The sequence below is a fragment of the Ammodytes marinus genome, assembly GCF_949987685.1.
Source record: "Ammodytes marinus genome assembly, chromosome: 4".
Classification (NCBI taxonomy): domain Eukaryota; kingdom Metazoa; phylum Chordata; class Actinopteri; order Uranoscopiformes; family Ammodytidae; genus Ammodytes; species Ammodytes marinus.
In genome coordinates this window covers 23,205,663-23,493,255 of record NC_137233.1, presented here as the reverse complement: position 1 = coordinate 23,493,255, position 287,593 = coordinate 23,205,663, and the positions used below count along the sequence as shown (strand labels likewise).

Here is a 287,593-nt window from a genome sequence, read left to right as displayed (position 1 = left end):
ACAGCCCTCTGGTGTTATGCATGCTGGTGCTCTCACACTGACATGGCTCACTAGGACATTTTGAATAGAACAGAGCCATCGATAATGTGATAAGTAACGCCTAGCTACAGTTATAGCTCGACTAGGCTATTTAATTAGACCGCATTAACTGGGTGTGTTAGCTTGTTTTTGATCAATTAAATATAGTACGATTTTCTGTGAAAGTTAATATTACTAATAATTATTGCAGGTTAAATTGTCATTTGTAGATAGCACTACCTGAATGTTCATCATCATCTGCAAAAATCTTGTTTTCAAGGTGCGTTTAAAAACTCACAGTATGAATACTCTTTTCCTCTTTGTGTATATATCAAAAAGTATAAAATAGTAAAATGAATCCATATTTACTAGGAACCTTGTTATAAGCACTCAGTTTGTTGCAGGTATACAAATTATAATTAGATTACTATAGTCGAATTATGTGAGTGTTACAAAATCACCTAATCTTTGCAGTGGATTTCTCCCTGAGCGCACTTTGTGAACACAAGGTTGCTTCTCCTCTGTTTGTGTGTCTTTGTCTTCCCCCTAGTCTTTCCTATCCATCCATCTGTACTCCTCAATTGCTGACTTTGTCTATCTTCGAAGTGTTTCTGCTTCTAATGAGCCAATTGTTCCTGTGTTTTGTTCCCCTCGGGGAGCGTTGTGTAGCTAACAACATTCTGCTCACAAACATTTTAAAACATATTCACTGCACAGGGGAGGGATTGGGGCCAACAAAACAATAATGCCTTGGAGCATGTACAAAATGAAAAATGTGTTAATGACGACCGCGCTAGCAAAGTGACAGAGCATTCGTTTCCTGTCAATTAGACCCCGGTTATTCAAAAGCAATTTGCAACTCCCTGCAGAGTAAAATGTGTGCCATCTCCCCGGCTTTAGTCTGCGATTGTGTAAGTGAGGTGTTCATTCCATTCCCTGTGTGAGTCCTAGTTTGAGATGTAGAAATATAAAGGTAAGGAAAGAAGCCACAGTACTTTATCCACAAAGTGTTTCTCTCATGAAACCAGAAAGTAGGTCTATTTTGAGGAGTGTATGTGTTTCTTTCTTTGTGTAACCGTGTACAAGGGGTATTGATACAGCTGGCATTCATGGCCCTGATTAATTGCCATGGCATTTGGTTGTTCTCAGTAAATGCCATATCACATGCTGAGTGCTTGGTTAATGGATGTCTGTCCATTGCAACCCCAGCATCAGCCCTTTCTTTCTCTCCTTTCCTCTATCCTTTTCTCCTTTCCCTCCTTCACTCTGCTATACTGCCATATTCTCCTCCTATTCTTCATAAAAGGTTAGCTGTGCTTTATCAGCAGGGATCGACATATGAGTGGAATGATCCCAATATGGCTAAGATGTCCTTGCTCTTGACAGTTTTGTCCAAAGTGTGCTTGCCGTCTCTCTACTTCTGACAGCACCAGTTCAAAGGTGTCTTAAGGTAACGTCCTCTCCCTTTTTCTCTTTAATCTATACATTATAAGTGTTATCATGGGAAAGAGCTCTACCTTCTAGTGTATATCCCTAAGACCCCATTTCAGTTTGTCTCTAAATCTCTGTGAAGAAGAAAAAAAGATATGAAGAATTAGCGTTGGTCCTCAAGTGAATTAGTTTGCTCAATCTTAATGAGGATTGCCGTGTCAGAGGGAACAGTTCAGAGCCTGCATGCTAAACAGACTGAAATTGGAATAGAGTATTAGCTCCTTAACTGCAAAAACACCTTCTCTCTGGTGCTCTAATTTCAGCACTTCCACGCAATTACCCGTATACACAATTTTATCTTGTCACTTCCAAATGGGAAAAGAAGAAAATCATTTAGTTTTTTCTCTTTCTCTTTTTAGAAAACTCATTCCAAAATCTAATTAACTGCAGGGAAACATGTCACCAGTTTGGTCGAGACATTCAGAGTAGTTATGTAAATGGAGCCGAGGATTGTAGAGTGATTTGACAGAATCTCATTCTTGATATAGCGGTGGCCAGATAGAGAGATTACTCAGCCGTATATGAGTGGAGGCAAACAGGAAGCGATGAGCCTGGTGATTTATTGTGTTGGTATTTCTCCTGTTTGACTTGAGACAGCTCATTAATGGACAAGGTGTCACCCAGCAGGACAGCAGGACAGACAGGACAGGAGTGTCTCTCTAATGGGCCCTCCTCCACTCTGCCTGCATCAGCTCTTTTCTGACTTCTGCGTCGCTGGCTTAATCTCTGGCTCTTTTTAATATGAGGTGCCAAATACGATTTTACACAATTCATCATTTTGCTCCTCACAGGGGAGAGGGAGATGCTATTTCATCCTCCCACTTGTCTTTAGTCTGCTTACAGGGTGCTTTCAGGGCAGCCAAGGACAGATGGCCACAGGGCTGAGACATGGAGAGGTAATTCTCTCATTTTGTAAGGTCAGGATGGAGAGACAATTTAGTCTACTGTGTAGTGACAGTCAGCTGTACATGTGTTATTCTACTGTAGTTCACACCCTGATTGCTCCTGACCGTGTGCCAGCAAGTGTTTGTTTACAGTCACATATACACACACAAAAAAGAAGCTAGTGCCTCTCTGATACAAGCAAGTATTTAATTATTGAGGACCGCAAACACAAGTCCTTACTAAGCTACACAGCTGCTTAAAGTACCCTGACTTATAATTCAGGCCCTGCTCTAACTCCGGGGCGTGCTGAGATCAGAAGGCTGAACTCGTGGGCACTAGAAACTTCACTGGGGCAAGGTGTGTGTCCTTTCAGTGAGGATAGGGTGTGACTGCACGCATAGGCTACTTTTATAAGTACAGACATGCTTGTATTGGTCAGTTTAAAAACATACACAATTTGAAAGAGCACCAAACAAGTTCACAATAATGTTAATTGTTAATGTTAATTATATTGTAATATTGACCCATGTTTTAGAGTCAATGAACTTCTCTGAAAGCCCTTACAATATTTTAATGTGATTACAAATGTATTGTGCTTAACACACTGGGGTGCCTTGTTAGACAAACCCACAAGCACTTCTTACTTAATGTGTGGCAGACATTACACTGAGTGTGAATGCTGTACATTAGAAATGCAAATAACACGGCTTCATAGGGGTTTTAGCTAATTAGCTGGAGATTTAATACAGGCTCTGGCCCATAGCGGCTTGTGTTCCTCGGGAACGCTGCCGCCGACTGGGGGGCGCTCTTTGATCTGAGGCTCCCACGGTCTGTTAACAGTTCCCCAACCTCTGCAATGCAAGCTGCGCATGGACAGATTGGAACGAAGTGTGTGTGTGTGTGTTTGTGTAAAGTTTTCAAGTTTAACCATTGATAGTATGTTGCTTATATGTAGAAGAAACTCATAATTTTGGAGAAAACATTTATTCTAAAATATACCATTTTGCTAATGATGTGATTCAACCGAAATTCAATTTGAAAGTAAAGCAGTTTATTGGAAAATTTATTTGAGCTGATTCTTATAACAATTGCAAAAATCAGGTATAAACTCCCTTTTCAAATCAGCACAGTTGTCTGTCTCACCTCGAAGGGTTGCAACTAGGGCTGGGCGATATGGGCTAAAATCAATATCTCGATATTTTTTTTACTATATCTCGATACACGATATATATCTCGATATATTTCAAATATCCTGTAGAGCACATCCTAAATGCTCAATTTAATTTATTTTTTGCATAACATCACACCAGTAATATGATTTAAATAGTCCCTGCAAAATGTGTCTGCACTAACGATGCATTAGGCTACATGAAACAGCATCTTGTTTATATTCTTTAGTGCTTTCTATTGGAACAATTTGAAACTTGCACATGGCAAAGAGTTTGCACATTGTATTGATTATTCCACATCCTTCCACTCCCATACAATGGATCCAGCATTATTTTATTTGGAAACAGTTTTTTCCTAGCCTGGAAATCCAGACCCTGATATCTTGAACGATAGAGGGTCTGGCCACGATCAATAGTAATTTCCAACTCAAGGGGCGGCTCCTACTCGTGCATTTCAAATGCCACTGCATGCAGTTGGATAGCACTACAACCAATCAGAGCGATGCACAAGGTGACGTAAGCCCCGTTCGTTTAGCGAACAGCTGTTAAACTGTTAAATTAAACGTTTGCCGTTGTCGGTCGGCAAAACAGAACATTCCACTTACTTGCTAATGAAAGATTTGAGTGCCGTCTTCCAAATCGTAAAGGGTCGAGGCCAAAGCAGTCTCAAACTCACACAACATATCCGCAGCCATCTTTGATGTTTACTATCACGGCTTCGACGTCGCATGCACGTCACTGTCGTCATCCGGTTACGTCCTCCCCAGAGTACCATATAAAGGGCTCTGGCGGGCCCATATTAGATAGAACCAGTTGAAATGTGAGCCCAGATTTCTGGTCTTCTTGAAAAAGCTTCAACGAAGAGTGTCCAGACCAGCAGGCGCAGCAAATTTAATTTGCCAGCGCCTAGTGGCAGGTCTGGGAATGCCAGGCTAGTTTTTTCCATCTTCTGTTAATCTGTAAACTGAGAACACTAATTATGACTCATTACAACCACTTACTAATTGTTTATCACCACTAACCCCCTGAAGATAGCAGCCACACTTTAAATGCAGAACAGGTTTTGCTCCATAATATTAGTCTATGTGTATAAAAGGCTCTGACATTTATAATGGTTACTGTCGCTTTAAGAGCAGTTGCTGAGTAGAGTCTAGCTCAGGGGTGGCCAACCCGCGGCTCGCGAGCCGCATGCGGCTCTTTGCCCAGCTTCGTGCGGCTCTTCAGTTCATATCAAATTATGTGATTATAATTTTATTTTATTTTTTTTTTATACTTTTTTTTTGTGTGGGCCTATGTGTGTGCATGTTCGCAAACGTTTCATGCGGCTCTTACGTTCGTTTTACATGTTGTCTATTATTTCATTTTTTATTTTATTAATGTGTATGCCTGTTCGCAAATGTTTAATTGAGGACGCAACATAACGTTCGCAAACGTTTGGTGCGGACGCAACATAAAACTGCCCGCTCAGCTTGGAGGGAGGTTTTCCGTGAGTAAACTATTTGTGTCAAGTTCGCTCCGAAACAGAGTGGGAGAGTTTATATTTTTTGTTGAACGTTATGCCAAGCCATTCTGCCTTATATGCCAGGTGTCATTTGCACATTTCAAGGCTTCAAATCTTCAGCGCCACTTCAGCTCTCTCCATGCTAAAAGTAAGTCCCACAAAGCAACATGCATAGTAAGAGAAAAACGCTATTTTAAATTGTTATATTTTTGTTTGTGGACTTGGTTGAACTGAGAATGTGTGTGTGAGGCAGTGCACACAATGTTCATTGTTGAAAATGACTGCCCTGTCGTCTTTAGTCCAGTCCTGTCATTATCACAGGGGCGGCCTTAACGATCTGGGGGCCCGTTTCAAGTCCTAGTGTGGGGCCCCCTGTTTTTTTTTTTTTTTTAATAAATAATGCTTGTGCATGCATGTGCAAACTCCCTGTGAAAATAAAAACGCCCCCCCCCCCCCCTGAAATCTTACTGGCCACCCCAGTGCCCCCCCCCCCCCCCCCCCAGTTCAAATGTTATTTTTTATTTTCATTTTATTTTTTTAATTACATTTTTTTCCTGATATGTATCCTAGTTCAGAGATGATATGTATTTTTCTTTTCTTTCTTAACTTTTTTTGATAGGTAGTTGCCAAGTTCATCACACAAACACTCCAATCCACTGATATGAGATCAGTTTGCAATTTTCAATTACTAAATTAATGGTAGGACTGTGGCCACTAGAACTGGTCTCTGGTCAGCAAAGGTCTTGAAAACAGCATAAGTGTGCTTGTGACATGCGTGCCACCCATGCATGTGTATAGGCACGTGTCCCAGCAGATTTTTGAAATCTGAATACAAAAATTAAAGTTTGTAGTTAGCGAGTGTAACATGTTCTTAGCAAGGGCAGACTTTCATAAATAAAGGTTTATTTTTTTAGCAAGATATTTGGTCAAAAGCTAGTGGTCATCCGTCCCTCTGTCCAGTTGTTAGGCATCTGGCTGCTAGCAAGTTATGTTGTCTTGCTAATTTTACTATTCATCTGAGCTGAAATAAATATTGACTTTTTCCTTTTATTATCTTCGCGAGAATGCACCAGAATGCTTAGATTACATGTTAAAAACACAAAAAAATCTTCTGGGGGGATGCCCCCAGACCCCCCTTCAGGGGTTTAGTTTTCTGACAAACATTACAATGGATACTAACATGATTTGGGCATTTGGGATTATAAATCATCTTTGAATTGGTTGTACAGCATATCACATGACATGCTATTCATTCAGGGGTGCGATGGCCACCCCACTCTAACTCTGTGGCCCACCTTGGCCACCCCCAGTCAAAATTTCCTGGAATCGCCACTGTGTGTACCCGTGTGTACGATGTGGCTCTTTGCAGTAACACAGTAAAAAATGTGGCTCTTTGTCTCTGACTGGTTGGCCACCCCTGGTCTAGCTGCAGCTCCGGAGAACAATACTGAGTCGGGGCGGGAGTACTGTGGCTAGTAGCCTATCGGTCTGCGGTCTTTTTTATTGTTTGACGTGACCTACTCAAGATGGCCGCTGCGGTGTTCCGTTAGCCGAGTGGAGCTAGCGCCGTGGCTAATCTAATGTTCTGTCTATATTCTAACCTCTCCCTGTCCCCTTGCCCTAACCCTAACCACCCAGGTGTGATGCCTGAACTTAATCGCCAAAACAATATAATTTGTCTAAATAACGTTCAAAATTTATTTGTATTTTCTTCCGCCCCGACTCAGTATTGTTCTCCGGGGCTGCAGCTGGATAATATTGCAGTTGCTCCCAGTCTATAGTAGGGATGTAACGATATGAAATTTTGGGTACGATACGATACGATACGATATTGCGATTGATATCACGATATCACGATACGATATTAAGCGCGGAATTCATTTCTACCCCCTCAAATGAAATGTTGTACCGCTGATTTAAATAAAACATAAACGCAAGAATAATTCAAATTTTTTATATCTTAATATGAAGAAGAGATTTCTGAGAGATTTTAACAACTTATCACCAAAACAAAGACACTGCTTCTCTACTGCTGTTTTTAAAGAAGCTTTACATCTATATTTTTCAAACTGAAATAGGAATTTTAAATCTAAACTTAATTTAGTCACTTGTCTGTAACTGTAAAAGTATGTATAAAATAAAAATAATTTAAATAGTGTGATAATTTCCCCATTTATTTATGTTTTATTTGCTTATCAACTCTATTTTTGCAAGCCATGCTTTTACCTTATTAGGCCTACATTATGACAAGCACAATTAACTCTGTAAAATATTTATTTATGATTTTTATTTGTTATTAACTTAAATTGCAGTCTCAAAATCAATGTTTTTGCAGTGCACTCCTCTCCCCCTCCCTTCCTCACACTTTCGCAACGTCACCTTCATTTGACCAAAGTAGTGTCACCTAAGTTTGACATAGTAGGGATTCCATAGTATTGCGCAACATGCTGTTAGCTACTGTCTGCTGAGTTCACGTGAAGTTGTGATGAATATATCAAGGATCTTTGGACTTATTTCCTTCATCTGCCTTTCACGGAAGTTCGCCGACTTTACCGGGGATTTAACGCGCGGTGGCGGTGGATTCTATTCTATTCTGTTCTATATATATATATATTTTTTTTTTTTTTTTTTTTTTTTTTATAATCTCATTTCCTCACGTTCGCCTGGATTCATAATGATATAATTGACCCGCGAGCAACTTTCTCTTCAGTCTGGTAAGCTAGTCGATCTTTTTCTCTATCTCTCCCTTTTCTCTTTCTCTCTCTTCTATGCTGCTACGTGACTCAATGTTGTGAAGCTGCACGCGCTAGTGTAAACAACGGCCCACGTGAGACGTGGCTGTTCAGTTTAAAGTTAGAAGTCATGTTTCAGTGATAAGATGTTGTGTCAATGTGTTATTGTTTGGTTTCCAATGTTGGTGTGGCCCATACAGTGTTAGATTGAGTGCTACGTTTATGACAACGTTGCTTACCAGACTCTCCACAATGACGGAGCGCATTTACCATGCACGCTTGCCTCAATACCGTGACGCGGTATAACAAGAAAAAACTTACGGTTGACATTCGTGGCCTTTTCATATCGCGAACGACCGTTTTGCGGTATATTGTTACATCCCTAGTCTATAGTGTATAAGTTAAGTTTCGTTTTCTGCCTGTTAGTCCGAGAGAGATTGATGCGAGCGCAACCAGCAGGTGGCTCATCGTCCCTCTGTTACCTGCCTTATTGTTTAATTCTCCTGTATTGAGTTCATAAAAAATAAAACTGGAAGACAATCAGAGGATTTAAATAAATACGGCTGAGAATAATATAGTCTAAAGAAAGCTAAGTCTCATCATCATCATTCATTGCATTCTAACCGATGCACCATTCCTGGATGCTATTCATACCTATTGATCTAGCCCTCCTGCATTATCACTAAAACACTATATTTTATTTTATAAAAAATACTCGCAAATGTAGCCTACTTTACATAGACTTTTAGTTAATAAACGGTGTGCACCTCCCTTGGTGCTGACATGGACCTATTATAAGAGGCTGCCCGTAATAAATGTGATGCCGTGGTTGTGTGACGTTGGACCAAAAACTCTCTGTGAAGTCGGAGTAATCCGCCCCCCTCTCATAAGGACCAGGCTCTGTACAGCGGCCGATTATGCTGTCAAGCGCCCGCCTCCCCCGTTCTTTCGCCTGTGTAGCCACTAGCCTTCCTCTCATACGGACCAGGGCAGGCTGTGCTGTGTACAGCGGCCGCTAATGCTGTCATGTGCGCCCGCCTCCCCCGGTCGTTCGCCTTTGTGCTTCTTCTCATAAGCATGGACCTACAAAAAAGGTCCATGCTATGAACGACGGCCCCCATCGCCGTCATGTGCGCCCCCCTCCACCCGCTTGTTCGGCTGTCATAAGAGCACAAGAGCCCTCGTCTTTTTTTCTCCCCCTCTCGTTGTTTTCACATGGCGATAAAAGTAAACACACACAGGGCGCACTGCAGACTACGTCACAGGTGCGCGCCCAGGAGACTCTGGTTGGGAGCATGGACATATAGGGAGGGGGGAGTGAGTGAGTGGCCAATGCATGTGAGTCTGAGGCAGAGAGCCACAGGAAAGAGCGAGAGAAGCGAACACCAGCGAGTTTGGCGGCGGCGGCAAAAAAAAAACACATTACGTGCCAATTTGTATTCGATGGTCGCGATAGGGTCATTTTATACATCCCGTGGAGAACATCTCGCGATACATCGCATATATTCGATATATCGCCCAGCTCTAGTTGCAACACGCTGTATTTTACAGCCATGATGCACAGAGGAAGATGTATTCCTTTCAAAGCTGAGTGCACTTCCCTGCTAACCTCTGCAGGCTGATCATCAAACAACATGGGCTCCTTCAGTGGGACTGGCAGGGTGTCCCAATTGTAATTACTTTGTGCTTATACACACAGTAGAATGACGCTGACAGCAGACAGCAGTTTTGGCAGATAGAGTATACAAGAAATCAATGGTGTGTACTGTTTTGTACTAACAAGGAATGAGACCAGTTATGTGGGATTTCATTGAAGATGCAACTTAGGAACCAAAGTTTAAATTTGAAACTCAAACACAAACAGCGATTCGTAAAATGTTTACGTTAGGAATCACTGTTCTATAGCTGTTCTATTCAGGTGTTTCAGTTCCATGGCTGTTAAGGTCATTGATTGGGCTGCAATATATCTACCAGGATTGAGTGAAGCCCTAGAGACCTTTTTCCACCATAAGAAGTCGCAGGAACTTATAGTTCCAGGAACTTAAAGGTTCCTGTGGCCTGTTCATGTGTTTCCTCCTGGGTCTGAAGTCCCATGGAGGTTATGCATCTGATATGCATATGATGACGATGACATATGGAAAAGCAGTAAAAGTAACTGCACTGCACGCCATTTAACACTAGAACCGCCACAGGGTCAATTTGACCCGTGGCGGTTTTTCAACTGCCCATAACTATACTTTTACGAAATATTGAAGCCCCCAACTCTTTGACTTTTCCTAAAATTGTGTTGTGATGCTCTGCCTATGGTTAAATAAAGTCACAATTAAACTGGATTAAAAAAACAGGCATTTATACCTAGAACCGCCACACTGGGTCAATTTGACCCGCACAGGAAAATGAAATATTTTCGAGCAGGTTGCTAGGCAACGGCATTGTTTGGGGTCCGCGATCTGACAACTGTAGCCTACGTGCAGTCATTCATAAACACTTACAATAAATTAGAGATGAAGATAAATACCTAACAACATTAGAGTTACTAAGTGAAATGAGTGATACGAGTCTGATAGCAAGAGATCAGAACTGAGCGCTGTCTTCCACACACCGTGGCTCGCTGCTCAACTGACAGACAGCTGAGTGCTGTCTGTGAGCCAGACAGAGAGCGGAGGAGGGATCCTACGCCTCAAAACATGTCAACGTGGGGAAAAATTAATGAATAATCAATTAGAGCTTACCTAAAAATAAGTTTGCCATGTTACTGTTTATTGTATTTAGGATTTTAGCTCATTTGGGCGCTGTTTTGACCTTCTGTTTTCATTACTATACTTGCGATATTATATCTACTTTCAGTTTCATTACTGAGTCGCCACGAAACGTGATTAGTGTTCTTAAAGATACTTAGATTATAAAACAAGAGGTCCAAAACACAGATGATTATTAAACAAACTAATTTATGACTTTATACTACACTAGAAATGCACGGGTCAATTTGACCCGCCTGGCGGTTCTAGGTATAAATAGAATGCTGGCGGTTCTAGTGTTAATGATACATTTAATTAATGTTGAGTTTGGCAGAATCATTTTGCCTGATTGTACTGTAATCAGGGGATCAATAGATTATTTCTATATCAATTTTTTCATTGGGACGCTGGTGGACAAAAAGACAAGATTGGTGAGCTATATAGTGGTGCTGGCGATGGGCGCTGTGTGGCTCCTTGATCATTTCTGTTATCTCGGGGGGGACAGATTATTACTCTGTATATATTAGTGAAGAAGAACAGCTGAAGTGTCGCATTGCTGCCGTCATGCGTTGTGTAGCTGCTCCATAGGCTTTATATTAAGGGCTGCTCTAACGTTTTAACGCGGCCACAGTGAAGAAGGCAGACAGAAGCGCAGCAAATGCAGGATGTGTGGTAGTACGGAGTAAATTCAGGTTGTGCTGTTGCTGATCGTTCTGTAATACATCGCTAATGGATTAAATCCAAACCAAGTTTTAAACAGGAAGGGTGAAACGCTGGGAGTAGGCTAGTCGCCCAATCAGAATTATTCAGGACTACAGCCAAAGATTCCTGAACCCTTTGTAAAGTACTACCCAACCGAGCAGGGTCTTTTTCTAGGGTAATCAAAGTTCCAGGAACGGTTTAGACCCCTGGTCCTGCGGTGGAAACACACAGAGTTCCTCCAAAGGTTACATTTTTCCTGGTCATAGTTCCTGCGATGGAAACAGGGCTCTAGTTCTTTTCATTAGTAATACTTTAGTAACAATAAGAGCTACGAACATTTCCACACACTTGAAACTTTCTCAGAAAAGTGAATCTACAGTCTCCAGTACATTTAACGAGGATCTATTAGACATTTCATGTAGTGTGGCAAAAACTTTTAGTCAGTCTTATTCAGATTTTGTTCAGACAGAAAAATGTCTATGTCCATAAGCTCAGCAATTAAATGTGAAATATGGCATGGAGGAAACTTTGCAGAAGCCTTCATTCTTTTATTCTTTTTATTAGTGTCATTCAAAGTTGTGGGAATTAAAACATCACCTTGGGATATGGAACCAACTGCTGAAAAAAAGATGGTCCGCCATAACTGCCTTATTAACTATTTATGTTTTTCAGTGGGAGCCTGTAATATGACAGTAACAGGATGGGTCAAATGAATAAGGAGAATACATTGGACATTTGGATGATGTGTGTGGTGGGTGAAGTCCGGTTATTCAGCTAATCTATGCCTGGCATTCTGACGACCTTCTGCACCTCGGGAACTTGAGGAAACACGGTCCAGGAGCAATGAGTACAACTTCAGAAAGTGGAAAATGACTCATTCAACTATTTGCTTTTGTAGTTAGCCAAGAAAGCTTTTCACCGGACACATTTTAATCCTATTCCTCTGATGTTTGTGTGTGTGTTTTATTGTATTTTAACACACACTGTAAACATGTTTATAGAATGTTTGAGACGATACGTGTTGAGCTGGAGGATCAGGTTATAATGGATGTCTGCCTCAGAAGCCATGTAACCCTTACTAGAAAACCCTTGTACCATTCTATTCTATTATGGTTTCATGCTGCCAGGACTTATCTCATCTTCAGCTCTGTCAAATGTGCCTGTCCTTGAGTCCCCACATTGTCAGCTCCTGGGCTCCTCTGTTTTTTTCTCTTTCCTTTCTTTTCTTTATGATTTACTTTATTTTTTTGATAATGTAGTAGCCATGGTGATGTAGAGCGGTCTCTGCACAAGACCTACTTACATATTCACACAAGAATCATAAGATGGATAAAGAGAAGGATGCAGGGGATGTGTGTGCGTGGTGGTGGAGGGAAGTCAGCCTTGAACCAACTAGCCTGAAACCGAGAGAATAATAGTAGGAGTGCTCCAGGAGATAGATAGAGCTGGCGAGGAGGAGAATACAGTGAGGGGGTCTGCCTCATTTGCACTGGAGCCCTCCCCTCTTTACGCAGTGAGCTGACAATGGATATTTTTATCAGCCTGGCAAACACATAGCCGAAAAGGAACAAATTAATTTGTAAAAGTATACTCGGCCAAGGACAAGATCTCAGCAGGATAGAACAGAGCTGTCTCTCCACGCTCTCAGAATAGAGATGATTCATTCTTATTTATGCACCTCAGCACAATGATGCAAAGGGGTTGCACACAGCATTTTTTTAAAACTTTGTATCCATTGTAATTGTTTCCCAAGGTCTGGGACCCTTCCTGTGCTTTTGAAAATGCGGATGCTTTTCTCTGTAAAGATGCACAGTTATATTCATTTTTCGCATCTCGTTTTTTTTGTTCTTTGTCTTTCCATTGCTGTCTTTGTCATTTCTTCCTCACTCTCTCTTGGGATTTCCCAGCAGCCAGTCAGTTTGCTATACGGTATCAACCTGTAGTTTACGTATGGACAGCTTCCCCTGTTTTGGTTTGATGGAGGATTCATCTGTTGATCCAAACCCAATTAGAGGTCAGCGGGATGACACAGCTTTAAGTGTACGTGTGAGTGAGCCAGAGAGAGAGAGTTGGAGCATGAATAAACCATGTCCTAAAGTGGTGTCACTGGGCTGCTGTGTTGGCATGTCAGCACCGCTCAGGAAAAACATGGCCGTCTCTGGGGCATTGTCTGTAATCCAGCATGTTTGAGCAGCTAGATGCCTCCTTTTATGTAAGCAGTCCCAGAGTCTCAGACATCATCTGATATGCATACAGTGAATAAATAAATCATTTTCCAGCAGTATATTTTGTTTTAAGAGGATTATGAATTGTTTTAGTGCAGTCCAATCCTTACAGGGAGCTCATGGTTCCAATTGACTTGAATGAATGTTTTTTTTCCAGGATTAGTATTAAATGCACCTGATGTTAAAGCAGGAAATGTAATTTTCTTTATCCTCAAATGTCATGTAAATCCCCCTGCTCTGAATAGTTTGTCTCTTTGCAAATACAAAACAGTCATGGACTCAAAAGTACTGTTAGATTGAATCAAAGCAGCATGGTTTCATCTGGTTGCGGCCGTGACAGAAATACCATAGCGTGCCAAACTGACAGAAAGATGATCCATTGCAGACGTCGTAATTGAAAAGACTGAGAGGGGGCTGGGCCATTAATCTCTCTTCATGTCTCTGCATCAAATTTCTATGGAGAAATACCTCAAAATGCAGATAACAGATAAGAGTGTTATTGATTGGATGGGGTTGTGGGGTGGGAGGCGAGGAGGTGCAGAGGTTCTCCATCACTAATCTCTCTGGCTGTTGACTGCATCTAAATAACCTGCAGAGAGGGATAAACAGGTGCATCCATCATGGGACGGCTGCTGTGGACGGTGATGGATGCCTCCACCCATCTATGCCCCCCCCCATCTCCCCCCTCCCCTGCCGTACCTCTCCCCCCCTGGTCAGGGATAGCAAGTGACACCGGTGCCCTGGAGAAATATTTGGCTTAAACCGGGCAGGAGAATGCCTACTTTAGCTCTGCTGTGATGGATGTAGGGTTGGGTGGTATATCTTCTATCTAAATGAATGTAAATTCAAAAAATGGCTTAAAATAACCACTGTACTTCCTTCACATTCGATAATTTTCTTTTTATATAAAAGGACAGAAGACTTGAATTTTCCTCCTCTTTCATTTCAAAAAGTTATCAAACTAAACTAGTGTGCAAGTGTATGGTAATCCTTTAACTCTAGCTTGAGAACAAATAACAATATTTTCAAGATTGACATTTTTTATATTAAACGGTAGGTACATAACACATACCTGGCTCCAGTCAGTCAGCGCAATATAAAGCATCACACAAATGTTTCAAAAAAAGTATATACAATGTCAAAATTATCTTTAGTAAACTTTGGCTTTAGTTTAGTTTTTTAATCATCATGAATCATTCATATGGCAAGGTAAAAAGCCTCTATTTAATCGTACCAAGTTATACTCGGCTAAGAATAGTGGGGGACTATCCCTTCCTAGATTAGATTGGTATCAAAGTTCATTCTCACTTGCCCAAACATCAAAATTTAACCTGCCCCATCACAGAGTCCCTGCCTGGGTACAAATTGAGAAAGAGCTACTTTATCCTTTTAATATAGAAACATTTGTGACACAGAAAAGCACGTTTAATGTTGTTCTTAATCCTGTGCTCGAATTTACAAGGGAAAGTTGGAAAATGGTACATTGTCATGTTAAAAATAACCCATCACTGACTCTTGAAGCATCAATATGGTTCAATTCAAGGATTAGAATAGCCAAAAAGCCATTTTGCTGGTACCAGTGGGCCAAAGTGGGAATTTTACATTTGGGGGACTTATACGACAAGGGCCACATGGTAACATTTGAACTTTTGAAACAACATTACAATCTGACAAATACTGACTTCTGGAAATATCTCCAGTTACGTCACTGTCTCCTGTCAATCATGAGCTCTGGACCTGACCCTAACACTGAAATACAACGTATGCTTCATCATGCCAGCCAAAAAAAAGGTGGTGCCTCACTATTTTACAATTACATTAGAGATTCCAATGCACCAAAATTAAATAGTCTCAAATTAGTATGGGAGAAAGATATAAGAGAAAATATAGAACAACAACACTGGAAGGAAGCCATATCTAGCTGGCACACAACTGCTCGAGAAATCAAAACACAATACACAAATTATAAAATCCTCCATCGAGCATACTGGACCCCAAGCAAAATGGCCAGACTCAAGTTAAGAAATGATGATAAATGTTGGCGTTGCCAAAATGAGACTGGAACAATGGTGCATATGTTGTACGAGTGTGTTATGGTAAGGGACCTGTGGACTAATATTGTATACCTTTTAAATGTTTTGCTTAATGTCACCCTAACTAAAAGCCCAGCACTGTGTCTTCTGGGAATAATACCAAGTGATCAACAGTTGCACGGCAAAAAAAAATCATGGTGCCGACTGGCCATTTTAACAGGATGTAGAATTATCCTGAGGAATTGGAAATCAGTCACCCCTTCATCCTTCGGTGACTGGATTGAACTAATGACAGACATGGCAAACTGTGAAAGGATCACATTCAGACTCACTGGACAACATAATTCCTTCCTAACTACATGGACCCCATTCCTGGATTACATTAACAATAGACAGTGACCTAGCATATTCCACAGAAAAGAAAAGAGAAGGGGAAAAAAAAAATATATATATATAATTAAATAAACGAATAGAATAAAAATGGGTAAATAAATAGATAATAATAAAAAAGATTATAATAATGATAAATAAATTCAAGTGGATAAAATCTAGTCATAACTTAAGTGTACATTACTTACATTACTTACGTAATTTTTTCTTTTACTTATTTTCTTTTCATTGGAGTTTTTCTTTTTGTTTCTTTTTATTTTTTTTATTTTTTATTTTTTTGTATATTGCTAATTGTGTTCATTGTTTAAAGAGGAGGGGAAAGGGAGGGGGGTGGAGGGGAAAGGGAAAAAAAAAAAAAAAAAATGTTGCAGGAAATGATATGCACGCATTGGGTAACATGGGGTTGAGTCGATGATTCCGAGAAAGTTTGTTTTCTAGATGTTTTTTTCTTTTTCGGTTGGGATCAGAGAATGTCTTTTTATGACCCAATACCTGTCCATGAGGTGTGTGTACTAAGGGGTTTACTGTTTACATGCCAGTCTGCAGAGCCTTGACCGTGCACTGACATTTGATTTATTATAATCTTTTTTTTTTTTAATATATCTTTTGTTTCTTCTACGGAAACAACTACGGTGTGAATCTGTATAATACATTGGGAAGATCCGTATGTATGTGGACATGTGTGGATGTATGTATGTGTGTATATGTATGTATGGGTATATATATGTATGTGTATTTGTATAGGTGTATATGCATGTAGATATGTGTAGACATATACCGATTGTATGCAACGATTCCCCCTTTGGAGGATATAAATTGCCTGTGACAATAAAAATATATAAATGCAAAAAAAAAAAAAAAAATAGTTTAGTTTTTTAAGTGGTGGAAGTGCCATAAGAATTATTTGGCTTTTACAGTAGGCTACTGCTTTGACTGTGTCATTTTTAAGTAATGGAAGAGGCAGCCCTAGATGGAAGGATTCAGGGCATGCTTTGTGTGTGCATTTCTTTGAGTTTGTAGAATTGTCTTCTGTCCTCCATCCACTTGTCTCTTTGAGTCTGTAGGATTATCCGTCTTGATAGATCCTGTTTGTTTTGTCAGTGAGAAAATTGGTTTTGCGGATTTGCGTGTGTGTGTGCATGACTGTGTACTCACACTGTATACGCCTTTGTGTGTTTGTGCAGCAATCGATTTGGGTGTGCGATTCTTCTTCTCTCTGTATGCCCATGCGCCGTGAGTCAAATCCCCTGTGCCGCCTGGACCCAGTGAGCCATCGTGCCCATGCCAACTCGCCTTCGAGGTGCCAGCCTGATAGATACGGTGTGTGTGTGCCAAGCTGTGACTTCCCTCCCCACCCCTTCAACATTAAGATTGATCCCTCGTTCCCTCCCATTCCTTTCTCTCTCTCTCTCTCTCTCTCTCTCTCACACCTCTCTGTGCCTCTGCCTTTATGGAGACTGTGAATAGGTGAAGCTCACAAGCTCCAACAGATGGCCAGAGCTGCCCTGTTGCACTGTCTCACACACGCACTGTCTCACACACACACACACACACACACACACACACACACACACACACACACACACACACACACACACACACACACACACACACACTGTTGCCCCCTGAATAAGAGCCAAGAGATAAAGAGGCAAGAGTTAAATGTGACAACGAGAAAGAGAAAAAACAGGAAGCAACACAGGAGAAGAAAGATTCAAACTATTGGAAACAGATAGAGAGGCACTGGAGGATATTGTAAAGGGACGAAGATGGAAAAGGAGAAGGAACGATAGAACAACAGCAAGGATATGCTAAAAGAACAGCAAAGGAGAGGAGGAAAAGAACGCTGCTGAGAAAGGGAGGTAAGGGCAAAATTGAATTGTAGATTGAGGGAGCCTCTCTCCTCCCTCGTTCCCTCCCTCTTTTATTTATCTCATGTGAAACCACGCCTCCCTCCTTTCACTTGTCAGTGCATCTATAACAGTGAGCTGTCTGCACCGGGCTGCTGTGTGGGGGGTGAAACAAGCTCCTCACTCTGCCAAAGCACAGGGGGGGACCGGATCTGAAAGGACCGGACACGACTGGATGGTACTGGACAGCCCAGAGCAGGTGTGTGAAATTTGCGTTTGTACGTGTGTGTGTGTGTGTGTGGTATTGGTGATAGATGAGAGAGAGAGCAGCATGTGTTGTCCCTCACTGTGTGATCGCGTGTTCCTTCACAGGACTTGCTTCCAGAGTAGCCTATCTAGAAGGTACAGGGCTAGAGCTTTGCCCTAGTTTACACTTGAATGCTCTGATCCGTTCTTTTTGCCTCCTGATTTATGCACGGAGTCGCTTAAGGCAACGCTCATGAGATAAAATGTTCATCAGATGCAGGACTCTTCAAAGAGTATGGCTTTGATTCAGAGCAGCATGTAGACAAGCTGCTGTTTAGCTGGTGGAGCAAGTTTGTGGTTTTTGGGGGGCATGTGCTGTGTCTCCGTCGTTTTCTCTCTCTTTTAAGTGATGTTGATTTTTCTTCCTTTTTGTAGGACAATTATAAAATTTTGATTGTTTTCAAAATCTGTGAGGATCCACTTCGGTCAGTTTCTTAATGTTGAATCCAATTTGTGATTAGTTCTCTTTGTCTTACTGATTCACCGGCTGTAGTGTTTGGAAATGTGGAACATTCTTTGTCTCATCTTTGTATTTATTCAGCCTAATATAATCCTGACAGTTGCTGAACAGTGCATGCGGCTTTAAAATGTAAGCAAAAATCACAACTACCAACAGTGAAAATATTGCTTTAAGACAGAACTAGCACAGTTTTTTTTAAATTATGTACATCGTGGAGACCTTTTCATAGAAACCGTGGATGTATCCGCCGCACAGCATTCATTCAAGAGTCGCCATTTCAACAGTTGCAGTCGTTGCCACTCCTATAGAAGGCTGCACGGCTTTAGACTATGAGTCTGGTCCTAGGTAATATACTCACTATCAGTGTTTTGTCAATATCTTTATGGGTCAAAAGGCTGTGTCATCACCAAGTGGTGGCTGTTAAGAGCAGTGAAGTGGAGGGGGGGGGGGGGTGAGTACTGACCTAGAGCCTGAAATATTCATGATAGAAACAGCTGAACACCCCTTGCTGTTTGTAGCGATATTGCTGGATGGATGAATGGAAGCAAGCAGGGAGGGTTGGACGGAAAGTAAAGAAGCTTTGGAGATCTGTTCTTTAAGCATTCATTATTTATCACAACACACTCTGCCATTGAAGCTCTAACCCCCACATCAACTGGCCTCTTTTCTCACTCATATGCCAGCGGACTGAAGGAGGATGCTCCTGCTTGGTCTACCTGTCTGCTAGTCCCCAGGCATGTTAAGACTGCAGCCGCATGCTTCTCTCTCTCTCTCTCTCTCTCTCTCTCTCTCTCTCTCTCTCTCTCTCTCTCTCTCTCTCTCTCTCTCTCTCTCTCTCTCTCTTTATCTCTCTCTCTCCTTCTCTCTCTCTCTCCGTCTCTCTCTCACACACACATGGATGCATTCAGATGTACATAACATTTTGTTCTGATTTATATCAACACACTACCACAGCATTGCTATGGCTACAGTCACCGATTGCAATATTGCACACAAAATCATAGTCAATTATTAGCACTGCATTAACATAAACATAAATACAACATACATCTTTTTCATATAGTATAAATAAAACTCACTCATCACACCCTATTATTGTATTTTAGCCACATCCTTCTCAATCACTCTTTCTGAAAAAAGAAGATCATTCACAAGGTACACACACACACACACACTCACAAATGCATTCAAATGTACATAAAATATTGTTCAGATTTAAATGAACACACTCTATGCTCTAATTGCATTGCTACACTCACTGAATGTAATGGGGTGTGCAACATTGCAGTCACTTATTGACACTGCATTAACCTAAACATACAATAGGTCCACTAACACTGCATACATTTGTGCTCATACAACACACACACTCATCACACCCTTGACTAATTTATCTTGCCTACAGTATTCTCCAACACTCTTTCTGAAAAATGAAAACCACTCACACATAAAGACACACACACACACACACACACACACACACACACACATACACACACTCACTCACTCACTCACTCACTCACTCACTCACTCACTCACTCACTCACTCACTCACTCACACACACACACACACACACACACACACACACACACACACACACACACACACACACACACACACACATCTGTGGGAGTGACGACCTTGAGACCTGTTGATGTAGTTTGCAGTGGCTGTGCTGTGAATACATAAGAGGCCATGTGGGACAGGACTGCTGGTGAAAATGGGGCGCTTGACATGCCATTTGTAAAAAATGACTTTTGAAAATGTGCAGGAGGGCTGGCGATGCAGTTGAACGGAGACACCGGCATGAATATGTATTGTATGCTAATGCAGCACGCCGAAGCTGTTGACTCAAGCTGTTGATGAAAGCAGAGGACATGTTCCCCCATCGCCACTTAAGAGGTAGCGCTATCGACAAATCCATTGTGGACGATGGAGCCACATCCCTGGCCACGGGGGCAGCGTGGTGACAGGTGGCAGATATCACTGACAGCAGCCAAGGTGACACTGGGTCGTCTGAATGGTCTCTGCGGGCCCACAGGCGGCGGGGGCAGAGCCATTGTCTGCCCATTTTATCGGTGCCTTGACCTTTTGTGGTTAGATACAACGAGGTTAGATTAGAGGGTCATAAAGGTAATGTCTCTCATTAGCTCAGAGCTACAGCTTCTTCCATCGGATGTGTACTATATTAATAGTAACGCCGGTTGTTCCATTTTTCATCCATCTTAATTAATTCACATTATTTATTATTATGAATTGATGTGTTTAAAATAAACGGAATGTAAAAATAAAAAAAAGAAGAAAAAAAAAAAGCTTCTGCTAGGCATTCATATCATTCTGGAGCACACTCCAGCTGAAGACCCAAAAAATAAAGAGCGCAGGGGTTTCAGTGCGGTAACTGTAATGTCACTGATTTAAAAGTCCCTCTCAAAAGGCGTTGTAAGGTGAGAGTGTTGTGCTTAAAATTTAACTAGTGTTTCATTGCTCATTCAAGGGGCTCTCTTTAATACATTAAAAGCATCGCTCGTGTCTGCCCTCTAAGTCACTGTTCATCTGTGTGTGTGAGCTGCTGTTAACACTGCTGCGATAAGGCGGCATCAGGAGATCAGCATAACTCTTGGTGCTTCTGCTTCTCTTCTCTAGCAGAAGAAGTAGCAAGTCAAAGGGGCTCTTTGACGACGGCGTTCAAACACTTGTGTCAAAGGTGTGTCGGGAGGGGGTTGTAGTCTACTGCTGATAGGAGCAAATAAGAAGCAAGCTGTAGAGTGATTCTGCGTGTGTTTGTATGTCCTGTTTTCCATTTGCCATATCAGCTCCATGTGCAGTGTGTGTGTAGGCTATGTGTGGTTTCCAATGTTCAGGTGTGGACAGCCATTCAATTGCTCTAGGAGTGCAATCAGATTTCAATCTGGCCCCTCTGTGTGGCTGAGCTGCTGCGTCGGAGGGGCCCCACGGGAAAATGTAATTATACCCTGCTGGCCACAGAGCACAGGCTTCACTGCCCTATCGCTCTCAGGAGAGACAGCGGCTAGAGCTAGGCCCTTCTCACTTGAATTATCAAACAGCAGAGATATCACCAAAGTTGTGCTATAACTCCACATTTTGTATTAAATCCTTGCCCCAATCTCCTCCTCCCATCAGCCTTTAGATCTCGGGGTTATCAGTGGCCACTGGCCTTTGCTACAGTTTTGTTACAGTTGTGAATAATTAATGACAGAATTAACTGTGGTTGCTAAGAGCGGTGATTGGGAGATTTTGGAAGAGGGACAAAATCTGACTCAAATTCAAAGCCATTTTTCTTAACAGCTTTCCTGTCTGATAAGTGTAATCGCCGTGGAAGTAATTATCACTATAATTATTTTTATCTACATTTCCACCACCTCAGACCCTCACAAATGGGTTTGAATAGTTTTTATTGATTAATCTGCTGTGTATTCCTCTCACCTCTTTACTTCTCCTCCACTACTAGCTATTGGCCCCACTCTCACTGAGGTGTTTGCAGAGATGACTTCCATTAGAATGGCAAAACAAACAGACACTCCCCACTCTCATGGATTTAGGCAAACAATCAATGAGAGCACTCAAATAACAGCAGTCTAAGTGGCCCAGTAGTGATGTTACAATTAAATGAATACAGGGTGCAGTGGTGATGGAAGCGCTAACCCCATGAAAATAAAATCTATTCTGCAATTCAATTCATATATTCAAAACCTCACCCAAAACCTTGTGGCACGTTCTCGTTTGAGACATAAATAATGCGAGACATGGTTGACGGGGACGATATAAATTCACCAGCGGGTCACCTGACTGTAAATTGTGACTGGCAGGTTGCACATTTTACCCCATGACTCTTAGTGTGTCACCCATTTCATCATGTTGTACCTTGTCATGGTAACTTATGAGAAGTGCAGCCCTGCCAGAACGCTTCTGTCTTATTCATTTACCTGATTTGCTACACTCCGGCTCTACCTAAATCTCCATTGCTGTGTTCGTCACCCTCTCTCTGTCCCTGTGTTTAGCCTGGTCACAGCTTCAGCTTACCCGCCCCCGTCCGCACTCTCACCCCTCCCTTGTGCCTCCCCCTCAGGGGGTGGCAACCATTGTTGTTCTTAATAAGGTTTATGGAATTACAGATCTCAGAAATTGGATTTTCTCACTCCACCAAAGCAGTGGGATTTCAGGGTTTGAAGCTTGGTGCATCACGACACGACTGACCTGTGACTGAACTGTTTCTTTACGACTGCACCGTCAAGGTGGGCAGATCAAGAGATTGACGTGCCAACAACAGTTCTGGAGGTATAGTGTAGATTACTTGTATCTATACACCTGGCAATTAAATTGAGCCAGACAGTCAGACAGTAGGCTCCTACGCCTGGGTTTTTTTCATGTGGGTCCTCACAGCTTTGTGACTGTGTTTGATCTAATTCTAATCGAATAAATCTTTTGATCTTACTCGCCTGACACCCAAACACGTCCCAGCTTTCTACAGCCAAAGTAGCTCAATTCGTTCTAATCCTTCAAATCTGGCTGCTGGTGAAGCAACTGATTCTCTGTGATGTACAGACATTTCAACCATCCATCCCATGCTTTTGTTGAACGAACTGTGGGATCACTTCGCTAACCTTGATCCCCACCCGACCCCCACCCAAAAAGCTACCTCATCATAAAATCCATATCAATTCCACTGTTACTGTTCAGATGTGACTGAGCATTAACTAGGACTGGAGCGGAGAATAGCAGATGAGAGTGAGAAAGCGGCAGAGACAGGCAGCCTAGTGAATGCAACATTGAGTCGTTGGCAGGAAGGTGGTATTCATTAGTAGTGGTTCATAGTGGCGGCTTAGTGAACTCTTAATTGGGGGCTAGGGGATGACGGATCAATATGGGGCAGAGCCGGGGTTCCAGCCCACTGAAATCAATCAGCCTCTTGCCCGACAGGGAAAATGGAGCAGATAAAAAAAAAAAAAACACAGCCTGGGGTCCCGCTCATTTACACTCTAGGTCCAACGTCATCAGGATCAACAGACAGTCGGCTCATTCCAGCTTATCTCTGTCTCCTGATTGCTTCTGCTTGTTAACCTTGGCATTTGATCTCGTAGCTGGAATGCTTCAAAAATGTCTTCAAGTTTTAGGTGTAACTCTGCCAAGAACAGGAGGCTACAACAACTACTAAAACCTGATTCATTAAAACACAGGAGAGCGCTTTATGGAAAGGAATATTAAATGAACTCCTGGCATATTTATACTCCACAGCTAAAAATAGTCCCTTTCTCCTCTTCTTCCTCTTCCTCTTCCTTTTCGCCTGGGTAATAGCCATCTCTTCGCATGTCACTTTTTGATGTATCATCGTCTTATTCACATCAAGGACAAGGCCAGGTGTCGCGTTTTTACTCTCGGTTGCCACGCTTGTCACACTGCCTTGTCACCCACAGCCTGTTCCAATCCCCTCCCTTCTTCCACCATCGCTCAAATAGCTTATATTAAATCTGTCACTCCTTTTATTTTAGCAAGAGAAAGGGAAAGGTAAATCACTTTTGCCCTTTGCAGTGCAGTGTCTGGTGAAGGCTGCAAATTTATGTGGATGTCATCTTTGGCCAAATAAAATCCTGTCAAAGTATATGGATGTCTTTGCGCTTTTGTATTGTTGTAGGACAACTATAATTTCTTCTCCACGTTGTGTCCTTGGCTTCAAATGTCAGTTATGTGTTAAGCTATCTAGGAATGTGCTTCACAGTGCACAACAAGCCTTGACAGAGATCTTTGGTTTTTTGTGCGGAAAGATAGACAGGAACAGGTGTGCTATTTGATGCCATTGAGTGGCTGGCAGGGCTGGCTTGGGCAGAGTTGGCTGATAAGATTCTTCAGTTTATTCTTAGCCTTGCTGCACATAAACAGGGTGTGTGTGTGTGTGTGTGTGTGTGTGTGTGTGTGTGTGTGTGTGTGTCTGTGTGTCTGTGTGTCTGTGTGTCTGTGCATCACCAGATTGTTTGATGCATTACACTAAAGAGTATGTATGAAATATTAAAAGCATCGACATGGAGAGGGATTGAGGCCACAATTGTGTTTATGGAGATGTCAAATCAGGTTTGATTGGTTATTGGCTGGACACTGACACCTGTCCAGTCAGAACATGGATCAGACAGCTGCGCTCCTGCCAACGGGTCTCCACGGCCAGAGACAGAACGAGGCGTTACAGCTTACAAGATCAAAACTTGGCTTTTAGAAAAAGCTTCCTCTGACACCTAATTTAAAAAGTACAAGGATTTTCTTCTCTGCTTGGCCAAAGGCGAGCAGTGCTTACGTGATTTTTAAAACCTATTATTATAATTAATGTAACCTTTATTTAACAAGGTTAGTCTCATTGAGATTAAAATCTATTTTTCAAGAGACCTGGCCAAGATGGACAGCATCACACAGTTACAGTTACAACATAACACATAAGACAAAATACAAGTTCAGAACGCACCTGAAGGGCAATTGGGAAAATACATTAAAAAATATTGATTTATACATTTGCAATTTCCAATGACTTCTGACTTCAAACTGTTAACAACAGCAAGAAAAAATCTTATCATGAGAAATGCAAGAATGGATTACCGTTAATTATGTTAAAAATTGGAAAATGTATTATATCTGGCATAGGTCTAATTAAACCACCTGATATTGAGCTATTCCTTTCTTCCTCAGGCATTACAGCATGTGGACCGACAAAGTATGCGGTTGTTTATCCTCTTTTTCAACAGTTTGTCACATCTGAAACAGATATATCTGTCTGATATATATATCACCATCCTTGGGGCATAAAGGATGGGTGGTGACTGGGAGTAACGATAAAGCCAGCATCAGGAATGGATGAACCAGAATGAACCCAGAGTGGCGTAGATATGAGATAGTCTAGCTCTGTTGAGTGGGAGTTGCATATGTTTTGAGTATTCATCCATTCTGGACTTTGTGTTTGCTTATAGAACTCTGCAGACAGGCTGATTTGTGTTGGAGAGAAAATCAGACAGAACTTGTTCAGACAAGAAGGTAAGGCTGCTCACTTAAACACTGTGAAAGTGAAATCTCCAGCTCTCTCATTTCTCCCTCCCCCCCACACACACAGACATGCATGTGTGAATGCAGGTTTTAGTTCCGTTGCCACAGCTACTCTATGGGTTAGCATTTTTTAAGTTGTGTGTTTACACGCAGATGTGGGTCGGTGCATCATGCCATCTATATTTCCACCTATCTTGGTATCACTCCTCTACTTGTAATGTTCCTGTTACCATGGATTCTACAGACCTCAGAGCAAACTAACAACACAGCGGGCCACAGTAAGCGTCAACACTCTACCTACTGTGTGGGTTATATTCGTCACCTAGGCGGCTCACGCATAACGCTGCCTTAGTTCAGTCTGAAAATCACATCTCCTCATCTGATCTGCCTGCTAGTGATCAGCATTTAATTCTGCACCAATAAGAATGTGGAAGGAGGATGGTAGTCGGCCCCGCCGAGGTGGAATCGATGATCAAAGAAAGCTGTGGGTGTTGCGGTTGTGTTGTGGTCACAGCTGATGCCACCTCTGTGGCCGTCAGTCCAAATGGGAAGTTATGAAGAGACATAGCGGAGTGAATTGAGAGATGCAGGGTGTGGGGCTGAGGTAAAGCTGAGAGAAATAGACATGAAAATTAATGCATCGGCTACACAGCTCAGAATTATCGAATCAATGGCTGAAAATTGCCTTCATCCACTGTGGCTTTGGGCTGTAAATTAGCTTCAAGTCTTTACTAAACAAGCAATGACAACCTAGGTCTATATAAGTAGTTTGAGGTACTGAATTTTAGGAAATTCACTTTTCTTTTGGTGCAAACACTTGCAGTAAATATGCAATAAATCTGCATGATACATGGCCACAGCAGTGTTACAACTGTCCTGTTGGCTGTTTAGCAGTAACAGGCTTGTGACGCTGCTGTGATCAGAGGCATCCTGTGTGAACAGTTGGTAGCAGCAGAGGAAGCAGCTCTCAGCACATGTGGACAAATTATTTACACAGCTGTGCACAGCTGGCTCATTAACACTTGCAAAGACATCAGTACGCGACTAATCAAGTCTCCTTTTTGATTAACTAATGACTCGCTAGAAATGGATCCTAATATAGCCGCAGTGGTTTAAAAAAACGTTACTGTATATTTAACTTTAATTTATGGCGTATTTGATGGAGATGAACTTTGAATACCTTCTTGTGTCTTTAAAACTATCAACAGCAGACAGGTGAATGATGTGCCTTGAGTAGGCTATTCTGTTTGAGGACTGATCTCCATTTCAAAACCCCAGCACGAGGACAGCACTCACCTTTTGCTTTCTTCCTCCTGTACTCACTGGCAGGAGGCGGCTTTAGAAGTGCAGGATAAAAAAAGTATTCAACAGAAACTCTTCAAACAGTTCATCTTCTGAGTGAGGACCTCATCAATTCAATTTTCTTCTCTTAAACCACAGTCCCTTCCACGGAGCTCTGGTTGTTCATGGACAGGGTTACGTGATATTTCTCCACCATTTCTTGCAGCTGGTTACGTAAGGTGCTTTTCATATCTTGTGAGTGACAAAGGGATATTTTCTCCCTTAACCGTTTGGGAGATTAGCCTGTTGTTGCTGGCAATTCTCTCTTCAGATACATTTCTCACATCCTAACTGGGGTATGTGATGCATCGATACATTGCGGGGCTCAGGGAGCATTTTCCTGACCCGAGTCCAATTTCCACATCAGCAAGACAGGGAACTGCCAGCTTGCTTCCAGGCCCCAGCCCGCCTTCTGCCCACTGATTAAAAGTCAAATATTAAAGTGCTCTGTTGTGAGCGCGGCCTAATTGATTCTTTCCGCCGGGTGCACACAGAATGGGCTGACAGCAGGCGATACCAGGCTTTGTCAACATCGGGCATGCTGCCTGACGCTGAGGACGGCACCCCAATAAAACCCCCTGTGAGTGTGCCAACCTGCGGCGCCACACACAGAGAGGGCCACTCTGCACTCTTGCCAAGCTTTATAGTAACAACACAGAAGCAGCTCATTCTTTTGCTGTGTGTCATCTCCCATCGGCTGGCTGGGAAGTCGGCTCTCTATTTCTAAGGAAGTTGGTGCTGTGAGGCATGTGTGTGTATGTCTACACTTGAAAATAAAATAAAACTATTCCACCCAATTGCATAACCACTCAGCTAACTTAAGCTATCTGGGGCGATGGTGCTGAAAAGATGTTTCATCTGAATTCCACAGAAGGCTCTCTCTTCTTTTCTGATCCCCAGCTCTCCTGCCGTTAAGATAATTGCATTAATAGCTTTTAATCACAGCTTTGGTTAACGAGGAGCTTGCTAAACACAAGATGACATCAAGTTTGTCATCACTCCCCCCTGTAAAAAAAAATGCAGGACATCTGTTAGACATATTTTGCTTGCATTGTTTTACCCTCCCTTAACTACACAATAGGGATAATTAATTTATCCTCGAATGCAATAAAACGGTGTGCCTCTCTCCTCTATAGACTGTTGCAGTGTATCCCTGTCCCTTTCTTGTCTACTTACCCTTTGAATTTACTGGCTATTTTATGGGTGTTTTGAATTGGCTGTACTCCCCATTTATTTTTAATGCTTTTCTATTTTTCACATGTAGGATAGTGCAACAGCCATTTTGACGCTATACAACGCTCATTAAGCACAGACATTCATCCACAGCACTTTTCTCATGAATCTGATTGACCTTTTTGCTCAGTGTGTTCCGCAGTAAAAGGTTATAGGCGTCCATTATGGCTGGCTGTGTATTAACACTGGATTTTTTTTATAGTGCACACACAGTATGGACTGGTAGCGGATCGAGTGCAGATATTCACTAATTTTGACAAAAAGTGATTTTAAAAACAAGTGTTACTTAGAATCGCTGATTCCACCTTAAATCACAACATGTACCTTTTCCACCCGTCACCGTGCAAAGCCAAAGCATTCGGTGCTTGAATTTTTTACATCACATTTCAGTGTGACCGATCAGCAGCACAGGCGTGGAATACTCTCTCAGCTGCTTCAGAAGTAAAGGCCACTGAAAGTAATCACAAAATGTCCTCTCCCCCGAGTACTGAGCAAGGTTTCATTTATACCCCCGTCCTGTTACCTCCCTGCTGTCCATCCCAGGGGGAGTCCAGAGGCAGAGTGTGTTTGTGTGTGTGTGTGTGTGTGGGGGGGGGGGGGGGCGGGGGGGGTTCTGACCACGGCGGCAGGGGCCACGACAGCTGGCTGCCTCTCTGACAGGAGCTAATGGAGGGCTAATAGGACAGAGGCTAGTAACACAGACCTCTGCTGTTACCTTGACATGAGCCTGTAGAGGCAGGTAGAGAGGAGAAGGAGGAGGGAGGATACAGGCTTGGCAGGTGGGGAGGTGGTTTTATCTTTCTCTTCTCTTTTTTCTCTTTCTGATTCTATCGGTTTATTTGAACTTTGCTGAATGAGTGACCCCACAGATAACTTCAGCATAAAGGAGGGAGATTTAATTTTCTTTTTCTTGGGTGTGTGTACAGTATACGGAAGAGTCAGTCTTAACTTTGGTTTCTTTATTACTGTTAGTGTTATTTTAGCAATTCTCTTTGAGAGAGTTTGCTGATAACGTATTCTGTTTAGGGAAATAATTATTTAGAAACTTGATTTTTGTATTACTACATGCAGACTACAACTGGAGAGATTTTTTATGTTAGAAAAAAGCTAATTCTTTTGCTATTATTCCTGACATCTTTAGTGCTTCATTTGTACATGAGTGTGTGTACACTGCGTTCCAAATTATAATGCAAATTAGATTTTCCCAGATTTTCCGAAATAGTCGATGCAAATCACAGTCAGTATAATTTTCAAGTCATCAACCGTTAGAGTATATTTCAAATTTTATTGAACAAACCTCCCAATAATAAAAGTATTTTTTCAAAAATAGAAAACTCCAAATGCACTGTTCCAAATTATTATGCACAACAGAGTTTCAAAACATTTTATAGGTTGTAAACAACTAAAAACGGTCATTTGTTGAATTTGCAGAATGTGGAGGTCATATTTAGTTTTAAAAAAGCAATTTCAATTAAAAACATCTTAACAGGCCAAGGTACATGTTAACATAGGACCCCTTCTTAGATATCACCTTCACAATTCTTGCATCCATTGATCTTATGAGTTTTTGGAGAGTTTCTGCTTGAATATCTTTTCAGGATGCCAGAATAGCCTCCCATAGCTGCTGTTTTGATGTGAACTGCCTCCCAACCTCATAGATGTTTTGCCTGAGGATGCTCCAAAGGTTCTCAATAGGGTTGAGGTCAGGAGAAGATGGGGGCCACACCATGTGGTTCTCTCCTTTTATGCCCATACCAGCCAATGACACAGAGGTATTCTTTGTAGTATGAGATGGTGCATTGTCATGCATGAAGATGATTTTACTACGGAAGGCACGGTTCTTCTTTTTGCACCACGGAAGAAAGTGGTCAGTCAGAAACTCAACATACATTGCAGAGGTCATTTTCACACCGTCAGGGACCCTAAAGGGGCCTACCAGCTCTCTCCCCATGATTCCGGCCCAAAACATTACTCCACCACCTCCTTGCTGACGTCGCAGCCTTGTTGGGACATGGTGGCCATTCACCAACCATCCACTACTCCATCCATCCGACCATCCAGGGTTGCACGGCACTCATCAGTAAACAAGACTGTTTGAAAATTAGTCTTCATGTATTCCTGAGCCCAGTGCAACTGTTTCAGCTTGTGATCATTGTTTAGTGGTGGCCGAATAATAGGTTTATGCACAGCACAACTGAAAACTTCTGTATCCTACACCTTGAGGTTCGCGGGACTCCAGAGGCACCAGAAGCTTCAAATACCTGTCTGCTGCTTTGTGATGGTATTTTAGCAGCTGCTCTCCTATTCCGATGAATTTGTCTGGCAGAAACCTTCCTCATATTACTTTTATCCGAACGAACCCGTCTGTGGTCTGAATCAGTCACAAATCTCTTCACAGTATGATGATCACACTTAAGTTTTCGTGAAATATCTAATGTTTTCATACCTTGTCCACGGTATTGCACTATTTGATGCTTTTAGGCAGCAGAGAGATCTTTTTTCTTTCCCATATTGCTTGAAACCTGTGGCCTGCTTAATAATGTGCAACTTCATTGTTAAGTAGATTTCCTTTGATAGGGCTTACTTAGCAAACCGATTATCACAGGTGTCTGAGATTAATTTCAATGATCCAAAGCGCCCTGAGACACAATACCATCCATGAGTTTAAATTAAATACAAAAAATTAAATGTTTATGACACTTAATTCCAATTTGCATAATCATTTGGAACACAGTGTATGTGTGTGTGTGTGCGTGCGTACGGATCAGCGAGAGGTCTGGCCTGCAGGGACGGCCAATGAGAATCATCCACAGTAAAGGGAGAGCCACTACCGCCTGATCAATCTGAGCCCTCATTAAAAGGCTGCCAAGCCCTTTGCAACCTGATACAATATCAATACCATAGCACCACAGAGAGACCACCAGAGCTGTTAGGCAAGACGCTGGCAGCTTAACTGTCATTATTAAGCGGGCAGCATGCCAGAGACCCCCTTCCAGGGCCACTTAGGCTCCCCCATGGTCCCAAACACAGGTCAGCACAGACAGATGGGCTGTCTGGGCAGCTGTCCCGGGGACGAGGACAAGAGAGATGGATACCGACCTGTAGAGGAGGAGACAGTCCGTGCTCTTTCACAATATGGAGGGATGATGTGGGTTGTGAGTGTTGACTGTGTGCAGTTACACATGGCTGCGGTTTCACCTGAGGCTTGTTTGTTTGCCATGGGGATTTTCTCTGTTGGTCGATTCAAATGGATGATAACAAGGACCATTGCACCATAATGTTTAAACTTGAGGGAAAAAAAAGAGATTTCTGAAGAAAAACTCACTCTCTGAACTTCACTGGTGTTGATACAAATTAAAGAAATCTGCCCTGGATTTTGGCATATATCCCAAGATTCCTGCTGGGAAAACCACACTAACTGAATAGCACTCTGTGCTGATTGCTATGTAGAGCAAATGGCGGGAATCTAAGTGGCTATACATCGAAAGCCTCTCTAATTCATACCATTGTGTAGAGGTCTCCCCTCTGTGCTCTAGTCTTAACCCTGTGTGGTTCAGATAGGGGAGGGAGGGATCAGTGTGTGCGTCTCTAAACCTCGAGTAATCCGCCGACAAAAGGCCCAGGAGAAAGCCCACTAGCGAAGCTGGGGAGGGTTAGGGCAGAGAATGGGAGGAGTGAAAAAGTAAAGAAGTGGTCGTGGCCTCTCCAACCCCCAAGGGTATGCTTAACACCAAGCAAGATGGTCCCTGCTGCACCACAAACTCCCGCCACCCCATGGTTAAACATCCATCTGCCATGTCGGGCTTCTTCAAGTATCGAGAGCCATTGTTTATCAGTGGAGTAAAATAATCCAGAGTCTATTGGAATGATCACTTCTGTAGCTGCTGAACTGTAACTCCCAGCCAGCGTATTGATTTATCTTAACTGTCAGTGATTTATTCAGCGGGAGGGCAGCAGTTTACTGAAAGTTAAAACCAATATTGTTGGTAATCATCATTAAGTCTGAGCCATTAGGAGCAGTCCCCACTGCAGGTGCTAATTTGATGATGGGAGAGAGATGGCATGTAATTAAAACACAACAAATGACACCTTAAAACTATGAGTCCTTTGAAACATGATCCAATTTTACGTTCTAAGTTCTTAGCAGATCATATTTTGAGTGATGTTTGATTTGTAACTGGTGCTCCAGTGACACAATGGCGTGCAGAAGTCACTTGGCTGCTGAGGTCTCAGTGAGGTAGTTAGGTCGGGTGAACAATCAGCCCCGGATGATTTGTCTGTAATCCATTTAGCTGAGATGTGACACACTGTAGGGGGGCTTTGCCTCTGGTCAATAAGTGGCAATAAGATACAGCCATCACTCAGCAGGCTGCCCTGTCCACCAGCTTGCTCACTTGTTTCAGCTGTCAACCCCTGTCTCAAAGGAGCTGGCGGTTGTGCTTCTCTTCCGGACGCACCACAAATGGCTTTCCCATACAAACCTCAATAGGACAGGAAAGGCAGGGACGCTCGCAGACTGCAAAGCAGGCGCATTTCCCTCCGACATCTGAATAAACCCATCTGAAGCGAACACAGCTACGTATTTACAAAACACCATTGACAGTTCCTCATTCTTTAAGTCTTAAACCCAGTAGAGGTGGGGCCGTGTGTGTGTGTGTGTGTGTGTGTGTGTGTGTGTGTGGGGGGGGGGTTAACCCAAGTTGGGGACAATCGGTGCTCTGTTTGCGTTTTCTCTAACACCTCTGTGTTCTCTTTGGGCTCTGTTGGAGCGTACCGCAGGAGCGCAGAGGAGGAAGGGTAAATGCCTTGACCCTGCCATGGACCCTGACCCAAGCCGCCCAAGAACCCTGCAGACCACCACGCTAGCCCTACATGCCACACTGTTGCTGTTGGAAACAGTGAGCAAGATAGAAGTGGACGTGTGGATGAAAGGGAAAGCTGAGCGTCTAAAGAAATGAGGGCTGAATTCAGTTACCAAAACATCCTCACCACAGCAGGTTTTGAAGTTATTTGTTGTATTTAGCTGCAATCCAAGATCATTATGAGAAATATCTTCAGAGTTAGTTTGTTAAACCTGGAAGAGACAAAAAGGCAGACAGTAGTTTTTGATGTCCCTCTAGTGCTGCCAGGGCCCAACAATTTAAGAACAATACAATGCTGTCCATTTATTCCATATTCAGAGATAATTAGCAAAATTGTTCTCTCTTTTTGATGTCCTCTTGTTGGACGGAAAAGTTTGAACTTTGATATGCAAAGTGGATGTGTGGATGTGTTTATGTGTTTGTCTGTCGCTGTGTGTATATGTGTATGTGTGTATGTGGTACATTTATAGTCAAGAGAGCAGACACAGGTAGTCTGTTAGAGCTCTTTCTTCTCCAGCAAGAACACATCACGACCGGGCCTTTTGACTGAACTGACATCATCATACACTCTCTATATTTTCCTACCTCTATCCCTCTCAACCTCTTACTTTTTCCACCTAACTCTTCTTCTGGCAACGTTTCTCTCTCTCTCTCTCTCTCTCTCTCTCTCTCTCTCTCTCTCTCTCTCTCTCTCTCTCTCTCTCTCTCTCTTGCAATTAAACCTTTTAAAATTATGGGCCCTCTGGATTTTGGAGATGCTGAGATGGAAAATGAGTGTGGATCAAGCTCAATCTCTATGAGGAAGACTTCCAAAGTATAGTATGACAGATGACTTATGAGGACAGTGTGACATTGTTTTTTTGTTTATTACCCTATTTCATATAACTTTCACCTACACTACTTCATGAATATAAATTGCAACATAAATCAAAAATCACCAATAAAACTAAAAAACAAATGTGCCTCCACTCCAGAAGATTTTTGGAACCTGGCTACAAGGATTTGCTCCTGTTGTACCTGATGTTGAGTGGTAAAGCCTGGCTCACATTTGGTCTTCCAGTTCATCCCAAAGGTGTGGAATAGGGTTGAGATTAGGGATATGTGCAGGCCAGTCAAATTCTTTGAAAACAAACTGGGAAGACCATTGCTTTATGGACCTGGTTGAAATATGCTGTAGCATTAACAATTCACTCACTTACAGGTCCTTCTCATATAATTAGCATATTGTGATAAAGTTCAATATTTTCTGTAATGTACTGATAAACATTAGACTTTCATATATTTTAGATTCATTCCACACAACTGAAGTAGTTCAAGCCTTTTATTGTTTTAATATTGATGATTTTGGCAAAAAAGTAAAGAAAAACCAAAAATCCCTATCTAAAAAAATTAGCATATTTCATCCGACCAATAAAAGAAAAGTGTTTTTAATACAAAAAAGTCAACCTTCAAATAATTATGTACAGTAATTACCACAGTAATACCATGGTCAGTAAACCATTTACCAGTGGTTTTGGCACTGTGAGCAGGTGCCAGGTCTTGTTGAAAAATTAAATCTTCATCTCCATAAAGCTTTTCAGCAGATGGAAGCATGAAGTGCTCCAAAATCTCCTGATAGCTAGCTGCATTGACCCTGCCTTTGATAAAACACAGTGGACCAACACCAGCAGCTGACATGGCACCCCAGACCATCACTGACTGTGGGTACTTGACACTGGACTTCAGGCATTTTGGCATTTCCTTCTCCCCAGTCTTCCTCCAGACTCTGGCACCTTGATTTCCGAATGACATGCAAAATTTGATTTCATCCGAAAAAAGTACTTTGGACCACTGAGCAACAGTCCAGTGCTGCTTCTCTGTAGCCCAGGTCAGGCGCTTCTGCCGCTGTTTCTGGTTCAAAAGTGGCTTGATCTGGGGAATGCGGCAACTGTAGCCCACTTCCTGCACACGCCTGTGCACGGTTGCTCTGGATGTTTCTACTCCAGACTCAGTCCACTGCTTCCGCAGGTCCCCCAAGGTCTGGAATCGGCCCTTCTCCACAATCCTCCTCAGGGTCCGGTCACCTCTTCTGGTTGTGCAGCGTTTTCTGCCACACTTTTTCCTTCCCACAGACTTCCCACTGAGGTGCCTTGATACAGCACTCTGGGAACAGCCTATTCGCTCAGAAATTTCTTTCTGTGTCTTACCCTCTTGCTTGAGGGTGTCAATGATGGCCTTCTGGACAGCAGTCAGGTCGGCAGTCTTACCCATGATTGCGGTTTTGAGTAATGAACCAGGCTGGGAGTTTTTAAAAGCCTCAGGAATCTTTTGCAGGTGTTAAGAGTTAATTAGTTGATTCAGATGATTAGGTTAAGAGCTCGTTTAGAGTACCTTTTCATGATATGCTAATTTTTTGAGATAGGAATTTGGGGTTTTCATGAGCTGTATGCCAAAATCATCAGTATTAAAACAACAAAAGACCTGAAATATTTCAGTTGGTGTGCAATGAATCTAAAATATATGAAAGTTCAATTATTATCATTACATTATGGAAAATAATCAACTTTATCACAATATGCTAATTATATGAGAAGGACCTGTATAACATAGAGGCTTAGCTCAAATCACTGCAACCTAGGAGTGTCCATGTATGTTTGACCATGTACTGTAGATAAACTACTGTAAACCTTAGTGTGTGTGTGTGTGTGTGTGTGTGTGTGTGTGTGTGTGTGTGTGTGTGTGTGTGTGTGTGTGTGTGTGTGTGTGTCTATCTCTGTGTGTGAACATGCCAAAGTTTTCCAGCAAGAACACATCACAGCTTCACCGTTTTTATCAGGGCAAAAGACTCCCTGCAGGATTAATGATGTGTTAAGTGCCAACATGACACCCATACTTCATATTTCACTGCCTAGACAGCACATTCCACATGGTATTCAAAGTGTGGGGAGAAGAACATATAAACAAAGAACGAACACAGAAAATGTTAAAAGCAATGAGTTCAACAGTCACTGTATAAATACATATTCCAACCTTGAGTCTCCTGAGCGTAGCAGGAATCTAATTTTCTGACTTTTAAAGTGTAACCACTGCTCTTTTTGTGTGCGTATTCTAAGAGAAAATTGCTTTGCAGATTCTGACTGTCATCTTAAAATGCCTGCCGAGTGCCAAGCTTATCGGAAACCTGAAGGAAATCTAAATTAAATCTTTCTGGCGATTGGGATCAGCCTCTGCATTATCTCTTGTCATTCTCAACTATTAAAGTTAGTATTAGGAAGGAAAGGCACTTTTGTCAAAAGAATATTCAGCAATATTTTGAAGCCAAAGGGCTGGTGGAGAGTTATTAAATATGATCTCAGTGTTATCAGTCAGCGACTGGAGAGTTTGGACGGACTGTGCTGACCTTTTTTATATGTCATCAAACAATTGACTGCCCAAATTACCCATTGTACATTTTGTAACAAAGCAAGAACATTCTTACAGCCTAGAGAATAGTAAAGTGGTGTTGACATGGATGGATATTCATAGGCACAAAAGCGTTTGAAACCAGAACACAGTGTTGCTCCATAACTGCTAGATGTCTTAATAAGCAACTGCTTGCTAACATGTGTGCCATATCATCTTCATCTTGTATTGCTTTTTTAAGCATATCTTAACTATAGCGGCAAATGAGCTGCTCATATTCAAGTGCATTGTCAAAGAACATATTTTGTCCATTAGCAATAAGATTGACTATCCTGACATTCTAGTTCTTTTCTTCAGATTCTGATGGTGTAGCAAAGATTTGCAAGCAGAGAATGATAGATGAAGGATGGCAACAAACCATGGCTTCTTATTATCATAAAAAAAGCATTCCATACTGTATTGAGAATCGCAAACCCCTCTTCCACCGACGCACACACACACACACACACACACACACACACTACTTTAAGAGAAAGTTACTCTCACGTAGATGCATGCCGTTGCAGAATTTGCATCTGAATGCCAACTTTTGTTGGTAAATTCAAGGGTCCTTAGAGATTTTGCACATTCTGTTCAGAGCTAGGCAGGCCAATGAGAACAAAGTCACACATAAGCAAAGCCCTGCCAGTCTCAATTATGACCAAAGGGATTGGCTTGATAGTGTTGCAGGCCACATTCAGATCTGGATGTGTCTAGTTAAACTTTTCCTGGCCACTTCCTTTATGCTGTCCACCACTAGGATACAGCTGTGGACACTACGCAGACGACATGTGGAAGTTCCTTGCTACCACATTCTATTGTATTATTTTCTCTTTTATATGGCCAGTTGGTCCGTGAATTAAGTTTTCATGTTTGGGGAAAAAGCTCATGCTTTGTTCACTATGACACTATGCCTTAAGGTTATTTTCCTTTCTCACACTTTCTGCAACTTTTTCTCTCCATCTCTCTCTCTCTCCGTCTCAGAACATTGGTGATGGAGAATCCAGGAGTCTGCCTTCAAGCATGTTGGCTTTCGCCTCCATATTTCACATGCATTATGAGACACAGCTGATTAAATTGCAAGTGTACGCCATGACTCGTCCCCCTTCAATATGTAATAAATGTCTGTTTTTTTTCTCCCCTCAGTTTTCTCATATTCTGTCCGTGTTTCGTGCCTTCTCGAGGGGCTGCGGATTGGATGGATCACACTTTATGCCCGATTCAAAGCCCAGGGTGTTTTATTTATGTGGAAAAGTACATTAGTCCTTGCAAAAGTCGTTGGAAGATTTATCAAGCACGCTCTCAGCTTCCTCACTGCCTTGCTTCAACTGCACTACTTTGTGTTCGGATTCGTGTTGTTGGGCAGTGTAACACATCTGTCTGTGGATCTAGTGTGTGTGTGTGTTTTCATCCTTCCACTCTTGCCACCCTCTAACCATCTTGCCCATGCTGTGACATGGCCGGCTCTGTAGTCACCTCATTTAAAATTCAGCCTCATCAATAAAAGATGTCCGGCATTAAGTTTTTATCTGGCGATGCGGCGCTGCTGTCTCTTAGAGCCTCTTTACAAGCCAATGACTGAAGAGCAAAACTTTCCTCCTCTGTTCTGACTTCCAGGCATCACTTGGCATTAGTATAACCTCAGATGATCCTTGTTCCTCAAACATGCTTTTAGAAGCTTATTCCCTATGATCTCATATTCTAGCTAGCTTAATCCCCATGCAGCCCTCCCTCTCCGAGCCCTTTAATGAGTTTTGCTGAGACGTATATTTACTTATGTTGTCTTGTGCTTCTGTCTAAATCGCAAAAAAAATCTTCTTTTCATTCCGTGTTGTCAGGCTGAATCAGCATTGTTTGTGTCTCAGCTCACTTAGTGCAAAGAGCTGATGTGGGCAGAGCTGTTTCAGGAAACCAGCTCAAAATCATCAAAGTTTACAGAAAACAACACGGCTTGCCTTGCATTATCAATGCATATAAACCCATCACACTGGTCATGTTGTAAGAGACTGAGGATTGCTTGGCAAAGCCAAGCTGTTTTCGTATGGTTGCCCATCTGTGTTTTTCCACACGTCCTGAATGTATAATAGCCTCTTGTCTGTTTGAACGTTATGGCTTCCTCTGCTTTTCTTTCTTTGCGGTTTCACGTAGCATCTGCCACCCAGAGAGATAAACAATATGGGTAGATAAAAGAGAGCAGGAGAGACTGTATGTGTCAGTTGGAGCTGATAAAAGCCTGAAAATCCAATTAGTCCTCTGTATCAGGGGGACAGGGGGGCCTCCCATGGGAGTAATGTCAGAAAATATCCACCACCGTAGCGTGTCAATAACAGAGCATTTACATACTTGGCTATGTGTGTAAAATTGAGCCGGATGTTTTCTTGTCACTCAGGACTATATTTGGTACTATTCAATGCAGCCTCTTGAACAGATAAACAACTATCAAAGGGAAGTACTGTACATTTCATACAACAAACCACTCTAAAGGAGAAGCAAATGACAGAGAACCTTCATTTGAGCACATTTAATCTGTTCTTTATTCACTGTCCTGGAATCCATTTAGGTAACAGGGTATTTACTGCTGGTGGCAAACACAGCTGCTTAAATGTGTCTTTCTTTCAGCATGTTTTTTTTCTTTCTTTCTTTCTTGTGGATGTCCTCATTGCTAGTGTCCTGTTGTCATCCTATGCCAGAAATGAAAGAGGGATGCAGGCAGACGGAGAGCCTGAGAAAAGAAGCGAGGACAATTTCAAACAGCAAAGCTCCCTGGGTCAGAGCTCATGTGCTCCTCCGGGGGAGAACCACATGCCTTGGGAGAAGGAAACCAGAGCAAACACAGCTGCTATTGCGTGCGTGTGCGTGTGTGTGTGTGTGTGTGTGTGTGTGTGTGTATGTGTGGGCACATATTCACAATTCATATGGTGTGTGCATTTTGTGCAAAGCAAGACCATAGAGGAGGATAGAGACATGTGTGGGTGTTTGAGCAGACCTTAATGAGAACTGGACAACAGCACAGACCAGAGAGGAACATGGAGCTCTAGGGGTCTAGCTCGATCTAACTCTTCTATTCCATCTGCTGTGAACTCTTTCTTCTGTAATCACCTATTCCCTGAAATATATTTCAGATGTCTGAGGGCCACAGTCCTGCCTTTGGGAGGTGCAGTCAGTTGCATGTGTGTCTTGTGTTCATTTGTTCTCGCTCATCCCCACAGGGAACTGTATTCCAGTCAAGTTGTTGTGAAGAGAAGCCGCTGTCCCAGCAGAGAGAGAGAGAGAGAGAGGGGTTGCCGTTGTGGTGTTGTTATTATGTTCATCTTCAAACGATTGCCCTGACCACAAACTCCTTGTGGACTCAGAAACGCATACTCTACATACACATGCCCAAACTCACCGCCTTATTCTTACAGTGGAGCAACTTGGTATGGTGATGATGATGCTTCTGCCTGTCAAATATGTTTATGATTATGGTCACTGAGTTGTGCTGCTCTCATCATGTGTCATGAGGAAATAGGGAGAGAAGTCCATCTCTTCTCTTTAGCCCTCCGATAACATTGAAGAATACATGTATGACAAATAACCTCTCAAAACAAGAAAATGTATTAATAACTATTTTAAATCTAATATTTAATGGACATTGTTTTAAAGAAATACACTCTGAAAGACACATCTTTTAAAGTTCTTGCTGGAGATTTAACATGTAGTACACATGGTCAAACAGCAGATATCTAATTAAATTATACTCCTATTTCTATTGCTTCTACTGCTTTGCTTACTGCCAATTCTACATACATTTTTCCTGGAATATTGTAGAAATTGTAGATGGTGTTGAAATCCAGATAGTTCTGCTACTACATATTTTCAACCGAGTATAACCAACAGTTGCCATGGTAAACTCAGAGGGGATATATCGTTAATGAGGTGCACTTGTTAGAGAGCTAATAGGAACGTAGTGTAATTTTGGAGAACTGCATGCAGAGATTAATTAAGAAACATCTCTATTTAACACGCACTTGACTAATCGTTCTGTTATAATTAGGCTACACAAGGAGAGCAGAATTTGTTATTTTATGACTTTGCCACAATAATATCGCCTGCTTTGCTGTCCACTGATACTTTATTATTTTCTTATTCCCTGTTATGTGTTATCATTTGAAGATAGTCTTTCCCATTTAGATCTGGAGGCTTGCTCTCTCTTCACATTGGTACTCTGCTCATTGACCCCTGTCTTTATTTTCCTCCTCTCATCCTCCTTCACCTCTATCCTCCACACCTTCTCCCACCCCACATCCGTCATACCCACCCTCACCCTCTCAGGGGGGGGGTTGAGTCCTGAGCTGGCCCTGGGCCCAGGCCCATTAGCCCCAGCCTGGCAGCCATGTGCTCATCACCAGAGATCATTACACACAGCCAATGACACCACTCTAATGCATCATTAATGATTGATTTACGAGCTGAGCTCAGCCCCAAACAGGGGCATTTGTACGGAAGAGCACCCTGTAATGGCTGTGCAAGGCCTGTATCTCCTATTTTTCACCATGTAATGTGCGTTTGCGTGTGTGTGTGTGTGTGTGTACTTGTACAACTATTTTTGTGAGAACCAATTTAAGTTTTAGACTGTAGAAGTAAGGACATCTTTTTGCTGGATCTCACAGGCCTTTAAAGGGCTGTTTGAGGGTAAGGACTAGGTTTTAAGGTTCCGGTATGAATAAGGTTGAGGTAAAGGTTAGTTTAAAAATTGGGTTTAGGCATTTAGATTTGAGTGTAAGGGTAATGGGCTAGGGAATGTAATGGGCTGTGTGTGTGTGTGTGTGTATATATTTTATTCTCATCTGTCTCCCTCTGTGTCCTGTCTCAGGTTGAGTGTGGGAGCTGTATACTCTTGTATTTAAAGTGAAGGACAGAGGAGGTGACTGTGGAGCAGCGCCATGGCAGAGCGGGGGCTCTCCTCCGCCCCTCTCCCTCTCTTCCTCCTCCTCCTCCTGGTGGGTCTCCTCCCTGTGGCCCAGAGCTCTGGATACCTGTCTGGATACCGCCACAGGTCTCGCCCGCAGAGGGACCGCCACGCCCGCAACATCCGACCCAACATCATCCTCATCCTCACTGATGATCAGGACATAGAACTGGGTGAGACCATTTCCTCCAATAAAGGTGGAGTCAGCCATTCTGGAGAATGCTTGTTGTCAAAATCAGTGAACCTCTTCTCACGATCAGCTACCTGTCCGTGCTGTGTGTGCGCTGAACAAATAATCCATTGCTATTACCCAACTTGGCTCTGTAAACGGGCATGTTGCTTGCTATGGTGAGCACCCTTTGTTTACATTCTCTTTGTTTACATGCCTGTTCACAGAGCCTAGGCTGTGCATTAACACCAGATTATTTTTCAGTGCACACATAGTACAGACAGATTGTGAGGAGATATTCACTGAGGTTGACAAAGTTATTTTCAAAACAAGCGTTCACATAATCACTGACTCCACCTTTAATCCTTTTATTTGAGTGTGAGTGTGTGTTTGTGCATCCGTCTCTCTCTCTGTTTGCTCTGTGTTCATGTCCCATGAGTATAGGGAATTCTCTCCATGTGTATCCAACAGCATCCACAAGCCAACGTCAGGATAATGTTGCCTCTTGGCACCAAAACAACTGGGCCCACTCAAAGTCATGTGCTCCACTTTGCCAGCTCCTCCATTGCTGGCATGAAATGAGGGCGGCCTATGGCTTTTCATTGTCTGGGTGCCAAAACCCTGGCCATCTCCCTTCTCTGCTTAAGTCCTTTAGCAGCATATTGGAGTAGAGTGGCTGCATAATGGCCTCTGTGACACCCTTTGTCCCCCTGTGATCGCTGGTGAGAAGACTCCCATTGAAAGGCAGGAATTTATGGTCAAGCATCTGTTTTCCCAAACAATCACCATCAGCCTGAAAAGCCTTTTAGTACACAGGAATCCAAATGGGTAACACTAGAGCAAAAACCTCAATCACTTTTTGCCCCTCTTTTTTCTCTCACCATGTCCGTAATGTTTTTGCTCTTTCTCCCTCATGCCCTACATTTCTATTTATTTTTCACTCGTTACCCCGTGTTTTCCTCCAATCACTCACTCTTCTTTTCTTCTCCAACTGTTCTATTTCCCCTTGCGTCCCTTTCAAATCAAAATCAATCCTTTGGCCTTTGAATCTCCTCTCACCTTCTTATCCCTTTTCTACAACCTTCCTTGCAATTTCTTTTTCTCTCAGGCTCAATGCAGGCCATGAACAAAACTCGGAAAATCATGGAAAAGGGCGGCATGCATTTCTCCAATGCCTTCTCCACCACGCCCATGTGCTGCCCGTCCCGCTCCTCCATCCTGACCGGGAAGTATGTGCACAACCACCACACCTACACCAACAATGAGAACTGCTCCTCGCCTTCATGGCAAGTCCACCACGAGCCACACACCTTCGCCGTACATCTCAACAACTCTGGATACAGAACAGGTGTGTACACTGCAACTTTCACCCATGCATGTCAAAGTAGATTCAAACAAGTACTCTTACATTTGCTTTGAGCTTGATGGCTACAAAACTAACATACCACTGGCCTTCTTCCCTCACCCAGCCTACTTTGGTAAGTATCTGAATGAGTACAATGGCTCCTATGTGCCCCCTGGCTGGAAGGAATGGGTAGCACTGGTGAAGAACTCCCGCTTCTACAACTACACCCTCTGCAGGAACGGAGTGCGAGAGAAACACAGCAGTGACTACGCAAAGGTATGCATACACTCTACCTGAGAAAAATTTCGCACCCATCTTCACAGAACGATTATTAAAAGAAGAGTCAAACAGATTACTTTGAATGATATAGCTATCAGCTGCTGACCTCTTTACAATTCTGGGGGATATTCTAACATTGCAAAAGATTTGTAATATATCTACCTGAGTTTTGGATGAATGTATGATGTGGTGATGAGTACTTTCATTTGATGGATGAAAAACAATGGATGCAAATGTATGGCGTTAGCAACCTGATACAAGCAGACATAAAGATTTCTGTCTTACTTAGATTTTCAGAGACAATCAGTCAGCAGATAAAATCTGTTGTCTCTCAATCCGTTATCACTGAGTGCCTGATGGGAAATGTCTGCTCGCTCAACAGGACTACCTGACAGATGTCATTACCAACGACAGCATCAACTACTTCCGTATGTCTAAGAAGATGTATCCTCACCGTCCTGTCATGATGGTCCTGAGTCATGTGGCTCCACACGGACCTGAAGACTCTGCCCCGCAGTACAGTACTGCATTCCCCAACGCATCACAGCACATGTAAGCTTCACCATGCCACAAGCAGCTGTATGATTAACCAAGCTGTGTTTCGGGATATTCTGGAACGGCAAATAGTTTGAAATAAATTGGCTTTTCCCGTTTAGTATAAACAGCTTTGATTTATGTGGGACAAACAAAGCAGACACCAGGGTGCGTTTTCTACATTTTCATATGCACAGCTATTTCCCTGCATATGAGTCATCCACACATATCCACACTCTCTTTCATTTGACCCAGAATGACACAAATTCCATAATCTCAGCTCCATCTTATCTTCCTCTGCCTGCAGTGTGCTCTTGGCAGCTGAGCCCTCTCCACGCACAGCCAGTGTGTTCGCTCCAGTTTATTTGGCTCATGTGTTGTGCACATTAGTGTTACCACTGTAATGAGCCCTGCTAATTTGTACCATTTTGTCTGCTGTGATCAAAGGGAGGCGTGAATGATGTATGTATAATGCATAGGTAATGACTGCACACACACACAGCTCTTCACCCTTTGTCTTCCTGACCCTCTATGCTCCTGACTGGCTGCCTAGTGCTGCTGGGTAATGGCAGACCCGCTATTAGCCTCCAGAGACAGATCCAAGGCCAGTAATGAGAGTGCACACCCTTCTCCTGCTTCATCTAATCCCTCCAGCATCATTAACCTGTGCCACGCAAGCTTTACACACAGAATATTCTGAAAATTCAGCCCCAGTGTCTTTGTACAAAGTTTTAATTGCTCTTCCTCCATAAATTTCTTCTCCCTCGGGTGATGTTTTCTGAGAGCGCTGCCTTATCAGGCTATTTTTCTCACTCCATCTCCCTCTGCCCTTATCAACCACATAAAGAGAAAGAGAGAGGGGAAGGAAAAGTCCTGCACTCCTCTGGTTATAAACGTTCTTTTCACCATGGCACCTTGAAGACACATCTATAGATAACATTAGAGTTGCAACTGTGGACCAGGCTTTGAGATATTAGCATTTCTTGAAAGTCAAATCGATTTGCTTAAAACATTAAATATAGGATCCCATTAGCTATTAAGCAGTGTTTATTCTCAAATAATTAAAGTTCCATATGGCTCGGAGTTAATTATTGATCAAACTGGGCTTTCAGTGTACAGGCCCATCGATTGCAGTGCCTTGCATTTTACATGGTTTTTAAGTAACCTCCAGTCTAGTATTGCATAAACTGTTTGTGGGCTACGTTGGAAATAAAACAATGGAAGATATCACAGGACACAGGCTGAGAATATTGCTGTGAATGCATAATGCAACTGTACACACATTGGTACACTTTTTGTAGGATCCAATAGCAGCTACAGAATATGAAAAACACAGTATAGAGAAAAAACTGAAAGCAAACGTATAGTTGGTTAAAATGACATATACAATGCAAAAGAAGCAACAAAAAGGAAAATGTGTGGTTCACAACATTCATTTTTTGTGTGGTTTCGTTTGATGTTTCTCCGTCTCCTGCCCCTTTCAGAACCCCGAGCTACAACTATGCTCCTAACCAAGACAAACACTGGATCCTACGCTACACAGGAGCCATGAAGCCGGTCCACATGCAGTTCACCAACATGTTGCAGCGCAGGAGGATGCAGACCCTGCTGTCTGTGGATGATAGTGTGGAGAAGGTAGGTTGGACAATACAGGCAGATAGACATATGCTTTAACAAAGAAACACCACACACACATGCACACACACACACACACACACACACACACACACACACACACACACACACACACACACACACACACACACACACATTTTCTCTCACAGTCTCAAGTCCTGAGAGATCTGTGCTTGTTCTTACTGGGTCTGTATAATGTATTCACTGACACACTTGGTAAAATGTTCAATCCCCTCTCCTTAAAACTGGCACAGGAGACTCGAGCTATCAAACATTTATAAGTTTAACTTTTCCACTGTGTGAGCGTTCAGTGAATGTTATCCTCCTCTGTAGGTGTACAACATGTTGGTGGAGACAGGGGAACTGGACAATACCTACATCATTTACACCTCAGACCATGGCTACCATATTGGCCAGTTTGGTCTGGTCAAGGGCAAATCAATGCCTTATGAGTTCGACATTCGCGTTCCCTTCTATGTACGAGGGCCCAATGTGGAGCAAGGTGCCAAGTGAGTGATGAGGACTGTTGTTTTTCATTAGATATTCTGATATGTTGATGCTATGTTCCAATATTATATGTGTGAAATGAATGGCCTTGTGAAAAAATTTTCTACCAAAAGTAATTGAAAAATATTAAGTCATTGCTTCCCTGCAGTAATCCTCATATAGTGTTGAACGTTGACTTGGCCCCGACTATGCTGGACATGGCTGGTGTTGATATTCCTGCAGAAATGGACGGCAAGTCTATCCTCAAGCTGCTGGACACAGACAAGCCGGTCAATAGGTGAACATGCACCCTTAATTATTTTGTCCTGACACTTCAACAATGGCATTTAAAATGTTGCAGATTAGGTGGCTACGTGCCAAAAAGTAATTTGCCTGGACCTTGTAAAGTTTTAATAAATCTCTGTTGTTGGTGTTTTCCTTTGACACAATGAAACCTGCAGTTCAAATAACAACACTTTTTCCAGCGCTGTACAAGGATGGCATTTGAAAATATGTGTGTGTGTGTGTGTGTGTGTGTGTGTGTGTGTGTGTGTGTGTGTGTGTGTGTGTGTGTGTGTGTGTGTGTGTGTGTGTGTGTGTGTGTGTGTGTGTGTGTGTGTGTGTGTGTGTGTGTGTGTGTGTGTGTGTGTGTTCACTGAAAATATCACGGAGTGGTCTGACAGGATTTCTTTTCACTCATTTTCCAGGTTCCAGTTGAACAGGAAGGGTAAACCATGGAGAGATTCTTTCCTGGTGGAGAGGGGGTATGTTTAATTGATTGACCTTTTTCAGGATGTGTTCTTATTCCAGGCATTGTCTTCTTATGACATCAGACTCCTTGTCTCTGGTTGGTTTAAAAAAAAACTTGATGTGTTTTTCAGGAAGCCTCCGCACAAGAGAGGTGATGGGAAGGAAATGGCGCAGGAGGAGAACTTTCTTCCAAAATATCGGCGGGTTATGGATCTGTGCCAGAAAGCAGAGTACCAGACCTCCTGCCAGCAGCCAGGACAGGTACCTGACTATCAGGAGCTAAGGAGAGCTTATTGAAGTCTAAGTGTTGCTCATGCTGAATGATAATTGAGTTGATGGTTGACAATTTACTGATTACAATTTGCAGTCAATGTAATCTCGGGGTTCAATTTGACATCAAAGCCTCTTTTTTTAATCCTTCAAAATGAAGTGTGCTGGGTATAAGCCGTATGTGTGTTGCATTTTAAGGGGTTCTGCTTAGCACCATTAAATGAACATGTTAATTATTTTGAACATAACCCCATATAGAACATTTTGAGGCTATAGTGTGTAACTTTTTTATATAATATAATGTGGGTTACATTCAAGCCATCGCCAAATGAGTTGAAACAAAGTTTATTCAGCCTATCAGCTCCACAAAACTCTCTATATTTCTGAGTATGGCAGCATTTAACAAACTAGTGGACCCCCCACAAAATGTCCCTCTGCCTTGTTTCAGAAGTGGCAGTGTGTGGAGGACCCGACTGGCAAGCTGAGGCTGTATAAGTGCAAGGGCATGGCCAGTCTCTATGCCCCACGTATGCAGGCTCTGATGGCCCGCGGTGCCTCTCAGCTCTCTCCCACGTCCAACTCAGACACATGTAACTGCGGCAATGTGGGCTTCAAAACATCCGTCCTGAAGAGGAAGAAGCTGCTCACCAAGAAGAGTAAGTTGGTCTTGTCTCCCACATGTACATTTGTTCCGCTAGTTATTAATAAATGCCATTCTGTTCAGACGGACTCCTTTACTTTGAAACGTCCTTGTAGTAGCCTACAAAGCCTTGCCAAACAGGGACAATATTCTCAAGCTGAAATAACCAGCTTTTTAAGTATTCGTGGGGTGAGGGGGATGTGTGTCTGTGCTGCCATCAAGTGGTGGAACAGAGCGAACAAATGTCCATTTTATTCATAGGGCCTTGAACGAGCAAAACATTGTAAATTATTCATCACATATGATTCCAATTGCATTTACAGTACATCATCAATATTCTTTGCCGGCCTTCACTTTATCACCACAGATCAATCATTTTAAGTATCAAAAAACAAATCCCTATTTTTTGATTTGATCCAGGTTCCCCTGTCTCCTCTTATTCAGAGATAAAATCCAGTAAGGTAGTGTCTAGGAAGCGCTGGGCCCGCTCTGTATCGTTTGAGCTGGATGGAGATCTGTATGCAGTAGACCTGGAGGAGAGCTACTGGCCCCTGGGCTCCAGGAACAGGACCAGAGGAGCGGGGAATGAGGAGGAGGATGAAGAGTTCAGTGGCATGGGGGTTACAGTTACACCCACCTCCAGCTATAAACTCACACCACCTCCTGCTCTTAAAGTCACTTACAGGTGCTAATATGTACATCTGCCTGTATTCATGTACAATGTTTTTGGTGATAGAAAAAAAAAGTACATACATACATACATACATACATACATACATACATACATACATACATACATACATACATACATACATACATACATACATACATACATACATACATACATACATACATACATACATACATACACATAAATGTACAAAATCATTACAATTACAAATTATATTGTATTGCAGGACTTAAGTATAAAGCATTCGAAAATAGTCAGATAATCTTTGGATAACAAGACCTCATTTGTTAACATCACATTTTTTAATTTTGCCTTTCTAAATGATTATTTCCTGTAGATAATAATTCCTAAGATAAGAAATAAATGAACTCAATAACAATGTCTTTAGATATATAATATATATATATATATATTTAGCCAATCAGAACAACACTATTAAGTAATGCATTGTGATCCTGAAAGCCCCAAATTATATTGAAAGGGGCAATACCAAAATAAATGATATCTTTCACATCTTCAGTACACAATCTACATACATCACTATTAGCTATTTGCATTTTCCCTGTGGGCAACATCTTGTAAAATGTAAGTTGGAAAAACCAATGAATAAGAAATAAAATGTTTTATCAATGGTTTTATTATGTTTTTTTGTATCTTGCAGGTGCTCGATTCTTATGAATGACACCGTAAAATGTGATGGAGGCCTCTACAAATCTCTTCAAGCATGGAAAGATCACAAACTGCACATAGAGCATGAGGTTGTGCTACGGTCACTTCATCGTTCCATTCACTCCATTTTCAAAACTTGTATGTTTTTAGTGATTTATAACAAGCTTTGTGTCTCTGTGTGTTTGTTTCCACTGTGTTTAGATTGAAACCTTGCAGACCAAAATCAAGAACCTGCGGGAGGTCAAAGGTCACCTGAAAAAGGTGCGGCCCGAGGACTGTCAGTGTGACACTCCCAGGTGAGAATGTGTCAGAGCCCCGCCGTCACCTGCATTCAAATCTAAGTACATATGTGACAGTGATATTTGTCTTTACAGCTATCTCATCAAGAATAAAGAAACGTTCAGGCTCAAGGCAGGGCGCGTGCACTCACACCGGTACAAATGTACATTGTCTGACAATTAATACGTCATTTATTCTCCATTGATTTTTTGCAATCTCACTGTAGTGAATGTCTTTTGTTCTCATCAGAATGCAATCAAAGCTGAAGGGTCAGTGGCTAGAGAAGGAGCAGAAGCGGAGGAAGAAACTCCGTAAATTCCTCAAGAGGCTCCAAAACAACGACACTTGCAGCATGCCTGGCCTCACCTGCTTCACCCATGACAGCCATCACTGGCAGACACCCCCCTTCTGGACAAGTGAGAAATAACTGTAGAGAGCTATATAGAGAGAGAGTTCAAGAATATTTTTGAACATTTAACGATTTTCCATACATGCAATGACAGAAATGAGTTTTTGGAAGACTGTTACAATAACCTTTGTTTTCCATTTTCACCCCTCCCTTCCTTACCCACTCCCAATCCCTCCCTCAGTGGGTCCATTCTGTGCATGTACCAGTGCCAACAATAACACCTATTGGTGCCTAAGGACCATCAATGACACTCACAACTTCATGTTCTGTGAATTTGCTACCGGTTTCCTGGAGTATTTTGACCTCAACACTGACCCATACCAGGTATTTCCTTTGTTGAGACACACTTTACAACATGGCACATGCATACATAACTTTCCAATAATAACTATAAAATAATGTGTGTACAAGGGGGTGCAAATTTTCCGATATTTTCCGGAGATTTTCCAGAGTTTCCACTTTCCACAGACCTTACTGATACTTTGTCCATATTATTCCTGTAGCTGATAAACGCTGTCAGCACTCTCGACCGCAATGCTCTGAATTCATTGCATCAACAGCTCATGGACTTAAGGGGATGCAAGGGTCACAAGCAATGCAGCCCAGAGAAGGGTGAGTAAAAAGTCTCTAAGGCAAATATGATTGATCCTACTGTCTCCAGTAATTTAAGACTGGGAATAATGTTACCTCTACTTCCTTTCAGGAGGAAAAGAGCGAAACTACTTCAGTGAATACAGGTATTTGTTCTTCTTCCTCTTACAGCAAAACTTATTACTTTTACAAACACTGCAGCTGGAATTCATGTTACAACTTGAACTCTGGGAGGTTATAGCCTCCCTAGTGTGTCTTTGGCTGTGTTTCTTCTCATTGCGAGTCATCTGGGGAGTAAATGGCCGTGATGTTTTTGCTGAAATGGAACCTCTTCATGGTTCTTTACTGTAACGATCAAAGCCTTTTTAGCATGCAGAAGCAGAAGCCAAAGAGAACCAAAAAGCAAGCCTGCTTATTAGCTTCTGCTATCCCTTTTGGTAATAAAGCCTAATTGCTTGTCTCTGCTGTGCGTGTGGGGGTGTTTGTGTACGTGTGTGTATGCAAATGCCTATAACTGTGTGTTTGTCTCCATGCACGTGCATTTGCCCTGCACGTGTATACGTGCTGTGCATGATTCAGGCCAGTTCATCGTCGAAAGAGGCCAAAAGTGAAGAAGCCTTCCTCCAAATCGCTGTGAGTTTGTCGTACCCCATCTGTTCCTTTGTAGTCAGCCAAGCTTTACTCCTATATCCATCCAAATGTTTTCAGCTTGGTCAGCTGACCGAGCTGCATGCTTCACTCTCTCCTATTCACTGTAATTCTGTAGCTCTCATTTATCTGCATTGCAAAGCTGAACCAACCTCTTTCTCATTCACTCACTCAAGTCAAATTTAAACAAGCAATGCAGATGTGACATCGTCTCATTATGTTATGTTCTCTCAGTCCTCCTGTTATTGTAATTTCTTACTTTTCCTCACAGTTTTGGTGCCAACAGACCACAACTGTAGCCATGCTTTCCAGTGAGGGCCTCAAGTGGCACATTTAACTCACAGTAGTTTGTTTCTCCTGCACAGAGGGCAGATTTGGGAAGGATGGGTTGGTTAACCACCTGCATCCAACAACCCACCACATGGGCCTCCTCCAGCGAAGGAAGGAGCAGGGGGGAGTGAAGGCAAACCCACGGACCTTGACCACACTTAGATGGACCATAACCTGAGATACTTCCCTACACTGATCTGGGTGTTCATCCTTGAGAGAGCTGCTCTTCTTAACTCTCACCCAGGCAGAGGAGATAATGGGACTTGAGAGGAAGATTAAAGACTCTCCAATGTCAATTCTACCTTTGCATATGTTTCATTCTCACTTCCATCTGCTGTTACTCCCAGATGTCAGCTGACATTAATATAAACATGATGGTCTGAATCGGCTAGGACTGTTTGGTATCCACAAGCCATTCAGTCTAACTATACTGCTTGTACATAGTATATATCAGCTTTAATCAGCTTTCTTTCAATTCATATGGGACTGGAAGGAAACACGATTGGTTACATGTCACCTCTGCTGCTCCACAATGACAGTCATGGCCTCATGATGTCTCTGTGGCATACTGATAAGTGAAACACTTTCTTTCTCTGCACCAACGTGTTCGCACATGAAAGTGGTATTGACTTTTAAACAGCCAATGGTAACAACCTATTCGCCATAATCTTTTGTATTATAGTTGATGTTAACGCTGATCTGTTCTTTATTAATCATTATCTCCCACAAAGCTGTGAGATGCGGGGTGACTAGAGATTCAACGACATCCAGCCACATGGTGAATAGGCCTACACTTACCACTGTTTCACAAGGATACAATCCAAACCTCCAGAATATTTTACCACTGGCAGAATGCATCATTAGTGAATGCCATTTTAATCCTTTGTATTGTCAATACCACACTGTAGAAGTATCCAAATAGTTGTTTTCCAGCTTGCTATAAATGGTGCTACAGGATAACAATACAGAAGTAAAATCTTGCTGTAGCCTACAGTACAGTATGTATTTGAATGTATGTTGTGCAATTAATAAATGTTTACAATATTTTTTATAATACTGAAGAGGCAGACCTCATTGTATGATATGAGCTGACAAAATGGACTTAAAGAGAAATGTAGCTTCAGAAATGTAATTGCCTGCGATTTGTGGTTGTTCTTTCCTTATTTAGCCTACATCGGAAAAGCACTTAAAGGGTTCACTGTGAACAGACGTTCCATGTACATTTAATGGATAGTTTAGGTCGTCAACTCTGTGTAGCCTACCAGAGGAATGGCACAAAGTTGTAATAGCCAATTGATGTGAATTTAAGCTGCCTTTGTTAGCTTCTTTGATTTTGTATTTTTATTTGGCAAATATTTCCATAGACCTGAGTGCTGATATTGATTGTGAATAAAGTGTTGTTTGGTCATAATAAAAATGACCCTACTTTTATTCTGACATTGTATGGTGGTTTGTGTTCCTGTCCAGCAGGTGTCTCTGTCTGCTTGTCCACGTTCTAACTTCACCAGGGCGAGCAGGCGATGTAGCTCTGAACGGTCACTCACAACAACATATAGCCTAGGCCTAGGCTAGTGAAAATATAGACTTGTTATCATTGAGAATGTAGCTTGCTTGCTTGGCTATCAGGCTGGCTGAGTCTGGTTAGAATACGTTGAATAGGCCTATGAGTTTATCGTAGCCTATTCCTGATATGATATTGAAATAGGCTATATGAATAGGCCTACTTAAATTAAAGTAGTCCTATGTCTCATACCATTGGGTCGCTTAGCAACCGTGCTGTCCTGGTAGGCTTATTTTCTTTTCTGAGTGGCTTTTTAGCAAGCACATATTTTAAAAATAAAGACTCAATAAAAAACAATAGGGGTCTGGTCTGCCTTTATTTAGCCTAACAAACTATTTTATTCCATTGTAACAAACGATAACAAACTCTCAAAAACAAGAGGGACAACCTTGGAAGCCCGGACTTTACTGTTCTCGCTCCACCAACTACGAGAAAAAGTTGGCAGACCGCGATGGATGCACTGGGTCACAGTTTTACAGCGTATCACGATACTTTATTCAGCCAAACTGAGACACTAAAAATGTTTCGCCCATGGTTAGCGCAATGCTCTTCTAGCCAGCTAGTGGAGGGGCGAGGGGTGCAGACTGGATGACCCCCATCCCAACCCATGACTCACGTGCAGAGGCGGAGACTCCATATCTGATTCACCGCCGGGAGGACCGTCCCGCACTCGCTACACAGTCCGCTCTGTAGGCTACTACGCTACGCTCACAAACTTCACCTTCTTCCCGACACCAGCTACCATACACCGTTTCTCGTTTATTGACGTCTACATTACAATGTGAAAAAAATGGCCGAGACGAGGTAAGTTAACTTTTTTTTTGTAATTTAAAGCTGATACAAACGTTGGTAGAGAAAGTTTCGAAGCTAGAGCTCGGTTGCCTCGCTATCACCCCGCCACAGACAGAACAGAACACGCCACTCAATGGATATTACGTTGTTCAAGTAGACTAAGCTACTTTACGGTGTTTGTAGTTAGTTTAGAAGCTACAATGTTTGTTCAAATGAAAAAATGGCATGAACACTCATTAATATTAACGTGCGTTCAAAAGTTTTTTTTTCTAAAACTGAATTTGATCTGATATTTTTCTGGTGGTGTTGCTGTGTTATTTACAGCACTCAGCGGTGGGCAGTTAACATTTGAAATATAGTGTAGCTTGCAAGCACAGTGGGCTACCGTGGGAGACTGTGCGACAAGTTCGGACACTTCAGCTAAAGTTTTCCCTTTTTTAATGAGTTAAATCAACGTTGGCTACAGCCGCGTGGGAGATCTATCTTTAGACGTTTCCCAAAGCTGCTCTACTAATGACAAATGAAGTGTTTGTTGTGGTAGAGAGCAATAACCTGAACGGAAGGCAAGGTTTTTACTGGTGGAAGGTATCCTATCTGGGGCTCTAGCAACTGGTTTGATCTCCACACATGTTACATTTCTTCAGCATCTGCTTTTGACTGCAGATGTGCATTAAAACTTTGTTTAGCTTTCATCGGGTTCCTTGAGACAGATGGTTTGCTTTAGTCCTCACAGTCTCCTTTTAAAGCTTTCGAGATGTATAGGATAAGCTGCTTTGGTTGCTTTCAAACTTTCCTTCAACTTTTTTTTTGGCATGATCCACATGCTTTTTACTGCTATGACTTTATATGGCTGATGACTTGTAATGGCTAAAGCTGAAGTTATGTGAATAGTTCATGTCTTAATATTCCAACTCCTATGCATCAACCTCCTGTCTAATACCATGCCGTGGACTGTTTGACAACCCAGCCGCCAAGTCTCATGTGATTTATAGAGACTTTTAAAAAAAAATATATATATAGCCTGAAGCTGTTGGTGTGGCACGCCACGCCGACCTGGCTTTCTAGGTGCTGCAATGTCACCATCCCCCTGCCAGCTGGTGCTCATCTGATGACTGCTTGGTGTTGCTTTCTGCAGACGTGTTGCCTTCAGACCGAGAAGGCAGGGTGACGAGACAAGAAATAAAGTAGCCCATTTGGTGTTTGCTCACTCCCCTAAAACCTCTCTCGCGTTCATTTGGGCTTGTCAACGTGAGGAGCAGAAATGACAATAGGATGTCGTCTCACTGTTTGCCCTGCTAGCCTACAGCAGTGGACAGACATGACAGATGAAACAAAATCAGGTATTTTGACAAGAACAAAGCAGGATGTTCATCCTTTTGAGAATTTGACAATAGAAAAGTTTGTTTGCCTGTCCAGCAGAAGTGTTTTGAAGCTTGTGCTCCAGTGACAACGGCCTGTGTTGGGTTGTAACAAATTGATGACATAATGACTGTAGATTCTTCTTTTCTTATCGATGATATATATTTTTGAATTTAACGTCTTCTACATCTTATTTCCCAGGTGTCTAAACTAGATCAGTGCTCTTTCTGCACACACACACACACACACACACACACACACACACACACACGTGCACATGCACACACACTTCATCTGGCTTTGAGTCACTGCCATGGCGACACTAATGAGGTTAAGGTGATTTGCTCAAAACAAATGTATCGGTACCTGTATGACTGCTGACATTCTGAACCTTTACTCTTAGGGAATTACAAGATTGAACCTGTTGCTAAGAGTGCTGATCATCACTCACTGGCACTGAAGGAGGATCATAACTTGTCTAATGGTCACACACTCAAGATGGGCTGAAACACTATATTTTAAAAGATTACATTGAACTAATCACAATGAAGTTACCTTTGCCAATTACACATTTTTACTTAACAGTGCTTGAACACATCACGTTGTAACTCAGTACAACCTACCTTCCAAATAAAGGGAAACAATCACTGCATGTCATTTACTAGTAAAGTTTTTTTAATTTGCATTCTTATATTTAATATCCAATACACAATGAATCAGTATGCATTTTATGTTGGGACCAATTTGTTTGTATTGGCCAACTTTTATTTCTAATTATCCCTCCTGAGAAAAGGCTGCCACATGATGCAGGAGTATGATAAGCGCTTTTAAACAGCTGTGTCCATTTTTGACATGTTATTTATTTGACAAATTAGGCCTACTACATCATTTACAGGAGCTCTGTCATCACTTACAGCATTTTCAAACGACCCCAGGATACGATATTACCGCCAAACCCTAGCGAGTTGTTGCAATGCATGCTGAAAGTCCAGCAAGAAAAGAAATGTGTTTGCCTCACATTCATTTTCTCCCTCTATCCCAACCTTAAACTCTGTTGTTATTGGTAAATATTAATCCGTCCACACACACACACACCGTGAGATCCCCAGCGATGGCCTCTTAAACCCTAATCCACTGCACTCCTCCCCTCGGGCCCGTGCAGATCCAGCGTTAACATCTCCACCAGGCTGCTCTGCATTTCTAAGCCTGAGGGGGGAGAGAGGGAGAGGGTGCTTCCGTCTGCACCTTCACTTCCTCTTGAGGACAATTTGGACATTTCTTTCCTGTGTTGCTTCTCGGCAAACCATTGACCCCCATCTCAACCCTGTAACTCTGCCCTGGGATTAGACTCTGGCCTCGTTTGTCATGTCAGCAGGAGAGAATCCGAAGGGGGGGAGGGGTGTCGTCCAACTTAAAATGAAGTTACAAACTGTTTGTGCTGGTAGGCTAGCAGGTCAGAAACTAATAGATGTTGTTGTTTTGGCAGCACGCAGATGGACATGATTGAATGGGTTTATTTTGAAAGGGTTGCGCAGAACTTGTCCTCATTTATAACAAACGATAGCCTTAAATGATCTGACAAGATAAAGCTTAGACAATGAATGTGCATGTTAGTTAATCACAATTACACCCGCACATGTTCATTCATTTTTCTTGTTTTGAACAAGTGACCCCATTGTTCCCACTCTGACAGCTGGTTTTCTGGACAGAAAGGCCAGCCTGTATGTGATAAACACCCTGATCCTGTCCTCAGTCTCTCCTGCACATGTTCACTCTCGTCCAAAGTCTTATCTGACCTCAAAAATCCCCATGTGCTCTTCAGCTAAGGAAAGGGGGTGGATTTTTAAGGAAGGACGGGGACTTCTGTTTGGTCAGGCCTCCCAACTATAAAAGGGAATTTATTGACCCTGTTGCTGAGTAGTTTCTTCTCAGACAGACAGGGACTGTTCAGCGGAGCAATAAGGGGGCCGGAAGTTCCCAGCATTTCTGCTGAAAGCTCCAGCATTCATGGGAGTAGAGAGGACGGATGGGACAAGACAATACTCTCCATACAGAAATCACAGAGCGCTGCTTCTCCTCGCTAGGTTTGTAGGCGGATTACAGCAAGGGTATCTAAAGGAACATTCAAGACTGCCAACACAAAAATGCTCTGCTGGAACCCATGGAGAGGTAGGCACTTTTTATCTGACACACGATGAAGTATCAGTTTGCAGCAGCGTGGGGTGAACATTTTGGCAGCTACCAGGACTGAATCCACTTAGGCCACGTGAAATCGCAAGTTGGAAAGCAGCATGGGAAAGGCTGGCCTTTTCTGAAGGTGGCTGAACGACCTTGTGAGATCCAGTCTAATCCACAGCCAATGGAGAAGGGAAACTAGTCTCTAGTTCTGGATTAGGGCAGCTGTTGAAGGAGGTCACCCCACCTTGTATACATGTCCCAAGCACCTCCCCGCTGTGGCTGTGATTGGCTGGGCTCTCCTGTGTGAAGGCAACACAGAGAATGAAGTCTGCCTATTGATCTGACAATAGTCTGCATTGTTCTGCAGAATCACAGAAGTTGAAATGGGGGGTGCATTTTACAGGCTTTGTAATGCATATGACCGTGAGTCATACAGGACATTCTTGTCGCCTAGGTAACCTTTTTTACTATTCCAAAAGAGCCCACAGACTTTTGTAAATATATTAAATTGTTGGCAACAATAATAATGTAATATTTTTCCTGGCTGCTCAATCAGATCAGTGTGTTCATTCTTGTCTTTCACAAGCAAGTGGTCATCATTGCCCTTTGTATTCTTTTGTGGTGAATACCGAGTTTAGTGTACAGCTTGGCATTGTGAACAAGGTTTCAAAGTCCAACAATGACACACACTATGCACCTAAAGCACCTAGACCAAACCGGAGCATCTGGTTCCTGCTGTGTTAGTAATAGGTAGTATTCTAGTGACTCAAAACAGCCTATCACACTGTTCTCAGGTGAATATAGACATGATGACAGACACTGGCCTGAAGTTTATTTACTTCATTTATTTAGTTTTGTTTTCTTGTTGTAGAGTTCCTATGGAGGGGAGAATTATTGTATATTGACATTACAGGAATTGGCTGAAAGGCAGTGTCAAAATCTGCCGGTGTATTTCATTCCCCGACTGTTTTTTCAGATCATTGCTGTCATAACAAAACATCACACCCAGTGTCACTGGCTTGTTAGCGTCTTATCTGTGCAAGATTGTTTAAAGTGAATCAGGTGACAGGTAGCTCAGGAGACTCCCACTCTGTTCATATTTATCCTCCCATCATAGCTTGGTTCTCTCTGCCAGGCATGCTGATGCCCGGCTGTTTGAGTGCTTTACCGCTCTTCCCCTCCTTGGCCACCTCGGAGCCTGGGTCGGATCACACAAGGCTGGCTCTGTCATGCCTCGCCTGCCGTGTCCCACGGTGAAAGACGACCCCCAAATTTGCCTGCCAGTGTCAGCACACGACGCGCGAGAAATGGACACTAAAAACTGCTGCTGAGGGGTGGGAGGGAAAGAGGAAACGGATGTAAGGGCACAGTAGATAGAAAAGGTTTTACTCTGTTTTAGGACATGTTACCTTAATAGGGCTTTATTTTTCTTTTTATGCCTGTCTTTTTCTTTCTTTCAGCGTAGTCAGTTAGTTGGGACAGATTATTAACTACTTTAAATTCCTGCAAGGTGCCAGAAAACAGTCGACAATCATATGTCAGCGTTTTAAAAAAAAGTAAATTTTACCTTCTCTCATTACAACAGTTTTTTGAATATATTCAACAATAATTGTTCAAAAGATCAGCTTTTGGTGACAGAAAATGCTGTAATGTTGTTAATGCAAGGCCGTAACAGAGATTTAATAAATGTATTTAAAAGTTTTGTGAAGATCCTCTAAGAAGCCAATAGGCTTCATCAGCAGTACAGATGTTGCCAACCATTCAAGGTCTCATTAATAATCCCAAATCTTTATCCATGGATTTTTCCCTCTATGGTCATCATCTGTCAGGGGCTGTGCAGAAGATGGATAACCTTTTCATTCTACTGAAAAGCAATCACACAATGATGCCCGGACAAGTGTTTAACTTAAGCATATAGCCAATAAAGAATAATAAATAAACCTGTAGAATTTCTAACATGGGGAAAAAGAGTAAACGAGGCATGCAGTGTTCAGCCCTGTGGGTCTGGTTTAAAAAGCACATCACTGTTAAAGTCAGAGAACAAGATCAGCATCCAAACCCACGAGCATTAACTTTATGCGTGTTTCTGTGGGAGATGAATGCCAAGAAGTTCCTCTCAGAAGTCCATTACTCTATAACAGACTCAGTTGTCTTTATGCTGGTTTGTTTGTTAAAAGCAGGACACACACACACACACACACACACACCACACACACACACACACAAAAGGGGATCAATTGTGCAACGGGTGTCACAGAGCTCTAACCTTGGTGACACAGCAGGAACTGGAGGTGTTAAAACAAAAGGCCAAAGAATGTGTGTATGGCAGGTGCAGGGCATTTCTCTGTCATCCGAAACATGTCCTCCCTCCCCTCTCCCTCTGATTGTTCCCGACACATGGGCACTGCAGAGTGTAGGAGCCTACTGGCACACCCTATACCGAGATGACCCACATACAACTCCCTATTTCCAACAAACTTTTACTTCGGCAAAGACTTCAAGGAAACAACACATAGGCTGAATCATAATTCTGGGTAAAACATTAGCACCTGTCAAACATTATCCATGTCTTCACTATCAACAAACAGTATTGGCAAGAGGAAACACGGCAGCCCGATCGGGCCTATCGTTTCGTGCTACATCTTGTAGATTGCTTGGGGGATGCAGCTACGAGCATAACCAATCAAACGCCAAAATAGCCTGTCTCAAGTATTTCAAGAAGGAAAATGAAGCGGAAAGTGAACTCAGATATGGTTTATATTTGTGTCTCTCCATTTTTCTCAGTGCAGTCATGTCTTGCACTACTACTGAAGGGGTTGCACGCGCCAGAGCTGCTGTCCTCTCAACACCAATCAACTACACCGTGGCCACAGCACTCAAAACACCAGGCTTACACTTTGTTAGTCACAGCTACTGGAACTGCTGCCAAACACTCAAGTCGGTCCATGTCCCTACTCCTGTTTTACAATATTTAGATAAGCAGGTTGCCTAGGAGGCATGCCTTTTGTACATGGTTTATAATACACAATCAAACAGAAGTGTGCGTGTGGCGGATCATTCCTTGTATTATATTGAGGTTCATGCCCCTGCTTGTTCTGTCGTCGCAAATTCCCAGTGGTTTTTCCTTGTTGCCACATATTTAATAGTTTTGTGCCTTTGCAGCTTGTTGAGTGATGACTTAATTTAAGGCTAGTATCCGAGGAGCAAGAATGCTTTATGACTCTAAATAGAAAGTAGCAGATCTGTAAATATACCGGCCAGGGTGGACCTTGGGACGTGTTGCTATGCCTAGTGAATGCTATGGTTTCGGAGATGAATGGCAGGCACTGTTATGAGAACCCGGCCTGCACTTTTCCACAAGGGACCATAACAAGCACCTGGCTCAGAATAGTCTGTTGTCGGAAAAGGTAAGAGGTTACCTTAGGACAGTCCCAAAGAGTAAAGGTGATCTTAACACTTTGGCTCAGTGTCTGAAGGCCTGAAGGCGTCCTGTCTGTCCATTGTAAATGCCACAATGGCACTCAAGCATAAAGCTGCCTATCAGCCATTACCAGATTATCCAATCAAACACTGCCACTATAGTTTGGACAAAACTCTATGCTGCACAAAGACAACAATCTTCTTTCCCACTCTATTGTTTATCTTTTTGACGAGATCAACAACCACATTGGTATTTGAGTTAGTTTGAAATCAAAAGCTGGACAATGACACAAGACTGCTTGTTGCCCCATTTCTAGTGAATGTATTGTCCAGCCCTCTATGTTTACCACTGCTGGGAAAAGTGCCATTTACACTTTGACGTTGGTTTTCGAACAATGGGGCAGATTCCATGAGCTATATTCTGTTGTTTCCCTCACTCTGGGAAACTGCTCTGCGTTCTAGTTATTTTGGGAGCTGACTGTAAATTGTGGATGATGGATGAAGTATTTCTCCTTCAGAAGGAGACCACTGGCACTTTGGGACTGGGAATAACAACAAGGCGCTTAAGGTGTGCACGTCTGTGTTTGTGTCAAGTCTTGGCCTCTTGGTCTCAGTGGCAAGCTCTGTTTGTAGAGATTTTTTACAATTTGACAAGCTTTATTTTGAGTCGCTGTGGAACAACCATAGGCTGCTGAAGCATCTCCTTGACCCACATGGGAGACAAAAGGTCCTGTGTGCCATGGGAGAGCAGAGTGTGTTATTACACAGGAGTAGAATTGTAGACTACTGTTGGAAAAATGGGTTTGACAAGAAAAAAAATCTAAAGTATTCTAAAGGTGTCTTGAAAATAAATCTTTAAAAACTAGCTACTCCTCCACTCTCTATGTTTACATGTTTTACTGAAGGTAGTGTGCTGGGGACCACTCAACCCCCCAACACATTTCTCTGGCAAGCCTGCTTCAATTAGACTTAGTTTCCCTAGAGGTAAATCAGGTGCTGTTCACTCACAGCACCATGTGTGTAATAAAGTTAATTTTAGTTCAAAATATTTTTTTTTTGCTGGAGTTCAACGTCGCTCCGCTGGTGCAGACTGCATTCCAAACCATTTATGAACATTTGCAGCATGAGGCAGACTGCCTGTGTTGTTTGGAGTTCTGCACTGCTTTTGTGTCTGCTTTCTTAAGTCATGGAATCACCTTAAGCTCAGCAGGCTGAAGTTAATTTACATGGTGGTACTACAATCAGGAAATTCACACCAGAAATGTATGGCAACAAGGATAGTGCTCCCTTAAATTGAGTTTTTCCACTACAAGCAGTGGAATGACTTTTATTCAATTGTGAGAATTAAGGACATGTAATTTCAAAGAAATCACAGTGTCGACCTCAGTCCTGGTGAATCCTGAAGAAGACAAGCCCCCATGTCATGGACATCGCTCATGTTGTTTGAAATGTGATGTTCCAGGAATTTTAGAACCTGAACAGCGGCCTGTCTTCCTGCTTATCTGGTCGTGTCAACAGAGCCCAGCAGGCTCGCTCTCAGCCCTAACTGCTGTTTATTTACCTAGAGGGAACAGTCCTCATTCAACCACTACACCCCATGCTGCTAAACTCGTCAGCCATGGTCTCCACAATTGACCCTCAAAAACCCTAGTTTCCTGTTGGGGTGTTCAGAACTTTATCCTAAATGTTCAGTTCTGTGCTGGTTAGTGCAGTGTCATTGCTGCTGTGGACATTTTGGGGCTAAAAAAATGCAGAGGGGAGCTCAGCCTCGGGCTTCTCTCATTCCATGTTCATAAGGGATTGGTTTATTTTGATTCAGATGCAAACACTTTTGCACACACAGAGAGTGGTGACGAAGACAGGGCCTGAATAAACTGGAATGAAGCATGGAGAGATCAGTTTCTCTCAGTGTGGGAAGGCCTCTTGGAGGTCGGGGGAGTAAAAGGATGAAGGCTCTGGTATGTGTGGGGTGGTATTGACTGTTTGACATCCGCTTTGAATGCCCTATTATCTGCAAGGCTGCTCACCCATTAAGCGTTGCTGATCTAATCAGTCTGAAAGTCATTTTCTGTAGTTGATCCTCTCTTTGTAAGAGGTCGAACTGTAAACACTACTCTAAATCCAACCCCAGCAGCAACACAAACACATTCACACAAAGTATTTTTTGACAATCATACCACTTTATCTTATATTATACAACTCTCATCTTGTCATAACGGGTAGGCTAAAAACACACTACATGTTGAGAGCTTTAAGGTCAGGGCTTCTTGCTTGGTGCGGGGGATTGGACCAGATGGCTTCCCAGCATAGTGCACTGGGGCACATGGGTAGACAGTATGTGTAAGGCTCCTATATTCCTCTCAATGCCCTTTTATATGTAACTGGCTGTTAAAACTTACGGAGAGCCTGTGGCTGGTCCTGGCAGGGCATACAAGATATATAGTTTGATACTTGGTGAACAGGTATGTCAACGCTTTGCAGTTAAAACAGTTAAAAACAGCTGTTGTTCCCAGAGACTCAACATGGTGACATTGTAACCCTGGCAGACCGGGCTGGCACCACACTGCTCTGTGTCTATTTCTGAAGCCGGGGGTGCACACAGGGTTGATTTGGCAGCCACACAAAGAACAAATATGGGTATTCTGGTGGATATTGTAGGCGCTCTCGTCCAGGCAAAGCCAAGTGACCCTTCTGATCGTCACAGGTACTCCTGGACAGCAGGCTCGCGTAACAAACAACCTTGACGAGGAGAAGAAAAGCTTCTCTGTCCCGATAAAGCCGGGAAAAGATCCAACCCAATGGCAGATTGTTGTGACACAAATTCCTCCCCGCTGGAACTTTTCCTTCAAAGATACTAGGCTAGAGTTGGGTGGGATACAGGGAAAGATAAATAACCTAACCTTGCCAAGACCCTCAAATGGTCATCACGAGAGACTAGAGAGAATCGTTGTCTATATGCGAGTACTTCCTCTGGCTCTGATCTAAACATGTACTGTGTTTCAAACTTGGGAAAGGACTCTTGCTGGCTGTTTGCAGTGGTCCCGTTCCCACATGGATTTGCTGGCACAGTCTGCATGAGGGAACTAGATCAAAGAAGACAAAATGAAGCCCGCTAAAGGGTAGCATGACTTGGATATAGAACACCAAACTGCAGTCCTGGCTTTTTTGTCAAATATAGTTATCGACCCTGATTGTATATTAGTTAACCACAGTTATATGAGGTGATATATTTTATTGCAATGTACCCCTCACTTTAACAGTTGGTGTTCCATAATCTTTCTCTGAAGTAGTTCATGGTCTAATTGCATGTAGTTTGTTCTCACTCTTATCGGTGCCCTTTGGTCTTTTCTGCAAACTGGGTTGTCATTTTCTCTTTTGCTCTCTCTGCGTCTATCTTTTTTTATTTTTCTTATTTTTTTTTAATTCCCTCTCCTACTGTCTCTTCTTTGTTGTCTGAGCATTGTGCTGAGCTGGCTGTTGTCCTTCTGTGATTGTAGTTAGGCTTGGTGTTTTTTGCGTTAGCAGCATTCAGAGTGCATGGTGCTCTCTTTAGGCTTTGCTGACTTAATGCCCGGTGTCTCACTGAGTGTGTCCACCTGCCTCCTTATTCAGGAAGAACACACATAACATCACCCCGCGCTCCATTGCCTACCAAAGGGATTACATCATTTCTAACACACACACACACACACACACACACACACACACAGATGGATACATGTTGGGGACACAAACATTGACACTGTCCTTATGGGAAAGTGGCCATTTTTCAGTATTGCAGCCTGTCAAACAGCGTGAGTTTTTTACTGCATGTCGAGTTGATTAGTATTCAGGCGTGACCGTGGCATCCTGTATGTGATAAATCTGTTACCATTTCTAACTCTAACACATCTTGCTTCTTGTTATACAGCTCTGATTGGGTGGAGATCCTGGAGCCACGCTCCCGTGAGCGCATGTATGTGAACTTGACCACTGGCGAGTGCGGCTGGGATCCCCCTGCGGGCGTTCCTGTTCGCCAGTCGGACGGTAACCAGTGGTGGGAGCTGTTTGACGCCCAAAGTGGCCGTTTCTACTACTACAATTCCGCCGGGCGCCGCACGGTCTGGCACCGACCCCAGGGAGCCGATATAGTGCCCCTCTCCCAGCTCCAGGCCATGAGACGATGCAGTGAGGCCAAGCGGGCTGAAGGGGGCGCCGTGGACAGGCAACACCATGCAACCACGGGGAGTATCGGCAGCCAAGGGAGCCAGGGGCGCTGCACCCCTCTACCCGATCCGGACGGAGGCAGCCCCGTCCCAAGACCACCGGAGAACAAGGAGGAGACCGCCAACCCAGAGCTGGACCCGGCAGTGGACAGCAGATTTCCGGGAGACGGAAGCAGCACTGAACTCAGCACAGACGGCAGTAAAGACCCACAGAGGTGAGTCCCGACTAAAATCAGTAGCATGTACAGTAAGTCTGAGAAAAAAGATTTCTGCGTAATCATTTACGGATCATATTACCAGGGGTAAAGTATAGGGAAATTTGATAGTCTTCGCAGCATGTGGCATAGTAAGTTGTAATGACTTTCAAATGGTTCTGCTATGAGAACACGGCAGGATTATTTTGACTTCGGACCACAGTGGCTGAACCTCGACATACCTTTTTTATTTTCATTCTTACTTATCGGAACATTCCATGTGTCCCATGTTTCCATACTGTTGCCTGTGAACCATGCCCAGCCAGTTTCAGCAAATCGCCAAATGGGGAAAATGGTCAGTTATGTTACAGAGCACCACCCCACCCCTTACCCTCCTTCACGTTAGAGTTAGTGGTGCAGAACAGCCACTAACAGTGAGACATTCAGAGACCGAATCATCTGATCGGCCTTGTGGCCTTGTCCCAACCCACCTTTTCACCTTCCAAGCCAGATTCCAGACATGCCACTTGTGTTTCCCCTGGCACAGGGCCACTGAGGCCGTCTTAGTGTCCTTCTGTGTGCTGACCACCACCACCCTGCCTCGCTCTGCCCTGCTCTGTTCCAATGCTCATTTACTTTTCCTAAAACAAATTTTGGTCCCGGGCCGTCAAAGACTGCCATGCTTCTTGTGCATAAGCGGCCCAAATGTGCATGCACAAGAAGCATGTGAGAGAGTGTTGTCTGTGGTTAATGACAAGCAGAACCTCTACATTCCAGCTGCTATAAACAAGGCGAACCCTGCTGCTTGAGGCTCTGCCGTGGCGACTCTGGTTCTCTGGTTCCTCCTGGCTTGTCTCGTACCTCACCGTGACTATTAGGAGGTCTCTCCTCTGACCCTCTCCGTTCTTTTGGGATTACGTAAAGGTTAAGGGGGAACTAATTGGTCGGCCAGGACTGTTGAATGACAGTACTGAAAGCCTTGTTGCATTGCCTCCTCTGGTGTGTGTGGGGAGTTGGTTACAACTTTGCCCCAGTGATTCAAACTTTCCCAGAACCCCTTTCTGTCTCCCCTTAAAACAATGGCCAGCTGTGTTCCTCACAGGACGGCTGAGGAGTCTTTAGCTCACCAAGGCTTGATGGCCTACTTAGCCATATGGCCCTTCACAGGCTCACCACGAGCCTCCATCTTTTGCAAGTAATTAGAAACCACCACAAAACGCACAGAGGCTGGAATGTGATAAACTCAAAATGGATGAAAACAAACTGGGAGACATGCTTGTCTTCAGTTAGTACCTCCTTATTGATAATGACAGGGATTAATGGGTTTAGAGCAAGTGAGAAAGCTTTAAATAAAGAGTAGGAAGGGTCACAGTGGTTTGAGGTTAGCTAATTGTTCCACCCAGATCAGAAGGATGTTAGGGGTTTTCATGAGAATACAGTCCTCTTCCTTTTTTGCTCATGCTACTTCCGGTCATAACTATTTTTGTTCCATAGAGTAATAGGATATTTCATTTTCGGTTGCTCTGTGTTTGGTGTGAGCGTCTCAGCTATTCCAGATGTTTCTTTTTCTTTTTCAAATTAGGAATTTCAGCTGAGATAAAATGTAAGTAACTTCTGACCTTTGGGAACAATGATGTCCTTTGTGGAGATGGGACAATCCCAGTTATTCTTGTTTTGGCTTGTAAAAAATCTGTTCATAATAGATGGAGGACTTTTCCAAGTTTCCACAAAACTCACCCTGTGTGTTATTCTAAGCACCGGTCGGTTGATGGCATCTTCCTTTCTCCGTCTGTCTGGCTGTCACATTTTTGCAATTTTCTGTAGTACTCATGCATACTCTAGGAAGTGTACACATATGAGAGCACTTTTGAGTCGATTCCAGGGCCAAATCTGTTACACATTGGCCAAGTCTTATCACACGTCCTGGGAATTTCTGGGTACTTTGAGCCTGTGGAGCTCATCAGGGAAGTACCGCGGTCTCCACGGGTAAACATATCAGTCACATGTGGTTATGGGCACATGCAGCAACCTGACCTCTTTCCATGATGTAGGACCCAAAGGTGTTACAGATCAACAAGCATATAACATCTGTATTATATTCCACCTACCCCATACTGTGTGTGTGCTATCAGCAACCAGGTAACATCTGTATGGGATTTCACCGTGGATGATGTGTGTTCTTTGCCTATGCCCATCTTCACCGTGTGTGGGCTCTTCTCCAATGAACTTTCAATTTACAGGAGACCTGCTGAGGCGCAGTGGATGTTAAAAGTCTGCTGAGGACACATGACAGCATGGTGTAAGACAACCCAGAAGTGACCCAAGGTGGTTCACATCAGGTTCACAGCACTCTTTTGTCCTGCGGGCTGGCCTGGTCCCTGTAATGGACCACTAAAAGGAACAAAGGCTCACTTAAACGCAGTCCTCCCCCAGGGGTCAACTGATAGCTTTCTCTAAGCCGGAAGTGGAGGTATGCTGAATGGACAAGAACACCAAATGGCTTGTATGTTCCCTCTCATTTAGCCCTGTAATGATATAGCGGTGCACCAGCATTCAATCAAGAGGCAGGCAGTCACGCAGACATTAGACAACTGAAAACTGGCCTAACCTGATCATTGACCGGCTTTGGATTCCTTTGAAAAGATTCAGAAAGCCAGAGTTGGGATGGCAATACCTTAACATCAGAACTCTGTCAGGGTTGTTTTATTGTTTATTTGTCTGTTTTTACACCAGGAGATAAGATAGATTTCTTTATATTAAGTTTAGTTCAGAGGTGACGAGTCCATTTTCACAAAGAGCCTCCCTACGAAATGAGAATCTCACTTGGCAAGACATGTCGTTTACTGACATGCCTTCTTTTTAATCCAAAAGTAAAAACAACATATCTATAACCTGTGTACAGGGGCGTATAGGCTAGGTTTCGTTTCAACATTTGGGGGAACAAATTATAAGTGGTGGGTATGGGGGTGCTCCCCCAGAAGTTGTTGAGCCACAAACACTTAATTTCCTGCATTCTGGTGGATTTTTATCCACCAATCTGTGCCTTTTCTGCATCAATGTATGGTGGAAATGTTTTCATTTCTGTAAAGGTAAAGACAACATTCAAGTTCCTGGTAAAACAATTATAATGGAATATTTATTCTCCTGGATCTTTCATTTTAGGTAAACTGAAGCACAAAAGTAGAAACCTTTCCAATAAGGTGCCAAGTGTCTGATGACACAACCATCTTAAAAACAGAACTGGAAAGCAAAAGTATAACCAAGACAAAACAAAACAAGCTCCCCCATCATGGGCCTGTGACTGTCTGGGTGTGATTCATGTAGGAGAAATCCCCAGTCACCTAGGAAACGAGAGGGCGTCTTGTGATTTGGATCACGTTTTAAAGTTCTTGTGAGTCACACATTGTCTACATATTAACTGCGAGAGCACAGAGGCCTCTTATGCTTTTTATCTCGCGCCACTCTGAGGACGCACTGGAAAGACTTGTTTAATCTCTTCACTCTTGGTGTGGTAAGCTCATTTTCCAGCTCCTTCCGGATGGAGTTTTACATCTGCCTTTAATAACAAAGTTGATTTTTTTCCCCTTTGCAATAAAAGTTGCACTTTGAACTTGTGATCATGTCCTTGAGTTCTTTGGCCTGGTTAGCAGTGGCAATATCCTTGTTCTTCTCATTTTTATCTGAGGGTTATCTCACTTTACACATTTCCATCTGTAAATGTAAAGTGTATGGCATTATGGCGTTTATGACAGAGCAGGTACAGTTTCTATGCATCATTGTATCTGAAACCAAAATTTACCAAACCAACCAACCAAATGTATTTTTATTTTTGAAACACTACTGTAAGTACTCTTAACTTTTCTCTGTTATTTATTGGTTGAACTTCTCCAATGTTTTCATGAAAAACCAATGCCACCACATGTGAACCAGCCTAAGGTATTCTGCTCTTCCTCAACTAACCGGCAGCATGCAGATGGTATTTTTCAAGGTGCTGCTTTCAGGGTTTCCACACCTATCCTTCTCTAATTTGAAATGATTGTGTCCCACCATATTGTTTTTTTTTCTGCCCTTTTGTTCTGTTGATCCTACCTCTTAGACTTGGGACTGACTTGAACTGTTTGTTTTTTTGTGGGTGAAAAGAGGATCCAGTTTTAATCATATCTTATCTTCCAAATAGTGTGCCTTGACACAAAGAGGTTCATATACACTTTCAAATTCCAGAGGTTGGTCTCACTCTGGAATCATTTTGGGTTTGGCCTCATCCTGTGATCCTAGTGGCTATCTTCAGGCCCAGCCCAGCTCTCCTCATAGGGTTGGCCAAGGAAACAACAGGGCACAACTGGTAGACATCTTGGCTCAGAGGAGGGAGGTGCGTCAGTTCAGCTGTTGTACGACAGCTGGCTCTCCGGAGGTGGCCAAGGGAAACTGGGGGGGCTTGCAGCTATGCCTCGAGCCCGAAGTGTTATTTTTCATGCTTCTGCTTGATATTTCTGTGTCGGATTGTTCAAACGCAAGAAGGAAAACAAGGTTTGAACGTTGGCGAAGTGGAAACGACTTTGTCCTCAGCGAATCCTCTTTGTCTTCTCAGCTTCCTTCCTGTACGCAGATAGCAATGATCCCATTGGTCCGTGCTCTGAGGTGTTTGTGCAGCAGAAGCTTGGCCTGTGCGACCTCATTTCCTCATCCTGTCCAGCCAATGTTAATAATAACTGCCTGTTTTTCAGACCCCAATATTCCCGGGGGGTATATTTTAGAAATTCCAAATCCATATCCCCTATCCGCCATAGTGACTCAGCTGATGGCTTTTCCAACAACGGTTATTCCAGGCTGGAAAGAAAGGAGAGATTTAACATCTGCTTACACCAAAGTCCCCAAAGTATATTTAGCTGGTCATTGAGACGACTTGACCGCAGCGATATTCAGAACAGTGACTGAGGTATCTGGGACCGTGTTTGTGGGTGTGAGACACCAGAGCTGCTGAGACTAATTGAAATTTGCTGACCGTAAAGTAGATTTGCTGCCCCAGAGGCCAATCAGATTACCCCATTGGCTTACAACGGGGCCTCTAATTTCATTTTATCTTAAATTTCTCTGTCTTCCTAAAGGTCTCGCATGCTAGCTCCTTGCTCTGAATGAAGAGGTATGTTAGTGCGTGAGCGGGTTCAGTATAGGTGTACACTTGACTGTGTGTGTGTGTGTCTGATCATTTATGCTTGAGAAACTTTTAAAATGGAGATTATGTCTTTGCATAGTCATACAGTGAGAGATTTGGGAAAATCTCAAGAGCTTGTACACCCCCAGTGATAATTATCATCTATCATTTAACCTCTAATCCCCACCTTGAGCTAACATTCAACCAACACCTGACAGGCGGGCTGCTAGCAGGCAACACACCCTTTCTAAACAACTTTCATTGTGGTTAGAAGAATAAAGTCCAGTGTTACATAAGAGTCTTTCTGTTGAAGCCTACTATCCCTACCCTTTTTCTCTGTCCCCACCTCCTTGCGCTTCCATTGCTATCATTGAGGGGGTGGGGGGGCGTCTCCGTGACGATTGCACAGCAATGCATTGTGTGAGGCTCCTCATACTGCGGCAGAGGCCCCTGAATGAGCCCTGAGGAATGCAATGCCTTCCCGCTCATTCCCTTGCTGCACTCTCCCACGACTAATCCACACCCTTTCTCATTTACACATGCTCACACCCTCCTCTCTTGTCTCTTTAGCTCTGTTCTCCTTCAGCCAAAAAACCCACCACCACCACCACCAATCTTCTCCCTGCTTTACGACTGTTTTTATTTTCTCACCATTGTACTGTCTTTGTCCCTCTTTAGGTTCAGTTCATGTAATCATACCTTATTTGCTTGACCTGGGGTTTACTGATATGCGAGTGTTGTTCAAGCTGCGTAATGGGATTAGAGGCTTTGGATAGAGATGGAAGACACTGTAAAGCCTTACTGTTGTAGTTGGCCGGCGGCCCCCGTGCGATCGTGATGATCATCGCACCGAACTCCCTGCTGACACCCAGCATAATGTGTAAGCGCCAGAGGGGGGTGAACATGCTAGACCTTTGCTGAGCCTGAATTGGACAATGGCGGCCAGACAACAGAGACTAAGCCTGACGAAATCCCTCTCTCCAAGCACTGTGAGCTGCACTTAGCCGGATGCTCCTCACAGGGTTCGGTTTCAGTCCCTGGAAAAATAGGCTGTTTAATGTTGTTTCTGAACTTCTCTAGATATAGTTTTGTGTTTGTATGGTGAAGATGGAACAGGATGACACTATTCAGCATACAGTTAAGGCGGTACCAGCGATTCTGGAGAATGCTTGTTAAAATCCCATTTAATCAAAGTCAGTGAATTTCTCCTCACAATCCGCTACCTGTCTGTACTGTGTAAACAAAGGTGCCGGGGGGACTCGTGGTGTAGGGGTTAGAGCGTCCCCCCCTCCCCCCATGAGGGTCAGGCCTAGCAGCAGACCCAGTTCGGATCCGACAAGTGGTCGGTTCTCTGCATGTCATTCCCCTCTCTGCCCCATTTCATAACTTCATGTCTCTCTGCACTTAAAATAAAGCATTAAAAATGCCAAAAAATTATCTTAAAAAAACTCAGTAGCTAGCTATCATCATGGCAGTTTACAGAGCCTAGGCTGTGTATTAACACTGGATTTTTTTTCAGCGCACACACAATACGGACAGGTAGAGGATTGTGCGGAGATGTTATTCACAGATTTTGACAAACTAATTTGCACAAGCTTTCTCTAGAACCGCTGACTCCACCTGTAAAAAGGCCTACTTGGATATGGAATATTTATAAAAGAAATAAAGATAGAGAATTTCCCATCAGTGCTGCGTATAAGCCTCCTATAATTAATATTTAGCTCATTCTTCCGCCCTGGGCACTGTGTGAGCATTCTATTAGTCATTTCCTGTTTGTGTTACATGTGGGGAAGCCCTCTCTCTAACCTTCCAAATGACCTTCTCGGACAGGAAGTAGTGGTCGCTACTATCTCAGGGTCTGTCCTCATAAAGTCCTCATCCACCCACAGAGAAAACACATCATGTTTTTGTTTTTTTACAGTCGGCCATTACATGAACCCCCAGGGATTGTTCAGATTGTTAGCTGGATTTTTTTGTGGATGATGGTAAGGGGAATTTGATTATTGTGGTTTTAAGTGTGAGGTCCTTGTCTTCTTTGGCTGTCCAATTATGGGAAAAGCCTTGATGTCTCATGTGTGAGCTGTTCCTGCCGTAGCAAACCGGTGTTAAATGGTCAGCTGCTGAGGTGGGAATGACTTTGTAGCATTTGTATCCCCTCCTTCTGCTTGACACGGCCAGAGTGAGAAAACATACACTGCTTCAAAGAGTACAAACAGTGGCTTCTCATGTTTACAGCTGTCACCTATCAACCCCTCTCTCTCTCCACCATTTATCCATACACACTCACACTTGCTTGTAACAACTAAACAGTGGTGGTTTGGGGTGAATCCCATCCATCAGATTGTGTGTCTTCACACTTTCGTGTATGTGTGCGTGCGTGTGTGTGTGTGTGTGTGTGTTAGCACGGCAGTAAACTTTTGTGATTGGTCTCAGTGAGGAGGGGGGCCTTGGAGTATTCCCAACAACAGTGGTAGTGGCAGGCAGCCTTGGTGCTGTGCCAGGTGTCTGAGACCCAGCTGTTTATAGGGCCCTGCCTTGATGGTGAATCAGTGGGACAGTTTGAAGACAAGAGCCTGTTTACATTCAAACCTCTGAGGTCGGTGGTGTGACTCACTCTATAGAAGGGGGAGGCACAGGGTCCTGAATGGCTAGCTATAGCTAGGAAGACTAGAGGAAGTTTGCCGTTAGCTTGGGGACCTCAGGGGAATTGTTTCAGCATTGTTTCAGAGAAGTGGGGAGGGGAGGTCACTCCGCCTCTTTCTCTCCTCCCTCTGTGTCCTCTTTTCTGCTGTTACAGCCCAACTCTTAACTGAGGCGTAGTACTCCTGTTAAACGGAAGCCTATAGCTCTACATTGATCGCTGTTAGTGTTTGGATTCAAAAGGACAGGAGGTGATCGGCTTTGATCTAATTAATTACCCCCACTTAATGTTAAGTAGAGGTTGGACGGAGGAAAGGTAAGTCTCTTCTGCCTGCCTTTGAAACTTATTTACCTGTCTGACCTTTGATTAAGCAAAGAAGTGTTTGAGCCTGTGTTTGCTGTACCGTCACATGTCTCCTACTAAGGCCAGCCACCAAGTGTGAGCGTCCATGCGTCTTTGTGCTATAATGCCCTCTTTAGACACGCTCATTGGTTTAAGAGGGCAAGTTTTTTTGATCAGTTGAGGAATGAAAAGTCCTTATTGCTGGTGAAGATTATGAGGCGACATAGCAAAGTGGAGGGCAGCAGACCAGAGCAGTGTGACCAGATTGGTGGCAGATTGTTTTACGTCGCAGGAATTATCAGTGGGCCGTTGGGTTTGAAGTTAGCCCAGAAACTCAACCAGAGGGAAAAGAATTAACCTTTGGAAGAAGGTCTTTCAGCTGTGAACTACCGCAATCCTGACTTCTCTCGGATCAACCCCTTTTCATGTGGCCTGCTGTAAAACCAATGCTAGCTGCTTCACAGACTTTAAACTGCCAGCAATTATTATATAGGACTCTACCCTATGTGCATTCCCTCTGCTGCGTCCCACATTTTAATATATACTGTGGTAGAGTTTCAGTCATTATTTTTAGGCACTTGGTTTGCACAACACACACTGTTATTGTATCATGGCTTTGACAAGGCTAGTATGACTGCCTGACTAAACATGGAGTAAAGTATTTGGAGGCCAGTTAAATGTTTGGAGAAGAATTTGTGGATTGCTACTTATTTTCCCAGCCTTCTCCACTTGGATTTTTTAGCATGAGCAAATGGCTTCATGCCTGGTTACAACTTAGTAACAAGTATATAATATGATGATGCTATGCTTTTATGGAAATGTCTGTTGATTATTGTTGTTTATTTAGACTTAACTATATACCTTTGTTGCCTTTGCCGATGTCAAATCTCATCCCGTTGATGTTTTTCTCTCTTTTCAGGGACGCTTCTCAAAGATGGCAGCCAACACCTGGTTCTAAGGCAGCCATGTTGGTGAAGGTGAACAGCATGAGCCGTGACCAACCCAGCCCAGTGTTGCAACAAGGACAGCAGCAGCAGCAGCCGCAGCAGCACCTCCAGCACGGGTCATACAGCAAATCCACCACCTTCACCCTTCACCCTGCTGCTAACAAGGTCCAAGGAGGACATTCATGCTCCACCCAGGGATATAAAACAGCCCCCTCTGGCAAAACAACAGCTGATGCACGTCAGGCCCACCACCTGAGGAAAGCCAGCAATGGCAGCTTTTGTCTGGTGACATCAGACGGTAGCCATCCCAGTCCACTCCTACACAGGTCCCAGAACAGCACTCCACGCCCTGTATCTCCCCAGTACGGTTGCACTGCCCCCATCTATGACGAGCCCGTCACACAGTGTCCCATATATGATGAACCCCCAATAGACATGGAGGTAGAGGGGGCGCACCTGTACAACGGACAACCTCTGTCTCGCCTGACACCCACCCATAGCCTCCAAAAGCCCAGACAACTCCAGCACCCTGGCCCATCTCATCCAGGGTCCAGACATAGGAGGAATCCCTCTGCTTCTGACTACAGCCCAGCTGGTCTGGAGTGCATCAAGCACATGATCAACGTGGACCCCAAACTCCTATCCAGCTCTCCTGTACCCACGCGTACCCCTTCTCCTACCTCCAGGCAGGATCCTGTCTTGACGCAACCTCCTCCTCCACATCCACAGCCCCAGTCCCAGTCCCACTCTTTGCCCCAGGCTCGAGGCCAGCCCAGGGACAGAGAGCCCGGGCCCCCTGGCCCAAGTACACTGGACAAGAAGCAAAGCTGGCGGGTTCTGGAGGCCACCGTCCAGCGCGCCATGGAGGCACGGCACAGCAGGCAGAGCAGCCAGGCCTCGCAAGACTTCCCCACCTCGACCACCACCCCCCAGGCCACGCCAAACTACCAAGACTCTGGTTACTCCACCGGCCCCTCTCCAAGTCTCAGGAGAAAGAGCAGGAGGCGACTGGGAGCCGGCGGCGGGGCATCATGCAGGCCGGGCTCCATAGGCAGCACCGGGGAGCTGTGTGCCCTCAACGAGAGGCTGATGGCCGAGATGAGAGAGGTGGTGAGTCGCTCTAACACCATGAGGGAGGTGAGGGCAGGGCTGGACCCGGAGGCTGGCGAGAGGGTGGTCGTACCTCGGACTCGCTCCCCCGCTGACTCACTCAGGTGGTATGGAGGAGTGGGCACGGGGTCGACAGGCAGGGCTTCATCACGGGAGGACCTCACCACAGCCCCCCGGTCACTGAGTAGGGCAAGTAACCATGGCAATCCTCTGCTGAGCCCTCTGGAGATGCCAGGGAGACAGAAAAGGACGTTTGAAAAGGTGGACACCTTGGAGTTGAGCATGAATAGCCAGGCCAGCTTGTCCTCGCCAGAGACCCCAGGACCACCCTCCCAGGTAACCCTACACCCATATTGTGTGTGTGTGTGTGTGTGTGTGTGTGTGTGTGTGTGTGTGTGTGAGAGAGAGAGAGAGACTGTGTGTGAGACTGTGTGTCTGTGGCAAACAGCGAGGAGTTGAATTGTTGTTAATAACATAATAGAGCTTGTAAGAGAATACGTCTTAGCTTATCCAATAACATAATACTTCCCTGTCTGATTAAGAGCTCAGTTGTGTTTGTGCTATTGTGTGGTCTGTTTACTGTATCTCAGCAGGTTTGCTTGGATTCAGCTGTGTTTTGTCTGGAAGTACTCTCATTACTGATATCTCCAAGGATTCACTATCTGATTAGAGAATAATTCAGTCTGACTGTGTCAAATGAGGCAGAACCATGCCTGCATCTGAGAATTCTTGAGGAGTTTTTTAGCCGCTGCTTTTGTACTGTGAAGTGTAGTTCTCAGAACTGTAAAGAAGAATGGACGGATTGTTTGACTGAGCAGAAATATTCCTCTTTACTATTTGGGCAGGTCAGATTTATATAGAATATCATTTTTTTTAACTAGACAACACAACAGATTTGTTTATATTTTTTATATTTTGACTTTGAAGAGCACTACAAATACAAAGAGACACATAAAGAAACCATGGGGATGGCTTATCTTGAGGTAATGGGGTCCTTACAAAAGGTGAGCATGAACAAAGATCAAAGAACTATTTGACTTCTTATATAAGTAGCAGCATGTTGAGCCACGATCTGCTACTTCTAATCTCCAAATCCCTTCTTGTAACAGAATTACACCCAATAATACCTCCATACGTTATGGTGTTGTTTTTCAGAAGTGGCCCCACTGCGACCTCTGCAACTACTGTATAATGGTGAATGTTTGCTTCAGCAGAGAGCTCTGGGATGAAAACAGTGAGGCTAGTAATCTGTCTCTTTGAAAATGACACACAGCTTTTTGTGAGTAATGCCTCTTACATTCCAATCTTCTGTGCCTAAAAATGTCCCCAGGACATTTGGAAGTGGTCAGGCTGGGCACTTCTTGACTATAATAATGGCTACAGTCCCAGCATTACCTGTCACCCTCTAACCGCTATCCATCTGCCCTGCACTGCAGGTGCTGTATATTCATATGCCGGCTCTGTGCTGAGGCATCTGGGGCCCATGCCAGACCAGAGCCATTCAGGACATGGCTTCCCTCTGTCAGGAAGAAGGGCCGCTGAGACCCATATGGCCCAGGCTTGGCAGGGAGAAAGGGAGGCTGACTGGTACCAAGGCTTTTTGGTACCACTGTAGCTTTAGTATTAGAACACAGCCAAGGAGCACTGAGCGGGGCCCCTAAGTCTAACCTGCTGCTTGCACACACTTACAGATTATGGCCTGTTATGTATGAGCAGCTCTACATTTTCCATATTTGAACATTTCCTGGTTGCCGAAAGCCCTTTGAACTTACTTGTTCAAAAAATGCACTTCACTGAAACGCTGACCACTTCCACAAAGACTATGAACAATTCCTATTGTTATCAACAGAGTATTTTCCACTGGTAGGTCTCAATCTATAGTATGACTAGGTTACCATCCTGTGCTGGTGCATCTGCACTGTAAAACAGTGTCATTTAGTGAAAGTTGAAGTTGTACAGTAAATGTCCTATTCCCTAGTTATACGCGCTGTCACCCACCCCACCGTGTGGATGCTGGCAAAGCTGAACCTCAGATCTGCTCCATTTGAGAAACCGAAAATCTTAAGTACAGCTTGTCTGGCACCGGTCCGCTCCATATTACATCAGGGTGTCATTGAAAAGACATGTCAATGCGTTTTATATTCCATTCGTAAATGTGAGATTTGATTCTGGCTCGGTTTCCGTGTTGTTCCTGGCCGTGTGCACAGCATATCTGGGTTTCTGGCTTCCTCTTTTAAGGGAGATGAGGTGCTCCGTACTGTCATAAACCCCACCACAAGGGATCACAGGGAGGTCTTGTTTGGAGCAGAGCTCTTGGTTTTTGCAGCTTAGGAGAGCCCAGTATTAGTAGTGGCATGAATAAGGACTGTTTGTGCCACAAACTAGTCACCTGAAGTCCAGGGTTCATCAGGATTTGGGGAGATTTCTTACATTAACAATTCTTTTCTGGCATCAGATAAAATTAATGTGCAACAATTCCCCCTCGAGCCCCAGCACTGTAGAGCAGATCACAGTTGGCGGGAGGCAGTCCAGCTGCTTCTGTGATACAGTGAAGACTCTGCAGCTGCACACACAAAACACAACACACAGTTTGTACCTCTGCTGCACTCTGGCCTAGCATTCTCTGTTCTGCCTCCTCTATAAAACACTTTTTCACGTCCACCTCTTGTCTCCCTTACAGGTGGGCACCCTAGAGCTGCAGGCCCAGCTGGAAAGCCGGAAGAAAGGCATGGTGGTGGAAGGACGGACGGCTTCGCTGGGCCCCCACCGAACCGCCAATCATGACAACAGAGAGGCTGGTGACGGGTCAGGAGAGAGGGCACAAGGTGGATCCACCTACCAGCTCTCCTACGCCACCATGCGACAGCCCCCGCCTCCCGCCATGGAAGACTGGGCCAGCAAGCACCTCAACATGCACACGCAGGGCCTCTTCCGTCGCCGTGTATCCATCGCCAACATGCTCTCATGGAACCGCGGCTCCATCAAAAAGCCCATGCTAGTCACCAGCAACCGGGCCGTGCGGAAGGAGGCCTGCGAGATGTTCAAGCTGGTGCAGGCCTACATGGGGGACAGGCCTTCGCGTCTGGACCGCCGCCACTGCGCACTGCTCATCATCACCAAGTGTTGGGACATGCCGGGGCTGAGGGACGAGCTGTACGTGCAGCTGGTGAGGCAGACCACGGCCAACGCCACCCCCAGGAGCCTGGCGGCCGGCTGGGAGCTGATGGCCGTCAGCCTGGCCTTCTTCGCCCCCTCGCCCAAGTTCCGCTGCTACCTGGAGGGCTACATCCAGAGACACACAGACCCCGCCAGCGATAAGAAATGTGAGTCTCAGACTGAGCAACAGGGTGGGTCATCTTTCCTTTCTTCCGTACCTCCCTGTGTTGTCTGATCGTTAGCAGTGTTCGTGTATAGGTCGGATAGATGTCTCACTTTTTTGTTTAATTAAATTAGCATTTTCTTCTTTTCCTATGTATTTTCATGTGGAATTTTAGTTCATTTAAGTCTGTATGTATGACAGAGTGTTAGGGTCACGTCCAGGAAAAAAACAATGATTATGAGAATAAAGTCGTAGTTTTACAAGATGGGAGAACATAATTCAGGAAATCAACATGGAAAACAATGGCGAGAGCAGACTAATGGCAGCGTTCTTGTCACCCACTGTTCATTCTCATAATATTATAACTTTTTGTCTTGTGAAATTAAGACTTTATTGTCATTATTTTAGAACTTTGTTCTAGTTATATTAAGCTATGCCTTTTTTCTCCGAAAATAACTAATGTATATTATTTATTTATTTATTTATTTATTTCCCTCAACGTGGCCCTTATACTTTACCATTTGTCATGGTAGAAAACGTAGCATCGTTTTGACGAGCCCAATAATCTCGTCAAAAGACTACAGCCAACTAGTATCTGTTTCTTAATCCATCTAAGAAACAGATATCTAACGTTTTGATATTTTCTCTTTCATAGTGACTCAGTTCATATTGGACCAGCAGGAACTAAAGCTGAAGAAGAATTCAAAGTCCAGAAAGAAGCGTAAACAGAACACAGACGAGGAAGAAGGTAAAGCAGTGTTTCCCATTCGTACAACCGTATCTGTTTGACAGAGCAAAAAGAACAGTAGTTGGGGGGAGGGAGTCCCAGATATGTTTTCCACTTGCTTCAAAGCTTAGGACTCAACGGTATCGCTCCCTGTAGTGTGACAACTCTGAGTGGAATGGAAAACTCAGCGCTGTGCAGTTTCTCAGATCAGTACATGCTGATGTTCTTGCAGACATAATGAATGGGTTTCACAGAAAGTTGAGCGGTGAAAAAAATAAAATGTGTAGGATGAGTATTTCAGAAAGTTCTGTACATGCACAATGGAGGGCATTGTGAATCACATTAGTGGTCTCTCTTGCCGCTCGCATGTCAAACAGCACTTTAAAGGAGGGGGGGGATACCTAGTCATCGGCACGTGTGCCCTCATCAGAGCAGCCCACACTGCCAGCTCAGATGATGATGATGATGATGATGATGATGATTTCACCACAGAGGAACCCAATGGTCCCACAGCAGTAGACGCTGCAGCAGTGCCTTACACATTGTTCTTCAGTGACTCAGAGTCAGTGCTCTATGCTGGAAGAACTACAATGGACTAATGGGTCAAAGAGAATTTCTACCAAACTTCTCTGACTAAAGGGCTTTTTAGTGAAAGGAGTTAAAGTTTGTGTATCCCTGGGGGTAGCCTGGATGAAGGAGCTGGAACATGTACACTTTGTCTGACCAGAGCAATGAGCAGCAGGAGTAGGAATCGCATGTGGGAAGTGCAGGACTCTTGCCATACCTGCTCTAGGCTTGGAAACTGATTTCATAAGTCTTCTGTCCCGGGAGTGCTGTGGTCCCATCCAGCCCTTAGATTAGCATAGACACTTCTTGTTAACAATAACCAAGACGAGCCTGTGGTTGTCTGTCTACTCGGCATCCTTTTAATGGCTCTGTGTTTCTGTTGTCAAGTTTAGCTCAACCCTTGTGTAGACAGGTACCATGCCATTCTCAGCCCTGTACGATACACTCAAGCTCCTAATGAGCGCATATTTCTCTTGGGCTTTGGTTGCCTGGTTGTTGTTGTTTTCATGCCTCAAACCTCATGTAAATATAGACCACCAGTAGTGTTTAAACCCTCTCTTGCTTTCCTCCTAGTAAGCCGCGTACACAGCCTCTATGCTGGGAAGCCTTGGGGGAGAAAATGGCTTGTCTTTGCCAAGATCAAGGGCAAACTGTCAGTGTGATCTCTCTAATTAGACCTTATTATACTCGAGCTCGGTCAGATTAGCAACAGTTGTTGCGAGTGTGTGCATGTGAGTCACCTGTTTGCCATAAATCTGAGGTCTTTGGCTTTGGGGGAACATGATGGAAAGTGTTTATTGCTTTTTAAAATCCCATCGGTGGGTTTGTACTTTGTACATCTGGCCTTGGTTCCGGTAGCTGATAAAAGCGGAGGTTCTGGGAACGGGAATAGACCCCATGAGAGTAACAACGGCAATGAAGCGCACACGAGACCACAACAGTCTAGATTGTTTTGACGGCTTTTTGTTTGACAACTAGATGTGTACAGAATCTTATAACTATTCAGGGACAGATCGGGTCCCTCTGTAAACTCTTGAATTACACGCCGTAATATTGTTCCCCCAATGCAGTTAACTTCCGAAATCCGATCTACCTACAGTAGCTGCTTAGGGCAGGTAGCTGACAGGAATCCTCTGTGTTTCTCATTTTGCCTTGGAAGCCTGTGTGTCTGTGCACGCTGGTGAATCACTCGAGCGTTGGATGTGTAGGCCGGATCCTGTCTCTAAAGCTTTTGTTCAACAGCAGTAAATCTTCCCTCGGCCTGACAGTTTAGCCGGGGCCTGCTCTAATCCCCATATGCCAGAACCACACCGTCAACATGTCTCTCCAATTACCTCTGCCTGCCTCTCAGATCCTATTTGACATCTGTGGGAAAAAAAGGCACTGTTTTTCCTATTTGTGGGAAAGAATTTGAATCGTTTATTAATTTGATCTTTCAACAATGCCTGATGCTTAAGGCGAGGCACTGCAGATGAATAGGGAAAATTCTGTAACTTATAGATGTCATCATGAAACTTGGCCAGTTGATTATTTATTTGCATTTCTTTAAAAAACAAAAATCTAGATGTTGGATAAAACAGAGTTAAATCTTTATTTAATTTTTACATTATGTTAGTGTCCAAATTTGGAAAGTTTGATTAGATGCAAGTGCTTTAGAAGTTGAGATTTTTGGTTCAGAGTATTGGAAAAAACAAATGTTGAGAAAATGGTCTCAAAAGATGGTTGTATAGGAGAAATATACATACAAAAACAGACAATGTTTGGTATAATAAACCCCTAAATTGACATTCTGGACCTCTTTATTTATACTAGTATGAAAGGAGACATGTTGTGGAAGAACAATGGCCAAAATTCATGTTCTGCTGTGTCTCACCTTGGGTATTTCAGACCATAACAAGGGTGTGTGTATTGTCTCTTGTGGTGTTTGGTTTTACTGTGTGTCACTCCTAAATCAGCCTCTTCTGTCAACCTACAGGTCTGCCTATTAGCACATACGCAAAGTTCTGCCATCGGAAACTGCTGAAGGTGGCCATAACGGGAGGCAAAAAGGTAAGCTGAAAGAAAACTTACACATGATTTAAAAATGGTATCGGTTTGAAAGTTGTAATTCTCATCTGAGTCATCCTTAATGCCGTCACAGAGAGAGAGACATAATTACAGACACACAGACACAGTCTCAGGTACAGACATAAAAACACAGGCCTAGTCATAGTAGCGAGAGCAGCTGCAGACACAGCCGTGATTAGTATCATAGTCCCTGACATACCCAGGTATTAAATCTTCTCTTTCTTTACCTCCCCGCTCCCCTCTAGGGTCTACGTAAGCCCACCTTGGAGGAGATAGACCACAGCAGGCGGGCCATTGTCACTCCTTCGCTGTTTGGCAGTTCTCTAGAGGAGGTGATGGAGAGGCAGAGTGAGCTCTTCCCCGACAGAAAACTGCCCTGGGTTCAGGTTCAGCTCTCTCAGTATGTCCTGGCTCTGGGCGGCTCTCAGACCGAGGGCATCTTCAGGTAAGATGGACTCCAGCAATGACATGCCTCGACTCAGCGCTGTAACAGTACACAAAAAGTCACAGTTCGATACGTGGCTCTGGTTGGGTTCTTAGTTAAGAGGAAAAAATGCTTAAAACTACCTGTTTGTAATAAGGAACATGAGTTAAATTAGTTCAACAATAGCAGTTGAGAGAGAGTACTTATGCAAGTTCTCCAATTAATAAAATACTTCTCAAACAAAAGTGCAAGTTCCAAAACAAGCATGTACATTCAGCATATTTACGCCATCATTTCGAATTAGGGTTTACCTCTGGAACAACCAGTTAGAGCCTTGACGGTTGGGTACAAATACCTATATTGTTACACCCCTACCTCGACTTGAGCAGCGTGAGAGAGTTGGAGTGTAAAAAAATTAGAAGGGCATCTCAATTACTGTATATGTGTGTGTGCTTTATTGTATGTATAGTGTGCATAAACAAACGTGTGTGTGGTCTCCGGTATCCTCGTATTTCAAAGCAGGCTCTCCCTGTGTACAGTACACACAACGGAACAGCAGTACAAACATGGCCCGGCTTGGCTCCTGAGACCCGGCACTGTTTAATTTGATACTTCATGATATGTGTTTACATTACTGCCTAAGCTTACAAGCACATGGAAGCTTCACAACTGTGTGTTTGTGCAGGGTTTGCTCCAGCAAAAACCTAATTCTGCAACATCTTGACTTGTTTAGAGAGTGTTCCCTTTTGCTGTATACGGATCTCCCTGTGAAACTCCACTCCTAAGTGGGACTTTCCTGAACAGTGTGTGTCGTTTGGTTATATTATTCAGTTTTTCTTTTTGTTCGAAAGAAGTCCTGCAAACAAGGAACAAGGGCACTCTCAGCCACCAGGCCACATTTGAAGCCAATTAAGTGTGCATGAGTAATAGGTTTGCCACAGGGCATGGAGAATCTGTAACTGTAGAGGTAGAGGTCCCTCTAGTGGCAACAGACATTAACTGACGTGCTGCGTTATATTTTTCCAGAGTGCCTGGAGACATTGACGAAGTGAACGCATTGAAGCTCCAAGTAGACCAGTGGAGGATTCCAGAGAACCTCTCTGACCCCAATGTTCCCGGTGAGGAAGGATTTGTGTTCTGTGTAAAACCGTTGGCACGTTTCTTGTCATGGGTTTATGGGTGTGTGTGTGTGTGTCTTGGGTGTGTGAATATGAACTCTTATATTAAGTGTACATTTGTCTGGTTCAGCCTCTCTGATGAAGCTGTGGTACCGGGAGCTGGAGGAGCCGCTTATCCCGATGAACTTCTACAAGCAGTGTGTCAGTAACTGTGACGACCCGGTGTTGGCCATCGCTGTGGTTCAGTCTCTGCCTGAGCTCAACAGGCTGGTGCTCTGCTACTTCATCCACTTCCTACAGGTAACACATGTTGATTTATAATCCTGCCCCTCAAACACAGCCCCCTAGCCTAATTTACCCCCAACCAGGGTCCGTATTAGGGATGTGTGCAATCACTCATTTCACTGTTGTTTAAAATATTTTTTTTCTAACCAACTAACAAAACTAAACAAAACTGAGCACATTTCAATCTGGTCAAACTTTGTTGGAAAAAAGGATTGTGAGTGCAGTATATTAGCCATTTTAAATACCAAAATCTTATTTAAAATGCAGAAAAATAGTAAATTTTGCAACAACTATGTATTATGCTCATCGTGGTTATTCTACAAATTAATTTGGTTCAGAAAAATATCATGTTAACAGATAATTGCTTTGGGTGTAACAAATGTATTGAAACCGTTTTGTGAAAACATATTGTGCGTATTTTAAATCAACATTGTATATGATGGCAATATGGGCCAAATTCTCTGAATTTGTTAAAAAAAAAATAATAATAAAAATTCTCAATAAAATAGTATTTCCTAACTATTTAACAGGATCTGAATCATTCAGTCGACTAGTCAACTAACTGGGCACATCAAATATCCCTATGGAAAACAGATTACATTTTTTCCCATTCGGTTAGTATAACCAAATGTGACTCATATATTGGCTGCCGCTTAAAGGTTAGTCCTTACACTCAGCCTAACCCATTTCTTTCTCTCTTTTTCCATCCTGATTATCTCCAGGTATTCGCTCAGCCATCCAACGTGGCTATAACAAAAATGGATGTGAACAACCTGGCCATGGTGATGGCCCCCAACTGCCTGCGATGCCAGTCAGACGATCCCCGCATCATCTTCGAGAACACGCGCAAGGAGATGTCCTTCCTGAGAATGCTCATTGTTCACCTGGACACCAGTTTCATTGAAGGGGTTGTGTAGACACAGTGAGCCACAGAGCCCACCTCGGGTTCTAAGTCAGCCCCCCCAGCCTCTCTGGTTATACATTCAAAGTTGTGCGTAAACACTGTCTCTGTTCAGACCACACTGGAAACCCTTGAGGTGAGATATTGTACCTCTTACAACACAAGGAGTGTGAAAACAGACTTTGGACCCCCATTCTCACTCGCTTTCTTAACGGAGAGACAACACACATCACCTTTAGGTTTCACTGTGTCTTTTGATACTAAAATGTCGTGGCTCACTTTAAAGACTGTATTTTCTAACTGCTGCATGTGAAAATAGATATACCCTTTCATTTCCTAATGAATGGGTTATAATTCAGTTTCAATGGACAACTGTGTAAAGAGATAGTCTTACAGTATTTACTTCAGAAGTATTCACTTTAAACAAAAAACTGGTTTCATTCAAGTGTGTTTGTGTGTGATTGTCAGTGTGAACGTAAGACACAGCCTTCTTTATCTTGTACAGAAAAATAAAAAAAATTATCTAAAGTAAAAAAGAACTCTGTTAATAAGCTTGCCTGTGCCGTTTTGAAAAAAGTTGTACTGATATTTCGTATTTTTTTGTTGTACGAGACAAAAGAAGCCAGAGCCGTGTTTTCAAAGCACAAACTGGAAGGATGTGCAGAAAGCGTAACTTTATGGATGTTGCCAGTTTTCTAAGAAAAATAAACTTGGAAGTGCTATAATTGTACAACTCTGAAATCTCAAGTGAATCCAGACAACAGTGTATGTCCTAGTGATGTGGGAGGTTGGGTTATCCAACTGATTATACTGTTTCTCTGTTATCTATAAGTCTTTCAATTGGAAGTGTGTTCTCTTTTGTTTGTGCTCTCTGTGTGTTTTTTGGCTCAGGTCTCATGATTAAAAAAAACGGGTGTTGGATGTGTTAACTGTACACGGCCTCCCTCACACACCGGAAAAATTGATTCATCTACAGACCCCTTTACTGAGGATTGTTCAACTGTCAAGCACTATGCAAATGTAGATTGTTTCCCCTCTCAGGCTTTTCCCTTGTAAATAAATTGTACTTGTAAATAGCATTAACTCTCAAGTGTATTCTAATGATACAGGTGGAGATTAAATGTTGCTGTAAAGAGCAATAAAAGTGTTTTTATGGAAGTACCTGTTAATTGTTCTGCTGTAACCGCCTTTTGAAGATAGGACTGATTCAAACCACTTTCCATGTGTGTATATATATGTGTGTTTGCATACCTTCTTGTTTTAAATATGGAATGGGTGTCCATAAATAAAGGTTTGTTCAATTGTAGATTGGGCATCTCCTGTTTATTTTCAGAGCATGTTTGCCTATATTCTGATTGTGGATTGCAGAAAGGAGACAGGAAATGAGTGTAGAGAGGGGAGGGACAACATGCAACAAAGACCCTGAACAGGAAGCTGTGACCACATGGACACTGGGGAACATTTAATATGCCTCTTGCAGCTGCTTACTTTAAAAGTACAGTTGTCATTGTTTCTTAATAGGTTTGTAGGCTACACAATCAATTTCCAAACTAGAAAAAAGAAAGAAAATGAGCTCATCAAACTAAGGAAAGCTTTAGAAATTCAAAGGTACACCCCAATCATTGATAAATAATGGATAGTTGGTGGATTGGTTTAATTGGTAGTATGTATGGTTTATGGGATTTAAAGGGGTTAAAAAAAACATGAAACGCCTCCCTGAATTTGAACGGTTTTGCCAGTTTGGTAATTATTAACATAGGCCTATAGGATTCATACAAAGTTACAAGATAATTATAGTTTTGATTAACAGTGCAAACTCTGAAGTATCCCTTTAAGTAGATTCAGTTTGCCTCTGCATTTCTCAATCAACAAGTATTACTCAGAAAGGATTTTAAAAAGAGGCACAATAGTAAAGAATGTGATACATAGGAAAAGATCCATTTGTACAGCTTAGAGGGCATCTCATATCAACTGGGACAATAACATTCACAATGCTCTCAAGTCTATTTGCCCAGGGTTTTGATGGTTGTATTGCTTTATATGAGACTGTGAAGGTGAAAGGACTAGCAACCACTCCAATCTGTACATGGTCAGTTTTTGAACACAAAACTGCCACCTGTGTCTGCCACTTGCGAAAGGCTGAGCAGGCACTGTAACCATGGCAGCAGGGTGACCTGTAGCCTCATCCTGTGGGACTGGAAGTAGGCTAGTTAAGGAAAACAGACACAAAGAAAAATAAACAAACCAATGACAGCTTCTCTTTCAAGAAGGACATTTGGCTACATATGGCATCAATATGGCAGTTCATATTTTTTCATACTAAACTGCAAAAAAAAAGTATTCAGAGAGCAAGTAGACCTATAGGTTTTTACTATGGACACTGTAGTTGTAGCCTATACAGGCCTACAGTGTGTCCGCATGCAAGAGTAGCCTATTTTTGTTGAGCATTGTTGTACTTGCTGTATTTTATTGTTTTTATATGCTACTATGGTCATTTCTTAGGAGGTTTTCGTAGAGTTTATAGTTGCAGCACATTCATCAATGGTTAATTAAATCAGATGTTAAGTTGGCCTATCTATCTGGAATACATTCATCACTTTTTAATTTCAAGTTGGTTACATTAGCCTATAAAAAATAAAAACTCAACAACATTAACTATGGGCAGTCATTAAACTCAACTCCTGAAATCCTGCAGTGCCAATACATGTCAACATTAAGATTTGGTGATTTGAGTTAAGCTTGATCAACAAACAGCAGTTATACTAAATGAACGGTGGGTGGAGCTATGCGCCCATGATTTACTGATAGACGTGAACAATGTCTTAGCCTACCCGATACAAATGTATTCATTTAACAGTAGCAAGTTATGTTGTTCATTTTACCAATGTAGCCTAAATGCTGCAAATATTACGCTATGTGTTAAAAACTTGACTTTTTCAATAAGGCCCATTAAAAATAGTAATATCCAAAGAGCTTTATATGTTTATGAAAATACATAAACGTGAAATTAAAGTATTTTTTTAGGTGGTAAATAATAAATAATCTGAATAACAATAATACTTCAGGGCTCAGGGCCGTTGTAGGCGCATGCGCACATGAACGCCACACTACCCGCGCCGGTGGAGAACGCAACTGGGAGAAATTCAACTGCGTGCCCTGGACCAGACAGGCGGAGGCGGCGGTACCTGCACTTTGAAAGGATTACACTGCACATTTTACACCCAACCGGACAAAGAGTGACTGGAAAACAGGTAGGAAGCTCAACTCACATCCCCCCTTCGCTTCGGAGTTTATAATTCCCATTAAAATCGTGAATAGGGCCCGTTTAGTGGGTGCATCAACAGCGTAGATGTGCCGCATGTCGGCTTTTGAGTTCAAAACAAACGTGACGAAGCAGGTAATATAATGTCATGTTTGTACGTGTCGTTGTTATAAGTGTGTAGCCACCGTCGTCTTTCTAATACGCCATAAAGCTTTTTTCACTGGGAGACTGTAAGTGGCTCCCTGGCTCGTCAGTTGGGGAAGTTTAATGCTTTGTATTTCCACGCCGTTCGTTCTCAGCAGGAAAAGTACAAAAAGTAGGCCTAGCGCGAGGCCCCGAACAGCTCTGACGGACAGCAGCTCCACCAATCAGGTGCGAACATCCCGCCCACATCAGACTCGTTTGACCAGTCATATTTGTCTAAAGGCGGTGACGTAGGGATGGCTTCTCTCCCGCTACTCCCACTCGTTATAAAACTGCGAACAATAAAGTGCATAGTACTAGTAGTATAAGTGGTAAACAAGAGGGCCTTGATTAAGATAAAGCAACGTGTTCATATATGTTGTCTCTGCTTGATGTGTACCTTAAAATAATTAAAAGGGTTTGGGTCGATCCCTCGCACTGATTTTTACAGTTAGATTAACCTAGCTACAATTAAATTAATAATGTAAAAAACGCGTTTATTGTATTATCACATTAAAACTGAGTTACCCATTCTTATAAGCAGTCTATGGTCACCCGCCGTTTCCTAACCCATGATTAATTATGACTACAACTCCCGGTTTGCGCCGTGCTCACGTCGCCCTCGCCAGTCTGGCTCTCTGCCTTTCTTTATATTGTCCATGCTCTCTGCGGGCTATACAAATTCCCCGTTTCATTTTGACGTCTTCCATTTTACCATAGGATATTATTCGCTCTTTGACTTCGTGCTGCTGGGTATCTGCCTGCAACAGACGGCCTGTCCATTGTCTCCTATTGTGTCGATACGTGATAGCGGCTGACGAGAAAACACGTGGGCTGGCCGGGCAGTGTGAAGATATCCGGTTTGTAGGCTGAACTGAAAGCCAATAACTCCAGACACCTCCGCTATGGTGAACCGAGTCAGCTATAAACGGGACAAACGTAAGAGGTTTTGATATATAATGTTGATTGTGTAGCTTTTAGGCAAGGGCGCCATCATCTTGATGATCTATCCTCTTTATTTTGTAGGCTAGGATGCGATGCTATCGCGAGGGAATTAAAATATCTATGGAACACAAAACGATTCTCCTCCTCCGCCACCAAGCCCTTTATTTCAGCTAATTCAGCATTAGCCCGTGAGCCTGTATATGGGGAGACTCCATAGCCAAGGACCCAATTTAAGACTAAATAAACTGTTAAAATCAGTCGAGTATTAGCTTGGTGCATAATTATAACGTCCTGCATGTCTACTGTACCAATGGGTGCACTGCTTACAGATCGGAAGAGAAAGCTATGAAGAAATTATCTTGGTCATTCTTGTGCCTCTCATTGTGCCTTTTTATGTGATAATTGATCCTAATGGGAACCTGAGGTCGTTCTCTATCTCAACTAGTGATCACTGAATACCTGGTATTAGTAACACATTTCACCACCATTTGAGGGACATGGCTCACCTTAATTCGTCAGTTTCCTGTCTTTTTGCATTGCACTATATCACACCATGTGTGATATATAGATAGACAGACAGGCAGATATAAATGGTTTTGTTTCAGTAGTTAATAATCAAAAGAAAAAATGTGTAGCATTAGCTTGTGTATGTTTACACTGCCTAGGCTGCATTATTGTTTTACTAGTGTCAATACATTGGGAGTGGCCTACTTGCCCTAAAACATCTCCTAAAGTGTTACTTGTGTTCAGCGCTGTGATTGGCCACAGGCCTCTGGTGAAATGCTGGTTAATGATGACCTAGAGAGGCTAGGCTGGCTGCAAGATTGTCTGTGTAGTCCTTGATAGTCACGTGTGCTCTTGTCTTGGCTAGTACGCACAATCTGTGTTTCTCAGTAGTGTACCCAAAGTCATTTCGGGTATAGTTTTGATTGGTTTGTTTATGGTTAATGTTTGTGTATGTGTGTACAGGAAGGGAGCCTTGATGTGGGCAGTATGAGTAAGACGCCCCCTACCAGAAGAGGCATAACATTTGAGGTGGGAGCTCAGCTTGAGGCCAGAGACAACCTCAAAAACTGGTGAGTCATGGCCTCTCTCATTCCCACCCCCACTCCCCATCTCTGTAACTGTTCACCGACTGTTCTCTCCCTCTCTCTCTCTCTCTCTCTCACACACATTCTCATCCCCTCCTTTATGCGCCTGGGTTAACTCATGTAAATCTGACAAGTTAAAATATTAAGATGAGGGTTAAGAAAGCCACTCGTCAGTGCTCCTATGCCAGAAAACATCAGCTGGTGATGGATGAGTGCTTTCAGACAACCTCTGGACTGATTACGAAGGACTTTACAATGGATCTGTAACTGTTTAATATTGTACATCATTTTAATAATTTTACAATAAACTAAATATACAAATAAACGTTTTAATTGATACACAAGGAAGTATTATTACTCTTTGAAAAAGAGAAAACATTCCTGTACCAGTTACTCTACAGTATCAGTTATTTATTACATTACTCATCACATTACGTCACTGACACCAGTCCTTCAACGGACTTTGATACAGTTGTTCTGGGTCCTATTCCATCCTGGCTTAACGACAAACAAGCTCACATCTAAAAATGTTTGGAGTAACGGTGTCCAGTGTTACAGAAGCTTGTAGTAATGTAGTACTCAATGTGTGATCCGTCACATTTTCATTCCAGTAAAATTAAAGTTAAGCAGTATCCAATGATTCATTGTGTTTCTTTCTGTTTTTACCTTTTTCCAGATGGAGTCATTCTGCTTGACTTGCCTCCCTCGTCATGTTTAATGATATAGGAACTTAAAATGTTTGAATTTCTTCTGTATCGTAGGTATGCTGCCAACATAGAGAAGATTGACTACGAAGGTGAAAAAGTACTGGTCCATTACCGTCAGTGGAGCCACCGTTACGACGAGTGGTTTGAGTGGACTAGTCCTTACCTGAGACCTGTGGAGAGGGTTCAGCTGAGGAGGCAGAGCCGGCAGGACGACGCTCCTGAACCTGTAAGCTACGCTCCTCCTGCCTGCTTTGACTTGTGTTGCATAGAGTCTACTTTTACTAGTCAAATTTGACAACCATGTCATTTTAATAATGATGTAACAACAACAATGCTTTTGTTAGCACATTACAGGTCAACCTCCCATTAGGTTTTGACAACGTGCCTACAGTATGTCCTAAACCAAATGTCTCTGCTCTTCTTCCAGGGCTTTCATGTGAATGACAAGGTCCTTGCCAGCTGGTCCGACTGCCGTTTCTACCCCGCTAAGGTCCTTTCAGTCAACAAAGATGGTGGGTATTAATAACCTCAGGTGTTTTCTGTATTTGTATAAAGCTTAAAATGTTTAAATGTATTGATCCATAGTGCTTTGAGATATTGATTATAATAAGTTTGATTGAACATTCTTTCTTGGAGATTATTTCTCCTGAAAGGTTTTTCTTCCAAACATTGTTAAAGGTATGTAGTTTCAGTACAAGAATGTGCAATCACAATGTGGCTAAAATGTTGATCAGTCATTTTGGTTTTCAAAAAGGAAACTGTGGCGCATTCAAATATAGGAAGATGGCTCTCTCTTTCACTTGCACAGTGGAGAGAAACTATGAAGATAGATCTATCAGTTAAAATAACTCAAAATAGTGACTATTTCAAACAAGAACAATTGAAATATATTTACTCCAAATATAGTTTACTCTGCTACCTGACTAGCACTTGGCACTTGTGTAAAACCTAGTTCTCATCAGTTCTCCTTTCTCCTCAGCATCCTACACTGTGAAGTTCTACGATGGCGTTATCCAGACGGTGAAGGAGATACACGTGAAGCCCTTTATTAAAGAGGTAAATGACACTGCTTCTTTTGTATGTTTTTCCCACAGTCCATCATGTCTTTATTGCTCTTGTTTTCTAAACTTCCTCTTTTGTGTTCCTGACTTAAAAGAGAGGTGGTATTGGTGCAGGGAAGTCCCGGTCCTCTGAAAGGAACATGGTTAGGCGTGCCCCCAGCCGGGCCCCTACCAGGCGGCCTCAGGAGAACGGAGGCCCAAAGAACAAGAGGGCCAGACGCAGCACCTCAGACCAGGAGGAGGACAGCAACAGTGAAGAGGAGGAGCGCCAACAGGGAATGGTTAACGACAAGAACAAGAAAAGCAATGGTGAGGTCCAGGCCCCACCTACTGTCAAACAGGAAGAGGAAGTACCAGAGCCAGCAGACCACACCAAGCTCGGGGAGCCAGAGAAAGGGACAGCACTCACAAACGGGGTGAAGGTGGAAGAAGACGATGGGCAAGACCAGAAAATATGTATCATGAACGGAGAGGTAAAGAAAGAAGAAGTGGAAACGGATCGCAGTGAAACAAAGCCATATACAGAGTCACCCAAGCCATATACAGAGGCGCCCGCTAAGACAGAGCAGGTGCCAGTCACTATGACAACCACTGAATCCAACGGAGATGTGGAGCAGAAGCCAAACGTCCAATCAGAAAGCCCTCAGCCCGCAGCGGAGGCGCCACCTCCCCAGCCGGTGAAACGTAAGTGTTAATGAAGTCAATCAGCAGACTTCTCATTGGATCTGTAGCAATGGAATAGAGTGACCGAGTGGGAGAATAACAGAGCAGAATACAGGCATAAATTAATGTCTTTCTTTTTTTCTTTGGTAGCGGTGAGAAAGCAAGGTTTCCACAACCCCAACAGATTCAGCAGGGAACCATGTGAGTACAACCTCAGACCTATCGAACAAATGCAGTCATCACTTTCATTCTTCGATATATACTTACTTAACCTGCATCCCTTGTGTTATTCCTTGTTTTTAGTGTACCGTGTGATTAAAAACCAACCTCCCCCCGTCCTGTCTATCAACCTGGACCACAACCCGTTTAAGTGCAGCGCTCCTGGCTGTACAAAGTCATTCCGTAAGGCTAAGCTGCTGCACTACCATATGAAATATTACCATGGGGAGGAACAGCCTCCAGAGGGGGACCAAAGCCCCACTAGGAATGTCCAGACCAGGGCCTCTGAGAAACAGGTTACTACCATCAGCGTGGATGGCCCAAAGAGAAGGCGCACCATCTCTGCCTCAATGCGTGAGTTCATCTCTCCATCCCAGAAAACATAGTTTCATTAGCAACACGATCAACTGCTATTTCTTTTTTATACATATTTCAATTTAAAGTATTCTATTTAATTAGCATCTAACTTCATTTTACATCCTATTTTTGTTTACCTTTATAATTTTTATAATTTTTATTTGCACTATGTCTTTGCACTCTTTTTGTGTTTAGTTATGTCTCAGGTGGCTCTCTCTTTACAGGTTTTTCTGTATACATTTTTATTTTATTTTATGTTGCCCTGTTGAAAAGAGCCTGAGACTCAGGAATTTAATTGCCAACGACTGCTCCTGTAATTGTTGTGCATATGGCTTATAAACAATCTTAATCTTCAATGTTCAAACACAATTGATGTTATGCAACAACAAAATCCGATATAATCATGACATGCTATAATTACTAACCACGCACTCATAAAACAAAGCTGCCCTCCAGCCCTGCTTGAATATCAATGCTTTGCCCTTTCTTTGATTTTTCTCAGACTCTGTTGGAGCTGCCGCAGCTCCCCGTGGTGAGGTGAAGACTGCAGGCAGACGCACGTCAGCACCACCTGTAGTCACCAGCCAGTGCCACCAGCAGAGGGCACTGCTGAGGGAGAAGAGCAAGGAGAACCAGCTGGACAGGAACGGATGCCTGCAGGACTCAGACAGGAGTGGCTTTGATTTTGGTCAGTATCATGCAGCGAGAAAGTGTTGTTAGGTGAAAAGAATTCTAGACTAGACAATAGAATAGTTACCTGTTGTGTTGGCTATGCACAGACCAAACCTAACTCTTGCCACTTAATGGTCCACAGGGTCAGTTAACAAACTGAAAGACAAACTGAAACAGAAGGACTTCCTCCGCATTAAACTAAAGAAGAAAAAGAAGAAAAAGAAAGCCAAGTCTGGTAAGAAGTGTTCGATTCTTGCATCGGGCCTCCTCCCCTGTCTGCTGCTCTTGCATGTGCACCCACTGTGACATTGTGGAACCTGCTTTCCTGCAATAAGCATAAAGTTCTCCATTCACTCCTCGTGTGGTGGCTGAGCCTTTGTGTGTGGGAGAAGTGTCACATCTGTCACTCACTCCATTATGCCAGTCAAAAAAAGCTCCAACTCATTTCTTGTACATCACAACTTGCATTTGCTCTCGTAAAGGACAGCTGTGACAGTGCTGCTGGTGGCACTGCAGGGTTAAACACAACTTTTTTTTCCCCCACTGGCCCGCCGGGCCAGTGGATCAGAGTTTTACTGGCCCCTTGTATATTTTCACTGGCCCTGCACACACTTTTTTTTTTCTTCATAATTTAGTGTCAATAATTATAATACCTGTATTAGAAAAATAACCAAATCTAAAGGGAATATCTACACTGTAACAGTATAGATATTCCCTTTTAGATTTGGTTATTTTTCTTTTAGTTAATTATATGAAATGTTGAGATTGCTCATACACATAATATAAAACCAGGCAAACATTGAATTTGAAGCCTACGACTGAAAGTATGTGGAAGGGGTGGGCCAGTATTTTAAAGTCCAGTAGTTTGATGATTGTTTTTATTCTTGAATTTGGGCAGTTTAATGAATAGTTCACCTGCAGAAGTCATGATCAAACATAGGGAAAAATAAGAGATGAAGGTCTGATCAGTCTTGGTGGTGTGGTAGGCTGTTTTTATTACTTTTTTTATATGCATTAGGGATGTGAATGTGTCGACCGAATGACCGGTTTTCCACTTGCGCTCAAGTTGACTTTAAAAATAGAATAGAAATCCGAAAATCAGGGGGTTATGCCGTTTTTTTAATGGGAGATTTCACCGTGTATGCGAGTTCACGTCTGCTCGTGAGCGCGCTGCAGGAGCGTCACTTCAGCATGAAGTGTCAGCTTCACATTTTTTCAAACTATTGATACAAAACAATGCAGTGCAGTACAAAATATGCAGCATTAGTTCGCTCGTCTAAGACTATGACGTTAAATCACCTTAGAAACACACAATGCCTTCGTCCGAGCATAGCAGCGTTTCACCGTGAGATCTCGCCAGTGAGTGAGCCGCCGCGCAGAAGAACTGTGGTTTGTGGCTAAAATAATGGGAAAGACTTCCGCGATCTAATTGTATGTCTCGAGCCTGAAAACACAGAGCCATGTCGGCAGACAAACTGCGCGACTAAGGAACTGTCCGTGATCCGAGTCCCTCAGTTAGTTTCTGTCTACAACCAACACAATCACCGGAGACGCATTCACAGCGCTTAAAAAAAGCCTCATTTGTATTACCATTACGGCTTTGATGCAAATACTGTAACATTACGGCGGCAGCTAAAGGAAAAGCGCAGTTTTCACTTCATTTTCTGCACCTCAACCTCTGCTGTGGGAAGAAAGAAAGGGGGCCAAGTAAGTTGATTGATTTGTCGACTCGCAGGCGAACGGTAGGCAGCTCTGCCAACGTAGCGAGAGTGCGCCCGCTTGTTGCTCCGCCTGTCAAAATGCCCACGCATCGTTTCTCCACTGGCCTTTCATTAAAAAATATATTTTATATTAGGTTTATTATATTGAGTCTTAAATAAACACTCCTTTCATTACGACTCAACGCGCATTTCAATGAACCATGATGTAGTCTACAAAAAGATAGCCTACTGAACTGTGATTGGCCGTTACTGGCCCGGGCAGGACAGTGACTGGCCAATCAACTTGCCCTGCATATGATTTTACTGGCCCCGGGCCATTGGTTATGTCAAACCCTGCACTGATACTGATTAATCCAAACACAAATCCAACACGGTTCTCTATTCCTAGTTGGCATTCACAGATATGTACATTATGTTTGGCATGCACACTGATGTGTAGGTAACCTTCCACACTGGTTATTTCACATTAGTAGATGACCTGACATACTGTCGGGTATGTTTTATTCATCAATTGATCATCCCTGACTGTTCTATAGGGGTGTGCGATATTGACAAAAATTAATATCTCAATATTTTGGAGGATTTTCCCGATAAAGATAATTGACGATATTGTGAATGCCTCAAAAAAGTGTAAAATAAATAAATGTATTAAAACCTAAAAATTGTGTTTGTAAAAGCCGTGTAGGCTACTGTTCTAGCTCTGGTTAAAAGTAGCCTATACATTATTAGATGTCAGTGATTATATTAATAAAAACTTATTTATTGACTTAAAACTAAGGGCTGGGTAATGTTGAGGGCAGGGGTTACTATACTGATGTACTCTACTGACGCAAGTCATGCAAATAATATTTATTTCTGTATATTTATTCATAAATAGCTGCTCCACATTAAGACAGCCTACCTTTAGGTCAGGTTAGTTAGGTTTCACTTTTGCTTTACGCCCATGAGCTCACTGAGCCATGCCGACAGCTGCAGAGATCAAAGAGAATGTTTTTGTTGGTGAGACACTCGAGTAAAAAACAAAACTCTAAAATGACGCTTCTTGCTCTGTATCTGTCTGTCTACTTCCTCCTAAATGAGTGACATACTCGATATTGTAATCGTTAAAACAACAATTAAGATATTATCGTGGACGATGTATATCGCACACCCCTACCTGAGTCTATTATTTCATGTCCATGTTTGTTGTGCCACAGTTTGTCACCTCATGATGGGCGTTTGTTAAGCATTTTCAAAGTTGACATTTTGTTTTACGTCTGCTTCCCCCCCTTGCCTGTATTAACAGACTACACAGGTAGTGAGGAGAATATTGACATCTCAGTATTGGGTCTTCAGTCCAAATTGAATTTTCCAATCAAATCCCCCCCCTCACACTATCACAAGCCTGAGGCCTACCCCAGCAGGCCCGGATACAGCTACTCAGAGCAGATACATGTGAATGGTGGGTATCTCTGTGACAGTGTGTGTTTGATGGTTTGCGTGTGTGACTGTACATTGCTTCCTCTCCCTTCCATTCCTCTATTCCCTCTGGATTCAATCCATCATGCTGTTTAAATTGGATTTGCAAGTGCAATCACACCTGGTATCTGTGTCCAAAAGTGTTTGCTCCTAGCAGATACCTGCAGAACTAAACTGGCTGCTGTCACACATAAGACAACATTCCTTTAACGCACGGTGGATTGAATCCTGAGCTGTTCTTTTGCTGCTATTGCTTGCTTCATCATCTTATCCACAAATATTCATTAAAACTCACATTGTGCAACAATTTTTGTAGAGTTAGCAAAAATGTAATTTAGTCCTGAATCAACCAAATCTTTACAAGTTGTGTTAATCGCATGGGAAATCAATATTTTTGTTTGTCGCTGTTCGTGTAGATGAGGATAGCATCAGTGACTGGTCCACTGACAGCTGTGGCTGGAGCGACGATGACTTTGGGCAGGATTTGGACGTCACCACGCCTCCCCTGAGTGTAGACTCTGGTGCAGTGGACACAAGTGACCAAGAGATCGTGCGATGCATCTGTGAGGTAGAGGAAGAGAATGACTTCATGATTCAGGTGAGCCTGTTGTTATATGTCACTATGTTTAGCTTGGCTATTTTAAGGCTTTTATGCTAATATCAAACATTATTTTTTAAGTGTGAAGACTGTTTGTGCTGGCAACATGGCACCTGCATGGGCCTGCTGGAAGACAATGTTCCAGACCGATACACCTGCTACATCTGCAGGGACCCACCAGGTGAGAGAACAACACCACCACCTTTAGCTATGAAGCAAAGCCTCATTGACCAAGTAGTATCTGCCATCTAGTGGACAATAAGAACAATTATTAAATGAGACGGTGCACTGTTTAATTTTGCTGTTTTACATTGTGATTTAAAAATTCCCCAAGAAATAAACTTCTTACCGATTTTAGATCAGTAGGCTTAAACCGTTTTTGAAGGAAGCTCCAGTGTTAGGAAGTGATACCAAAAAGGGACAGTCATTGATTATACTTCAGAGAAACCCTGAGGCATATTCATTTGAGCAAAGCATTAAACAGAGAAACTACAGAACGCTTATGCTGTAGGGTGCCTTTTAACTTGATAGATTAAATAGAATAGAAATAGAAACAAAAAATGATGAGCTGTAGGTATTGTCTCCTGGCCAGAACATTGCAGGCCATTGTTTTTCAGCATTATCTGTGAAATGATTCAGCATGAGAAGTGTGTCCACAGTAAATGAGGTAAATAAAGAGTTGTGAGAGACAGAGCTAACACAGTAACTGTCAAGGTGGAGGAAGGCGCTACATGATAAGAGAATGTGAAACACATTTAAAAGACAATTGCAACAGACGGTTGTAGGACAAGGTGTTTTGTGTTTACCAAGCACTGTGCACCAATCTAAAGCTGCCTAACATTTGTGTCTTCTGGTGTATTGAGCACTGGTGCACTGTATCTGCATATGGACTCCCTACGTCTCAATGAATGTAGCCTATAATTCCTTTAATCCAAAAACCAAGAAACTACCAGACGCAGAGCAGACACAGCCCAGCTTTGAAAGAGAGACTTTTGATCACCTACACAGAGTGAATCATTTCTAAACCAGTCATTGCAATGTGTTCATTTTTGGCAGGTCAGAGGCAGAGTCTGCGTTACTGGTACGATCGTGAGTGGCTGAGCAACGGTCACATGTACGGACTCTCTTTCCTGGGAGAAAACTACTCTCACCAAAACGCCAAGAAGATCACCACCACCCACCAGCTGCTGGGAGATGTACACCACGTGGTGGAGATCCTCAACGGCCTGCAGCTCAAGATGAGCGTCCTACAGTGAGTGCAAAGAGACTGCATGAACAGACACTTGATTTAAGCAACATTTACATAGTCATATTCACAGTGTTTGTGTATATATTGTATGTGTATATTGTTTATAGATAATTTAACAAATAGAGATCGTAATGAATTAAAATAACACAAAAACAACTTAAATCGATCTTAAAATATGAGTGTTCAGGATAGTACAAAGCGGGGGGGGGGAGTTGGGTCAGGGAGGGAAATTGTGCATGCAGTGGCGTAAGTGTATGTTTGTGTGCAGGGAGGTGGGTTGGGAGGTTGAGAAGATAGGTGTAATCCAAGGTATGCAGGAGGAATCCGATCACCTCACTTTATTAATATAACAGTGGCTGGGTTACATCTTATGATTTAATATTTATTTTTGGTGTCTCGTGTTATTTTTTTCCATCTTGTAAATGTCCCTAACTCTGCTGTGCTTTTTTTAATTAAATGTCCTCTCTTTTGCTCCTCAGGAACAACACTCACCCTGACTTGCAGCTGTGGCGTCAACCCTGGAAGCATTTGGAGCGCTCCCGGAGCAGCTCCACCTCCTGCCGTGGCACCGACGCAGCTCTGTCTCCGTCCACTCCAGACGAGGACATGATGAGCCGGGGTGAGATCCTGATGTCCAACGCTCTGGAGAAGCTGAGCCGAGCCGCTACGGCCACCACCACGGCCTCCTCCGGCTCCTCCTTCCCCTTCCCCTCCTTCCAGGACTCCTACATCACCAGTGAACATTGCTACCAGAAGCCTCGGGCGTATTACCCCGCGGTGGAGCAGAGGCTGGTGGTGGAGACCCGACAGGGCTCAGAGCTGGAGGACAGCATGAGGAGCACAGAGGAACTGCTGGAGCGGGAGCAGCGCTACGGAAGCCTGCTGGAGATGGACAAGGCCAAACCCACTGGCGCCAGTAACAAGGTTAGTAGGCTCTGTTCCACGGCAGATCCAGGATGTTTAAAGAGCAGCCCCCAGGTTTCACGTTTAGGCGAAATGAGCATTACCACTCAAAATAATTCAGATTCTCAAAGCAAATGCATAATAATCTGTACATCTGCAAAAGTTGTATTGAAATGCTACCATATCCACGACCTTAGAAGTGGTCACTATAAAGAAGATGTCTTTTGGGGCAGGAAGCTAGCATTTTCAGAATGCCCTATTGTTGCAGTCAGTAACAAATCACTGCACCATTATCAGAAGTTATTATTTTAGTTAATATTAGTGTGTTACTGGATTAAAGCTGCTGATTGTAGTTGAAGAGTTTTTCAAAGCTCAACTTCTTAACTGCCTCCTGCTGTTAGTGGCACATGCTGTTGAGACTTTCTTTATGTACAGTTTTGATTATAAAGTGGACAAGAGAACATCTTAAATTAGAAGTAGGTAAGATGCATCTTACCCACTTATCACATCTGAGTTACTCTAGTGGTTCATTGAATTGAGCTCAGTCATTGTTTGACCACACTATCCCTTTCCATTGTACACTTGTATAGTGTAACAATGGCAATTGATTTGGTTGGAAGCTTTTGTTAAATGAGTTCCAAACCTGGTTGTAATGAAAATGGTGTCTGATGAATTGACCTCAATGTCCGTAGGCCTCTATGGGTGGCTCTTGGTCCCAGGCTGAGACGAGGGAAGAGGGTGGAAGAGATCCTGGAGAGGCTGTGGACAACAGCAGGCAGCATCAACAGAGACAGATCAACCTGCTGGATCACATAGACGCAGTACAGGACGACGTCTCACACCGGATGGACTTCATAGAGAGGGAGCTGGACGGTAAGACTTTGTTTCTACAGCAGGGAAGGAAACAGAAGGTTCATAGGAGTGTCTTTGGGGTTTAAGAAAAAAGAAAAAAAATAGCCCTTCATGTGTGTAACCATGTACTCACGTGTGGTTGTTGTCCTGCTTTCCCCCTCAGTGCTGGAGAGCTGGCTGGACTACACCGGGGAGCTGGAGCCTCCTGAACCCCTGGCCCGCCTGCCTCAGCTCAAGCACCGCATGAAGCGCCTGCTGACCCAGCTGGGCAAGGTGCAGCAGATCTCCCTGTACAGCTCCACATGAGGGCGCCAGAGAACAGCTGCTGCAGGGACAGCCTCAGCTCCCCACCACAGCATGTAGAAGGCAGTGCAGTGGAGGAAGCACACGGGTCTCTGGCTGCAAAGATAACAATAGAAATGAAAGTGCAAGACTCTGATTGTGCAGCACGTTCTCTGTGACCCGACATCTGCTGCTGTGTCTCCTTTTAATAAAAAGGTTGTGTGTGTGGTAGAATCCGATGCTACAGCAAGTCAGTGTCATGATATATGAACATTTCTGGAAAGTCAGCATCTTAAATCAGGATAAAACACAAAAAGTAACCTCGTGAAATGCAGGAGAAAATCCTTAGGACCAGATAACACTTCTGTGGTTCCCATGCAACTCTAAACCTTATGAATGCCTTTTGTCTGAGCTACTGCTAAAGGTTGCCCTGTCTCTTTCTCTCAGTACACAGTGCTTTACATGCAGAAGCTTTATATATTTGTAATTGCAGTTTGAGTTCCTGAACATACAGTCTATTTGCAATAGCTTTTTGAACACGTTTCAAATTGTCCTTTCTTTGTATTGTTGCAATGTCCCAAAGTTCAGTTTCGGTCACCTGCTATGCCATTCTGCATTAAAGCGCTCGCCGTTAGTGTGGACAGGCAGTAACTTGAATACATCCAGTATGTAACGGCACTGTACGAGCAGTCTCTACAAATAGTTTCTTCTCTTTTTGACCTACTCAAGGGTTTGTTTTATACTACACTGTGAATTAATTTTTTGTCTGGTATCAAAGGCATCTTATTTTCAGTTTTAGGGACAGTGACAAGTGTGTTTCCGTTTTGTCTGAAAGCAAAATGATTCTTTCCTATCAGTCCTCATCAGTATACCAGTTTTATCAGTTAGTCTTTAAGTGTTTGTCAGTTATCATATCCTTTACTTCAATTTACTCTTTGCATTGTTGTATCTGTAGCACTTGCCCTATGATTAATTGAAAACTGTAATGTGGATTTTTTTCTAACCTAGCATCTTGTGTTTTGTCGGTGACAAATTCTACTTAAACGACATGTACATTTATTTTTTTCTGTTCTGTTTCATCTGTTTATTTACAGTATTTTGGTTGTTTGTAAATATGTTATTCAAAAATGTGCTCTCCTTTATTGAAAACATTCTCCAAATTCGGATATTGTATGCTACTGTACTGTAAGTGTCTGGCTTAGAAGCAGGGAAATGTCAAAAACAATGCAAACCGATTAGCTGGTACATAAATAAAATCATTGTTATTACTCACTATGGAGAAAAATATTCTTGTTTATTTTCTCCCTGAGTCTGTGACATGCTGGGTCTTTCTCATCCTGTTTATGCAGCTGGCAGCAAGGCCTCCAGTAATGTCGAAGGTTGCATCATTCACAGTGTTCGATGTTATGTTTTCGTCGCAGCTGATTTGTAGTACACAATTGGATTGAAATTAAGGGCAACAGCACTCTTATTTTTTTAAGAACTGTTTTCAAGGTTTTCCTGCCGAGGTGCCACTGAGAAAGCATTCAGGCTTTAACTATATGATAGAGCTGCTCATGATGCGAAAACCGCACTGGTTGCAGTGGGCAGCTGCAGTTTGGAGGATCTTATCAACCAAGGGGAATTCTGGGAGAAAGAAATCCTATCAAAACAGATTGCATACACACTTTGATGTTTTTATTACACGGCCGAGTTGTGAATTTATGTAATAGGATATAAAATAAAAATTTGATGGGAATCATAATCGGTTAATCTCCAAAAATTGAGCAAGTATAACATTACATGTGACAGGACAGAGCAGGCAACATTATCTATTACCCATGAGAAACATTTTCATTGTTAAGCCAATATGTCCATCTTTTGAGTGTTGGGGCTTTGGACTGGACAATGACCTAGGTTGGACTTTGTTGAAAATAACAGAAATACACTTGATATAAAAAAAATAACTGAATACCCGTCTCATCAAACGTGGGCTTTTATACTCAGTCCACCTTTTATTTACGCCTAGACTGAAACAGCTCTGGGTCATCATGACGTAATATCTGGTTGTGAGTGCAGTGCATTACATTTTTCTTAGCCGGAGCCTCGATCGTCTTCATTATTTCGGAGCGGAGTGGGACCTCCTGTATCTCCTCCTGTCTGTGGTTGGAACCGCCTCCTCTCATTGGCTCCTGCGCGGTGTCTGCGACGCAGCGTGTAGTTCCGCCCACCGTCACATCGAAATACTAGTTGAGGCAAAGGGAAGCGGCGGTCAGAAGCATTGTGCACTCTACACTTAAATATACACATTGCCGTCGATATTCTACAATAAACCCGGAGAGGTATCGACTGGAGACCACCGGAACCCATTTTTTACCGACGAGGTAAGTGATACGTCCGTGTTTTCCCGGAAGCATTCCCCCATTTACAGATGTGCACGATGCTACAGGAGATTATCTCAGATCGCTGGATTTCCCAACCTGCTCACGTTGCTGTTTTAATACCAAGCCTCGTTTTTTTTAGTATTGGCAGCCATTAAAAAATCGCACGAGCCGTTATTGTGTTATTAAAACACCTGGTAAAACATCTGATAGGGGAAACCGACTCTGCTACTTGAGTGAGCGCGAGCGAAGCGGCTCAGTTGGAGGAGCTTGTGGCTCAATTGAAGCTGCTTCTCTATTCTACACACTGATGCGACACAACTGCTGTTCTTACACAGTATCCTCATTTTGTTGGCTTTCTGTAGGTGTATTGGTTGTAGTTCTTTTTCTGTCTAAATAGTAAACTGCTTAATAATGACTTCCATTCTGTTTTTTTTGTAGCAAAACGAGGCCTGTCACGAATGCGTTATTGTCAATGACGGAGCTAAGACAACTAGGCTATAGAAATGTGCATGAATATTAACAGAGTGCTACAATACGAATCACTTTTTATCCCCTGTATGAATAGCAATTATCCTTTTATATGCTAGTTGTTCCAGGTCTAAGGAAGTCATTGTTGAGTAATGAGTAGGCCTACTTTAAAATACAGGTTATAGTCTACTAATAGGCTTTATTAGAGAAATATTGGTATACTTTCAGTTGGGATTTCATTTTGTCTGGAGTTAGAATTGGAAACCTTCAAAGGTACATCACAAAAAGGGCCCAAAGATGTGTGCTGAAGTGTGGTTTGTCTCAGCCTATCTCTTGTTGCTGTTGTCTCTCTTGCTGTCACTGTAGATTATACTCTTAATTCCGCACCATTTTTCTCCGTCTAGACTAGGCAGATCCACCATTTATCAATCCAATCAATCCCAATCATGTAGCTGCAGGTGTTGCACCATTCAGACACCACATGATGGATGACAATGTCACTGGTGGCCAAGCGAAGGTCACACAGGTGGGAAGTCTATGAGAGAGTGGGCATCAGGTGTTTCCCCTTACAAGAAATAATCTCGTGTCATTTTGGGATTTATTTGAAAAGGACACTGTGTTCCGCCGTTTCCCATAATACCTTTCAGGGACAGATATAGAGGTATTAATTGCAGTTATAGGGGATTAATTATAAAAAATTAAGTAGAAGGTCATCGTAACCTTTGTGTCAAGTAGCCTTTCACAGATACAATTTCATTTAATTTAACTTTTATTTATCCTCGAGAGACCAATTGAGGGGTGACCCTCATTTTCAATGACGTCGAGTTCAAACAAATTCAAAGGAAAAACAACAATACATAAACAATATTCAATGCAAATACATCAAATACATAACAACAGGTGAAGAGAAAAACAATTGAAACATTTACACAGTGGTGAAGATTAAGTGGTAGCAATTAAAATTAAATGGGTGAAAGTACAATATAGCCTAATTAAAACAGTTACAGGTAGAGTTTGGCAGATTTAAAATAGTTTGTTTAAATTGGTTAAAGGATATGAAGTTATTTAGTTTAATTTGTTGCTGTAAGTTGTTCCAGGAGTCAGGGGCACTGAAGCTAAAAGCTGTCTTTCCTAGCTCAGACCGGGCTTGTGGGACATAAAGCATAAGCATGTCAGTGGAGCGGGTCTGATAAAGCCCATCTGAGATTTGCAGCAATTCAGTTAAATAACGAGGAAGCTTCCCGGTCAAGGCTTTGTAAATAAAAACATGCCAATGTGCGTCACGTCTCTCTTTAAGGGAGGACCACCCAACCTTTTCATATAAAAGACAATGGTGTGTGTCATAAGCATCTCCTGTGATGAACCTTAAAGCAGAGTGAAAAACAGAGTCCAGGAGTTTAAGACATGAATGTGATGCATGCCGGTAAACCACATCACCGTAATCAAGGACAGACATGAAAACTGCCTCAATAATCCTTTTCCTACTAAATAAAGGGAAGGTGGTTTTGTTCCTATAAAAATAGCCAATTTTTTGTCGTAGTCGACGAACAAGATTTTTTATATGAAAATTAAAAGTGAGTTTATCATCTAACCAGATGCCAAGATATTTGTACTCTGTGACTCTTTCAATTAAAAATCCATTATTTGTAAAAATATTAAAATCATTCAAATTTGTAGTTCTTGCTCTGGAGAAACACATATATTTGGTTTTGTCTGTATTTAGAACCAGCCTGAGGTCCACTAGACAGTCCTGCAGGGTGTTAAAAGAGCTTTGTAGGTTCTGGGCTTTAACATTGCACCACCGTAAATTTGGGTAGGTCATAGTATGTGTATGGTGGCGGGGTCAAATCCAGGTGTACCGTCTCCCACAATGCCCCTCAACAGTGTCACATGGGCAGTGAGGGCTCGAATGGAGCTTACACAACAAGCAAAGCAACAACCGACCGTTTGTTGTCACTCACAACATTGCCGCAAAAAGGCTGTTGTTAAGAACTGGAAAAGCCAATAGATAAGAAACTCTTTCACAAAAAGCTTATTTTCTGTAAGTTGATCTGTATAAGCCAGCCCTTTGTTTTGAAAGAGCAGACAGTGGGTAGTTTGGGGTTTATTGCCGTATAGAGGCAGTCCTCTCCTGGTTGATTATTACAGTGGAAACCTACTGCCTAACTACGAGTGTGTCGAGGGTTGTTCATTAAACCAACCATTGTGCTTCAGATCTCATTCATATTTACTCTCTAGAATCTGAACATTAGCCCCCACTGAGTATCCCAATTGTATACAATGGCTTAATATGCTATATTACATCAATTGTTTAAAAGCTGTTTTGGTTCTTCTTCCAACTATGGGGGGATTCCACTTTCCACAAGTGCTCAGAAAGAATAAAACAGACTTACCGGCTCATAATGCAACAGCACTGTACTTTATATCGCATTACTGTAAGTGAAAAGTAAGTCATTTCAACATGTCAAGTTAATAAATAGCATTATTTAGGGGTCTTTCAACATGGATTACAGTTTACACATAATTTATTACACGGATTACGGGGTAAATAAAAATTGAGCATTGCTCTGGTGGAGAAGAGGATTTCTTTCAGGGAATGGAAGGGATGACTGTCAGTGAATGACACTCACTAGAGGGATGGAGACAGTAATTAAGGCACTGTGCTGACAGTCAGACTGCCATGTGTTCCCCCTCACCTCAGCATTACTGTGTCTATTGGTTTGCCAGCCCTGCAGAGATAAAAACACAACCTGTGCCAGACATGGACATTTACTGGGACTTATCACAATTGGAAATATCTTAGTTGTCAACAGCACATCAAGTGTTTTTCTTTTTTCTTTCAGTCAGCTGCTACCAGTACCAAGGCAGTGCTTTTGAAAAGATTGGTAGCCACCTGAATGATGTTGACAGCGTATTGTCTATCTGTTTTTCAGTCCGACCCTTCCGGAGCTCTGATGCTGCTGCTGTGTTTTTGTAACTGAACTGCATCTGTAATTTAAGCTGTACCGGGCCTAGAATTACAGGCACTGCACAGCAGCTTTAAACTTTCAGAACAAAAACAGCTGATGCACACACACCTTTGTTCTGGGTTAACTTCTTAAATGACCCTGAGCTACACAGCTTAAGCAGAGAACTATCCTGTCTATTTCCACCAGTCTTTACTGTGAGGAAGGAACAGAGGATGAATGACAAGCCTCCAGAGACAGTTGCTAGCATGCTTGTGTGAGGTTGCGGCAGTGTTCACACATTTTCAGATCACCCCCCCCCCACACACTTTGGAGGAGGGGGGGGGGTCTGTCTCCATTTTCTTCATCAGCATAAGCAATGATATCAGCAGGTGGCAGAGCACAGGTGGTAAGCTTGTTGATCCAGAGTGTTGGATAGAAGCCAGGCTGGACCGCTGGATGCCCCGGACTGTCCTTCACCACCGCTGTTCATTGAGAACCACCCCTCATGCTCCTGCACATTGATTTCTTTCGCTGCACAAATTACATCACATTTGAGCCTGAGTTTCCTCTTCTATTTTTTTTCAATTCTCTTTGGGTTGTCTTTTGATTTCCTCCATCTCAACTCTTTGTTAGGGCCCGTGTCCACCTAACGCCTTTTTCCGACCGCAAGCGCCTTTTTTCAATTGATTCCCAATGAGAAGCGGCCGCCTCGGGAAAAGGCGCAGCGCCCAGCGTTTTTTTTCTAGCGTTTTTTGTCTTTTTGTGCGGCCGCTTCGAGATTTGCAAGTTGAAAAAAGTTTAACTTTTCAGAAAGGCGGTGGGGACGTCACCGCCGCTTTTTTCAAAGGGCCAATCAGATAGTAGATCGTCGGGACTCGTCGCCTTGGCAACAAGGAAGACGGAAGAGAAACTGCTTTTTCCGTCTCTGTTTACCCGAAACTGTACGAAAATAGTGCATTAAAATGACCAGAACAGAGGGAGGAGAGCCCGTTTGTGGGAGCAGATTAGGAGAACACTTGATTCGCTGTATTTTTATCTCCTACGGATCGTTTCATGCGCACACGTCAGCCTACAACTTGCTCCGTGTGTGTTTGCAGGAGCCGCGATAACTCCTCATCCAAACAGAGGATGGTGGAAAGTATTCTCTGTTTCATAAGACTACTCATATTAAAATGTAACGATTTAAATAGAAAACAGCAAGCCTAAACAGTTAAACCAGTGTTGATAGGTCTGACTGACAGGTGACGATCAGCATTTTTTCTCCCCCGATCACAGCACTCTCTCTCCCAGCTCATAAAACGCTTGAAAAAAGCGGTCGAAAAAAACGCTCAGTAGACACACTCCCGAGCGCACAGCCAGCGCTTAACGCTGGAAAAAGGCGTTAGGTGGACACGGGCCCTTAGGCATACTGTAAAGTGTGTGTGTGTGTGTGAGACCATTTGGAAGCAAAGAAACAGATCTTCTAGCTCTCCACTGAGACAAATTCCATTTTTTGTAGATAAACTTATAGCGTGCACATACACAAACCACTAGGTTCCTTAAACCTAAACATGTAAGCAGCATGCAGCTTTATTTACAGTGAAACAGCATGTTTCATTTCATGCTCAGCTTGGTCTAACAGCCTATAGGCAACAACCATTAAAGTTAAGGCTTTAGTGGTTGTCATTGTGACAAAGCAAATGGCACATCCAGACACACCCCCAACCCCCCCTCCTCCATGTCGGTTCCTGCTTCCAAATCAGATCCTATTCATTAAATGCTAGAATTTCACTCAGAGAGATTGGATCCCTGCTGAGTGCATGTGAAGCTCAGTGCAAGTCGTGACTTGTAATGTACATGAACATGTACTGGAAGGGAAAAATGTGTCCGACTCATTTAAAGTACAATTGTTGCATTTAATGTAAAGGCTTGACACTGGAACATCCTGAGAGTCCAGTTAGAGCTATACTGACTGGTAAAGCATTGTGCTGGTTGTCATGATGAGGAGGGAATGACTGTATGTAAAATGACTGTGAAAAAGGTCATTTGATGTCAATGGTGCCACCAGCTGAGCTGAGGATGGCTCAGAGGGAGGGGGGGCTCAGTGGCCAAGGACACAGCCAACCTCAATATACAAAGGAAGGCGCCAGAGGAGCCCCCTCTGTGTTTCTGTAGCCGATTGACTTGTCAGTAATCAGTCATTGTGACAGGCGCGCTGACCACATGGATAACTCTATTAACTGTGAGGCAACAGGCGTCTTCATACGCACTGATTCATACACTGCAACCCACTGACACATGTTCTGGTTCAAAGTCCTTGGTGTATTCACAGGCGGAAGTCTTCACCTCCGGACACAAGGGCCCTCATGTCTCTGTGCTGTGTTAATCTTTAATGTTAGCGCTTTCTCATGTTTCACCCAACTCGTAGAACTGTGTGTGTGTGTGTGTGTGTGTGTGTGTGTGTGTGTGTGTGTGTGTGTGTGTGTGTGTGTGTGTGTGTGTGTGTGTGTGTGTGTGTGTGTGTGTGTGTGTGTGTGTGTGTGTGTGTGTGTGTGTGTGTGTGTGTGTGTGTGTGTGTGTGTGTGTGTGTGTGTGTGTGTGTGTGTGTGTGTGTGTGTGTGTGTGTGTGTGTGTGTGTGTGTGTGTGTGTGTGAGCAATGGCTGGCCTACGCAGATGGTCTCTTTGCCCTTCAGCCAGTCTGACCACAGCCCTGACACAGATCCTTTGAAGCCTCTAGCAGGACTCTGCTGTTCTGGAAACTCTGCCTGCTCACATCAGCCAGCTGGGAACCAGGACACACACTTACACACACACACACAGCAACCCTCTTGCCCCTTGTCTTTCTCTGTGCTGTCTGCTGAAGTTAGCATGGCAGAGGAAATCCCGACTGACTGAGTGGCAGCTAGCCTAGCGTGGCGGCATAGGGGCAAGTACTCTGTTAGCAGCCCTGAGTGCAGGGACGACAGGCCACGACTATTCACTCTTATTTATAGCCAGATACCAGGACGAGCTCAGCCAGGAGAGACTCATTGAGCCGGGCTCACACCTCTTCTCTGCCTGATCACAGCAGATTTATCCACACTCATTTGCCTCTTGGCAATCCCCTTAGTAGTAATAGCGTATATATTTTACCTTTTATGTCAACCTCACTCCATTTCTTGCTTTGTCTAAGACCTGTCTATGCAAGTGAGTATTGATGTATTGATTATGTGCGTCATATTGCGACAGCTATCTAAATTGCTGTCCGTTCTGCCATTCTCTTATTAGTCTATGTATTATCATTGCTAAGGATCTCCTGTAACATTGCCTTGCAGGATATTATGTGGAGTCAAAGGAAAGATGTAAAACATAATTCATAACTGTGTTTCTGTGTGTGTGCGTGGCAAGCGGAGAATTGATATTTATTATTAAAATTGTTCACACCACTTAGAAGCTGTAATATTGACCCAGGACTCCGAAGTGTCTTGAATAGGGCTGGAGGATGTGACCAGAAAGCAGTAACAGATGATTTTTTATATTTGACTTAAAGTGATAGAAGTGAAAGTACATAAATGTATACTATATTGTTTGTCTTGTTGGCTTCTTCATGATAACTTACCGAAGAACAGTTAAGGGTCAATCACACCTGTACAGGTGTTTTCATTTCACACTTGAAGTTGCTCTATTTAGAATGTATTTATTGTAAATATTACTTGTCTTATTTTAACCTAGTTTTATCCTTTTGTTCAGGATAATATTGCATTCATTTGGCATTTTATTATAGAGCGACTCAAAACAAGAGCAGGGTCAGTGAGATGTCAATCTTAGCATTGTCCATAAAAACCCAGTGTCCTGACAAAAGATGGAAACAGGCAAAGGAGTGATTTTATTATTTGTCATGTTTAGTAAAATATTTATTTGCCAATATTGGTTCATAATCTAGTGTAGTATAAAAATAAATGCAGCTACGTGCAGGGACCACTTTTTGACTTACACACAAAAACAAAATTGATACTTGGGAAACTCTCTCAGGCTACATAATAGTAGAGCACATATTGAGACAAACACTGAAGGCCCATACACATACACAATTCATAACTGTGACGTGCTCTCCTTGTCTGACACGGGCCTAAATGGATAAATTGAGTTTCCAGTTTGCTGGTCCGAAGACATTACCTCACCAGTGGAAAATATTGCTGATGGTCCCTGGGTCTGTGCAGTGCAGTAAATGTAGCATGTCACTGTAAGTTATGACAAATAATTGTATGAACAGTAGCTAGACTACTGCTGTATGTCAGAAGGCTGTTGGCTGTTCTCCGAGACTCTTCTCTATGTGCCTTTTCTTGGGAGAGGTGAAGCATGCTGATGAAGCCAATAGACGTATGGTTATAAATCAATACGGCCAGATTGTGCCCTTTAATCTCATAAGACCATTAGCAGATAAAGTATCCCCCTCCATGGAATAATGTAATTCTTTAAAAGCCCCCAGTGAGTAATGAGAGGGGTCCTGCACTCAGTGGCTCCACAGGATTAGGCCTGTGTGTGTCTATTCAGTATGTGTTACAGTGAGTCTTAGACTGTGTGTGTGTGTGTGTCTGTAAATGCAGGTTACGCGTCTGTGAGTGCGACGGAGGCTGTCCCCAATTCTGTGTGAGAATAGAGGTCAGGGTTTGTTTGTGTATGTGTGTGGGGGCATTTTGGCAGGCAGATCAGTGCAGTGGCTGCTACGTGCCAATCACTATCTTTCCTGATGAACCAGGCTTTTCCTCCCAGACACACAGACAATTTCAAGTGAGGGACGAACGGTTTAGGATTTCCCTTTTTTATAAAGAGATCCAGTGGACACAAAGCAAAGATGTGCAGTGCAGACTATGAATTAATATCACGACCTACAAGACAAGGTTATGAGTCTCCTCCCCCGCATAAATGCTTCTCGATGCACACACCGTCACAGCAGCACTTGCAATATTGTCCCTGTGTGTCTTTAATATCCCATGTTCTGTCCAAGTAAACCCTCTACAACATTTTTACCACTCGCATTTTGAGTTATCTCTGACCGGAGACACAGGATATTAAATGTGCGAGTGATTTAGAGGGGATGAGCCAATTATAGTAACGCAGTATTTAGCATTTATTAGACCTTTCAAATCCAGGAAGGATGAAACAAAGAGGTCTATATTTGTGGAGGAAGATTTGTTCCTATTATTAAAGCTCTTGAAAAAGCCTTTCTGGCAGATTAAGTTGCTTATTTAACATTTCCCTTGTCCTGTATTTTGTTTTGTCTGAATACACTGTTGCTTTGTGGTCTATTCAATGTATACATCCTATATGTGAATTTACAGATCATGTCTGAAAGCTTCACAACCCGAGGTGGCTGGTGTTCCATATTTTGAAGTGGAGTAAGAATAGACCCTTTTGATAGAATCATGACAGAAACAGACATCACAGAGGTTCTTCATCTTGGTTTTTTTATTATATTTTCAAAATAGAAGAAAGTAAATGTATCTGTCAGCCTGTATCAGGAGAATCATGTGAGCTGTAAGTAGGGTGATGGGGCCTCAGGAGAGCAAGCTGTTATTAAGTTGACAGGAACACGGGGAGCTGTATGTGCGTGCATGGTTTTGGTCTCAGCGCTGGTGCATCTGTGTGTTTGTTGACAGGATCAGCAGGGGATGGTCTGTGCAATGGGTCAGCTCAGAACAAAGGAGCAAAAACCCCAGACCCATTCCCTCCCCCCGAACAATAAAATTCAACCATCCTTTCTATCATCCATGTTGTTATTGACCTTACAGAGACAGGGGGGCTGAAACCCCAAACAAATGGATTTCCTTCTTCTAATTCTCTTACCAAACAGCCAAGGGTTAGAGGAATAATCTGGAACTGAGCCTTGTCACAGTCCATTAGCTTTCCTCTGGGGAATTGCTACCTCCGCTGACAAGAAACTAAACACAGGATTGGCCTGGTTATGGAAAGTTGCAAAGAAATGTCTAGCATTGCTCCCCTGGATGTACATGTTTCGCAATCTGAGCCAAGGTGTCATGGCACTAATGACTGTACAGGCATGAGTTATTTTCATTTGTTGTAGCCCTGACAGCAAAACACTTGCGCACATAAACAAAGCAGACATAATAGTGGTTAGGCTGTTGGCAGAACTGGAGTAGTGTCTCTGGAATTTGTGCTGGCCTATTTTCTGTTGTGATGTGAAGTTCGGTGAAGGGCTGACTGACTGAACACTAAGGCTCCAGAAACAGTTGTGCTCCTTTTGTGATAGGAAGTCACATCATACATTTGGTCTCAGAGAAAGCAGACAGCCAGATCACACTACTTCCTATTGCTGCAAAGGAGTCTGTATTTGTCTATATGTGTCCCAAATGAGGGGCTGGACCTATTGATTGGGACACAGCCCCTTAATTGGTGTCCTTTTGAGGCTGTGACGGCCTTAACCTGCTCCTTTGCTCCTAACGAGACGGTCTGAAAGATGCACTCAGAGTGATAATAGTTAATTTTGGTGTTCTTTTTCAGCGTGTAATGTCAAAAATGTCACATCATGTTTTAGATCAATACATGAAGAAATAGATCAAAAGGGGTTAGAAACTGGGTCAACTTTCAGGATAACTGAATTTATAGTTCCATGTCATCATTTCAGTGTGACTGTGAGAGCATACTGTAATCAAGTGATTGTTTTGTCTCCTAGGGAACACTATACCACAACAGTCTTCGTGATGGTTTTTATCACAAATAAGTCATATAAACTGTACTACCAGAGAACCATAACATTAATTTGAAATCCTTAGAGAGGAGTTTGATCCACATCAAGGGAGTCTGAGACTCAAGAAAATTAAATAAATAAACCATGTTTGAGTTAATACATTTAAAATAAAAACACATATTTACAATTATTTAGGACACTCGGCTAGCCTGGAAATCCAGACCCACATATAGGGTCTGGCCACAATCAATAGACCTTCCCAACTCAAGGGGAGGCACCTATGCGTGCATTTCAAATACCACTGCACGTAATTGTATAGCATTACAAGTTACGACCAATCAGAACAATGAACAAGGTGACGTATTAAGCCCTGTTCATTTAGCGAACAATAGGGTTACCTGGTAAATTAAACTTGTGCCGTCGTCGGTCGGCAACAGAAAATTCTTCTTTCTTGCTAATGAAAGAATTGAATGCCGTCTTCCAAATCGTTTAGTGTCGAGGCCAAACCGTTTTAAACTCAAACAACGTATCCACATCCATCTTTGTTGTTTACCATCACGCTTTGACGGCGCATGCCCAGCACTGTCGTCATCCGGTTACGTCCGCCCCAGACATGGCCCCAAAGTCCCATACATAGGGCTCTGGCCCGCCCATATTATTTACAATTTATTAATTTTTTTAATTGGATTTGTCAGTCCGACAAATCCCGGCCCCATCCTTACATATTGAGTTGAATAGCAAGCTATCACATCACCCTCCACCAAAACCCAACCATCTCTCCCTTCTGCTGAGGGTGACAAAGTATGCACAGCTAGGGATTTGTTCTCTATATCGCCTGAGTCACGGTCTCCATAGAGATCCAGAAGTAGGTTAATGTGAGGTCACTATGGTGACATTTACTTGGGTCACCCTCAAGCCAAAGAGGTCGGAGTCAAAGCACAGCCATGATGTGAATGATAATGACAAACGAGTAAATTTCATGTCACGGTTACCATGGCGATAAAGAGGAAAGAGGCCCAATCGAAGGGGCTGTGGGGAGGGTCAGCATCACATCTGAGCTGGGCTCTCAGTCATCCATCATACAGCCTGCCTAGACTTCCAAGGTGAGATGGAGATGGATAGACTGAGATACAGAGAGAGTGTATAGACCTGTGTGTGTGTGTGCCGTGTGGGGGGGGGGGCGGGGGGGGGGGGGTGTTCATCGATCACTCGCAGTCTGCTGACATGGCAGCTACAGGACTCCTTTTTGTTGGCAGCAACACCATATATCTGCAGTAGGTGTTTTGGCACACGGCTTCATATCCACGCATGGATAATACATTGTGGCTCCTGCTGGTCAGCGTTAAGCTAAAGGCAGGTCCTCTCTCTTCCTATAGCCATAGAGATGGGATGACGTGTGTGTGTGAGGTAGGCCTTTATTATAGGCGGAGTTAGCGATTCTGGAGAACGCTTGTTGTCAAATTTCAGTGAATATCTCCACAGTCCACTACCTGTCTGTACTGTGTGTGTTAATACACAGCCTAGGCTCTGTAAACAATATGTAAACCAAGGGGTGCCACCAAAGCTAGCAACATGCCCGTTTACAGAGATATATGTTGCTGACACTAAGCTACAGTGAAGGCTGACCTTTGCTGCATATAAAGGGTCTCATGTGGTTTTCGTCTGACACGATTGTTTTCTGCTGTCGTTTGTTCACCCAGCAAACCCCCCAGTCCCTGGCTGCGTGGCATGATATTTAGAGCCGAGACAAAGGCTGCTGCTGGCATACACAGGGAAATGGACCTGAAGAACAGACGAGGGAAATCATGTGTGAAAGACCGCATGAAATTGATGTCTTTCTTATTTGCAAGCGGAAGCGCTGAGTGCAATCGTTTCTGGTGTCAGGAAGACTATTTGTGAGAGCAATCCCACACAACAGACACTATCGTTGAGGCTACATCATCAGCCCTCTCAATCTTTCCCCCATCCTCATCCACATTATGGTATGGTGTGAATATGGGACAAAGCCTGCAAGCCGCGCGGATTGCAAATAGAATTTTTCCTCCTGTCATCTGGTACTACTTTTCCTGATTTTCTGTTCCAATTACACTAAGCTCTGCTGTGGTATCTGAGTCAGCATGGCTCATTTGAGTCCTTGTGATTGTCAGGGGTAAACGCTGCTGAAGGCACAGGTTTTGAGCTTCACTTGATCACTTCCTCTCATTTTTACCGCTATCTATTCCTTGTGTCTCCTTGCCTCACATCTGTCCCTTGGGGCTAGCCCAGCTCAGAATAAACATCGGCAACCAGCTTCGTCTCTATGGCAACAGCTGCCCATGTTGAACTGGGTTAGGTAGGATTAGGTAGGAAAGGGTGGCGGTGGATGTTGCTAAATAGGATCTGGGTTTCAGTCTGTTTGACACCAAAGGATGAAGCACAGGATGATGTTGGGGTGACTGTAGTTAGTTTCCTGGCTAAGCCAGTGTGAGCGGTCAGTGGGGTTGGCCTGTGAAAGCCCCTCCAGTCAGTCTGTCAGTTGGTGTAAGCTCACCCTGACCTCACCTCCATTACCCGGCTAGCCGACTGCAATTAAAGCAGCTTTTGCCCCCCTCCCACTTTCTGTGACAGCCTGAGGAAGTGTTGGATTGATCCGGCCAATACGCTCAAGCATGCAGAGTATTTGTTTTTCTTTTTTCCTTGTTCACTTGTCTAAATATTATTTAGTTCCACCGCTGAGCCGGATTTGTCAGCAGGGATTTTGCCGTGCATGTTTTCACTTCCCTTGCTCATGGCTGCGTACTTCCAACACTATTTTTCTACAGAAATAACTAACTGACTGTTTTACGTAATTTGAGGACTGTGCCCAGTTTTACCTATCTTTCTAAACAAGGTGCAGTCTATTGCCAGAGCACACCCCTGACCTGATCCTGCGTCAACAGACAGCTGTCTGTTTAGACCTCTGTCAGGCATTTGGACGATAAAACTGCTGGTAATACGTCATCCCAGTACCTCCTGCTAGGTAACCAACCCTGAAGGTTATCTGATACCAGCATCTCAAGGTCGTTGCAGGGGGGTTGGCTCTGACTCGGCTAGTGATTGAACTCGCTCCTCCAATTGGCTAGTCTTCAGTGCACAATGGCTAGTGCCCAATTGCATTTGCCTTCAACTATTGTTTGTTGGCATAATGTGCATCTGTTGGTACATTTGATCATTCAGTATCAAGGCTGTTTGTGGTGCGGTGCAGACCGGTCTGGCTTTGTCTTCCATTCTTTAGCTTTGACCTAGAAGAGGCTCCATCTGCTGTTACGTGCAACATGAGCCCTTCGCCATGGGCACGGCCAGGTAATTCAATACCACTTCCTGTCCTCACCTTGTGCAAACAGGCAAGTGCTAAGAGGTAGCATTCAGGGAAAGTGGGGGAAGGGGACATTTTGTTCCGTAATTATGTACAGGGACAAACGGCTGGCTTCAAGGGGAAAACAGATGAGGTGGGCTTTAGAGTTTCTTGTTAAACCCGGCCTGATCCATCGTTTTGTGTGTGTGTGTGGTTTCACACCATCTGTGTTGACTTGAAGGGTGACCTTTCCCTCTGAAGTAATTGAGAAAACACCCTCTATCCCCTTCCTGACCGGCTCTTGTAACATAAAATATGTATCCAAGTTGCCAATGTGGAGTCAAGACGACAAAAGGTAGAGATACTATCAGGACTGGACCTTGCTACCTGCTGCCCGTGCTTCAATCTTATAATATTTTATTGGGATCAGACCCGTACGTTTTCGTTGCCATGAACTAAACCTGGTTCCAAAAGCATTTGTCGATTTAATAACTAAGTCAAACAATTGTTTGAGTAATTTATCAATCATTACTTCCTAGCATGCCCTGCTTCCTGTTAGTATAATTTGAGGATATGTTCTTTATTCTCCGTTTTATATCATTGTGAACTGAATAATTTGGTGTTTTGAACTGTGCTGCTAATGCATATCATTGTTGAGTGTAATTCTTTTTCCCTTTCTTCTTGGACAGAGTGGTTTACAGTGACGAGACAGGAAGATGGATGAGCTGCAAGATGTACAGCTGACTGAGATCAAGCCACTGCTGACCAATAAGGTGAATTGTGGGGAGGGACAAAAAAGTAACACGCTACTACGGCAACAGCCATACAACTGTCTACCTGAACAATATGTAGAACCACACACACACACACACACACACACACACACACACACACACACACACACACACACACACACACACACACACACACACACACACACACACACACACACACACACACACACACACACACACACACACACACACACACACACACACACACACACACACACACACACACACACACACACACACACACACACACACACACACACACACACACACACACACACACACACACACACACACACACACACACACACACACACACACACAGAGACTGCACAGACAAGTGATAGCGTGCACATTTGGAAGGGAATGAGAACCCCATATGGCCCCACCAGGAGAATACATAGACCAGGCTAATACACGAGGCAATGCACACTGCAGTCCCGTTCATCAAAGTGAATTATTCATATCTGCTCGACTGTTGAGAGGGAAAAGAAAAGAAGGGCAAGAGCTTAGGCAATAAGGAAAAAAAGAAAGATTGTAGACAGAATGAGGCAAGAGAGGAGAAGAAAAGGAGGCCGTATAACGTCAGATAACAAGAGACAGTGAAGCCAGAGGACACATCAAAGCACAAGCAGGAAGAAGATCATTTCTTTATTTCTTACAGCTTGAAAGATTCTGGCAATAAAGTGACGGCAAAAACAGAAAATAAACCCAGGCGCAGAACAAAGCTCTTCCCATCCTCATACAGCCCCCTGTACTTCTCCTCCCGTCTCCGTCTCAAAAGCTGATCAGCTGATGAGAGAGGGTGTGTCTGAGGATGCAGAGAGGGTTTTGTTCTTCCCCCAGGGCAAGATCACAAACGGTCAGGCGGATATAGTGCCTCTGTGAAAAGTGACTAGTGAAGTATCAGGTGGGAGTGGACTGCGTCATCTCAGTGGTGGGTCTGAAAAATTAGCCAGGGCACATTTCCCCTTCTCGGGCTGGCGTGCCACATGAGGCAGATATGTCTCCCTTGTTTGAGGTGACGGGGTGGGAAAAGATGCATCTTAAAACAACATCTGAATGATACTGACCTCTCACTCCACCTAGTGGCCAGCTCATTACAAAGACAACCCCAATGTCTAGGAAGCAGGCGGAGATAATGACATCGTACCAGTAACGATGAGTGATTCTCATTTTCCCCATGATGCTTAATGAAGAAGTGATGAAAACGCTTTTGGATTTCCATACAGATATTCCACCGAGGAAAGCCGATACTGTCTGCATCAGCAAAGTAACCATAACCACAGTGTAGAACAACGTTTAATGGCCTTCAGCAAAGGTTGAGAATGTATGTGATTATAGTTGACTTCAAAGCACAACATACATAAGAGAGAAAAGGATAATAGTGCAGCGGTAGGCATAACAACAGAGAGAAGAGAACACATGAGGACAGTTGCATCGTAACTTTAGGCAATTAGATTAATTGCAAGAAGCTTGTGAATTATATATAAAAAAATATTCACAATCTTCACCATGTTGAGGCAGTCAACCTTGATGAAGGCGCTTTGTAAATAGACTACATGAACTAGATTAGGATTGTTGACCCTAGGGGTGTTTTCTCGCTAACATGTTGCTAGTGAAACCAAAGCAATCTCTTTAAGTTCCTTCCTGTGCTTTCACCATGTCTGTACTGTACTTCAGCACCCGTGAACTGCATTGCAGCAATGGAAAAGGGTGAACTTCGGCTAGAAACATGTTTATACTATGAACTCTGCTGAACTGCTACTACAGTCTTACTGGTCTGACCTACCAATGAATCCCACAAGAATCTTCTCTGTTGTTCTCTGTTGTTGCTGCCCACTCTCACTTCACAGCCCAACTACTCTGTAGCTTCCTACTGTTTGAATAAAGACAGACCATCAATTATATAATAACACTGGAAAAATGCTACACCATTACTAATGTTAGCGATATGTAGCAAATTTAGTTGTTTTTTGAAAAGTAAACTCATTTGTCATACTAGAGTGCCTGCACCTTTTGTATAAGTGTATGACATAATTTCTTCCTAAAATAACTGGCTGTGATCAGAACACACAATAATCGATTCCTATGTCACAATCGGTTGGACCAGTAGATCCGTACACACAGTATGCCGTATCTAATCATATTATTATGGGCTCAGTTCTTTATCTGGATCCCACTTCCAAAATGCTCAAACTTAGACATTATTATTGTTTTTAGCATAATCACTAAATGTTTTGATCATATTTTATCAAAATATATTACCAATCAAAAGTTGTGAAGAGTTTGTATGAACAAATAAAACAGATCTACTTGTGTACCACATTTTACAAATATACTCGGTAACAAATCCCTTCATCTAACGTAAATAATACATTTCTGTTAAAGTACAAAAGGATGGGGTGCTCTGGTGGCGTAGTGGATAGAGCGCGTACCATATTGGCTCCGGCCTTCGTTGCAGTGGCCGCGGGTTCGAATCCGACCTGTGGGCCTTTACTGCAGGTCATCCCCCCTCTCTCTCTCTGTCTCCCCATTTCAACTCTGTACTATCTAATAAAGCTTGAAAATGCCAAAAAATAAAAATAAAAAATAAAATAAAAAAGGTACTAAAGGATTTATTAATTGGCTTTGCATATTGAGCATGGCATCTGAGCATCATGTGGTATGCTCTAACTCATCTTCTTTTCTTGCAGAATGCACGCAACTTTCAAGATTTCGACTGCCAGGTGAGTGTTTCCCTCTGCTCCTACACAGAGCATTGCTGTGCCATGTTTAAAGGAGATGCTGTTCTGTTAGTGGGAAGGGGGTTGGGGCATTGGGACGTGACCCCATTCTCACACCCCCAACTTCTGAACCCATATGTTTGCTGCCCTACATCTTAACGTTAGGCGCACCCCATTCTGATAAATGCAGGATTCTTTTGTTGATAAATCAATTAACGTCAACAACCTGCCGTTTTTCAAGGTGGCAGTGTTTGACAGATTTTGCTGTGCTTTTTCTCCATGTTTGTTATTTACATCTGTGTGTCTGTGAACAAAGATCACTTCAAATTCAGAACCATCTTTTATCACTGTGAATTCTGCTCATGCCTTTTTGAAGTAGTGTGTGTGAGGAATCCTTTTTGACTGGGAACCTCTATCACTTGGCAGCCCTCTCTCTCCTTGTCCAACTCTCTACTGTCAAACTCTACAATAAACACAACGTACCCTTAACGTACCCCAAAGTAAACTATAGCCTTAAAATTTGATTCTTTGCAGGACGTTTAGATTACTACCACTCGTCTCATGTGGCACCAAAGTCATGTTAAGTATTAAGGTGTATATTTCAAGATACAAAATTAGGGAAAAAGGTTTTTGTGATATGTGTAGGGAAGTTTTTTGTCTTTGATTATGTGATTGACGGTGTTCTTAACTGGGTTTACTTTCTTGTAAATGTCACAACTAAATATGCAAGTGCAGTGATTTCAGACATCTCTTAAAAGTGGTCTCAGCTAGCGTCCTCCACAGTAAGATGGTGTGTGTGCTTGCCTTTTTACAGTAAGTAATTCAAGAATAAGTATCCTTCAAGAAAAACGGGGTATTGTCCTTGACTTGGTTCTTTGATCCTCCCCTGCATTGGGAATGGGATTTGGTCCCCATTCCTCTGTGCTATACAATTATCTCTCTCTTGCAAGGAATCTCTTGAATGAGGAGCGAGTTCCCACAAGCAAACACTCTACTGCGTTGTGAGCATCATGGCTGTGAAGGGGTTAAACCTTTCATCCCTCGCTCACTTTCTGCAGTCATGCCTGCTTCCAGCGTCCTAGCAGAGCTAAATATAGCTGCTGCAGGCAGAGGAGGAGAGGAGAGCATGTTAGCAGGAGCAGGCATGCTACAATCTCCCCAGCATCCATTCTAGTTGCATTGTCACTAGTACATTAACATTCATGAAATGCTTTGCTCATTCAGCTACTGATATTTTCAATGTGCCGTTTATTGTGCTTCAGTCCACGTCCTGCAGTTGTGCGTACATATACATAAATGGGCCAGGATTAGTCTCAGTGGTATTGAGGCAGACTTAAGTGTATTTGACCTTATTTCTGTGGCAGCCATTTTGACCTCACACATTCAGGAGACTTAACATATTAACATAAATCCTTAAACTGATGATTATTTGGATGCCGTTTTGTTACTCTGCCATATAATAAGGTTACTTGACATGGCTTATTTAGGAACTTGAACAGAGCAAAGATGCCTTTGATTTTCTACTACCACAAGTCAAAATGTCTGCTGCAAAAACTAGAACATGTGCATGCATTTAAAGAGAACTGGGCAGGTATCATATGCTTTCTGAATTTACACTTTTATGATGAAATGAAAAGATGTATTTTTCAGTGTTACAAAGCAGAAATTATGTGAAAAGGAGAGTTGGCTATAGCTTACTAGCAATTTAGTAAATAGCCACAGTATCTGGGCAAACCTGTGGTAGTAAGCTATACTTTACCAAAAAAATTGGATTGGAGAATTGTTGTACAGATTGTTCAAGTATGTTTTGATTATTTCTCAGTGATAAAAAAAAAAAAATATTAAATGGTAGATATCTATTGCTATTTCAGGATTTAAGGCTTCTTTAGATGTTTGAGATGGACTGCTCAAATGTGATGTGAAAATTCCAAATATCTGCCGTTAACACAAGGTGTGTAGGTTCATCATCCCGGAACACAAGAACCACCGAAGCGTACATACAGCGCAAAAGCATGTGTAGAATATTTCCCACAAATCCCAGTGTGTGTGTGGGGGGCTGGGGGTGGGGGGAGGGGGGAGGGGTCCTCACTACTGCACCATCACTGTGAGCAGCCGGTTTGACATTCCTGCAGCTGGAGGACAAATCCAGCTGCTCCCCTCTTGACTTCCCTGCTCCTACAGCTCCTACCACAGGCGGTGCACAGGTACTGCAGCAGTCGTGTCAATTGAAAGCCCTGTGCACTCGCATGAGGAGGATGGAGGTGGTGGTAGTGATGCGAGGTCACAGAGAAGAGGAACAAAAGGGTGTGGTGCTGCAGCGTTCTGATGTCCTGAGAAGAGCGGAAGGTGTGAGTCAGCCTGCCCCACACCCATGGGAACCGCTGTGTTTTAAAGTGCATACTGAAGAACACTGAGTAACTTCATGGAAATAGCTATAGCTGACTGTACACTTTAAAAATAGAACATCTTAGGATTGCTGGTGTTTGCTGTGGAGAGCAGGCAGTAAGTGGTATTCATGGAAATACATGTGATGTTATAGTTTATATTCTCAAATGCAATGTTAGTTTATATTTGCCATTATTGGACTATTTTTGAAATTCATTTGAATATAGCCTATTTATCGTCACAACTTAAGTTTGACATTTCATGAGCATGTCCAGTTTTGATACCATTTCCCTTCTTGACCTTCTACCATTGTAACAAAAAGACTACAAGAAGCTGTCAGCTTTGTTTTTAAATAAAATTGCTGCCAAGTCAAGTATTTGATTTTTTTTTTAAGAAGCTAGTTAAATTATAAAAGAAACGTTTTTATAAATCTTCACTGGCTCTCTTAGCCCAGCAGAGGGCGCCATACACCTGTGTATTGAGTGTCTGGAGGGCTATGTTATGTGTCATTTGTTTGTTGTTTTTCGTCCATTGTGCTTTTCCTGTTGTTGAAAGTCTGTTTGGCATGTCCTAAAGTTAAGCTAATGTTTCACAGCAACATAGTATTTTGCTCAGAGTTGCTCAGTCAGTGTCTTAGAAGAGGATACAATTGGCCTTGGTGTGTGGTTCCCCACATCGAGTTGTGTTGTGTTTTGAACAGTTTAATACCCTAATGTTTTCCTGAGCTTTTGCATTTTTAACATGCTTTGACATGAGGAAATCAAAGCCCCAGTTGTGGCAGTGTTGAGGCGCTGCGTCACTGTGTGCCTGTGTGACTCTTCAGACTGCACAGTCATCATCTCTGTCAATCCCATGTTCACCCTAATCTGGCATAAGTGAACAGCAGTGTGTGAACAATTAGTAACATTCTCATCCCAATCTGTCTTGACTGTAATGAGATACAACTAAGCAGACTATTTAAGTATGGTCTTTTTGAAAAGCACTGTCGGAATGTTTTTCTAAGGAATTACAAGGTCAGAATGAAAATATATCTGGAGAAAATACAATTTAAGATGCTAGTTTTTTCTGACATCCTATTATACAGATCTTGCATTCAGTGAATTTGAACATTTCTGTATTAATGTGTCTGTATTAAGTGCGTATTTCTTGTATACCTGAAATGCACATACACTACATGTGTGTCACTGGCACCCTCTGTGGGTTAGGACAAGAAACATTTAGAGGAGAAACAGCAGTTCACAACCAAACATGCTGCTGCATTGAGTAGCCAATGGTGCACCCGTTTATCTTGGTAGTTCCACCCACTCTGTGCTATCTGCAGCTATGCCATTGGCTGCACAGTGCAGCCTGTCTCAAACTAAGGCGTGACTCCCTGCACTGCTAGCAGTTTGCAGAGGAGAGTGGAAAAGGAGGGATCAATACACTATGTGGATCAAATAACTTGATGGCAGGTTTAGAGGAAATTGATCCTTCCATGTAGGGTTGTAAATGCTTAAGAATAGAAGCTGGTTGTGGGTTTATTTCCTGGTTGGTCTGGAACATAACCAGGGTTATCTTTTGAATGTCAATACTGAAATGAATACCGAAGCTTTGCAAGAAGATTTTAAAAAATAAAGTAGTGTTGCAGTATGAACCCAGCCTGGCTCCGCCCGCCTACCTACTTCTGGCCAAATTTCATTTTCCCTTCAGTAAATGAAGTACGATGGTCTGGTTGGACCAGGCTAGTATGAACCAGCATTTGCAGCAAAGCTATTGTTGGTGCTGAATGAATTTGAGCTGAGTGCGTCACTCTTATTACTAAATTGGAAGTCACTAACAGGGTCATTATGGATGTTACATGCATGCTAAGAAGGTTCACATTCTTCTCCCTCAGCAAAATGAATAATCTAGGGACAGTTATTGTTAAATCTCAGTGGCGGTGAGCAGCCATTTTGCTGATGCAGAACACAGCCCAGGGTGAGCTGTCAAAGTCAGCCTCCTCTCCTCTCCATTTATCAGTATCACGGTGTGACGTCAGCAGCCTGCCCATATTCCAGGCATGCCTCTGCATCCTTTGCACCCCATCACCCCTCTTTCATGCACCCATCCCTCTCTCCCCCTCCTCTCTTTCTATTCTCCAATAAGCCCCACCCTCTCCCTCTACCCACCTGACCCTCCGCAATCCAATTAGACGCACCGGTGGCTGAATGTATGGACGCGCTGTGACTACCAAGCACAAACTGCAGTCTCACTCACCTCCCCCTCTGTCTCTTTTCCTGCTCTCTTTCCCACCTCTTGTCTCTGTCGTTCTCTCTGGATCCTATTCGCCCCCTTCTCTGCTGCTTTCATTCAGATTATTTACTCATCTCCTCTGCTGTGCCTTTCTCCTCCCTCTCTTCCTCTCTCCTCCTTTATTGCCGCTGCTCTAGCCGCCTCACCCTTCATCCCTCCCTTTCCTACCAACGCTCCCTCCCTCCTCTTCCTCCTCCTCTTTCTGGAGATCTTCAAAGCTGCCCAGCTTTCACTTGCACATAGCATAACACACTCCTCTCCGGTGTGGGAAAAACATGTCAGCTATTCTGGACCTGGACCAGATTGCATGCTCTGGGAATGATGTGGTGAGTGACAAATGCGTCTTGCCTGCCCGTACACACACTTGGCTGGGTCTTTGCAGCAGTTCTGGTTCAGATTAAAAGAGGGAGGGTTATTATGCAGTTTACTTAAAGAAAAGGACACAGCAGCTGGCTCTAGGAAGGGTAAAAGCTGCTGGGGGTCTTCCTGACTCGTTTGTCGCCACCTCGAGCGGACAGCTTTTTTCTATTCAGGCAGCTGCTAAAGTGTGTGTGTGTGTGTGTGTGTGTGTGTGTGTGTGTGTGTGTGTGTGTGTGTGTGTGTGTGTGTGTGTGTGTGTGTGTGTGTGTGTGTGTGTGTGTGTGTGTGTGTGTGTGTGTGTGTGTGTGTGTGTGTGTGTGTGTGTGTGTGTGTGTGTGTGTGTGTGTGTGTGTGTGTGTGTGTGTGTGTGGGTGGTCACGCAGTAGCCATGTTTGCAGTCTGCATAGCCTAAACATGCTTGGGGTGCAGTGGTGCATTTAATGGGATAATATGTGTTTAACTCTTCTCAATCTGCAAATGTTAGTATGTGGTTGTTCATCAAAGGGGTGCTTTGTATTTGTGTGTATCAGGGTGCATGTTTCTGTTTGTTTCCAAAAGTGTATTTCTGTGTTCATCTGTAGCTGCAGGGATGCGTGTGTTGCCTAGTGAACGGTGAACGGCTGTGGATGGTGCATAGTGCCAGCATTGTGTTTCTTATTCTGTTATCGCCGAAAAACAGGCAGGGAGGTCACTCACCCCCACACACTATGGCGACAACACACCGACACCACTGTAGCAGCATCTCCTTCCCTCCCCTGCACAGACCTTGAGTTTGTAGTTTCAACCCACTGCTTGGATGACACACACACACACACACACATACAGCGCTGCAGGTTGGGCGGGCTATGTTTGTGTCAAAGGGGAGCAGGGTGGTATGTATCTGATATGATCCCACTGGCGAACATGCATGTATGTGTGTCTGTATGTATGCATGTGTTCCTGTGTGCACACTTTGCAGGCTGCTGGCTGTTTGTGCCATGTAATGCTGCTCTCAGACATGATTGATGCTGTCCCTGGCAGGGCGGGGAGGGGGGATTGATAAGGGAGGGATTGTGGGAAGAGAAACAGTATGACATATTGCTCTCCTTCTTTCACCTCACCCTACCTACCTCACCCTCTTTCGTTCTGGGACTAACACCCAAGAACTCACCACCGTGTTTGCCCCAGGAGGCCTCCTGAAGCCTGTCTCCTCAAAGCCCCAGCCCCTACTCAGTATTCCTGTCTCACCCCCGAAAAATCCAAACACACTCTTTGTCCAACTAGCAGCTACCATGAATGCTTTAAAAAGGGAAAGGGGCTGCTGCCACGTCCATGCCCCCCCCCCCCCCAGGCTAGCATCCCCTCCCAATGTATTTTTTTTCTTGGCGTTGCGTCCCTTCTTTAAGTCACACCCTTATGTTAGTCATACAGGACTCTCTACGTCTTCTATTTCTTTCCTCTGTCACTCCGTCCCTGCTTCCTTTCACGCTCTATTTCCTCCCATCCACTTCCAGACTCTCTTTCTCTTGTTTCATCCATCTTTCATTCTCTATTCCCCCCTCTGTGATCCCTTCAGCGTTTTCATAGCTTATCTTTGGTGGGGTGCACACACACACACACACACCTGCTCTTACTGGCACATACACAGAACATGCTCTCGTCAGGAGGCAGGTGTTTTTTTTTTAAAGTGTGTTTTCTTTGTTTGTTAGAGCAAAAGCTCTCTTTCTGCACTGAGTGTCCTTGACTATGTCCTTCTAAAAATCTAAAAGTGAAAATTCTGCAGCAACAGAGCCAGGGAGAGTTTGTTCTCCGTTTATAACAGGTTGTTCTGTCGTTATCAACCCCTACCCTCTCTCTCTCTCACACACACGCACGCACACACGTGTTGTTTTCGTCTGCCTAGGTTCTCTGTACCAACTCCCACATAAATATCTCATTCACTGATAACAGGAAGAGTAGTTTCCCGCTTGTGTTGTTTTGTCCATTACAGCTTGCAGATGCAAATGACTGCAGCCTCGTCCTTGAGAATTAACCTTCATCTCCTCTGAAGAGTTTGTGACACATATCCGTCCACCTGCAGTAGGACAAATATCAGCGTGTACATACAGAGTCACGCGCCTTCAGTGTCTGCCAGCCATTGCCTATGTCTCTTCCGCGCAGGCTCTCTCTCTTTTTATTATTGATGACCAGTGGGCCTTGAGAGCAGGCGAGCGCTGGGCCCCACCCGCCACTCCTGCCCTGTGCAGTACAAACATACATGAATTTTGCCACTTCATGCACAACCTTTGTATGCACCAAGACGAGTTATGGTGACCTTGGGAAATGTGTGTGATGCAAAATGATGCTGTGATTCTGAAGTCTAAAAACTGTCTTTTTCATTTCCTGTATCATTTATCACTGCCCATTATGTCACTAATGACATTCTTCCTGAATCTCATTAACATTAAACAGAACCTATAATGGTTTTTGCTGTGTCATCTTTACTCTAATCAAATTTAGTATCAGCTGAAATGACCCTTAAGCCGTTATTGTCTTTATTGTAGAATTACTGTAAAGTACTGCTAACGTCTTGTCTTCTTCTCGAAAGAGAAATATATATATTTTGAAGCGATGGAGAGAATGAGGCTGGTGTTATTTCTTTGAATTTGAATGAGTCCTTCTGCAAAGACGTTCATTTTTTGCAGAGTCACCCTTGTGACAGCGCTGTGAGTTTAAGACCCTCGGTTTACCGTTTCCCAGACAGCCAGTCGGCCCAGTGTATGCCTGTTGTGTGAATGGATTCAGTTTTTTGCTTGGCTAAAATAATGTTAATGCAAATAGAAAAAGCTTATGCAATAAAATATTTCCCCTCATAGAACTGGATATTTGATATAAAAAAATCCTAGGAATAAGACAATATTAAAATGAATGTATCCTACTAATAAATATTGTGATTAGCCACAGCTTGCTGTTCTGTAACATGTGTTTATTTGTGTTCATATGTAGCAGAAATAATGACATTTAAAATGGTCAGTGTTACAATGAACATGAACAGTGTAGTTATTTTGATAATCTTCACTGATTGTCTATGTGTTGTGCAGATATTACTCTAGAATGTTGTTTCCTGTTTATACTTATTTTCTAGTTTGACTTGCGGTAGTTACATTTTTTTTTACATTGGCAATATTCGTGGTAATTTAGAAATATGTCACACAGATGCAACAGCATGGCTCCTTCATGTGTTTTTAATAGTTTCTGGATGATACTGGAGTTCTAGGGCAAAAGCTTTATCTCCAAAGACCCAATTTATTTTCTGTTTATTTATATCATAACACCAGATTCATCTTTATTAAATAGGGCATTTGATGCCCACATGTCCCTTTTTTTAAAATGTTGTTATGTGATGGTTTCTGGGCAAGCCTTCCCTCTTCATATAGCAGTCTTTAACGGTACCTTCTTCTCTTCTGTGTCTGCAGGAGCATGACATTGAGACTCCCCATGGCGTCCTCCATGTGACAATGAGAGGCGTTCCCAAGGGCAACAGACCAGTCATCCTCACCTATCACGACATCGGCCTAAACCGTGAGTCAGCCAGAAATAGACTCATCAATACTCCAAGTGTCCAGGCTGTGATTAAAAGGCTTTTATTTTAGCCAGTGCAGCTGAAGGTCTCCTGAACTCTCCCATTGATGAGTGTGTCCTCTTGTCTTCACCTTTTATTCAGACAAGTCGTGCTTCAACACCCTGTTCAACTATGAGGACATGCAGGAGATCACACAGCACTTTGCCGTGGTTCACGTGGACGCGCCCGGCCAGCAGGAGGCTGCACCTCCCTTCCCCACCGGGTGAGTGTCAGACTGGCTTTGAATGCACTGACAAATTGAACACATGTATTTCAGTGCTGACGGTGCAATCAATTCTTTCAGTCAGAATACAAAGTGAGGTGGCAGTTGATTTGCTAATGGAAGCACGCCTATTGTCCAACCAATTGGTCAATAAGTGTTTTTTTTTGTTTTGTTTTTATTAACGATAAACTCAGTTTCTCTGATGAATTCAAACATGAGAAAATGACCCTGCTTGCATGGACTCACATGTGTTTCATCTGCCTCCAGTTATCGCTACCCGACCATGGACGAGTTGGCTGAGATGCTGCCCTCTGTGATGACTCAGCTCAAGTGAGTGCCTCCCCTCCCCCCCAATCTATAAAGCTGATCAATGTTATTGTGCATAATTTGCACCATTGACTTCCAGTCCTACAGTAACCAATGTTTTCTCTGCAGGGTCAACAATGTGATCGGCATCGGCGTGGGAGCAGGAGCGTACATCCTCTCCCGCTTTGCAGTGAGTCCCCATTAGGACAAGAGTGGATACATGTTCAACCCTTTTGCTCTTCTAATGGTTTCCTCCTTAGCCTTGTTTTGTCCTCCGCTCTGTCTCAATTGGAGCTATTGGGCCACACAGCTTGTGAGACCGAACATTAAAGCCCACACAAGGCATCACAGGCCTCATTTATAAAGCTTGCTGCGCACAAAAACGTTGCGTAGACAGGCAGAAATGTGTGGTAAAATGTGCGGTGGCAAACATTGGTATATATAGGAACATTCTTTGCGGAGAAGTGTGCATATTACCACGCCAACTTTCGACCATGCGTAGAGCTCCCGCAAAGTTTTCCTGACACGGGGAATCAGCGACACTCAATGGCAACCCCACAAAATAAAGCTCAGCCATCAGAACAACACACACATATAACTGTGAAATGCTTGGCACCCAATATATTTAATCAATCATATGTGTACCTATAGTTGCGAATATAGGCTACTGTTGTCTATGGCATGCAATTGTGATGTAGGTTGAATTACCTATCAAGTAGGTCTACATGTTTTGGTTATATTTTTAAAATGAATCTTATAGTGCTACTCTATAATAATATATGTCGGGAGGTGTTTCCGTGAGTGGCCAGCGGGAGAGCAAATGCCAGGGATGCAAAATGCTCTGGAATAGACTATAGGCTAATGCATTATTTCACTTCTCACAACACATTTTATATAGGCCTACATATAGCCCTACAGGTAGGCTAATACGTGATATTTCATATAGTACAAAGTTGGGCGAAACTGCTTTAGAAAGACTATAATGACTGCCCCAATCATGATATGTGATCAGCGCGCGTGTGTGTCTGCCAGTTACAGCGGCGCATAGCACAGGCTTTCTTCTTTCACAGTCACTTTCTTTGCGACCGGTCACCTCCCTTTTTTCCTCATGTCAGTCAAAATGCCGTGCTTGTTAATTAAGAGCGGCACAATATTCAGGAGCTATTTAGCATTCACCATTTATGGTAGATTGTGGGATGAAACAGGGAGGTGAAGTGGGAGGACACGGGGCGGAGATCGTCCGCGCACAATTTAGCGCAGGTGGCTATTTATAAACTAAAGGGACAGTTTTATAAATCCCAATTTATTTTTTTGCGCAGCACATTCTTGGTTTTGTGCAGACGCAATGTCTGCACAAAAATGGGTTCTACGCACACTTTTATAAATGAGGCCCCTGGTTTCTGAATCTGTCTGCTGAATACAATCTGTGTGTATAATAGAGCAGAAAAAGCTAGTATTGACAGGGCGGAGCGAAGGACCAGGGACACATAAATAATGAAAAGATAGGATGGACGTTGGGGATGAAAAGGAAAGGCGTTCTATGTAGAGTCTGCTCTCAAAGAACATGTCTAAAATGCATTTGCTTTAACCGGCTTGGAACAAAATGTGTTTACCCTTGATAGATTTATAGCAGCTGTTGCTGCATTGCGTTTGCATCGTGTGGAAAGCAGCATCCGCGGTACTCTCTTGGCATCCGGCGAAATGGATTTGAGATTTCCCTAGACATCTATTTTCTGTCTTCAGGCAATTCCAGGACCGTAGCTCTTAATTTAGAAGCCCAGGGTTCCATCTAAATTGTTTCATGTCTTCAATTAAATGAACAGACAAGATTCACTTTCTATCATTTTAGAGAACACTGCAGTGGCTCATAGGCACGTATCCTTTAGTCAAGACAAAACCACAATTAGAACTGTAAGCAGGGCACCTATTATTCAAGATATTACCTGTTTAGGACTATGGTATAGGAACAAAATCTTGCTATTAAGTTGGCATTGATGTGCCTCCTTTCCTTTGCAGCTGAACAACCCCACTCTGGTGGAGGGACTGGTTCTGATCAATGTGGATCCATGTGCTGAAGGCTGGATCGACTGGGCAGCTTCAAAGGTCAGTATTACCACTCACTGAATCATAAACCTAGAAAGCCACACTAAACTGCAGCATCTAAGTATTACCATCTCAGTTTGCAGCCTGAGGTTGGCTCTTGTTTGGCACAATCCTACTATGTGTTAGCTACATTTATGTTATTTATGCATAGCATGTTTTTTTATATATCTATTCTACATAATGCAAGAAGTATATTTTATTCCTAGTTATAGAGAAGTGGATGCTGAAACCAAGCCACAGTTTATACCAATGATACACTGCAATTGTTTTTTGGGCAAGAAGGGTTGGACTTAATAGCATTACATATACTGGCAGGGGCTCTAATCCTGTGTTAATTTGATTGTACCTGCAGTTTTTGGGTTAAGGTCACTCCAAAGTGAATCAAATCTAAGCTTCAGATTTTACTGGACAAAGTTGTCAGAACAGCCCTTATAGTGTTCGTCATTTAGATTAGGTTAACTTTAAGTCTAATAACTGACTTCATTACAGGATGCCGATGGATCATTTTACTGTATGGTACTATTGTACTTTAATACTGTGAACTTGATTGAAATTGAGTGCCCTTTACAACAAGTACAGTCCACACAACAATGGAGATCATTCTTTGCCACTTGAGAGCTACACACAGTCATGGAAGCAGGGGGAGCTTGTCATGACCTTTGTCCCAGATTACAACACCCACATGTCATCTGTTCTCTTGCTATGTGGCTCAACTTGGCTCCCCAACCTTCAAATGTTTAAAAGAAAATGATAGAGAGGAGATGTCCTTCATCATTTTAAAAGGCATTTTATTATAGCGGCTTCAGTGAATAGCAACAGTAGTGATGCAGCCAGGGAGAGAGACACACAGGGGTGTGAGCTGCCTGGCTTGAGTCCACCTAGGATGGTTTTGCTTACAATGTTATACTTCATAACTACTAGATCACCAGGATGCCACATCCGTCATCATTTCTAAAACTTAAACATTGCTTCTCTGTGTATTTTCTTCCTTTTTATAAATGTCAAAATCAAACATTAAAACTGTTAATACATACACGTAGACAGTTACAGACAAAACTAAATAACTCATAAGATTTCCAGGTAAATAAAAAACCTCAGCTCTCGTTACTGTCCTAACTCATCCGTGTCCTCCTCTCATGTGCAGCTGTCTGGATGGACCAGTGAGTTGGTGGACATCATCATGTCTCACCACTTCAGCTCTGTGAGTTTCTCCTGCAGCACGTTCCTCACACTCCATGCTTTTTCTTAGAGCTGTTGAGCGCTTTTCATTGACGACGTGAAGCAGTAACTCAACCTCAGGATGCTTCTCTTGATTTCCCTTGACACCTTTACCCCATCTCGCTCCTAAAACACACATCACATTTACTAATTATTCTATTTCTGTCAGATTGTGTTATGTAGATTACCAATTGAGTTTAATAACTGACAGTGCTTAGACATAGCATGCTGTTTATTCAGAACCCATCGCTTGTGTTAATGACTCAATTTAAACAAGTCAATGTGCATTTAATACATGCTATTTTGATGCACTTCATATGAAGCCTGTCTCATTTCGACTGTTTTGATTTTGAACTCTGCTCTTTTTACCAGGATGAGCTGTCAGACAACCTGGAGCTTATCCAGACTTACCGCCTCCACGTTGCCCAAGACATCAACCAAGACAACCTGGCCCTCTTCTGTGGCTCCTACCAATAGTATGATGCACAACATTAGTAGAAACTTTACCTAAGTTACTTTTTTGAAGCACTTTCTAGCTTTTTTCATAAATGTTTCCTCAACTGTGTTCTTGATCACATTTGTGGGTATACCACATACCTTAGGGTACATTGAACAAAAGACAATGCATTAAAAAAAATATGCATATAGATTTTGTGTATATATATATATATATATATATATATATATATATATATATATATATATATATATATATATATACACACACAGAACATGGGTATAATGTTAAATAATGGGGTGAACTGAAAATCAGGATTTTTGCCAAGTCACTTCACATTTAAGCCTTTTAACAGTTTTTCAGCTTCACTTACTAATTAGGATTTGTCTCCCTGCACCAGCCGGCGGGACCTGGAGATCGAGAGGCCAATAGTAGGTCTTAATGAGGACACAGTCAACACACTAAAGTAGGTTTTAAAACTAAGGAGACACAAAATAAACCTTTTTTTCCCCGAGTGTACCATTTTGAGAGTTTTTTCTGCTTCTCTTGTTCCCTTCCAGATGCCCTGCGTTGCTGATTGTTGGTGACACATCACCTGCTGTGGAGGCTGTGGTGAGTTAACCACTCCATCTCAGGAACCACAATAAGCTTTGGAAAGCACTAGCAAGGAATTCTCTTCTCAACAGTAACCCTTAAATTGATTTTTTCAGGTTGAGTGCAATTCCAGGTTAAATCCAACCAAGAGCACACTGTTAAAGGTGAAGTCTTTTATTTGTTTACATTGTTGATGAAAAATGTATTTAAATTTTTTATTTTTTTTTACTGTTTCTTCATGAGACTGGTACTTTTCTTTCAGATGGCTGATTGTGGAGGCTTGCCCCAAGTTGTGCAGGTAGATTTGTGTTTGTTAAAACATGCATCCAAGTCATCTAGAAATGTTGTCTTAACTAGATTCTGACTTTGATCCCCTATCTGTTCACAGCCAGGAAAACTTGCTGAAGCCTTCAAGTACTTTCTTCAGGGAATGGGCTATAGTAAGTAAATACACTCACATTTATTTTTGCTATTTGTTTTTAGTGAGTGAAAACATCTACAGTGGTTGAAACTAGCCGACTCTACCTTGAATGTCCAAGAGTTGTTTACTGACACCTGTGCAACTTTGAGGTCACTGTTTGTCTGCTGAATTTCCTGTTGACGTGAGTGCAATGACAAAAGTTACTTAAATTAGGATTGTTTTCACTGCAGTGTCCTATGAGCTTGTTGCCTAACACCCCTGCCGGTGGGGTTTGGGCTGCGGCCAGCAGTGCAATAGAGAAAAAAAAATACCCTTTTTTTGTCAGCCTGGCCACGGAGAGGCAGCCAGGGCGGCTTAGTGAATGCTAACGCCATTTCCTCTCCGCTCTTTGCAGTGTGCGGTCCATACAACCCTCAGTAGGTGAGGTGTGAGTGCTTCTAGAATGAGTGAAATGACAGTGGCACTCGAGATATGCTGAACAAACATTCATTTTATGTTCAGTTCAGAGTGGGCGTCAAAAATACCTGTTTTTTTTTGCCTGGTGTGCTTTTCTTCTGTATCCAGGACTGTTTAATGATGTGGCCTCTTTCTACAGAGAAAGTGCATACTTAAACAGACTTTCAGGGTTTTTTATCATTTCATCTGTTAATAAATACAGCAAAGACATTTCGGTCTGACCACAATGACTTGCAGTGAACAAACTACAGACTCTGCTTCATGAACAGATGACGTCATGAATGCTTTGGCCATGCAGATGGCACCTGTCCTTGTTTGTTTTTCTGTATTGCTAATTCTCTTTTTGCTCTCTACTGTTCCCAAACCCTTCACAGTGGGAGGCACCCTTGTGTGTAGCTAGTGTGTGAGGGCCTCAGTATTGTTTTAAAGGCCACACAGTCCCCCTGTTGAGTAAATGCCACCGCAGGATTAGAACAGATTAAAAAGAGTGTTTTCATGCAGAGAACGTGCAGAAAATAAATCTAAACACCTCAGCGTGTTCCTGAAAGCTGCTTTTCCTTCATTAACACCGTGTGAAAGGCAAAAGAGAAACGGACCAAAAGATCAGGAAATAAAGATCCTAGTCTGTACACACGCTATGATTTATGACCTGTTAATCGAAAAACACCTTTTTGTCCTCACTGACCACCAAGCTGCGACAGATCCTCAGTTTGAATCAGAAATACACTTAGTGTAGGAGGAAGCTACATAAGAGCTACCTTTACAACATTTCTCTTTCCTTTCTTTCCTCCTTCAATCATTGCTTACAGTTCCCTACGTTCTCCTCAGTCATCTGAGCAACGAATCAGGTACCAGGTTCTTGAGCAGCTTCCAGACTAGAAGGCTTGCAACCCAATGGCCTCCAAACACTCCACAGAGGATGCATGTTAATGAATGCAGTAACTCTCCAGAGAGCACTGGTTAATATTGGTATTCAGCAGCAGCTCTGTGTGGTGAATACAGTCAGTATTATACACAGTGAGACCATTCTGCATACTGTGTCACATTCATCTCTCTCTAGAGTTCAGTTTGTCCTGTTAGCATGGATTCTGTCCTTTTAGTTTCCTATTTTGATGCATGACCTGCTGGTGTTGCTTCCTGTCAGTTCGGTTGTATTGCAAATGTTGTATTGCTTTCCTGTTATTTATTTATTTTTTAACAGTGGATACATGCAATCATTTTCAGTTACACTTTTATTTTATTAGTGTCCATATATGGCCTCGTTTACACTGAGCAACACAGGTTTGGTACGGCACGGTTCAGCAGGTCACAGTAACCCTAGATATGGCTTGTGTTTCCACTGCCGACAGCACCATTACTTCGTACGAAAAGGTGACAAAAAAGATGCAGCATTGTTAGCTAATTGTGGTACCCTTTTGACAGTGGAAAATACGAATAAATGTGTGCAAAGCCGCACTGAAACGCATCGCTCAGTGTAAATGAGGCTTTCGAGAATTGCTTGCATGGTAAGCACTTTGGTTGTCATTTCATCTGGGTATGTGTGTGTTGTTCCCAGAGTCTTGGTTCTGTTTCAGTGGAATATAAATGCCAGTCTCTCTTTCTCAGTGGCGACAGCAGGAATGACTCGTCTGGCTCGCTCGCGCACCGCCTCCTCTTCCAGCATCACCTCCATGGACAGCACACGCAGTCGCAACAACCTGAACAGCCTGCTGGAGGGCAACGCCACTGGGGCCCTGGACAACCAGCCGGGACCCCAGACCATGGAGGTCTCCTGCTAAAGCCCACCCCGCCCCCTACACACTCCCATAGTAACTTATGTGCCCTCTCCCCCTCTCTTTCTTTCTCTCCTCTCTCTCTCTCTCTCTCTCTCTCTCTCTCTCTCTCATCCCGCCCCTAAGCAACTCAACACCAGGAGGATCTGTAATGAATTACAAGATTAGAAAAGAGAATGTTATACAAATATTAACAAATACATATTATTAAATATTGAATACACTGTCAAAGTCACATTCCAGCAGAAACCATAACTATATTCAGATGTGTTGTAAATTCAAATGGTAAACCATATGATTGACTCAACTGCACCACCTCACCCTCTTGTATTTATTTTTTTCACATTGTCTTTTGCGTTTAAATGTCTTCACACACACACACTCTAGAAATCTTTTATGTGTTAAAATAATGGTACGTCACTTTTGTTTTTTTTTAGCTGGTCTCTCATGCCGTGAACTCTAAACGTGTGGGCTGCATTGATTGTGAGTCAACATATCTTTGTGTTGTGATCTCAGACCTGCTGCAATCTGACACTGAATTGGTCACAAAGTATGCAAAGGGCTCACAGAACATACTGTAGCTGCAGAATTACAAATGAAGTGATGTGGATGATACATGGAAGGGCCTTTGCAGACTGGCACAAAAGTGCAACTTAATCAAAGTTGTGGGGAGAGCTGCTTTTGAACATGATCAGAAAAAGATTCAGTGTTAATAGTCATGTATCAGTTTGTCTGCCATTTCACTTAAATTCATTTATTTTGCATTCTTTTTGTAATTGTACTCATCATCTTTTCTTTCTGCTTTTGTTGATGTTTTTGTTGAGTTGAATAGATTATTAAGTGATGTTTTAACAACCTTTTAACAAGTGGGTTCTGATGTGAAAAGTATGAGTCCCTTCACCGAGGGGCCCAGTGGTGCTTCTCACTGTCTGCTGATTCAACTCATTTATATTACTACTGAATAAAGCTACAACATGACAGCGTCTCTGGTGTTTTATTATAGCTGCACATTGCCTATTATTCTGTTCAACAGGTGCACATAAACAGTGAGCATAGCAAATGTATTTAAATTAAAGAAAGGGAAAGTAAATAGTGTATATCACAGTGCTGAGAGCGCTTGTACGTTTCCTTTTCTGTTAGTGGAAAAGTGAGGTTACTGGTGAGTTAGTTTCCAACCACACTTGTTCTTATTTCCTTACAGAGGGACTGCTTCTGTTGTCACAGATGATGCCGTCTGTTTAGCACACTTTAAAAAAACACTGTGGTCAGCTGCTTTGCAACTGAGATGTGGATACTGACTTCAAATACAAAGGTGCACAGAATGTTGTGTGAATTAAACTGCCGTAATCTGATGTTCATCTCAACAACTGTCACTTCTCTTATCATACTGAGCTCTCCATTTTGCAACCCTGAAATTTCCTTAAGTTGAAGGCAAAAAGTATTGAACCTCTACACTAGGGTGGACGCTAATACCTGTTCTGTGTAATGTAATTGCATGCAAAGGCCCTGCAATTAATAGTGTGTCTATTTTATGTAGAGGTCTGTGTTGTTGATTTTACTCAGGCAATGCAAGGTGATATTGTACTGAAACACCGTGGATATTTAACTGCTATCGGAACAAAACATTCTCACCAAAATAAACGCAATGTTGAGTAAGATAACGGTTTCAAATTGGAAATTTGCACTACTTTCTGAACCAAATTAGAAAACCATTTTAACATGATTTCATCACAATTGTATGAAACGATTCAATTTTGGATTAGAACTATTTTCCATGTGTAGGCATGCAAAGTTCGTAGGTAGAACAGCACAAATGATCGACTTGTTCTAGTAAAGATTATTCCACTGTTTCCATCCGCGCTAACAGTTGTTTTTCTGCTTCGGAGAAATCTCACAGTATCTGATTAAAAACTGGAACAAGAACAGATGAATCCTTTTTGTGGTCTTATCATAGTTCAATGGCATCTGTGAGTATGAGCCAACTCTCTGCCCTGCTTTATTCACTCTTCAGTGTCAGCATGACGGATGAACTTGTGACTGCTGATAAACCATGGCAGGAGCAGAGGTGGGCAGAGTAGCCAAAAAATGTACTCAAGTAAAAGTAAGTTACTTTAAGATTATAATTACTCAAGTAGAAGTAAAAGTACTCGTAAAAATTATTACTCGAGTAAGAGTAAAAAAGTATGCAGTGAAAAGACTACTCAAGTACTCAAGAGTACAAGTAGGCCTATTGAATTACTCCGGATTTATTTTTGAAATATACAGAGCAACACAAACGGTACAGAATAGACACGAACATAATATAAAACAGCAATGTTCAAATAAAGATATGTTAAATAACATAATTTTAAATAAAACAATAAATAAGGTATTTAAAAATCAAATGAATAACCCTTGAACTCAAACAATAATAAATTAATTATCTGCCAAATTAAATACATCACCCTTCAAATAAAATGATAATAAATTAGGCTTGTCCAAAATTATATTAATTAAAACCAATACACTTATAACACTGTTGCAATTGTTTTGCACATACACATTTTAAAACAAATTCCTACAATATGTCACTGGCCCTGAGAAAATTATCTAGGTTGTGTTTAGCCCCAAAAATATAAAACACAAAATTAAACTTCGTTACACATCAAAACCTGCTGGCACACTCACTTAACGTATGAAACTACAGAGTGGCTGAACAAAGAGACCACTCTCAGACTCTCACACAGCCAGACTGGGGCATTGTGTGAGTTTGTATTTGAGGCCAGTGGTGTGGCTATTGCTCCTCGGAATCAGCGGTTTCTTCCATTTTCTCGACTCACCCCGAAAGTCGGTAAAATATGCGTTTAACCTACATGGCAAGGCCACGGACACAACATCGGTGCGGAACCGCAGCCTTTAAAAAAGTCCGCGGACATTGTTGAGCCCATGGTTGAGCCCTATGACAACATGACAACACTTGTCATGTGACTGAAGTGGCTGCATTTGATTGGCAAGCTTTTGTAATGTGGTTTTTATTGGTTGAAATAGTCACGTGATAGAGATGTTGGCTGAAGACGTCCCCGGGGAGAGAAATCATGAGAGAAATAGCTCTCGCATGTAATAAATAAAATATATATAAAAAAATAAGGTAACGACCGTCACGTAGCCAAATGGAACGGCGTAAAAGTACCGTTCTTTCTTAAAATATTTACTCAAGTAAAAGTAAAAGTATGTTGCAATAAAACTACTCCTAAAATTACAATTTATTCAAAAAGTTACTCAAGTATTTGTAACGGAGTAAATGTAGCGCGTTACGACCCACCTCTGGGCAGGAGTAGGCAGGCATGACATGTCTTGCTCCTGCAGAGTTTCCACTCTCCAATTCTTAAGACGTATTTAACTCTATAGCATATACCAGTGTAAACCCAAGTGACACGCTGTCTGTGTGAAATGATGTCACTGCCTTTGCCCCCAACATTGCAGCACATGGTGCTGGTACTGCAAATGTAAACAGTACGTAAATGCTGCTTACGTACACACGGTTCATCCGTAAACAAGTGATGCACTAATAAGCCCACATCAACTTGAAAACATTGTGCATCAGAGAGATCAACACACACTGTTCTGAGTCAGGATGTCATGGTCTTGAGCGTCACAGGAAGCTGCAGCCGGGTGACATACATATAGGCCGTGCAGGAAGCCTGGTGTCTTCAGTTCAGTCAGCCCCCACCATTAACAGCTGCATAAACACACTTCATTAGAACAGAGCAGAGGAGGGAACACGCTCACTCTGATTGATGAGCAGGCCTGAGGGGGAACCTGAGCTCAGTCGATACAACAGGCCTTCATGAGTATTAATGTGTGTGTGTGCTGAGGGCAGACCAGCATTTCCCATCACAGAGATTTGGAGATTACGGGTCGATCTGAGGAAGATCTGGTTCTCTACAAGAGCAGAAAATAAATGCTGATATACAGATACTGAAAGAGGTGAGTGTGTTTCTTGCTGTGATGATGGTCTTTTGTTAGAAGGCAGTTCTTTCTTTCTTTCTTTCTTTCTTTCTTTCTTTCTTTCTTTCTTTCTTTCTTTCTTTCTTTCTTTCTTTCTTTCTTTCTTTCTTTCTTTCTTTCGCTTAGTTCAATGGCTTGACTTTTCCCTCCAGAATATTAGTAAAAGTATATCATGATCAACTGTAATATATGAAATATCACTTACTTTAACATTGCAAACCATCTTGCATTACAAACAAATTAGAGAAATCAGATACAGGTTAAACTGTTATTTATTTATTTAGATACAGTATTTTATTGACTTGTGTATAAAAAAAAATGTGTATGCACCATAAGAATAGAATCTCCTCATTCTATTATTTGAATCTATCATTGTCATATTAAGTGGACTATATTCCTCGCAAACACGTTGCATGGAAATTTAACACCGTTTACAATGCCTCTTGTTGTGGTTAAGCGCCTTCCTGTGTCATCTTGGTTTGGTTGCCAGGTTGCAAAATAGTGTGCAGTACCTGTTAACCTTTTCAAGGACTGACCTTGTAATGTGATAACTGGGGGGAAGGGGGGTTATTCAATTATGAATGTGAAGGTTATTGAAGGCCTTTGAAGACATGCCATTGTATACATATGGTCCCCATCTCTATTTTTCAGCCACAAAAGCCACTTCAAAATCCAGAAGAAGCCACAGAACATGGGGACCTGCCCCATCAGATGTCAATCCAACCTGGAAATCCTAGAAAACCAACCTGAACCTGTATCACCAGGTAGGTTATATTCCAAAGACATGAACATATGAAATAAAAGGAGAACATTTTAACAAACCATAGTTAGTTTATAATATTCATCTCCTTCCTTCTGTCTGCAGCCCTCCAGGAGAGCCTGGTTGTATCCCTCTGTAACTACCCATCCTTCGGGCACACAGAGTTGACCATGTGCATTGGGGAACGACTCTCCGTCTTAACAGAGTATGTGTCTTAACTCCTAGCGTTTCACATCCACCATTGTTTTCACCTAAACCGATACAATTGGTCATGGCTGTTTCATTTCTCCAACAGCGACGGAGATTTTATGATGGTGAGATCCACAAGCACCGGCTGTGAGAGCTACATTCCCACCAACTACACCACCAAGGTGACACACAGGTGAGTCACTGTCATGTCAACAAGGCGTCTGTCTGCTGGCTGTGTGTCTGTGTGAGAAAGCAGAGGAGTTCAGAGGTTAAGTGAACGGTGGGGAGTTCCCTGTCAGGTGGGAGGAGTCTCTGTGTAGGTGAACATTCAGTGCAGACAGTGGTTCGGAACAAGACTTGGTGACATGGCAGCCTCTGCCTCCTGCGGTTTCAGTCCTCCTCCAGTGGGGAGTGTCCTCCAATACTGTTCCAGTGGATTTTCCAAACTTGAAAACAACAGAAGAAATATATTTTTCTTGTTTGCATGACAACACTGACTCACTGCCCCAATATGTCTTCTCTCTGTTCAGGTGGCTGTTCACAGGCATCAGCAGGTGTAAAGCAGTGGAGCTGCTCTTGCAGCCAAATAACCAGAATGGAGCCTTCTTGATCCGAGAGTCAGAGACAAATCGAGGTTAGTTCGTTAGCTTATTTTGATAGCATCAGAACTTAAAATGAGCTTTAAAATATTATCAAATATAATTTGAATGGTTTGTAAAGTAGTTTCCACTATTATTTTATTTTTTGGTGGAGAAAATGAAAGTATATTAGAACGACACAGATAATTTGAATGGTTCATTCTTTTAGAAACTACTGGATTATGGTTGAGGAATTTGATAAGGAATGTGAATCAGTCCTATGGTTTACCTCCTGCATCTGTGTGTTACTCTGGTGTTCAGATTGTTACTCGCTGTCAGTCCTGAGGAGGACCAACTCTTCATATCTGGACTGTGTAAAGCACTACTGCATCCTTCACCTCCCAAACGGCTGGGTCTACATCTCCCCAGGGCTCACCTTCCCCTCTCTGCGCCACCTTGTGGAACACTATTCAGGTTGGTACTAAGGACGTTCTGCTGTTGTCTTCAACTAACATACAATTTCAAAGGAGTGGTATTAAATCGATGCCTCCTTTCCCAGAGTCTACAGATGGACTGTGCTGTCGGCTGACACGGCCTTGCTTCATCCTGGGTTTAGACAATGCCAGAGAGGCCAGGCCTGTACCTATAACTGCCAGGAGACCCACTATCAACTGGAAGGACATTAGCAGGTGTGGCATCCTCTCTGCAGCTTTGCCTCTACTGACTGTCACTCTATTTCTTGTTGTACAGTAGAGCATTACCACCTAGTGGTGTCCATGGTTAAGAATTGACTTCTGTCCATGGTGAACCATCAGTTAAAACAATTCTAGATACTGCATTCATGTCACAGTATCAATGCGGCACTGGCAACAGTAAAATTGCAGACCCTTTTCTTTTTAAATCTACAGCAATTCCACGATTACTGTGCACATTCAAATATTTAAAAAATCCTTTTTCTGTCTCCTCCAGGTCGGTGCTCTTCAAGAGGAAGAGAACAGAGTCAGATCATTCCCTGGTGAGCGAGGGGCTGAGGGAGGCCATCACTTCCTACCTGCAGATGACAGAGAGCAACGATCACAGCTGGGACACTTGAGGAAAGAGAGTGGATTGGTCTGAGAGGATGAAGTCAGATGGATAAGACGAAGAGAGCAGACAAATACTCTCCTGTTTCATTTACAGTTTGGGCTAGCCATTGGAAAAGGTCATCCGCAGGACCCCAATGTATTCTTTGTAAAACGCCCTGGAGTGGCAGGACTGACTGAACCACTACAATGTCTGGCGTTGTGACATACTGTATAGCCTACTGTATGTCGGCAAGAGTACTGCTTTTTTTGTCCTATGAGGCACTGCACAGTGTTCGTGTGAAAATTGAAAGTCAGTGAGACATTTGCTCTCATTAAAAGTGTATTATTTCTCTTAATTTATAACCCTATGTGTACATGCTTTTTAAATGCAAGAAGCAATATATGTATATTGTAACATGGTTGTGATCATGAGTTTGTTATTGGAATCCAATAAAATATGTTAGCTAATAAATGAACAACACATGTTACCTAAAAACACAAGAGAGCCTGGCCTGTATTTTCTTGGAATGTTATTATGATAAAAACATTATTGTAATAAATAAGATAAGCCTATAAAATGTATGTACTGTATCATTGAATCCGATGGACGGTTGCAGCGTGTGTGCGTATCTGCCAGCAGATGTCGCTTAATTGCCTCCAATAATTCATCAAAGCCTTCCACTTCCTGCCCGAGCACTTCAGTTCAGGAAGAAGAAATAATGGCGACGCTTCTGGGGTCCGAGTCCCCTTGTACAGGAGGAAAACGAAGAAATTGCAGCAGCAATATCATCACAAAGTTCACGACCGGTAGAATTACTGGCCATGGTTTCAGTCGAGGGACAGAGGTAAGATAAACGGTTCATGTTTGACAGGAAATACGTTCGAAAGTTGGTGGACTGAGACCGGGGACTCGCGCTCGGAGTCTAGCCTGAAAATGAGGACGTTGTCCCTGGACTGGAGGTGTACCGCCCCTGTCAGTCCAGGCTTCACCGCTAAATACAACAATACGTGCTGTTTTGAAAACGAAAACTTAAATTGTTAACGACATTGAGTTATGAATAATAGTTATTGCTCGCTGACAATAACGTTAGCTTAAAAATGGGGTAAGAAGCCAGCTTCTCGGGTCTTTTGTTGTTAGCTCAACTTAGCTTAGCATTAAAGGCCAGGTTTATTACTACGATATAAGAACGCTTTAAATTTAACATTTGATTAGATATTGTTGTTTTTTATTTGGGCCTTTGGTGTTAGTGTTACTAGATATCACGTAGTTGGATGTTTGAAGCGCTTAAATCACCTAATTGACGGCAGTAACATTTGCTAATGTTAGCAAACGGGGTAACGTTAGCTAGCCAGCTAGCTAAGCCAGCTGAACAGCTCAGGTGATTACGTAACGACACACTAACCACAATAACTATCGTTTCCTTAAATGGATGCACCACAACAGCTGTTTGGACTAGTTAATGTTGGCAAGTTTAGTGTATCTACAGCAAACATTTACAATATATGTGTCACTTTGGAGCACACATGTGTTCGTTTAGTTTTGATATAACGCCAGCTCAAGTCAACTGTTTTGATTTTGACGGGTCTTTGGTGGACGTGAACGTCCCACCTTGTCCTGACATTTTGACACGTTCACCACACCCTACATATCCATTTCACTTTGCTGCTCCTTTGCTCGTGACTTAAGCCATTGCATTGCAAAGCGGATAAAACCGTGTATTCCCGTGCAGTCAGTGCCTTTTACCTTCCTCGCTGACTTGCAGTTTTTCAATTTAGTGTGTGTCTCAGTGGTGAAGGGAAATGTATCATAAAGCAGACCTCCTCAACTCTAAAAATATCCCTGTGAACATGTGGAATCTGACATGTTTTGCTCAGAGTATTGAGACAGCTGTCATAATGTGAACACTATGCTAAATGCACCAGTTGGTGTCTAGGTTGGTTTTAAAGGCGTCAGTCATTGTCAGTATCCCAAAAGCCTCTTTTAATAATTCAAAACATTCCTTAAGAAGACTGGTCCTCTTTGCAAAACAGTTTGTCCTTAGGAACCGGATCTTTCTCCACACATGTCATGCAAAGGTTGTTCCATTTGCAAGGCTCCTTGCAAGGCTCCTCATATGCGGCCGAGAAATGCAGCCTTCATTTCACGGTTTTGAAGGCTGCATCAGATGTATCCTTCGCAGCCCAACATATCCCATGATTCATTGCGTTTTTTTCAGAGATGGCATACAATAAAATAAAAAATAACAAAACAGCAACGTGTTGCTCCATCTTCTTAACTTTTAGCTTCGTTTCTTTTTTTCTTGTACTTTTTTTTCTTTTCGTCTGGTAGGCAACTTCTTTTTCTTTTTTCCTCTGTTGACAAGGCTGTCTCCGTTGGCAGCTATAAGGGTTGCTAGGCAGCACAGGAGGGGCGAGTCGTCACGCAAGGTAACGGCTTGTTACGCAAACCGGAAATGCTCGTAAACGGAGACCTGCGGAGACCGTCCAGACCTCGTTCGGCCTTCGAATCGGCCTTCATAGGCTATAGCCTTCATAGACCGCGAGACCGCGTCCTACCAAGGAGGCGGTCTCTATAATGGGATACAGCCCCGGTCTCGCGGTCTATGAAGGCTATAGTCTATGAAGGCCGATTCGAAGGCTGAACCAGGGCCGAACGAGCGTTGTAAACGCGGTCTGGACGGTCTCCGCAGGTCTCCGTTTACGAGCATTTCCGGTTTGCGTAACAAGCCGTTACCTTGCGTGAGGACTCGCTGCTCCTGTGCTGCCTAGCAACCCTGATAGCTGCCAACGGAAACAGCCTTGTCAACAGAGGAAAAAAGAAAAAGAAGTTGCCTACCAGACGAAAAGGAAAAAAAGAAAGGAAGATAAAAGTTAAGAAGATGGAGCAACACGTAGCTGTTTTGTTATTTTTTATTTTATTGTATGCCATCTCTGAAAAAAACGCAATGAATCATGGGATATGTTGGGCTGCGAAGGATACATCTGATGCAGCCTTCAAAACCGTGAAACGAAAGGCTGCATTTCACGGCTGCATATGAGGAGCCTTGCAAGGAGCCTTGCAAATGGAACAACCTTTGCGCGCCGCTATGACGCAATCGGTCTTCAAATGCAGCCTTCGTAGACCGCAACCCCTGAATCGAGATACAGCCTGAGACTATTTTGAGACTGATCGTCGCACACTTTTTTTGAACATGTTCAAAATTCATGCGACAAGACTGCGCGGCTCTGCGACTCATGCGAGGAAATTGAGACCTCCGTGAACGTTTGGAGACAGTTTAGAGACTCGTTTGCGAATGCAGTCTCCAACTTGTCGCAGCCCAGTGAGATAGGGGCTTTAGGCCTATATTTATAAAAATAAGACCATTTACTCCATGATCATTCAAAAGTGTGTTTTAAACAGATGGATGGCAACTGTTGAGTTGTTTTGGGGGAATAATTGCCTCTGTTGTAGCTATTGGAAACCGGCTTGTATTCGTTTTCATGAACAATAGTGAGACCTATGTGACCTTCTTGTTTTGGTCCTTCTCATATAATTAGCATATTGTGATAAAGTTCAATATTTTCTGTAATGTACTGATAAACATTAGACTTTCATATATTTTAGATTCATTACACACAACTGAAGTAGTTCAAGCCTTTTATTGTTTTAATATTGATGATTTTGGCAAAAAAGTAAAGAAAAACCAAAAATCCCTATCTCAAAAAATTTGCATATTTCATCCGACCAATAAAAGAAAAGTGTTTTTAATACAAAAAAGTCAACTTTCAAATAATTATGTTCAGTTATGCACTCAATACTTGGTCGGGAATCCTTTTGCAGAAATGACTGCTTCAATGCGGCGTGGCATGGAGGCAATCAGCCTGTGGCACTGCTGAGGTGTTATGGAGGCCCAGGATGCTTCGATAGCGGCCTTAAGCTCATCCACAGTGTTGGGTCTGGTGTCTCTCAACTTCCTCTTCACAATATCCCACAGATTCTCTATGGGGTTCAGGTCAGGAGAGTTGGCAGGCCAATTGAGCACAGTAATACCATGGTCAGTAAAACATTTACCAGTGGTTTTGGCACTGTGAGCAGGTGCCAGGTCTTGTTGAAAAATGAAATCTTCATCTCCATAAAGCTTTTCAGCAGATGGAAGCATGAAGTGCTCCAAAATCTCCTGATAGCTAGCTGCATTGACCCTGCCTTTGATAAAACACCAGCAGCTGACATGGCACCCCAGACCATCACTGACTGTGGGTACTTGACACTGGACTTCAGGCATTTTGGCATTTCCTTCTCCCCAGTCTTCCTCCAGACTCTGGCACCTTGATTTCCGAATGACATGCAAAATTTGCTTTCATCCGAAAAAAGTACTTTGGACCACTGAGCAACAGTCCAGTGCTGCTTCTCTGTAGCCCAGGTCAGGCGCTTCTGCCGCTGTTTCTGGTTCAAAAGTGGCTTGACCTGGGGAATGCGGCACCTGTAGCCCATTTCCTGCACACGCCTGTGCACGGTGGCTCTGGATGTTTCTACTCCAGACTCAGTCCACTGCTTCCGCAGGTCCCCCAAGGTCTGGAATCGGCCCTTCTCCACAATCCTCCTCAGGGTCCGGTCACCTCTTCTGGTTTGCAGCGTTTTCTGCCACACTTTTTCCTTCCCACAGACTTCCCACTGAGGTGCCTTGATACAGCACTCTGGGAACAGCCTATTCGCTCAGAAATTTCTTTCTGTGTCTAAAGGCCAGGACACACCAGCCCGATAATCGCCGTCGTCAAAAAAAATGGATTCGGCCGTTTCAGGAAGCTCCAGCTTCCCGTCGCTGCTAAAGAACACACCGAGACGACTGTTTATTTTCCGTACGCTCGCGGGACGTAATGTCTCCGCAACAGCAGGCGGCGCTAATCTGTATTGTGGCCCGAAAAAATACGAAAGCCGGAAATGATTGGACATCTCTCTAGAGCATAAACATAGATAGAAATACGTATTTATATTTATGGACCATAAGAGCACAATTTTTAGCAGAGAGTGTCGAGCAGTCAACAAGGGTTGATGCATGTGAGTACTCTCAAAACGAAACGAACAAACACATTAAAACGATGGCTAGCTGTTGTTAGCTGTTTGTGCTACCCGCCTCACTTCCGGGCTTCACTGATTCGCTAGCCCTCCACCAATCAAATTGCTCCAAATGAAAGACGGTCGGCCGCCGATTGAACATGTTCAATCGGCGGCCGACAGGCTCAAAACAAGCCCGACGACCTCTACGTCGGCCGACGTCACGGCACACACCAAACAGATTTGTCTTTTTTTTTGACGACGGCGATTATCGGGCTGGTGTGTCCTGGCCTTTACCCTCTTGCTTGAGGGTGTCAATGATGGCCTTCTGGACAGCAGTCAGGTCGGCAGTCTTACCCATGATTGCGGTTTTGAGTAATTAACCAGTCTGGGAGTTTTTAAAAGCCTCAGGAATCTTTTTCAGGTGTTTGGAGTTAATTAGTTGATTCAGATGATTAGGTTAAGAGCTCGTTTAGAGTACCTTTTCATGATATGCAAATTTTTTGAGATAGGAATTTGGGGTTTTCATGAGCTGTATGCCAAAATCATCAGTATTAAAACAACAAAAGACCTGAAATATTTCAGTTGGTGTGCAATGAATCTAAAATATATGAAAGTTCAATTATTATCATTACATTATGGAAAATAATCAACTTTATCACAATATGCTAATTATATGAGAAGGACCTGTATGTATGTATGTATGTATGTATATATATATATATATATATATATATATATATATATATATATATATATATAGCCTTCATAGGCTAAATATATATATATATATATTTATTTTTTATTTTTTTCTATTAAGAGCCATGCAATATGAGTTATCATGTAATTGTTTTCGATGAATATCTCTCAAGTCACACTTTTGTCACAGGCTTTAGTTTTGAGCTTAGGCTTCTGCTGCACCTCATGGCCTTGCTCTACCATACGTTTGTACCCACTGATTTCGAGCCTGTCTAGAAGTTTCCCTTCTTACAGTTAAGTTATTACAGGGATAAAATATTTTTGTTAATTAACAGTCTGTGCTGTGTTGTTATTCTGCCATGACCCGAGGTGTTGATCAGTTGTAAGGCTCTCAGCCCTCCTGTATCTCATCAAATCAAATCAAACTTCATATGTATCGCACTTTTCATACACAGTTAAGGTAACACAAAGTGCTTTACAGTAGGCATATATACAATTAAAATGAAATAAGAAAACAGAACAATACCACCTCCTCCCCTCCCAACAAATCCCAAAGCAACACATTACATTTAGAAATGAAAGACAATTTATACAACATTACCTGATGGGCACAGAGTAAATAAAACAAGTAAAAACATGGATCATTAGAAACATTTAAACGGGAGATAAAACAGGAAGTGAGGAAACGCAATCCCACACACTTTGAGGAAACACCGGAGGATTCGCTTGTCTTTTGTTTCTGTCAAAAGTTTTACAAATCTTTTCTGAAAGTTTTTTTTAAATGCAACATGTGTTTTATTAATATATTATTGACCACAAATGCATACATTTTAGAGGTAATAATTAATAATTTTTTATACACAGTGTATAACCCTGATTTTCTCTGTATTTCTTTGTTCTTTAGTTTGCAGCCTGACATCAACTTCTATGAGCGAGCATAGACATTTAATTGTAAATAACTGTCCATTTTTCACTGTGATAATTTTTCATAGCTCCCAGGAGGCCTGCTTCAGGAGAGAGATAAACGGGCCAAGTGGCATGGCATCCCTACTCTGCTGCAGAAGCTCTACGAGAACAGCCATCCCAACAGTGACCTCTCACACGCCCACAGCTTTCTTAAGGTAACACCACTAACCACACAGCATAAGTCCAGTGAATTATGAGGCTGTGGAATTACTGAGTTTAGTTACTTGTTGCTGAATGTTTCACTTTGCAGCCTGGGTGCTGTAATTTAAAGTGAACAATGTGTTTTCTTTGTCAGGTATTATCAACCCAGCTCTCCATGGAGGCAATGTCTTTTGTCACGGAGGAAAGAAAAACCGCTCGGGATTCCCCCTTTCCCAACACGTACACCTTTGACCTCTTTGGTGGAGTTGATGTGAGTTTGACATTCCTAGTGCTTGATGCTCTGTAATTACTGAAGCTTTAATTGCTGAAGAATCAGTTGTAATGTGTAGCCCAACTCCGACTGAGACACTGTGGATATAGAGACAGTATTGGCGGCCCAGAGCACTGATGGTGTATTTTCCTTGTTTTCTAAAGCTGCTTGTGGAGATCTTGATGAGACCGACGTTAACCATGCAGAAGAAGAAACCCAAAAGTAAGTAGGACTGACATCACATCTGTGAATATGTCTGCTTTAATGGGGATTTGAAACGTTGTTACATGATGCTTCAATTTCACAATATGTTAGACTTAGACCAACATCTGTGTTTCTGTTACAACAGTGAATGATGACTTGGTCAAGGACTGCCTTAGTGTTCTCTACAACTGCTGTATTTGTGTAAGTATCCTATTACATTTTGTACATGCCAGAGAAATGTCAGAGATGCCTCTTACCTTGCTTCAGTTGAGCACATGTATATAACCACAAGTATTTTTTTTTTCTTATAGTTGGTTTGTGCTGTTATATCATCGCACAACAGGATTGTTTACACGGACATGAGTGGGCCTGATTTAATTAACGTGCACCTTTCTTTTCTTTCAAATCATAAATGCAGGGCGTCACAAAGAGCCTGGCAGCGAGGGATGACTTTGTTCTGTTCCTCTTCACCCTGATGACAAACAAGAAGACCTTCCTACAGACTGCAACCCTAATTGAAGATATTCTTGGAGTGAAAAAGGTCAGTTATACTTTTATTAAATGCTCAGCATGTGAATGTTTTCTAAGGCCTATGAAGTCATTATGAAGATTAATGCAGTGAAGCATTTGGCAAGCCAGTAATCTTCCTAAAAGTTGATAGTTTTAGGTGCTTTTTAAGTCGGTCAAACGATTTGATATTTAATTTTCTATGAAAATAACAGCCTCTCTTAATCTTTGTTCTATATCAATAGCATGTCTTTTTGCTCTATTCTTCATTTTCTTGAACCCAGATGTGTTATCCGTGTGTTACTCATGCGTTGTTTCCACCGAGTAGAGCGGGTTGGAGTGGTTTGGTCCAGTTATTTTGGCTTTCCAGTTGCCCAAAGTTGGGTAGGGTACGGATATAAGCGAGCCTAACCGCTCTAAGCCCCTCCTATTTTCTTTACTCCTCCCAGTGTTTCCCCTAGATTTTTTTTTAGGCCCGGTGCTAAGAGCTGATAAAGAGTATGTGCGTACCAAATTTCTAGAAGAAATTGACCAAAACGAACCCCATTTGGGATGAGCCTCTTTTGATAGCCCGTTAAAAATGAGTGCATAGGGTTATGCTTTCACATTCAGTACGTTTGTACATGTGGTGTTTCTCACAGGATTTTTAGATCCTGCTGGGTGAGAATGGACCTTCTAGGGGTATCTGGGGGCATCCCCATGCAGAAGAAACCTTATCCTTTTAAAGTTAAATGCATCAATCTGGTGTACTTTGAGAGGCGAAATCTGATTTAATTCTGTGCTCTGTAAACAACATATGCCCTGCCTATAACTATTTTCTGTAATAATTTGGAGACACAAGCCATGTAAACTATTGAAGAAAAACACGTGGATTTCAATAAAAAAAAACAATAAACACTAAGATCTAATATAGACAGGTCCTGTTTAGACTCATTTCTGGAATAATCTGAATCACCTCACCTAGAAGCTAGCCTATTGAAAAATTGTTTATTTTTTTTTTAATGCAAATGCCTTGTTGAAAATAAATTAATTAACATAGGCTACACATCATGATTAGCCTATCAACATGTGTGCTACATAAGGCAAATTCCCTATTCCGACCATTATATTTCATCTAGCCTATTTCTCAATTTAAAACATACAAATAAAGTAGCATTGAAAATACAAAAAAATAAAGCTTGTAGGCCTACTATGGCCTGCTGTTTTCAAGATAACTTAACAGTTAAAACAATAAATAAATTAATGTCCCTTGAAAATAAATGAATGCTTTTCTGAGAATGCCAAAGGCAGTAGCAGTGTGGCACTTGTGTAAACTTACTGAAACGAGTGCATGCCGTTTTTTCTGCGCTGTCTCTGCTGTTGATACAGATTGGTTGTGTTGCGACGTAGCGATTTTAACTTTCTAAACTTTGCGCAGCACTTTTTCCTGTTCAACGTCCCTGTTACTGAGTCCTTAATATCTGCATAGAGCAGGCGCTGGTTTTATTTTCGCCACTAGTTCAACGTTTGCTTGCTAGTCATGCTTCTGCTCATTGGCTTCCGTGTTTTAACAAGTGCACACCCGCACTGAATACACACGCGCATCGCGCGCAGACACACGTACACACGCAGACACACAGATCAGCTGATGGGATGATCAAACAAGAGGTTGTAAAGACAGGCGCACACGAGGGGTAGACCGACAGTGCCGCGCAGACGCTCGCAATGAAAAATTGATAATATTTTTTTATTTTTTTAAGTTAGGCTGCTGTTGGCCTGGCGGGGGGCCGCCAGGCCTATACAATGGTAGGGGAAACACTGCTCCTCCGTTGGGGTACCAACCGCCATTTATTGGTCTAAAGAATAATTTACGCCGTGTGTAGTCACCTCGGCAAGAGTGAAGAGAGTCTTGTCGAATATGTGAGCGCAGCACTGTTTGTGTGGTGTTTTTCCTCTCCTTAAATTAATCAGTGGGCTACACTGTGTCCCACTGCTACGATGTCACGTAGCTGCCGCAGCGCTGTTCGCTCACTGTCTCTATCAGTTGCACCGAGCCGTCTCTGTGCATTTACCAGCGTAATACACTCACAACAACACGGGGGGAATAAATAAAGAAGCGGCTGGTTTGACCAAGCAAAAACGAGAGACAGCTGGCTTGACCACAGTTGGTCCACAGCCCGATAGTTTGACCCATATTCTGGCGGCGGCTATCGCAGTCCAGCCTAAACCCCGCCGTACCAGTAATGGGTAGGGTCGGCGGTGGAAACACCACCGAGATTCTTAAAAGTGAGCTGTCCCGCTCTGAGCCGCTCCGCTCCAACCCGCTCTACTCGGTGGAAACGAGGCATTAGTCTATTAAATGTTTACATTATGCCTCTCCATCAAGGTGATGGAATGCATGTGGATAATTGCAATTTCTGCATTTCCTCACAAATTACCATGACTTAATTTTCTAAAACTAATTCAACTGTCTATCCACCACAGCTTCATGTTGATCGCAAACAATTGGGTTCCCTTTGTGTTTACTCCTTCATATTTCTGTTCCTTGTGGTGCTTATTGATTTGAATCAAGCACAAAGCAAAGACAGTGGTTTTCAAAAACATTTTGTAGCAATGGAGGATTGGAGTGTATAAAACACACGTCCTCCTCTGTGACCCTTTGTAAGTACCCTGTTCCAGCATTATAGTTGCTTTACTTTCCTGTGGATAAGTAGTCCAAGTGTAGCTAATGTATGCATAGAGTCTAACATACCTTGCATGGATTTCTTTTACCAGGACTAAGGAAGACATATTGAGAAAATGCCTTTGCTTGTGGTAACCTGTCCTGATAATATGCCATTAATCGTAATCAGAAGTTATTCATACTGGCACAAATAATGAATTATTGACACAATCATGAAATGAGAATACAAATACATTGTTTGTATGTTGCTATTTTTGTAATTGTTGTATGTTTAAATCATTTTTGCTCTATTGAAATCTGAAGAAAACTGTCACAGCTTTAGCAGGGATCACATTCAATCAGGGTTAATCTCACATTAGTGTGTAAATGTTAGATTTTTATTTTTATTGCTTCTCAGTTTATCAGTTCATATGTTTGCATTGATCAGGATATGATCCAGTTAGAAGGCATCCCCAACCTATCAGGCCTGGTCCAAAGCTTCGACCAACAACAGCTAGCCAACTTCTGCCGCATCCTGTCTGTCACCATCTCAGAGCCTGATGTAGGAAACGACGATAAGCACACCCTGTTGGCCAAAAATGCCCAGCAGAAACGCAACGCTAACCCCTCACTTGCAGAGGTCAACCAGGGTGAGTTTTTCTTCACAGAACAGACGTCTAACACGCTACATACTGTATTTCATTACCATTTCAAAAGAACAGATCCCTAAATTATGAACTAATATATATTTTTTTCTTTTTCTCCAATAGTTACCCTGTTGAACATCCCTGGCTTCATTGAGCGGCTGTGTAAGTTGGCCACTAGAAAGGTGTCTGAGGCCACAGGCGCTAACTTCTTGCAGGAGCTGGAGGACTGGTACACCTGGCTGGACAATGCTCTGGTGCTGGATGCTCTCATGCAGATGGCTACTGAGGAGGCTGAGCAGAGCAGCACAGGTGAGTCAACCAGTGACCTGTGCTCACATGCTGCTTGAATCCTATGGAATTTGATTGACAGAGCTTTGCTTATCCTCCCCTTCAGAGTCATCAGATGAGAGTTCCCTTGCCACCAGCCCTCTGCGACATCGACTGCCCCAGTCCATGAAGATCGTCCATGAGATCATGTATAAAGTGGAAGTGCTCTATGTGCTATGTGTCCTCCTAATGGGCCGACAGAGGAACCAGGTACTTATCAGTGCACATCTCTTCCCTCGTTGAGATTTAAGCTCGAGTTTGGAGTCTTAAAGGTCAGGACACACCAGTCCGACTACCCGAAAATGGAGACTGCCGATTCAGGGAGCTCCAGTCTTCCCGTCGCGGCCGAAAAAGTGCAAAGAACACACCAAACCGACTGCTGACTTTCCGTACGCTCTGCGCTTGCGTGGGACGTAATGTCTCCATAACAGCAGGCGGTGCTAATCTGTATTGTGGCCCGAAAAAATACGGAAGCTGGAAATGATGGGACGGCTCTCTAGACCATAAACATAGATAGAAATACGTATTTATATTGATGGACCATAAAGAGCACCATTTTTAGCAGAGAGTGTCGAGCATGGTGTCGAGCAGTCAACAAGGGTTGATGCTTGTGAGTACTCGCTGAACGAAACAAACAAACACATTAAAACAATGGCTAACTGTTGTTAGCTGTTTGTGCTAACCGCCTCACTTCCGGGCTTCACTGATTCGCTAGCCCTCCACAAATCAAATTGCTCCAACTGAAAGACTGCCCACCACCACTGCTCAAAAGAAGCCCGACGACATCTACGACGACCGATTTCACGGCACACACCAAACAGATTCGTGTCCCCGCCCCCTTCCGACTCTACGACGGCGATTATCGGGCCGGTGTGTCCTGGCCTTAACCCATTGATGACGGCTGCTGCGCGATGCCACATTGGCTCTCCTGCCTGATGCTGCATCGCGCAGCATTATTACTTTATCTAATTTTCATGGCATTCCCAGCATAGAATGCACTGTCATTGGTTCAAATACACATGAGGTGGGTTTTGTTGATTTTTTTAAGACCACGTGACCACCCAAAAGTTGTGTGGTTTGCCGAAAATCATGTCAATCAAAAAAATAAAAAATAAAACAGAATAATAAAAATAAATACGCCAGCTATGTCGGCGACAGAACAGTTAGTGGCGTTTGGTGCGCAGAATCAAGGTCTACTATAGACTACTGACGAAAATCACACAACACATTGCATCTATTTATTAACAATATTTAATAATTTTCTAATTCATCTAATTTTGACGATTTTTAGAAATATGTGAACCTTAACTTTTAAATGTATTTTATTTCATGTTTCTATGTGCTACACAGGCTTAGATATTAAGGTTTTGGTAGACTTGACAATTCGTACTATTTTTTCAGAAAACCCTCAGGCATTAAGGACATGCATCCTAGATTGCCATAGTCATCAATGGGTTAAGAGGTAAACTTCATATTCCACTGACCCCCTTGTTGTTTGTGCACAGGTCCACAAGATGCTGGCTGAGTTTCGTCTCATCCCGGGGCTCAACAACCTGTTTGACAAGCTGATCTGGAGGAAATACACTGCTTCAAATCATGTGGTGCATGGCCAGAATGAGAACTGCGACTGTAGTCCAGTATGAACTTTTACCTTAACACACAATGGTAAATTGAATGCAACTTTTTTCAAGTGAAATGTAACCCATTAAATCTGTTTATCTTCTTTGCAGGAAATATCTTTCAAAATTCAGTTTTTGAGGCTACTTCAGAGTTTTAGTGATCACCATGAGTAAGTTACCCTTCATTTCATCAGCGTGGGACAGACGTCTCCCTTTTTGAAGCAATGTTTTTGATCTCAAATGATCTGCTTTTCTTCCAGGAACAAATACCTCCTGCTGAATAGCCAGGAGCTGAATGAACTGAGTGCCATATCGATGAAGGCTAACATCCCTGAGGTGGAAGCTCTGGTCAACACCGACAGAAGCCTAGTGTGTGACGGGAAGAAAGGTCTCCTCACGCGCATCCTTACAGTCATGAAGAGGGAGCCGCCAGACTCGTCCTTCAGGTCAGCATCGTGTAGGGATACAGGAGATACAAATGTTTAGTGTCAGCCTTCTTCATAGAGTCAAACATCCTGGCTTACTATTCTTCAAAAGATTAGCGGCACTGATAGCTTTCTCTTGTGTTTTTTTTAGATTCTGGCAGGCAAGGGCAGTGGAAAGTTTTCTCAGAGGAGCCACTTCCTATGCAGACCAAATGTTCCTCCTGAAGAGGGGACTTCTAGAGGTAAAACCATGTTGTTTTTGTCATCACCCATGAGGAATGTTGCAGATATCTTACTTGATTTTGACTTCTCTTGAATGAATAGCTGCTCACTTACTGCTTCCATCCCCCGACAGCACATCCTGTTCTGCATCATAGACAGTGGCTGTACGTCTCGAGATGTCCTTCAGAGCTATTTTGATCTGCTTGGAGAGCTCATGAAGTTCAACATTGATGCCTTCAAAAGATTCAACAAATATGTGAACACTCCAGAGAAGGTATAACTGTACACTTCATACATGTGTTACGAAAATGAAACGTATGTATCAACAACCACAACTTGTTTTGAATAAAGCAGTGTGTCTCATAGTATAGTTTGATTTCTCCTTTGTAGTTTCAGACCTTCCTGACGCAGATCAACAGTTCTTTGGTGGACTCCAACATGCTGGTGCGCTGCATTGTCCTTTCATTGGATCGCTTTGAGAGCCAGACTGAAGATGTCAAAGGTAAATGGTGATTAAAAGTTACACATTCATAGATGATTTCTGCAGAGGATATTTAAAGGAGAACTAAAACAATTGTTGTTTGAATAACTATATTTAGGCGTTCCTGGCCTGCCCTCTTTGTCGTTCTGTTGAGCCATTTGGGACCCATTAAAGCATAAAGGTTTTGTCTAACAGGTGTTTGACAAAATGTAAAATGCAGTAAATACAAATTATAATGAAATACTGTCAATTGATTATCACTCCTTGATAACAAACATTCCTCCAGGCTATGTCCTGGACAAAGCTGAAAAGACTTATTTACACTATTTAAATAATGTTCACATGGAACGACCATAACCACAGAAAAATGTTATTTCTATAAGAGGTCATTTTGCATTGATTTCTGTGTTGTGGTTTTTCTCCCAGTGGTGGAGGTACTCTCTGAGTGCTGTCTGCTGTCCTACATGGCCAAAGTTGAGAACAGGCTGGCCTTCCTTTTCCGGCTGATCAACATCATCAACGTACAGACGCTCACACAGGTCTCGTACCATTCCAATTTTGTCAAACGTGTCAGAGAAACTTCAGTTTAAGCAAGAGAAATTATTGGACTCACAAATTTGACCAAATAATCTAAGATTTTTTTTTTTTTAGGTTTATCTGTATTGTGATACTAAGTAGTTAATCACTTAATCTACAACCATCTCATCGTCTTTTTCCTGCAGGAGAACGTCAGCTGTTTAAACACCAGTTTGGTGATCTTGATGCTGGCCAGAAGAAAGGCTAAACTGCCCTTCTACCTCAACGCCTTGCGGGAGAAGGAGTATGCTGAGAAGTATCCGGGCTGCCTGCTCAACAACTTCCACAACCTACTGCGCTTCTGGCAGCGCCACTACCTCAACAAGGACAAGGACAGCACCTGTCTGGAGAACGTGAGTTGCTTTTTTGGTCCAGTGTAAATGCACAAAGCCGGCATATTGGTGGAAAGTGGTCCTGTCAATATGCCAGAACCTCGGTGTAAAAGGGGATGGTACATATCTTCATTTCACTAAAGCCAGCAGCTCAAGTTCCATCTGTGTCCTGTTTACCTTCAGACACTCTTCTTTCACACACGCATAAAACATTCTGACAGGAAAATCACATGTATGCATGCTGTGAAAAACAAAGACTTGGGAGTGCTGCTTCACAGTGACACACACCGTTGTTAGGGGGATGGAAACATTGCTGATTTGTTCAACACAAGCATCACAGCTATCTTATAGCCACTCTATTCTTCTTGAACATTTGCAGTGTTAAAAGACAGTGGAGATATAAAAGAAAAATCAAAAATGGAATTCACATTTTCTAGGGATGGGGCTGATCCGATCCAATATCTGTATCGGATCTGATATGGCTGCAATCTATGTATCGGCTATCTGACTGACAACTCTGATTTAAAACAATTAAAAATCTAGGTTCTTTTAACTATGAAACCGATTTATATTTAAGACCATAGCTATATGATATAGCACACAAAATTTAGAATTTAGCATTTCAAAAGTCGAGTTCTGCATTCAAACAGTTCAAAGCAGTTCAGATAAACCTTTATGCATTTGTGTATAATTGTTGCTCTTTAAATTAGAATTGATGTGTTGCTTAAGTCTTCCTAACTTTACATCACCACCAACAAAGAAATGTAGAATAAGTATATCGGACTGTATCGGTATCGGCCGATATCCAAAACCCAGATATCAGAATTGGATCGTACTTAAAAATAGTCTATCGGTGCATCTCTTTAATTTTTTGGCATTTTGAAGCTTTATTGATAGTACAGAGTGAAATGGGGAGACAGAGAGAGAGGGGGATGACCTGCAGTAAAGGTCCACGGGTCGGATTCGAACCCGCGACCACTGCAACGAAGGCCGGAGCCAATATGGTACGCGCTCTATCCACTACCCCACCGGAGCACCCCTATCGGTGCTTCTCTAACATTTTTCCTTTTTAACTCCATATTTCCCCTTTCATTTTGGTTTTTGATGTAAATCAGACTGTACATTTGCAGTTCCTAAACATTGTATTGGCAGAGCAGTTAGTATATTCTGATTTATTTTTTTCCAGGGCCTTTCACTTTTGGTTTTGCATTGAATTGTTATTACACCCTCATGCTGGCGACAATGTTGCTGTATACTCTCAAAAGTTGAGTAGGACCTTAAACATCTATCACATTTACCACGTGACCAAACACATGACTCCAAAGGACGTCAATGTTTCTCCGCAGCTGCTGGATGTGTAAATAAGCCAACATAATAAGGTGGTGGCAGTGGTGTGTAATTGTTTTCTCTACTACTCCCATGTGGTCAATTATGGCTGCTTTAAAATGAATAATGTTTCATACACATATAATATTTACATACACACATACTATATACTCAACACTAACCCATTATATTATTGTTTATCGCTTCAATTTACACTGCTATAGAAGTCACAAGTAAACACAAGATTGATCCAGATGTTATAATCCCATTTACTGTATTAGTTGTAGTGAACAATTAAATATACTGTATGTCATAATCAGTACTGATGAGTTTAGCCATGCTTTGCTGACTTCTCTGTTGAGCACACAAATTTGTGAAATTCCCCCCAAACTGTACCATGAACCAGAAAGCATTTCCACACACTGATGCTATGTTCCATTTACATAGAAGTCTAAGGTCGGAACTGGGAGTGACGTCACCTCCGAGTCCCCCGCATTCCAGTAGCACAAGTGGGAATTACAAGAAAGCATGAACGTTAACCTTATGCAATCGCTTTATGAACTTTTGCCTGTAGGAATCACCTTGGGTTAGCCATTGCTAGCAATACCAGCTGATAACACGTTCTTTGTTTGTTCATATTTTGTGAAAACAAATATCATAGCAACATATCTACAGATAGAAAATGAGCAGTGCCATGTGTACAGGTGATTTAATGTGACCCAAATAATACTGAGAGCTTAAATGTTCTGATATCAAAGTGTTCACTACTGATCATACACTGAGCTGCCATGTTGAGTGTTGAATTCTGGGGTTGGAGAGGTTTCTACGAGTCGCCAAGTCAGAATTTCGACCTCGGGGGAATCTCAGGTCTTTGTGCAACACCTCAGGGGGGTGTTTCAGTTGAAATTTCCGACCTGGAACTCTGAATCTCTGACTTCCACGTGGCATCATTACCTAGCTAACCAGAAGCTGTAATTAAGAAGCACTCATTTTTTATTGTTCTAAATGCTCTGTGTTGTCCCTCCTCAGAGCTCCTGTATCCCCTTCAGCTACTGGAAGGAGACGGTGTCAGTGCTGCTGGGCTCAGACAGGACTTCTCTGTGTGCCATATCCAGCTACATTGATGAGCCCTTCATGGATCTGGACAGAGACCTGCTTGAAGATTGACCATCAATGTGTGCGCTGGGGGGCGGGACAGGGGAAAGAGGCACAGGGACCATGGACACCTAAAGCTGGTGCTGCCTCCACTCTGCTGAGCCATCCAGGTGCTTTTTGACTTCGCTCTGGATGTAAAGACTCACCCGTTTTGTTACCTGTACCTTAGCATGGAAGCCGTCGTCACAGATGAGAGGGGGACGTCATTTGCCTGGCTGTCATCTTCTCACTACGTTAATGTCATCCTTTTTGAAAGGACGAAGGGGGAAACCTGTCTGCCCACCCCCCAGATCGCCCACATCGTTTAACAGACACTTAAGGGACCTTGCAAAAATGACACCTGCATTGGTTGTTTGCTTTAGACTTCAAATAGAGCCTTTTTATATAACATATACAAAAGTTTATGAAAAAAATATGTATGATTCAACAAATGATATGTTCGAAGGAGAAAAAAAATATTATTTTCACGTGGCCACAGATTAAACTGTCACGCAGATGTGCTGGTCAGTGGTGCGTCACAGTGCTCCCAGGAGTCACGGCCTCACACTCCCACTACCTACACACTCTGGACTCCATGCCACTGCCTGGAAACTGGTGTTTTGGGAGTTTTTTGCAGAGGTCGTTTCAATGAACACTATTTTTAATTTAACCTTTCTGCAGGGTCCATTTTATTGGGTGGCTGTTGGTGCTTTTTGGCTCAGCACATTTAGGTAGCTTGTGGACCAGCTAACATGTTTCACACATCACACGGGGCTCCTCAACTAAAACCATCCACTCTGTCGTAGCTTCAGAAGCTTCACCCAGGGACTTGTTTCTTTACCAGGTTATTTTCTTTTGTTGATTTACTTTGTCTTGTTGAAAAAACAATGGCTTTTAGTTCTGGATAAACTGTAGAATAAAACCTTGCACAGATTCAATTGTTTTTATTGTTTATTATATTTTAACACATTTGTTCATTGAAAGACATCTTAATTTTGTAACAGAGTTTGTAATCCATGTTGTGAGAGATGCTTTTGGAAGAGAATAAACTATGCAGGTGCTAGTGTTAAGATACCACTTTCATTGTGCCCTGTCCACACAGCTGTATGAATTGGCCTTCTGCCCAACAGCATCAGCCCTCGCCGGAAGGTTTACCACTCTGTTTTTTCTCAAAATCTTTGACAATCTTTCAATGCGATGGCTCCTTTAGCATAGCACCCCCTGATCGTGAGTGTGGGTGAAGCTGAAGCAGTGCCCACGGCTATGATGATGTGTCCATTACCTGAATGTGCAGTGTGTGTGTTTTATAGAAATGGAAAATGCAGAGCTTAACAGACATTTGGCGTCTCAAATGAAACAGACCCAACCTGATATAAGTACAGAATGGATGAGCTACCTCATATTTTATCCTCACACCGTACAGATCAAACCACTTCTAATGACGTGTACAGTTTTACTCCCAGCATGTCATGAGTCATAAAACATGTTCATGTGAATGTATACGGGCATTTCTACAGTTGGCCCCTGATGCCATGAGTTACTGCTATGCCGCCTTGGGATGCAAACACAAACGTCCTTTACACTTTGAAAGCCTTTTCTTTGCTTTAAAGCTAGTTAACCAGAAATGTTTCCGTTCTTCTTCTAGCTTTCAGTCAGCATGTCTTAAATCTCTTAATGGGTGTGCACATACTTTTGAATTAGTTAATGTTGTGCTTTGCTGTGAAGTTAATGCAACTACACTTTACAAGTGCGCCTCTCTTACAAATTCGGTTTCTTGATGACATGTGATTCTAAACTGGGGACGTCTTCAGTGGTGTCACACTTGTTGTACTGAAAGTGTGTTATCATTGATGCAAATCCCTCCATGAATGCTCTAGTCATTCACCATGGAAGTCAATGAGGCTATTGGTATAAAAACATGAATGTTTTGTGCGCTCTTCTGGAGAAAACTATATTAACAATCTCTGTACCCTGACTTCTATAGCTTTGTGATCTGAATCTTGGAGAGAGTGATTGTCTATATGATACACAAGAGTATTGGTTCTCAACAGTTCTGCTGTATGTGGTGTGATGCTCCTTGTAGGCCTTCGATTTCATTCAATAGTTTGCATCGATACTGGTGAAACGTTATCCCCTTGGCCAAGAACATGCTGCATATTGTTTAATATTACACACCCTTGGTTTCAGACCATATCACCTGATATTTTGGCTTTATTAACTTGAGATTTCTCTAAGGTTTGGCATGATGAGTACGTTATTAGACACGTTTTGCAGCCAGTCCTTAACTCACATTCAAAACCCAGACCAAGTGGTGCTTCTTTAATCAAATATGATTGTCTCACCTCACCAAGATCCACTGCATCTGTAATGTTGTTGAAAGAACCACCTTTCAGAGATGCTGAAAGTGGATCATATTCATGGTCTAAAACTTAAAGCAGTAATTATATAATTTTAGATAACAATTGAATAATAGATACAATCTCACTCGGTTATTTTAACAATTCACCTCTGCACACACCGGTCTTAATGTCTTTCTAACCCTGTTTGACCATCAACCTATCAGTAAAGACTAATGTTTCACTTTCACATTTTACTATAACTACTTCTGTAACCATCTTTCACCCTCACGTTCATCCTCTTCCGATGGTATTGAACTTCATTTTCCTTATTTAAAAGCTGTTTGTCAAATTAATAATATAATAAATTCTTCTTTAGACCTTCTTTGTGGGATTTCTCTATCACATGTTCACACTTTAAAAAAACAAAAGAATGCTCATATTTCCAGCTTTAAACGTTTTTATTTGGGTGCATCCTCACAGTCAAGCACAGCTGTTGCAGCTGGCTGTCTGTGATATGTTTGGCCACAGCGGTCAGCCTCAACGCATCACTCAGCAAGCTGAAATACACAAGACGGATGTTTATTAGCAACCACATACACAGTGTCATAAAGTTGCTTATGAGCACAGTAAATATCACATGAGCTAAGTGAGGTCATCTTCAATAGAGGACTATATCCAGTCTCTTCTATGATTAGTTCTGCAGGCTAATTTTAATAAATACTTCCAAAGGTCACTCAATTCCACAGCATGCTGTAATATGAAATGCATTATACTTTTGGTTTACTTACCTTGCCACCTTGGTCGCGGGTGCGAACACGGAGCTTGTTGACCTGTGTTTCGGCCATTTCAGCCCTCTCTTCTGCATCGTCAAGCTCATGCTGGATCTTCCTGAACTTAGACAGGTTGGTGTTGGCCTGCTCATCCTGCAGACAAGAGGAAACCAAGAAAATTATCTAGTGTACAGTCACCTGAAGAGACACTCCTCATCTTCAGTTCTTTTACCACAGTATAAAGCACTCCAGTACTCCAGCTATGGTTAATCATGTATTTAAAATGATAATGTGTCACTGGCGGAACAATAATGCCGAACTACTGATGGTGTACTCACCGCTTCGTCAGCCTGCCTCTTGTAAGTCTTCAGCTTGGCCTGCAGTTTGTCGATGAGGTCCTGCAAGTGGACCAGGTTCTTCTTATCTTCATCAGCCTGCACAAACAGCAAAGGGAGCTGTCATTCTACGTTCAATTTTGTAAAATACATGTACAGTATATCTTTGAAAACCCAACATGATCTATGTGCAAGCAGACTGGTGTTTACCTGGTAGGAGAGGTCTTTTATTCTCCTCTCATACTTGCGGACTCCCTTCTGATACTCTAGGCTCTTCTTTTGCTCAGATTCCAGTTCATTTTCCAGTCCTTTCACCTAGTGGAAAGATGAAAAAATAAACAGTCTAGTCATTACAAATTCATAACCTAACTTATTACTCAGTACAAGGATGTTCAGGTTGGGCCACAAAAGCCTTTCCTTTGACTCATCTCTCACCCTGGCCTCCAGCTTCTGGACCTGCTTCTTGCCGCCCTTGAGGGCAATCTGCTCAGCCTCATCCAGACGCATCTGCAGATCCTTCACGGTCTGTTCCATATTCTTCTTCATCCTCTCCAGGTGGGCACTGGTGTCCTGCTCTTTCTTCAGCTCCTCTGCCATCATGGCTGCCTGAGAATGTTAGAGAATCAGAGTTGAGTGGCCATTAAGTAATCCTTAACTGGACTGGAACCAACAGCAACAGCATCAACAGGCCTCTGGCACAGTTTACAGTGGCTGTTGTACAGTGTTTGTAAGCTGGTTAATTGCAGCAGAGATCTAATAACAAAATAGTACAAACACAGTGAAGGCTGGTGAGTCAACCAGATCACTATCATATCCCCTGTTTCGAGTTATTTTGGAGTGTACATATCTCAAAACGCACTTTGTATTCGGTTTAATCCTGATCTTACATCAGTGATGGCCTTTTTGGCCTTGTCCTCTGCATTGCGGCACTCCATCACAGCATCATCCACCTCATTGGACAGCATAGACAGATCACTCTCCAGCTTCTTCTTCTGGTTTATCAGTCCAGTATTCTGGAGTAAAAGATTACATTTTTAATTCTTCCCATATTAACCCAATGTGGTTTCTTTCATTCGTAAAACTGATAACCATGATCTGGGTTTCAATGGAACTTAACATACCATCAATAAATAGAGCAGCTGAACCAGAAACAGACATAAACAATCAAACAACCACAAAGACTAGCTAGCTGAAATGAAATACTCCTTTCATGTACTGAAATTAGGTGAAGATCTTTTGATGCACTCATTTGGTCATTAAGTAGTTTTTCATTAAAGGTGCAGTGTGTAATAAAGGTGTATTTTTCAGGGCAACGCTCCCTTGCTAACCCCCCGCGTTCAGAGAATTTACTTAAGCTACTGTGGCCTTCAAGGACAACAATCAAGTTACAAAAGATGGGACTGCCATCCACAATATCAAGTGATGAGCTGAAATGTATTTAGTTAGTGGAATTTCTTCTTCATCTAACATGTGCATTTCCGGCGGACACCAACGATAAAAATCTGTAAGGCAGTTAAGTTTGACTGTTCTTTGCCACTGTACTACAAACCATGGCGGTGCAGCATGGCAGCATGCCCCGCTCCTACACGTAGATATAAAATGCTGATTCTATGGTGATAAAAAACAAACATTTATTTTCAAGATTATACACAATTTCAAGATTCAAGATTATACACTAAATAAAACATACTTGAATATTATAATCCATTTCTACCAAGTCTTTTCCAAAAACAATCCCCAGGACACATTGCGCTTTTAAGTGTTTTATTTATCATGAATGCAGTGGAGGGTGGTTTTAAATGCATCTTCCTACCTGAGAGTGCAACAGGTTGACTCTCTCGCTGGCCTCCAGCAGCTCGTGCTCTGCTAGCTTGCGCGCACGGTCATTCTGTTCTAGCAGGGCGCTGAGCTCTTCAAGCTCGGAAGCCAGCAGGTTGTTGCGTCGCTCTGTCACCGTCACCTGCTCCTTCAGCTCCTCATTCTGGTGAATGGTCTCATCCAGTTCCAATTGAATGTCCTGGAGGCACAGTTGGAGCATAAGCACACTATTTTATCTAGCATTGGATGGAATTGGAAATGCTACATTTGCTAATTAATTTGACTCCAGGGAAGTCGATCGACTGTCTGCCAGATGGACTCACCTTGATCTGGACCTGGAGGTTTTTCAGGAGTTTCTGGGACTCTGCTGCCTGCCTGTTGGCGTGGCTCAGTTGCACCTCCATTTCATTCAGGTCTCCCTCCATCTTCTTTCTCAGGCGCACTGCCTCATTGCGAGACTTGGCCTCTGCATCTAAGGTGGACTGCATGGACTCCAGTGTTCTCTGGTGGTTACGACTGGAAGGTCAAATACGTCATGGACACAAATATTAGGGGTGTAGATGGTGTGGTTGATGGGATAGAATTGCATAGATCTGATCATCGAAAGAGTAATCAATAAATCTCACCGAAGGTTGTTGATTTCTTCGTCCTTCTCCGCCAGCTTCCTGTCAACATCCGCCTTGGTCTGGTTAAGCTCCAACTGGATGCGGAGACTTTTCCCTTCTTCATGCTCTAGAGTGCCCTGAGACAAACAGACAATTAATGCTTGAAGATATTCTTGGGCCACCGCTGTCAAAAAAATATCCCAGAAAACAAGTATTAAGAAGTGAAAGAACTATGCAAACTACTTACTTCGGCTTCCTCCAGGGCGGCTTGAATCTCACATTTCTCCACTTCAAGACCCTTCTTTATTTTCTCCAGCTCATGGATGGTCTTTGCTCCCTGACTGATTTGATCTGACAGGTCAGCGATCTCCTCTGGGGGAGCAAAGATAGAAAGTTGTTCACAATTCATATAAAGGCAATTTAAAACTAATACTTGTTTTTAAGGCAGCCTTTTAACTTGGTTATCATGACTTTGGAATCTTGAGCCACCTATAGATATACCTTGGAGGTTCTTGTTTTCCCTCTTGATAGTCTCCAGATGATCCACGGCCTCTTCGTAGGAGTTCTTCAGTTTGAAGAGCTCTGTGCTCAGGCTACGAGACTCTTTTTGAGAGGTCTCCAGCTCACACTGGCACTCTTCATATTTCTGCTTCCACTCAGCTAACACCTGGGGGCAACAATAAGACACATTTTTGCAGTGTAGCAATATCCATGTGTATAGGCCTTGTTGTTGTACCAGAACCCAATCCGATCCAGTCATCAGGCATACATGGCTGATGCATAAATTAATTTTATTCAACTGACGTATTAAGGTGATTAACACTGACGACTACAAAAGCAATGCTATGTAACTGTCGCCATCAGCTAATACCTTGTCAAAGTTCCGTTGTTTCTTGTCCAAGACGGCAGCTGCAGCATTGGCGCGCTCCAGATCTATGACCAAGTCCTCGATCTCTGTCTGGAGACGATTTTTAGTCTTCTCCAAGGAGGAGCACTTTGCATTAGAAACCTCCATATTTTCTTCAGACTCCTGCAGACGTGTTACCAGCTTCTTCCTGATAGGAGACAAACACATTTGGTGCTCCTACACTCAAACGATCATGGAGTAACATCTGGTTTTGTAAGTTAAAAGCTCATCTCACTACTCACTTTGCTTCTTCAAGCTCCTCAGTTCTCTGAATAGCATCAGTTTCATACTTGGTCCTCCACTGAGCCACTTCAGCATTGGCCTTGGACAGAGCTCTCTGGAGCTCAGCCTTGGCCTCCTGTTCCTCATCGTACTGCTCTCTGAGAAGATCACAGTCGTGTCGAGAAGACTGCAGGGCGTGGGCCATGGCGCTCTTAGCCTAGGAGACATACCATGATGATGGTGAGCAGTTAGGCGGAACTAAAGTTAGCTACTAGTTTTGGAAATATTGAATGCTGCCATGACAAAGAGCTCACCTTATTCTCCTCGTCCAGCTGTTTCTTGAGCTCCTCAACATTCTGGCTGTAGGAGTTCTTGGCGCGCTGGAGCTGGGAGACCATGACTTCCCGCTCTTCAAGCTTCCTGCTCAGCTCGCCTAAAAAGAGAGGTATTCTTTTTACCAACCGATATGTGAAATCTTTTTGTAATATTTCTGATTGTGGAAGTTCCTTACCACTCTCAGCCTCAGCTCTGCCCCTTTTGGTGTTGGTTTCATTGAGCTGTCTCTGGAGCTCGTCAACCTTTGATTTGGCCTCGTTCATTTGGTCTTCATACATGCGGCTCATCTTTTCTAAAGTGGCCTGCGGACAAGAGATGGAAATGTTGATGTACCTTGTTTAGTCCATTACGACATTTTAGTTTTATTACAACTGTCATATTTTTTTCTATTTACTTTGCCCTTGGATAGATGCTCCACAGTGGATGCTAGATCGTCCACCTCCATCTTGGCCTCGCTCTTCTCCTTCTCCAACTTCTGCTTAACTCGCTGCAGGCTGTCGATCTGCTCACTCAGCTCTGCGACGCTGTCAGCGTGCTTCTTCCGCAGGGCCGCGGCGGTGGCCTCGTGGTTCAGCATGCCTTCCTCCAGGTCGCGCCTCAGTTTCAGTAAGTCCGTCTCTCTCTTCTTGTTGATCTCTACCTGGACTGAGGTGGCCCCACCGGCCTCCTCCAGGCGCTCGCTGAGATCCTCCAGTTCTCGAGCGATGTCGCAACGCTGCTTCTCCACTTTGGCCCTGCAGGCCCGGTCGGCCTCCAGCTCCTCTTCCAGCTCCTCCACACGAGCCTGGAAGAACACAAACGTAGGGCATTGCCATAGGTTTTGTTTCAACGCCAGGGTGGACACATTAAGGGTCTGTGGATCCTTCCCCAGTACATTTGAGCTTCAAACACTTTATTTCCTGATTTTATGGTGTTTTTTACAGCTCTATTGTCAAAGTGATCTTTAATAACTGGTCTTTTAAAGGTTAAGAGACTAGTTTCTACCTGTAGCTCCTTTATCCTCTTCTGGAGCTGAATGGCCAAGGCTTGCTCGTCTTCGATCCGAGCACTCTTTTCATTTATTTCGAACTCCTTCCTGGTAGAAAATATTTGGCTGTCACTATTAATCATTCTCAATTGCAAGATCATGTTTTCCTGTGAATATAACGAAAACTCACTTTTTCAGCTTTTCGTCAAGTTGCTGCTTGTCATTCTCCAAGTCCATAACAGACTCCAGGGTGAGTTTCAGATCTCCCTCCAGCGTACGTTTGAGTCTTTCCAGGTCCATACGTAGCTTCTTCTCTTGTTCCAGTGAGCCCTCCAGCTGTTTCCAAGTAGGAAAGTTGGCAACAATGTCACATTTGAAGCATACAAATGTACAGTAAACCAAGACGGAGTGAGGGATAAAACAGGATTTTTTTCCTATACTTTATTGGGCGACAGTTAAACTCACATCATCTACTTGTTGCTCGAGCTTTGCCTTGGCTTTGGTCAGAGTGTTGACTTTGTCTTCCTCTGCCTGCAGGTCATCCAGAGTCTGCTGCTGAGCCTCCTGGAGAGCTTTCTTCTCTTTGGTGAGCTTCAGTATGGTCTCATCCAGAGTTGCCATTTCCTCAATCAGATTCTTCACCTGCAAGTCAGAAAAATTGAATATATTTGACGCTTATAAAATGACAAATAAAACACACATTTATTTATACAATCCACTAGCTTTTCTGTGGACTGTTCAGTGGCCTTCTAGCACCCTCTGGAGTTATCGCACTGCTCTCTTTTTCCAATTATCACCTTGTTCTCAGTGGCATGTTTCTCCTTCTCCACTTTAGCCAGGGTGACCTCCAGATCATCGATGTCCCTCTTCAGCTCGGAGCACTCGTCTTCCAGCTTGCGCTTCTTGGCGAGCAAACCAGCATTCAACTCCTCCTCGTCCTCCAGCCTCTCCATGATTTCCTTCACTTTGGCTTCCAGCTGGATCTTAGCTTTGATGAGCAGGTCACAGCGCTCCTCTGCATCTGATAGATTGTCTTGCTCCTTTGAGAGACAGGAAAGTAAGGGTAGGTGCTCAGTTAATTCCCACATGAAAACATTATCTTTCTTTCCAAAAGCTAAATGTGTGAATACATCAGGAGGAGTGCCCCTTACTGCCTGCAGCTGTAGAGACAGGTCATTCTTCTCTTGGATCAGGCTGACCTGCCTCTCCTCCAGATCTTTGCGTTTGACCTCAGATTTATCCAGAGCCTCCTTCAGCTTGGCCAGCTCCTCCTTCAGAGAGGCTAGCTCTTTCTCTGTGGCGGCGCTCTTCAGCAGAGGCTTGATTTTGAAGAAGAGCCTCATCCAGGGCCAGTGCTTGACCGTATTGAAGGCCCGGATGTTCCACTGGATTATTGTCAGAGCCTCCCTGAAAACAAGACAAGTAAAAGAAAGGAAAGGAACAGTGAAGATTTTTGTAACATCAACATATTTCAGGTCAGGTTAAAAAACAAAATAGCACAGAGACCAGTGATTCCAAATCAGGGACTACCCCAGGGGGTATTTCTGCATTTGCTAATGGGCATGTGAAAAGATTGTGGAATAGCTCAACTTATTTAAGGCTATATATCTATATATTGCTATCAGCAAGGTCTAAAGTTGGCTAAACATAGTTGGATAAACGGTTAAAACAGTTAAACAGCTTGCTAGAAAATAATGAATAAATGGTTTAGCTTCGGTCACTAGTGGTACAAATAGGAATTCAAGGGGAGACACAGCTGGCAAAACATTGTTTTCAGGCACTGGTCAGTATTGAGATGTGTTGCTATTTCCTTCCATAACATGTCTTCTTTCATACTAGTATCAATAAAGGGTCCAAAATGTACATTTAGGTGTTTATTTGACTAAACCTGGTCTGTTTGCGTCTCTATTTTGCCCCTATACAACCATTTTGAACTGCCATTATATTATATTTTGAATACTCTGAACAAAAAAATCTCAACTTCTAAAGCACTAATGTCAACTTAACTTCCAATAATCTATTTTAGCTCTATTCCGAAGGTTATGAGGATTTGTTCATGTGTGGTTCATTGTCTGATTCATGATACATTGTGTTCTTAGAAGCATGCAGAAAATACATTGTTAAGGCCTGTACAGACTACAGAGTGCTTTTTTATTTATAAAAGAAAGAAATGCTGTATCCAAAATCTGTTCAGTAAAAACTTTGGACTCTTATATGTTGTAAAAATTAAATAAAGATTTTAAACCTGGCTGTTTTTTAAAGAGATGCAACTGTATGCATAGCTAATTAGTAAGTTATATTCAAATTTGACCATTTTTTCATACATTTAGGGGAGAACGGGGTAATTTGTCACATGGGTTGGATGTCACATTCGTTATATCTCGCCACCAGAGCGCGCTAGCTCTGAAATGTTGATATAAAAAAGGTCCAGAATTGGGATCAGAGGTCACATACATAGACTTCCTTGGAGTTAGACTGCTGCATTTCAGGTGAGAGGATGTTTTGTGTTTTTCATGTCAAATTCAAAATATTTTGCTTCTCAGTATTTTTCTTCTAGGCTTTCACACAATGGGTCTATAACAAAACACTTGTTACCCTCAGAAAGTGTGAAGGGTAAACTATAGTTTAGATTGTGGTTAGCAAGCTAATTAGTTGTCAGATGGTTGTTGGCCTTGATGCTAGCAAGAAATTCAAGTTGGGGTTGGTCGTCAAATTTTTTGGGGGGTTGGTTGTCACATGTTATCTCAAGGCAGCAGCCAGAAAAGGAACCCAATAACGAAAGAAATTGTCAAGCTGTATCCTCACTGACACCCCAGAGAAGGAAAGAATAGAGCAGGAAAAGGCAGCTAGCAAGCAAAAGAAAAAATGGCAACAAAATCAAAACAACCCAGTGCATCCCAAACTAGACCAGCTGCCAAGGCTACAGAACGTTATGTAGGCCTATTTGTCAACTTGACAATGCAATTAAACATTCAAATTTGGTCCTGCCTCCTTGCCTTCTTTTTAAGATTTTTCCCATTAAGATAACATTGTGACAAACAACCCCATAGTGTGTGACAACCGACCCCTTGATGGGGTTGGTTGTCACAATGTGTCAGAGTGTCTTTGATGGTAAATTACTTCTTCATTACAATAAGTTGGAAAAAAAGAGAGACACACATTTCTAGCCAACACCTTAAGCTTCAATTTAATGTAGGAATGGCTATTGACAGATGTTTTGGTGATGAGCAATTCTCACTAGAGTAAAAAGTGTGCCTACTTACCCCGTTCTCCCCTATACAATACAATTGCTGCAACCCTCAGTTCTTTTAAATCGAGTCTGAAGACTTTTCTGTTTCCACTTTAACCTGTACTTTTTATTTTATTTAAAGGTTTTACTTCTTTTCATTCGCTTTTAAATGTCTTCTAATGTGTTTTATGTATTTTAATCTTGCCCCTGTAAAGCACTTTGAGTGGCCTTGTGTTTGAATTGTGCTATATAAATTATCTTGCCTACAATTATTGCTTTATTTTATATATAAATGTAACAATATAATTTTTGATGTACGTAAGTAATCAACTGGCAATGATGATGCACTTTCATTGAAAGAAAAACATTCACAAAAATATACACTTATAGTTAATGTTAAAATATCTTAGTTTAAATACAATTGAACACATTTGAAAGATGCCTGATGGTGGTTTGAGCTCATATCAAAAGGTTCCACATGGGGCTTTAAGAGCAGTAGTAGAAGTAAAGTTCAGATCAAGTAAAGTGAAGAAGGTCAAAAAGATTTGTCCTGGACTTCCCCGTCTATTTATTTAGTTTCTCTCCTTGGCGCTTAATTTTTGGCACTAATCCTGCAACCATCCTTGTATCTAATCATACACCGTCGGAGGGATGGGACATGAAATCATACACCTAATCCTGCTTTTGATGTTTCATGACTGTGACCAAACAGGGCTACCAGATTGATTTAGTCTCAGTAGAATGGCGTCGCAAGGCCCTAAATATGGACCCGGGGCAGACTGCTCAAGGACTTCCTGTCAGTGTTTAGAGGGTGAGTTTGACTGGAGAGTGCACACGACATGGGCGGGAGGTGACTGAATGAGGGTGGGGGGGAGCTGATTGCATTTTTTACATGACTCCATGCCGGGTGCCTCTCAAAGGTGAGCGCCTGTGTTTATTTAGAAACTAAAGCCCTCTGTCCGACGGCCGACTTAAATCCTCTGTCACCCGCCACATATCCCACCAATGTGCTCACTTAGAAGTACAGGCGCCGTTGACAAAAGGGGCTAAGGGCCATCGGGCACAGAGGGGGCAGGGGGTTGTATTTTTAGGGAGGGCCCGAGCAGCTGCCACTTGACACATGTCGCCACCTGGCTCCGAGGACACCATCAGCATTGTTTTAATTTGGTGAGAGTGGATGGAGAGAATGGAAGGAGACCTGTGAGAGGGTGTGTGTGTGTGTGAGAGAGAGGGAGGTATGGGATGGGGCCCTTATTGCCAGTAGGGCCACACACATGCTTGGTAACCATACAAGGGCAAGCACACGCCTCACACACGCCGATAACACTGCCCTTGCATGCCGCACATACTGGAGCAAGGGAGTGAACACTAAGGTATAGTGTATCACAAGCTGAAAGGCTCGCAGCCGATCGTGTTGCTTTTGAACCTGTTCGGAGAAGCAACTGTTGTGGGAGGTCTTCCTGTGTGTTATCAACCTCAAAGGCTTTGATGTGCCTATACATTTCATATTCATTCACGTTTCTAAAAAAAAAGTTATTTCAGTTGACAAAAGTAAAAGTCACTTTGTTTTATTACCTCCTTTCTATTATCTTCATCATCTCCGTCCTCATGATTTTGCCCCGAGCGGCTGCCTGTAGCAACGTCAGAACCTTTGCCAAACGTTCGTCCCTTAGCACCTCAAGGTGACCCAGCAGACCGGCCTTGAAGAACACCTACATGTGCGCCAAGACATCAGGGGAAGGGGTAATTTGAAAAAAACAAAGACAAGTAAGTATGGGTTTGACAGCACTCTCTTCTTTTTGAATACCTAAAAAGTGCTATGTTGATTATTTTACCACTCCCAGCTCGTCTTTACACAAACTGCCTCCTACCTTCGTGTGTCCGAATCTATACTGGCTTTGGTCGATATTCAGGGAGGCCAGCAGCTTCTCTGAGGCTTTCCTGCTGTCCACAAACTTATCATCTGGGATAGCATGGGGGTTCAGGATACGGTATCTTAATGAATGAAAAAAAGATTGTTAAAGCACTGATCACTGTGACTTAAAGTCCATATCATGATATCTGAAGAGTGATGTGAATGTGACTGTACCGCTGTTTGAATTCAGCGTAGAGGAGGCGGTTGGGAAAGCCCTTCCTGCAGATCCTGATGCCCTCCAGCACACCGTTGCAGCGCAGCTGGTGAAGCACCATGAACGGATCCATGATCCCTGCACAGGTTGACAGGTTTCAAACATGAGACTAGTACCATTTCTTTAACTTCTGAAGCTATGTAATGATTGCGCTGTGTGATTGTGAGGTGTGTTACCTGGAGTCTTGGTCTCATTAGGGATGATGCAGCGGACAAAGTGAGGCTGGGTGCTGCGGAGGTTGGTCATCAGCTTATTCAGATTTTCCTGGAGGAAAGGAGAAACAAGGCAAATCAAGTTCAATGTTACAAACATCACTCATTGCCCAAAGTAACAAACTCTTAATGTAAAACGCTGTATTCTGGAAGACTTCGTGTTCCTTGCATGCAAAATCCTTGATGTAAAGGAGAGAGGAGCCAGCACAGACTTAAAGTGATGTTCATGTGATCATTGCCCTAAACATCACTGCAAGTCTTAACTGCCTCCATCCCAGCTGTCCAGCGATGCCCGCAAAACACAAACAATTTAAAGTTATTTGGAATAACCTTCGTCTACATTCAGTGGCATCAGTAATGGATGGATGGTGTCAGTCTCACCTTGTGAAGCTGAGACACGGTCTGGAAAGAGGCTCCCTTCTTCCTCTTCTCCTTGCCGCTAGTCTTTTGGTCGGATGCTGTGAGGTAATTAGCAGAGCAATTCATTTGACCACCTTAAAACATATCTCCTATGGGCTAAAGATCTCTATCCGAATCCTTGTTACCGTACCTGAGTCTGAGCAGACATAATTCTCAAACAAAGAAGCAAGCAGCTTGTTGGAGGACTTCTGGAAACACACCACCACCGTCTCATTCAGTGGGTCTTTATTTTTGTCCAGCCAGCCAATAATATTATATGGCACCTGTAGGGAACAGCAGGAACATCTCAAATATTGAATTCTGTATGTAAGAACTAATATTGGAAGACATTCTCAAGGCTTCAGTGTAACCACTTACCACTCCGGCATAGTGCCCCAGCTCAAAATGGGCCTCGTACTTTCGCTTCTTATCTGGCCGCGGCTTTAGGAAATTAGGCGACTTCCCAATATGGTTATCATACATCTTGGCTTTAAAGCTGTTGTCGGTGGCCTTTGGGAACATGCACTCCTCTTCGAGGATGGACATGATGCCCATTGGCTGGAGAAGAGCAGAGTGTCAGTTGGTCTTAATGTATGATTCAACTTCTATTAAAGGGATGAAACACTTTGTTTACCTTTTCAATGAGATCGATGCAGGCTTGAAGGTCCAGCCCGAAGTCAATGAAGGTCCATTCAATGCCCTCCCTCTTGTACTCCTCCTGCTCCAGGATGAACATGTGATGGTTGAAGAACTGTTGCAGTTTCTCATTTGTGAAGTTAATACACAGCTGTTCAAAGCTGTTGAGCTGCGATGAAAGTGGAACAGGTGGTCAGAGGAGGCATGGTATGTGAACAGTATGAAATACATCAGAACAATACGAAAAGATGAAGCACAGAGCTCCTCTGGCTGATACACTAAAATAGGACCATAGAAACAGGAAAAAAAGGAGTTGGATGAAAATAGTTTTTAGTATAATATAACTTTAATCCACAAAAAGGAACTGCATCATGGATCCACTTACTTCAAAGATCTCAAAGCCAGCGATGTCCAGGACTCCTATGAAGTACTGGCGGGGCAGGGAGGTGTACAGGGTCCGGTTGATCCGTCCCACAAGCCATTTGAACATTCGATCATACGTGGCTTTGGCCAGAGCACCAACGGAGTAGGTAACCTACCCAGGCAAACACAAAACATGTATTCAGCTGTCATTCCCATGGATAGCCTCTGTTGCTTAGCTACCAGATTCTAGTGTGTGTGTGTGTGTGTGTGTGTCGGGAGGTGAGCGAGTGTATTGATCAACTTAGTATTAAGAAGCTGGCACACTTCGGGGGGGGGGGGGGGGGGGGAAGGGGAAAAAATGTATAATCCATTGTACTGCAGTTGCTTTGATACTTTGCGATTTAATAAAAAAACCTTTGAAAAAAAAGAAGAAACTGGCACACATCAGAATACTAGTCTTCCAGAAGATTGGAGTGAAGCTGAGCAGACTGATTTTCATGCTACTTTAATTTTATCTCAATCTACTGACAGGTTTGTTGTTTATTGTGCCTCATTTTACAAAAAAATACATGTCTCTATTAACACAACAAAAAACAGACAGCAGTTCCTCACCTGTTCAACACTCTGTCCCTTCACCACATATTCATTCCCCACCTTCACCCTAGGGTGGAGGAGGCCCTTGATGAGGTCAGCTGAACTGACTCCCATCAGGTAGGAGGCCTTGTCTGCACCTGATGACCAAACGGGACAACAAAAAGTCAGTCAAGCTTGCTTTTAAATCAGATGGATGTTTTTTTTTGTGCCCCTCGTCTCTTTTTCGCTGGCTCTCACTTTCAGTGCCGTCAGCCTCCGCCTGCTCCTCGCGCTGCTTTTGCTTGAACTTCATGTTGCCGAAGTGCATAATGGCGCCCACTATTTTATAGCAGCCATACTTCTCATCGGAAAGGAAGCCGAGGATATCCATGGCATGCTGTGAAGAAGCCAGGGAAAAGTCATCTCACAACGTCACACCATTTACTCAATGTGCAGAATGTGTTCAAATGCCACTGCATTTCTCTCTATGTAGGAAGAAGAAAAAATTGCTCTTACATCAGTGGCCATCAACTCCTGTTTGTCATCCATGTTCTCCACCACGGTCACGCCCTGGGAGCAGAAGTGGTAGTCATATGGGTTGGAGGACACCAGCAGCATGTCTGGAACAAAGAGTTTACACAGGGTCACGTCAAAGTCCTGCAGTGTTACAAATGTAAATCTCCAAAGCAGCCGGAGAGACTGACCTATCAGTTCTGGTTTCTGCTGGGACATGATCTGGTAGTAGATGTGGTAGCTCCTCTCACCGGGCTGCTGAAATATCACTCTGGATTTTTCCAGAAGATCTAATGGACAAAGAGAAGAGAAATGTGTTCAGTTTAGACAGGAAACAAGAAGAAAAATATGGCATGATGAATGCATTGTGTGTTTTTCTTTCCTATTTTTTTTACCATTAACTCACATATGTCAATATCAGACGAGGCTAGTTTGCCAGTTGGTCCAAAGTGGATCCTGATGAACTTTCCCTGTGAGAAATTGTACAAAAAATATCTTTACAAATGCTCTAAAAACCGACCAACAACTAGAAGGAATATTAATAACCTGGAGACTTAAAAAGGTACTCACAAAACGGGATGAGTTGTCATTCCTTAGCGTTTTGGCGTTACCGAATGCCTCCATGGCGGGGTTCGCCTCGATGATCTGATCCTCCAGAGTCCCCTGCGAGACAATTTTGGTTCATTTTAAAATCGCAGTTAATTCATTTAGACGCATTATTTTATTTTATGCAGCTAAAACTCAACCCTGTTTTAGTGGCAGAACCTTACTGCAAAAAAATCAGGTGAAAAGCGAGTGAGTGTCATGTAATAAGCATGATTGAATAATGTTTACACAACCAAAGGGGAACATCATAACCAACTGAAACACCGGTTGTTAAAGCTGTGGTAAAAACCAATGGCTGCCTTGTTTTTTTTAATGATGAAGTGTGGTGAACGCAAGGGAGAAAAAGGTAGGAAAAATGACCATTAAACAACAAAGAAAAGTCAAAACCAAAACTCAAAGCCAAAGGAAAAGATATATGAAAATTCCGAGCCCAAAAAAAAAGAAGGCATGGAAAGGGAGGGAAAAAATGAGACTCATTCATGAATGTAATCAGTTTTCACATTCACCATTTTGATAGTGAGGAAATGTATGGAGACGGTTTAGAGGGAATGAATTGGAGGATTCCTGGGACCAAAAAATAATTAAAAAATTTAATAAATTAAGGAAATGAAAAAAAGCAAAAAAGCTGGGAAACAAAAATAAAGTTTGCCACGTCAGCCTTACGCCTTTTTTGCCTTGTGTGTCCCCAAGAGCAGCCACTATGGCAAAATACTGAATGACACGTTTCGTGTTGACAGTTTTGCCAGCACCGGATTCTCCGCTATAGGAGTGTAAAAAATAACAAAATGCACATACAACAAGAAAAAACTAGTCACAAAACTGGTGAAAGTAGTGTAAATGCAAATGATTTCACTGCATGGTTCAAAACAGATAAAAAAAGAAAAAAGGCAAAGAAAAGATTTCAGTAAAAGCCAAAAATATGAAATCTTTACAGTGCCCGTGTAAGGATGGTCTGTGTGTTGTATGGCTGCTTATACACTTACAAGCTGTCTGCGTCTTCTCTGATCGGGACAAAAAAACATATGAAAATGAGGCACCTGGTACTTACGTGATGAGCATGGACTGGTTCTCCCGATCTGAGAAAGAGAAAATAACAAAAAGGCTTGTAACATATAAGTATGTGCATCTGTACAGTATGTGCTTGTGTGCACAGTTTGGGCTTATAACATTTTAGTGTACTCACTGCGCAGCATTTCATTATATGCATTATCTGCTACGGAGTAGACGTGCGGCGGCACCTCAGAGCGGCGTTTGCCTCTGTAAGTGGCAACCACAGGGGCTGTGTACACGGGCAGCCATTTGTATGGATTCACCGTCACACAGAAGAGCCCGGAGTAAGTCTGAGGACACAAGACACACATGACACAATGTCAACCTACTGTAATCTGCTACCAACAGGTTGACATTGCCCAAGTTTACAGCTGTCATTTAACTCTGGATAATTATGCCTATGAAGGGAACATGGAAACATGGGAGAGGGGAAAGTTCCATTAGTCCTTAGTGGGATACTCACATAGATCATCCAGGCAGAGTAGCGTCTGCGCAGGTTGTACAGCACAGAGGCCTCATTGAGGTGTGTCAGCATGGCCATGTCTTCAATCATGTCATACCTAGGAGGGTTCATCTGCTGGATGTCCCCATCCTTCACCGTCAGAGTCTACAGTGAGGGGCCATAGGCAGACATGAGGAGGGGGACATGGTGCTGTGCATATAGTGCTGAGGAAGAGGTGTCTATAATAGTTTGGATTTTCATTCATCACTGCATATAGAGGGATAATCACTCACCCTCCCATCTTTGGTTTCAACAATGACTTTGTCACCGCTGCGCTCCTTGATCTCAATCTCAATGTATGCTTCCTTCTCATCCGGGACCCAGGCTCGCTTCTTACCTAAGAGTACAGCAGAAGGCGGGACAGTGAGTCGCATGTTGTGAGGGAAAAGCAAAATACTCCAAAATACAAATGTTAGAAAGCTGAAATAAACAAAATTATTGATGAACAAAAATAATTAACCAGATGTGTCTTTGTGGCAAAAAATAATTTCAGCAAGTTTGTTATAGTGGATGTTATTTAATTTATATCGAAACCTCTAACTTAACAGTCAAATGTGAAAGATCTGAAAGTACAAAATATCATTTATACATATTTTGCCATGCTTCAAGACTTTTAATTTCTTCAAAAACACTGCAACGTCTGAAATCAGAATGTTTGCCTTATTTGAAAACACATACAAATGTATTATTGAACCAAAACTGAATTAATTTCTGATGTGAATATTTTTTGTTGGATTTGCCGTGTGTAACTTTAGATGTTTATAATAATAAATAATAAGTATAGTAAGCCTACCGTCGAAAGCGACGTTCTGCGCCTCCACCAGCTCCAGTTCAGATTTGCGTAAAAACTGCGCAGCGTCCCCCAACTCCTTCATGTCAAAGCGCGACATGGTGGAAACTCCTCTTCGGGCCCGTACCAACGGGACACAGCGAGTTAGACAGGCGAGGTGACGAGCCCCTTTGGTAAGAAAAGAAGTTTGTGTGTTAGGGTGAGAAGCTTTGTCTATGTTAAAGCTGTTTCTGTAACTTCAGCCGTCCGTTATTGATGCAAATAGAACGTTGCCATGAGAACACTGCTCTGCGTAAAGAGCGCAAATCCATTATCATCAAATGAGAACAAAAATATAAAAGCCTGTCGCGTCAACTGACACGTGCCAGCGAAGGAAAACAGTAATTGTGTACTGCTGTAAATTAAATTAAATTAAATTATTACTCTACAAGAGGCTTTAAAGGGAAGCCGACCCGCGCGTAAAATGCTTAAATAAACAACCTACCAAACACAGGCAAAAAGCTGTCCACTGACCTCCGGTCGACCACAACGAAATAACAGCTTGGTGAGATGTGCCCTCCTTTATACTGTGTTTCTCAAGGTCACGGTCAGTGGACATATGTCCCTCATTAGCATATGCCACCTCCTCCGACGCCTATTGGTGCTGGGCGCCTGTCTCAGTTGACACAAAAGGAAAGCTACGTTTTTGTCATTGCGCTAAACCCAAGCCGGCTATTTTTGTATCCCAGTTATTTTATACACTGTACACACTGCGAGGGAGTGGGAGAGAGTTACATTAGAAGCATCCCTGTAAGGGAAATTTTTGCCTCTAAAAAGACTGAGATTTATGTGCACACCCAGAAAGTTAAACTGGACAGTTGAAGGAATTCTTCAATGGAAAACCACTCAATTACACCCATGGAATAGTGAAAGAAAATTTGAATTACAGCCAGTAGTCTGAAGTATATATCTAGAGTTCATTTGCTGTTTTTTCCACTCTCACCCTCCTGATACACACACACTAACTCTTCCCACTTTAGGTAGCTGTGATGCTTGTGAACTCCTCTAGGCCTCTAAGTAATAGCCCCTGCTGCTTTTGTGTTGTGAAGTGCCAACAGGGATGTTTGCTATTGTGTGTGGCCACAGAGGATGCAACCTTAGAAGAGATTATTTCAGGAGCGGTGTGGCATTAAACATGCTACTATAAATACACAACATATTATTTATAGAGAGAAACATGGCGCGTGGCTCCCACCACACAATCAAGTGTCTGGTATGAATTCAAAAGGAATGTACATGATTAATCCAAGATATGTGGTGAAAGATTTGAAATGTCATTGTGAGTTTTTCCGTATTGTTTCTGTGAGGGTCTAGCCAGTGATATCTAGAGCTTTAGCACCCCTAGGCCACAGACGCAAATGCTAAGTGTCTTGCTAACTATTAATGATCGCGCACAGCATGTTTTTTACATTGTTGCACGTGGCTGCTGTAATTTTTTGTAACCAGTCAATTCTGGCATAAGCAGTGCGCCTCTCACACTCCACCAGATCTGACCTTCAGAGCAAGGGGAGAGGTTGGTGCCTGGTATGAGAGCAGGGTGACAGTGCAGCACGGAGGGAGGGAAAGGGGACCACAGTTTCTCAGAATAGACAAAGCCTGAGTCCAGCATTCCTGATAGGGAGATTGACTGTGAAGCGTTGGCTGCATCGAAACCCTGCAAAAGCTACGTAGATAAGCTGAAGATGGACGTCTGCTTCCAACTGAGACACTGTAACTTTTACAAACCCAGAGAGGCGGTAGGCCCACTTTATATTACGACAGAAAGGTCTTTGGTTTCTCTCGACACACACATAAACACAGAGGGAAACAATAAAACAGACTCCTCCTAACTGGGGGGTCTGGACTTGAGGGGCGGCCATCTTTGTTGATGCCGCTATCTGGTGCGGTGGCAGACTCAGAGGTGTTGCCGTGATGGCTCAAACTTTCTTGGGCATCAGTTAGATAGAGCGGGCCGCAGCTATTCTGGGACAAGGGGGCTCTTCAGAGAGGCAGAGGCTGCTTTATGTACTGTGTCACTTGCTGCACCGTTCCGAAAAGCTGGCATGCTGATAACATATGAGGAGGAGACGAATCCCCAGAGCTGCAGGCTTTAAATAAGTCCACATACTAAACACACACACACACAAACACAGTGAAGTGCATGCAGCTTTAGTGTAGCACATCTCTCTGCACCGCCTTACTGCAGCCCACTACAACAGCTGACTTCTCAGAGCTACAGCTCTCCTTACGTCCCCAGTGTTCCTCAAAATCATTTAGACCCTAATGTGGCCGTGCCCGTTAATGCTCGTGTTTGGATTATTACACATTTGTTCAGCTTTAAATTACCTTTCGATATAATATGACCAAGCTAACGTCTGGATGTAGGCTCAGGCCTTCAGTTCACTCTGAGGTATTGGCCGGCGGACAGTCTCGTGACGACATTTTGGGCATCAAGACTTGATCTGGGGGTCGGTCACAGTTGTTTTAGATCATCATGCACAGAATGCCAGCAGGCTTAGGCTGCGAGATGGAGGGAGATTGGGAATTATGACAGCAGTCATTCTCAGCAGTGTTTAAACGCACACAACACAGTCACATCGTTCTCTATGCTCGGCCTCTGCACAGGTGGGTCTGTCATCAGAAGCAGAACCGTCAAACGTGGTGGACAAAGTGCTCAGATCTTTTACTAAAAGTAAAAGTGGCAATACCATTATAAAGACATACACTGTTAGGTAGGTTAAAGTCCTGCCTTCAAAAAGCACCCTAAATAAAAGTACAAAAGTATTAGCACCAGAATATACTTAACAAAAAGTAAAAGTGTTGTTTATGTAAAATATAATTATATAATATTATTGGATTATAATTATTGTTTGACACATTGCCAAAAAATAAAATAAAAAAAAAGAAAGAAAAGAAAATGCAAAGTAACTAAAAACTAAAAGCTATCAAATAAATGTAGTGGCACCTAATAAAAGAGGTGTACAAAATATAACCTATGACTAAAGATGTACAAAGTATTACTAAACTAAACTAAAGTGGACAAATGGCTACAGCACACTGTAATGTTCAATATGTATTGCTGGCTTATGTTTGAAGCAATATACAATTCCCTTATAGGAAATAACACAAAAGCCAGTAAAGGCATCTTCCACATGTTATGATTATTACTTAATTATGACTGAACATTATGCTTTGTGCACTCTTTGTCTGTGGACCTTCCTGTAGAATGTTCAATGAATGACATTGCGTTCTTGCTTGAGAGACAAAAAAAGAAGAAGATCCCTGTTTTGCTCTGTAGTAATAACCTAAACATATGGGTGAAGTAGTGTTTGGTTTGGGATCAAAGCATTCATGGAGGGTGGATATTTCTGTAATCGCCTCGTGCCTGCCCACAATACCTTGCAGCAACTGTGTGGGCTCAGGTCTTAGCCATCGGTTCATCAGAGTGGAGACGGGCTGACGCGTAGCTCAAACACACTCCAAAGCCCCAATTACTCCTCCACACCCGCTCCACCCCCATGACATCCACCCGTCCACAGACTGCATTAACACACAGCAGAGTTAATCAGTCCTTTAGCGAGCCGTTCGGGTGGTTTGATACCACAGCTATTAGCCTCTGGCTCCAGACAATACCCTGTCTCTCATTGTGCTCAGTTGTGGTCTGGGTCGGTGGGCCCGGCCTGCCTGTCTGCTCGGCCCTGCCCTCAGTATGCATGGCAGCCCTCAGCTGTCCTTCTATTTCAGGAGCATGGAGGCATACCTCGGCCCAGCTGGGGCATCAGAGACAATGGGCATGCTGCCTTATCCAAACACAGGCCCGCAGACAATCTGACGCACTCCAGGATCCCAGAGAGAGCCCCGCTGTGGCCCCTCCTGCCCAATAAAGCAAACGCAAAGGGTTAACAAGGCTGCACACACACTTGACACATCCGAGGCTTCCTTTAAACACTCTACTATCTGTTGTGTGATGTGTAATAATAGACAGGAATGTAGTGATGAGTAAACAGTTCATCCATCTTTTAAGTTGTAGAATAAAGTTGGGCAGCTCGTCAGGCTGACACAGGGCCGTCAGGTGTGAAGTGTTTGAAGTTCACTTCTTACATGCAGTTCATTCATCATTAACAATCAATCTTAATTTGTGTCTTAATGCATTCAGGAAAACCTTGACTTGTATTGCTGAATGTTTTCTGTGTGATGATTTGAAAAATAAGAGCATGATATCCAGCCTCAATGATGTCAGACCTTTTCATACCACTGTTACCAGTGTTGTCTTTGTAGATTCTTGCTGTCACAGCTGTTCAGAACAGCTCACACAAAATGTACTCCTACAAGTTTTTACTGTCTTGTATTTATGTTCCAAAGAAATCGCTGTTTCCTAACAGTAGGTCATGACTTCAGTTCCTGACTTTAAATAGACTTGGATAGGAAACCTGTCTAGCTCTTTGGAAAGACCTTCCTTTAGTGACCGGCAGCATCTTACTGTCAGGGCAGACATAGCTTCATGTAATTTACTGCCAGTCCCATTGCAGATCTGTTAAAGATGTTCTAGGATGCAGGTGGCAGTGCTGGGCCTCTTACTATAATTGCTGTTTGGGCAGCGCTGCTATCACAATGAGAAGCATCTCAGAGAGCCGTATGGCAGCTCTTTCACAGTTTACCCAGGCTCCAAGCCACTCGTATGATTTCCTTTACACACACACACACGTGCACATGCATTCACACATAAACAAACACTATCACCACTTCAGCCACCAAGACACAACGTCACCTGTCGCCTGTGGCAACTGCTCAGAGAGAGGGAGAGAGAAAGAGGGAGAGAGAGAGAGAAAGAAAGAAGTGGCCGACTGGCAGCACATGTGTTACTCCATCCAATTGTGGGTTCAATTAGTTCACTTGGTTGTCAGGCGGAATGTGAGGAAACAGCCTCATATCACTCTGAGGAAGTATTAGCAGCAGCAGAGAAACAGACAGAGAGACCTGAGGAGACCTGAGTTAGAGAAAGCACAAGTTGGAAAATACTTTTACAATACATACTGAGCAATAATCGATTTACTTCAACAATCTTAATGTAACATACTTCTGATTGACAAAATGTAAAATTATGTTACATAGATTCTTTTCCACCTCAAAGTGGAACACGGTACACATAGAAAGCTTCTTTATTAATCACTTGTTAACTCTAATTACGGCAGGCCTGATGGTCATGTTTCCTCACTTTATTATAATAAAGTGAGGAAACATGACCAGTCAATAATAAAGTCTAACTTTGTGATTCTTAGTAAGTTATTAATAAAGAAGGGAAATGAAGGGTGCTTCCTGATTAGTCCCAGTTGCTTTTGCACAGCCTTCAAACTAAAGTCTCCATTCTCAAACAATTTAATTATACAATATGGCATTCTTAAATAATTTTCACATTTTATTTTTATGTAAAACTCAAATGCCTGGGGGCGCCCGTGGCGCAGTAGAACTGGTAACGTCTGAAACTTAATTTTAGTGCAAATTATCACGTTTGATCAACTTGTGGTGGTAACCTAAAGAAAATAAATCAACTTTTTCTAAAGTTGACTTTTTTCAAACTATTCTGACAGTTGATTTAACTAGCATTTAATTATACAGAGCAGTAACTCATAGCATCATAAATCCTGTCACATCTCAGAATCAACTGTTGTACCGGAACACAGACCGGTACAGTCTGATAATGCTTCAATAGCTTTGCTTTAATAATGTTTTTTTAAGGGGGCGGCCGTGGCACAGTGGGTAAGGGTATTGAGCCTTTAGGGCATTGAGCATTAGCATGTGAACATGCAAAAAGAGTTTGGGTGAAAAATCAGTTTCACTGAATGTATTTTGTGTAAAAGCAAAACTTATTATCTACAATTAAATTAGCAATTTTTAAATTTCAGAAAAACTGTAAAAAGGTCATGTCATGGCTCATCGGAAACAAGGGATACTTTCAATATATCTTGCCAAATGAATAAAAGGCCTGTTTATATTCTTGAAACCAACCTTGAGTTCATAAATCTATTATTCATACCATTTGTTGGTCATAACTCTTCCTCTCCTCCTTCAAGTGTTACAATTTGATTGTAGTTTGTCTTAGCAATTGTATTGATGTCACATAAGATGTCACCTTGTCACCCTGCATCTACATTATTAAACACAATGGAAATTAGTCTTGGACTCTATGTTGTTATAATTGATAGTGTTGTTGTCGTGTGTGATTTACTGTCTTACAACTTTAATAATATTGTCTAAAGAAACTAATCCTACACTGTGGTCCATAATATGCTCTGCATTGGAATGTGAAAAAATAAAAATATTTTGAAATCCTGGTTTAAGGAGCCAACAGCTGACATTTATCGAGGCATTCTGGGTTCAAATTTTTCTAAGAGCAGCTGCCATGTGCCGTGCCTTTCTCTTTGATTCAAGGCTTTGAAAAATACTTTTAATAATGTTTTTCTTTGGGTGCTTGTGTGTTTTAATTGTGCTATATGTTCATGCACTTTTATCTGTTTCTGTATGCTTCATATTTTTCACGCATCACCAACCAACATGTGCTGGAAAAGTGATTGTGTCATTTTACTTGTCTGTGCTTGTGTCATTTTGTTTTTGTGCTTATGTGTTGTATTTTTGTATCTTTCTCTTTTTAATGTTTCTTTTTTTCTTTTCTACCTGCCAGGGACTACTGGTGAAAATTAGCCTGCATGGCTAAATCTAGCACATTTACATGTTGAACTTTGGTGCTCATGTTTATTAATGTGCACTGTCCCTTTTAAATAAAGAAATCAAATCAAAATCAAATCTTTATAATTTAATCTGAGTGAGGGCTCAGATTGATTGATTTCCTGCCTTGACATAACTATCCATCCATATTGTAGTTTGTCATGAGGGTTCATTTTTACTTCACACATGACAACAACTGTCAACTCAGCAGTGTGTTGCTTCACTCAGTATAGCTTTTTCAGCAGAGGGCATCAGCCTCGACCCACTTTTCTGCCCGGGCCTCTTAAGACATCCTGCCAACATTTCACAGCTAGTGCAAACTATGCAGGCCCCAGGATGTAAAGCAGTCAGACGCTGGGGCAGTAGCAGGTGAAGAGAGTCCTGAGGGAAGGCCCTGTGTGCTCCTGCCTCACTAACACTAAGACGTAACAGAAGGATCAGCTTGGCATTCAGAGAAGTGCTACTTGCCGGCAGCAGGCCAGACACGTGGACAGCTGGCACTGAGTGTGTGTGTCTCAAACCTCCTCTTCTCTACCACTGCTTTAGTACACAATATGATAATAGTCCGTTTGTAGTCTGTTTCTGTTATTTGAAGGTTTTCAGTATCAGAATAGTGTGTTCATAAACGGGTTGGAGGAGACTTTGTAACCATGGTTGATGCCAGAATAGAGTTGAAACCAGAACTCTGATTCTGAAGGTTCAGGTTTTGATTTTATTTTTGTGTATTTTAAGGCAAATATTTCCTTCCGAGGGAGTTCAGGTTCAGGTTACTTGATTTGTTTAGTAGTATGTGGTGTTTCAGACACCACATACTACTCAAATGGGACAATAAAATAAATAAAACACTTAAAATGCTCAAGTGCTTATCAGGATGCTAAAATGTTGATAATTATACCTACAAAATCACTTAAAACTGACAAGCATTGGGGGCGCCCTTAGCTCAGTTGGTAGGGCGCCCCCCCCCCCCCCCCCCCCCCACGGGCCGGGCCCAGCAGCAGACCCGGGTTCGATTCCCGCCCGCGGTCATCCTCTGCATGTCACTCCCCTCTCTGCCCCATTTCACCTCTGTCTCTCTGCACTATCAATAAAGCATAAAAAATGCAAAAAAAACAAAAAAGACAGCATTAACCAGCATTAATTACATAGAAAAGTCAAAACTAAATTAAATGATCTAAAACTATATATACATTTATATTTAATACAAAGCCTACAATAATACAGGCTCCAGAAACATTTTGTGCATATTGTGCAGTATTGTAGAGTGTTTCAGGTCCTCAAGTCATGTTGTATGAAGGCTCAGTGAAAACAGGACTGACAATTGCAAGGGAGTTTGCCTGTTTGGTGGTTGTAATCCTGACCAATGCTACCCTCTACTGCCACAGAGAATTAATCACTCATCCCCACTTTCTCTCAAAGGTGCATATAAAAACACATAGGTGTACACTGTTGCCTTTATTGTGACATTAGTTTTGACTTATCTCAAATTGAATGTCTGTGTTTATTTATCCATAATGTGGTAGCCACACATAGATTACGTGAAAAAGGAGGAACTATGTAATGTTTTGAGACTTAAAAGTTAAAGTAGGGGAGAACGGGGTAAGTAGGCACACTTTTTACTCTAGTGAGAATTGCTCATCACCAAAACATCTGTCAATAGCCATTCCTACATTAAATTGAAGCTTAAGGTGTTGGCTAGAAATGTGTGTCTCTCTTTTTTTCCAAATTATTGTAATGAAGAAGTAATTTACCATCAAAGACACTCTGACACATTGTGACAACCAACCCCATCAAGGGGTCGGTTGTCACACACTATGGGGTTGTTTGTCACAATGTTATCTTAATGGGAAAAATCTTAAAAAAGAAGGCAAGGAGGCAGAACCAAATTTGAATGTTTAATTGCATTGTCAAGTTGACAAATAGGCCTACATAACGTTCTGTAGCCTTGGCAGCTGGTCTAGTTTGGGATGCACTGGGTTGTTTTGATTTTGTTGCCCTTTTTTCTTTTGCTTGCTAGCTGCCTTTTCCTGCTCTATTATTTCCTTCTCTGGGGTGTCAGTGAGGATACAGCTTGACAATTTATTTCGTTATTGGGTTCCTTTTCTGGCTGCAGCCTTGAGATAACATGTGACAACCAACCCCCCAAAAAATTTGACGACCAACCCCAACTTGAATTTCTTGCTAGCATCAAGGCCAACAACCATCTGACAACTAATTAGCTTGCTAACCACAATCTAAACTATAGTTTACCCTTCACACTTTCTGAGGGTAACAAGTGTTTTGTTATAAACCCATTGTATAAAAGCCTAGAAGAAAAATACTGAGAAGCAAAATATTTTGAATTTGACATGAAAAACACAAAACATCCTCTCACCTGAAATGCAGCTGTCTTCCTCCAAGGAAGTCTATGTATGTGACCTCTGATCCCAATTCTGGACCTTTTTTATATCAACATTTCAGAGCTAGCGCGCTCTGGTGGCGAGATATAACGAATGTGACATCCAACCCATGTGACAAATTACCCCGTTCTCCCCTACAGAGGGAGATAAAAGTAAAATATGACTTTCACCTGCTTTGTAAAAGAATAATTTGCTATTTGTTATAAATGTTATCATATTAAAGCAAAATTCATTAACATTTTTTTTTTGCCTACTATATTATTGTCGGTAAAGCAGATTAGGAGCAAACATGAAAGCACTTGCACATTGTGAGAAGCAAACATTAAGGGTTACAGAAGAGACTTCCTTGACAAACTTCCGTTACATTTTCTTAACTTCCCTTAAGTCTGGTGTAAGTTTATAGCCTGGTTCTACCAGACCATCGTACTTCATTTCATTTGTACAGAAGGTCTGGAATCGCTCAATTGACAAACGTTAACTCACTTGAAGGCGGGTGTCTGTTGAAGTTAAAAACTATTGGATCTTCCCAGTGCCACTCTGGATCTGCCAACCAACCATGTCATGCGCCGGCTTCTGAGCCACTCCTTCTGTTCGCTGATTGGACCGGCAGAAATCTGTCCGGAGAAAACCTAAGACTATACCGCACACCCAGACTGACTACTGAAGGGAAATGAAAATTGAGCGGAAGTAGTAGGTGGGCGGTGCCAGGCTAGTAAGTTTATGGTATATTTTCAGATGTTGTGGACAGACCCCAGTGGCATACCTGGATCTGTAGAACATATTACTATTACTACTATTATTCATGATCCACCAGCTGTTTGAGGAATGTAAGGGTGACAACGCTGTCACAATCATAATCCCTTGTTAAAGAAACTACAACACAGACCTTAATGCAGTCTTTTGTTTTTGTTATTTTGTATGGACTTCCAAACATTCAGGTAAATAGTGGTATGGTATGGTATGGTATGGTATGGTATGGTATGGTATGGTATGGTATGGTATGGTATGGTATGGTATGGTATGGTATGGTATGGTATGGTATCGTTTGGTATGCTAAGGTATGTTAGTACTTCACTTTATAAATACCACATTTTATATTGCAGATATTTTTTTAAGTTAAAGCTGGGGTATGTGATTTCTGATTGGTCAAAGTTAACATGAGCTGACACTTTGACCAATCAGAGCGAGGCTCCGATCCTCTGTTCTTATTGGCTGTTGGGACTGTCCATTCACTTGCGCAAGACGTTGTTGGTGTAGAGCGTGTCAGGGCGGGACCATAGGGGAGGGACCAAAGAGTTCAAGTGCAGCAGTTGGATTCGAATCTCTTTCCCAACTGCCATTTTCTCCCCAAATCCTCCAACCCAGCTTTAAGTATTGCAAGACTATATTATCCAAACATAATGTGGCTAATAATGTCTGACTACTGTGTCACAGCTCCATTGGACTGATAAAGAACCAGACAAAATCAATCAAACTTGATGGGAATGGACATTGATACAAATATGGATACAAGGAAGGGTCTGTGAGGGCTACTCAGCCTCATTTCTTTAAAAACAAAAAACAAAACAAAAGCACAATTTGTATATAAAGGGTTTAAAGGGAAAGTTCAGTATTTTTGAAGTAGGGTTGTATGGGGTACATGCATAGTTAGTGTGTTACCTTATGGAGCTGGGAGTCAATGTCACTGTAGCAGAAGTCAGCCCTGTATTGTTGCAGAGGGGGCCAGAAGAAAAACGTTTTTCCTCCACATACTGTATATAAATGCTAACCTAAAACCTAAATATCCCTTCAAGTGTACGCTAAACTGAGATTTTTTCCACAGCTTTAGTTTGTGCCAGACAGCCGTTTATTTTGGTTTTCTTGTGTCTCTTGAATAATCCGGAGTAGCTCTGACTCGAGAGGCTGATTGGAGGAGTGAAACAAAAATAAAGGGCTGTCTGGTGGAAAACTAAAACTGTGGAAAAAAATCTCAGTTTGGCGTACAATTGAAAGGATATTTAGGTTTTAGGTTAGCATTTATATATGTGGAGAAAAAAAAGTTTTGTCTTCATGCCCCCTCTGCAACAATACAATGCTGACTTCTGCAACATCTCCCCCAAAATCCATATAGTGACTGCACTGATCTCCACCTCCTTAACCCCACTTCAAAAATAATGAACTATCCCTAGTTTATGTTAACACATGAAGAACAGTCATTTCATACATTGTAATACTCATATATCTTATATGTGCAGACATGACCCGTGTTAAGTGATATTAGAATATGAGGTAGCCAAAATATTTGCACTGCTTTATCTAAAGAAACCTGACACAGTACATAAAAAGGTGCAGTGCAACAGGCTCACCAGCAGAGAGAGCCATGTTCCTGTAGAACTGGCAACCTCACAGTTTTGAATCTGTGCACATGTGGTCAGTTCAGTCAGAGAGGAAGCACAAAAGGAACCTTGTGAGTCACTGCACCTTGCAAGCAGCTGGTTTTACGGCTAACAGAAACAAAGGCTACATTTTGCAAAAATCAAACCTACAGTATATTGGTATAGTGTAAGCCAGCGTTTTGGCTCACGTTAAACCCTACTTGCCTGTTCGTGTACACTGATCTTAAAAAAAGGTCATTCCACCTTACAGTCATTAAAAAGGTATTTTCTCTATGTTTCTCAATGACAGGAAGGGGCTATCTCATAGGAAGTGGAAGTAGGAGCGTCCCTTCTCTCTTTCTCACCCAGAACCCCCCCCCCCCCCCCCTCCTCCCACGGTCGTCCACTCGCCTGCCCATCCTGTAGCAGTGTAGCGGTGAGGGCCAGGAACACCCCCTCACTGCAGGGCTACGGCCGCCTGCTAGTATTTTGGTAATCGTCATCCTCCCTGACCTGCTGGCCCGATCCTGGCGCCAGGAGTCTCTCCTCGCCTCCCCGAGTCTCCACTACCCCCCGACCCCACGGATAATTCAGACCAGCTGTTGCAAGGTGCCTTGCCTACACCCGCCCACTGTACTACTCACACACTTGCCTCCTCTACAATCTTGAGTTTGTCTTGGGGAAAGGAAAGAAAAAAAAACCTGGCTGTGGATTTTTTTTGGAGGCCCTCTCAGTCTTTGCATGGGGTCTCACTGGTGCATTAAATAAATCCTAGTCAATCACAGGCCTGGTTCCTGCTCTGCAACAAATCAGCGCGGTGTCTGGATTTGATGCAAGCTATATGGAAACACTCATTTGGTGGGGGGGTATCATGCCGTGGCCGTGAGTCAAACACTGCTATTTTTGCATTCCTGGTTAGCCTTCCACCACTGTCACTGACCTGAATTTCTCTCGTTCCCCCTGACCGTTCATTCCTAATGAAGTGGAATGTGTGTCACTGTGAATGGCGTTTTGTTGGGAGATGCCTCTGCAGAGCCATCTCTTCATTGGAGTCACATGAAGAGCATGTGCGTCCTCCATGATCAAGTGATACTGTGAGGGGAGTTATACTGCAAAGGAATGTTTGAGGAGAAGGACGAGAAATAAAAAAAGGCCCTACATTTGCCACAGATCATTTGCCTCCTGGGTTGAATTTGAGTAGGCAGGAAAGGAAGCGCTTTCGGTGCACATGTGTGCCTCTTCCCTTGTATACTTGAGTGTTTTTGGCATTTGGGGGGCTCTTGTGTAAAAATAAGGTGCCTCTCTGTCTATGGCCTTAACCACAGTGGGATTTTGGATTGAGATGGAGGGGAACCCCAAGCTTTTGATCCCCTTTCCACAACCCCAGCACTGCTGAGTAATGGCCCACAAGTGAACTGCGTGTGTGTGTGTGTGTGTGTGTGTGTGTGTGTGTGTGTGTGTGTGTGTGTTCGTGTGTGTTCGTGTGCATGTGTGCGTGTTTGACAGAGGTTTGGAAAACTTTTTTTCACGGTGGTGGTAGTGGTGTGGTTGCCTTGTAGAACAGCAGTGGATGGTTGTCAGAGACAGAGGCATGACAGAGAGGGGGTTGGGGACTGGTACAAAGAGTTGTTCTGGTGGAACTGTGGAGGAAAATAGTTCATGCTGCACTGGGATTTCCTGCCTTTGCCCTGGCTAACCCCCCCCCCCCCCCCTTCCACTACCCCTCCCTCACTTGTCTACCCGCTCTGTTCTCAAGGCCCTTCAGCAGTATGGAAAAACGGCTTGCACAATATTTCAGCTGGAGATGGGTGAAGAAACCAATTTAATGATAGGGACTGCTGAGATCATGGGGGCGAGAGATTCAATGTTAATCCAGACTTTTGCAATCCACCAGGTTGATCCACCATTCCCTTTCCTCCCTTAATCTGTCCAACTACAGGCTTAAGTGCAGATGAATAGTTTGGACCGTGCACAATGTCTCATTCATGTCTCTCAAATTGACATGCACAATAGTTGAATGGCGTTATCTGATCTCTTATCATACACAGCTGGAATACGCATTACTTTGCTCCTGTGAATGCAAGTGCATGAGAGCCACACCACTGCCACTGCCTCTTGTGTTAAATCTAGAAAGGACAGGTGTGTCACCATTTGGCTGGCCCTCTCAGACATATCGTGTGGGTGTCAAGAAGGAGGCGAAATGGGGATGAGGGGGTTTAGGTTTTTTAATGTTTTAAACAGTCCCCTTCTCTTCCAGGGCTTTGATCTTAGGTGTCAGTGGCGGAGCTGGGGGGCATGTGTCACTCATTAGCAGTGTGGTGAGAGTGTGCTGGCTCGCAGGCTTTTTCTGGTGTGTGGAAGCAGAGGGGAGAGGATGCTGTGAAAATGGCTGCTCATGGGGTGTTCCCGCTAGTAAACTGTGAGGGTGGCGTCAAGGCTGGGGGGTGGGGAGCTAAAAAAAGAAAAAAAATTATTAAAAAAATAAACTGGAGGAAAGTAGTGCAGTTCGCTTTGATAACTGCCTATGTGTTGAGCATTGTTTTCATTACACTTTGTGGTGCACACACTTATGTTAAACTGATAGCACAGGAAGGGGAATAGACGATTTCATTGAAAAGCCCCGCTGCCAGCACTCACTGTCTTTGGAGAGGGGAGGGAAATGGAAACCAGATGTCTGAGATCCACCGTGAATATGTCAAAGCTCTCAGACTATGTCAGTTCCTCCATTTCCCATTGGTGGACTGAAAGTGTTTCTGCACAGTCATCAGAAATGTATATAATACTCCCTCCCCGTGGACATCTTGCACAGTCTTGGCTGCAGCTTGGAGCTGGAGACTCCGGGAAAAGAAGCCTCGGTGTTCCAGAAGATGATTTTTTCTTTCTCTATTCCTTAGGTTTCAGACTTCACCACATTCCTCAGATTTCAGGGTAACTTACCATATCCCAAGGCTCAGTCGGGTGGCAAATCTCTCAGCACTCCTTTGTGGATAGATTGCTTTCTCTTGCTTGAGAAAATAACAAGCTATAGAGTAATGACTTAACAAGCAACAGGATAATGGCTTCAACATGTGCAAGACTGTGTGCATGTGTCTGTGTGCGTGCATATTTTGTATTGCAAGAGTGCTTCCTTACTCGCCTGTGTGTGTGTGTGTGTGTGTGTGTGTGTGTGTGTGTGTGTGTGTGTGTGTGTGTGTGTGTGTGTGTGTGTGTGTGTGTGTGTGTGCGCGTGGTGTGTGTGTGCGTGTGTGTGTGTGTGTGTGTGTGTGTGTGTGTGTGTGTGTGTGTGTGTGTGTGTGTGTGTGTGTGTGTGTGTGTGTGTGTGTGTGTGTGTGTGTGTGTGTGTGAGAGTCTATTGTTTGGGAACCAAAAGTGCAGAAATAACTGGTTGGTTGTTTGGTTGGAGTTGTTTGAAAGCTGGGCTTGCTGATGAATAGATGGCTCCCCTTCGGGCCTGGAGCCTCGGAGTCTTTGGGGAGTCGGCAGCCCCCGGTTGGTCAAAATGACAGGGACGGCCTGTGGGGTGTCTCTGGGAGTGCCGGGTGGTTTCCATCATAACCAGCTGCTGCAAAGGCCTCCCACACAGATGAGCACTTCTTCAGAGTGTGTGTACGCCTGTGTGTTTGTATCTGCGGATGTTGATGACAATCTGACAGCTGTTGTATGCACCCTGTGTATGAGTGTGTGAACATTGGTGTTTACTACCTGTAGGAGTGTTTTGATGACGTGCATCTGTTCCTGGGGCACACTGCCTTGAGTCTAAACTTTCTTTGATCTCCATTTGAGAACAAATGGGAAGTGCTCGACACCTCAGAATTCAACGGCGATGAACCAAGCATGTGTCACAAAGTAGTGTGGCTTTAAAGCTAACGTGTGTTACTTCTGTTTCCCTCACGAGTAATTACAACAACACTGTCCGCACATCTACTGTACATTAGGTCCTGTAAGCCTTCGTGATCGCGCATGGATTTTCTACTGCTGTAATTCCAGGTTTTTTCTTAGCTGTAGAATCAACAAGTGAAACATTTCTTGGAGGCTTCTTGGGATTTTTCTGAGCTCTTGCGCCAATGTCAGGTGTGACACCAGTTTGTAAACGCTGCCGTACTGACAAATCCAGAGAATTTTGTGGAGGTCATACTGGTTTAATTAACTTTGTGTCAACTTATTTGGCAATGGCTTGAATGTGAACAAGATTTTTTTTATAGTAAAGGGCTACGCACTGTAGCTTTAAGACTCTGTGAACGTGTGAGGCTGTTCATGGGAAATGAAATGCTAACAACACTACGATGACTCAATAAGCAATCCCTTTCCTGTCAGTGATATTCATGTGTGCGACACATTTAGTCATAGCATGATGTGGCTTGCCCTACTACGCTCTATCCCTTTTCACACACATCTTTTTAAGTTTCAGCCAATCAGAACCCTTGAAAAGTAAGGAACAAGTGTGGAGACTATCTGTTTCCCAGCACACGTTCTGATGCTGTTTACACACTGCTACGCCATGACATGTCCTAACAGGTGGGCACAGATCTATATTACCTGTTTCATAATACTCTCTCAAGTCCTGCGGCGACAGCTCAACGTCCTTTTGCACCTTGTCTGGGAAACTATGCTCAGGTGCATTTCAGTGTGGCTAACAGGTGATCTTTACTCCACTGTCAGGTGGAGAGCAGTCCTAAGTGTAGGCTTAAGGCTAGACACTGCAGGCCAAAAACATACTTTTTTCAAGCACAGGATTTCGGCCTATTTTGCTCCCATAACATGTCTTCTTTCACACTAACTGGTATAAATAAAAAGGCCCACAATATAAATGTAGGTGTGTATTTGTCTAAACCATGTCTATTTGCATCTGTACATTTATGGCCATTGTCTCAACATTAGTTTTTTTCAATTAACCAAAAATCTCAACGTCTCAAGACAATTACCACATTAGGAAGGCCAAATTGTCGGGCAAAATGTTGTGTGTGCCTTTGCACAATTAAAGTACTTTTCAGAGCATTTAGCTGTTGTACGGACTTCCTCTTCAGCCATGCTATAGTGGCATGGGTCTAAGGATTGCAATGTCCATTTGTTGTTTGGTCGACCCACAACTTTGGTCCAGACTGATACATTACAACAATTGGATGGTTTGGTACAAACAGTTATGTCTGCTTCAAGATGAATTGTATTCACTTTGGTGATCCCTTAACTAACCCTAACCAAACATATAGTGCAATCATCAAGACAATTTTAATGTATCCAAAAGTTGAAAAACTCTGAAAGCTTAAGCCCTACATCACAGCATTCCCATCAGCCTCGGCTGTACTTTGTATTCAGGGTAAATTAGCTAATATTAACATGCTAACATGCTACACTAAAATGGTGAACATGGTCAACATTATATCGGCTGAATATCTGCATGTTTACATTGTGAGCATGTTAGTATGCTGACGCTTTAACATTTAGCTCAAAACACCACCGTTCCTAAATTTACCCTCACAGAGTTGCTAGTGAGGCTTTGGTTTTTATTTGGTTTGGTTAAAAAGAGTCACAATAAAACTATGATCATCTTTATTTTTCATTCTGGTGAGACCATAACAAAAATCTGCTTTGTTTGCTTTTGAGCAGACATTCTGCTTCTTGGCTCGCTGAGATGCCATACAAGAATGTTTGGGAGTGATGACAGTTAAGAAAGCTGGGTCAGGATACTCTCGGAGAATCTATGTTTCCTGTCCCAGGGTAGTAGAAGTCGGGGTTTATTTTCTTCCCCCTTCTCCTCTCCAATCCCAGCGGCCCCAGTGTGAGGCAATGCCCAGAAGGACACAGAGGAAAAGCAGAGAGGAAAAGCAGTCAGCTCAGGCGCCATCCATCCTTACCTCTCCCCCTTTCTCCTCTCTCTCTCTCTCTCTCTCGTGCACTATGCTTCTCACTGGCATCGAGTCCACAGCAACACATGTCTCTGATCAAGTCCAGCCTGCGTCATCAGTTAGTAAACTCCAGGCTCCAGGAAAACCAACAGAGAGTACATTCATAGCTGGCGACCCTGTGACTGAGTGTGTGATTCATTACTCTTTAATATGTACCCCCTACCCCCATCCCCTAACCCACCCAACCACTCCTTCAATCCAGCCTTCAGGGCAACTCCACAGCCTGATCAAATCCATCATTAAGCATACTTGTGGTGTTACCGCTGTTGGCCCTTCTTGTTTACCATATGCGGTGGTCGTGTCTATGTCCTGTTTGCAGCTCAGTGAAGCGGTTGGCTCTGCCTTCTGATATTTACTTCAGCACTCTTTACTGTGTTAAGAGTGAGACAACGCTACAGGATAGGGCAATAACTCCCACCAAACCTACACAGGGAAAAATATAACACCAAAACATTAAAGACTAATGAAGTGCTTTGGAGCGAGGTGACAGACATTGAGAGGTGCTAATCGTGGAGAAGGAGGCCAAAGAAGTAATCATTTTATATACTATCTATGGAAGTAACACATGAGGTGAGAGGTGCCGGGGGAGTACAGCTAATACGATGATAGCTTCATTGCTATCAAAACTGCACAGTCTTTCTATTCTTAAGCATAAACAATGTGGTCTTTTTTCCATTCCGGCCGCCTTTTCACACAAATCCCACTGTTGAAGTTATATTTTTTAACCATCGCAATTCTTACCAAGTGGCATGGCATGAATATTCACACTTCCTTTGGCTTTACTTGTAATGTGTCCGTAAAATGACTGCTGACTCTCAGATGATAGTCATATGTGTGAAAAGGTGTTCCACGCTCATTAAGTGGCCATGGTATGGTTCATCTTGAGCAGGTCAATTGAAAAGCACCAGCAGTCTGGAGCTAAAGTGTGTGTCTGAAGGCTTTTTTTCCTGGGAGAGATTTCTCCAGGTCTTGTGTGTCATGAGTTGCAGGATGAGTCCTGTTTATGAGATGCTGACAGCTCCTTCCTGTCTCCCATGGGCCATGAGCCCTTACTGCTGCTGCTGCACTGAAGGCCACTCTCCCTATGTAGTTCCTGGCCACCCAGCTCCACCCCGAAAAACTTGGCTAAAAAGTTGCAGCCATGGGTGGGACAGCTGATGGGGGGGATGGGACGTGGCGCTAGTAGTGGCAGAGTGCAGCAGCAGAAACAGCACTTGAGCTCTGCAGCGCCTCGACCCAGGCAGGCTGCTGCTTTTTTTGGGTAAAGCGGGGCCAATGTAAACTCCCACTTCCTGTCGGCCTTGTCTCAGAGGGGGAGAGATGATCCTTCTGTGAAGAGAGGGAAAGGGCTGCTGCTCTGTAGGGACCGTTTCCACCACACACACACACACACACACACACACACACACACACACACACACACACACACACACACACACACACACACACACACACACACACACACACACACATAAATAGAAATACAGCCGTAGAAGCAGGCAAGAGAGAGAGTGAGTGGGAGAGAGGCAGCGAGCGAGTGAGAGAGCGAGCGAGGAATACACAAACACAGTGGGGTTGAGGAATGTTAAACACATGCTTTATGGCATAAATAGCAGCCACTTTTGGTAAATTACAGTGAGTGCTCTGGCACTGTAAAGCACACAGCAGGAAAACACTCTCAGATTTCAGATTCAGGCGCTCCAGTCTCCCCGAGGAACAAGAAAAGGGAGCATGTTCTGTTTTCATTTCTCTATAAAAAGTCAGGAATAAGTGCAGTAACTTGTGATGCAGCAGAGAAATGTATGAGTTTATACTGCTGCCTAAATGAGGCTGTGCTGACGCGGCAGCGGAGGCCTCGTAAGACTAGAAAGATAAAAGAAGGTCACATGTTCTGAGGCTGTCGATCTATGGGGATATATTTTAAACAAAATAAAACACATTCTAAAGCCTATCGCCTGTTCTGGAAACACTGCACGTCTGGTCATCATAGCGCTCAAAGATGAGGTGATGAGAGAGACTGCGCAGGTGAAAACCAGAGGTAAAATCCCTCACCTTAGGACATACCAGCCGACAATCAAAACTAAACCTTCAACAGATCAGAATAGCCCTTTTATCCAAGAGGTGTTATGGCTAAACTACATGACATAATGGTCAAAGGAAGCACAATCAAGGACTCTCAACACTAGTTCCATATAAGTCCTGGTTGGTGTTCATGTACAGATGTGCTCACAATCTGCACAAGCTATTTTCACTTGAAGCACTGAGTGTGTGAGTTGAGTCACTGCTGTGTGCAATGCTGCTGTGGTCGTGCTGGCTGGTGGCTGTGAGCACATTTCCCTGACTCAGGAGGAAATAAGGAAAACCGTGCCGTGGAACAGCTTACCTCACTCTGTTCTGGCCCAACTGGGACTCGGCCCACGCACAGCTTACTAACTGACTGAATGACTGACTGACTGACTGACTAAGGGCCTGACACTACGGACGGAGAGCAGAGCAGCCATGGGAACCTATATCTCCAGTCAGGGCAGACTGACTCACTGTCTAGGCGGAGGAAAAGGAGAATGTTATACTCTCCCTGAGGGGGGGGGGGGGGGGGGAATACACTCACACCACACGCACACACACACACACAGACACGCACACGCACACACACTCACATTAACCTAGCCAGCAGTGTTTGCACAGTGACGCTGAGAAGTAGATGGCAGGTGGAAACTGGAAGCAGGTGCAATCAGTTGTTCCCCGTCCATCACACAGTGTACACAATTCACCTGCACATCTGCATTTCAGCTTCACCACAATGGTAGGTTGACTCTCCACGCCTATTGTCAAGATGCTGAACAGAAACTTCCCAGTTAATGATCAAACTGATCTTTTATGGCCAACAACTGCGCCCATTTATACATTGTATCAAAGAAGAAGTAAAATGGCACATGTTCGGATTTTCCATGCTAAGGCAAATGACAGAGCAAGTTGTAATAAACATAAATTACTTTATTGAATGAAATGCATCAGTTAAAACATACAATAAAATTGGAGTGAACACACAAGCATGGTACAAAATTGAAATTACACAACACCTGCACATTGTACTAAAAACACTGCCATGAAAATATTTAGGAAAGTTAAAAATTCATCTTTGAACTGTCCTTTTGCAGGGTTCTGATCCCATACTTAGACAGCCACATCTCCATAGCGTAAACCGTAAACGTCTTTGGTCCCTGCCTTCTTTCAACAATTTTAAACTGTTTGGCGCTAATTTTCTACTAATACTGAAAAGTTTATGTCAAATCCGCAAATACTGAGGTAAAAAAACAAAACAAAGGCACATTTTTGGTTTCAAAATACAATGTCTTGGCACAAAATCATTTAAGTTACAAAATATGGCTATGGCTGTTATTATTAACACTGTGGTAACCTTGAGTGCATGGCTTGCATTGTCATCCGCGTTGCAGTGGTGCTGCAAAGTGAGGCTTCTTTGGAAAAGAAAAAAACAGAACGTTGTTTCCTATCTCTGAAAATCATCAGATTAAAGAGAGGGTTGGGATGTAGTCAAAATAGAGGCTTAAAATGATCCCCACGTCAGAAAGAGACTAACTGATACCATTCTTTTGTGATGACATGACCCCCCCCCCCCTCCTTTTTTTTAAAGCAAACCAAGGGCAGTGGAAGTCACCTGCTATCAACCAGTGAAGGTCATGGCTGTAGCACCTGTTAGCACCTCGTCTATCTACACCACGCTACCAGGGACAGCTGTGTGTGCATTTGCTTTTGTGTGTGTGTACGTGTGTGTGTTGGTTTTGAGGCATGCTGAGAGATTTATTCCACCCACGCACCCCTACCTCTCAGCAGCTGTGTCTAGGCCATGATCCTGAGCTGGCCGGCACCAGGACAGAGACAGGAAAGAACACCTCTTACCCCTATGAGTTTACTACAACATATTTGGTCTTTTGGAATGGGCAAAATAGCTACAAAGGGGCTGATATCAAGTGAGTGTCGGCATTGCTCTGTTCAGATTCATTCCAGCCTCAATCTAGAACCGGAAGAGAAAAAAATCTGCTCCTCAGATGTTGCTTCACATAGCCAGAGAAGCTAAAAGGGCTTGTAAAGTCAGATCCAATAACGAGGCTCGATTCCCCCCTCCAGGTCTCTCAAAAGCAGGCCATTTCATGCTCTTTTTTGTGGCCTCACAGGTCGTCAACAGGCCAGCCAGGGCTTATGTAGACATCCTCTCTTTTTGGCCAATGGCCCTCCACTGCCCTGAGCTCTCAGTGGGTACCCTTTTGTCCGTGTCTTTGTGGTGTGTCACACCGCGGCCGAGCAGCACCCTGAGGAGCTGTGTTTCTGCAGCAACGACATGCGGCTGAAGGTGCGCGAGCAGATGCCACACTGGTACTTCTTCACCTCTGCGTGGGTCTGCAGGTGAGCCCGCAGGTTGGAGCGGTCGGCGAAGGCCCGGTTACAGTGGGGGCAGGAGAACGGGCGCTCACCTGGACAGAGAAGGAAAAAAGGGAAGGAAACACACGTCATATGACTTCACTGGCATTCACACCTTCAGATGTGGCTGTAAAAAGCAGTCAGCCATTTCTCTGAGTTCACAAGAGCCTTCCATTTACACCTCAAACACAAACACACACGCATGCACTCACACACACACAAACAAACACACGCACACACTCATTCTGAAGATAATGAAGAGGCACATGGTAAGGCTGGTGGGGTCAGAGCCTGCTGACTGAATTAGCATGATTTAATCAGAGGCAAATCAGATTAGCACGCTAACAAGTTGCTGCAGGTCCTAAGTGTTCAGTGATAGCACAGAGCCTACAGGGCATTCTTTTAAACCCTTTATCACTGCTGCTGCGTCCGCAGTCTGTTGTCTTCCCCAGCAGCCGGGATAAGATAATTGGCCGACGAGTCATTGTTGTTGGGACATTAAACACAATGAGTGATCAATGAGCTCAGGGTCTACGGTGGGCTTCCCTATGTGATAATGTCTGACAATCAAGTGGTGAGCACATCAACCTGATTGTCATGGATATGGATTCTGCTCCTACACCTCACAGCCCAAAGGATGAAGGAGTGACCCGCTGACTCACAATGACAGCACAACTCAAATGGAGATTTACAGCTTCACAGCTGATTTCCTCACTCATGAATCAACACTTAAACCATTGTGGAGTGCACACACAGTACAGGTAGTAGTGGATGGTGAGGAGAAATTCAGTGCTTTTGACAAAAAGTGATTTTTACAACAATCATTCTCCAGAATTGCTGATCCCACCTGATTTAAGTGGAAAATAAGCAGATTAGGAACGGGTGTGTGAAGATGTGCAAAAGCATCAGACATCGGTCTTTACCTGTGTGTGTGCGGATGTGGCCGCGCAGCAGCCACGGCCTGGAGAAGGCCTTTCCACAGGTGGTGCACACACAGGGCAGCGTGTGTGAGCGGATGTGCATCTTCAGGGCCCCCAGGCTGGTGTACTCTTTGGGGCAGTGTTTGCAAAGGAAGGCGGGCCTGGCTGCTGTGACGGGGGTCTCTCTCTCCTCCTCCTCCTCTTCCTCAGGAGGTGTGATGTGAGTTATTACGCCGGTGCATTTCATCCGCTGGCGAGGGGCATATGTATGCACTGGCTCTGGGCTGGGGGGGTCTGAGGTGCGCCCTTCGTCCTCCTCTCCACAGCTGCTGGCACTGCTGCTGAGGCTGGATGGAGAGCTGAGGTCCAGAGGGCCCGGGGCCGCAGAGGGCTCAGTTTGGGAGGTGGGCAGGTAGAGGGCAGGCAGCACACTCAGGTCCCACACCAGACCTGTTGTGAAGCAGATGTTGTCCCCGGATGAGAGCTCAGCAAGAGGATATCTCTCCAGCAAAGTGTCTGAGACAGAAAGGAGACGAGGGTTGAAACATCCAGCCAGTATCAGACAGTACACACAAAAAACTACCAATAGTATTAGATTGAAACAAAGAACATCACATTTAAACATATTTTAACATATGTTTTGCCAACCACGCCCACACTGTCTGTAAAGGCAATGTAATATGGTTTCCTCAACTATTAATGGGCATGAAGCTGGAGCCATGGGACGGTTGCATGGGCCGTTTCCTCCCACGTATTCACAAGGGCTTGTAACATGAATGGAGCTCTGTCTGGTGCAGAAATGGGGAAAAGTGCATCTCGCGAGCCCCGACTTGAAGAGGGAGCAGCCCAGTTTGTAGTTAAACTTAGCACAAAAGGCAAAAAAAACCAATGCATCTCCAAAAAAGCCTTAATCAAAAAGTCTCAACTAGCTTGCGCTAAAGAAAACAGGTGGTCCTCTTTCTAGTTGGCGCACGTATGTAGGGATGCTTTAACCATTAATAAAAGTAATGAAACTCTACTAAACTCACCATTCTGACATTCCAGTTCACTGTAGTTTGGCTTTTGTTTAGCGAAGTACTTTTTGACCAAAAAAGATCGAGGCATTGTCCTTGCGAGTTTGAAACAACTGTGCGTAAAAGTATCCTGTGGTCGCGACGCACAGTGTAGGCCTATAAGAGAGTGGAAAAAGTAGGCTAAATCAAATCGTGGTCGTCGGATCTGCAGGAAACAGAGAAATATCCTCCTATAGTCCACAACTTCGAGTGGACTTCAGCAGTCAAGTGTGTGTGCAGCTTCCATGCAGAATGACTAAATGCTGGCCTCTGTTCTGAAATACTCTGACACAGGCGGTAGGGGTGTGTTCGCCCCGGGGGCCCTCCCCGCCTCCCGTATCACAGCGCAGGATGAAGACTTCACGCTCACACTCTTCACCAACAACAAAAACACGAGCCTCACAGCGTTTATCACGCAGGAAACCAATGGTGTTGACCTGCAGGTGAAGGAACAATAGCAAATAATTAGAATTACTGTGCGTAAGAGAGCGCGTGAGGATCACAAGTTGCAAAGACACAGTACTACCCTGTCGTCCATTGACACACATCTACATATGTAGATTCCTGGACATGTGATGGAAAACAATATCTGACAATTATTACACCTCCCGGATTGCATACTTACGTTAGGACTCGATGCTGTTTCTCCATCGATCTGTCCACATGCAGCATACGGGACAATGTGCCTGTCTCCAGTTCACATAATCTGCATGTGTTTGGATAACTATTGGCAGCGCTCTCTGATTTGTTCTATAACATCAGTGTTTCCCCACATTTGGAATCCAAACATAAAATCACTGCGAATGAGTATTATTTCCTCTTAATTACTAGGCCTACATTACACTGAAGTTAAGACCACTTTAAGAATCAGTTTTGATTCAAACTGTTTTCAGACTGGCTCGTGTTGTAAGACGGTTGCATTGTTGGAGATGACATCAGAACTGTCACACTCAATTCAATAAAGCTAAACTTTGACACAGGTTGTCTCAGTCTTGAAGCCTCGTAACATCGTCAGTAGAGTAACTGCACCATCTACTGGAAGAAAGTGAGTAGTGATGTATTACCAGTGCATGCCATTGGACGCTAGGGGGCGCTGTTAAACAGCACATCTAGGAATCCAAAGTTGGTTCCCAAGTGCATTTAAAGAAACATTTACCTCTCTATTGCTTTACAAAATGCACTTATTAGACATAAATTGGTTGGCCTACATAATGCAACCAACACAAGAATAATGTTGTTTCCTAAATCCGACACACTGTTAACAATAACATGCATATATTTGAGCAGGTTGAGAGTTGTCGGAGCAGTTTTCTTGCCATCCCTGGATTGGATTGTGGTCTTATAATGCCTTGTTTCCACCGAGTAGATATAGACATGCTGTTGATCCACTCTTAAGCCACTGGACTCTGTATATCACTCAGCACTCAGATTCCTAATTTTTATGGTAGGCTACTCATCATTGTATCATGTACAATAAAGCTGGATGGCCCTCTCTGGCAGAGAGGCAGGAAAGGCACTGGCATCTCTCTGTTTATAAAGCTATTGTTGGAGATGTTCCATCCTATTTTAGCTCGTTGTTGGTCTGGAGCTCTAGGCCTAATCATACCAGCTCCAACAATTGGCTTACACTTGAAACCCCCAGTGTTAATACTGAACAAGGGAGATCTGCCTTTAGCACCCTGCCCCACACTCATGGAACCTCCTACAGTGCACTTTTAAATTCAATACAATGTGAATTTGTCAGTTTAAACCCCTACCCAACCATATAGCCTTACCTTCCAGCTGCTTTTAAATTATTTTAATTTTAAACAAATCTTTGTTTTATAGACTGATTTACTTACTTGTTTTATTTGTTTGTTGATTCTGTATTTCTTATGTGCTGTATACTCGCTAGATGTGTGCATACAAGAGCTTGCTCTCAAAGATCTATTGAGACTATACAGTTTGAAAGAATGAATGAATAATTTGGTCATGTGTTTAAATTAAGCATACTGTTGGCTACTACTTCTGCTTCCATTTACTCAACTCCTCATATTCATTGAACAATGAAACATGGACTGCTGGCTGACAGGAATGATACATTATGGCATTCTTTCAAACAATACATTTTAGAAGGATTAGATATATCACAGAAACAATAGAATTCTAGAAAGTGGACTTGATGTCATAGCAGATGAGCAGGACTAATATAAGTGTAGGCCTAGCCTAGCTTACATAAATATAGCCTACTGTACATTCACCACTGAGTTCTACAAGTATCAGCTGTCTTAGATTTAAATATTTAGCACTGAAAAAAATCTGGTGGCAATGCTGAAGTTCTTCGACAGCTTTCCTATTGAATAAAACATAACCAATCAGAAATAAATGTTACTAGTCAGTCACCTCATAAGGATGATGCCCTCAAAGGAAACCTGCCCTATGTTCCAATACCCATACTTCCCTACTATTTAGTATGCCAGAAAAAGATGTGGGATATCCCAATACATGCACGTCAATTGCAGTATGCTGAAAATACATAAATGCCACACTAACTCCAATAACATTTTGGAGTATTCGTCTAATTCTTGACATTTCTCAACAAAATGAAAACAAAATCTTCCTTATCTGATATTTTTTCTCTCCTGTGGCCCCTAAAACTCTTCTGTACCTTATAGATAGTGTGGTAAAAAGAAAAAGTAGGCTACGTGATTTGGAACGCAGGGCTATCTATGGGCTAGAGTTTGGTGATATGCGTAGGCCTACTACAGGCTGCACAGTGGCTCAGTGACAGTGATCATCACCATAGCTACTGTGGCCTACAGCTGGTTATTTAGATTTCTTGCCCTTATGCCTTTTGTGATGTAGCTGGACATAAAAGGAGTCGTCTTGACCATCGTCGTCTTGTGAGCGATTCTCCACGAGAATCAAATCAACCCGCAGGCTCAGTCCGCAGCCTGTGATTGGTGGATGGCTCCTGCTGGGCAGGGCCATGGGCGGAGCTTTCTGTTGTCTGATCGGTTGAAGATTTGAAATAGAAAAACAGCCTTGCATGTAACAGCTGTAGACTTTCATGGGTTTATATAAAAATAAGAATTAATAATAAATGTACCTGTGAAAATTTGCAGATCGACCCCCCCGTAATGGTCTGCAACTGAAGCTGGGAAACACTGACGGCAGGTAAGGACAAGACATAGGCTATCTACAGCATAATTACAAAATGTTAAGACCGCGTAGGCTACGATCGTCCGATTGACAATAAATAAGAAACCATTGCCATAGTTGTTTACTAATTTTTGCGATTATTACCCCCAAGTATTTGATTTGTGCTGTTAGCTATCAAATTGTCTACCTCGGGTTAGTTTGCTTGCCCTGCAGCAGCTGTATGAATAACGTTATTAGGCTACTGTAAACCACTGAGGACTCTTTGACCCAAAAACCTAAAACAGGGTTTAAAAATACATTTCAACTGCATTCAGTCAGTTTGATTCAAGAAGAATGTGATCTCTGTATATGCAGTAGTGTTTTGATCCTATTATTTCTCCCATTTTTTCTGACAAGTGGACATGGCACTGAGTGAAAACAAAACACAATAGCAATGTAACACTATTACAGTTTGTGTGCACTGCAGAAACAATCTACTATCACTTATTCATTTATTGCAATGACTCAGCATAAAGCCCTCTCCGTCCACTGGAAGGTGCAGACAGAGCTTTGCAGTGCCAAGATGTGTGAAAGGAGACCCTCCCCCTCTATCTACAGCCAGATGGACCCTAACAATGAATTTCTTGGGAAGTGGGCTTCATTATTCAAACCATGAATGTACACACAAGAAACATCATTGGACAGCCGAGTCAGCTGACCCAGATAGCTTGAATTTTGAAAAATAATAATGAATGAAAGGTCTCTTTTGGCATCACTGACTCCCAAACAGTCAAATATGGATTAGAGTTTGCATTACTGAGGGTAGCAATGATGCTGTATTAACATAGGCCTATTGTACATGACTCTATTTAAGATAGTATGTATCTTGCTTTTAACAGATACAAACTTTTCAATATCTGAGTGCACTGCTGAACAAAGAAGGTGAAGGACAACAGGAACAACAATAAAGACAAACACCATAAGAAAAGACAAAGAGAAGGCAGTGATGTTCAAAACGATCACTCGTTTGCTTTTTGGGGGAGAGGAGGAGGTGACCCCGGAAGAAGCCAAGCCTGCAGAAGTGCTGGAAGAAGGGTGGCATGTTGTCAGTCATCAAGGTTGGTCATGGAGTGTTTTCATAATTTCAATATAGGGCACAGGCAATATGGTTGAAATTAATATCACGATAATCATAAAAAATTTAAGCCAAAGAATCAAAGACAAAAAATTCAACAAACACAATACAATCACATTCTAAAAAAGCAATTTCTCATCATTCTGTGTACATAATTTCAGACTGTTAAGATTTTTTCAATAATTTACTTTCTGTCCAGCATATGGAATAACTGCTCTATGATGTCCCCCACAGAGGCAGGTTCAGCAGAGAACCAGGGTGCAACAGAACTGACTGACGCCCAACCGTCAACCTCTTCTCCACATGGAAACACAGTTGTTACAATGGGGACTGACATCAGGTGAGGGAGCGGGAGGAATCCACGTGTAGAGTTTTAACATCAAGAAATACTTCCCATTCCAGACTATTTTAAAACTTTGTAATTAACACACAACTTTACTCGTCAACTTAAATTGACACTGTCAAGGTTGTTAGCTTCACACGCTTCCTTGTGCTTCTCTCCAGTGTGTTAGATCCAGAGCCCACAGTTCAAAGTACCAGCAGCACCACCACTAGTGAAGCCATCACTGACCCCTTTTTTCAACCTAAGGCCATGGCAGAAGTGACACAGTTAACCTCCATCCAGAAGGCTAAGGCCTTAGCAGACCGACACCATATGAATCGTAATGCCATTCAGCGCCAGAACCGTGTTCACCAAGGAGTCCAACATCACTCCCACAACCATCTGCAACAGCCAGGACTTCGCAGCCTCAGCCACTGAGGCTCTGGTTGTCCAACTGCAAATGTTGACCAGGAAATAATCTACCTACCGGCATTATACTTACCAAACACGTACAACAATACACACTTATACACACATTTCTTGTGAAGCTTTATCTTATACATCTAATCTTGATGTAACCCATTAGGACCCATTTGATAACCTGGCAGTAGGCAGCTACTTTATATCACGTACTGTATGTGAATTTGGAAATGAAGATGACTTCATTAACTTCATGAATTGAGGTGCACCATGTTTACCTGTTTGTGTGCACGTGACATGACCTTATACATGTGGATGAGAAAAGTGCATCCTATGCAAAATGTATCCTGTAACATTTTATAAAGTGATGTGATTTGTGTATCAACATGTGTTTACCTCTATGTTCTTGGTTTGAAACCTTTTTTATACGGCAATAAAAATTATGACTTTGAAGCATGTGCTTTATTTATTAGCAAAATTATGATGTTGAACTGCTCACAGTTTGACACAATCACATGCTGAGATCTCATTGGTTGGGAGGTAATTGCGCCTGCTGTGTCTGATTACTTTTCAAGCCAAGGGTAGGGTGCAGTTTATGGACTTGGACAATGAGGGAGCCTACTGTGTTCTTAAATGAACTTAGCCCTTGAGGGAATACAGTGAAGATGAGTGTTTCTCTTGGAACAAAACTCAACCAGCTGTCAAGGTTCAGTTACAAAAGCTTTGCTGATCCATCTCAGTTGGATGACGACTCATCAACTAGTGACATCCCCTGGGACTTGAATGGAAATAAAGGTGAAATAATTAAGCTATAGCAACAATGGCTTACAATCCTACCTTGTTGCGCACAGCATTCTGCTGTTTTTCAGTTATGAAAAGGCAGGCAGGTGTTTTGGGTCTTGCATGCTGTGCTGAAAATGTGGAACATTTCCACTATATGGGAAAGATTTCTAAATGTTGCTTCCCTGTCACTGCCACAGCTCTTAGCCATCTCCCAAAGGACATCCCTCTGAAACAGCTGGCCTCTGGCAGTCCAAATCTGTCGGACCAGAGCTTGTCCAAATTCAAAGAGACAGAAGATGACTACTGCTCCAGTAAGGACACTCGCACACTTCTCTGGGCTGTATCTATCACACTTGCCATTGGAGTGACCGTTGCTTTGATCCTGAGTATTTACCTGGGGGAAAGTTTGGTATGTCTTGCCTCAAAACACATGCATGTATCACCACGACTGCATAACTTTTCCTCATCACAGTTGCTTCTCAGGTGTGTTTAAAGGGTGTGTTGGTGTCTGATCACCAGCGCTGCACTGAGCTTGGCCAGAGAGTCCTCCATGATCATGGATCCAGTGTGGATGCAGCCATCACTGCAGCCCTGTGTTTGGGTGTTGTGCATCCACATGTGTCAGGTGTTGGTGGGTAAGTGATTAATCTATTGCTGGTTTGCTTAGTGTAAAAAAAGATTTATACATGTATGAGCTAAAATGCATCCTTTGCTAATTTTCTTTCTTTAGAGGTGGGGTGATGCTTGTTCATGACATCAACAAGAACGAAACCAGGGTGATAGATTTTCAGGGAACTGCACCTAAAGCACTTACAGAAGAGATGCTGCAAAACGTCTCGGAACTAAAGGTTAATTAAATGTGGGGAGGGGGCTGCCACTAATAAAAAATATTTTGATTGAATAATTTCATGTATCACCTTACCTTACTATATCCATTCAGGCAGGTATGCAAGTGGGAGTCCCGGGAATGCTCAGCGGGTTACACCATGCTCACAGACTGTACGGGAGGTAAACAAGAGTAAAAAAAGTGAAATGACTCTGGTGTTTAGTCTTTTGATCTATATTTAAGTCAAACGTGTCTCACCACAAAATCTCTGCAGTCTCTCATGGCAGGATGTGGTCACTAGAGCCGCAGCTGTCGCCAAAGAAGGTTTCAATGTGTCTTTCAGTCTTGGTGAGTCAAACCATCTTTCCTTTACACTTCCTCCCCTTTCAAATACTCACCAAATTACATAATGATAATGTTACACCTAAGAACGAGATGCCAGGATGTGACTCATTTGAATAATTCTACAGCTGAGGCTATATCAAAGGTGAAAGGTGAGCAGCTATCGCAACGTTTCAGGGACCTGTTCTTCCCACATGGCCAAGCTCTGCCTCCAGGGTCCTTTATTACCATGCCTGGTCTGGTTGGAGTCCTGAATGCTGGTGTGTCACACTTCTATGATGGAAACATCTCACAAGAGATAGAGGATGAGGTGAATGGCATGTGCAGATTACATGGGCTTTTAGTGGTAGTTTAGCAACAACAATCATTCCAGTCTCAGTGTTCTAACAGCCTTTTTTCTGTGTTGTCACAAAGGTGCAAGCTAATGGAGGGGTCCTAAGTAGAGAAGACATCAGGGTCTACAGTGCACAAGTGGAGCAGCCAGTGGAAGGTCGGTACAAAGGTAAAGACTATGTTTTGCTCAACAATAGACTGAATACATGTGCATATATTCTAATACCTTCAACTACCTTGTGTTACTCTTGTCTTAGACTTTATTATTCAAGTCCCTCTTCCCCCATCTGCTGGTGCAGCATTGATATCAGCGCTCAACCTTTTGAAGGGCTTCCATCTCAACGAGAACTCCAGTGCAGATAAGGAAACATACCACTGGGTGGATGAGGTACTGGATATAAAACTAAGAAAAAATGTAATTTTCTTTAGAAATATTATGGCCTAAAGGGGTAATGGTTGTGCTCCTAAATTATTTATTTCTCCATATATAAAGTCTGTGAAAGCAGCTCTGGCTATGGCCAATGGTTTGGGTGACCCTAAATATGACTCTTCAGTGACTGAGCTGCTCTCTGACATGCTGAGGTAAACTACACTACGGACTCACAATGATTTATTTTCAGTGTTGGTTTAATCTGACTATTTTCTTGAGTAATTGACTAATTGTTTTGTGTACAAAATGCCAGAGTAGTCGAAATCCATATATACCTACAGCTAAACGGGACACATCCAAATGCTCTCCGCTCCACAACACCAAAGTGACTACACTCTGTATATTACCCACTTAACTTCCTGTTTATTTATCTGCTCTCAATAAAGCAAGAGTCAAGCTGAAGTGCTTCTACAGAGGATCAATAACTCCCATACCTCTCCACCTGAGCACAACACCACTGCCCGCTCCCCACAGGCAGAGCTGACGGCAGGACATGTGGTAGTCATGGGACCAGACAACCTCATAGTATCAGTTGCAAGGTGACGTAAACATTTTCACAGCAGAAGAATATGTGTGGTATGTGCAGCTGGGAATGTTCTTTTGATCTTGTCTCCTGTCTTTACGATCTCTCAGTTCCTTGAGCGGGCCTTTTGGGAGCAGAATCTTGACTCAATCAGGCCTTATTCTCAACAGCCTCATCCTTGACTTCTCCTGGCCAAACAAAACCAGCGGGCAACTCTCCACCCAACAGGTGTTCTGTCCTTCAAATTCTCACCAGCTTAAAAATCAGTCGCTTTCAAATTATTGTTTTCAAATATGGCTCACTGCTTGAGGTTTGTGTTATAGAGAAACAGAGTCCAGCCTGGCAAAAGGCCCCTGTCATCTCTCATGACCACAATAGTGTTGCCAGCGTGGCATAAATGTGGGATCCACATGACACTAAGCAGTTCAAGTGGACAAGAGGGATTGAGTTTGATCACCCAGGTAAGATAACTTTACAGTATTAAGGTTTGGAGTCAGATTCACTGGACGATTTTTAATTGTAAAAGATTTAAAATTGAGACTTTTTGTGTGCTTAAAAAGGTGTTGATCGGTGCATTGTCCTCACATAAAAAGAAAAATGATACCCTCTCCTATAGAAGACTCCATCCCCTACTTCAGCCCAACAGACTTCTTGTTGTGTGTGAGTATAAAACGTTATGATCTGTTGACATTTGACTTTGTAGCTATTGCATTGTTAATTTATTTCCTGTTAGTAATTTCTTTCTTTTCAAACTCCCTCATCAGCTGAGTTTCCAGAAGACAGTTTGCAGTATGTGCATGAAAAAGGTCAAGAGGTTCAAACAGCAGCGGCAAACTCTGGTGTGCTGGGGATCCTGAGGAAGAATGATTTCATGACAGCCATAACGCTGACAGATGGTTTTCTATAGTTTAATTTGTCTTGTTGACCTGTCTCCTATCATAAATGGTATATCATAAAAGTGTTGCACTGTACGATGTAAGTTCCTGGTTGTTGTTTGACACTCATGTTACTATGATCAGCAGCCACCAGAGGGCAGTACTCCAGCAGATACTCTCTATCAAGGAAGGCAAAATATCCAGTCATCATACCAATTGTGAAGAAATAATGTCATCATACTTGCTCCAATCTGATGTTTCATAATGGATTTTGAAATGAGAAGAGAACAGACAAAGCTGATTGCGGACTCACGCTCATGTGCTAGGAACGCTGAGGCCTGTTATGTAAAGCTGATGAGCATTCAAGATACTGTCAGACATTCATACCAACAACGGTATGCCTGGGTTGGGACATGTCACATGTGTTAGGTCTGTATGCAGACAAGAGACAAACATGCCACTCAAAACATTGCACAGGCATTGGCTACGTTGAAAGTTTTTCTCGGTATGTGTTTACAAAGATTCTCTGCTGTACTTCAGACTTTCTTGTCCCTTAGGTGAAATTATTTGCCACCGCAATGTACATAAACATCACACTAACACACATAATACATATAGTGTAAGAGAAGATAGTTCACCAAGTATTGGCACAGAGTACAGACACAATAGTTAAAAATAACCTGGGACTTGTATTTTCCTTATTTGGTATTTGTAGATCCCTTAACCCTGTGGTTCTCAATAATTTTCTGTCATGCCCCCCCTAGGGGACAGAAATGTTTTCGTGACCCCCCCCCCCCCCCCCCTAAATTGAAATACTATTGAGAACCTGCTAATATTTATTTATTTATCTGTATAAAACCACTGTATGAGTTTCTGGCACGAGCATTCTGCATGCAATAACCTTATTATCAAATTAGATAACAAAAATTAGCTGAGATAACTTCTGCAGCAAAAAAATTCAAAGTTCAGTTTATTGCTCAATTTGTAACATTTAAACAAGACTGCTCAGTCTGTGTGAATCTCAGGACAGAGAAACGAGCAAATGATTCACTGAGGTTTGCATTTCATTAAACATTTTTTTAAACTGTATATATAGTTAAGGTGGTGTTTTTTTTATTATTATAGGCCAATAGGCCTTCTGTGATGCGATAACCAATAATTCATTAATGTTATTATTAGTCTACTTGCTTGATTTCTTTTTAAATAGCCTACAGAGACACTTGGAGACACGTGGACATTTATTTACTGCAAATCGCAGCCGCGTGAAAGGCTACTTTTAAAAAAAAGTTAGTCAGTTGGAAATCAAGGCAGCCTGCGCCCCCCCACAACTCACGGCGCCCCCCCAGGGGGGCGCGCCCCACCATTTGAGAAGCACTGCAGGCTTAACCCATAGGGCCCGTTATAATCATAGATACTATAATAAAGGTTATAATATTAGGCACACTTGTACCGCTAAGGAGAACGGGGTAATCTGAGACACTTTTTACATTTGCTCCCCTCTAAGCGAGCTAAAATGATTTATCACTCAAGTTTACACATTTCCCATTAATTCAGGATGTTTCCTAGAAATGGGCATTAGCAGAATTTTTTCAAGGCAAAGGGCAGTGAAAATATGATTGTTTTAAAAAAAGTTGGCATGTGGCTCACTTTACCCCAGCTGTGGGGTAAAGTGAGACAGACCAGAAAAATCAAGGGGGTAAACTGATCCACTTACTTTTTCCACTCTAAACTACCATAACAACACAAATTGTAACAGTTAGAATCCTGAAAGCTAGCCACACATTCCAGAACTAATGTCAGACTAGTAAAAGAATGATGGGGTTTGGTCAATTAAGCAAAGCAAATTTTCTAAACACTTGAAAGTAACTGAACAAAATCAAATACAACATATTATAATTCGAAAGGTTTTGATAAGATTCAAATGAAAGATAGAACCAGTTAGATTAGAACACAGTCTGGGGGTCAGAACACAGGACCCTTAAAGCCAGCTTGTGTCTGGGGGTCAAAGCATAGGAAAATCAGAACAGCGAGAACAGCCTGGGACTCAGAACACAGGAGAAGACCCAACTGGATTATAACATCAGCCTGTCATAAAGAACCTCACCTGCAGTCCATGTACATTGTCCACTCTTTTTTTATATTATCCAAAAGTGAACAGTGAACGAGCCAGGAACAGTGTAACAGGGACATCATTGGCTAAATAAAGTTGTGTGTATGAGAGAGACTGTGTGTGTGTGTGTGTGTGTGTGTGTGTGTGTGTGTGTGTGTTTATCCCCATGACCTAGACATTATGAGCAAAAGGCTAGTGGTTTTCAAGTGGCACTGTTTTCATTCACTCTGTTCCATGTGTAGTTTTTCATGCAGAAGTTCAAAATCCCTCTAAGATTACTTTGTATAAATGCACAGCACACACATCTACCCGAGGTCCATACACACAAGCATGCACTGCTTCAAATAAGTTAAAACATGGGTCATCTTCAATCACATCAAAGGTGCAGCCGTCAGAGACACATAACAAATCGTTGAGCTGTTAACACAGCTGCCACTGAAGCCAGAGTTTATACAAAGCAACTTGTGGAACTAGTTATTTCTTACCTGGCAATATGGAGGGAGCCTTTACACAAGAAGTACATGAAGCTTTGGAAACAGTGATGGAGTCTGATTCTGATAGCGAGCAATAGGAATCTGACACAGACACTGTGTCTGAAACCTCCATTAACGCGTAACAGGTGGGTCCCTGTACCATTCCAGTGGCTGCAGGAGTATATCTCTGTGTATGGGTGTTGGTGGGGCCAACTGAATTCTCCACTACTGAAAGTCAGAGGAAACATCCCAGCTCTCCAAGGAGGATTCAGAGTAAATGAAAACAGTGCCACTGGAAAAACACTAGCCTTTTTCTCATTATGTCATAGGTCAAGGATACACACACACACACACACACACACACACACACACACACCCTTACACACGTGCACACACACCCACATACAGACATACTCCTCAGGGTTAAAGCTAAAGGGAGAGGAAGGGGGATTGTTGTGACAGTGATATCTAGTGGAAATAGCCCATTTTTTCTCCATGCCAAATATGGGCATAATGACGTAATATGGTGGAGAGTAGTAAAAATGATCGATTCCAAGGTAGAAGCCCAGATTGACACCCAATAAAAAAATCCATCAATTAGGCTTTATGGCAGTGCGTTGAAAAAATGGTGTTTGAATGGGTGTTAATGGACGTTTTATGGACCTTTGCAGTCTGACTGTGTATACAGTGTATTTTAGCCTTACTGTAGTAGGAGCTGCGCTGGAAATAACATTATCATATAAAAATACTTTCTTACCAGATTTCATGCCATATGCATGAACACAGCAATAATCAGCACATAATTTATTTATTAATAATTTGGCAAAATAAATAAAAGATTTACGTTTGGGTGTAAATTATGATGGATACAATACACTTGATATATTACTTTACGCAGACGATATCATTTTGTTAGCGGAAAATGAAAAAGACCTTCAGAAGATGCTACAGTGCGCTGAGAAGTTGTGTAAAAAGTGGAGACTTCGAGTTAACTACAATAACACACAGATCATGCAGTTTAGACAGACCAGGGACAAAATAAGCACTTTTCAGTTCTACTTTTGGGACCACAAACTGGATTATGTTGAAACTTACAAATATTTGGTTTTTATTTTGGGTGATCATATGGATTTCCAGCATGGCACACAGGTACTGGCTGGTTCTGCGGGTAGGGCTCTTGGTGGAGTAATAGCTAAAACTAAACAGTTGGGAAATCTGGGATATGCTACCTACTCTAAATTGTTTCATAGCTGTGTGTGTCCAGTCCTGGACTATATGGCGGGAATATGGGGTGCTAAAGTAAACGTGAAAGGAGAGACAGAAAAGAGCGGTACGATACTTTCTGGGAGTTCACAGGTTTGCACCAGTCCTTGCAATAGCGGGAGACATGGGATGGGAGCCAAGTGAAGTAAGGTGGAAGGGTTGCATGTTGGCTCTATGGAACCGTTTAATAAAAAAGATCTGGATTTTGCCGATGATTTGGCACTACTTGCACACACCCACCAACAGATGCAGGAAAAATCACACAAACTAGAGACAACTGCTGCTTCACTCGGGCTCAAAATCAACTCATCAAAAACCAAAGTAATGCGAATCAACAACAAGAACAACACACCAATAACCATGGATCAAAACCAGCAAGAAGATGTAACCAGTTTCACATACCTTGGGAGTGTAATTACTGTAGAAGGAGGATTGGAGGAGGATGCCAAAGCCAGAATTGGGAAAGCAAGGACAACATTTAACATCTTAAATAAAATCTGGAAAACAAAAAACATATCACTCAAGACCAAACTTAAAATCCTTGCAATAGCGGGAGACATGGGAAGTAAGGTGGAAGGGTTGCATGTTGGCTCTATGGAACCGTTTAATAAAAATCCCAGAGAGGAGGGTTGCCAAGAAGGTTTTCCAATGGGACGTGACTGTGAAGGGTGGATGGGCAAGTGAGGTGCAGGAAATATTCACAGATATTGGAGCCACTCACCTTTTCCAAAGTGTAAATATAGTGAATATAGTGTCCGCTAAGGAAACTCTTTCCAACACGTATCAAGATAAATGGGCACAGGACATTTTATTTAAACCAAAATTGAGGACTTATGCTACGATTAAGAACTATTACAGGAAGGAGAAATATGTGTGTGCTCCTTTATCTAAAAAGCAAAGATCACTGTGCGCCCAGCTACGCTCTGGAATCTTGCCTCTGCATCTGGAGACAGGACGTTACCGCGGGGTCCCAGAGGAGGAAAGACTGCGATTATTGTACCATTGAAACGAGTTTCATTTTCTGTTTTATTGCCCTCTGTACCATGGGTTGCGTCAGAGATTGTTCGATCAGTGTGGTGATGTTGATTTCATGTGGATGAATGATGCAGACAGGCTAAAGTGGCTCTTTGAGGTATTTGCCCTTGTTGGCTATCTGGAGAAGGCCTGGGCCAAGAGAACAAAAACACTTATAAATGAGATCTTTATGTTTGCTTTTCTTTTCTTTTCTTTGCGTCTGTTTCCTTGTTGTCCTACTGTGAAATGTGGGTCCTTGTTTGGACATGACACAATAATAAAAATGTATTCATTCACAGCCAAAATTATCAAAAAATTAAATAAAAATTAGATGTCCGTAAAACGGGTTAAGGGTTAAGTTTGTGGATGCTGGTTCTATTGTTGAATTTCTAGTGAAGATGGTATCTCATATGGTAACCACCTGTGTGGTTTTCTTTTGAGGTGACTCTTCATCAACCATTTCTTTGAGAAATGAAGATGCACTGGAGTTTTGACAGTTATCTTAATGTCAGATCTAATGACATAATGCAGCTTACGTATTTTTGGACAAAGAAAAAAATAATTAATTTTGCACTTACGTGTGTAACTTTGTAGTTTGGTTTATTTGAAGCTAGTACTTACGAGATTATTGTTGTTCTGAGTTTGTACCTTCATGGTTGAATGCACTTAATGGAAGTAACTTTGGATAAAAGCGTCAGCTAAAAAATGTTTTATGTAAAAGACAAACACAAAGTTAAAGGTCATGAGGTGGATCTTAAAATGTGTCACCACATGTATGCTGTTAAAAGCAAACTTGAGGACCGCATCAGAACTGTCTTTTCGGTTTCAGTAGGCCTACGTTAAAAATACACCTACATATACCTCCAATACAATGCATACTGTACTTTCCCACCAAAAGTAGCAAGACCTTATATTTCCAGGAACTGCTCTTCGAGGAACTAAACGTGTCACGTGGCCATATCATATGTCACTGCTTAGCTACACAAGACTTGAAGGCTATAAACCTATATGCATTCCCCTAAATAAATCCGCAGAGAGAATATTTGGTGTAAAAAAATGTCAATTTTTGTTGGAGGCACAGAATGAATTTAATCTATAGCCTTTGTGCTGAAACACTTGTTTGGTAGTTGTTTTAGAAGCCACTCGAATTGGTCAACCCTATTGTTGCAGACATCTCGTGGTGAGCTTCTGTTTTGAAGGCGGAGAGTTTGAGTGATGCAGTAAGTGGGCGTTGTCAGTCACATGCAGGTCAGCATTTAAATGTGTGCGGATAGTCCCACAAGTTCAGTACGAGTCAAAAAAAGGAAGAGTCACCTGTCTTTGTGAGCAAGTCACTCATGCTACAACAGTGGAGTCAACGGTTGTAGAGTAGCTAGCTAATTACTCTCAACTAATTAAAACGGTAAGTAAACCAGCTTAAACCAGTCTAATGTTTCAAACCACTTTCTGCGTTTAATAAATAGGCTAATGTGTTAGTATGGCTCGAGTATAGGCTACTTGTTTTAAGAGCTGCAAATATCATTGTCGAGATAGCTTTACATTCTTAACATTGTTTTAGTAGGCTTTTGTTATTTGTAGCGTATAAGTCTACTTTACGGTTCAACGTGGTGTTTGTTTTGTCAATTGCACAGTGAGTAGGCTAACTGTTTAACCGGAAATTATGTTTTTATTCGAACGACGTTTATCATTTCTTTTCTCGCCACTTAGTAATTAAAGTATAGCCAGGAGCCGTTACAATGTAATTAAGTACACCTGTTGTGCCTCTGCAGTTGAACTCGTCGACTTCGGCACCTGCAGTGCTTCGACGCCGTTACAAACAGAGTGAAACTGCTGGAGAGGGAATTCAATGGAGCTCAGAAGTGTAGCGGGCCTAAATGAGAAGTTTTTCATCGTGATACGCGGGAAGTCGAGGAAAGGCTTCAGCCGAGGATGTATCGGCCGTGTGGAGGCAGACCTGCAGCCGCGCGGGGAGTTGACGGGGCTGCTGTACACCGGCGCGGGCGGCCCCAAGAGCGGAGGAACGGTGAGGAGGGATGACACGTACCCTCTGACCCGACACCAGGCCCAGCTCCTGATCTTCATCTCATCCCCCAGCAAACGGCTGGAGCTGCTGTGTAACCCCCAGCTGTTCTCAGCCATCTGCGATCTGTCCCAGGACGACCTGGTGGTAGTGAAGTACAAAAAGGGACACCTGCCGGGGCTGGTCAAGAACCTGATGCAAATTGGGAACAAGGAGAACAAAGACGACCTGCACATGCTTGGCTTCGAGGTGGAATTTGTGGTGGGTGTAGCATAAAACTGGTTTGGGTGCCTGGGTTAAAGAACAAGCTGGTGGTGGTATAATAGTGGCATGGGCGAAGGTTTGGTTTCAGCTTTAGGGGAGAAGGGGGTTGGGGGACACATATGCACCAATTTATGGCGGAACTGTACCCCGTGACACATATACAATGGAACAGGCTATAATGTAGTAAGCTTCTCGGGCATAAAATTCATAGGAGGTTGTTTTTAATATATTCTTTGAGGGGGACACATTTACCGTTTCCTAATATTGAGATCGGCATCCCCCTGAAATGTATGAGTAGTATTAAAGGCATATTTATAATTATCAGGTTTATCTGAAACTAATCATTGCTGATGCACACTCATGTAACCTCAAGGAAAGAACTGAGACAAGAAGGATGACCCTACAATCGCCAACGATCTGTGCGTGTTTAAGCAAAGTGTATCAGTCAAAGGATTGCCAGAGAGCTGCATGACTTGTTCTGAAGTACACACGCACTTGTGCATTTATCTGTGTTCTGTACATCTGACTACATAAGAATGTTGCGTTTCTCTCTTTCTTTGTCTTCCTTGTAGGACAATGATCACAAATTGTCATCCAAGAAACCTGCTCCGTTGCCCCTGTTCAGTGCTGCTGACATCATCCAGGTGGTCCCATCGCACGCTGTTCCCCTGGGACTGCATTGGAAAGACGGCCAATGTAAGTGGTCAAAGTCACAGCTTGCCTGCTTCTTTCAAATCTCGACTTGACAGCTGTACCTGTGACTGCAGAGGATGCGCCCCTAATACACAACTGGAAATACTTGTCCTGTTGCTCTGGAATGCAAACGCTACATAAGTCACATGGTCTTTGCATATCGCTACATAAGTCACATGGTCTTTTGCTGTCTACATACCTCCATATGGGCCTAACACGCAGGAGGCCAATCTGATTAGACAAGCCAAAAAAGTTATGTGACTTTCTAACCATCACCCCTGACCCTGACACTCCTTCCATACCTCTCCGCAGGTCAAAGCAGAGAGGCAGTGACGCGAATCAACTCCATGCCGATTATCAAATCTCGCACACGTCAAGAGAGCGAGAACCATACGGAGCAGAGTGCCATTCAGAGACAGAGTTCGATCCAATCACTTGCAACTTTGGAGCTGGGATCCATGGTGGAGGTGGTGTCCAACTCTGGGATCACAGTGTATGGGGTCATTCGATGGTTGGGGGTTCCTGGAGGGAAGACTGATAAATTTGCTGGGATTGAATTGGTGAGTGACCAAAATTGTTTTTTTTTTTTTGTTTTTTTTTATTGCAAGCTAGTGGTCGAAAAAGTGTCCATATCTGATTGGGTTTTCATTGTTTCAGGACTATGAGGTGAAAGGCTGCTCTGATGGCAGTTACGTAGGTCAGAGGTATTTCACCTGTGAAGAAAGAAAGGCGTTGTTTGTCCCCATGACAAAGTGCAGCCCTGATGGCCGGTTCCTCCGCTCCTCTTCAGGAAGGGAGACCCTACAACTCATCAAGACACCTCCAGGTTAGGCACTTCTAGTATGTTGGGACACATGCACAAACAAAGAAAATTTACACGTTAGACATTTGAAATCTTTTGTATAATAATCAGTTTCATCGTACACACTACTATAAAATACAATACTAATCTAGCTCAACATAGAATCCTTCAAAATAGTCTATTCTGAAGTGCTCTGCACAGAATTTAAGTGCTGTATGGAAAACTCATCTGTTGATCAGGGTGCCAAAATTATGTAATGTTATCACAAAATGCTTGAGGGGTAATTATTTTCATTCCGACCTGTCATTTATAATGAATTACTCATCCAACAACTTTCGGTTCTGAGTAACTTGGCATCCTGTGACGTCACACCAACATTGTACACAAGGGATGTTATGTAACTGGTGACTGACCTTATTTTCACATACGGTTGCAAAGGGGTGGAAAGTCTCCGGAAACTTTCCACAGGAACTTTTGCTCGGGAATTTTGGGAATATTCAAAATTGGAAATGATAGGAATTAACTAAATAGCGGTAATTTCAATTATTTTTTTCATATCCCAACATAAATCTAAACATTTAAACACTATGTTTGGTCATAGACAGACATCCATGCAAAATAATACAACTTAAAAACATTACATTTGAACAGATTTATTTGTAAAAAGAATTGTATCAACTTTTGATTATTTTATGAACAATCAATAATTTCTCTGAACAACAAAAAGATGAATGTTGAGTAAAATATTACTCGTCTGTCTGACCCCACCCATTCAATAAATAAAGTAAAATGCACCCCCATGTTATGGAGGAATGCACAGTGCATGTAGGGGGCGTGGCCTCAGTACCCATGCAGTATGACGTGTGCTATGTGCAATTTGCCAAGTGCACTTGCATAAAATCTGGTTATTTTAGTCAAGATTATGCTAAAATATATTTTCCACAACTATATTGAAAATCAATTGAAGCCTTTGTAAACCTGGTCTAGTAAAAATCAATATATGATATCAAGTTTGGTGTCTCAATAAACTTTAAAAAAAATCTGATTTTGAAATTAAATGTTCATAAATATATTAAAACTTAGTTAAGAACTGCTTTTTACTGTCTAGGACGTTTGCTTGGACTGAAATAACATAGTTAGGAGAAGTTAGTGAATTTTGTTTGCTTTGAATTTAGTAAACTCCCGTTTATTCCCATGGAAAGTTTCCAACTCTGAAAATTCCTGGAATTTTGCAACCCTATTTTCACACCTTTCTGGCTCTGGCAGAAGTAGGTAAAGAGAAATTATGTCAGTGACAATTTAAACATGTTTTTGGCTGATTGATTTGTGTTGGTGTGATTATCCAGCTGGACTGTGTAAAGCCCAGTGTAAAGCTGCTGTAAAACTGTGACGTTCCTGAAATGTATTTTTGTATGTTTGCTTAATGTTTTTAGTTCCTATATTTGAGGACTGCGAGGAGGATGCAGCACCTCTTCCTGAAGCAGAAGTATTGTCCCTCCTAGTGGGAAGAATGAAAGGGATTCAGGGTCACATCAACTCCTGTTACCTTGATGCCACACTCTTCAGGTAAAACCAGTTCACCACCCCTCAGGGCATCAATTAGCTCACTGTTGTAGCTTTCCATTAACCTAGCATTGTGTAGTTCTTTCACAGTCATTTTATTTAGAGGAGAACATTTACAACTGAATGAGCACATCAAACGGCATTCAGATAAGCGCTGAGTGCATTATAACGCGTTTTTCTCTTTTCAGTTTGTTCAGCTCATCCGTGACCCTGGATAATATCTACCAGAGGCCTGCTGACACAGAGCAAGCCATAACCCGCACCCTTAGAAAAATAGTCAACCGTCTACGCAGGTATAAACACTGTCTTCAACTCAGTTTGTTTTTCCAACTCTTTCTATTAAAACAAGAGCACTATGACATGGCATATAATCTCATATGGTAAACAAGTACTCTCTGTCTCTGATACGAGTACTCCATATTCACTAGATAACACATGAAGTGCTTATGCTGAAACCTTACTTGCATAAGAAGGTGTGTCTGTCTGTTTTATCTTGATGGTTTTGGTGTGTGCGTGTTGTGTCTGCTTACTGATTGCTTATGTTTTTATTGCAGACAAGGGTTTGTGCCTGCTGAAAGTGTGATGAATTTCCGTAAACAGCTTGGCTGCGACACCTTCCGAACAGAGGAGAAAGGTACACATACTTTGAAAATTAACTATTTTAAAAAGGGACTTCAGTCATTGCAACATGACAAATACGACATACAACCTACCAAAGCCTTCAGTAACAGTTCTGCATGTTTTTGATTTGCTTGGGTTCACTGCAGACCCAGAGGAGTTAATCACAGTCCTCTTTCAGAAGGTGCTTTGCATGGAGCCCCTGCTCAAGATCAGGTAAGATCCTGAGCTATATTGAATGTCCTGTCCCTATTTTGAAAAGTTGAGTTACTGAATTTAACTAATTGCCTTTAGATCGAGAGAAGAGACTTCTCAGGGTGCGTACACGTTCCAGATCTTCCTGGAAAAAGAACAGATGGGACAGATGCCCACCGTCCAACAGCTGCTGGACACATCCTGCCTGTCAGGGGGTCTCAAGTTTGATGAGGTGAGTATTTGCTCCTCCTTTTTAAAAAGGAAAAAAAAACTATTGGGTTGATCCAAGTTTTCCTCTGTACAGCTATGTTACCCCAATGTTGCCTTTCCTATTTGTCCCGCAGATGCCGTCCTGTCTAATGGTTCAAATGCCGAGGTTTGGAAACAAGTACAAGATGTTTTCTCACATTATTCCCTCCGCTGAGCTAGACGTCACAGATCTCCTATACAACTGTGAGGAACACACAATCGGCACTGAGTTTAAATTGCATAGGATGTGAATGGAATACTTCTTTAGTAGTTTTCTTTTTGGAAGAGCTTAAATGTGCTTACGGATCACCTACTTTTCCCGACAGCTCCAAGGGAATGCTTCATCTGTGGTCATTTGGCAGAGTATGAGTGTCTTCAGTGTCTACCAGATAGCAAACTGCAGCCAGGGAGGATCAAACAGTACTGCACTACCTGCAACTCACAGGTAAGAGGTGGATATTTTTAGATGTCAAGTGTCCCCATGACCAAACATATAGTGTAAAACGTTCTACCTTTGTATTTTTCTTAAAGGTACACGCCCATCCCTCACGGCAGGCTCACTGCCCCAAAGCCCTAGCAGTACCAGATGGTGTAGACGCTGATACTCCTGTACCCAGGCACAAGATGCAGCTGTTTGCTGTGCTCTGCATTCAAACCAGCCACTATGTGTCCTTTGTCAAATACGGCCCTGATACTCACTCCTGGCTGTTCTTTGACAGCATGGCAGATCGATTTGGTAAGATGAATTTTTAGCTTGTTCTATTTATTAGAATGAATAGGTTGTTCCTAGCCTGGCTCCGCCCACCCACCTACTTCTGCCCAAATTTCATTTTCCCTTCAGTAGTCAGTCTGGGGATGGGGCGTATTAGTGGGATTCTGCTCTTCCAGAGTTTTGGTTGTCCAATCAGCGAACAGAGCGAGTGGCTGAGAACGATTACGTCGAAGTTCCTTTATACTCGGAACTCGGAAATTTCCGACTTGGTAGTTCTGAGCTCCGACCTGTCTGTGTTCCAGTGCATCTGCTCTGGAAAGTTTGGACGCCTACAACCTTTCTCATCCAAATAACTAAACGTTAAGCTCTAGCAAGTTACCGTTGCCAGGTACTGGTAGATATGTAGTGAAGTCAGAAATTTCCGAGTTCCCTGTACAACTGTAACACACCGTCAGAAGCCGGCTCATGACGTACGGCACGACCAAACGTTATGCGATTGGTTGGCTAATCCAGAGTGGCACTGAGCAGATCGTGTGCGTGTGCGTGTGCGTGTGTGTGTGTGTGTGTAATTAGGGCTGTCAAACGATTAAAATTTTTCATCAGATTAATCACAGGATTCTGTGGATTAATCACGATTAATTATACCATTCAAAATATGCCCGAAAAATTAGAATAAACTCTGTATATTGTTGTACGAACGGAAAGATAAAGGACAGAAGGTGGATATGTACATTTAAAATTAGAATTTTTATTATTTGAAAATCCAAATGATGGTTTGAATACTGAAAATAAATGTAAATCAAACTAAAATATATACCTACCACACCATAATTCAATTGGTCTGTCTCTATACTATGTCTTTGGGCAAATGGCATTTATTTGGTGAATCTATAGGTTGTGCATACTTGATTACAGTCCACTGTGTGTGTACGCGCGAACACGTCCTAGGGGACTGTTCATTTGTGCCAGGAAGCCAACGTTACGTTATTTACGTTATGTCTACTCACACACACCTCTGAAAACTGCAGAAGTTTGTGTCCTCGCGGGCTCTGAACAGAGCGGACAATGTTTCTCCTCCTGTTGCTCCCGACATCAACTGTCACCCGCGGCAGTTGATTTTATATACTATCTATGCTCCCGACACAGACGTGGCCGTTAGCAGTTTAAAACACGGCATGGGCTAGCGTGCTGTGATGTTTGGCGGCGCGCAGCTACTGATCCTGGGTCAGCCGCAATGTTTGAGTGGCTGTAGTACAAAGCCGGTGGGACGCATGGGGCAGATCATTCTGCACATGCGTTAATTGCGATAAAAAAAAAAATAATAATTAACGCGTTAATTCCAGAAATTAATCACCCTGCGTTAACGTGATAATTTTGACAGCCCATATATATATATATATGTATATATATATATATATATATATATGGCATTGGCTAAAGCTACTCTGATGTCTATGACTGCTTTTTATCTCTTCTTGAGCCGATTTCTAATCTTAAGGCCACTCTTCCTTACAGGTGACGATCAACATGGCTACAACATTCCCGAGATCAAAGCTTGCCCAGAGCTGGGTGACTTGCTGTCCCAGTCAGAGGAGGAGCTGGCTCGGCTTAACCCCTCTCAGGCTCCTGAACTAGTGCGCAGGCTGCTGTGTGACTCCTCCATGTTTTTATATCAGAACCCAGCCAACCCACTTTCAAAGCCAAACCATCGGCAGCCTTAAATACACACGAGGATGAAGACACATTGTTCCCATAACAGTGCCTTCATAACCTTGCATCTCTGCTTAATCAACGGGATTTTGTGTTGGTTATTTCATCCAAACTGCAGGAACTGCAACGCATACTTTTAAAATCATGGGGGAAATATTGTTGAAGAGCTAAACAACATTGCAGTTCAGAAATTTGTCTTTGAATTATCTAAGTCAAAGGTTATGTTATAAGGAGGGAAATAATTTACAGTAGAAATACAAGGCACTGAACTCACCGTTGCCTTCTTTATCTATTGAATGTATTCCTGTTAGATCATTTATTCCAAGATCTTGTAGAAAGTTTTAGTATGTCAGCAGTCCTTATGACTTTAACCTCAGCCTGTTATTTTTTTATTTTATTTTTATTTAAGTAAGACCACTGAAGTGCTTGGTGATATGTTTTTGTGGTGTTGCATAAATCTGTACTGTAAATTATGACATAACACTCACTCAAGCCTCCAGATCATATTAGCTCTATGCTTGTTTGGTGTCTTTTAAAAAGCAGTAGTTTGGAAAGTGTATATATACTTTGTATTTAATGTAAATAAATGCACTGTGTGCAGATTTTATGGATGATTATGACTGGATCTGTAAGTATTTTAATAAATATGTGATTTTTTTTTATTCTATTAAAAATCAGAAACAAAATTATAGTCTAGATTTGGTACAATTATTTGAGTTGTAATCAAACCACCATCTATCATGTTTTAACAGCCTTTTAGGCCTGTCAGAAAAGTTTCCACAGGGATAACTGGCTTGAGGTGTCCAAGCGTTCATTCACAACGCTTTTTGATCCTGTGATGTCGGCTCTTCCTATCATTGTGAAGCAGCATTCACCAAGCGTTGGATTGTTCACTACTAATGGGGAACGTGAGCTGGGTTTATCCACAGGTTCAAACATAGGCCTACCTTTAAAACCTGTTCAAGTTAAAAGTCTGAACTCAGTATTGTGCACCCACACTGAAGTATTGTTTTGAGGTTATGCGATGGGTAATAATATGGTACGCAATGCCCTCTTGTGGAAAGAAATAAGATTGCCTTTAACATTGTTCATGCAGAATCACCATTAACTCTCATCCTAAACTGAAGATATCCCCTTTCTTTTCATATTACCAAAGTGTAAGCAGTCCTTACAACTCACATTATGTGGGTGTATATATATGTTCACATTACAGAAATATAAGCATCTTTAGAAATGTATTGTAATACAGTACATAGCATCTAAATAATAATTTGGTGGGCTTGATCATTGACTTTTTCACAAACTGGACACTTTGGTTGAGGGTAAATGTCTGCAATAATTTAACTGTACACATCACTATTATTACAGTGCTGTTTTAATATTATTGATATGCTGCTATATTTATACATAACACTTTCTGTTTAGCATATTTTTACATCATTTAACATATCTCATAGGCTCTATGTATTTCCAGTACTTACACTGTAACATATTTCTGATGTCAATATTGTTTATAACACATCTCGTGTACCATAAGTTTTCCAGTACATTGTGTACATATTGTAGAATAATGTTCTTACTTATTTACAGCTTGTTCTCATATTATATAAAGTAGGCCTGTCTCTGGTTCTGATTCTGACCGAAAGTGGTCCTCCACAGGCTCCCCGCAAGGGTTCATGCTTTCACCTTTACTGTTTATTCAGAACAGATATGAAAACAGAACTAGTATAAAGAATGCAGATGATTCTGTTATTGTGAGTTTGCTTCGTGATGATGAGACTAGCCACCGCCCTGTCATTGATCAGTTTGTCCAGTGGTGTGCAGAATCATAAAAAAACTAAAGATATGCTCATCGATTTTAGGAGAGAAACCAACACACACAAAGTCAGTTTGATTAAAGGTCAGACCATTGACTATGTGCAATCGTAAAAATACCTTGGGACTATCGTTAATGATAAATTAAGCTCGGGTTAAGGTTTGAAGTTAACCGTGGGGCTGTGTGCAAAAAGTGTCACCAGCGCCTGTATTGCTTAAGGAAGCTTTCAAATTGATCAAACCATTGTGACCATGTTTTAACACGCTTTTATTGAATCAGTCCTGTCCTTTTCCTTAGTGGCATGGTTTGGTCCCACATCCTTAACCCTTTGATAGACAAGCTATGCATACCCCCCTTAATACATAACATGGGTCAAAAATGGCCCACATTCATTTCCTGGGGTATTTCATACATGGCTGGGTATTTCTTTGCTATATGTTTGAAATAAAGGATTTTTATCATTTAATATTCCATATTCATCATAAATCTTGAGTCACTTTTGACAAAGGGTTAAAAGAGAGAAATTCAATGAACCGCTAGCGCAGGTGGTAGAGTGAATACCATAGGCCAAATCCTTGTTGCAGTGGTCCTGGGTTTCAAATCCAGCCCTCCCTTTGCTGCATGTCTTCCCCCACTCTTTGCTGTTTCCTCTATCTTATAGCGTAAAGCAACAAACAACAAAAATTGCTGAAAAATAACCTTAAAAACAGAAATTCACTGAACCCAATAGATCATGGTCTTGTCGACTGATTGGTAAGTCACAGCCTTATCCAGTATCCCTGTACAGATACCTCAATTTTTTGATGATGACTCCCATCCTTTGCAAAGTGAGTTTCAGCTTATTCCCCCCTCAAGGAGGTTTTTAGCCCAAAGGTGCAAGAAGAAGTGGTACAAAATGAGCTTTTTTCCTTGCTTATTTTCTCATTGGTGGAGCATCTACTTCATCATGTTTTAATTTTTGTTGTTGTGTTAATTTGTTTTGCAATTGGGTGCATATAAATGTAGCCTAATCATCTTGCTGCAAAACAAATACTCATGGGTATCAATAAAGTAACCTGACCTTAGCTTACCATATCATTTTGAACCATGCAGTTCTGTGTATTCAGATCAGATGAACAGATATTGATTGGTCATTTGTCAACCAGCTTGGGAATCCCAATAAAAACTCACATTTTCATTTATCTGATTACGACGGTCGCAGAGACAAGTTGGCATGGGACTGAAACCTACTTTTTAAAGAAATTGTACGTGGTTATCGTAAACCATATCTATGACTTTAATCCATGCATTAATAGGCCTACAGTCTGAAGTGAACCTCATTTGAGTTGTAACATAATAGGTTCTCAAGGTTGTGGAGGGCTGAACGGCCTCCTGCCTGTTAGGTGTCACATATTCTGGCACTAAAAGCACAACACAATTCCCAGTCCTTGAATGGAGCCTAAAAGGACAGACCTTTCAGACATGATCATGATTGTTATTAAGACTATAATATACATGTAGCCTACAAATAGCTGCTCCTGTCTTTTGCTTTAATTCACTTATCAGGTCAAATTAATAGTCTACAAACAACGCACAGATATACGAGTAGATCACTGATCCTGGAGCAGCTGGGGCTCCTGGTAGGCCTATGTGTTCCTCGCTATGGGCCGTAGACCATCGTGGGCCTGGCCTGGACAGCAACACGTTTGTGGGAAGAGGAGGAGCCACACTGTTCTCTACCATTTAAATTAAGGCGCATGCGCATTCGCGTACTTTAGGGACTTGTATCCCTTACACAACCGTGTCTTTTCTTCATTCTGACTGCATCTCCTCGCCGGTGTGTGGTAACCTTACACGTTCTCATTTTTGATTCTTCAATACAAAAACGCTTAGGAAATGAGTGGGGACCATTCCCACAGCGAGGATCAGGTAATGTCACCAATGTTGGTTAACTGCTACAGCTTCTTGCTGCCGTTTTATTTGCTTGGTTTTGACAAGGTAACTTGGCTAACTGTGAATAGTGGTTGCTAGCGCGCTAGCTGAGCGTTTGTAAGCCAACTAATTTGTTTTTAACTGCGTTTTGACACTTTTCATTACATTTATGTTACGGAAAAGTGATGTCTACTTAGCTTCTAGGTTTGTTAGGGTATGCAGGAACTCTAAAACAACGTGGGGAAGTGCTAGAATCAATTTGACGTTAGCTTTAGGCAGCGTTAGCGGTAGCGGCTTCAGCATCAGCCGCTAAGCCATGTTACCAGTCAGCGTTGCGGGCTAGCATAGCTAGCTGCGAAGCTAAGAAACTCGCTCTGCCATCCAGCAAGTTCAAAGTTAGTTAGCCGGCTAGTTAGCCACTATGAAATCTAACATTCACCTGTTTTTGATTTTCCAGGTTGACGGTGGCTCTCGTTTCAATGGTAAGTTTATGACAAGAGGCACATACTTTGACAGGATGATCTCCCTCAAACTCTGACATATCTTAGCAAATGTGATGATACGTTAGCTCAGTAGAGGACAGAAATGGCGTCCAGAGACTAAGTCCGCTGTCTCGCTCACAAGCGCCTATTGTTCAAAAGGGAGGTCTATTACATGCTTTTCCGCATAGTATTTTCCGGATTCGAACCCCTATTGGCATACACCTGGAGGTGTTTTATCAGTTTATCGCATCAGAATTTCTTGTTGGTTGCGTTTTGATACCACATTTCCCACCTGAAAGTGAGGGTTTGGGGGTTGAGGACTTAGTCTCTGCGCCATTTTCTTTTTCGCTGAAGCGGCCTGACAGTACTGCAAGCTGAACCCAGGCTGTGAAGTGCAGATGGCTGTGTGTAGGAGAAATCGAGAGGCACAGGGCTTCATTACAATCGCATGTACCGGCCAAAAAGAGTCTAATTTTTTATACGCGGTCTTGCTGAATATATATATTGCTGAAGTTGTTTTTTCATTGTAACTACATGGACTTAACAATTTCACATGCTAAGAGAAAGTGTACATTTTGGTGTTTGATCCACAATATTCAACACACCATTACCTTTAATTAATCATCACACTGCAACTGAAGCAAGTTATTAGATATTACAGTCTTAAGTTAATAGTATCCCAAGCAAGAATTGTGCTTTTGGATTTCTTTATGCTTTTTGTCTCCCATCCTGTTCACATAAACTATATAAAGTTTATAAAATCAGTTGTGTCAAGTGGGACTAGCTCTTACCATAGGGTATACACTGTGAACCCAGCCACACATTGAGGATGATGGATTTAAAGTTTGTTTTACTTTCCTGTTCCTTATTGCTAAATAATAAGCATGCCCAATGCCCATGTAGAAGTGAATGTGTTTGGTTTTAATTCTCTATTGTTTTTCACTTGCAAATGTTGTACTTAATGCATGTATTTTACACCATTTGGCACAGCTTGGCTTCTAGTCAGCCATATTATTCTTATATTATGAACTTTTGAATTTCATCTGTAATCGTTGACCTGTGGAAGCTCACTCAAATCATCCTCTAACAAATGGCTGAACAAAGAATTCATGTTCAATGGTGTCGCATGGAAGAAAACTCCCAAGTCTGTGTATTGTTTAGTCATTCTTGATGATGAAGCCACTCACTGATGTGTGATTTCTTTCTCCTACATTAACATACCATGGTCATGGAAAACCATTTTTTTTAGTGTCATTTGGTAGATTAGCCTGTTAGCTGTCATCTCTGCTTGTCACTAGGTCTACCTTAAGCCCACTTAGACTTAGGTTTGTTGTTTGAAAGCTAAGTTTGCGTGTCGGGTAGTCAATTTTGGAAAATTTTCCTTTGACGAGTGTGAAAGCCTACTTTGTTCACAAGCATGTTTCAACCTGTCTGTCATTTCATATTGTCTCATAAACAACAATGAGGCTCATGTGGGCAGTAGGAGGTGCTGTGCTACCGTGTAATAGATTTTCCAAACTGCATGACACTCTGTTTTTGGTGCATGTTCAGGCGTTTAGTGTAGCAATTCAATGAATGGTTTTACTTAACCTCAGATATTGTCTGGTTGTTAGTATTCTTTCTTAGACTGTCCACATTGGCACCTGGTTGAAGCTAATAGGATTCTATACATAAATTGCAAACCACTTGTGTATAGCATCCTACTAGCATATTAAGTACAGTCCATTGTTGGATCGTTTCAAACAGTATCTTGTTCCCTTTTGAATAAGTTGACACTGTTTTCTTCTCAGACTCTCACAAGCATAAAGACAAGTATAAAGAGAAGGAACACAAACACAAGGACCACAAGAAGGATAAGGAACGGGAGAAATCAAAACATGGCAACAGGTACGGTGTTTGCTTCCAGACACTTCATAGATGCGTGTAGCTGGCGGTGTCTGCTAAAATTGGAGAAAACATACCATTTGATTAATGTTTTCATTTTATTTATTCATGTCGCATTGTGTAATGGAAGCTAAAACCACCTAAAGAAGTAGTTTTACATTTCTTAAACCTATACTTATCACAAGGACTCTTCTGACAAAAAACACAGGGACAAGGAGAAGGAAAAGATGAAGCACAAAGATGGCAGCACAGACAAATACAAGGACAAGCACAAGGAGAAGAGGAAGGAGGAGAAGGTGAATTACCATGCACAATTCATTTAAGAATGCAGAACTGTGGTTGTGCATGTAATGTTGTGATGTTAGGATTCACTATGAATTATTCTGCAGTTTTAAGTTCTGTCGAATCATGCACATGTTCATGGTTCTATTTAAACCATCGGCAAAGTGTTTGTTGACTCTTTGTTTTTGTTTTGTTTTTTTTGTTTTTTAAACAGGATCCCTACATGTGCAGACATTTTAAGAGGAATTATTCCAGTTAGGGATGCACCGATGTATATCCGCCCTTTTTACTGACATTGGCAAATAAGGTGACATAAGCCAATGTTGAATCTGTTCTTTTTGCATTCATTTTGCACTGCCTTAATGGTGTGTTAATTGGTCTGACTCAAATAGTAGCCTTCCCAGCTTCGATAAAAAGGCAGACTCCTGGATGCCATAATGCAAGTTGGTGATGGTTAAATATTTTTTTAATTAAAAGATTTATCCGTTTACCTGGTGCAAAAGAGAAAAACGAACATCGACTTCAGCCAAATTAAAATCCTACACATCTGTAGCCAAAATATGGGTCGGTGCATCCCTAGTTAGTTGTAATATTTGGCCCCTGGACTGTGAAACTGGACTCCTTTTTTAGCTTTTATTATGTGGACTTGGTTGATTATGAATTGCTGTTAATTTTCTACAAGGTTTTTCAATAACAACTTTGTGTTAATCTTTTAGGTCAAGTCCCTTGATGTTAAAGTCAAAAAGGAAAAGGAGAATGGTTTTGCTAGGTATGTCTGGACTCATACCTAGGGATATACATATAACATATTTCCCAAGTGCTATATCAATGTTACCAGCAGATGGATTTGTGTATAAGGAGCCATTTCTTTAATTACATTTTTAAATCTTTTGCAGCCCTCTTCATCTGAAGACTGAGCCTGAGGATAATTTTTACCACTCTCCTAAGATCGAGAAGTCTCTAAAAAGAGAACGGGATGATAATAATGAGTGAGTGGTGATGTGACTACTCTTAATATGTCATTCATTTGTCTGTTATCATATTTGTAAAGTTGTTTTTGAATCTAAATTTGTAACGAAAGTTGTTTGTCAGCTCTGAATTCAAGCCCAAGAAAATCAAGATTGAAAACGACAAAAAGGTCAAGAAAAGGAAACCAGCTGAGGTAAGCAAAGGAAAACTCCGGCTTAGGTTTAATTCCTTTCTTGGCAATGAAAAAAAGATATGGAGCACCTTACAACTGAGCATGCTCAGTTTTTGAGTTGATAATTAAAAATAATGTCTTGACAACCTTAGAGTGAAATAACTCTAATAATTTTGCTTCCCTTTTTTTTTTTTAGGACATGAAGTCCAAAAAGACCAAAAACAAAAAAGGGGAATTTGCTGATGGAAAAAAGAAAGCAAAGAAAGAGCCCGAGGAGAAGTGGAAGTGGTAAGTTACGCGCCCCACACACATCCTGCGTCTACCTCTGGAGCGCGTCGCGTTACCTTACTGCTGCCTCTCTCGGACTTTTCTCGGACACACATGCAACGTCTCAGCAGCTGCTGCTGCAGCGCTGCTTCTAAAAGCCCTATCTTTCTACATAGAGTTTTCATAGATAATTCCATTAAAAATGAAGTTCTTTCATGTCATCTATGATGCATATGATTTTATATTGAGTCTGGACAGTAATCCGTGCGCCCCATTGCAATTTTTTTTCTTTTTTTTGCCATATTTTCGCTTGTTGGAAGTTTTATTTTGAAGGGGACACACCAGGAAATGGTGAAACTACAGCGAAAGCTGCCAGTATGAAGTCAATATGACTCTCAGCAGAGTATTTCAAAAATCACTTTACTGATTTATACGGGAGAGAGAAAGGGGGGTGTGGTCGGGGAAGAAGAAGGCCGTAGACACAGATAGAGCAACGGAAAACTGTTGCGCTCATCATGATCTTTTTTATTTCTTCACTATATTGGATCTCTATATGTGTCATTTATCCAAAAATGAAATGCCAGAACTAATTGAAAATTAGGTTTTAAATCCCTCGGATTTTGATTGCACAATTAAATCGTGAAATAAAGGGATTATTCGCGTATACGACTGAGGGATGTTTTATTTTGAAATAAACACACCGGGTAAACGTGTAACTAGAGTGAATGCTGCTGGTATGACTGTCAGCATGTATTTCTCTATCAGTTAAAGCACAGAGACGCGAGAGAGACGCTGCTCTCAGAAAAAAATAGGCGAGCCTCCTGAGGTGAAGGGGAGCGTCGCTGCAGACGTGCCTCCGACGCGCCTCAGCAGTGCGTCTGAGGTTGGATGTGTGCTCGCTCTACGTTGATTTCACAGTCTGTGACCAAAAGTCAGACGCAGACGCGAGGTAGACGCGCAGTAGAGGTAGGATGTGTGTGGGGCGCGTTATTCCTGCCAGACAGCTGTATGATACCTATGCTTATCAGTGCTGTGATGGTTAAAATGTGTTTGTTTTGCATGTTGTTATTGGATGGAATAATGTTTTGTTTCTCTAGAATGTTCATATTCCTTTATCAATTGCATTGTTTTGCGATTGATTCCAGGTGGGAGGAAGAGAGATCCACAGACGGCAGCAAGTGGAAGTTTCTGGAACACAAGGGGCCTGTGTTTGCTGCCCCTTACGAGCCTCTTCCTAGCAATGTCAAATTTTACTATGACGGTAAGATTGTTTTTCCCATTGGAGTACTTCACCTTTACACCAGTTAAGGGTTATGTTGTAGAACCATGTCATGTCAGCGGTGGTTAAAATGTTACTATTTTTGCATATTTTAGGTAAGCACATGAAGCTCAGCCCAGAAGCAGAAGAGGTGGCTACATTTTTTGGAAAAATGCTCGACCATGAGTACACCACAAAAGACATCTTCCGCAAAAACTTCTTTAAAGATTGGAAAAAGGTATGAAAAAATGCAAAAAGTGTTACAAATGGCTTGTGAAGTAACTGTTAACATATTTCTTATTTTGAGCGTACTATGTTTTTTTTCTTTTTTTCTGCAGGAAATGAATTCAGAGGAAAAGGCTAAGATCACAGACCTAAAGAAGTGCAACTTTGCTGAGATAAATGACTACTTCAAGGCACAGTCTGAAGCCAGGAAGGCCATGACAAAAGATGAGAAACTGGTCAGCTACTACACATATCTTGTGTGACAACTAAATGAGTGAACAAGTCTGTACATTATCAAAACATCAGTCCTAATTCAAAATGATCCCACGTATTGAGAATCTGAAGATAATCTTTGAAAAAAAATAAGTAATTGCTCTGAAACAACAAGTAATTGCTCTGAAACAACAATTCGGTAATTTAATGTAACACCCATAAATATTCATCCAAATGTAATCCATTCCCTATTTTGCACTCATATTTTAAATTGCAATGGATGCAGCACATATTTTTGGAACTTATGAAGTTACTGACCTTAATTGATGGTGTTATGGTGTGTCTTCCTCCACTTTTTAGAAAATCAAAGAGGAGAATGAGCGCCTCTTGCAGGAGTACGGCTTCTGCATCATGGACAACCACAGGGAACGCATTGCTAACTTCCGTATTGAGCCCCCGGGCCTCTTCCGGGGCAGAGGAGATCATCCTAAAATGGGCATGCTCAAACGTCGCATACGGCCCAAAGACATCATCATCAACTGCAGCAAGTGAGTGAAGGGTTGTTGTTTTTCAATGTGGATGAACTGTTATTTCAAGTATAAGGCTCACTTATTTGATTGATCGGCTCCTCCATAGGGATTCCAAGCATCCTCCGCCTCCTCCAGGCACTAAGTGGAAAGAGGTCCGTCATGACAACAAGGTGACTTGGCTGGTTTCGTGGACGGAGAACATTCAAGGCTCCATCAAGTACATCATGCTGAACCCCAGCTCCAGGATCAAGGTAGGAAGAGGATTTGAGTTCTGCGACACAAGGAGGTTTTGACCTGGATTAAAGGTGGAGTCAGCGATTCCAGAGAATGCTTGTTGTCAAACCACTTTGTCAAAATCGGTGCGTATCTCCTCACGATCCACTATCTGTCCGTGCTTTGTGCGCTGAAAAATAAATCTGGTAAAACGCAGCTTAGGGTAGTTAAAGAAAGGGTCCACCGTAGCTGACAATTTGCCTGTTTTCTTCAGCATACAAACAGTATGGATAGGTAGCAGATCGTGAGGAGATATACACTGATTTTGACGAAGTGATTTTTCTACAGTGCTGGTTATTGTTAAATTGGTCATTCTGTCATTGAAACCTTGAACCCAACTTGTATCAAGCTGCAGGAGCCCTGTACATAGTATTTTGCTGTAGAGGGAACATGCTATACTTTTGAAACAACCAAACTGACTAATTTCAGTTCATATGACTGACGGCATGCTTTGACACACAAACCCAGCCCCATCTAATTTATTAGCTTTGTTGCATCCGTCCACACTGTTTGTATGCAGGGCGAGAAGGATTGGCAGAAGTATGAAACAGCTCGTAGGCTGAAGAAATGTGTGGACCGTATCCGAACCCAGTACCGTGAGGACTGGAAGTCTAAGGAGATGAGGATCCGACAGAGGGCGGTGGCACTCTACTTCATTGACAAGGTGAGGTCCATGATTACTAATGCCATTGTATATAGCTTCGGGAATCTCATGCATTGTAATTGTTTCTAACAATAACTAACTTGCACAGTCTGGTTAAACAGGTGTTTACTTGCTAACAGGGAGGGCAATGCTGGGTTTTTCCTGCATGGAGAAATTTAAAACCTCCAAATTGAGCCCAATTTAAGTCATCCTTCTTGTAGGGCTGGGTAATGACACCATAATGGCTTCCCTCAATCATGAAAACAAAATAATTGTAATTAAACTATGATTGTACCACACGCAGTGTCATGCAGGCTTTTAAATGCAGCGAACCGGTATTTCAGCCGTGCGCTCCGCTCGGCCCCTCCCTCACCTGATAGTTTAGCTTTCGGCTGAGCAGGAGGGAGACGGTGTGTTTGCCGGGTGTTTTGAAAAACTTCTAGAAAACAGCCCAGTCAAAGTCAGCCTTTGGTCGGTTTGGAAAGGTAAAACAAATTGTGTTGTCTGACACTTCAGACTCACAACAGAATAAAATAATGTGCAAGATATGTCACGTGACACATCCGACCATGTCTGCATCAAAACTTAGCGACCTATTTGTTTATTCACTTTAAGTCGAATCATAGTGGTTCATGACTAAGGAATAAAAAAGACACAAAGTTTAAATCTCCTTGACTTCTGCCACCACAACAGTTAACACTGTACAATGCAAATGCCTATCCAGCCAGCTCCATGAGAAATAAATTAATCATGCCCTTACATTCAATGCTAGCAAAAGATGTGCCCTATCGACACCATTTGCAACGGTTTATTTTAATTTTGACATTATTTTATTCTATCATTAAAAATATTTTTCACTTATTTATTTGCATTCTCCTTATTTTCAGTTCAATTAGGATATATACACAATTACATTATTAAACAGGTAATCAGTTATCCTGGAAATCCAGACCCGTATCTAGAACGATAGAGGGTCTGGCCACGATCAATATTAATTAGCCTCGTTTGAGAAGGAGCCGTCTTGCTAAGACCTGCACAATTATGACACTCGTCTTGCTGAGCGCACAGCATTATGGTTAGACTTTTTGTCCGACTTGCACCTGCGGCTCGGCTGCATGAGACTTTGAAGTCCCGCGGGATCAAGACTGACACAGACACTGGAGCAAGTCGCTGCAGTTTCTCCCCACAGGCTGCGGGAGTGAAATGTTAATTATTCATCATACAGGTGTCCAGCAGACAATTGACTATAAAAGGGTGTTAATTTTATGAAACCCCTTTCCATTTTATGTTGTTAGCAATGGCACCACATGGAAGCGAAATGTCACAAGACCCGAGAAGGAAAATAATTTATTTACACCACAAAGGTGAAGGCTACATGAAGATCAGCAAAGCTTTACTTATCAGTCCGAATAATATGGCAAAACTGGTACAAAAATAAAAAAAAGATGGAACTGCAACCATCTCACAGAGACGTCCAGGCCGTCTACGGAAGTTAACACCTCGACAGCAGCGTCTTCTGATGAGAAAGGTCGAAGAAAATCGTCACGCAAGTTCACTGCATTTATCTAAGGAAATACAAAGCCAAACTGGGGTGACTATTTCTGGTGACACAATACGCCGTACACTGCAGAGGAATGTCATGCATGGGTGCCGTTCACGAAAGAAGCATCTCCTAAAACCCAGGCATTAAAAAGCCCGCCTAGAGTTTGCAAGGGCCCATGCTGACAAAGATTAAGGCTACTGGGACTCTCTACTCTGGAGTGACGAGACCAAGATAAATGTTTTTGGAACTGATGGCTTCAAGACTGTATGGCGTTCAAAGGTAAGGATCACAAAGAAAAATGCATGGAGCCTACAGTGAAACATGGTGGTGGCAGTGTCCTTCTGTGGGGTTGCATTAGTGCTGTTGGTGTCGGGGAGCTGCATTACATTGATGGCATCATGAATTCACAGATGTATTGCTCTATACTGAAAGAGAAGATGCTACCATCACTCCGTGCCCTTGGTCGTCGTGCACTTTTCCAACATGACAATGATCCTAAACACACATCTAAGGCCACTGTTGGATATCTGAAGAAGAACAGGGTGAAAGTGATTCAGTGGCCAAGCATGTCTCCTGATCTGAACCCAAATGAACACCTGTGGGGAATCCTGAAGAAACAAGTTGAGCATCACTCTCCGTCCAGTCTCTAAAAGAGGCCATTCTTGAAGAATGGAAAAAGTTCGATGTAGCAAAATGTTGTCAACTTGTCCATTCCATGCCTATAAGACTTGGTGCTGTCATTAAAAATCATGGAGGTGATACAACATACTAGATGTAGTAGTTTTTGTTGTGGGGTGTACTCATTTTTGCAAAGCCCTTATTTGAGTAAAACTGAAAAATGTGTAATCTAATTTATATTATTAACCTTACTTTCATGTTATAAGTTTAACAGATGTTATATAAAACTGGGTCTTGTCAACATTTTGGAAATTGTTTTTGTGTTCATTGAGATATTGTTTAAAATGTTACTTTTCGAAGGGGGTGGACTCATTTATGCTGAGCACTGTATATAGCGCTTTATTCCCTAAGGACTCAAAGCGCTTACAGGGTTCCAGGTTCCATTCATTCACACAGTCATACAGGTGGTGGTAAACTACGATAGTAGCCACAGCTGCCCTGGGGCAGACTGACGTGTGTAATACAGTAATAATAAGGGGTCTTTTATTAGACCTTTAACTGTCTTTAGGCCGATCATATTCGTTAGCCTATGTGAAGGGAGAAATACTAAACCTCTTTTAGCCTATTTGGATTTGTAAATTATTTGTTATCACTTAAAAGTAGGTTTTCTAGTAAAATAACAAGAAAGATAAAGATGTGTGGGGAATGGTGATATCTCGTTTCTTGTTTTGAAAATGTCCCTCGCTTTTGAAGTGTTTACTCCTTGGTTTTTTGTTCTGCTTCTAATCGGTTGTAGTATGTGTAGCTCTTCTACGAATATCTATCTATCTTCTATCTATAAACCAAGAAACGTCTGTCTGTGTGTCTGTCTGTGACTCGCATATCTCTCTGAGTTTGAGTCAGCACTACAACCAATCAGAGCAATGAAAAAGGTGACGTATTAAGCCCCGTTTGTTTTGCGAACAGCCGCACTAACTGTTAAATCAAACTTTTGCCGTCGTTGGTTGGCAAAACGGAACATTCCTCTTACTTGCTAATGAAAGATTTGAGTGCTGTCTTCCAAATCATAAAGGGTCGAGGCCAAAGCCGTCTCAAACTCAAACAACATATCCGCAGCCATCTTTGATGTTTACTATCACGGCTTCGACGGCGAATGCACAGCACTGTTGTCATCCGGTTACATCCGCGGCCGCCCCAGAGCTCCATACATAGGGCTCTGGCCCGCCCATATCAGAAAGAACGATTTGATTGGTAGCTCAGGATTTCTTGACATATACAGGTGAAACTCGAAAAATTTGAATATCGTGCAAAAGTTCATTTATTTCAGTAATTCAACTTTAAAGGTGAAAATAATATCTTATACAGACTTATATATTATATAGACTCATTACATGCAAAGTGAGATATGTGAAGCCTTTATTTGTTATAATTGTGATTATTATGGCTTACAGTTTATAAAAACCCCAAATTCAAAATCTCAGAAAATTTGAATATTACATAAAATCAATAAAAAAAGGTTTTTAAATACAGAAATGTCGGCCCTCTAGAAAGTATAATCATGCATATGTACGAAGTACTTTGGGCCCCTTTTGCATGAATTCTTGCCTCAATGCGGCGTGGCATGGATGCTATCAGTCTGTGGCACTGCTGAGGTGTTATGGAAGCCCAGGTTGCTTTGATAGTGGCCTTCAGCTCCTCTGTATTGTTGGGTCTGGTGTGTATCATCTTCCTCTTGACAATAGTCCATAGTTTCTCTATGGAGTTCAGGTCAGGAGAGTTGTCTGGCCATTCATGCACAGTAATACCATGCTCAGTCAACCATTTACCAGTGGTTTATGGTACTCTGGGCAGGTGCCAAGTCTAGCTGGAAATGGAAATTGTCATCACCATAAAGCTTGTCAACAGACAGAAGCATGAAGCTCTAAAATCTTCTGGTAGATGGCTGTGGTGACTTTGGACTTGATAACACAGTGGACTAACAGCAGCAGATGACATGACACCCCAAATCATCACTGATCCAAATTAAATGTTGCGTTTCATTTGGAAATCAAGGTCCCACAGTCTAGAGGAAGAGTGGAGAGGCACAAAATCCAAGTTGCTTGAAGACAGCTGTCAAGTTTCAACAGTCAGTGATGATTTGAGGCACCATGTCATCTGATCGTGTTGGTCCACTGTGTTATCAAGTCCAAAGTCACCACAGCTGTCTACCAGGAGATGTTAGAGCACTTCATGCTTCTGTCTGTTGACAAGCTTTATGGAGATGCTGAATTACTTTTTCCAGCAAGACTTGACACCTGTCCACAGTGCCAAAACCACAAGAAACTGGTTGACTGACCATGGTATTACTGGGGTTCAGGTCAACTCTCCTGACCTGAACCCAATAGAGAAACTATGGGCTATTGTCAAGAGGCAGATGAGACACACCAGACCCAACAATACAGACGAGCTGAAGGCCACTATCAAAGCAACCTGGGCTTCCATAACACCTCAGCAGTGCCACAGGCTGATAGTATCCATGCCACGCCGCATTGAGGCAATAATTTGTGCTAAAGGGGCCCAAAAACAAGTACATATGCATGACTATACTTTCTAGAGGGCCGACATTTCTGTATTTAAATTTCTTTTAAATTGATTTTATGTAATATTCTAATTTTCTGAGATTTTGAATTTGGGGTTTTCATAAACTGTAAACCATAATAATCACAATTATAACAAATAAAGGCTTGAAATATCTCACTTTGAATGTAATGAGTCTATATAATATATTAGTTTCACCATTTAGGTTGAATTACTGAAATAAATGAACTTTTGCATGATATTCTAATTTTTCGAGTTTCACCTGTAGAATGAGCTTCAATTGAGAGTGTCCAGACCAACAGGCGCAGCAAATTAAATTTGCCAGCGGCAGATCTGGATTTCCAGGCTGGTAATCAGTAGTATTTTGCCTTCATATTCACGGGTTGTTTATTTGATTTCATCAGTCAGTGAGCTCCATGGTAACACAGTGATTGACAAACTGACTCTTTAGCTGGACACAACCCCATACCCCTCTTAAAATACACAAACTTTTTGCCTTTACAGTTGCACAGTCTCGACCCCCAAAAAGTCAAAATAATCGATTCTGCAATGCATCGCGATTCTCTCTCAAAACGATTCAGAATCGATTCAGATAAGTTAATAATCGGAATAAAAAAAAAATACAAAAACAAAATGCGCATGCACACCACAGACACGTGTGAGTTGTTAACAAAAGTGGCGACAAAAGGGCTGAGAGCAGCAAACCCATATGACCTGCACCGGCTTTATTTCTGTTTATGTTTTTGTATGAGAGCTGAATTCCAAGCCATACTTTTTGCACAATGTGTTCAAATGACATAGAAAATAATAGAATAGAAGTCCTATAGAAACATGATTTACAAGATTAGAAAGAAAATAAAACTGAATCGGATTAGTTTTTACATACTTCCATATTGTGTTGAAATGCAAGCTGCATTGATTATTGATTATTTACTGTTCATAGAAAGTCATATTTGTGACAAGAAAAGCTTTTTCTCTAATACAATATTAGAGAAGGCAATTCGTCTTTAATGATCATCACAAAAGTAGGACGTGAGTAGCAAACTCAGATGTGTATATAAAAGGGCCATTCTTAGCCAGGAAAAACCCTGCAATGTATTTGTAAGCAGTCTTTAAATCCAGTTTTCTTGTTGTATTCTAGCTGGCACTGAGAGCGGGTAATGAGAAGGAGGAAGGCGAGACCGCGGACACCGTGGGCTGCTGCTCTTTGAGAGTTGAACACATCAAACTCTATCCAGAGAACGATGGGCAAGAGTTTGTGGTGGAGTTTGACTTCCTGGGTAAAGACTCCATCCGTTACTACAACAAAGTCCCTGTAGAGAAAAGGGTAAGGACTGTGACGGAGGGTTTACTTTTGTCCCCAAGTCTAACAAAATGACTTATGTATTTATGTGTGTTCTGCCTTTTCTAGGTATTCAAGAATCTTCAGTTGTTTATGGAGAACAAGGAACCTGATGATGATGTGTTTGATCGCCTGAATGTAAGCATAACACAACCTGTGAAAGGAACCCCTTTTTATAAGTGTATTTTGGGGGGAGGAGGGCGTTCAGAATTGCATGGTGGTTCATTTGAGAAGATGGTTTCTAAAATATATTTGCACTCGTAATTTTTTTTTTTTTTAATGATTGCACTCGTTGTTTTCTCCACAGACTTCTGTTTTGAACAAGCACCTTCAGGAGCTCATGGACGGTCTGACAGCCAAAGTTTTCCGTACATACAACGCCTCAATCACCCTGCAACAGCAGCTGAAGGCGCTTACAAGTGGTACGTGTCCACCTGTAGTCAAAGGATCTAAAACCAAATTTTTACAAGAATCCAGTAGCATTTCCATGTAGATTTCAGTAAAAGATGCAAACAACCCAAGTATGATTTAGGCATGTTCATGGTTAACCATTCAACCAGTACAGATACTTTTAACCAATTAATACATAAAGTTAAGAAAAAAACCTACATTATACCTGTCAACTCATCGGGCCGTGTCAACATGTACAACTAATCACGCGTGATCAGCGTTTCTCCGAAAGACACAAGAGGGAAAGAGTAGCTGGCTGGAAATTCCTTAATGGCCGTCAGGCAGGCACTTAGGGAAAACCTTAAAATATTGTTCCAAATGTGCTCTTCATTATTGAACAGCAGGAAAACAAGTAAGTCTTCACGAAACTTGTGTTTTGATTTTGATTTTTGGAAGTAACGTAGAGTCCTTTACCACTACGAGTAACGTGCCGTCTGCCAGGTAGTGAAAAAGCACCAAGAGGGCGCCTCATGTAATTTATTTATAAATGGGCTTAAATTTAATCTTGGCGGTAAACCATTAATGAGCTGCGGTTGTCACTCAGAAAAATAATTCTAAATGGACATCCCTCGAATAGCTTATTTTTAATTGATAATAACAAAAAACTAATTTTTACTTCCCATCTGTCCCTAGCGGATGAGAACGTTACAGCCAAGATCTTGTCCTACAACAGGGCCAACAGGGCTGTGGCCATCCTGTGTAACCATCAGAGGGCTGCACCGAAGACCTTTGAGAAGTCAATGCAGAACCTGCAGACTAAGGTGACCATGCATTGCTCGATGGTGTTTTGTGACCCCAACGGAGCCTTCCAGGCAGCACTGCCTGGAAGGCTCTAATCCTAATCCTTACCCTTACCCTTCCCTCAACCTCACCCTAACTGCAGGACTGCCTTGATAGCTCCATTGGGGTCACAAAACGCCAAACACCCCATGCTTTCTTGAATACTCTTGCCACTGTTGTTGTTGCTAAACCTGAGATTGAGTAAAATTAAGTGTTTACTAAAATGCCATCTTGTCAATGGAACATAAAGCTCCTGTTAAACTAGCTTTGATGATAAATGGTTAATAAAATGCTGTTGTTGGTTGGATTTTATATTCCCAAATGCTTGATTTCTGTTAAATGTATGACCATGGTAAAAATTGTGTTCTCTCTACATCACAATGGCAAAAATAATTGTGTAATGTTTCCTAAGTGCATCAAATATAGAAATCGGGGTACAATGTGTTTAATCAAAGTAAGATGTTTTTATTTTAGCATTTAATCAGAATGTTTAGAGTAAAAGTTTAGATGGTCTTTTCTCAAAAGTATAGTGTGTTACAACTAAATACTCAAAAATTGATGCAAAAGCTTTTGACATGACCATGTTGAGTACCCCAAATTCTCAAACTTGTTCTACATCAAGTTCTTGTCAGTTTTTAATCATTGAATTTCACCAAATATTTTAGTGGCATAAAAGGTCCAATTGAATGCTAAGGAATTACCATATTGCTCTCAATGTACAATATGCCTTTTTAACTTGAAACTAATCGGTGTCATTGTTTCTTAGATTGATGCTAAAAGGGACCAGCTTTCTGACGCCAAGAGAGAACTGAAGAGCTCCAAGGCTGATGCCAAAGTACGGAGAGATGAGAGATCCAAAAAGTAAGCACATCTTGTATAAATCAATAATTGCCTCCCAAGGGCACCCTGGTGGTAGCTCACTGGGTAGAGTGCATACCATTAAGTTCAATGCCTTGTGGCACCCTTTCCCGCATGTCTTCTCATCTCTTTCCTGCTTCTTATCAATCTTCACTATACTGTCAAATAAAGCATCCAAAAATCAGTCACCCTTGATAAACCCATTCACCATAATTCTAACCCTGTGTGCTGCCCTCCTCCTCTGCAGGACTGTGGAGACCAGGAAGAAGGCCATTGAGAGGATAGAGGAGCAACTGATGAAGCTGGAGGTGCAGGCGACTGACCGCGAAGAGAACAAGCAGATTGCTCTCGGCACTTCCAAGCTCAACTATCTCGACCCTCGCATCTCTGTGGCTTGGTAAGCTAATATTCTTGGAAGACATTTTAACAATTTAATTTAATTAGTGTCTGAATGTTGTTCCCCTGGTTCAGTCATTAGGTAATACAATGAGGAGCATTGAGCTTAAACGGTGAACTGTGGCCACCCTGACTTCTGTCTGTTTCTGTCTCCTAGGTGTAAGAAGTGGGACATTCCTGTGGAGAAGATCTACAACAAAACCCAGAGAGAGAAGTTTGCCTGGGCCATTGACATGGCAGAGGACGACTACGAATTTTAACCTGTTTGTGGTTTTAACTATGATACCCAATTTTTTATCAGATACTTGTTTTTTAGCTTAACCGAATTTTGCTCAATGGCCAGACCTGACCAGGAATTTCAGACAGTTTGAGCAGAAAAACAGCGGCGACATTATAAGACGAGATGAGGCCATAATGAAGTGGCAGGAGGGGTGTTGTGAGTAGTCTTAAACATCTGATCTGAGATCAGGCATCAAGGCTGAACTATACCCACAACTGAGCATCAAGGCATAGTCCCAGTAATTGGAAGACTCTTCCCTTTTCGTGTCTCCCTCCTCTGGGACAAACTGACAACGCCTGAACTTTGAACTCTGGTCCTATAGCTACTGTAGTCAGCAAAAAGAAAACAATGCTTTTTATCATTTTATTTTCTCTGTTCACTTGCTCTGTATTTTAGACCTCCCATGTATTAATGAATTCTATATTTTAATAGACAAAGTTAAATCAAATGAATCCTTAATTACACCCACGCGCCTTTTAAGGAAATGGAAATGTGAGCTCGACTTTGAGGTGTGTGTGTGTGTGTGCGTGCGTGTGTGTGTGTATGAGGGGCTCGGCTATGGAAGCTGCCTGTTAGGGTGAATATTTTAAACTGGACTATGTTGAATTGTTTAGCATGAAAGAGGATGTCTGTGCAGGCAAAGGGGAAAATACTGCAACCATGTCAATATTTACTTAAGCAGAATGTGAATATTTTGTTTTACAGCTTCGATCAGGGACTTCTTTTTCAGTGTAAATGTGAACCAATCATTTGTATCCTTTGTTTGCAAGCATCCTCTGAATCTCTCCGCATAGCCCTTTCTACATCCGATTTGATCTTAATTTAACATTTGTTCCAAAAGAGGAAAAAAAAAAAATCCCGACCTGTTACTTGAAGATAATTTTATGATAAAGTTTTTAAAGTCAGTTAATAAAAAATGTTTTCTTCCCCAGATGGGTATGTGAGGGATATGAACTTTGCCAAAAAAATAATCACCAATCTGTTACAATTTTAGGCAGTTTTTAATTGTGTAAAGGTTGAGGATAAAGAAATGTAACATTTTAATGTGAATTATCAGTTCATTTTATTCCACTTTTATGATAGGAAAATTGATGTAAGTAGCTGTAAAGTCAACATCCTCTATTCCTGTTTTACCTTCTGTCATACCGTTTGATCATGTTTTCTTTTGAGTTTCATGCTCATTGTAGGTTGAACAGTGAATTAAACCCTACAATTAAATATAATTTTGTACTTGTGATTTTTTTTCTCCTTCAAATTTTAAGTGATCAGTTATTAACTCTGATTTTAAAAGTGTATCCTTACTTTGAAAAACAAGATTGTTCTCCCTGAGCAGAGCCCCAAGTAGAACAGCTGCCTGTTGGTTTTGGACCAGCAGTCCACGGTTGAAGGTTTTGCCAAAGTTACAGTCTCCTCCATATTCTCCATTCTTCAAATATATTTGATTTCTTCTAAACTCCAGACGAGCTCAAAGTTTCTCTGTTAACTCTCAGCTTGTGGTACATCCTTTGCTAAATGTATTAAAACAATTAGCTGTTCAAAGACTAGAATAAATAATCTTTGAAATTGAACAGCTCTCAAAGCATTGATTACATTCTCAGTTGGAATACAAACAGTTGTGTGACTGAACTCTTTACAACCCTGTACATTCTACTTTACCCATATGGAACCGGCGTTCTATCATTATAAAATTGTTATTATAATATAATGAATAAGGTTAGTCTTCCCTGGGCCCAGCTGTCCTGTTAATCCTAACCCTACATTTTCACACATCATGGTAAAATGTAGTGTTAGATAGTGAGACCATAAACTCTTTCTGCCTTTTCTGAGGCTAAGATGAACCGATTTCTAAAATGTTTGCACATTTACACTACAGAGTTCAATACACCTCATATTTCCACCGGTGAAGTAGTTCTTTAAATAGTAGTACTTTTAGGATTTTATCTCTCTTGCAACACCTGGCAGTCTGTGCCGCCTTTTTATTTTGCCCACAGCGCACATCCGTTATTGAATAGAGAAGCCTAAAATACCTCACAATTCACCTAGCAGACAAAATAAATAGGTTATTCTGCAAAGATTCCCTCCCATGGAAACAGACTAAAATCTTTCCTTCCTTGGCACAAACTGCATTGTCTGCTGCCAACCAGCAGGTGAGGCTGTATGCATTTTTCCCAATCCTAGTGCCTGACATATTACTTTCACATGCATCACACTGAACAATTTGACTGGAACATCCATTGTCTATTTAATATTCACTCATAGTGCAAGTTGCTGAGAAGAATAACAAGACGTCCCTGCTTGGTGAGTATTCAGTTTATTCTGTAAAGATTCAGAAGTGTAGAAAGGATGATACAACAGTGCTTCATGATCAGACTATTTCATAAAAGTTTTTAAAGTGATCATAACACCGTAAGTCCAGATTCCATTTATCTCGAACCAAAATAAATTTGTAACATTCGACACAAGTGCATACACTGCTGGTAGGAGATCAACCTCCAATTTCACTTTGGATGGTATAGCACCGTTCTTAGCTATTAGCAGCTTGACAAAGATGCAGCTTAATAGGATTCATGTAGTGACTATGTTTATATAAACACAAGAAAATTCAGAGGAGAGCAAATATCTCCTCATTTGGCTCTCTAGCTAGCACAATATCTCACTCTGTCAGTGTCTAGGGATCAAATTGATAATTTTGCTTAAACAACATTTTTGCCAGTAACAATATTTGATACAATTACAGCTTAAAGTTAAACATCTCCAAGTGTACAGAAAGCAGCACAAGATTTTTTTTTCACAGATAAAGACGAACAGTGACCATCAATGCACTGGCATGTTTTTTTCTTTTCTTGTTTTTTTTTCAGGACAGCACAGTAGCTGGAAAGCAAGGTGATGGAAAGACAGGTCATATATAAACACATGGACAGAGCTGAGTAAGGCAACGTTAGCGTGACAGGCTTCTCTCTGTTGAGTTTGCAGGGCAGTGTAGTGTATTGATCTTGACAGAGCAGTCAATACCTTTACTGTTGGGCAGTGTGATTTTTAGCATTGCTGTCTTCATTAGTGCATTGTATATAGTATCTTGCGTGTAGCTGAACTGCAAAGTGATCACCAACATTTACACTAAATGATCTAAATAAACCATGTTTGATTGCATCTGGACTTACAGTGACTATAGGAGTAAATAGAATTGAAAAAAACAAATAACGGAAAAAGAAAAAATTCAAGGCAGTGCTGAAGTACTGGTTGCTAAAAAAGTAAAAAATATCACAAAGCCAACAATAACATTTCCTTGACACATCTTTTGTTTGTCCAGTCAGTACAACCCTTCTTTTATAGTGCAGTTTCAATCAAATATATATATATTTCTACCTCCCAACCAAAAACAATATCTCTCGGCCCTATCCCATCCTATCTTTGCTCATTCAAGTCAGTTTTCCAGTCAGTGTGCGTCTTTTCTCTTTCTATTCTTTGATCCCTCGTACTGACCTCATTGTGCACCCTCCCCACACAACCACAAAGAAGCATGAAAGGCTTTAACATCACAGGACTTAAAGGTGAGAAGTTCTTTCTTTTGACGATGGCAGGAAGTGATGGCAGATGGAAGAGGAGAAGGAGGAGGGATGGGGGGTATTCACAGTTACAGTCAGAGTCCAACGGTCCAGCTACAATCACATCTGCTGTCATTATGAACACTCTTCTTCGGGCCAGGGGAGCAAGCCTTTAAACATCATGTTCCTCTGGCGAGACTGGGCCTGCTTCATCACACCTCCAGCAGCTCCATCCTCAGGCGATCCCTATCAGCAACACACAAACACAGAGAGTCAAACACAACATGTACAAATTGTGAGGTCGAGATAAGAAAGTTCCTTGTTGTACTGCATTACTGTTGTACAGGTGAGGTACAACATTTAGGGAGGAAGCGTGGTAAAAAAGATGCCTGCTTACGGGTTTAGTTGCCTCTTGGAAATCAATCTCACCAAAGACAATTGTCATGATTTATTCACATATATTAGCATGCACTCTCAATCTATAATTCAACAGCAAAGTCGCCTACTTATCCAAAAATAGCTTCCTGAACACAGACCTTTGATTGCCTGAATGAGCTACTTAGCATGAGTACCTGTACACACTTCTGCTGCCTCCTTTTTACTGTACATCACATAGCAACGACAACGAAAAGCGAGCTGTCATGCTTTCATCACTCCACCTGGCCTACATTCGTTTTGTTTTCTTGATTGATAACTAGTGCTAATCTTGTAAAATATCACAAGGCACTGTGAATAAGAAGGGTATCTTACTTTAGGAACTGTGATCACACTTTTTAATTATTAATTTGAGATTTGTGACTGACTTACCTGGCCTGATTGGCATCAGTCTGATCAATAAATGACTGCCTGGCCATGATGGGCTGCTGTTGGTCGTCTGCTCTCTCAGACCAGGGATCCTGCATGACTCCAGTCTGTGCTGGCCCCTCAGCTCGGCCTTGCTCGCCGTTCCCCTCGGACCCCATCAGACTCAGCAGCGGTGAGTATGAATCCTGCCACACAACCCGCTGCCCTGAGTTCAGTCCTGCTTCTCCTTCAAGGTGCTTGTTAATTTCTATCTCAACCAGTTTCTTTTTGGCCACTGGAGAGTCCTTTGGTGACTCAACCTCGGCCTCTCCGAGGCTCCTCACTTCCTCTGAATCTGCAGGCGGTTGTTGATAGGTCTCCAGCCACTTCAGCTGCCCATTCTTGTGGCTGTAACGGCTGTCACTGAACCAGCGAACCACCTCTGACTTGGGAAGGCCTGTCTGGACGCTCAAGTCCTCATAATGCTGGCTGCTGGGCCAGCGGGTGTTGTAGAAAACCTGTCGGAGGATGAGCAGCTGCTGGGGGGTCTTGTTGCCCCAGGGGGGTGAGAAAGACGTTTGAGGAGTAGACACCTGGGCTTGATCTACAATCTCAGATGTAGTCTCGGACTCATTCATCTTCAGCCTCTTGAAGTTGATCTTGATGGGGTCAACTTTCAGCTCTGTGCAGCTTCTGTCCCTAGCAAATGGGTCATCCTCCCTGATGAGTTGCTGCAAGATTGACATTCCTTTTATGGGAAACTCCTTGTTGCCTTTGCCCTCATCTAAAATGGGTGAGCTTTTTGTAATAACAGTAGTGCTGGTAATTTCAGTGGGGGATTTGCTGGCATGGTTCAGGTTAGGGACACCGTCACTACAGGTGGTACTTGGGTATTCATTGCTTATACTGCTGTTGTTGGTCTTGTGGTTGTTGTTGTAGTTGTAGTTGTTGCGTTCGTTGTCGGGTTTCGAGGCATGGGCCTGCTCTTGTGGACTGGCTATGCCACTGTTATGGCTGTTACTGGTGATAGGGGATTTGCTGGTGTTTTCAATGATCACTGGACTCTTTGAACTGTTTGAACCTTCTGATCCACTTGGTGAACTGTTGCTTTGGACAATTGGTTTCCCGTTGGTGTTAGCAACACAATGACCATCATTATTGCTAATGTTGGTAGAGCAAGTGGTGATGCTGTTGATGTTGTTAGTGGGACTACTGTTTTGCAGCAGTTTCCTGGTGACATTCTCACCACCATTACTGCTGCTGGCATAGCTGCTGATGCTGCTGCTACTACTGCAGCTACTGCTGCTACTGCTGCTTCGACTGCTGCTGGTGCTACTCACACAAACGCTGCTTCCAGCCATGTCCAGGCCAAGGCCATTGTCCTTGTCTGGCTCCACGGTGGGTTGAGTATTCTTGTTCAGTACCTTTGTGGTTCTGACGGTGGATGGAAACTTTGGGGCGATGGCTGGAGTAGAATAAGAGACCCTAGTGACATGGGGGTTGGTTGACATGCTTGCCTGTGTGGTCATGATCCCGCCATGCCTGGTTTGTATACTGCCATAGTGAACTTTAGCCATCTGAAAGTTTGGTCCTTTTGAGCCTGGATGGGCAGTGACAGTGTGGTGGCTTACAATGTGATTAACGTGCCGTTGTGCTGCGGGTTGCTTTTGAGGTGCTCCACCCTGGAACACAGTATTGAACATCTTCCTCCTGGCCTCGTCTATCTCTTCGGGGGACCAGCTTATGCCCTGCTTGAGCCTTTGGGCAGTAAACCACAGTTTGATTTGCTCTTCTGGGAACTCTGAGACCACGGTTAAGTAGCAGAGTTCAGCTTTGGTCGGGTAGGGGAACTTGCCAAAGGATGTCTTGAGAAAGCTGCTGGTGTCCATGGCAGCATCGTAGGTGGGGATGCTGCTAAGAGGGATCATCACCTTTGGAAGGTCTTTATTAGAATCAGAGGAGGAGGGGGTGTAAAGGGAGGGAGTGTGCTGGTGAAAGACTTGGTTGGACACTGTCGTCGCATGATTGACGGTGGTCCTCGGCATAGCTGGGGCAGCAGAAACACTGAGAGCCCCGTTTTGGAGTTCAGGCACATTTTTCAGCATTCTGGGGTCTACATCCTTTCCAGTGTCTATCTTCCGCACCTCCACTGTGTGAGAAACCACAATCTTTTTGTGCTCCCCCTTGGCCTTCATCATCTTTGCAATCGGCGTTTTGGTGAAGCATATCCCAGAATCTCTGTGGTTTTCTCCACTGTCTGTGAAGAGGTTTTGCTCCACTGTTGTTACTCCATCCCTCTTGTTGACAGTTAGGGAGGCAGTGACCAAGCCCTCCATTATCTTAGGGTGGGCTTTAGCGTTATGCAGAGCCAGAGCCTCAAAGCGGACGACCGACACCCCACAGTTCAGGCAGTAGAAGGTGGGCTGGGCCCTAAAGTCTAAATGGCAGTTGTGCATGTGATCCAAAAAGTAGTTTAGATCTCTGGACTCAAAACGGCACTTTGGACAGCTGTATGTACCTCCTTTCTGCATTTCAATGCCACTTTCAGATCTGGAGGAGCTGTGGGAGAAATTGCCAGACTCTTCTCCAGAGATGCTGAGTATGCTGTCTTCCGGGATGGTTGGTAGGAGTTCTGGAAGCGAGCCCAGTATGATTTCTTCACGTACATGTTTGGATTTGGATGGTATCATGCAGGGTACAGTGGATTTCCTCTTGCTGGCCATTGTGCAGCTTTGTGTAGATGAGAGAGTGAGTGATTGCTTATCCAGTATGATGAAAACAGAGGGCGGGTGGAGAGTGGAGAGGGTTGAATGGAGTTTAGTGTCATGGACCAGCCACTATGATATCACAGTGTTGCTTCATGCCATCTGCCACTTTAAGACTCCTGTCACATGGACAAGTTTAACAGCTCCCTGGATCCTGCGATAAATAACAAACACAAAAAAGAGACATGTTACTCTTTCAGCCTGTATTTAATTATTAATGTAATTACAGAAAATGAAATGGCAGTATTATGACAACTACATACCGATAATGGTATCGGATTTATATTCGATTGCTTTGAGAAAATGTAAAACATATGAAATATTTAAACCTGACATTATAGTAAGCAGAAGTGAGAGGAAGCAAATATGTAAAGTAGGTGGAAATACAGTGTGATAAGTGTTGGCGGTATTCATCAGCAATTAAAATACTAAAGTAAAAGAGTACCTTTTGCATTATGCTCACAATAGAAAATTAAAGTTGCAATAATGACATCGGAAATTGGATCTTCCACACATTTTAAAGAATGGAATGAGTTATTCAAAATGATTATTTTCATTTTACCTTTGGCTGGGTTCCTAATTATTGCAAAAATATTTACATTAAAGGAAATCTACAAAGAAAATAATTTCAGACACTACACACACACACACACACACACACACACACCCTTTTCAATCAACGCTGCCTGTCAGTGTCATGGTTATTTTCTTCAGACCTCTTTCTCTTTTTATGATTAAATTAAAAAAAGGGCATAAAATCAACAGAGCCAGAAATGACACTCTTATCGCTGGCATATTTGTTTTTCACTGTCGCCATAGGTCTAATTTTGATATTATTGATTGCATGTGTCAACAGAAATATTCTTAGTAACGATTGTTAACAAAACGTGTGATAGAAATGTTGGTCAGCACTAACATTAAAGCTAGAAGTATTTTTTGCGTACTGTGAGGTGCTGTGTTTGAATGGATGCTAGGATCTTTGTTCCCAAACGCCGGCTCCCTCACTCAAGGAAAGAGTTAATATCAGTTAATAATTATCGGCCACAGACCACCTTTGGGGATAGTGCATCTATAGATTGGGATGCACTTCACCGCCCCAAATTGATAGTGCCGGAGGTATCCAACCTAACCAGCTGTTTCACATTGTCTGCAGCAAATCTAAGTTTGCGAAAATATGCGCACAGGCTTATGTCTTTCTACAAGAAATATTTGGTAAACCTATGTTGCTTGTACAAGTGTTATTATTGTAAATATAGTGTGCTTTTTACAGGGTAAATGTAGGCATTTTCCCACGTAAGATATGGAATTGTTTCTCATGCTCTGGGTCGTGCTGTCCTGTCTATCTTTGGTGTGATAAGGAAATCAGTGAAGATTAAATAACTTTGTTGGTGAGAGTGAGGATTTTCCTGCCACACTTGGATGTGAGCCAAATGCTTTACATCAGACGTTACAGTGTAACTTTCCCATTATGTAGTGTCAGACGGGAAATTGAGTGACTGATGTGAGAGTGTGTGTGTGACTGTGTCCCCCAGCTCATAAGGTCTGAGAAAGTTACTTTAAACACATCTGAAGCCATTTTACATGAGCCTGCAGCTTGTAAGTGGCCATCTCATAGTACATGTGTAAACGAGCAGCAGGGCGTTGCATGCAAACAACATAAAACCCTAATACACAGATCACTGGGGGCACGAAGCCATTAGCAAACCACATCCACAGACTTCCCCTTCCCATAATACTCCAGGCATGAGGATGGATACGGATTGTCTCTGTAGTCTTTTCTAAACCTAACCCTCTCCTCTTTCTTGTCCACATTATGAAGCGCTCTCTCACAAAGCCACAGCTATTTAACAGTTTGTAAGACAAGACACTTTGTACACTCCATAAGAGTGTTTATATAGAGATACAGCTGATTTTTTTAAACCCTGAAAAATAGAAAACAATTATTTTTTAAATACATATCAAAGTAGCTCTGGACCCTCTGACCTCGGCATGAACTTTTGACACAGGCACGCACTCACACAGCCTCTGTAAATCACTCTCGACTTCCCTTCTCAGACCGGAGAGGCACCGATGTGTGACATGCTGCTGAAAACTAGTCTCATCCTATCATCATCTATCCAAAACACCCAGGCTTTCCCTTCTCCTGTAAGCGTATCGTTCTGGTAAAAACATAACATTTACGCAGCACGCCATCCACAACCTGGTCTCTGTTGGAAATCCAGCACGCGTAAACATCTTGTACTGCATTTTGTCGGTTACAGAAAAAAACAATTTCACATACTCTCAACAGATTTAGTTTTTGTCCCGCTGCATATTAACAGTGAAGAGCACTTTCGCAGACTTACATTTGAAATGCGTCCACGTGCGTGTTGTTCACCATGGCTGGCCGGCTGGATGATTAATAAAAGATGAACCTGTTCCAGAATTAAACCCCCTCAATTGACCGCCCAACAGTACACACTGATCCCATACAGACTGTCACTACCTCCTTGTAACTACCCTTTTCACTCCTACTGATGGCTGCTGTATTTTGACCAAAGAAAAAAAAGGAAACTAAACAAAACAAACAAACAACAAAAAACTAGGTCAACGGCATCTTATGCAGTAATCCCGGTTCACTGCATCGTGGCACAGGCATTTGCTGTATGTTTTGCCGCCAGAGGGGTCATGATATCCACTGACGGCACACTCGATTAACCCGTGCTGAGGACACAGCATTCAACGAGTGTGTCCTAATGAATGACGGATTAAGAAGTCTGCTTTAACGCAACGGAGGGATGTAGACAAGCACATCTGAAACATATGTGTGACTGTGACTGTCACTAGAACTTTGTGAACAATAACTGTTGGCTTGGTTTATTTGTACTGTAGTGAATCATTTTGTTTGTGCCACAGACAGCATGCTTTATGCCAAGATGTCTGAAAAACTAAAGTGATGGAGATTGTAACTTGGTCTCAGCGGTAGGTATGCCCCGGAGTGGTGAAGCAGCCCCCCCAGAGGGGGAATGCTGGTCTGTGACGAGACAGACGCGAGGCCTAGCACAGACGCTCCCCTCCCCGTAAAAACAGCCCATTTCCTGCATGAGAAAACCCAAGATGAGCCAAAAGTTGGGAAAAGGTTACATAAAGAATCAGGTCACATATCAAAAGAATGGGCTGCTTTATCTGGCGAGCGAGACATGCAATCAGACACAGACAAGGGCTTCCCAGACAGGGAGCCAGTGAATGGTTCCTCCCTGAAAAGCCAGGCCTTGTGTTTCAGCAGCAAGGTAGACAACGCTCAGACGATCACTGTCCCAAATGTGTCGTATGTCCTCACACTGGCTCTATGGCACATAAAACCCTTTTCATCTCAGCGGACCAGGGGAGTCGTATCTGAAGCCAAGGAAAGTGGCAGAGCTCTTAGACGGGCTTTCTGAACACCCACGCTTCGGCGTAAGCAGAGGGGCCTCGTTCGCCGCATTTGAACCATTCAACTTTACTAAAACTAGCGTTTCAAAACAAATGGGATTAGGCTAGGTTTAAATTCTGACAGGGTTTATACGTTCCGCCTGATTTAATAGCAGCTTCAATAGTTACAAGAGGCCCCCCCCTCCTTGTCTGCTCTTACACCATAATTTCCATAACAATACTATATTTACATTTCATTAATATTTCATTATCTTCTCCACACTTTTGGCAAGCAGCTGAGTGTGCTCCTCCCATTTTAGAAAAAAATCAATTGAAAGGAAGCAGCATGAGTCCCCTTTTTTCATCACCTCATAAACTGCTGCAGTAATTACAATATTACAACATGAAAAACATGGCCAATCTACAACGAGCTGCTACCAGCGGAGAGAGGGGAGGCAAGGCTGCTAAAGTGGTTGCTAAACATTAAAATTGAATTCAAAGCAGTCCACTGATTCAGACCCTCCCAGATTGTTGGGTCACCTACAGATGACATTAAACAAAACAGAGATTGCTGTTGTTGTTGTGCTGCCTGTCACATGAATAAGAATGTGACGGCTGGAGGAGAAGAAGAAGGACAAAGGAAGACTAAACTCAGACAGTTGGAAGTAAAGTGAGAGGATGACTGATGATGATGACAGGCTCCGCTGTTTCAATATTCCTCCTTGCTGCTGACACCTTGTAGGAACTCATCACACACACACACACACACACACGCACACGCACACACACTCCCTTCTCACCTCTGCAACATTTAGCACCTGCACCGCTCTAAAAAGCTTTCTCTTTGAACTGAAAAACTGACAAGGGGTCTCTTGACGCGACAGTCACAGAAGAGCGAAAAATAAAAATTTAAATAAAATGTAAAACAGGCTTGATTTTTTCTCACTTATGATCATATTTGTTCTGCGCATAATTTGCTTTGACTGTGATCCACGGCTGTCTTGAGGGTCTGCTCCAAAAAATCTGCCCAAAAATGACCTGCCCTTTGCTGGGGGGTTCGGGGCAGAGAGAGGGGGGAACTCCTGACAGATACATCTGAATGATCCCCCCCCCAAAAAAGAAATCTGTTTTCTGCCAAATGTCCATTAAATAGATTAACGTCATGTGAGTGGATCAGCTGGACACCCAAATATAAGCCAGAGACAGAGAGCAATTACTGTCTTGCACAGCGAAGAGATTGGGAACAATGGCGCCTCATTTATAAGGGAAACGTGATCCAGCGCTGGGAGGCTTTAGACGTCTGACTGTCAAATTGCGATTGTACTGTTTTTCGGTGTGTCTCCTGTGTCACACTTGCCAGTAAGGAAGGACTATGGACTATGTTTATTTTTTTCATTGACAGTAAGGGTGACAGGTTTCAGTTTGGGGACATCTTTGAATGTGAATGGCACTGTACGCTTAGCCAGCATGAATAAGTGTCGGGCTCCAGTGTTATACGTGTGCTGAAAAACAATTGAGAATCATCAGGGTCTTTAGCACAGTAATACCGCACATGACTTCACACAGTCTCAACCGCATGTCCAGCTACAGTGTGTGGTCTCTGTCTCCACTGTGGGCTCTTCTTTTTTTCTACATGGGCGTGTTTGTGTACGTGCTTAAGTGTCCGAATTAGTGTGTGAGATGCAGGTGTTATCAGCCATCTCCTTCTCCTCATTCTACTCCTCCTGCTCCACACACACACACACACACACACACGCACACACACACACACACACACACACACACACACACACACACACACACACACACACACACACACACACACACACACCCTTACCTCCATGACTGCAGCCTCATCCACTGGGAGACCGGTCGGTGGTGCCACTCATGTGTTAACATCGCCATGGCAACCCCTCTCTTCCCCTTGCCCACCACGCCACACCACACACACAGCCCACAGTCACTCGCCCACGCCCACACAGAAGATGTACACACTGCATTCCCTGCACTGCATCCGGTACGGGACAAACTTAATCCACATGCCCTGCCAGCCGTCTTTTGAAGAGTCCATTCATGGTTCAAGTCTCTTTCAGATAACTTTGGGTGATGTGGGCAATAACAACTCTGCTATTTTCTTCCTCAACCAGGTCGTCCATAAAATAAATTTCAGCTCAATTGTTCTCGTGTTTATGACGGAGGTTGATGAAAGAAATATCGCAGCTGTTAATGACCTCCAGTCAGCGTTATTGTCTTGTTGAATCAGTGCAGAGGCCCGGAGACTGTGGCCGTACACTGCATACCTATGGCGCTCCGTCTGTCTGAGCATCTTTGTTGCATGGTCCTGTTTTGTGTTAGGGTGAGCGCTCTGTGGAAATCTTGTTCTCCCAACTCTTCTATCTGTGGCCCAGATGAATGACGGACAAACAAACCATGGTGCGCAGAGAAAAAAAATCAGAGTCACGCATCCTTTTGCATCACTTCTGATGAATAACTTCTTCAGTTCTGTAGCCAAGACTACAGGCATTCATTTGGCAACTAAAGAAGAAGAGGAAGAAAGATGGCGGCGTACCGCACACTGTACTGTCCATCCTAAAATGGCTGACATCACAGCGTCCTGTAACTGCCAAAGCCGGGCAAATGCCAGCTCCTGCTGACCGAACCCTTTCTTGCACGGGACAGAAAAAGTGGCAGGGGCTCTTTCCCTGCTCGCCCCAAGGCCTGGCCCACCCCTCCTCTCCCCCCTCAGTGCTCGGGCGGTTCTTTTGGTGGGAACTGTGCAAACATGCTGTTTTAGTGAGGCTTTTGAGCAGTCGGCGCTTCCATACACGGCATTGGTACGATGACAAAAGCAATACCAAAAGAGGATAAAAGGCCCAAATAAAAGTGAACCTGTATAATACAACGCCACCCTTTCTGGTGGGAAAAATAGCACTCCCAATAGTTGTTCTGTGAATGTTCTGTGAGGATTGTAAGGAATGCCGCTATCATGAATGCTTGTTTGTATAAAAACAGCTAGAAAATAGATCTGGTTGACATTAGACAGTTGATTTTCTTCTCTGAACTTAAGGAATGTTATACACTCCATGTCAGCTAAATCTGCAAATCATGACCATATGATCTTCCTCTGTATTCTCTGGCGGGGGATTCATTTTGAGCTGTGGGAGGCCCACACAAACTTAACATCTACAGTGACTGCTGTTGAACAACAGAACACCAAATCCTAAAAATGACAGGTTCTAAGGTATATGAGCGGGGCATGTGCCGAGATCCTGATTTGTGGAGGGGAGCGGGCAGTCGTGGCCAACCACATTGTGTCTGTGTGTACAAACACTCCGCTGTGGCCATAACGAAAATTGTGAGCTGTGCCTAATTGCAGGGAGTGAGGAATGAAAGGCAATATGCCTGGCCTCATTACGGCAGTTCCGAGGAGGGAGATGGAAGAGCGTTCCCAGGGATCCACAAAGGGAATTGACATTCCCCCGGTGTGAGCCTTCTGCTGGAGTGAAAAACCTCCACACACACACACACACACACACACACACACACACACACACTGAACTCACCGGCCCAGGCTGAACCCAATCTGCCAGATCTGAACAGCGAGAGCTCATTTACCTTTGTTAAGCCGGTCCTCAATATAAGCCTAAAAAAAGAACAATTGGGGTGCAGAAAAGGCCACTGGAGACAGGACTACAGGACTGGGGTCACTCTCCATAGTCCAAACACCCACTCGCTCAGTCATTTTCATGACCTACATTTTGTGTAACAAGCTTACATGATAAAATCATTAAAACACATTTAAAAAATGACCAGTGATTCATGCCTGTCTAGCTGCCCACTTGAATAATATAGGGCTGTCTCATGTGTGATGGAACCACACATGGTGTCTCCTGTGTTATGGAAGCACACATGATCCATGGAGGCAGAGAGGTCCCTCCCCTGGAGGCAGAGGGAGACACATGGCATCCAAAGCTGGGTCAATATTTATGTACAGATAGATAAATGTGACCTTACAGGAGCTGACATTTTTTAACACCACACCTCACTGATGATCCACAGTTTGCAAACCATCTGCGGGCTCCTGAAATGAGCCGATCTTCTTACTGTACTGTATATATTGTGCGAGTGTGGGTGTGCGTGCGTATATGTGAGCAGGGCAGCAGCACATGTTGGCAGGAGGGAGAGGAGGAAATGAAAGAAAAAGAGTCCCGAGCATTGACGTACAGGCCTACCTTTCTGCCCAGGCAAGAGGAAGAAATGTGTAGGGAGTGCGCCGATCAATGGATGAAAATTGATACTTGGCGAGCAGTTTGAAAACCTATATGGACTCGGAGGCTTCTTATATCAGTCAATAAGCCCGCTATATCACTCTGTTCAGAAGTCTTTCACAACTAAAAACCACTCACACACTGGCAGCACTGCGAGGAAATACAGCGCGTTGTGCAATAAAATGAGCAGATACGCCACATTATTATATAGCGCGAGAAGGAGCGCAAATTCAGCCAGACGGAGGATCTGTTGTTGTAACTGTAACAAACTGACGAGTTAACCCATTTCACTCCATTCGCAAGGCTGTGGGGCAGCACACCACCTCGCAACCTACTTGCCAAAGGCGATCTGGCACTCCATATAACCTTATGCATATTTCCAAAAATCCTCCACCCCCCTCCTCCACCTACTGTCGCCATTTTATACATTGGCGACTTCATATAAACTGCCTTGACTACAGCACCAGATGTAAATTCAATATTCAATAGCGCGGCATAATTTCAGTAAACAACTTTGGAGAGCTCACCTCGCCAATAATAAAATGTATTCGCGGTAAGGAAGAGTAAATGTGTCCTTACCTCAACAGTCGGCGGGAAAAAATGGAATCCAACATTAATATATAAATGAATTATATTGGATAAGCTCCGATCGTTGCGTTTTGAGAAGAAGAGCGGGCGAGCAGGGGGTGGGAGCTCTCCTCAAGTGAACCCGGTGAACTGGCGTGAACCCGTCAGTGACCACGGCAAGGTACATTACATTACATTACCTATCCACCCCTCTGCTACACTGTATGGAGACGGCAAAACAACTATGGTCGGCGGCGCAGGACGAAGCAGCTCCCAAAAAAATTATAGCGAGTGTATTTCCTATGGACACGTGATTCGGAGCGTCATCCAAAATCCAAAAGCCCTTTCATCTAAAATTTGGGAGAGGGGCGGGTATGGGATGGGGATGTGTGTGTGTGTGTGTGTGTGTGTGTGTGTGTGTGTGTGTGTGTGTGTGTGCCTGCGTGCGTGCGCGCGCGTATGTGTAGAAGGGTATGAGGGGGTGGTATACGTAGGCTATACCGAGCCCAGTGCACATTTGGGTATGTCGTTATAGGGGTAAGGCAGTGCTCGAACAGATCGGGTTATACATAGCTACAATGGCGCCGCGTAGCAGCCAGAGCAGATGGATTGTATTGTGTAAATTGGGGATTTGACAGGAGATCCGTGATCTGCCGTTTAGTGAGCTTCATCACCCAAAAGGTCCCGTTAAATAGGTCACATGTTTCTTCAGTAAATGGCTGCCGTCTTTAGAAAAGGAAATTACTTGATGGGCTAATCGTTTTGGGAATTCTCATTTAAAGCACAGGCCTATTCCACCGGTTTAAAATAGACTTTTACGCACACACGTCGCGTAATAGTGGTAGAGCAACTTACGCAGATGCACAGTAAATGTAGCCTAGTTGATCTTGTCCAGTTCTAAAGCTATGATAAGTTATAACACAAGAAGACATTTCCCCTTAATCATATTATTTATATTTAATTTATCTGGTTTTCTTGGCTGTACGGCTGTGACCCCTCGATCGTGACCTTGTTGGCCTTCTGTGCGTAAAAGCGCACTGAGAAGCGTAAAGGCCCAAAACAGACAGGGACAAGTTTTATGAGGGTTCAAGCGAATAAGTGAAATATCAACGGCAATATATTCTGAAAGGATTTAAGACACTTATTTCAGACTTTACTGTCTATGATTTCAGCGAGTAAATTGAAAAGGTAATTAAATCATAGTAATAATAGCCTAATGATACTAATATTAATTTGATTATGAAATGTATTATATCATTACAATAGAGTTTTTAAAATATCTGTTATGGACACGTTGAATGTCTACTTTGAAATATAATAGTATGCAGGCCTTTGTACACTGGGCTACTTGTGTGTGTAACAGGTATGGGGAATACAGTCGAAGGGTCAACAGCATATAGGCCAACGCATATAGAACATCAATACAGCATCGTCAGTGTCTGTTGTAAAGTATGGACATATAGGGCAGCTTAAGGCCTGCAGCTTTTGGGAAACACGGATTTGCTTTTCCCTCCCACTTTGTCCTGACAGGGTTCAGACGTTGCCTGTAGTTGTGGCTGTATACAGTCAGGAAACACAAAGATTATCTATCAGGAAGATGAATCACTCACAAGCAAAACAAAAGCCCAGCCCCGTGGTTCCGGTCTGCAGCAGGGGGGCGTGGCCGGGTGCTGGGATAACAAAAGACAGTTGTTGCCTGAATTATTAAAGCATGTAAAATTTAAATCATAGGTACAGCAACATATTTGTTGTTGATCTACATATGGACACTGTGGTGATAACGTGGTGGACAGCTGTAAGCCTAATGGCTAGATACAAAATTGGAATGTTTTATTGTTTGCTGTAGCCTTAACCATGTTTGCATTATGTTGGGCAGTTTAGTGTGAAGTTTATATGTTTTGTCTATAGGCCTACTCTACTGTAAGACTCAGTTTTGTCCCAACCCAGGACAATGTAGACCTACACAAGTTGGCCTACTCGATTAACCTATATAAAAAAGGCCTACTAATTGGTTTTAGCAAGTTTTCATACGTGGGTATTCATGTACAGTTACATCAACATTAACAACTGTGTGAATGTTAAAGTCATAGTTCACTTGAAATGGGGTTGTATGAGGCAGAGGTGGAAAGTAGCGAATTACATTTACTCCTGTTCTTTTTTTTACTAGATTATCTAAAGTATAATGACACAGTATACATCCATACATGTGTGGCGACATGATTTGTTTAATTTTTGCACTTTTATTAAACACAACTAGTTTGAGATTCACAGTATATACCCTTGTTTATAATGCCCTGAACAGAAGAGACCCCCGCCACCTCCCGCTGTTAAAAAGTAACTAGTAACTTTTACTTTAAGTACATTTTAAATCAGATAGGCCAGTACTTTTACTTAAGTAACATTTCATCCAAGTAACGGTACTTTTACTTGAGTAGAATATTTTTGTACTCTTTCCACCTCTGCTGTTTTAGGATGCGTGCCACCCATAGATAGTATATAAATGGTGCCACCACAAGTGATGACCAGTCAACAGGCAGTTACGCACCTGTGCCATGGTAAAGGTGTTAAAGTCAAAGACCATTTACACAGCTTGAAGTCAGTTTAAGTTGACGCCAGCATCCACTATAAAAGAGATACTGTTGCTATGGTTACCCACAATGTGTCCACCTTTCGCACTGGTGTAGGCCTACCTAGGCGGCAAACTGGTGACGGTATCTTCATGGTATGATTAACGCACACCTTTTTTTCCAAGGATCTTGGCATATCCTTGGGACATTCTGATAGGCTTTTTCTCTTGTCGAAATCCACAGCATATCTGTAAAAATGGGCACTTCTGTAGCCTATTGCCAACAATATACCATTGACATGCAGGGTGCTTACTTGACCTGAGTGTGCCCCATTCCCAGGCCTGAAAGCTTTTTACCAAACAAATCTCAAGCAAGATCATTATGCTATGCAACCGTTTCTTTCAGTAGCCTATAGTTCACAAACAACCCGGTTTTACGCACTGCCACTAGGTCAGAGGCTCAGATTCAGAGAGCTGCTTTACAGTAGTGTCTGTAGACTGCAACTTCACTATGATTTGACTTTCTCACTCTGACCGATGACAGACAAGTGGACAGACGGGGACGCGTGTTCTACATGTTGATCTCCGTCTAAAGTGAAAGCGAAACACTTCCCGGAGAGCAGGAATAAAAAAAATAAAAAAAATTCAATTTAATTTTCTTTATTTTTAGAGTCATTCCACCAATCCGGTACGATTTGAGTCCCTCTGATCTTTTTAAGTGTATTTTATCTATGAGGTCAATTAAATCTTTCTTAAACAGCTTTTTACATCAATTGAAGTCCCCCCTTTAATAAGATGTAAAACATTACATACATTGTATCCTTATTTCAGTAATTATCTGGTTTTCTTTAGTTGAAACTATCTATTTTGTCATGTCCCCCACAGCCTTCAATGAAAATCTACTTGGGATATGACAAGTAAAACTTGAAAAATTTCAATAAATGTTGCCATACACATACAACTCTATATGTGTTTTTTTACAGGAAGTGATTTTATTCTAAATAAATTCATGATTATTAATTAAAATCACAGTATTTACTTCCGTCCCTCGGTAACCCTCAACCCCGTTACACAAGTCATTCTCCCACCCATAAAAAAATTATGGACTGTTCCATATGTTAAATGTAACATTAGAAGACATGTTAGAGGCCTTTTGAACAAGAACAGCAGAAAGAGGCAAGTTGCCATCACCTTTAACAGCTATATTAAATATTAACAGTCATTTAAATGTTGATATTGTAGTCGTCAAGCTTAACAACTCAACCCCGTTACATGAAATAAAGATAGAAAACAATAACTTGTGAAAATTATATTTGTAATTTTTAATACATTTATGATTTCTTATCTCATGCATGCCATGTGTGCTTTCTTGTTATTCACACATGCAGAGCAGCAGCCATAATGAGCAAAAAATCACAACCCCGTTACACTCAACCCCGTTACTTTTTTGACAGTTGAAAGTAATTTGAGTCCAAAATAAACTCTAATCTGTTTATGTCCCCTTCAACCCGTTACTATTTTCAACCCCGTTACCCTAATTTCAACCCCGTCACACCTGCATTTATGGTATTTATTCCTTAAAGCTTATAAAAAATATGAACTGTTTGTTGAACTATGTCTGAAATACTTTGGGCAATCATCAGAATATTGATTTTAGTTAAAAATATGAAGTAAAACCACATTTTGATCACACTTTGATCAAAAATGGTGTGATCGCTGTCACAAAAGGTACCAATTTCATACTTAAGTATTGCTGAAAAGTGACATGTTGTGTATTTTCTATATTTCCAAATATTGCATTAGTTTTGGGGACATCTGAATAGTACAAAAGTGTAGATTTTATAAAGAATACATTTTATAATCATATTCAGACAGGTGCCACAGTGTCCATAACGGGTTGAAAAAAATTGGTGCCAATAACATACAATAATGGCCAATAATTAAAGGTCTTTGATCCCTGAGATGGGAAAATATCTGTTTCTTAGGGTTAAATATGTCCTTGATGTTGTGGGATGTTCAGAAAATTAATACATTTTGGTCAAAAATCCAAAAATGTCCAAGTCCAAATCGTACCGGTATTGATGCTTCTGATCTGCCGGAATCCAACCCTCTGATCCAAGGAAAAGGTGTCAGAGTGAGAGCTCTCTCCTGCTTCTCTGTAGTGTAACCGGATCAGGACAGAGCAGAGGGACGTACAGCAGGCTTGTTTTCCTCCGAATGAGCCAATGACACTGGCTTTACATTAGAGTGACAGCCTGACTCAGCGAGCACGGATACGCCGTTCTGTGTCGACGAACCTTCCGGCAGCCAATACGGATCCACGACGCACAGGAACGGAGGGAAAAAAAGAAATACGAAGTTGGCTTCCTGTAGGTGGAACGTTACCTGCGGACAGTGCCACCTGCGCTACTGTAGCTATATTCTGTTGGAGTGGAAGTGCGGGGCAACAACATCCAAAACAATATGGCTCTATCGCAGTTCCTGGACGATTCACCCCTGAGGCTCGGTCCAAAACAAACCCGGGCCGATGACCTGAACCTGCCGGAGTTGTACAACGAGAGACACCGGCTGGCCCTGGAGGAGCTGCTGTCCGGAGGGCTCGAAACCTTCCTGGGTTTCCTCGGGCGAGAGAAGTTGCCCAACTTTCTGTCGGACGATGAGATCCAGCGGATCAAGAGCGCCGCCGTCGTGCCCCCGCGATGCGTGTCGCTGCTCGCCGGGGAGGACACGGCGCTGGAGCAGTCCCTCAGCAGCTCCATGGACTGCTCCTCCGTCACCTACTTCCCCGAGGTATCTGACGTGGAGCCGCCAGTGCTAGAGATGGGCTGGCCCGCTTTCACCGCCGGATCCTACCGGGGAGTCACCAGGGCCGTGGCGCACTTCCAGCCCAGCTACGGGGAGTGCATCTACAGCTGCAAGGAGGCCGCCAGGCGTATGATTAAAAGTGCCAGAGAGGTATGCACTAATAATGTATTAAAAACACAGCTGCATAGTGGTTTATCTAAAATACCATATCATAATGTTTTTTATCATTTGGCAACTGATTCTTTAATTTCCTTTACAAACTCCATCATGCAATAAAGTTCTGCTGCTAAATTGTTATAATGTTTCATTATGATATTCCTTGAGCAGCTATCTAGTTGTATTACATTCTGGAATTTTGTGTGTGTGTGTGTGTGTGTGTGTGTGTGTGTGTGTGTACCTCAAAATAGGTTTATTATTTTGTCTGTCATTCAAATTCTGTTTTTAATCACACCCTGTCACACACTAAAATGAGTGTTTGTGTGTGTACATATATATTAAAAACTATTTTTGGGACTATCTTCGTCTTGGTATCATCCTTAAAATACATGCCAGATTTGTCCCCAAAGGAATTGCCTTGATCAGGCTGCATCTGTAACATTCAGCTTTTTTGAAATCCTGATCACAGAGAAGGCAGTAAACAAAGGGCTAAATCAAACAAAAGCCGAGCATGAATATTCATGGTGGAGATGTTGCTGATTGGAGCTTCAAGTTCAACCTCTAGGTTTTTAAACAGAGACATTCCAGCAGGAAGGGAGTGTGCGTCTCCAGCAGCACCTCGGGCCTGTGCCGGGCCTGTGTACCAGATGTGCCCCGACTTGCTTTTGTTCCCCTATAAGAACATTTGCATTCCCTCTTTCATTAGAGAACTTTGAGTACTAGATTTCTTTTCCTATGGTTTACAGTTAATAATGTGGTCTTCAAATAAAATATTCTCATCCACGTTGACACACTAGATCGTCAGCCCTTTTTGTATATGTGCACACACAGTCTTTATTGTTCAACTGCGCCCCTTTCTGTAACGGCACACAGTGCATCTGTTTGCTCACTCAGGAGCAGCCTGTTCCTGTATTTCTGTGAAATTTAACTCTGTTTTCACACCTTTTCCTAACAATATGCTGTCAACACACACCATCATCCAAATAAGGGGGTGGGCGGGGGGAGAACTGCAGACAAAGCTGCATGTGGATAACACAAGTTTGAAGCAATAAATATGTAAACATCCGTGTCTAATCCTCCACACATAACCTTTACCACAGCATGTGAAATTCCATTCTTCCTCGTGAAAATGGAGACATGCCCTACAGTGCACCTTCCTCGTCTCCTGTACAAAAGTAACTTGTTTGCTGACCATGCTTTACTGCAGATTGCCATGGTAACAGACCACAGTCAATAGAAAGATTGTGCCTGACAGAGAAATCGCAGCAATGTTTGAATAAGGCCTTGCATTTGACAACTATTAAAAAACACAGTCATTAGGTGCTGGATCTGGGAGAGCACGTCTGCAGCCCTAAAAATTAATTCTATTATTATAATTCTTGTGTAATTTTCCACTGCAGGTGATTGCCATAGCTACAGACTCCCTGACAGACCTGGATATCTTTAAGGATCTCCAGGAGGCGTGCACAACCCGCAACGTCCCTGTGTACATCCTGCTGGACCAATCCTGTGCCCCGGCTTTCCTCAAGATGTGCAGAAATGTCGGCGTTCGCCTGGACGACCTTCGGGTGTGTGGTTGGTTCAGTAAAGCCGGGTGTGGCTCTTTGTGCACAATACCAACATCGGATGACACCAGACTAAAATCTGTCCTTCAACATATGATACGACTGAGCTGTCACTCTTTCTGACCCTGTGTTGTTTTTTTTAAACCCTTAAAGCAAATGAGAGTGCGAACCATAACCGGCACAACTTACTACATGAGATCAGGAGCCAGGATCACTGGGGAAGTTCATGAGCGGTTCATGCTGATCGATGGAAACAGAGTGGCTACGGGTTCCTACAGGTAAGAGCCTGGCTAACCGTTTAACCTTGAGTCATACGCATTATATGGAAAGGCCTGAACCTCCCAGATTTACCAGTCTGTTAAGTAATTACATTTTTCTTGCTGGGTTTGGATCATGGTAGGTGTTAACTTTTGGTAAACCCCTATTCACATGCAGGTTCAACTGGACCGATGGCAAACTAAACAGCAGCAACCTGATCGAGCTCTCTGGTCAGATAACGGAGAAATTCGATGAGGAGTTCCGCATCCTGTACGCCCAGTCTCTCCCTGTAAACACCAGAGGACCTCCCAGTGTGCGAAACAGCGGCATCTACGAGCATCTCCTGATCCCGCGCTCGCTCATCTCCTCCTCCCCTCACCTGGCCAGAGTGAGGGCTGTGGAGCCAGCCTGTCTGACCAGCAGCACGCCAAGTCGGAAGAAACCCCAAACCATAGCTGTGCAGCCCCTGTGTGAACCTGCCACTCCGGATCAGCCTAAAACCAACCCATTAAGTGAGTCCTCCACCATAGGGGAGAAGGACTGGACCGAGCAGCAGAACATGGAAGAGGAGGAGATACTGGCAGGTAGCACCGCTCAAAATAACCCTCTAGATCAGCCAGCAGAGAAGGACCCTGTGTCCCCCAGCACTGTGCCTTGCCACGCGTCCACTCAGACCAGCTGCTCATTGACAGACAGTGACACCCAGACGGACCTACAACACCCCACCCTCATGACACCGACAGACACAGAGCCAAACCAGGCATCCTCTCCTTCCTCTGCGTCTCCCAGGCAGACCGAGCCCACCCACGCGGCCCCCGACGGCACCTTAAAGGACAGTTTCCACAAGCTGACCAAAGAGCGCAAGCAACACTACTCCAACATCCGCTCCAAGCTGGAGCACATGGTGACCACCCTGTCCCAGAGGAGGGAGTTAGCAGACGTCACCAACATGACTCAGGGCCCCACCGCTCACGGTGGGCAGAGGGGGCTACACATAAAGGAGCCAAACTCCAGACTGCTTGTTGATAATGCGGGCATGGGCACTTGGCCAAGAACCAGATGTGTACACTATTAGGCCTATGTCTTCAGGGATTTTAGGGGTAGTGGAGGATGAGCTGTGGCAAGGTTTCTTGTGGAGCCTCTGTTTCAAAAGAATGGTTTTGGCTTATACAGCCGAATTCCAATGTTCTATTATTTGTCTTATTTTCCTGCAGTGCCTACTTTTTTCCTTTTTTCGTGGTGTGTCCTGTCCATGTCAAAGCAATATTTTTTGCAAAATTGTGAAAAGTGAAATCTTGCAGAAATCATTATTTTAACCAAAGGTTAAAGGGTGCAATATGTTTTTGGTCATGTTAGTTTAATGAATAACAGTTGCTGAGGTAGTTAAGACTGGAGTATATCTGCTGTAGAATGGGTGAAAATGCTTTGTGGTGCTATTTTGTGTTTTGAATCACATTTAGCTACTGTTACTGCATTGGAACAAGATTCCAGAGAGTCGCTTGCTCTCACTTCGCTTTGCTATTAAACAAAGTAGTATTTTGCTAGATGAGTGTTTTTTGTGTCTTTTCCAACACGTCTTGCATATCCACCCTTTTGTGTTCAATTTGAGCTGCTAAGCAATCAAATCCTCATAAAGATTATGTTGGGAAATACTTGTTCAGACCATCAAGGATACACAAGAAAGCAAAACACTTTCCAAAGAGACCCGAGCACCTGTGCCTTATGCACTGCAGTGCTTTTATGCAATTAGTTGAGAGACAGCATCTGTGGTACTGGCACCTCTGCTGATTAGATAGCCAATCAGTGCCACAGAAGGTGGACTGGGAGGAGAGCCTTTCATAGATCAGAATGAATGCCTAATAAATGCTTACACACACAGTTTGGATTTTATAACTGATTCACATATAAATAAATATAGTACTTTATAGCAAATTATTTGTATGCAGGAGTGAAGCAGAGGGTTGGCATTTGTACGAAACTTCCATTTTAGCAGCAGTCTACTAAAAAGTTAATAGGAATCTCCACATGAATTGAATCAATGTTTTACATGGGCACACACAGTGTTCCAGCCTTCATATCTGGCACTTAAGCACAAAGGTCACACTGAATGATGAAAACATGTCAGTGCCCTGGCTCTGATGAGTGGTGGTGTCGCTCCAAATGCCCCGAGTTATACATTTATGACTCCCTCTCAGCTTTATGTGGCTAATATTTAACTTTATTGAGGAGATACAAAGATGTACAGATGATCAACTTAAGGCTCAAGTTTACTTATAACTTTGAGTACTGTATTTTTTTTAAATCTTGCAGTCCAGTAGTTCTAAACGTAGAAATCAAACTTTCACTGCATCATGTGTCAAACCAAGCTTTCTGCCGTTTACTCCAGGAGGCACATAGAGACAAACAGGATGTATATGATTGACATAAAAAGAGTTGCACCATACATACTTTATTTTAGCTACAGCCCATATCTAAAAATACTGTAGATGAACCAACTGATTACGGAACACCTCCAATAATCATATTGAATATGTATTTTAAATATTCCCTACCAATATCATAATTAATTTTTGTAAATACTTAAAACTGTATTGCTATGTATGCAACTGTGTAGTAATATTTAAGAATAGGTGTCAAAATCAAGTCATTCACTATTCTTATGATGACTTTCTTTTTCAGTCACTTATGCCACTAACTAGGAACTAAAGAAAGAAGCAGAAAATTCTCACAGGGAAGAAATTAACTATTGGCTACAATCATAACAGTTGACAGTAAATATTTTGTCAAGCAACAAAACATTTCACTTGTATTATAGAAATATGTGAAGTTCCATTTAAAGAAGTTAAACTTTGCACCACCTTGACCTGCTACAACATTTACATGCAGCGTAATGAATCAGTGATAATAATCCAATGATATATGAAATATAATTATATTAGGGGCCATTATACCTCAATAACATACCATATACTTAAAAAACATACTTAGTATTTATTCCATAACTGATTTATTTATAAAATAAGTGCCCTTCTTGTAAATAATGGCAGAGATGGCCAGTTATATCAGTTTATCCATTGGCTCATTTTAGTTTCATTAATATCAGTATTGTTGTATTAAAAAAGTGGCTTGTTAAACAATACATATAGTAATGTATTCAGACCATGATAAAGCATGATTATAACACACGACTATAAAACGTTGCATGAACTTAAAAACAAATAAGAAATCCTGAATGTTGTATTATTACAGGAGACCATTTCATCATCCTCCAGACTCGATATAGCCTACAGTTCAAACTATTGCATGGCACTACGGGGAGGACAGCAGGCCCTTAAGCGGCTCCTTAAGCAGTGCCTGCATCTCCTACCCGGCAAACACATCAGAAGGCTCTGCATTCATTATGTAAAATGGCACAGCTGAAGGGAATTGATCTACAAGTAAATACAATGGTGGTTATATGGCAGAGAATGGTATTTGATTTTAATTGGCTGCTGCAAAGCAACCACTGGCAGTAATCAAGAAAACAATGGGGGATCCACAACAAAACAGTCTCTATAGCTATTAGGCTCGGCTCACTGGTAAACAGAGAAGCTTGCACATTACGACTCACACTTGACAGTTAAAAACTATATCTGTGATTTACTTTTTACTTGATTTAGTTTTTTCCCTCAATGGGAAGTGCCTATTTATATACATTTATTAGGATCCAGCTTGTTATGAGCATCAGCTGTAACACTAGCAGGACTCTGCCACCAGAGAGAGCCCTATCCTTAGCTAAAACCAAAAAATGCTCACTCGTTCATTTTTCTCACTTTGTGTCCTGCTTCACTCACCTCGTGGCGAAATGTTTGAACTCTAGATATACCTATGGTTAAATTTCTTCAAATGAAACAGCTCCATGTCAGTCTTTTTCCAAAGCAAAGACATTGCTGAATTATCACATTTAAATCTAAATTTGTTTTATTTTGTTATAGGTTTAATCTGATGGCATTCTCACTCAGTCTTGAACGGTAAAATGTTCTTTTTCATATTTGGGATTGAGATCATCTTTCCAGAGCCACAGTTTGATGTCCTTTTCAGGTCACTTGTGATCCCTGGAGAATTGTAGAGGTAGAACATCTCCTGCTGCATGCTGGGTAAAATCCTTGTGGATGTCAGCATGTCTGATAGAAGGTGTAACATTATATCCTATACCAAATATTGTGCTAAGGCCTAATTCGGTTAGTCAGCATGGAAATGTGCATAATGATAAATCGCACCCATCCAGATGTTTTATAACCTATTTATTCCAGGTGAATAGAACCGGGGACAACAATATTGTTAATTTGTTTTACATACATTCAAATTACTTTACAAAAACTGTAATGTGTACATTACAAATGCAGACATGTGTGTATTATTTATTTTTCTCTTTTCCTTTTGAACATCATGTGACCTCTAGTGTAGGAAATGTGGATCTCAAGGCCGGGAGTTGTGTAGTATGCATGACCCTCCATCCCCTCCTCACGGCCTCTCTCTGAGTCCCACAGGACAACATAGATCAGCACAATGCAGACAGACAGCTCTCGTCATACAATTGATTATTGGGTTTATATCCATCACCGTGTACATCTATGTAGACTATCTCTGTGCCAGGGTGTGAACGCACAGGACTGGATTTCTAACCGTGACACATAATATGCGGCATTATAGTATCATAGATCAGTCAGAGCAGTCCAATTTTCAGATTTTTGGATCAGGTTCCCAGGAAATAACAAACATCAGGTTTGACTTCTGACACTAAACAGCTCCTCTGGTGCCGGACATAAACCTTTTAATTACTGCAAACATGGTTGATGAGTTTGAAGCTTGATTACTTGGCCTTCATTAGTCAGATTGTGAGCTATAGTGACTCCCCGAGGCACTATATGGCATCTCTTAACACTACCAGCCTCTGCGTTTGGCAATAACATTTACCCTACAGTACACCAAACAGGTGTGTGCAGCCAAATACACGTACACACGCATGCACTAACACACACACACACAGTCATGCACAAAAACAGGCTCATGTATATGTACACTCACTTTTTATTATCAGCTTAAACTAGCAGGCTAGCATGTAGGAATTTCAGTCCGTTCTATAACTCAGAAACAGCCTGACTAAAAAAAAAACACTGATAAAATGTGCTTAGTGTGCTGAGTTACTTGGTTGAACTCTGCCTGTCATAATGACTCTCGTGTTTGCTGTGCCATCTCGGCTTTGTTTTCCATCAGGGCGGCCGGTGGTTGTCACTACATCGAGGAGGGAGCGTTCTGCCTCAGGCCATAACACACTGATAATGAACGTTCAGCTCATTGGAAAAATAAAATGTGTCTGAATTATGTGGTCAGGCTTCTGGCCGCTGTTTTTTTTTGGGGGGGGGGGGGGTTGAGTCAGATGCGCAGATGTTCAGTTTGCACAACAGTCAGTCACTTCCCGTGTTGCAATGCTGATGCCAGGCCACCAGTTAGTTAACGCAGGTGGGAAGGTATTGTTGAGATAGGCTCTTTGTGCTAAACTGCATATTGAGCTTTAACATGTTGTCCGGCAGCAGCCTTGCCGCTATTTTTAGACAGGTACAGCTGCTCCTTAGCACCCACCCTTAGACCAGCCATTCACCAGAGATTTATGGCACCAGCCCATGCGAAACAGCTGTAGTGTCTTGCAACCTGCTTGTACAAGGAGAGCAAGAAGAGGCCTACTTAGAATTAGAATTCATTCTGTTTACTTATTTTGTTGTGGCTCAGTTTGTTGAGTATTAAATATACTTATCAGTGAGCGGGCTGTGTCACACTGCTGGACGTTGAAAACACAGCGATGCATGGGTGAGTCAGACCCCGGTCACAGCGCCACCTGGGTTCGTCACAAGTTCAAAACACTTGTGGTAAGCTGCTCCCCCCCCGCCCCCCATGACACCATGTGCCCCGGCACGTCAGCTCAGTACACTGCATTATATCTGAAACATAACAATATAGTTTGGTCCTCGTGAAAGTAACTGTGTGTGTTTGCTCATATGTCCCTGGTGAGGACAGAGGAGAGATTCCCAGGACAAACAAAAATGAATTGTTCTTCTGTTCATTTTCTGCCTTACTGTTCCCCTGATACTGTGTACAGTACTGTCTGATGAGTGTAGTCCTGTAAATTGGCAGGAAACCGCATTGAAGCTTCACAGCAGGCCGAGAAATTGGCCTTGTATTGGCTGCCGTTTACAGAGAGAGAGAGAGATAGAGATAGAGAGAGAGAGAGAGAGAGAGAGAGAGAGAGAGTGTGTGTATGTGTGTGTGTGTGTGTTTAGCTGATCACTGTCAGTGTTGTTGTCTCCATTATTCAGAAAGACACCCTATCAGCCGGGCCGACTCGTATTAGCCTTTTCCACTGTGGGGCTCCACACAGTGATGTTCTACACTGTTCCACATTAACTCTGGTGTCTATTTCAGCAGCTCTCTATCCATTTATTGATGCATGTCTCCCATTGATCCCAACATTGATTTGCCATGCAATCCATTACCCATCTGTCTGTTTCTGCGGCCTTTTAAATGATTCGTCAGATTGAGCTATTAAGGGGAGTAGTGGTGAAGTCCAAAGGTTGGTGATACATTCAAGGAGAGAGGGGTGCTCTGTGTGTGTGAGAGAGAGAGTGTGTAAGTGTGTATGGGGGCTGGGTACAGGTATTGTCAGGCATTTTGGGTAGGAGCCAAAATGTTTATCAAAAGAGTATAAATAACTGTCCACTGCCAGTTTGTCTAATTTAATTAAACTTATGTCAGATGATTTGTGCTCTTGATTTTTTGTATTATCATTCTTATGTCCTGTACCAATTTTTGGAAAAACAAAACTGACTAAACTGGTATATCTTATCAGCCTCATGGTAACGATATCTCCTAAATTTAATTGTATTTTTAAATTCTTGTAGCCTACGTTATTTTGTGTTTATACAACATTTCAGAGTTTAGCAGAGAAACATATTTACACTTGTCATAGAAACAGGAGGAGTGGGGGAAAATAACTTGAAAATAAATCACACTAACTGACATGTACTGTATACTTTTCAAAAGAAACTGAAATTTGAAAACAACTATTTGTAGTTCTACGTCGAACTACAAATGCTGAAGCTATAGTCAAGCTAATAGCCTCCCTCCTGGCTCCAGCTTCATACTGAAATGACTATGAGTGTGGTATCAATATTCTCATCTAAATCTCGGCAAGAAAAGAGAAGAAAAGAAAAGAAAGGGGAAATGTGAGACTATTACTTTAGTTTGAATACTATAAACTCTACAGGCCTGAAGCTCATACATTACATCAATTGGATGAATATAAAAATAAACCTGGTCATCAAGCTATACAAAGTTGATATTTTCTTAGCCTGGTAACCATAGACTGTAGAGATATTTAGAAGAACACCTCCTTTCACGCAAAAAGTTCCGGAAACGTTTTTTTTGCTGGGATTATATATTTTACACACACACACACACACACACACACACACACACACACACACACACACACACACACATACACACACACACACACACACACACGAGGAAAGTGCACTAAGATTTTTGTGGATGTTTTATGGTTTGTTTGTTTAAAAAAATTATGCTGTGAGTTTTTCCAGGCTTAACACTTTAATCTTCCTGTAAGAACCTTACTTTGAAGCAACAAAGAGAATGCCAGCAGCCAAACATAGATGTGTGGGGGGTTCTCCAGATTGAGATGCAAGATGGATTCATATATATTCATGAATTCAGTCAGAAAAGTCAAACGGAAGCAGTATGATAATCGTGCAGTAATTGCATTTTTTTTCTTCCCTCCAACTGTTTTTGGCAGAGCTGAGAGAGAGAGCCACACATCCCTTAGACATGGGACGGTGCAAACACAGTCTACCGGGAAGTGTCACACAGTGGTGAACGGTGGATACACTCTGACCCTGTACCTGAGGCCAGTCAATCCACGGCGGGGTCAAGTGGTGGTTATGCCAAATCCATTCGATTCATGGGTAATGGGATGGCTATCATTAGCCCTCGGATGGTCAATTATATATTTAATTAACCAAGACAGACATCAGATAATTGAACTATTGACTGCTCTCTCCGAGTGCCATTTGTCTTTTCTGGATTCAGGGGATGGGACACGCACAGCTGAACGTCATATCACATTTGTTTTGGACGCGTGAGATCCTGATACACTTCTTTCATTTTACTCGACAGATACGTTTGATGCTCTGACCTCTGACTGAAGAACTTTCTGGTTGAAATTTTTGGTCTGACTGGGCACTCTTTCTCCCTCGAGGCCTCGGAAAATGCCATTATGAGCTTACAAAAAACAGAAACATCCAAAAGGACCATATTTCAAACTATCAAGCTTTTTTTTTCCTATACACTTGTCAGTCTGCTGGATACATGTCAGCAGCCGTCTGAAAAGTGCTGACATCGCTGCCCTCCTGTCCGGCAGCCCGCTCCCTCTGTGTGAACTTGGATTTAGCTCAAGGGTATAGCCACCCAGCTAATGTGATGTAGCTCCAAGAAGGAAACAAATTGGCCTGACGTCTCATACACTGCCTTGTCTTGATTGTGTGATGGCTTCTACTGCTAATGTGTTACGATGGGTAGACCTGCACGGGGAGGGAGACGGGGTATGTGTGTGTGTGTGTGTGTGTGTGAGGGAGAGAGAGAGAGAGAGAAAGAGAGGGATAGAGAGGGAGAGGGAGCGGGAGAGGGAGAGGGAGAGGGAGGATGGGATGGGGGAAGGGCCCCAGTCTGCAAGATCAGCACAAGTGGAATTGCATTGATTCAGTTAACTGCAGAGTTGGAGCGTGATGTGGAATTCTGTTTATCAAGGGTGGAGTTTACACGATAGGCTCCATTTTGATCTTATTTTCTACATCGCATTCATAATCAGTCCCTGCTCTACTACTTTCAGCAATGAATTTAGAACATCTCTATATGGAGAGCATAAACCCACCTGGAGTACCACGTTTCTCAGGGAAATGATCAGCTATGTGTTTCTTACTGATTTAATGTTGTGATTTAAATAGCTAAATAATGTATTTCCACATCGTGTTTTGAAACCAAAAAGGTAACTGGAAATGCTGGCACAGCTCATACTGTGATAATGCCGGCAGACGCACAGCACACTGCGAACATCATCATAATCTGTATTAATCTACAAAATCACATATAAACAACCGACCAAATCTTCTGTATATCACTAGGAAATGTGTTTCATATTTTGCGTGAAAAAACTGACTCGCGTTTCAGATTCATAGTGAATCCATCGGCCTAGAAAAAGACATCTGCTGCATCTTAACAAACTGCTGAACACATCTTAAACATCGTATTAATTAAAGGGGGAAAAATAACTACATTTCTAATAGACGTTTTTTTTTCTTTCTTTTTTTAGAACAAGGAGTGGTTGAAAATACATTGAAAAATACCGGGTGCAGTTGTTGGAAAAACTATGTGATGTTTTTATTTTCCAATATAGAAAGTAAATGCTAAAACCGACCGCCTACAATAAATCTGTTTTAGAGCAGATTAGATTGGCCGATGTGCTAAAAAAAAGGAAACTATGGCTGGTGTTTTATGTGTTGAAAAGCCATCTACATGCAGCCAGTCCATGTTTTAGGCATTCTGATATAGGAAACACACACGTCGTAAATGAAAGCGGTTCTCTCTCTTAAACATACATTTTTAAATGGGCATGTTGCAGATTTATATTTTATTTTTTTCCCCTTATACCTCCCTTCCCCTCTCACTCCTCTCCTCATTTCTCCGTCTAGCTGTGGGGAATTTGTCTCTAAGGGTTTATCATGACTGCCTCATATTTCCCTCCCTAGTTTGTCATTTTGCTGATCCAGACGCTTTTTCATATTTCAGTATTCTTATCATCCGCTGGCAGTAAGATGATCCATTTCACTTATTTCTTAGAAGTGTGACTGTAGCCCAAGTCAATATCTACAGAATGAATTCAGTGAATAGGGCTGGCTGAGGAGGGGCAGCTAGTTAGCGGCCGTGGTGGTGGTGGTTGTACTGGTGGCGCAGGACTCCTTTTTAAATCCAGAGTCAGCAAGGGTAAAATGTCAAGCATTTCTTAGGGAAGCAGCTCCATAGGATTCCATTCGAAGCTTTAATCTTAATTGAGAGCATCGCACATTGATATTCCATAGGCCTCTTTGCCCTTCGCCGCTCAGCTACTTTCATTTAGAGGACAGTCATACTGCACTAGAGCATGGGGATTGCTTTGTCAGACAGCCAAGAGGCCAAAGGCAAGGTTAACCTCTCTTTGTAATGGCGGCTTGCTATGGAGTGAAGGCATCACCTCTTTGATGCCATGCATGCATTTTGCGAAACGTTTCGGAGTCTTCCTAAAGGGAAGGTAAATGAAATGTATCACATTCTGACCTTATATTGTCATAGTATATTATGGCAGACTCATATTTTAGTCTACTATATCAAAAGAGTAAAGTTGGATAGTTTCACAGCTTCCTGACTTGTGGATCTAAACAAACCACTTCTGTCCCCGCAAAGCTGGAGGCCAAACAGAAGGATGATTTAATGCAGTGTGGACAAAAGGGAGATATTTGCATATTTAGCAGTCCACAGCAGCCCCACAGATTGTTCAATTATACTTAAGATGTGTCTGAAATGATCGTTTGACTCTAAATAAGGACACATCCCGGAGGAAGGCATCTGTGCCTGGTCCTTGTTGGGTATAGCTCACAATGGGTGCAGTGGTGTCCCCTAATCCTCAAACAAAGGGGGACGGACAGTGTGGCCCAGGCAGATGCAGCGATAAGGCCCTGTGTCATCATGTAAGGTGAGGACGAGGAGGAAAGGTATGGGACGGCAACGCTCTCGCCGCTCCTGTGGGAAGACTCGTCATGCCACCTTTCCACAGGAGTGATGAAAACAGATGGTAATAAAGACTGCCGACACACACACAAATACACACGCACACACACCAAAACACACACACACACACACACAGAAACCGTTTACAGCTGAGTGCACAGCCCCTATCCGTGGGACTGAGGACCGAGCTTGCCTCCATTTCTCATGCTCCTGCCTCAGCCTGCTGCTGACATAGATATACTGTAAAGAGATAGCAGCACAGATAGGTATGCATGTGCATGTCAAAGTAGCCCAGGGGTGGAAGCCGGTCTGAAAAAAAAAACACAAAGTGAAAGGATAACATAAGATCCCCTTACGCCACACTTTTCTCATTAATCTCGAACATTATTTACATGCCATTTTTAAAAGTGATTTGGGGGGAGTATGAGCTGAAGGGGAGATAATAATAATAAAGAAGTCTTTGCAGCAAACACAAGTGTTTCTTCAGCTGATGAATCACTTGAAGTCGGATTAAAGGATTAGTCCTTCAAAGATTTGTTTTAGTAGCACTGTACTATGACAAACAGGTTCCTATGGAGGGCCTGAAGCTTCTGACAGATTTATCAGGTGATCAGGGCCTTGATAAAGCTTCAGAGGGGCCAGCTCCAATTTCAAAGTCGTCTCCTCCAGGTTCTGTGGGAAAGCCCAATGCTGCTGCTTTCCACTCCTTCCACCAATCAACCACAGCAGCGTCTACCAAACAACCTCGGCTGCCAACGACCAATCAACAACAGTCAGCCGCCAGATCTATTCAGACAACAAAGCAACTGAAGTCCTCAGCAGGACACGGGGAAAGAATCTTTAAAGAACGGGTTCACTTTATCACCTGGATCAATACAATCTATTCCCACCAGGGCAGGCAGGCATACTTTACTCCTTCCAAATGCACATGCAACCTACATTCTAACTTATCAGGTGACATGAGAACCTTGTCCAAAATATACTATCTATTTTAACATACATTTCACATTTATTTTTACATATATTTAATTTAGAGCAGCCCCCTTATTCCCAATGTTGGTCTTGGGCTAAATCTGCTAATTCAGCAGCATATTACACAATCAGTGACTTTAAATAATTATCATCATTAAAGCTCCCATATTATACACTTTTCGGTTCTATTATACACCATATTATATGGTCTTAGTGGTCCCTAATACGTTTTTCTTTAATTGTTTGCTGAAAAAAAACTTTCAGATAATTTATTGCACTATGCTGATGTTCAGCTAATCTCACAATGGCCTATTTTTTAAAAAGAGCTGCAGCTCCCCTCGTAAATATACAATCTTTGAGCTCCCCCCGCCCCCTGTCCGGAAGCGAAGCCAGATACGCCTCGCCCTCTGTCTGTCAGGGCCGTGGACCAATAAGAAATAGGGGTGTGGGCTGCACAGTGGAAGCTTCTGGCTTTCCAGTTTTTGAGGTCAGAAACGAGGAGAATTCTGACTGGAGTATATTGGGGGGGAGGGGTGGGGGTTTCAGAAAGGGGGAGAGTGAGAAAAGGAGAGATTGTCATTTTTTAAAAATATTTTAGCAGTCTCTAGGCACACCGTGGACCCATGGATATGTTAGAACACATTTAAAAAGTGCATTTAGCATAATATGTGACCTTTAAGTCGTATGGATGCTGGGCATTTTTATTTGGGGCAACATGAACAGCAGTTTCAATTTTCTTTGTGCGGTAAGAGGATGCACAGAATCCACACATGAGTCAAGGCTGTTCCCTCTCCCCGGGATTTAAATATAGCCCCACTCGCCATTACTGCTGTCACTCACAGACTTATAGTGACCTTTTGACCTCAGCTGTACAAAAGAGACTCGGAGCTGACACACTCACTCCAAATGTTTTTCACCAGTGCAGACAAACAGAGGCAGAGACATAGTTTAAGTTTGTCTTTTTCTTTCTTTCAGTGCTTTGATGCTATCAGTTAGCAGTTATGGTTTTCACTCATTTGTCAGATTTGTCTGAGGTTTCATCTGTGCTACACGAGACAGCGTCGTTAACGTACGGGAGACAGGCAGATGGGAGGTTCCCACAACAGTTGAATGTTTCTCAACACCTGATGTGAAGGCCGAGGTCAGAGTTTGTTGGGTTACAGCTCAGAGACCACCAGTGTGTGTTGTTGTTCATGTTATTGCTGCAGGAAACTGCTCGGCCACATGTGGGCGATGTGTTGCTTTGCACCAATCACTTTCTCTTCTCTCACACTGGTCTGCTGCCTTTTGTTTGAAATCATTTGTATGTTTTAGTCAGAGCATACGTACCAATTATTGTCTGCTTGTAAATGCTATGAATGCTTGTAAAGTCAGTAGTATCTCATCATAAATTATGTAACAGAATATAATGCAATCCAGCACACAACATCACCACAAGCCACAGCCTCAAAAATAACTCTTGAGTCAACACATCTCAGGGCCAGCCTTAACAAAAAATCTAAATTTTTAAAGCTGATTTATTCAACATTTTCTTAAAGAATGAAAAAGTTGGTCTATTTGACCACCACTTAAAGGTGCAGTGTGTAATATGACATCATCAAGAAAGTTCTACAAAGTTCTAGAATGCAACACTCCCTGGGTAACCCCAACCCTTTCAAATAATAACAGAAGCTACAGTGGCCTTCAAGGACAAGAACAATTCAACATTTTAAACAATGCACCTGATGACATTCCAACTATGACACTTTCAAGATGGCGGCACTAGGCCTTGGTCCAAAATATGCAGAAATATGGACATATATGAGACCCTTTCTAAGGGAAATAATAATAATAAAAAAAAAAATTCAGCTATTATGCACTAAATTAAATGTACTTATGGATATTATAATTTATAACTTTCTACAAAATCTGCTAGGAAATAAAACCCAAAATTCTACACACTGCAGGTTTTTTAAGTGCAGACAGCAATATTCCAACAACAATGGCCTGGATTCAAATTTTAAAACAGATACTCTTGCTGCTCAGAGGATAAGTCCGGCAAACTTTGGTGATCAAGTACAATTCACTTTTATAGAGAATAAGATTGGTACCACTAGTCACTGTCAGGTTGCCTGGCAACTAGTAGAGACTAGAGGATGTCATTGCTCCCAGCCAATAAATAGTATGGCACTTAATCCCCCAAATACAACCCAAACTTGTTCTGTTTATACTTGGGTGTATGTACCTATTAAACAAACACGATTTGCTGTATAAATCAGTGAGCCTTAGTGGTGCTGGTATAGGTGCATGTTGTTAGCTTTGAGCATGTTGTTGTCAGTCTTGATGCTAAGCTAAGATAACTGGCTGCTGTTGGTAGCTTCCCAAAAAGTTTAAATAATCCCGTTAAAAAGGTTATAAAATGTCAGAGTTGCATTCATAATTTGTTTCTGCTCCCCCAAATTGGCAAAACTATTTGTTACTGTAGGTCTTCTTGTTTAGTATAGTCAATTTTCAATATTATAGCGTAATTCAGTACTGTATTGCATTTGTCAGAGTTCACAATTCACATGTAACCTTGAATTTCTTTTTCTATTTGCAACAATCAAGACACAAGAAGCAGATTTATGTAACTTTGGTTGCTTTTTCAAAGCACGTATGTGAACTCTGTTCTAGATTCAGTGGTAAATCGTATTAAACCCTCATAAACTTGTCTGTTTACTTGTAACCTTTAATTTTTTTTAAGAAGAAGAAGAAGTGAGTTTTTTTTTCTGCCGATAAATCCCAGAACAAAGTACTTCCTGTATCTTGACCACTAAAAGAACAAACTAGCACATGGGTTCACTGTAGTATAAAGGCCTGCGTCCCCTTAAATAGATCCCTTATAAACTGGGTGTTGGCCAACCCTAGGGTTCTCTCGCTGACAGTCCAACCACTGCACACTGTTGGTTGTTCCTCAGTTGTTGTAGCAGTGGCTTAACATCGAGCATGAGGACAAAGATGGCCACAGTTAAGAGAACAGGCGTGTGAATACTTTTTCTGCCAAGTCCTCAATCTGCGGAGGACCCAGAGATGGATTATGTCATGCGCTAAAATCAGCTGTAGGGGGAAAGTAATATGGCTTTGGGTTCAGCATAGCGCTTCAGAGAAACATGACTGAAGAGTTATGACAGAACGTTAACATGACACATTAGTGGGAGAGTGACACACCCAATTCCAAGGAGGCCTGTTAAGAGTTCACAACACCTCTGCCATATTCTGATGTCAGCAACACCCGCAGAAATTTATGAAGAAGGCTGTCGCATGGTACATGTGCACTGGCAACTGTAGTTTCGAAACTCCGAAATCCCAGCATCTGTTTATATCTTATAAACTGCTTGCCCTGCTTTTAAATAATCTGTATCTAACCTACAGTATGTCGGGGGAATTCACTCGAAAATTGCATCTAATTTTATATGAATCTCATACACACACACAAACACAAATCAGCAACAGAAAAAACATGCTTTTTTTCTCATTTCCTAACAGCATGAACTATTTATGTTCTCATCTGCAGCGCCACCAGCCCCACAATCACTTTTCCTGGATGCTAGTTTGTTATATATACCAGACACGAGACACAATATGTTCCCAAAGGCCTGGATCTGCTTTCCACCTTGTGTTAAACCTCGCCAAGGTGCACTGCACATGCCCGTGTCTGAGCAGGAGTTGACCCTTAATCAGCGCAGCTTTGCCAACAGCAACCGAGAGCCACAATTATCTGCCCTATAGATAGGATGGTTGTATACTAGGGGCCCGGGGGTTGTGGAAAGGGAAGAGGCTGTTGAGGGGGTGGGGGGGAGCCTGGGTTAACCTTTGTGGCTCGTGTTTCTACTGTGCACTAATGGACGCCTGTCATGATTATGGACAGAAACAGGAGGGCGCCTGCCAGCTGCATGACCCCCATAAAACAGAGCAGGAAATCCTAGCACGGAATGAAAGGGAAAGAGATCTCCTCTCTTCTTTTTTTTCCTACTCTACTCTTCTCTTCTCCTCTCTTTAATGATCCTTCCTCCACTCTCTGGCCTCTTACTTATGCTTCAAAACTGCAGTGTCACTCATGAAACAGGAGAATATGCTGTGTGTCCATCGTAGCAAAGCGTTGAGGGGGCAGTTATTGGAATGTACATCAAATGATAAGTAGCTTTCACATCAGTTACAGTTTATTTTTTTACGATGCTTGTTTACGCCTGTAAACTCCTGTTTTTCACATCAGTAAACAGGCTCTGGGGCTATTTTATCATGGCCCTGTCACGCTGGGAGGAACCTGTATAATCATTACAGACAGTAGTTCACCCTTTGATCTGTAACCAAAGTCCAGGGTCTGTAATGTGACAGGACTTTGTCACACGTCTCTCAGTGGTGTCCACTTTTAAACGTGACAAGCACTTTATCAGAGGGTCCTCCAATCAGATCCACGGGAGTTCATGCACAAACAGGCTGAACACAACGTCTCCAGGAAGCCAGATTCCTTATTACAGCCAATAAGATAGTGAGACAAGCTTTATTGTAGTTCTAAGGCTACACATTAATCCAGTCTGTTGGAACCTGCAGAGCCCATCATGTGATAACTTCAGTCATTACCAGTAGTACAATCATAATTACAGTGGAATCTTTCAGGATGTGGCAACATGGGTAAACTATGCTACCATAGTCCAAGCAAGAGCCAAAGCAATCAAAAAAAAGAGAGAGACACATTCCTGGCAAAAGCAAATTGGTCACTATCACATGATTTTATTGAAACTATATGCCTCTGTTTAAAAGAGCACACGAAAGTGCACATACACAAGTCTGCATTTGCATACGCATGTCTGCGAGTGTGTATGTATGGCATGTCCATGGAAACGTATGTGTGCGTGTGTGATCGCTGCATGATTCACAGTGTCACAACTGTGCGCAGAAACGACTGGACATCCTGAGCGGAAACCACAGCCGCCGAAGCTGCGTTTTCCTGCGACATATAACCCAACGCTCTCACAAAGAGTCACTTGACTGGACCCTCATATAGGAAGTGAAAGAGGAAGGCACTCGGCCATCCTGTCCTCCATCCCAATCTCTGCTCTGCTCTTCACGTGAAGCCACTCGTATAGACGCAATAACAACTGTGAAAGAACCGGTTGAGGCTGGAAAAGGCCTTGCTGTCTTTGGGGTCAAATGTCTGGGCCGGTTGACATTTAGCCACAGAAAGATTAGTGATAATCATTACTGTTAATACAGAAATCCACTGATTGATCAAGAAGGGTTTGTTTGAAACCAAAGAATATTTACTCAGCTGACCAACTAATTCTTCTTTGACAGGCCGTTTCGTATCTAATCTCTGGCAGTCAGTCAGATACTAAGTGTTTAGACAGTCAAGCTGGACCAAATCAACTCTGTCCAGAGAAGATGGGGTATGATATCACAGATGGAAGCAGTGACTGATGTTTGACTGTGGGCTCGAGTTGGCCCGGCCTCTCTCCTCATGGCTGGAGGCCTCTGGCTGTGTGTTCATTGGTGACAGTGTACGTAGCCTGGCAGCCTGCATTCCTCTGCCTCTCCCCACACAATGGTGAGTATCTGCAGCATTCCTCTGTCTGTGTCCGCTGTCTGAGATACAGCCAGGCCTTGGCAAAGCCCAGCCAAGAGGTTGGCATCACAGTTTAAACTGATTCTGACCAACACGTCTGAGTGTTCTTCTTACCGGACACCAGTCATCTACTGGCATTATCAAGTGTGTAAAAAAGAGTGTCATAGTTACATCTGGAGAATTACAGTTTGTCACCGTTTTTAACGAAACAACCTCTGCAGAAGAGATTTTGAAATCATTTAAGAGGAGATGATGATGCTGCTTCCTCTTTAAGCTGCTTCATCATCTCGTTTCTGACTTGTTTTTTCCGTGCACTCGTCTCTTCTCTCTCCATCTGTTTTTTCAGAAAATGCAAGCATGTCTATTCTAATGCGTTTTTTCGCTGCCTCTTTATCCTTCTCCAGCTATTTTGCTCTCGCTCGTGTTCTGATGCCACAGCCGTGCAGACACCTTTCCCTCCTGCTGACTCAGTAGCCAGCCTCAGGCGCTGTGGGCTCGGGGTGTTGGTGGCGGGGAGGGAAGGGGGGATGGGGGAGGATAGAGGGGGGAGGGGGAGGGGAGGGGAGGGGAAGGGAGGAGGGGGGTGCGAGGCTCCCACATCAGGCCAAACCAGCCTATCACATGCGAGGGAAAAGCGCTGGCTAATCGTTTCTACAATGGCACCCTGCACACTGTCACACACAGCACCACAAACTGCCTCTCCTCGCCAACACTTCTACTGTATTGTGTAGCCGCTGTTGCTTAGAAATCCACATGTGCTGTGCGCAAACGCGCAACACTGATGAACAAAGAAACACACTGTTTGAAAAAACCACACCTATTAAAACACATCACTGTGTTTAATGTACAATGTATACAAGTATACACATACACGCAATTTGCAACAGTATTGCATGTTCAAGCATAAACGGACATGTATGGTAGTCGTGCTTGTATAATTATTTTTTAGTCGATAATTAGTATACTTGTTTTAGGATTTCACCTGATAATGTAGGCTAATTTACAAATCAAGACATAAAAAATATAATTTTTTTGGAGACAAAGGAATATAACTTAAATTAATTTAATAACCAATGGTTCACTGTTAATGTGTATATTTACAAGTACTGTTTTAAATAAGAGGGAACTCGATTTTAAAAATGAAACTGTGCCTGTAAACAAGGCCATATATAAGAGCCCCTGATTAATGAGCCTTTCCCAATAACATTAAAACGTAGAAGAGCATTATTCATTGCCATAACCATCTGGTTATTTTCTGCTACATCCTACGAGCTCGCAAATGCATACATATACGTCATGCTTTCCCAGCGCAGAGAGCCGACCTTCAGGGATTAGGCCTGTTTTCAGAAGGAAAGGGGCTCTTGCACCTGTGGTGTGATTTTTGAGCTGTTTTGCCTCAACAGAGGGGTGAGGTCAAAACTGCCGGGGGTCACACATGAAAAGAGAACCTGGTTTCCAGGCTAGAGGGTGCTGCCATTAACAGAGGCACCTGCCCCGGCTATGAGCTCTCACAGTGAGCGTCTCCTCCGACAGTGAGAAACCCTCACACAGGCTGTCAGAGGGGTTATAAACTCGCTTTACAATGTGACCACTTATCTCGCACTATCACAATGGCCTTGGGCCTATTACGGTCTTCAAAATATTGTTATAGGCCTGAACTGAGAATGATCTGTGTTCAGGA

At 42.6% G+C, this 287,593-nt stretch overlaps 14 protein-coding genes across 23 annotated transcripts; 11 read left to right on the top strand and 3 right to left on the bottom strand.

Moving 5' to 3' along the window:
• Positions 1 to 17,857: 17,857 nt before the first annotated feature.
• Positions 17,858 to 52,366, top strand: sulf2a (sulfatase 2a). 4 transcript variants are annotated; one of them, XM_080026991.1, is made up of 21 exons: positions 17,858 to 17,993; positions 41,248 to 41,516; positions 42,621 to 42,860; positions 42,982 to 43,133; positions 43,519 to 43,688; positions 45,155 to 45,305; positions 45,639 to 45,814; positions 45,961 to 46,089; positions 46,499 to 46,555; positions 46,673 to 46,802; positions 47,260 to 47,467; positions 47,896 to 48,136; positions 48,804 to 48,900; positions 49,013 to 49,107; positions 49,186 to 49,245; positions 49,340 to 49,506; positions 49,681 to 49,823; positions 50,003 to 50,111; positions 50,203 to 50,236; positions 50,670 to 50,723; positions 51,104 to 52,366. In XM_080026991.1, the coding sequence occupies exons 2-21, from the start codon at positions 41,318 to 41,320 to the stop codon at positions 51,132 to 51,134; spliced, it is 2,643 nt and encodes an 880-aa protein (XP_079883117.1). In that variant the 5' UTR covers positions 17,858 to 17,993; positions 41,248 to 41,317; the 3' UTR covers positions 51,135 to 52,366. The 4 variants fall into 4 exon arrangements, with proteins under 4 accessions (XP_079883117.1, XP_079883115.1, XP_079883118.1 ...); XM_080026989.1 differs by having other exon boundaries at positions 47,872 to 48,136; XM_080026990.1 differs by lacking the exon at positions 17,858 to 17,993 and adding an exon at positions 33,005 to 33,110 and having other exon boundaries at positions 47,872 to 48,136.
• A 934-nt stretch (positions 52,367 to 53,300) lies between these two features.
• arhgap46a (Rho GTPase activating protein 46a) lies at positions 53,301 to 85,683 on the top strand. Of its 3 annotated transcripts, none has more exons than XM_080026981.1 (10): positions 53,301 to 53,433; positions 64,289 to 64,798; positions 73,832 to 75,305; positions 77,650 to 78,292; positions 78,944 to 79,036; positions 81,558 to 81,631; positions 81,895 to 82,094; positions 83,100 to 83,191; positions 83,322 to 83,491; positions 84,199 to 85,683. In XM_080026981.1, the coding sequence occupies exons 1-10, from the start codon at positions 53,420 to 53,422 to the stop codon at positions 84,391 to 84,393; spliced, it is 3,465 nt and encodes a 1,154-aa protein (XP_079883107.1). In that variant the 5' UTR covers positions 53,301 to 53,419; the 3' UTR covers positions 84,394 to 85,683. The 3 variants fall into 3 exon arrangements, with proteins under 3 accessions (XP_079883107.1, XP_079883106.1, XP_079883108.1); XM_080026980.1 differs by having other exon boundaries at positions 77,650 to 78,316; XM_080026982.1 differs by lacking the exons at positions 53,301 to 53,433; positions 64,289 to 64,798 and adding an exon at positions 72,814 to 72,885 and having other exon boundaries at positions 77,650 to 78,316.
• A 1,821-nt stretch (positions 85,684 to 87,504) lies between these two features.
• On the top strand, positions 87,505 to 101,873 carry LOC307250052 (PHD finger protein 20-like). Of its 3 annotated transcripts, none has more exons than XM_080026986.1 (17): positions 87,575 to 87,628; positions 89,737 to 89,843; positions 90,620 to 90,791; positions 90,993 to 91,077; positions 91,545 to 91,621; positions 91,722 to 92,310; positions 92,440 to 92,490; positions 92,593 to 92,862; positions 93,368 to 93,553; positions 93,680 to 93,772; positions 96,544 to 96,699; positions 97,133 to 97,314; positions 97,396 to 97,495; positions 98,371 to 98,566; positions 99,043 to 99,487; positions 100,159 to 100,339; positions 100,482 to 101,873. In XM_080026986.1, exons 2-17 carry the CDS (start codon positions 89,761 to 89,763, stop codon positions 100,622 to 100,624), a joined length of 3,009 nt encoding a protein of 1,002 aa, XP_079883112.1. In that variant the 5' UTR covers positions 87,575 to 87,628; positions 89,737 to 89,760; the 3' UTR covers positions 100,625 to 101,873. The 3 variants fall into 3 exon arrangements, with proteins under 3 accessions (XP_079883111.1, XP_079883112.1, XP_079883110.1); XM_080026984.1 differs by lacking the exon at positions 87,575 to 87,628 and adding an exon at positions 88,736 to 88,761; XM_080026985.1 differs by lacking the exon at positions 96,544 to 96,699 and having other exon boundaries at positions 87,505 to 87,628.
• Positions 101,874 to 102,821: 948 nt separating this feature from the next.
• Positions 102,822 to 136,995, top strand: LOC307250059 (protein NDRG3-like). 2 transcript variants are annotated; one of them, XM_080026997.1, is made up of 17 exons: positions 102,822 to 102,963; positions 117,050 to 117,133; positions 119,848 to 119,880; positions 128,328 to 128,433; positions 128,576 to 128,696; positions 128,964 to 129,026; positions 129,132 to 129,192; positions 131,019 to 131,105; positions 132,250 to 132,306; positions 132,696 to 132,799; positions 133,181 to 133,246; positions 133,341 to 133,392; positions 133,491 to 133,538; positions 133,637 to 133,672; positions 133,763 to 133,814; positions 135,061 to 135,099; positions 135,857 to 136,995. In XM_080026997.1, exons 2-17 carry the CDS (start codon positions 117,077 to 117,079, stop codon positions 136,027 to 136,029), a joined length of 1,155 nt encoding a protein of 384 aa, XP_079883123.1. In that variant the 5' UTR covers positions 102,822 to 102,963; positions 117,050 to 117,076; the 3' UTR covers positions 136,030 to 136,995. The 2 variants fall into 2 exon arrangements, with proteins under 2 accessions (XP_079883123.1, XP_079883124.1); XM_080026998.1 differs by lacking the exon at positions 135,061 to 135,099.
• A 2,793-nt stretch (positions 136,996 to 139,788) lies between these two features.
• Positions 139,789 to 143,023, top strand: LOC307250061 (src-like-adapter 2). Its single transcript, XM_080027000.1, has 8 exons — positions 139,789 to 139,989; positions 140,662 to 140,774; positions 140,876 to 140,975; positions 141,066 to 141,152; positions 141,490 to 141,593; positions 141,859 to 142,011; positions 142,097 to 142,226; positions 142,507 to 143,023. Exons 2-8 carry the CDS (start codon positions 140,702 to 140,704, stop codon positions 142,628 to 142,630), a joined length of 771 nt encoding a protein of 256 aa, XP_079883126.1. The 5' UTR covers positions 139,789 to 139,989; positions 140,662 to 140,701; the 3' UTR covers positions 142,631 to 143,023.
• Positions 143,024 to 143,313: 290 nt separating this feature from the next.
• trpc4apa (transient receptor potential cation channel, subfamily C, member 4 associated protein a) lies at positions 143,314 to 162,804 on the top strand. The gene is made up of 18 exons (XM_080026993.1): positions 143,314 to 143,446; positions 149,325 to 149,453; positions 149,594 to 149,710; positions 149,875 to 149,932; positions 150,060 to 150,115; positions 150,333 to 150,455; positions 153,511 to 153,712; positions 153,833 to 154,018; positions 154,104 to 154,246; positions 155,542 to 155,673; positions 155,767 to 155,825; positions 155,916 to 156,101; positions 156,232 to 156,322; positions 156,436 to 156,576; positions 156,693 to 156,804; positions 157,210 to 157,322; positions 157,506 to 157,712; positions 160,047 to 162,804. Exons 1-18 carry the CDS (start codon positions 143,321 to 143,323, stop codon positions 160,182 to 160,184), a joined length of 2,319 nt encoding a protein of 772 aa, XP_079883119.1. The 5' UTR covers positions 143,314 to 143,320; the 3' UTR covers positions 160,185 to 162,804.
• A 231-nt stretch (positions 162,805 to 163,035) lies between these two features.
• myh7ba (myosin, heavy chain 7B, cardiac muscle, beta a) lies at positions 163,036 to 179,552 on the bottom strand (the record flags this gene model as incomplete). The annotated part of the gene is made up of 42 exons (XM_080026599.1): positions 163,036 to 163,047; positions 163,264 to 163,413; positions 163,599 to 163,694; positions 163,806 to 163,910; positions 164,031 to 164,201; positions 164,483 to 164,608; positions 165,409 to 165,612; positions 165,737 to 165,929; positions 166,040 to 166,155; positions 166,266 to 166,390; positions 166,520 to 166,685; positions 166,890 to 167,073; positions 167,168 to 167,364; positions 167,462 to 167,580; positions 167,659 to 167,785; positions 167,878 to 168,267; positions 168,468 to 168,558; positions 168,641 to 168,786; positions 168,916 to 169,092; positions 169,248 to 169,490; positions 169,602 to 169,857; positions 173,255 to 173,391; positions 173,551 to 173,674; positions 173,769 to 173,886; positions 173,985 to 174,072; positions 174,402 to 174,478; positions 174,571 to 174,703; positions 174,798 to 174,977; positions 175,054 to 175,224; positions 175,441 to 175,590; positions 176,031 to 176,149; positions 176,250 to 176,388; positions 176,508 to 176,611; positions 176,696 to 176,794; positions 176,911 to 176,974; positions 177,075 to 177,167; positions 177,774 to 177,870; positions 178,159 to 178,186; positions 178,294 to 178,450; positions 178,624 to 178,767; positions 178,896 to 178,999; positions 179,456 to 179,552. 42 exons carry the CDS (start codon positions 179,550 to 179,552, stop codon positions 163,036 to 163,038), a joined length of 5,817 nt encoding a protein of 1,938 aa, XP_079882725.1.
• Positions 179,553 to 199,825: 20,273 nt separating this feature from the next.
• snai1a (snail family zinc finger 1a) lies at positions 199,826 to 203,977 on the bottom strand. Its single transcript, XM_080026999.1, has 4 exons — positions 203,881 to 203,977; positions 203,232 to 203,692; positions 202,207 to 202,719; positions 199,826 to 201,336 (listed from the first exon to the last, which is right to left on the bottom strand). The coding sequence occupies exons 2-4, from the start codon at positions 203,305 to 203,307 to the stop codon at positions 201,152 to 201,154; spliced, it is 774 nt and encodes a 257-aa protein (XP_079883125.1). The 5' UTR covers positions 203,308 to 203,692; positions 203,881 to 203,977; the 3' UTR covers positions 199,826 to 201,151.
• A 2,294-nt stretch (positions 203,978 to 206,271) lies between these two features.
• tp53inp2a (tumor protein p53 inducible nuclear protein 2a) lies at positions 206,272 to 208,270 on the top strand (the record flags this gene model as incomplete). Its single annotated transcript, XM_080026598.1, has 4 exons — positions 206,272 to 206,411; positions 207,275 to 207,493; positions 207,745 to 207,850; positions 208,015 to 208,270. The coding sequence occupies exons 2-4, from the start codon at positions 207,382 to 207,384 to the stop codon at positions 208,268 to 208,270; spliced, it is 474 nt and encodes a 157-aa protein (XP_079882724.1). The 5' UTR covers positions 206,272 to 206,411; positions 207,275 to 207,381.
• A 647-nt stretch (positions 208,271 to 208,917) lies between these two features.
• Positions 208,918 to 212,346, top strand: LOC307249744 (glutathione hydrolase 7-like; the record flags this gene model as incomplete). Its single annotated transcript, XM_080026597.1, has 14 exons — positions 208,918 to 209,047; positions 209,233 to 209,444; positions 209,519 to 209,670; positions 209,766 to 209,883; positions 209,976 to 210,043; positions 210,136 to 210,209; positions 210,332 to 210,513; positions 210,618 to 210,705; positions 210,794 to 210,924; positions 211,030 to 211,118; positions 211,353 to 211,505; positions 211,600 to 211,717; positions 211,813 to 211,950; positions 212,254 to 212,346. The coding sequence occupies 14 exons, from the start codon at positions 208,918 to 208,920 to the stop codon at positions 212,344 to 212,346; spliced, it is 1,746 nt and encodes a 581-aa protein (XP_079882723.1).
• Positions 212,347 to 218,521: 6,175 nt separating this feature from the next.
• On the top strand, positions 218,522 to 226,061 carry cyld2 (cylindromatosis (turban tumor syndrome) 2; the record flags this gene model as incomplete). Its single annotated transcript, XM_080026596.1, has 14 exons — positions 218,522 to 218,626; positions 218,994 to 219,505; positions 220,081 to 220,204; positions 220,514 to 220,761; positions 220,859 to 221,027; positions 222,437 to 222,569; positions 222,755 to 222,859; positions 223,121 to 223,200; positions 223,334 to 223,400; positions 223,479 to 223,611; positions 223,724 to 223,832; positions 223,955 to 224,073; positions 224,160 to 224,364; positions 225,856 to 226,061. The coding sequence occupies exons 2-14, from the start codon at positions 219,071 to 219,073 to the stop codon at positions 226,059 to 226,061; spliced, it is 2,133 nt and encodes a 710-aa protein (XP_079882722.1). The 5' UTR covers positions 218,522 to 218,626; positions 218,994 to 219,070.
• Positions 226,062 to 229,646: 3,585 nt separating this feature from the next.
• top1a (DNA topoisomerase Ia) lies at positions 229,647 to 247,036 on the top strand. Its single transcript, XM_080026994.1, has 21 exons — positions 229,647 to 229,774; positions 230,235 to 230,259; positions 232,050 to 232,146; positions 232,352 to 232,439; positions 233,142 to 233,194; positions 233,322 to 233,414; positions 233,518 to 233,587; positions 233,763 to 233,854; positions 234,979 to 235,094; positions 235,208 to 235,329; positions 235,430 to 235,552; positions 235,890 to 236,077; positions 236,166 to 236,310; positions 236,853 to 236,996; positions 242,855 to 243,040; positions 243,125 to 243,193; positions 243,363 to 243,477; positions 244,139 to 244,266; positions 245,052 to 245,146; positions 245,391 to 245,540; positions 245,697 to 247,036. Exons 1-21 carry the CDS (start codon positions 229,742 to 229,744, stop codon positions 245,797 to 245,799), a joined length of 2,235 nt encoding a protein of 744 aa, XP_079883120.1. The 5' UTR covers positions 229,647 to 229,741; the 3' UTR covers positions 245,800 to 247,036.
• Positions 247,037 to 248,123: 1,087 nt separating this feature from the next.
• Positions 248,124 to 261,414, bottom strand: zhx3a (zinc fingers and homeoboxes 3a). Of its 2 annotated transcripts, none has more exons than XM_080026987.1 (3): positions 261,150 to 261,414; positions 250,172 to 253,066; positions 248,124 to 249,610 (listed from the first exon to the last, which is right to left on the bottom strand). In XM_080026987.1, exons 2-3 carry the CDS (start codon positions 252,868 to 252,870, stop codon positions 249,577 to 249,579), a joined length of 2,733 nt encoding a protein of 910 aa, XP_079883113.1. In that variant the 5' UTR covers positions 252,871 to 253,066; positions 261,150 to 261,414; the 3' UTR covers positions 248,124 to 249,576. The 2 variants fall into 2 exon arrangements, with proteins under 2 accessions (XP_079883113.1, XP_079883114.1); XM_080026988.1 differs by lacking the exon at positions 261,150 to 261,414 and adding an exon at positions 258,140 to 258,206.
• Positions 261,415 to 265,143: 3,729 nt separating this feature from the next.
• fam83d (family with sequence similarity 83 member D) lies at positions 265,144 to 270,031 on the top strand. Its single transcript, XM_080026995.1, has 4 exons — positions 265,144 to 266,658; positions 268,065 to 268,232; positions 268,383 to 268,507; positions 268,665 to 270,031. Exons 1-4 carry the CDS (start codon positions 266,167 to 266,169, stop codon positions 269,560 to 269,562), a joined length of 1,683 nt encoding a protein of 560 aa, XP_079883121.1. The 5' UTR covers positions 265,144 to 266,166; the 3' UTR covers positions 269,563 to 270,031.
• The last annotated feature ends 17,562 nt before the right edge of the window (positions 270,032 to 287,593 follow it).

Bases quoted from the DNA above. Each gene is read 5' to 3' on its own strand.
- sulf2a (XM_080026989.1), top strand. From the start codon at position 41,318: ATGGCAGAGCGGGGGCTCTCCTCCGCCCCTCTCCCTCTCTTCCTCCTC. The intron at 47,468-47,871 runs GTAAGTTGGTCT...GATTTGATCCAG, and splicing joins GAAGCTGCTCACCAAGAAGA to GTTCCCCTGTCTCCTCTTAT. The intron at 49,246-49,339 runs GTACAAATGTAC...TGTTCTCATCAG, and splicing joins GGGCGCGTGCACTCACACCG to AATGCAATCAAAGCTGAAGG.
- arhgap46a (XM_080026980.1), top strand. The intron at 78,317-78,943 runs GTGGGTCATCTT...TCTCTTTCATAG, and splicing joins GTCTCAGACTGAGCAACAGG to TGACTCAGTTCATATTGGAC. The intron at 82,095-83,099 runs GTAAGATGGACT...ATATTTTTCCAG, and splicing joins CAGACCGAGGGCATCTTCAG to AGTGCCTGGAGACATTGACG.
- LOC307250052 (XM_080026986.1), top strand. From the start codon at position 89,761: ATGAGTAAGACGCCCCCTACCAGAAGAGGCATAACATTTGAGGTGGGA. The intron at 99,488-100,158 runs GTTAGTAGGCTC...CAATGTCCGTAG, and splicing joins CCACTGGCGCCAGTAACAAG to GCCTCTATGGGTGGCTCTTG. The intron at 100,340-100,481 runs GTAAGACTTTGT...TTTCCCCCTCAG, and splicing joins CATAGAGAGGGAGCTGGACG to TGCTGGAGAGCTGGCTGGAC.
- LOC307250059 (XM_080026997.1), top strand. From the start codon at position 117,077: ATGGATGAGCTGCAAGATGTACAGCTGACTGAGATCAAGCCACTGCTG. The intron at 117,134-119,847 runs GTGAATTGTGGG...CTTTTCTTGCAG, and splicing joins AGCCACTGCTGACCAATAAG to AATGCACGCAACTTTCAAGA. The intron at 133,673-133,762 runs GTAGATTTGTGT...ATCTGTTCACAG, and splicing joins GCTTGCCCCAAGTTGTGCAG to CCAGGAAAACTTGCTGAAGC.
- LOC307250061 (XM_080027000.1), top strand. From the start codon at position 140,702: ATGGGGACCTGCCCCATCAGATGTCAATCCAACCTGGAAATCCTAGAA. The intron at 140,976-141,065 runs GTATGTGTCTTA...TTTCTCCAACAG, and splicing joins CGACTCTCCGTCTTAACAGA to CGACGGAGATTTTATGATGG. The intron at 142,012-142,096 runs GTTGGTACTAAG...CTCCTTTCCCAG, and splicing joins CCTTGTGGAACACTATTCAG to AGTCTACAGATGGACTGTGC.
- trpc4apa (XM_080026993.1), top strand. From the start codon at position 143,321: ATGGCGACGCTTCTGGGGTCCGAGTCCCCTTGTACAGGAGGAAAACGA. The intron at 149,933-150,059 runs GTAAGTAGGACT...CTGTTACAACAG, and splicing joins GCAGAAGAAGAAACCCAAAA to TGAATGATGACTTGGTCAAG. The intron at 157,323-157,505 runs GTCTCGTACCAT...TTTTTCCTGCAG, and splicing joins ACGTACAGACGCTCACACAG to GAGAACGTCAGCTGTTTAAA.
- snai1a (XM_080026999.1), bottom strand. From the start codon at position 203,307: ATGCCTCGATCTTTTTTGGTCAAAAAGTACTTCGCTAAACAAAAGCCA. The intron at 202,720-203,231 runs GTGAGTTTAGTA...TTTCTGTCTCAG, and splicing joins TGAACTGGAATGTCAGAATG to ACACTTTGCTGGAGAGATAT. The intron at 201,337-202,206 runs GTAAAGACCGAT...TTCTCTGTCCAG, and splicing joins CCACATCCGCACACACACAG to GTGAGCGCCCGTTCTCCTGC.
- top1a (XM_080026994.1), top strand. From the start codon at position 229,742: ATGAGTGGGGACCATTCCCACAGCGAGGATCAG. The intron at 232,440-233,141 runs GTGAATTACCAT...TTAATCTTTTAG, and splicing joins AGAAGAGGAAGGAGGAGAAG to GTCAAGTCCCTTGATGTTAA. The intron at 244,267-245,051 runs GTGACCATGCAT...ATTGTTTCTTAG, and splicing joins TGCAGAACCTGCAGACTAAG to ATTGATGCTAAAAGGGACCA.
- zhx3a (XM_080026987.1), bottom strand. From the start codon at position 252,870: ATGGCCAGCAAGAGGAAATCCACTGTACCCTGCATGATACCATCCAAA. The intron at 249,611-250,171 runs GTAAGTCAGTCA...TGTTGCTGATAG, and splicing joins ACTGATGCCAATCAGGCCAG to GGATCGCCTGAGGATGGAGC.
- fam83d (XM_080026995.1), top strand. From the start codon at position 266,167: ATGGCTCTATCGCAGTTCCTGGACGATTCACCCCTGAGGCTCGGTCCA. The intron at 266,659-268,064 runs GTATGCACTAAT...TTTCCACTGCAG, and splicing joins TGATTAAAAGTGCCAGAGAG to GTGATTGCCATAGCTACAGA. The intron at 268,233-268,382 runs GTGTGTGGTTGG...AAACCCTTAAAG, and splicing joins TTCGCCTGGACGACCTTCGG to CAAATGAGAGTGCGAACCAT.